At 40.9% G+C, this 288,358-nt stretch overlaps 2 protein-coding genes and 1 pseudogene across 3 annotated transcripts; 2 read left to right on the forward strand and 1 right to left on the reverse strand.

Annotated features, from left to right (window-relative positions):
- The first annotated feature begins 52,497 nt into the window (after positions 1-52,497).
- On the forward strand, positions 52,498-60,233 carry LOC122104575 (cytochrome c oxidase subunit 7A-related protein, mitochondrial). The gene is made up of 3 exons (XM_042675515.1): positions 52,498-52,621; positions 58,418-58,549; positions 60,033-60,233. Exons 1-3 carry the CDS (start codon positions 52,550-52,552, stop codon positions 60,171-60,173), a joined length of 345 nt encoding a protein of 114 aa, XP_042531449.1. The 5' UTR covers positions 52,498-52,549; the 3' UTR covers positions 60,174-60,233.
- Positions 60,234-66,764: 6,531 nt separating this feature from the next.
- On the forward strand, positions 66,765-67,303 carry LOC122104547 (annotated as a pseudogene).
- Positions 67,304-77,686: 10,383 nt separating this feature from the next.
- Positions 77,687-198,903, reverse strand: Eml4 (EMAP like 4). 2 transcript variants are annotated; one of them, XM_042675396.1, is made up of 24 exons: positions 198,611-198,903; positions 152,589-152,771; positions 146,013-146,142; positions 141,598-141,771; positions 139,409-139,537; positions 138,575-138,600; positions 138,354-138,386; positions 128,110-128,233; positions 125,923-126,072; positions 122,355-122,424; positions 121,188-121,298; positions 118,981-119,076; positions 113,156-113,290; positions 112,905-113,040; positions 107,353-107,504; positions 105,333-105,458; positions 105,117-105,248; positions 104,347-104,414; positions 95,168-95,256; positions 92,011-92,108; positions 86,716-86,803; positions 86,082-86,180; positions 81,497-81,627; positions 77,687-80,480 (listed from the first exon to the last, which is right to left on the reverse strand). In XM_042675396.1, the coding sequence occupies exons 1-24, from the start codon at positions 198,633-198,635 to the stop codon at positions 80,013-80,015; spliced, it is 2,973 nt and encodes a 990-aa protein (XP_042531330.1). In that variant the 5' UTR covers positions 198,636-198,903; the 3' UTR covers positions 77,687-80,012. The 2 variants fall into 2 exon arrangements, with proteins under 2 accessions (XP_042531330.1, XP_042531331.1); XM_042675397.1 differs by lacking the exon at positions 141,598-141,771.
- Positions 198,904-288,358: the final 89,455 nt, after the last annotated feature.

Below are 288,358 nucleotides of genomic sequence, written 5' to 3' on the forward strand. Positions count from 1 at the left end.
TTATCATGTAGAGTTTGTTTGTTTGGTTTGGTTTGTTGTTGTTGTTGTTATTGTTGACAGTGCCTCACTATATGTAACCTAGGCTGGCTCTGAACTTTCAGTCCTTCTGCTCCAGCCCCCCAAAGTACTGGAATTACAGGTGTGCACCACCATGTCGTTGAAATTGTGGCTTCTAAATGCTTCTGCTTGTGTATAGTATGATTTCAGTGTTAAACATGCTTGCCCTACTTTTTCAGTCACGTGACTCTCCCCACATCCCTTAGTCTTTACAGCACCCCTACTCACACATCATATTCCCACCCTGTCTTGGATGTTATTTCCTGGCCCCAATGTCATGGCTAGCAGCACTAGACACTAATTTCCCATGGCAGAGGTTCTACTTGCCTTCACTGTCTCAGCAGGTCCTGGTGATGGGCTTAATTTTTTTTAAAAAAATTTTTTTTTAAATCACCCCTTGGGAATAGATGCACAGACTCTTGGAGGGCAGAGAAGGGGTACCAGTCCTAGGCCTCTTTGAGGCAGCAGGGCCCAGCATTCCTTCTAGTGTCTGAGCTTTGAAACAGTCTGCCTGATTACCAAGCAGAAATTACTGTTAATTTATTACTGTTAGACTTGTTGCTTCAAGAGCTGGGTGTAAACAGTGGGGAATCAGAAGAAATTTGTGATAATTGCATTTAAAATGGGAGTCCATTCATCAGGTAACACTTACATGCTGTTAATTAGAGCAATGACTTCTAAGCCACGGGTTTTGCTTCTTGTCTGAGACTTTCTTTTACATTTTATTTTTGGAACTAATTAAGTTTGGTTTTATTTTAAGGAAAAATAATAGCAATGCCAGACTGAAGATTATGTGGTTGGATTATTTTTCACAAATTTTAAACAAGTTCAAGCTAGTATGCATGGTTGAAATTTTGGAGTTCCAGAGAAGATCATTAATGTTTTGGTAAACATGGGGAGGGGGATTTTCAAATGTTAATTCCATCTTTCATTCATGTTTCAGATTGACAAGGTGATAGATATACAACAGAAGTCCCATCATACCTAAATTACCTAGGCAAGGTCTGTCAAAGCTTTTGGGCTCAGCCTGTGAATACAGTGAGGTTCTGATGAATATTTGGCCCAAAATGGGTTTTGGCACACAGCTACAAAAGCAATGTAACCTTTTCAAGCCTTTTCAAGGCCAAGGAATATGTGTGTGGGTGTGGGTGTGGGTGTGGGTATGGGTGGTCCTTCTGTCTGCTGAAAATGTTGAAGTAAGCTGTTCTGCTTTGCCAAGCCTCTATGAATTTGCAGGGCTAGAAGAGGGAGTCTGGTGGACTGAGAGGTGTGGTAAGAGAGAAACTTGAGATGGACTTGACATGGGCAGCATTTTCTTCAATTGGCACTAACTACAATGACTAGATTCACCTTTTTTGTGTGTGTGTGTGTGTCAGTTGTAGGGCCTGAACTCAAGGCTTGAGCGTTGTCCCTGAGCTCTTTTGCTCAAGACTAGTACTTTACCACTTTGAGCCACAGCTCCACTTCCAGTTTTTCAGTGGTTCAATAAGAATTTTATGGGGGATTTCTCTTTCTGGGCTGGCTTTGAACTACAGTCCTCAGATCTTAGCCTCCTGAGTAGCTAGGATACAGGCATGAGCCACCAACACCTAGTTGATTCACCCTGTGTTTGTGTGTGTGTGTGTGTGTGTGTGTGTGTGTGTGTGTGTGTGTGTGTGTGTGCCAGTCCTAGACTTTGGACTCAGGGCCTACGTTATTATCCCTAAACTTTCTCTCTTTAGGCCGGCACTGTTCCATTTGAGCCACCGCTTCTTCTGGCATTTTGGTAGTTAATTGGAGATAAGAGTCTCATGGATTTTCCTGCCTGGGCTTGCTTCCAACTATGATCCTTGGATCTTAGCCTCCTGAATAGCTAGAATTATAGGCATGAGCACCTGATAATCACCTTGTTTTTGATTTTACTATTTATAAATTATCTTTAAGTAGTTTTATAAAAAATGTTTTAATGCAACAAGGCAATTTATGCATATAATGCGTCTTGATCAATGTGACCCCTTCCATCATTCTTCCCCCTTGACTCATCTTAAAAATGAATTTTCTCTCTCCCCCCCTCCCCGTGTGTGTGTGTGTGTGTGTGTGTGTGTGTGTGTGTGTGTGCGTGGTGTGTGTGTGTGCGTGGTGTGTGTGTGTGCGTGTGTGCGCGCGCCCCAATCCTGGGACTTGAACTAGGAGCCAGGATGCTGTTCCTGAGCTTTTTTGCTCAAGGTTAGTGCTCTACCACTTGAGCCATAACTCTACTTCTACCTTTTTGGTGATTAATTAGGGATAAGAATCTCATGGACTTTCCTGCCTGGGATTGCTTCAAACTGAAATCCTCAGATCTCAGTTTCCTGAGTAGCTAGGATTATAGACATGAGCCACCAGTGCCCTGCCAAGTTGATTTATAAATTGCATAAAAATAGCATAATCCATGTATTAGGAAACAGAAAATAGGAAGAAAGTAAGTACATACATTCATTTTTGTCCTCTCACCTCATTTATCTCTGTGCTAGGCCTTCCCCATTTGTGGAAGATGTACTTCCTGCCCATAAGTAGCTCTTGGTAAGGACAGAGATCACTGCTAGAATATTAAAGAGGTTAAGAGAAGGATAAAGGCTGTGAAGTGACTACAGGAGTTCCCAGTAGGTAGGTTATCATCTTAGCTCTGGAGGCAGGAAGGCTTCCTAGAGAATTCAATTTAGATTCAGTCAGGGAGATTCAAGTTCGTGCAACACAAGAGAAAGGACTTGATTGACACTTGCACTTGAATGAGTCAGTGACACCAGAGTGTGAGGGGTGCTGTGAAGGTTCATTTGGGGCTGTTAGAGGACCAGTGGAGGATGTAAGTCAGGCACAAGATGGGTCAGGGCCCATGCTTAAGATCACTGTCAGCTCTGTCACCGGTGCTGGTAGACTAGACAGTGGGGCTAATCAGGGAACTGATGCCATTGTACAGCTAGAGGAAGGATTGGCAGTGAGTCTAGCAGCCATGTCCTGGGAAGCATAAAAAGTGAGCAGCTTTTCATGAAAATAGATTCTACAGTAGCCTTGACCATTTGAGTGTTTGTAGCTATACCTACAGCCCCTGAGTGGTCAGGATTTTGGAATCCTTAGCTTTATATGAAAGTAGAAGGTAGTTTGGAAAAACCTCTCTGAGAGTGTTGAGAGAATAAAGGAAGTCTCTGGAAACTGGGACATATGGAAGAAAGAGTTGAGTATGGGTTTTAAATGTATCCCAAGGTCATAAGATTTAAAGCTAAGAAGTGTCTGTTCAATTTAGAGACAAGGAGCCTCTGGATAGTGGGGAAAATCTTTCTGTTAGTTTGGGGATAAGTCCGGCCCACAGGCTGCTTCACAAACCAGACTAGAGGTAGGGAGGGCATGAAGCATCCATATAATTTCTCACTTTACCTCTTTCTGTGGAACTCCACAACTATTATACTTAAATGCCTGCATCTGTGTGTATTGGAATTTACCTCTTCCTTTTGATAGGATTCCCAGAAATAACAAGAATCTTATGTTTTTGCCTTGGAAATTCACCAGCACATCAATTTTCATTACATGGGTTTGTGGCACCACCAGTCACGCCTGATACTGTCCATTTCACCAAACTTTACTCAACATTGAGGGTTACCTCACAGAAGTATTTCTCTAATTATGAACAATGGTTTTCCACTGTGTATTTCTTGGTTACCCATGTATATGTCTTGTAGTTCCTTTTAGTGTCTGAACAACCAGATAAAACACCATTTATTAGACTGAATGTTTTATAATCGAAATGGAAAACAAACTTGTCAAGCCTCATTGCTGGGGGGCTGGGGGCTCTTGTATGTGGTCCTGGATAAAATACTGCATTAATCTCTATGGTTCTGTTTCCTACTTTGGGAGATGGGGGGAGGAGTACTGCACTCAGTCTTCTGCTGGCTAGCAAGGTGCTCTGCCACTTTAGCCATGCCACCACCTCTAAGACTATGTCTAAGTATTTTTTTTCTTCCCTTCTTTATTTCTAATTTTCTTTTTTCTTTCCTTTTTCTTCCCTCCTCTCTTTTCTCCTTCCTTCCTCCTCTCTCCTCCCTTCCCCTTCTCTTTCCCTTCTCCTCCTCCCTTCCCCTTTCTTCCTCCTGTCTCCCTTCACTCCTCTCTACCTCCCTTCCTTCCCTCCTTCCTTCCCCCCCTTCTCTCCTCTCCTCTCCTGTCCCTCTCCTCTTGCTCCCTCTACTTTTTTTCCCCTCTGCTTTTCCTCTCCTCTCCCTTTCTCACCAGAACTGGCCTCTAACTTGTGATCACCAAGTGCTAGAACTTCAAGCATGCTTCACCATTCCTGGTTGCCTGAGTTTTCTAAGGATTTGTTGTGTTTTTTACCATAGATTTGGCTGATAAGCTTTCTTCTGTCTCCCAGCCCAGAGCTGACACCAGATAAACACTATGAAATTGACTGAAACCTTATCCCTTGGAGCAGAAAGATATTACCAACATAACAATTAGGATTTAAGAATTATATTAGTTACGAAAAAACTATTCTGGGTGATGGTACACACTTGCAATCTCAGCACTAGGGAGGGAGGCTAAGGCAGGAGGGAAATGGGTTCAAGGCCAGCCTAAGCTAAATAATGCCACCATCAGAAAATATAAAAATTCAAAAAAAAAAAAAAGAAGAAAGGAAGAGGAAGGGGGGAGGGAGGGAAGGAAAGGAAGAAGAAAGAAAGTACCAAAAAGAAGAAAGTATCATCTGACTTCCTCTATGCCATTGCTAATGCTGTTCTAATACTCCTACCTCATCAATCAGGTGACTCCTACTTCCCTCTCAGATCTTAGTTTAAATATTCCTTTCTCCAGAGACTTGTTGACTCCTACAATAGAGTAGATTCATGAGTGTTCTCTCTTCCCATTGGTCCTCCTTATTACCACTTCGGAGCTATAAATGCTTCTGTATAATTGTGATTAATTGCTGTATCTCTAGCACCTAGCCCAGAGGTCAGCACATGAATGTTCAGTAAACATTTCCTTCTGTGCCTTTTCAGTGTGTATGTCTCTGTATCAAGATGCTTTCTCTCTAAGAATCAGGTCATTACATTTTCATTACCTATGTTTCATTCCTGTTGAATCATTTTTGTGCAGTGGCCTGTCATTTTGTAATGATCCATTCTCACAAGACAGACCCTTTTGAGCAAGTGCTGGTCGAGGTTAGGGATAGAGAGAATTAGGTGAGTGTTTTGTGTGTATTTTCTTCTTCCTTCCTCCTCTCCCTCTTCCCTCCTCCTATCCCTCCTCCCCACTCCTCCTCCTCCTCCCTCCTCTGCTGGTGACTTGAACTCTAGGCCTTGCACATGTTAGACAAGCTCTCTATCACTTAGCTACAACCCTAGCCCAGTCAATTCATTTTTAAAGTGTCTAGATGGATGAGGGGTGGTGAGGTCAGCATGATCCATCAGCATCCCTGTGTGGAGTGATCAGGGGGCTGAGGAAGGGCACAGCGACAGACCTCACCCGCAGAGTGATCAGGGGCTGAGGAAGGGCACGGCGACAGACCTCACCCGCATACTCTCTCACTCATGTTGCTTCATGTCTGCTGTAATCTTGTAAGGTGGAGACGATTAACCTGGCTCACAGATTGAAAAGTCATTTTTAGGGTAGTGAAATAGTTCCCAAACACAATGGCCATGCATGGGCCATCTGAATTCAGACCCAGTTCTTCTAACACTAATGCTCTTTTTTTGTAAATTACCCCAATGATAGTGTAGGAATCCCTGGTTACAGGTAGACCAATAGTCTTGGTTTCTCTTACAGGTAGTACTAGGGTAAATCAGCTCTAGGGTGTAACCCTGAGCAGGCAACCAGTTGTCTCCTCAATAGGGCTATTTGATAGCCTTAGCTAGTTAGTTTATTCCAGTCAAGCTTGCATCCTTCAGACCCAGAACAATGAATGATCTTACTTTTGAATCAGAAGGCTCAGAAGTTCAAATTGGCTGGGTGCTGATGGCTCACCCCTGTAATCCTGTTCTTCTCAGGAGGCTGAAATCTGAGAATCACAGTTCAAAGCCAGCCCAGGAAGAAAAGTCCATGAGACTCTGATCTCCAATTAACTACCAGAAAACCAGAAGTAGAGCTGGGGCTCAAGGTGGTATAGCACTAGTCTTGAGCAAAAGAACTCAGAGACAGCACCCAGGCCCTAAATTCAAGCTCCATGATAGACACCTCCCACCCCCACCCTCACCCCCAAAAAAAGTTCAAATTGTATTGGGTAGCTAAGGGCTAAGGCCAGGCATTCTTGCCCTAAGGTTAACAAACCTTAGATTCAAAGTTTCCATTTCCTTGGATCTGGCCTTTAGTAGGATCTTGAGCAGTAACATTTGAACTTTATTCTGACCACCTGGGAAATAGTGGGGCAGGAGACCTTCCATGGAGTTCTCAGTAGCAACAGAACTCAGTTGGAACAACTAAAATCATAGTAACCTTTTTCAGTTAAAAACATAGAGCAGTCACAGAGTAGTATTATACTACAAATGACATTGGTGAAATCATATCTTTCCTTAATCTCATTTAGACTCAGAATGGACTACTGTGATTACGCTTCAGCTTTGTTCAAAAGTGACTGTTACTAGTAATAATCATTCATTATGAGCCATAAAATCTGATACAAAAGACAAGGGGAATTAAAGGAGGAAAGAAAGTATTCTGTACAAGAGTCGTGTTTAGTCACATACACAGCTTCCTGTGATGTAATTTTAATTTTCAAGAAACTGTTCTTCTTCATTTATGGAGGTTCTGTGGCTGGCTAAGCTTTCCCTAATAATTTTTAAATATATGCTTGTTTGTGTGCTTTTGAAAGTTAGGAGAGTGAAATTTATGATGTACATTTATAACCACATTTTTAAAAAAAACTTACACATTTGTGGTGATTTCACTATTTCTCCTGTGCATCTCACTTCTTATAAAAGGAAGCATTTGTTTTAAAGCTCTTTATTAGTTTTAAAATTGCATAAAATTGTTTCAACAATTTAAATAACATAAGAAACTGTAAAATGAAACCTTTCCTTCATTCTAAATTGAACCCAACAGACATTTAGACCATATATTTGGCTACTGCTAGTCTAGATTACAAAAGCAGAGACATTAGCTGAAATATGGAAACAACCTGAATGTCCATCAACAGATGACTGATATAGATATAAAGTGGAATATAATTTAGCCTTAGAATGAAATTCTATGCATGCTGCAGCATGGATAAAACTATGCTTAGATGAAATGAGCCAGGTTAAAAGAATGAATATTGCTTAAGTCTACTTATATTAAGGAGGATAAAGAATTATATAATGGGTATTGAGTTTCTACTTGGAATGATGGGAAAGTTCTGGAAATAAGTAACAAGATAGTCACATAGCACTGTGAAAATGTCACTCATTTATTCACTTAAAAAATGGCAGTGGAGCTGGGAAGATGGCTCAGTGGTAGAGCGCTTGCCTTACATGCCTGAGGCCCTGGGTTCGATTCCTCAGCACCACATAAGCAAAAAGAAAAAAGCCGGAAGTGGCGCTGTGGCTCAAGTGGTAGAGCGCTAGCCTTGAGCTGAAGAACTGAGGGACAGCGCCCAGGCCCAGAGTTCAGGCCCCATTACCAGACCCAAAAACAAAAACAAACACACACACAAAAATGGCAGTGGAGCCAGGGACCAGTGGTGTTCATGCCTGTAATCATAGCTACTCAGGAGGCTGAGATCTGAGGATCCAATTCAAAAACTGAAAGTGGTGCTGTGGCTGAATGAAAGATCTCAGGGACAGCGCCCAGGCCATGAATTCAAGCCTTATAACCAACAGAAATTAAAAATGGCAGTGTTTCGTGCCTGTAATCTTAACCGCTTAGGAGGCTGAGATCTGAGGATCTCTGGTTGAAGCCAGCCCAGGCAAAAAAGTCCATAAGACTCTTATCGCCAATTAAACACTAAAAAAGCAGGCAGCAGAGCTATGACTCAAGTGGTAGGCTTCAGCTAAGATGCTCAGGGACAACACCCACGCCCTGAGTTTAAGACCCAGGACTGGTGCACATGTGCATGAACACACACACACACACACACACACACAATTAAGATGGCATATTTTGTTACATATGCCACAACTTAAAAAAGGAAAGACCCAGGCACATGTAATTTTCTTTTAGCATACACTAGTTGTACAAGGAAGGTTTCATTGTAAAATTGATATATATGCATATAATGTACTAGAAGGAAATAGAAGAATTTCTTCAAAACTATGGAGTAAAGAGACATTTAAAACTTTGACTACAAGGTTATATATAAAAGGTTATGACCAGAAAGTCACCATAATGCTTAAAGTCAAAAGACAAATGAAAAAGGGAAAATTTGGTAACATAGTCCCAAAGGACTAGTCCTCCCTAATCTACATAAGAGCTCATATACCTCTTGAATGTAGTGGTGTATTCCTGTAATTTCTGCTTCTCAGAAAGCAGAGGTAGGAGGAATGAGGTCCAGCTAGACCAGGCATAAGTGAAAGATTTGGTCTGAAAAATAATGCAGAAAAGGCATGGCCCACACCATACAGTACAAGCTCGAGGCCTCAAGCTCAATTCCCAATACTACAATAAGAAGAAGAGGAATCAGTAACTAAATAGGGAAGCGATCAGCTGATATGAACAGATACTTCACAGAGATATTATTTTCCCTAAATACAAAGATATGTTCCACATCATTCAGAATAAGAAATACAAATTAAATGTAGACTGAGGCAGCATTTTGCACCTATCAAATTGTCAAAAATTCAAAAGTTTAATAATACATGGTGGGTAGAAATTGGTTCAGTCCGAATTTTTTTTTTTTTTTTTTACCAGTCCTGGGTTTGAACTCTGGGCCTTGGTACCGTCTCTGAGCTCCTTTTTGCTCAAGACTAGCATTCTACCAGTTAAGCCACAGTACCACTTCTGGTTTTTTCTGTGATTAATTGGAGATTAGAGTCTCATGGACTTTTCTGCCAGACCTGGCTTCAAACCGCTATCCTCAGATCTCAGCCTCCTGAGAGGCTAGGATTACAGGCATGAGCTGCTGGCACCCAGCTTGATTTTTCAATTAAAAAAATTCAAATGCTTCATATTTTGACCAAGAAACATCACTTGAAAGAATTAATCCTACAGATAAACCCATATGTGTGAATTAATTTATAAATAAGATTATTTATAGCTCATTGTATACAATAGAAAAGATTATGAATAGTCTTAATTCTACCAAAATATGATTAGGTAAATAGGATAAATCCAACAATGAAATACTGGATATTCAGAAAAAGAAAAAAAAAGATGAAAACTCTGGTTCCTATATATAAAACTTTCTGAAAAAAATGTTCCTAAAGGAGCCTCAGCACCACTTCCCATTAGAGGTACCCATTAATTTATATGGTATGTGGCAAAAGAATGGTCTAGATTTATATTTATTATATAGAAAAGCTCATCAAAAGTTCTACTGGGCCCCAAAGTGTACTAGTGTAAATTATATAACCATATTTGTGCCAATTTCATGAGATATCTACACCAAGTCTGTGCAAGTGCTCACTTAGAGGACTGGGAGGTCCAGAATCCAATTGCTGGTCCTGACAGAACCAAGGAACACAGCATTAATAGGTTTTATTGCATTGCAGAGAGACAGCAGATGGATAAATAAGAAGTTAAGTTTACAAGTTACCTTAGGATAAGCTGTACTGAGTAGCTGGAGACAGGATGGAAGCTCTTGTAGGGGTGAGGGTAGGGGAGGTATACTGTTGTTGCTTTGTTTGAGGCAAAGTTTTACCATGTAGTCAGTCTGGCTCCTGACTGCTGAGATTACAGGTATATACTGTCTTACTGTGTAGACTGTATTAACTATTTTAAAAAATAATTGAAAGCTAGATGTGATGGTATCTGCCTATAGTTGTAGCACTTGAGAAGCTAAGATTGTGAGTTCCAGGCCATCCTAGATTATAAGTAAGACTCTTGTTTCAAAAAAAAAAAAGCCAAAACAGTATAAGAGTCTCTCTCTCTCTCTCTCTGCCTCTCCTGTCTCCCTCCCCCTTCTCTGTCTCTGTCTCTGTCTGTCTGTCTGTCTCTCTCTCTCTCTCTTTCTCTCTCTCCGTCTCTTACCTGTCCTGGGGCTTAAACAATGTCCCTGAGCTATTTTGCTCAAGACTAGCACTCTATCACTTTGAGCCTCAGCACTAACTTCCAGTTTTCTGGTGGTTAATTGGAGATCAGAGTCTCATGGGCTTTCCTGCCTGGGCTGGCTTTGAACTATGATTCTTAGATCTCAGCCTTTTGAGTTGCTAGGATTTACAGGCTTGAGCCACCAGCACCCAGCTTTTTTTTTTTCTCTCTCTCTCTTTTGAGACAGTGTCTCATTATAAAGTTTAGGCTGCCTTGAAACCCACAATCCACCTTCCTCAGCATCCCAAGTGCTAAGATTGAGTACATCATCATTCCAGCCTTAGCAAGCAGACAAAAACAATGATTATCAATGATTTGAATGAAGAACCAATGCATTTGACTCGGTAGATGAATATAGAAGCATGCACCCAATAAAGAGAGAAGAACATGAATTCTTGCCAAGGATATATGAAATGCTTTTAAGAGTTGACCACAAATATTAAGTAAAATGTATAGTATTTCTTAGCACAATGCCATAAAATTAAAACAAAAGCCCAGAAAACACCATCTGTTAGAAACTAAAAAGACTTACTTATAAATAATAAATGGGTTCAGAAGAGAAACATCATGAAAGTGACCAAATATTTGGAACTAATGAGGACAAGACCCTATAAAACACTAACAAACCATGAAACATTTGTGGGATACAGATAAAACAGACCATATTAGGAAACAAAGATGGAACATATCACTCAATGTTCAACCTAAGGCTAGAGAATGAGCACAGGACTGAACCCAGTGACCACAGTGTGTTCATCTGATATAGCTGTGACAAAACACCTGAGAGAAACAACTTGAGGGAAGATTTATTTTGGATGACCATTTCAGGGGTCTCAGTCCACAGTGGGCTGGCTCCCTCGCCTTGGGCCTGAGACGAGGCAGAACATCAGAATGGTGGAAGCATATGACATTGGGGACTGCTCACTTCATCACTTCCTGATGGCCAGGAACTAAGGAAAGAGACAAGATAGAGACAAAATGAACAGAGAGGAAAGAACAGATGACCCAATAACCCCTTCAAGGTCATGCCTCCAATAACCTATAAATAGGCCTCACCTGCTAAAAGACAAAATAAACAAGAGTATCAATACAACCCAAAGCATGCCAGGTGTTGGTGGCCCAGGCCTACAATCCTAGCTACTCAGGAGGCTGAGATCTGAGGATCAGAGTTCAAACCCAGTCCAGGAAAGTTCATGAGACTCTTGTCTCTAATTAACCCCCAGAAAACCAGAAGTGGCGCCATGGCTCAAAGAGATAACGCACTAGCCTTGAGTGAAAAAGCTCAGGGACAGTGCCTAGGCCCTGAATTCAAGCCTCACAACCAAAACAATAAAACACCAAAGCAGGTTTTATATTGTTAAGACAAAAGAGGCAGACATCTGGAAAAAGTAATTGAGGAAAAGAGAGATGGCAGAGATAGACAGTATTAGGTTAACTGAATTCAGATGTCTGCACATACCGTAGAGATTTTAAAATAAAGAGATGGGTTAGACATTGTTGATTGACACCTGGCAGTCATTTCCACCTCTGAGTGTCTTTCTGACTACGGAGGCTAGAGAGCTGAACAATACCCTCCCCCCCAGCCCCGGTTGCTGGGGGAGGAAAAAGCTGGTATTAACTACACTCAAGTGAAATTTGGTTGACAAAAGGGAAGCGGTGGCCATGATCCTGTGGTACTAGGCAGACTGTTGCCAAGCAAGGCTGTAGAAACGCAGCATCAGGACCCAACTATGAGGATGTCTACTGGAGTCCTCAGGTTATGACAGTTGAAAGGATTTTAGCCATGGCTTCTTGATCCTGGATTGAAGTCATGGCCATGAATTCCTAAAACTCAGTTGTCCAGATGGCAGATCCTGATTGCTGACTTTCCTGATGATGCCATAATTGGCAACTCTCCTAGGATGTTAGTTCTAAAAGGTTCTGGGAGTCATTTGTGAAGCCCAGTCCTCCAGCCCTTTCAACACTTCTAGGCATACAGTTCCCTATGTTAAAACAAGGGCTCCTGGGGGTTTTTGTTTACACACGACTGATAAAAAGAGGTACTGTTGAAGGCTGGGGGTGGAGCTCAGAGGTAGGGTACTTCCTTGTATGTAGAGGGTTCCATTCCCAGCTCCGCACACACACACACACACACACACACAGACGCACACACACGGTATTTCAACAACTGCCAAAAAACTTGAAAACTTAGAGGATGTAGAAGATGTAACAAAAGAAAATCAAAGTCAAAGGTAAGGATGTGGCCTCAAGTGATAGAGCACATGGATCCTGTACCACATAAGTAAGCAGAAAAATCAGTCAATTTTTATTAAATTTAACATTTCAAAGATCATCATGACCATGCAAGGTTTATTTCAGGATAATTTAGAAAAATCTATTGATTTAATTAATTCACTACATTAACAGATTGAAGGAAAAACATTCTATGACTTAAAGAGATCCAGAAACAGTATTTAGCAAGATTCAGTACTCATTCGTAATCAAAATTTCTTGGCAAACTAGAAAGCAAAGGCCTTCATAAAGGATACTTCCCCAAAGCCTACAGCAAGGGCTACTCCCCATGGTAAGACTTGGGGTGCATCTCCACTAAAGTCAAGAATATAAAGAGGGTTTCTGATTTTATTACTACTGTGAAGCACTCATCCTTAACTCTCATTACACAGCACTGCAAGAAAACCCAAGCAACAAGAAGCAGAACTAATAATGATTGTAAGGTGGCTGGATTCAAATCCAACATAAAAAGAAATAAAAAGAGAGACAGTATTCACATTAGCAGGACACAATACTCACAAATAAAATGCAAACTTGTATTTAGAAACTATAAAAATAGGCTAGAGGGCTGGGAAGGTGGCTCAGTGGTAGAGCGCTTGCCTTGCAATGCATGAGGCCCTGGGTTCGATTCCTCAGCACCACATAAGCAAAAAGAAAAAAGCCGGAAGTGGCGCTGTGGCTCAAGTGGTAGAGTGCTAGCCTTGAGCTGAAGAGCTGAGGGACAGTGCCCAGGCCCAGAGTTCAGGCCCCACGACTGGACAAAAAAAAAAAAAAATAGGCTAGAGGCATAGCTCAGTGGCAGAGCACTTGACTATCATACACAAGGCCCTGGGTTCTATCTCTAGCATTCACAAAAAAGCATCTGGGTACTGCTGGCTTACACCTGTAATGCTAGCTACTTAGGATGCTGAGAGATGAGGATTGCAGTTTGAACAAGAGAGCAGATACTTATCCAGTGGTAGTAGGAAAATTTGTGTATACCACCCTATGGTGTATACAAAAATAAATTCCAGATGAATGATAAAGCTAAGCATGTAAAACAACTTGATGATGATTCAAAGTACTCATAGTAGCATTCTGAAATAGGACAAATAGGACATTGACATAAATAATACATAATATACATAATGTTCACAATAAACAATGCATTATTATTATGGGAATTGGCTTGTGTGATTGGCTCTGCTGCCTGGAGAACCAGGACGTTTAATTATTTAATTTTTTGATTATGTAAACCACAACTCCAAAGTGAAGCAATGTGGCACATAACTTCAACTTTTCCTTTCTCCCTACTCCTCCTTTCCCATATTTGTCTATGATTTATCTTTCCAGTTTATTTGTATTAGTATTTCTCCCTTCCCATATGGAAAGTAACATATACTATACCTTCCTTTCTTTTTTTAAAAAAATTGTATTGTAAAGATGATGTACAGAGGGATTACAGTTGCATAAGTCAGGTAATAAGTACATTTCTTTTTTTTTTCTTTTCTTTTTTTTTTTTTGCCAGTCCTGGGCCTTGAACTCCCTGAGCTTCTTTTGCGCAAGGCTAGCACTCTACCACTGGATCCACAGCACCACTTCCAGCTTTTCTGTTTATGTGGTACTAAAGAATCAAACTCAGAGCTTCATGCCTGTTAGGCAAGCACTCTACCACTAAGCCCAAGAATGCATTTCTTTTTGAACATGTACCTTGCTTTTTCCCCCCCCCGTACATCCTGAAAACTTTCAGTGATGGTTATTAGTCTTATCTACTGTACTGGCTGGTACCTGGGAGTTTATATGTCCATGTCCCTGGTTGATTTGAAACACTGCTGATTACTGCGTGCCTCTCTGATGTCATTAAGTCACATTCCCAAAAAAGATGTTTCTACAGACCATAGGGGAAGGGGGTGGGGGCTTCAACTTCTAATGCCTGCTGGTTCTTAAATCAGAGGCCCCTAATTCTCTCCAGGAGACAGCCTCTAGCCTTCTGTTGGTGTAGTGGAGAGATTGTCACCTGGGAGAGAGAGTCTGGAAGTCAAATAGCTTCTTGAACAGCCTCTCCATCCATCTGCTCCTGCTCTATAGTGAAGCCTGCATCCACCTTCACCATGGTTACCGCTGTACTGGTTGTTGACAGTTCTGAAGCTTTGGGAGTACACTCTTCATGTCCTCTGATCTGGTGCCTTGCTGTCCGGTATTCCTGGAAGTGCCTAAGTTACTGGTCCCTTCACCACCTGCTTTTCAGCCTTCAGGGTTGCTCCTGTTGTCCCCCTCCTACTGTCCTATCTTTGTGGGCAAGTGCTCCCTACAGAGCTCTTTCCTCTTTCAGCGGAAGGTGGGGAGGGGATGGGGCTCAATCCAACCATCCAGCCCGCCAGCTGGGGATGCAGCCATCCAGTCTTGATTTAGCAAAATGCTTTGATTGCAATGATGAGAATTTTGGTTGAGGAAGGTTTGCTCCAGCTGCAGCAAGGCCCTTGGGCATTCGAATATAGATAGATTAGGGCAAAGCCAAGGGGAAACAGAATTGCTCAGCACTATGCATGGGGTGGGGATATTTGGAATTTCCAGAGAGAAGTGAGGGGTCTGAGACAGGAGGGAAAGTGAAGCTGTAAGTAGGGTGCAGGTGTCACAGGGGCCTATGGAAGGTCAGAGCCAGAGTGATAGAGGTAAGTTAGGGTACTGGGAGAGAAAGGTAGCTCCCTGTGGGAGGGGCTGGTAAAGAAGCTGTAGAAAAGAGATACCTGGTATCCACCAGTCTGCTGAGTTGTATTTTTGTGGCAGACGGTTGTATCTCCCTGTGTCCACTTTTAGTACTTTTTAGCTTGGCACATTATCATTGTGGATTAACAGTGTATTTCCCTTGCAGCAAATCATAGTCATGTAACCTAGTTGTGGTCATTAAGATATCAGCAGGAGTGTGGCCAAATTCTGGGCAATAAGTGTAAGAAGCAAAATGTTATGTTAGAGCCGGGTGTCTGTGTGGTTCATGTCTTGTAATTCTAGGTCCTTAGAAAGCAGAGATCTAAGAGATCTCACTTTCAAGCCAGCCTGGGCAGAAAACCCCATGAGACTCCAGCTCCAAAGTAACCAGCAAAAAAGCATTGCTGGTGGCTCAAATTGTAGAGGTTCAGCCAATTAAATTTAAGAACCTGAGTTCAAAACACATCCCAATATTTTGGTGGGGTATTGGGGAAGAATTCCAGAAACTCCAGCTATAAGGAGTTTATTCAGATTATTTAGATAACCTCTTCCCATTCCATCTTCTTTCCTTCTTCCAGAATGCAATTTGAAGCTCTAGCAGTTATTGTGTGTTAAGAGGTATTCTTGAGGAAGAATCTGGGTTTGGTACAAGTATGAAATACCATTACCAGCTGGGAGCTACTGGTCTCTGGCCTCTTTTTTTTTGGGGTCCGGTCGTGGGGCCTGAACTTTGGGCCTGGGCGCTGTCCCTCAGCTCTTCAGCTCAAGGCTAGCACTCTACCACTTGAGCCACAGCACCACTTCCGGCTTTTTGCTTATGTGGTGCTGAGGAATCGAACCCAGGGCCTCATGCACACAAGGCAAGCACTCTACCACTGGGCCACCTTCCCAGCCCCTGGCCTCTTTTGTTTTTAATGTGACTTATAAATAAAATTATTTTTTCTGTTTTATTATAGTTATCACTTACCACATGTCATGTATGTTTTAAGTGTTTGGCTTAAATATTAACTCATTTAATCTTCATGCCAACAATACTATGAGGAAAGTTATTATACTTGTCCAAGATGTGCAAGAAGATCCTGGAGTTTTAAATGGTGACTAGCCATGATACAAGCCAAGATCCAGGGAGAGACAGAGACCCAGAGACTAGAGGAAAGCCCAGTGACTTGGACGGGTAAAGAACATGAGGGCTACAGCATGGATTAAGAGAGACCAGAGGTAAAGCCCCTTTTCTAGAAGATTAGAAAATAGCAAACCATCCTAGCTACTCAGGAGGCTGAGATCTGAGGATCGCGGTTCAAAGCCAGCCCGGGCAGGAGAGACCATGAGACTCCTATCTCCAATAAACCACCACAAAACCGGAAGTGGCGCTGTAGCTCAAGTGGTAGAGTGCTCGCCTTGAGCTGAAGAGCTGAGGGACAGCGCCCAGGCCCAGAGTTCAAGCCCCACGACCGACCAAAAAAAGAAAATAGCAAACCAGACACAGGTGGCTCATACCTGTAATCCTAGCTACTCAGATATGAGGATCACAGTTCAAAGCCAGCCTGGGCAGAGAGAGAGGTAGCTGATAGTGTTCAGGCCTTGAGTTTAAGCCTTGGAATCAGTATACACAGACATATATTCATGGATGCACAATGCATGCATGCATGCACACATACCATGGCACCTTTTGTGCATGTGCAGAAAGCATTTTCATCTTTTTCAGTCCATCATGTTTTGATACAGGGGTCTGCTAGCCTAGACGTCACTACATAGCCCAGGTTGACTCAGTCTTCCTGGCTCAGTCTCCCCCAGTGCTGAGATTACAAACAAGAGCCATCATGCCCAGTGGCTTCATTTCATCTGGCCTTCATTTGAGTTGAGCTGATTAAAAGGATCCTTTAGCCAACTTCAGATACTGTCATTGTGATGAGGAAAGAAATTCTGGTAGAATTTATGCTTTATCTCTGGTAGGGAAATGAGGAACCAAATGTTAAGATATAACAAGAGCACTGGGCACCATAAGCACATCATTATTGATTGGATTAATCAAAGATGAGAAACAAAATGTTAAAAAGAGAGACCACCTTTGTGTGTGTGTGTGTGTGAGAGAGAGAGAGAGAGAGAGAGGGAGGAGGGGGGAGCGGTGTGGGCCAGACACCCTGTCTCTTGATTAATGAGGAGGCTGGGAAGGAAAGCTTTGTCAGGGGGTGATAGAGAGGTATTTGGGCTGTTCCTGTTGTCACTTTGTCTCATACATTTCAATCCTTGGTTCCCTAAGCTGATTGTAAATAAGCCAATTTTAAGGCTTCCCAGCTAGCTAGAAGGTGCTGGAGGCAGAGTTTGAGGCCATGCTAATTAGCTGTGAGTTGTAGGTGCTCTTCAGGTGATTTGGTTTGCGCTGGATCCTAGGCAGTTCTCTGGGGCCTGTCTTCTGGTCCCACAAGTAGTGGCAGTGTGGGACTTTAGGAGGAGGCCATGGCTTGCCTGGGGGGAACCATCATCTTCCTGATATTCTCCTGCTTTGATTTCTCCCTCATTCTTAATAAAGACACAATGCATAATGAGGCAAATGGGCTCTGTATTTGGAATGCAAATCTGGCTGGCAGAGCCATATCCTGGCAGAGCTGCCGGGGAGGAAAACAGTCCTAGCAGAAATCAACGGAAAAGCCCTTCTAGAACATTCCCCAGGAGAACCTGTGATCACAGCTCCCTTGCCTGCACTCTCCCCCAGCACTCCCTCCCCACAGCACTTTCCCCCAGAACAGGGAGGTTGCGAACAGCTCTGGGGAAATCCTAAGCCAAAGCTGGACTGCCCAGAGAATCCCATAGGTGTCCCTGAGGAACCTTGCTAAAGAGTCCAAATTGGACTCTCAGAGCAAAACGAGAGAAAAATGAAAATATAAGGCAATCAATCACGATTGGAGACAGATTTGGAGTTTTGAGGAGAACTCAGCCTCCAAATGTTGGGCTGAGGATTGCTGTAATAGCTCACCAAGTATTTGTGAAGTTTTGAGTCACCTAAGAGAAATAGGCCTTCCTAAGGAAAGAACAAAGCCTTCCAACCTGACAGTTCTGAGAAAGGCAGGGAGCCGCTCTGACAGATCAAAACGGCCTTATTCAGAGGATGATGATAAACAACCCAGCAACCCTTTCGTCTTGGCTTTTATTTTCTTCCTTCTGATCGTCTGTGTATTTTATGATTTCTCATTCCTTCATTCACTTTTGCTCCCTGGGGATGGGGTCATGGAGCAATCAGGGACACATCCAGGAACAGAATATTAAAGGCGCCATCCTTGTTCCACATTAGAGAGAGAACATTGTAGAGCCACGGAAAATGAAGCAAATCATTCACCTCGGACGGCTCAGAATAGATCATTCCCCCAGCCATGCAGCCACCATTCACAACCCAGAGCTTTTCTAAAGAAGCTTAAAAGATTTTATTCCTAATCCATTTTTTTCCCCCGGAGCTTTTGGAAATATGGCTCTGTAATTTAATGATTACAGGAGATGAGCAGAAGAATGAACTCAATAAGATAACATCAGCTTGCATTGTAATGAAGGACTAAATTTTCCAAATATAGAGCAAAATCCAATTGTGATGTTGTTATTTATAAATGTTTCCTGCATGACATTCACATGAAAGACCCAGTTGGAACTAAAGTGTAATCTTCTTGCACATAAAGAGCTTTCTCCTTGACTCTACAAAACAGAAGGAGGCAAATCACAAGTTAGTTTTCCTAAATTGCTCTCCCTGCCATATCTGGTCAGACCCCTTGACTGGGTGCCAGTGACTTACATCTGTCATCCTTGCTACATAGGAGGCTGAGATCCAGATTTCTGTTCCAAGATAGCTGGGATAGAGAAGCTTGATAGACTTGATATGGTGGAGGACATGAAGATGGAACATGCTATTTGACTTGGATTGTGTAAAATGGATAATGAATGATTTTAAGATATAAATGTAAGTGTGCTGTGGATAAGACTTCCCTGGTAACTCACTACTTTAGCTAGTAACTGTAATTGTAACTCTGTAACTCTGCTTCTGCTGGTTTCTGAGCAATATAAGCCCTAACCCAGCGGACCATCACCACCCTTTGTTCTGTTCCCCTGCTTCCCACCAGCAAAACCTTGGAGGGAAATTTAAACTTAAGGTGCGCATTTCTTGTAACAATCATTGGCTAAAACCAACACCCAGCCTCCCGCTTTCCCCGCCCTAGCGCAACATGCTTAAAAGCTGATATGGGCTGGCACTCGGGGCTGTTTCCTGGGATCCTGACTCCAGGTGCGGTCCTGGTGCGTCAGCACTTTTTGATCAATAAAATCTTTTACATTTTCACTGCGGACTGAGTGGTCTCACTGCCCCTCCCCACGATAGACTCCCATTTCAAAGGAAGAAGCTAGGTAGGGTGGTAAGCACCTGCCACCCCAGTCTGTCAGGAAGCAAAAGATAGGAGGATCACAGTCCAGGGAGGCCCGTAGGCAGGAAATGAGACCCTATCTCAAAAATAACCAGTATGAAAAAAAAATAAGCTGCAGGTTTAGCTCAGTGGTACAGTGTTCTGTCTAGCAAGTGTGAGACCCTGAGTTCAAATCCCCCTATCACCAAAGTAAAAAAAAAAAAAAAAAAAATGTACTCTTTGCTGGCAGATCAAGACTGGAAGAAACAAAACCCCAGAACAATAAACAGTAGCCATTGTTCGTGAGCATGAGAAACAGCAAGCTCCACCCCCCCAAAAAAAAAAAAAACACACCAGGGACTTTCCAGTGGTTGATAACAAATAAGACTTTGTAAAAGTTAGGCCTACAATGCCGCGCCTTGAATTGGATCCCCAAACAGGAAAAGACACCTCATGGGAAAGTGCCAATAAAGTCTATAGTTTATAAGGTGTACTGATGCTAATTTTTTAGTTTTGACAAATGCATCATGGCCAGTTTTTAATCAATGTTGGGATACAGTGGGTGAAAGGTGTGTAAAAACTTTTCTAGCATTGCAGTTTTTCTGGAGATACAACTTGAAAGGAAAATGAAAATTTAATTTGCAAAAATTAGGCCACATTTCCATTGGCTGCTGAGGGGAGTGTAAATAACCATTTGGCTGGGTGCCTGTGACTTTCACCTGTAATCTTAACTATGAGGATAGGGTTTCATAGCTAGCCTACGCAAGAAATTCCAAGAGATCCTATCTCCTATTAACCAGAAAAAACTGCCAGACTGGAAGTGTGGCTCAAGAGTGCAAAGCCCTTACTTATTTTGAATCCTGGTACTGGGGGGAAGGGAGACAAAATAGAGCTTGAAATGTGGTTTAGTGTTAAGAGCGCCTTCCTAGCAGATGTGAATGCAAACCCCAGTATCACCACACACAGCCACAAAGATCTAGCCTTAGTGGCACATAGCTGAAGTTCCAGCTTCTCAGGAGGCAGAGGTAGGAAGATCAAGGGTTCAAGTTTCACCAGGCTAAAGCATGGAACTCTATTTGAAAATAAAAATTTAAAAAGCCAAAGGACCTAGGGTATGACTCAAGTGATAGAACCCTTGCCTAGCAAGTGTGAGGCCCTGAGTTGGGGGCTGGGGTGTGGGGGAGGGAATTTATGTACTTAGAATAATGGCAAGAAGTGAAGTTGTGGCTCAGGAAGCCAGGTGCCAGTGGTTCACGCCTGTAATCCTAGCTACTCAGGAGGCTGACATCTGGGGATCACAGTTCAAAGCCAGCCTAGGCAGGAAAAGTCCGTGAGACTCTTATCTCCAATAAACTACTCAGAAAACCAGAAATGGTGCTGTGACTCAAGTGGTAGAGCACTAGCCTTGAGCTGAAGAGCTGAGGGACAGCACCCAGGCCCAGAGTTCAAGCCCCACAACCGACAAAATAAGAAGAAGAATGATAAAGCTAGCCTTAAGCAAAAAGAAGGTCAGCAACTAAGCCCAGGTCCTGAGTTCAAGCCCGAGGACTGGCACCAAAAAATAATAATAATGGCAAAACCTCTAATATATAAAGATTTTCTTCCAGGTGGGTGAGATTGTTGGCTTCCACGGAGTGTCCTCAAATTCATTTGTTGAAGCCTTAATTCCCAGTGTGACTGTGTTTGAAGAAGAGATTCTTAGAGGGTAACTAAGGTTATATAAGATCATAAGGGTCCTGAATCAATAGGAGTGTGGCCTTATAAGGAAGGAAAAAGCCTATGAGCACACAGGGAGAGATGGCTGTCTTGACAGGCAGGAAGAGAGTTCTCACCGGAGCATAACCAGGCTGGCACTGCAATCTCAGATTTGAGCCTCTGGAACTCTGAGAACACAAACTGCTGCTGCTTGGGCCAACCAATCCGTAGGATTTTGTCCCACAGGCCGAGCTGACTAAGACAGTGAGTATTCTAACTGTTCTTATTTTTGCTTTCTCACTTTTCCGCAATGAATATGAATTACTTTAAAGAACAATACATGTGAATTTGTTTTATTCTTAGGGCTTATCTGTATGGAGAGAAACACTGTCCTCTGTGTCTTTTGAGAATAGACTATGACCAGGTGTGGTGAAATCACCCTGAGATTCCTGTTATGAAGTCCCATATACCCCAGGGGCTCAGGGATGCGGGGCGGGGGGGGGGGGGGGGGGGGCAGGGGGGGAAGGCTTTATCTCTGGCATCACTAGTAACTTATGTTCAGTTTGTACCATGATTTGTAATTTTAAATACACATATGAGCTGGGCATACTGTTTCACAGCTGTAGTTCCAGCTACTTGAGAAGCAAAGGCAGTAATAAAGCAGTTCAAGGCCAGTTGAAGTCTTGAAGTCCACTAATTAAATTAATGAGATTTTGTGTCTAAATAAAAGACACACACACACACACACACACACACACACACACACACAAGAGCTGGAGGTGTGGGATTAAATAGTAGAGTACTTGTCCAGTAGGAGTCAGACTCTCCGTTCAACTCTCAGTCCTGACAAAACAAAACAAGCAAAAAGAAGAAACTCACATCTGTGCACATTAACTCAGCTAAGCACCCCAAAAGCAGGGAAGGTCATATTACTACTCAAAGGGGTACTTGAGGAAATTTAAGTACTTGCCCATAGTCACAGAATTTGTGATGGTGGAGCTGGGACTCTGTCTAACTATGCTGTCCTGACTGCCTGACTCTTCTCTTCTCCGCTCTCCTTCTCCCCCTCCACCTCAATCAGTCTTGGCCCATCTGATGAGAAGGATTGAGGGATCTGACTCAATCCTCTGAGTCCCTCCCCAGGCAAATTCTGGCCCTCATAAAATTCATATTGGAAATAGAAACATGTTACATTCTCCTAGTTCCATGCCAACCGTGAGTTATTCCTGGGCTGCATGCTTTCTGGAACCCCAAAGGCTGTGCAGGCTTTGACAGAGTCTTAGGCAGAGCCAGCCTTGATTTATTCCCGAGCATCCACCTGGCTGTAGGCTGAGACCTGGACACTGGCTCCAGAATGCAGGCCACGGTTTTGAAAATGGCTCCACTAGAGCTGCGGAAGCCAGGATCTGTCAGTGCTGGGATCCAGCTCGACTTATCTATTTATGTATTTGTTCTGCATTGGCAAGACTGAGCTTGGATAAACATCTCTAAATCCGCTTTGGGAATCTTGCTGTTTTTGTATTCATGAATGAGAGCAGCTCCAGACATCAGCACTGTTAGCTAGATTTCTTAGTATTGGGGGAAAATTAAATAACAATTAAGGTGAACCAGAAAGAGCCAAGAGGAATTTGTATTGGCCTGGGAATTGTTCCTCCTCTGTTTGACTTGAAACTTAGAGAATAATCTAAGTAAGTACTGCATACTATATAATTAGAGTAAGGAAATGAAAAGGGTATTGTGCTTTCTGTGTATACGAGTGTTTGAAATGTGCAAAGCATCAAGTGCCAAACTTGAGGAGAGGGCGCTGAATACACAAATAATATCTGCTAACAAGACAAGGACAGTCCACTGGGGGAGACGGACCTGTGTGCTCACATTAGCATTAGCCAAGGCACTCAGGTGTTTGCAAGTATGCAGGGGATTATTTTAATTACTGTGATCACTGGAGGCTGTCTGTGGCATTTAACCAGAGGGGGACTTAGCCTGGTTTCACTCTGTGAGCCAATGTGACCAAAGTTTGGACCAACCCAGAGGTGTGAACTCTCAGTCATGTTTCCCCTGAATTCTCTTTCTAGAGAGAAGAGAGCCAGAGGCTGGACCAGTGCTTCCTGCTCCAACCCCATGCCTCACCCTTGCCAGGCAGAAGGTCCTCAAGCAAGAGAGGAGATGGGAGGCCGGTCTCAGTAAGAGGCAGCCAAAGCAATCTGAAGGATGCCTTCCCTGCCCCTGTACTGAATCTCGTACACACCCCTTGCTCTCCCTCTTTATCCTCCTCATCTCCTCCTCCTGCTTCTTCATTGACATAATCTCCCTATATAGCCCAGGCCGGCCTTGAATTTGTAATCTTATTATCTAAGACTCCTAGTGCTGGGATTACAGGTGTGTACAAACACACCTGGCTTAGGTACAGACTCTCTACACCAGGACCTTCTCCAAGTAAGCCAACTTGAGGACACAGCCCATCTCTCCATGTTCTTTTCCACTATTGCAGATGGCTTTACTGTATGCGAGACCAGGCTATGTCCCTGCCTTCCCAAAATAGGAAGGATTGCTGGGCTGAAGACAATGAAGAAGCAGATGCAGGCCAGCTCTCTGCCTCTTTCTCTATTTGCCTACAATGACAAAACAATCCTGCCACTTCTCCACCATGGAGAACAAACCTTTACTATTGGAGTTGGTGGTTTCCTTATCCTCCTGAAGATGGTATCAGAGACATCTCCATTAGTAGCCTTTGGTGGTGTGCCTGTAATCCCAGCACTGGAGGTTGAAGCAGGAGGATCACTTGAGCTCCAGGGTTCCAGACTAGCTGAGGATATATAGTAATACCTTGTCTCATAAAAGGAATAATACAATAATATAATATGTATAATATATACTTATATATTATATAACATTATATAATATATGTTATAATTGTATATAATATAATAATATACAAACACACATACATAAACACATAAAAATAAGCCCTGCCTTCCTAGGCTCACAGCTAAAGAACAAATAAGTCATATTAACTTACCTGTTTGCCTTTTATTTGACTTCCCTCAAGTTGCTACCTGGAGAGAAGGACCTTTTCCAAGCTGGATGTGATCATGGACACCTATAATCCCCACTCCTTGGGAAGAAGAGGTAGAAAGATCACCATTTCTGGCCCACCCAGGTAAAAGCATGAGCTGCTGCCAAGCTGAAAACAAAAGGACTCGGGTAGTGGATCAAGACCTTGAGTTCAAATTCCAGTATCATACAAAAAAGTCCTTTTTTTTTGGTCTAAAATATTACTGCTTTGATTGAAGACGCCATGTACATATACACCATAATTCTAAGCAGTCTCCTTGGGAACTACTTACTTACTGGTGTCTCCCATGTACAGATATGTGAACTATGTTTGTCAACAAACTTCTGGGGTTTTTTCTCTTGTTAATCTGTCTAGTCTTTTTTTTAAAATTGTTATTGTAAAGGTGATGTACAGAGGGGTTACAGTTGCATAAGTCATGTAAAGAGTATATTTCTTTTTGGACAGTGTCACCCCTTCCCTCATTCTCTCCCAGTTTTTCCCTCCCATCCCCCACCCACAAGTTGTATAATTAATTTTCAACACAGTGTCCAGTGAGTACCATTGCTCCATTTGTTTATTCTTTGTCCCTCCATTTCTGTACCTCCCCTTACACTCCCAAAGACACAGAAACAAAACAAGAAGACAAGGAAACAAAAACAGCAGAAAAAGAAAAAAAGAAAAGAAAAAAGAAAAAAATCCTCTTGTTTCCATGTCCTGGCATTCATTTCAATAAATAGTATTTTTTATGACCAGATGCCCATAGACATTGTGCCTTTCTGTTCCTCTCTAATCTGCCTTTTGTTACAGGAATTAGATCCCACCAAGTACCACGGAGTTACTTATTCTTCCCTGCCACTCTGACATTCTTCTGCACCTTGCTGGCATTGTGACTTTCTATAACACATTCCTGTGTCCCCTTTGCTTTCCTGTACATCTTTCTACTGCAGCTCAGATGCCTCAGCCTCCATCTTTTTGTGGTCCCTCTGCTGCTGTCCAGGGCTTGGCCTGACCTCGTGTCACAGCAGGCAGAGGATGGCTTCTCATTATTCCTTGAGAGTGAGGACTTAGTCTTCTGTCAGCTGTCCCAAGGCACAGTGACTTTCATTTTGGCATCCTCAGCCTTGAACATCCTTGATGATGATAAATATTTCTTTCCTGGGATGAAGTTTCCTCTCTACCACTGTGTGATGCTTAGTAGCTGGCCCACAAATCTTTGTGGAATTGATTTGAGGAAGGCAATGAGATAAGGCTAATGTCAAGGAGGCGTTTGTTCCTCAGTTATTTATGAGAAAAACGGGAGGCCTCAAGTGACAATTGGCTGACCCAGAGGATTGCCTCTGGGTCTCAGCTTCCTGAAAATGGCAGCGTCAACTTCTAGAACAATCACACTCCAGAATGTGGCCAGGTTGGATCCTTGCAGAGCTGGGGGATGCAAGCGGCCAGGCAAGGGGACACGAAGTGAGCATCTCAGCCTGAATACTGCCACACACTCATTGCCTTGCAATATTTCCTCCCCTAAGGTCACTAAAGGAATCGCTAATGATGGTTTTTAATGGAGACAGCATGTTTCACCTGAGCAGTGGTTGGATTTAATGACCAGTAAGCTGATGGCTTGGGAGGTTGCTCTAATAACTTAATTTTTGCAAATGAAAGGAAGTGATACCAAAAAACTAAGTGGTTTCTTTTTGTTGTTGTTTTGGGGGTTATGACAGCAGCACAGTCCATTAGGACTGGAGATCCAACCCCGACTCACACTTGCAATAAATTCACATGGCTGTTCCAGTCTGCAGGCCTCAAGACTATTGTCGTGTTTTGTGCTAAATTCTTGGGCCTTTGCCTTTCACCAAGGAGGTCTCCAGAGAGACCCTGAGAAGAAAGGGGCTAAGAAGACTGCAGGTAGTAATATTGACCTGCAGGCTGAACCCCTTTTTTTACCCCCAGTGTCAGGCCTGCAGACTCCTGTGATGCCTTTTCTTTTTTCCATTTTACTTTTTAAATTATATTTTTATTGTTGTTGAGTAGTTGTACAAAGGGGTTACCATTCAACAAATCAATTTATAAGTATTATGCATCTTGGTGAGTGTTGGGTGGCTTTTCTAGTGTGGAAGCATTGCTTCATTCACACCCATTTGTTCATTTCCTCCTCGAGCCACTGGCATCGTTTATCAACCAAGGAAAGCCAATTAAGGCTTAGTGGTTGCAAGCAGTGGTAGTGGGGAAGGATTAGGCCATCAGTAGCAATAAAATGGTTACTTACATCCCAGCTGGATGTGGTGGTGAACACCTGTAATCTAAGCTCTTCAGGAGGCATGAGAAGGAGGACAGAGATCCAATGCTTGCCCAGGCAAAAAGTGTGAAATTTCATCTGAAAATAATTAACAAAAGGGACATAGCTCAGGGTAGAACACCTGCCTAGCAAGCAGAAGGCCTTGAGTTTAAACCTAGGAAAAATAAAGAAGAAAAGAAGGAGAAGAGAAAAAGAAAGGCAGGCAGGTGTGAAGGAAGGAAGGAAGGAAGGAGGGAGGGAGGGAGGGAAAGGGAGAAAGAAAAGGAAAGAAAAGAAAAGGAAAAAATGAACATATCACCAAGAGCCAACCAAACTTGGAAAGGCTTTGAGGCTGGGGTAGGGGGAAGATTTATTTTTAAACCCCACTACTGAATTTCCAGGCTAACCTGGCTGTCCCAGCAAAAGCACACTTTGATCTGCAGCTGCTTATCTCAAAGATGTTGAAATAAAGGATTTGTTCTAAAAACAAAAAATCAGTGCACCCTACCACCTAGGGTATATACCATGGCACAAAGATGAAGCTAACATCTTTTACCTTCTGTTTCAGGCCATTAATTTAATGGTACTGGTTCTTGGAAAATCTGCTGATGACTTGCCCTGTTACATAAACATCTTTCTGAAGAAAAAGAAGTCTTACTGTTTTCTGAGTAATGGTTACTTAACGTAGTGTGTGCATGCGTGTGTGTATGTGTGTGTGTGTGTGTGTGTGTGTCTGTGTCTGTGTCTGTGTGCGTCTGTGTGTCTGTGGATGTGTTTCCCTTGTGATTACTGGGAATATTATGTAGGCCCTTTGGAACTATGATAATAGCCCCCCAAGAAGCTGCAAGAGCTGCTGAATTTTCTTTCTTCCCAATCAGATTGAGTTTTTTGAGCATTTTGCACAAGTTGAAGACTGGTACTGCGTCACTGCTAAGAAGATAATTAGGAGATAATGTCAGTGGCAGCAAAAGTTGTCAGAGCAGAGTGGTCTCCCACTGCCCTGGCAGTGCTAGAGTGAAGAGTGGGGAGAGGGGGTGGAGAGCGGAATCCTTGTTGGAGATGAATATGGAGGAAAAGCCAACTCCCTTGTGCTAAGGAGATCAGCAAGCATCTTGCAGAAGGATTCTGCCAACACCGTAGCCTAGCAAATGTGCATCTCAGCCTCTTTCCAAACCTTTTACCTGGAGACCTGGCAAAGGGCACTTTCAATTATTACAAGCCCAACAAAGAAGAGGAAGCAAACTGAACTTAATTTTCAGAGGTGGCAACCAATCTTGTGCCAATGCTGGTCAACATGCCATGAAAATGGAATGCCAATTTGTGCATGTGTGTATTTGTATACTTATGCCAGTACTATAGGGCCTCAACACTTGCTTTGTTTTTTTTGCTCAAGGCTGGAGCTCTACCACATGAGCCACATCTCCACTTCCAGCTTTTTTTTTTTTTTTTGGTTGTGGGGTTTGAACTCAGAGCCAGGGCACTGCCCCTAAGCTCTTTCACTCAAGGCTAGTGCTCTACCACTTTGAGCCATAGCTCCAATTCCAGTTTTCTGGTGGTTAATTGAAGATAAAAGTCTCACAACTGGCTGGCTTTAAACCATGATCCTCAGATCTCAACTTTCTAAGTAGGTAGAATTACAGGTATGAGCTACCAGTGCCCAGCTACTTCCAGTTTTCTAATGGTTAACTGGAGATAAGAGTTTGAGCTGGCTTTGAACTAGGATCTTCATACCTCAGCCTTTGAATAGTGAAGATCCGAAGTGTGAGCCACCAGCTCCCAGTCTTTGCCAATTATTTTTGCAAGACAGATTGTGCATTTGTAGGGGAAAATGGTGGGTAGACAGAGACTAGCTGTCAGAGACCTGGCTTACCTCCGCAGGTTGGCCTATCACCCCCTACCACTACCATGGCTGGGCTTAATGCACAACAATTTCAGTGTCTGCAAAGCAGGCCTTGTGATGTGTCTTTAGATCCAGATATAGATTTGCCAAAGTAAACAAAAAGAAAAATGCAGCCCTTCTCCTCCACTGTGTGACAGGCTACTGGAGCCTTCTGGGGTAGGAGTATGTGTGACACTTATTTATGGAAACACTGTGTTCCTTAAGGTTTTAGATAGAATGAGATACCATATATTTCTAAATTGTCAGTCACCGCTGGTCTGCCAGCCAGCAGTGGGCTGTAGTTCCCATGTTTCTCTTGGGTGGGGACCATTTGGCCCCTCTTCTCTTTTCCATCTGTTTCCTCCCTCTCCACCCCCTCACTCCCATTACTTGTACCATCCACAGCTGACCTGGTACCACCGCAGGCATCATGCACTTTATTCCTCTAGGAAAGATAATTCACATTTAATATTCCACAGGCTACTTACTCAGCACAGAGCCTTGCCCATAATAGACACCAACAAGAATTTATGAGATGAATCAGTGAGAAAAGTATTTCAGTAGTTTCTCGATTTCTCTTCAAGGAACTAGACAGAAACTAGGCTCTGGTGGTTAATCCTAGCTAAGCAGGAGGCTGAGATCTGAAGATCAAAGTTCAAAGCCAGCCTGGGTAGGATTAAAAAGTCCATGAGACTCTTTAACCAGCACAAAACTGGAAGTGAGGTGTGGCTCAAGTAGTAGAGTGTCAGTCTTGAGTGAAATTCACACACACACACACACACACACACACACACACACACACACACGCTTATGCACACAACCCTTGGTTGGAAGCCTTTGTGGTATGACCCATCAACCCTTATCCATCAAAACTGGAATGAGGGCTGGGAAGGGCGCTCAGTGGTAGAGTTCTTGCCTTGCGTGCATGTGACCCTGGGTTGGATTCCTCAGCACCACATAAGCAGAAAAAGCCAGAAGTGGCGCTGTGGCTCAAGTGGTAGAGTGCTAGCCTTGAGCTGAAGAGCGGAGGGACAAGTGCCCAGGCCCAGAGTTCAGGCCCTATGACTGGCAAAAATTTAAAAAAAAAAACAAAAAAACTGGAATGAAAGTAGTCACAGCAATGGCTAGCAGGGATTGGCTATCTTGTCATCTTGGACTCCCAATGGGCCTGGATGGTCACTTGATTTCTCCATTCTCAGAAGAGCCTTGTTGCTTATGCCAACTAGTTTGATGGCCCTTTCCGTCAGGTCTCAACTCAAAGCCTAAGGAATGAACACGGATATTCTCATAGGCACATTCTGGATTGGGGTATGTGCTGTCTGCCATCAGTCAGATGAAACAAAATGAATTACAACAAGAAAATAAAGTGGGAGGGAAAAGCGTTCGTGCTAACGGAATGAACTCGATGAATTTATAATGGCTGAGATTTATTTTCTTTTGACAAGAAACCATTAATTATGGAGAAGACCTCTGATGAACTGTGACTGAAAACTGGTAACTGGATCAAGATTGTGACAGCAAGGGGGATAGGGACTAGCATTTTAGTTCAGAAGAGTCAGCCATGCCAGTGGGAGGTTCTCTCTGTATATCTCCGACTAGGAGAAGCAGGGCAGTAGCTGCTGTGGAGGCTGAAAAAGTCTTTTACCAGCCTTCCCCCTCAAAGCACAGGACTTAAGGGGTGGGACATGAATATTTCTTTCCTACAATTATCTGTCTTTTTTTCTTACTAAATGGGAAAGTCTTTATTCTTTGTAAACTTCTAAATTATTGCAAAAGTGAATAAAGTCACCTAATGCCTGTAATCTTAGCTATTTAGAAGGCTCAGTGAGAATCACAGTTTAAAGCCAGCTCAAAGTGGCTCAGTGGTAGAGTGCTTGCCTTGCATGCATGAGGTCCTGGGTTCGATTCCTCAGCACCACATAAGCAGAAAAAGCCAGAAGTGGTACTGTGGCTCAAGTGGTAGAGTTCTAGCCTTGAGCTGAAGAGCTGAGGGACAGTGCCCAGGCCTAGAGTTCAGGCCCCAGGAAAGACAAAAAAAAGCCAGCCCAGGCAAGAAAGTTCATGAGGCTCTTACCTCCAATTAATGATCACAAAGCCAGAAGTAGAGCTGTGGCTCAAGCGGTAGAGCACTAAACCTGAGTGAAAAAGTTAAGGGACAGTGCCCAGACCCTGAGTTCAAACCTCAGTACCAGCACACACACAAAGTCAATGAAGTCAAAGTTCTATATGGCTGTAATCCCATCCAACAATAATCTCATGAGCAGGTAATGTTGGTTTGGCCATGCTCTCTTGCCCCCAGGACAACTCTAAACAGGTGGTTTACAGGCATAACCCTGTAATAATTATCAGTACCCCTAGGGCAGTAAACCCAGCAACCAGAGCCCCAAGGGTATACCGTGGTTGTCTTTCTTCTACCTTGTACCATTACTCCACATCTTCAGTGAGTTTCCCAGATAAAGCACTTAACGCAAATCCTCAGGACACTCTTAGTCACCTCCTAAATGGACCTGCAAGTACCTAGGACCCAGGGAGGGGTGACAGCTGCTCACTCCAGTCCTCTGCCTCACCAGCTCCTCTGAGCAAGGAGTGCCATTGGTGCTTGCTTCTCCAGTCCACCCTAGCTCTCTTCCACAGCCCCACCCAATGCACCCTTTCTTGTTTTTGTTTTGTTTTGTGGGGTTTTTTCCCCATGAAGTCCTTGTTAGAGAGGTGCCTTAATTTACAATGTAATGGTTATTCCACCACTATTTATTAAACACACAGGGCAGACTGAGATGAATCACTCTGATCTCTATGCTCAAAGCCAGGATGAGGAGGGGGAGTAGAGACAGAGACAGATGTTTGTAATGCTAGTCTACAGACTGTGGAAGAAAGCTGGAATTGGCTTCACAACTCAGAATGCTTTTCTGCAATCGAAACAATGGAATGTAGTATGATTACCAGGTGGGGGCAGAAGGCTGAATGATGGTTCCTCCAATTAGGGTGTCCACCACCCTAATCTCCAGAATCTAAGTATGTTACTTCAATTTAGCAGCTGTGATTAAGTTAAGGACCATGAGACAGGGACATTGTCCTGGATTATCTGAGTGAGCCCATATATTCGCAGGGTTCCCCTAAGAAGGAGACAGGGATGTCAGAGTTAAGAGAGAGAGGGGGGAGGAGAGAGAATGAGAGGGGGGGCCAGAGAGAAGAGGGGAGAGAGAGAGAGAGAGTTTTGAAGGTAGAAGAAGGGGCCACAAGCCAAGGAATGCAGCTGGTCTCTAGAATCTGGGAAGAACAAGAAAATGCATTCTCTAGAGATCTGCAGAAGGACCAGCCCTGCCTCCTCCTTGGCCAGCACCGAGAAACTGATGCTGGACTTCGGGTCTTCAGAACTGTAACAGAATAAATCTGTATTGTTTCAGACCTCTGAATTCGTGGTAATTTGTATGGTAGTAACAAGAAACTTAACTTAAAAAAAAAAACCTTTAAGCATCTGAGTTGCTAGAAAAAAAATAAGATATTCAATGAAATTGGAATTTGAGATGATAAAAATTTGTGTATTTATCTTTTAATTAGCACATATTAATTATACAAGTGGATTTCATTGTGATAGTTCCATAGTTGCATGTATTACGCCTCACCTTTGACACTAATTTCCCCTTTCTTACCTTCTTACTTCTTTTCATTTTTTAATGAGTTCATTATGCTATTTCCATGCACACATAGAAGGTACTTCAGTTATATTCTCCATTAGCCCCTTCCCTTTCTCAGTGACTTCTTCCTTAAATACTCCCTCTTTATATTCAGGTAACAAGTAATTTTAATAAAAATATTTATTGTAAGTATATCCCCCACAGTATTTGGGATATACTTATGCTAAAAAAGTATTTGCAATTGATCTAAACTTTAAGATTATGGTGGTGCATACCTGTAATCCCAGCACTTGGGAGTCTGAAGCAGGAAGACTGTGAATGGGATCCATAGTGTAATCCTTGTCTCAACAAAAATAAAACAAAGCAGCTAGAGGTATGGCTCAAGTGGCATAGTGCCTGCTTAGCATATACAAGGTTATGAGTTCGAATCCTGTACCACAAAACAAGCAAACATTAACGGTGCCCTGTATTACTTTTTGCTAAATCAGTGGCTCAAGTGGGAGTGGTCCTACCAAGAGCAGGCCTGAGTGCATAGATCTGAGACTGGGAAGCCAAGCCTCTCCAAGTCTCACTCTACCAAGTGTCCAAACCCTCTAAGCTAGGTCCTAGGCAGACCTAAGGATGAAACAGAGGTGGTCCATACAGTAAGCTCATGTAGGTACAGGGTTCTTTCCCAATCAGCCTGCAGGAGAATGCTCGGGCCTGGAATAGGAGCTTCTGCAGAGCACTGTGACGTCTTTGTTGGTCACATTAATAATGTATCTCATTTGGGAAAGCAGCAATGCTCTTAGAATTGTTGTAATCATCTAGTGATTCAAAAATGCAAATTAAAACAATGACACATAATTTTTGTTCATCAGATTCGCTGAAATTTAGATGATAATGATGGCAGCTGACTTTATAAAGTGCATGCTGTATCCCAGGCATCGTGATGACTTCTTTGAGATGGTTTCTCCTGTGTGCCACTTATAGCAGACTTGGGAGTGACCTCTGTGCAGCTCATTCCTGAGCAGGAAATGAGGTTTAGTGAGACTAAGCTAGTGGGATCACCACTGGGGCATGGAGCCTGGGCTTCTCACTGGCCCTGTGCCCCTTGATGACCCTGGGTAAACCTGAGGACATGCAGGCATTGGCTGACACAACAGAAGTTGAAAAGTTCATGAAACAATATGATAACATTTATTGTGGTGAAAGTACAGATCTATATCCATACTGACACAGGTACTAGACAGATGTTACAGATACTAGAGAGATGTATGGAGAACATGAACATGGACAGATATTATATTTAGCGTTGAATATAAAAATGAAAATGTGATTAGATTTAGGATTATATTATTCATTTATTTGTGTATATGGTGCTGAGAAGAGAACTCAAAACCTTACACTGGCTAGGCAGTCTTCCACAGACCTAAATGCCCAGCTTCTATTTATTTGATTTATTGTTCCAAGAGTTTAGCTTTAGAATAGTGAGAAAATAGTTTCTAGTTCTACTTTTTTTTTTCCTCTTTCTTGGCAATACTGAAGTATGAACTCAGGGACTCACACTTGCTCAACTTGCTTGGCTGGCTCTCTACCATTTGAGGCACACCTCCAGTCCTGTCTTTTGCTGGTTATTTTTGGAAATAGAGTGTATCAGACTTTTCTCTCTGGCTTTCCTAAGTAGCTAAGATTAGAAGCTTGAGCCCCCAGAGTCTGGTGGAACCAAAGGCAGAATTTTAGGCATTTTACCTTTTTTTCTTTATCTTCCAATATTTTACAGTGTTGCTTTTGCAAAAAAGAAAATTACTTGGAAAAATATATTAAGTGAAGTAAGCCAGGCCCAAAGAAACATAGGCTACATGGTTTCCCTCATTTGTAATAACTAGAATATGTCTGTAAATCTACAAGTTAATCCAATGGGTAGTAAAAGACAACTAATTACACTTGGATATGAATAATTAAATAGCATTCTAAGCATTCGCACCCTGAGAACAAGGGAGGATATTCTTAGGAGAGGATCATAATGGCTCAATAGCTATGTGCATATGACCATATGAAATGATGCTGAGTAAAATGAGCATAGAAACCAGAGGGTTTTTGTAATTGTACTGTTTGCAGTTATTTCTTTTTTCTTTTTTCCTCCTTTGTCACTGGTTTTGATTTCTGTATCCTTTGTCTTGTATATAAGTTTATCTGATTTGGGGAAGGGAAAGGGAATCCCAGAAACAGTGGGACAAAGGGTGAACCAATTCAACAGTGATACTCACTAGCCACTATGTTGGAAATGAACTTTACAACTTGTGGGGAGAGAGGTTATGAGGGAAAAATGTGGGAGAAAATGAGGGAGAGGGTGACATTGTTCAAAAAGCAATGTACTAAGGGATGGGTTAAGAGAGATGGGTGACAATGTTGTCAGACACTTTGTACTCATATACTGTTTTGTAGAATGGGAACTTCTTTGTATAACTACTTAAAGATAATTAAACTAAATAAAAGAAAAAAAGAAATGCACTCATTACCTTACTTATGTAACTGTAACCAGCTTTACAATAACATTTAAATCTTATTTTACAATAAAATTTAAATTAATAAAAAGAAAATACTTTAAAAAAAAAACCATCTTGGCACATTTGCAATTTCGTTGAACTTAATAAGTTAATAGGTTCAAGGAACACAGACCAGGCATGGGATGAGATCCACAAGCATTTGAACAATCACTACTGCTCCATCACCATATTGACAAAGACAAGGCAGAAAAGCTTTGAGTGTTGGATCCATGTCTCACTGTGTAGCAATAGCAGTACCCACCCTGGGATTACTAGGGAACCAAAACGAAGTCCCACAGATGTGTGAGACAGCCTGCTTTCCACTAGCTTTCCAGTCATGTTGAAGCTCGAAGGGAACACTGCATGTGGACTGAGAGTCTCAACAAAAGCACAACTCGGTGTGTGTGTGTGTGTGTGTGTGTGTGTGTGTGTGTGTGTGTGTGTGTGTGTGTGTGTTGGAGATAACATTGTCCAGAGCCTGGGGACCATTTAGAACTTCTCTTGAAAGAAGAAGAATGAGGTGGATACATGATGGTGAGTGACCTTGAAGGAAGAGGAGAAACAAATGGGGATGTGGGAGGTGGGGTCAGGTGCACCCAGGTTCTGGCCATCTATGATTAAAAGACCCTGAGGCAAAATGATTCAGAGCTGGGCTGGCACAGAAGGACACTGGCCTGGCAGGAAATGAGACACATTCAGAGAGATTTAAATAATTATGAGGCAGGAAATATAGTAAGTTTTTTTTTTGCCTTGACTTCAAAAGTGAGGCATATTTACTAGAAAGTGTGTGCAGAAAAGCACAAAATATAAAAATCACCATTTAGAGGTGATCACGGTCACAGTCTTGGTGTACATCACACTGGATATTGCTGCCTGGCTGTTTGCTGTGAGAGAGTCACACACATGGCCACTTTTCCCGAATGTACTTAAGCTCCATGATTTTGGTTTAAAAACATCCTCAGGATCCTACCATAAAGCAGACAGATTACCAACACTTTTGTATATATCAGCATTCCAGATCTGGATCAGATTTTTTTTATTTTTTTATTTAAGAAAGATAGAGTAAAAGAGGACTTGAAGAAAAAGTCCTAAGCTCAATTGAACAAAGAGACTGAAGTCCAGGCCACAGTAGCCCAGGGGGGAGCTCAGGGCTACAGTGAGTGTAAGGGAGCAAGGAGAGACATATCTATGAAAAAGTGAGTGGAACACAGACGGAGAATAGAGATGGAGAGAAGACGTGGTGTCCATCCTCAGGTCTGAGAGAAGATTTGAGGAGGAACCATCCCCTTCATGGAGAAATACATAGAAGCAGTTTGTCCAATTTATTCAGCAGATATTTACTGAGTTCCTATTTTGTGCCAAGCAAGAAAGACATCCATAAACAAACACTCATAAACTATCCATAAGCCAACATTCCAGAGTGGGAGAAGGAGACAAGCAGAAGGTAAACTAGTAAACAAGCAGGTTGGCATCAGATCATGGTACAATGAAAGCAAGGAGGCAAAGTGCTAAGGTAGATAGTGGGAAACATGAGGAAGAGCAGGGAGGCTGGGAGGCTTTGTAAAGGGGACCAGAGAGCTGCCATTTCCCATCCTCACCCGATTCCCAGAGGACCTGGGACAAGCCCAGCACCTCTGCTGTGAGTGTGTCATGGAATGTTTCAGCATCCTGGGCCAAGCCTGCCACATGGATGTGGGTGTAGCTGGTGAGCACCACATTTCCACCAGAAACACAAATATGAAGACCTTCTGAACTGGTCCATGGCTGTTGAGACTGTCTTATCATTTAAAGGGCTTATTCAGAATACTTCTTTCCTTGTTGAGATTTCTGGTTCTTGGACTTTCCCCAATTTGGAGTCAGCAGTTACCTTTGGGGAATTCTCATCTCAGACAAGCCTGAATAGGAAACTGGCTTTCACACTCTGGGGTCTCGTGCCCAGACCCAAGGAGGGTCTGCCATGCTCTCCCCTTCCCGTGTGCTGTCAACAAGCTTTGGGAGCATGGGAGAATGATGTACCTCATGGTCATCAGGGAAAGGTAAGTCAGAACCACAAGGAGACCCCCCACTTCCAGATCTTTATGATAGCCTGGCTACCATAAAACATGCAGAAAATGATCAGTGTTGGGAAGATCTTTGCACATTGCTTGTGGGAAGATAAAATGGTACAGAAACTATACCATCAGCAAGGGAAATCATAGGGTGATTCCTCAAAAAATAAGAACAATGAATTGTGATCCAGAAAATCTAGTTCTGATGTGGAAACAGAAGCTCAAAGTTCTTATACAACCCATGTTCATAGCAGCATTGCTCACAATAGCAAAATGTGTGAAAACAAGTCATATCTACCAACAGATGAGTGGAAAAATTAAATGTGCTATGTGCATACTACAGAATATTACCTATTCTCTGAAAGGAAGAACATTTGGGAGTTGGTGGAGTGGTTCAAGGGGTAGAGTGCTTGCTTAGCCAAGAGCAAAGCCTGAAGTTCAAATCCCCAGTAACACCAAAAATAAAACATTTGACACCTGCCACAATACTTATAAAGCTGGAAGGCATTTTATAAAGTAAAACAAGCCAGTCACAAAAGACAAATATTGTATAATTCCTCATATATGAAGTTCCTAGAATAGACAAATTTCATAGATTTAGAAAATAGAGCTGTGGTTGCCAGAAGCTATGAGGGAGGGAAAGGGGGAGTTGGTGTTTAATTGATAGGAAAGTTCACTTAGGGAAATTAAAAAGTTCTAGAGGTAAATGGTAGCAATGGTTATACATCCATGTAAATATGTCACCAACTGTATACTTCAAATGGCTAAATGGTAAATCATGTTAGGTGTATTTTAACACACACTTCTTGTAAAGAACTCAAGAGTAGTGTTCTGTTCTTTAAAGAAGCATAACTCATCTATTGATAAAAACAAAAAAACAACAACTATTTCTGAACCTCCAGTGTATGTGGCGTATCTATGTAAGCATTCTTTCACTGTCTCAAGAGCCCTGAGGTAGTCACAACTTCTACCTGCATTGTACAAAACAGGAAACTAAAGCACAAATCAGTGCACTGACTTGTGCACATCCCAGCTAATAAGGTGTAAGTGGGGCTGGAATCCAGGTGATTGACATCAGAATGTAAACTTGAACCCTGTGATCACATCCTCTTTCTAGACAAATCCATTGGCTCAGCAGGCAACACCTCTTGATGACGGACTGCTACAGTTTGGATCTGGAATATCCTGTGAGGGCCATCTGTTAACAGACTATTGAAACTATTGGGTGATGATGGAACCAGTTTGATGCAGGGCCTGGCGGAAGGAAGTTAGGTCATTGGCTTGGGTGGGGGGCGGGGGGAAGAGTTCCCTTTAGAGGATATTGGGACGCTGTTTCCTCTTGCGCTCTCTCTTTTGCTTTTGGCTGCCATGAAGTCAGCCATGGTGTACTGCGCCACCACAGGCCCAAAGCAACAGGATCTAGTAACCATGGACTGAAACCTTTCTTCTTTTCAAGTGGTTTTTCCTAGGTTTTTGTCAGAGTGATGGAAAGCTGTCTAAAGGGCTAAATGCAGCTTCTGAAAACATAAGCACCAGTCTTGCATTCATGGGAACTGGATAAGTCTCATACATTTTGCCCAGTTCTGGATGCTGGCCTCTTCTTACAAGGATATTTTGAGCAAGGACAACAGTGGCACCCAACACCTTCCACCGCTCGCTTTGACAGACAGTCACTTCTCCCCTCCGATCCCCTCCGATCCCCTCCCTTCTCCTAGAACCTATTGCCTTTTTGACATGAAAAATGTCCTATAATGAGTCTATGGGCTAATTAATTAAAATGGAAAAAAAATCCCAATCTTCAAAGTTGAAATGATTAATTACATAAGCATTAACGCCTCTGCACACTCAGAACGACACGTCTTCAATTTAAACTTTTTCAGCACCTTATTTTCTGCTGATGTGTGTGTATGTATCTTGCCCATATGAGGCCAATTTCTCATATACCCCAGTCCATTTCACAGCAAATGGCCCTAAATGGTGTTTACCCTGCTCATTAGGAGCCCATATCAATTAAGCAGGCCTGGCTGAGCAGCCTGTCCAGTTTGTACAGCCTTGTTTAGTGTGTCCTCTTGGCATCCTTGGGCTGGGGTACCCCAGTCCCCTTCTTCACTCCTTAGGGGTGGCTACTGCAGGGCAAATCCTTGGCAACATGTCAGGGTTCTTCCATCAGAGAGGGGAGGGGGAGAGAGAGAGAGAGAGAGAGAGAGAGAGAGGCCTATGGTGCTTACATTTCACAGATTTGTAAAGTTTATGGTTTGGCTCAGACACAGGCTGCCAGCTGCCAGCCTACAGCATCTTTCAGTTGTCTGTATTTAAGATGAAGAGTCAGGGTCCTTTTTTTTTCTCTCTCCTGCATCCCAGAAGTTGCTGCTGCCAACTCATTGTCCGGTGTGAGAACTCTCTGTTTCCTTCACTTGTGCCTCTTCTAAGAGGTGAGGCAAGCCTGAGATGCAGAGGATGCTGGGGACTGGGTCCTGGATGGGCAGCAGGAGAGGAATGCCCCTTTCTTAGTGACTGCTGTCTGTGGACAGAAGCTATTTTGTCCCCTGGGAAAATGACCTAAGCCTAGGGATAGGGTTCAGATTTGCTGACAGGAGCAGGTTGCTAAACAAGCAACAGTAGTACTTGCAGTGCTTCTCAGGAACAAGTGGCCATTTCACAAACAGATGGGTTGAAATGCAATGAACCACCTAATTACTGTAGGACAACTAACCCATTATGAGCAATAAAAGAATGAATTTATGCCTCTGGCTGTAAAACTCACACCATGATGTTAGAAGCCCACAAAGGAAGAGCTTACGGAATCCAAGATGGAAATATTAATGGTGGACACATGCTGATAACGGCACTAGGCATTCTCAGAAGCATAAAATATTTTTATGTGAAAAAGAGAAGATAGTTTGGTTCAACATTTAGACAAGAACTAAAACACTTTTCAATACAAATTGAAATTTTAGTTTTTACTTCTGTGGCTTGAATTACTTAGCAAAGAAGTTGGATTTCCCTCTTTAGGAACTTGGACAAAAAGGGAGGTTGTTCTTAGTAGAAAAATCTGCTTTCTTGGGGGGGGGGGAAAGGGGAGGAAGGAGAAGGATTGGGATTGGAAGGGAGGGGGGAGGCTGGGAAGGGATGTGAAGGGTAAACAAAGGAGGAGGCTGCAATGCTTGGTAAGAAATGTACGCATTATCCTGCCCATGTAATTGTAACCCCTCTGTACAGTATGTTCACAAATAAAATTAAATTAAATTTTAAAAAAATCTGCTTTCTCTTTCGTATCTGAATCCCCTTAAGCCTCTACAACCAATTCTGTAGCCACTACCCTACATGGCTAGCTAAATGAAAATGAGAAAGAACATTTTTGTTTTGTTTTGTTGGTTGTGGGGCCTGAACTCTGGGCCTGGGCGCTGTCCCTCAGCTCTTCAGCTGTAGACTAGTGCTCTACCACTTGGGCCTCAGCCCCACTTCCATCTTTTTCTGCTTATATGGTGCTGAGGAATTGAACCGAGGGCCTCATGCATGCAAGGCAAGCATTCTACCACTGATCCACCTTCTCAGCCCTGAGAAAGAACATTTTAAGAGTTCTTCAGTTACACCAGCCACCTTTCAAATTTTCAGTGGCCACAAAGGGACAATGACTACTATATTAGCTAATAAAACATAAAATATTGCTATTATTACCAACATTCTATTGGCCAACATGTCAATCTATTTTTATTATTGAAGTTAATTGCATTTTCAGGCATATTTATTGTATACACCATCTTCATTCTTTAACTACAGAGCTCCATGAAGTTGTTTTTTCCTTATGTGATCTTGTTTTTTCTATTTCTATGAGACAAGGTCTTTTTGTTTTGTTGCTGCTTTGTCTTCTGCTGGTACTGGGGCCTGAACTCACGGGCTTGCAGTTTCCCTTAGCTTTTTTCACTCAAGATTTGTCCCCTACCACGTGAGCCCCATCTCTACTTCTGGCTTTTTGTTGGTTAGTTGGGGGATAAGAGTCTCTGAGATTTGTCTGGCCTAGATAGCTTCAAACCCTGATCATTAGATTACAGCCTCTTGAGTAGCTAGGAGTACAGACATAAACTGCTGGCATCCAGTTAGACAAGTCTTGCTATGTAGCCCAGTCTGACCTCAAACTACTGATCCTCCTCCTCAGCCTCCAGAGTGCTAGGATTATAGATGTGTACTACCATCCTCAGCACTATGGCTCTTCTTAGAAATGAGAAGTTCCTCATGATTTCTTAAAGCAAGAATTCTACAAGCCCAAGAAAAGAGCAGACCAGAATCTTGTTCCTCTCTGCCAACAGCCTCTTTGATTCAGGGCCACTGATGCTCTCACCAAGGTTCCACCACCTCACATCCTTCTCAGCCTGATTCTATTCATTTTCTTCAGAGACCATCTCCCTATTGGAAATATATTATCAAAGTAGCTAGATCTTGGCCTGAGAAGGCTTCCGAGGCCCAACCCCATATAGGCCAAGTTGCAAAGATCTATTTGTGCCCATGAGGGGTTGCTGAATAATTGCAAGACTCCTGTGTCTGTCAACCCGGTTTACACGTGCTTCATCCAAGGAATTTACTTTGCTTTGAATCCTCATCAAGAATTGTCTTTGTTGTACCATTTAACTCAGAATCCTAGAAGGCTGCTCACACTGAAGTTTGTCAGATAAATGATATCTGCAGAAGCCACTGGCAATGAAGTGTAGTCGACAGTATTATTGCTGTCTTGGAAGAGTGTGGACATGGCTCTCAGGTCTCTGATCTGATCATCAACTCTTAGAATGCACATGGCTTATCACTGGCGACAGACATCACTGGACAGTCCCTGGGCTGAAAGGAAGGTTATCAGATGGCTTGGCTTACACTGGCAAAGTGAAGATGTTGTCCTGGACAGGCTTTCAGATCAAAGAGAACAGTACTTCTGTACAACCTTGGAAGACCTTTGTAGGAAGTCACACAAGGCAGGCCCTGTCTCGCTAGAGAGGTTTCACTGGTCCCACTGGTGTTGAGAGTAAATCTGAAAAGGCCTTCTATGGATGGAGGCCCTGTGTGAATGCAGCCTCATTAGCCTACTGTGAGGCACTAATACCATACTCCATTGTTCTGAAAGGAGCCTTGGCAATTACAGCAGGCAGAGGAGAAATTATCACAGAACTAAGTTATTAGATCTGTGCCATGGAACATTTTTTAAGCCAGGCTCATTTCCCTGAGAGAAAAGTTAATGCAATTTCTTCCTTTTTTTTTTTTTTTTTTAAAGCACCTGATGCCATCCAGTTCTCCCTCCAGCAGCAAGCAGGTGCCAAATACAGGGAGTCATGGCAGGAATATGTCAGAGACAACATGGCTGCGTGTGTGCCAGGCAGGACAATGCTGTGAAACCAATAACAGTAGGGAGAAAACAATGAAGTGAGACCCTCCCAGTCTGTAAACACTGCAAAACTGCACACACACACACACACACACACACACACACAGCCTTCTGGGGTAGAGGAGGGAGCAGCTGGACAGGTCTGGAAATGGATGGGAGTGGCTGGGGTCCAGGAAGCCTGGGGCACTAACTGGGGTCATTTCACCATATTAAGTAAGAGTCACCATTTGGTGGTGTCTGTGATGTGCCAAATTTGGAGAGTATAAGAGAAGAGAGTTGATAGGATTTGGCAAGAACCCTACTCCATCTCCATCCTATCTGCCCAGTCTTTGCAACTACTAATCATATCAGCAGTTGCTACAGTTCAACAAGGGCTTACTGTGTCCTAGACATGCACACAAATATACTCAGTCCCAGCCTGGCATTGGTGGCTCACGCCTGTAACCCTAGCTACTCAGGAGGCTGAGACCTGAGAATCGTGGTTCAGAGCCAGCCAGGCAAGAAACTCCATGAGACTCTTATCTCCAATAAACCACTAGAAAACCGGAAGTGGCGCTGTGGCTCAAGAGGAGGAGTGCTAGGCTTGAGCTGAAGAGCGCAGGGACAGTGCCCAAGCCCAGAGTTCAAGCCCTACGACCAACAAAAAAAAATAAAAAATATTATATATATACATATATATGTATGTATATATATGTAGATATGTAGATATACACACACAAACACACACACACACACACACACACACACACACACACACACACACTCAGTCCCCACAAAGTAGATTCTCATTCTGAAGATAAAGAAATCAAGACTCTGCTAGTAGCCAGTGGCTCACGCCTATAATCCTAGCTATTCAGGAGGCTGCAATCTGAGGACCGAGGTTTATAGCCAGCCTGGGAAGGAACATCTTTGAGACTTTTATTTCCAATTAACCAGCAAAACTCTGGAAGTGGAGGTGTGGCTCAAGTGTAGACTACTAGCCTTGCGCAAAAAAACTAAGGACAGCATGCTGGCCCTGAGTTCAAGCCCAAGTACTGACACAAAAAGAAAGAAAAAGAAAGGAAAGGAAAGAAGAAAGAAGGAAGGAAGGAAATTGAGGCTCAGGGAAGTGAAGGAATCTTGTAGTAAAGACAAGCCATCAATTAAACACTGCTAATAATTAGTATCACAAAAACTTCCAATGCATGTAATTAACAAGGTTCTTATTGCACAATGATGGAAAGCGAAGAGCAATTTTTATGATGGGGTCCCCGCAGTGGTTATGAGCTTTCTAAACAAAACACAGTGTTCAAATTCAACTGTTACCTGTATTATTCATATTACTAAATCATTTATTTTGACTGAATGAATGGAATTGCTTTAGAGAGGTGCTTAATGTAACCTTTCAGTTTTCAGGGATTTGTATAATGTTCTTAATGTTTCTTTTTAGAGGGTGTGGGAGAGCCGGGGACAGGAAGGAAGGTGGGGTGTTAACAGGCAAACATAGAAAGGATTCTTCATTTAAACACACACACACACATCTAGAAATGATTGCTCCATAAACAAAACATGAGTGCACACAGCAATTTCATGTTCTTCATCCACCCACTCGGTTGTTCTTAATGATTCAAGAACAGAACTGCCTGGGCAGATCTACAGCCTCCCTGTTCCTGACATCTGTGCTGAAACAAGGCTGTGTGTGTTCACCCGGCGCTCACTTCTGCTAAGGGGGAGAAATACAAACACCTTGAGTTGATTTTTTTTTTATCTTTATCCATGATCTAAATTAAAATAGATACAGTCATTCTCCAATATTCACGTGTGGGTTATGAAGATATAGTAGTGTTGCCAGGGAAGAAAATAGAGTAGCCTTGAGGTCCGGGCAGGGTGTGTGGATAGATGTGGATGGGGTGTGTGAGGAGGAGTATAGGAGGGAGGGGCTGGGGTTGAATGAGATGTGAGGATCACATAGTTAAATGCCAGCAATTATATCTTGCTGCTCTTTAGGTTATTAGAAAGCTGAGATTCAGCTTTTTTTTTTGGGGGGGGGAGAGGGCTGGAAACTTTAGGGCTATTTGGTATCATGCTTTATAACAAATTGTTTTCTTGGGTCAGAGTACCCATGGGTGGGTACAGTCAGGCTAAGGGCAGGGGTGTGGCTGGGTAGACAAGGGGTTTGCAGGCCCCCAAGGGGTTAGTATCCCTGACTGGAGCTTTCCAAGCATCTCAGTGTTTTGGGGGAATGCTATACTTCCTCTGGTCCATTAGACTCTGCTATTTTTCTATAGCCTTGACTTTCCAGACTATAAGCCTGCCTGTTTCTGAGAAAGAGACTCAGGCTCACTTCCCAGCCCTCTTCCCTGGGTCAGCCATTTCAGAATCATTTGGTGGGCTGCTCTAGGCACCTGTGAATCCAAGTGACCTTTATTATCTGATAATACAGAGATGATCTTATGATATATAAGTAGAGAAGTGACCTGTATTAGGTAACTGGGCTGGCCAGGAGGAATAACTATGACACAAACCCACTTGGCCACATCTAGCCTAGATAAATGCCACCCATGGCGATCCCAGGTGATTTTGGGTTTCTAGGTAGCAGAAACAAAAATCATGTCAGCTTGTGAGATAGTTCAGTGGTAGACGGTAGTTCAATGGTAGATGGTATGCTGGATTCAATCCCTAGCACCAAAAACCAAACCAAACCAATAAAAATATCAAATCTCTACTCCAAGCAGGAAGTGGAGGTATGTAAAAATAATAGATTTGGCATTTGAAACATCTGATTTTTAATTTAAATGTCAGTGCTAAAGGATTAGCTGCTATATTATCAGGACATCCAAATCCTCTCTTTGATCTTCAAGCTTTACACAAAGATTCCATGTCTTTGCTGGTTGGTTTTTTTGTTTGTTTGTTTTTGACTGGGACCCACCTGATAAATCTGGTCTGGCTGTCTTATGGACTTCACTAATACTACTCTTAGGGAAAAAGGAAAGAAGGAAAGAAAGAGAAAAAAAAGAAGGAAGGAAGGGAGGGAGGGAGGAAAGGAAGGAGGGAAGGAAGGGGGGTGGGCAAAAAGGAGCAAAAGGGACAAAGTGAATACTTTTGAGTTACATTATCATAACGGCTAACTTAACACAAATTCCAAATCCTGTGCTTTACATCATGCTACTTTTTATTTCAGTAATTATAGGATTAATATTTCTATTTTATGCAGTATTACTGTCCCTATAGGCTTCCAAGAATATATATATATATATATATATTCTCTTTAAGCTTTTTCAGTACATATCATCTTATTTAATTTTGCACTCACTCAGAAGTGGAGGTATACTGAAGTGGTAGAGAACCTGCCTTGTGTGAAAAACTGAACAATAGTTCCCAGGTCCTAAATTCAAGCCCCAGTACAGCACGCGCGCGCGCACACACACACACACACACACACACAAGGTAATAATACTTGTACTCATTCTGTTCAATTGAAACTTTGATTCTGTGGTTGAGAGAAAAATTAAGGCACTCAAATCTAGTGGATTTGGAATCCCCTGGAATCTGGGCCTTTAATGGTTCTAGAGCAGCCCATGTTTTCTTGTTGGATAGACTCAGGTAAATTTTTCTGAAGGCAAGTGATCTATTACTTCAGAAGAAAATTTTCCATCAGTCATTCAAATGAGGCTCAAGAATATGGTGATTATTTATTCATTTAGAGTTGCTGGGGATCAAACCCAGGGCATGTCAAATAAGCACTCTACCATTGAACCGTACCTCTTCCCATGGTTCTTCCTTTCCTTTCAACTTTATCATCAATGACTCTAGCTGATGAGACACTTGTGGAAATAACAAGAAAGGTTGTCCAGTCTCATGGATAGAATGTGCATGCATTCATTTGTACCTTCTTGTGTTTTTGTCCTTCAGTCATTCATTTCTCCCATAGTGATAGTCAACTCTAATGAGTAGAGGATTCCAAGTCCCTAAGAATTGGAGACTCATTCAATAATCCTTTATATCTACTCAGAGGTGATTAACAAATATTCTAAGGTGGGCACTGGTGGCTCATACCTATAAGCCAAACTATGCAGAAGACTGAGATCTGAGAATTGAGTTTCAAATCCAGGCCAAACAGAAAAGTCTATCAGACTCTTATCTCCAATTAACCAGCACCAAAGTTTGGGACAGAGTTGTAGTTCAATGGTAGAGCACCAACCTTAAGCAAAAAGCTCAGGGAAGCCAGGTGCTCATGGCTCATGCATGTAACCTTAGCTTTTCAGGATGCTGAGATCTGAGGATCAAAGTTCAAAGTCAGCCCGGGCAGGAAAGGCTAGGAGACTCTTAGCTCCAATTAAGCACCAAAAAAGCTGGAAGTAGAGCTATGGCTCAAAGTAGTAGAGTGCTATCCTTGAGTGAAAAAACTCAGAGACAGTGTCCAGGCGCTGAGTTCAAGCTCCAGTACACACACACACACACACACACACACACACACACACACACACACACACACTCATTCACAGAATATCTAAAGTTACTGGTAGTTTAAGATATATGTGCATGTACATTTTTAATTAAACTTTTTATGCCTTTTAGATATTTTGTGTTATTTGTATATGTCTGTGTGTATATATATATATATATATATATATATGCTTTCATAAGTAGTATATGCACATTGTCAAATGTTTCAACACTCAGGAATATGTGATGCAGAGAGAGAGACAGACAGAGAGAGAGAGACAGAGAGAAAGAGAGAGAGAGAGAGAGAGAGAGAGAGAGAGAGAGAGAGATTCCCTAGGGATTAGGAGCCACTTCTACCCCAAACTAGGGAAGCCCACTGCTTTCCTTTCATTGTGTCCAAAATAGCATGCTAAGCCCGGCACTGGTGGCTCATGCCTGTAGTCCTACCTACTAAGGCTAAGATCTGAGGATTGTGGTTTGAAGCCAGCTTGGGCAGGAAAGTCCATGAGACTGTTATCTCCAATTAAGCAACAAAGAAGAAAAAGAAAAGAGAGGAGAGGAGAGGAGAGGAAAGGAAGGAAGGAAGGAAGGAAGGAAGGAAGGGAGGGAGGGAGGGAGGCAGGGAGGGAGGGAGGGAGGGAGGGAGGAAGGGAGGGAGAGAGAGAGAGAGAGAGAAAGAAAGAAAGAAAATGAAAGAAAGAAAGAAAGAAAGAAAGAAAGAAAGAAAGAAAGAAAGAAAGAAAGAAAGAAAGAAAGAAAGAAAGAAAGAAAGAAAGAAAGAAAGAAAGAAAAGGGAGAAAGCAAGCTCAGGGACTCAGGGACAGCACCCAGGCCCTGAGTTCAAGCCTCAGGATTGGAACACACACACACACACACACACACACACACACACACACACACGAGACCCAGCACACACACACACACACACACACACACACACACACACACACACACACACACACACACACACACACGAGACCCAGCATGTTAAATGTGAGGCAGTGTCATAGATGATGTTAATATAAAGTTACATGAAGCCTATTTTGGATCTGGATCTCGTTTTTTTCTGTGCATAATTAAGTGTATTTAAAATGATTTAAAATAAATTGTGAGTCATACCTCAGCCTTTTTCTACCAGTGAAATGAAATGTGATGTGTCAAAATTGAGTTAAATCCATAATCTCTGTGGATGTGCTTTTGACTTGCACGTAACGAAAAGCAGGCAGGCAAGACTGAGGCGGTCTCACACACTGTATTGACATTCAACAAGGAGAAGGTCAGAGTAGGCAGTTGATGTCAATATGTTCATCCCGAACTGCAATAAAGCTGTCCCAGCAACTGCAGTCCCAGCTGCTGCTTCCCCTCCTTTGGGTGAGAAATGCACCCTTCAGACCCAAGCTCCTTTGCTTTAACACAGGCTTGGTTGTTTTTCAATATCAATATGATTCTAGATTTCAGGTTTCCAAGATAAAATTTCAACTCCAGATCAGGCTTTATTTGACAAAGAGAGTAAGAGATGACAGCTGAGATTTCTGCTATTGGAAAATTACCGAATAATCGCAGAGCATGTCCTCCTACTGAGCATCATAAAGTGAGTTTAGCGCTCCATTTGTTTTCCAGTGTTTTACTGCAGATGCTTTTCTTAGGAATGGGGGGAAAATGGGGGATATCACTAGCAGTTTTTTAAAGTGTTGGGAAAATGTACTCTGCCTATTTTTCTTTTTTCTTTCTTTTTTTGTGCAAGTATTGGGGCTTGGATTTAGAGCCTAGGCGCTGTTTCTAGGCTGCTCAAAGCTACCACTTGAGCCACAGCTCCAAACTTCTGGCTTTTTTTTTTAAGTGGTTAATTGGAGATAAGACTCTCATAGAATTCTCTGCTGGCTTTGAACCATGCTCCTCAGCTCTCAACCTCCTGCCTAGCCAAGATGACAGGTATGAGCTACTGGTGCCTGGCTACTTCTTCTTTTGTTTGTTCGGGTTTTTTTTCCTTTCCTTTTGTCTCTTCTTCTCTTTTTCTTTCTTTTCTTTTTCCAAAGAGAGTAAACACAGGCCACAATTTTAAAAAAAGGTAGTACTTTGCTGTAACACTAAACCATGTCTACTGTGTTTTCTCTTGGACAGGAGAACACCTCTGAACAGTCAGTGGGCAAACATGTCCTCCCTTGGTGAGGAATCTGTTTCAGTCTGCAGATTTGGCAACTTCCCCATGGCAAATACCCCTAAGATAATTCATATGCTGTTCCAAACAGGTAACATCAACGCCAAGTGATATACCGACAGGAAGGATAAAAGGAATAGAAAGAAGGATCTACAATCACCTCAACTGTGACAGGACCTACAGGTTTTAACTCTGTCAGAACCATCCAGTGACAATTTTTAAAAAAAACAGATAATGGGGGCTGGGAATGTGGCTTAGTGGTAGAGTGCTTGCCTAGCATGAATGAAGCCCTGGGTTCAATTCCTCAGTACCACATAAACAGAAAAAGCTGGAAGTGGCGCTGTGGCTTAATTGGTAGAGTGCTTGCCTTGAGCCAAAGAAGCTCAGGGACAGTACCAAGTCCTGGTTTCAAGCCCCAGGACTGGGATATATATACATATATATACATATCTATGATATTTTATTGATATTATTAATGTATTTTCCAGAAGAGTTACCATTTCATAAATCAGGTAATGAGTACATTTCTTTTTGGACAATGGTACCCTTTCCTTCAAGTTCCAGTTTTTGGGGTTTTTTTTAAGTCAATTCTAGGAAAACTTCAAGAATTTAAAAGTTGGGAATTATTTCATGAGACAGTTCCTAATTTATATTGATTGTAACTAAATTTAAAATTTGCATGTATTTCCCATCCATTCTGCCCCACCCCTGCCTCCCACCCCCAAGTACTTTCCTAGAGCAGCCTGCCAGAGACAATGAGCACATAGTCCTGAGAAATGGAGAAGGCATGTGATTCATCAGCCACCAATGGTAGGCATTTGCACTCACTCAAGTCTTTGGGTGGCTAGCAAGCTTCTCTGCACTTTTAGTTGTGGTCACTTCCCCCTAGAACAAGATTTGAGGAGCATGAAGAGATCATGCCTAAAAAAAAAATCTTTGATGTCAGGTGGAATGTACAGCTAGGAATGAGAAAAAGGGTGTCTTGGTACTGCCAGTGTGCTGCATTTTATTTAGGAAATGAGACAAAAATCTTCTCATGATCAGCCGCTCCATGTGACATCCCAGCCCACACTCTGCTACTGACATTTTATCTCCCACTGAACAGCCCGGCTGTTGTAACATTTTCAGGATTCTTAATTTATGTCTTGCAGGATCTAAAATCAGATGGCAGGGACTTCAAAGAAAATAACCAGTGTTGACAGGCACCTTTATACTTCAAGAAGCTGCTACACCTCAATGCTGCGGAAAGTTAGGAAACATTCTGTCCTTCTTCCAAAACATTCCCCAAAGATGGAGGTAGGGGTTGTCCTAAATAATTTAATTTTCCTTTTCCATGGAGGTACATATCTATAAGGTACATACCTGCACTTGGGAGGTTACAGCAGGATGGAAGGAACAAGGCCAGCCTGAGTGACAAAGTGAATTTCTGTCTCAAAGCAAAAATAAAAACAAAAATAAACCTTATGAAAGACCTTTCCTTCCACCCAGTATTTGCTAGATAGCCCATTCCTTTTTCTCCAGATAAGAGAGTCTAATGTTTAATTCATTACAATTAGATTAAGCAAGGAAACTTCATGGTAATTAATATTTTTTATGTATAGCCAAGAACTATGGAAAAATGAATGGATAAAAAGATAAGATGAACAATTTAACTTTCTGTATGTTTTTTAACTTTCTGAAATGTTGGTTCTAGACCACAAGTGAGGGAAGATATGATAACGATTACATTATAGAAGAGACAGCAGGGTTCAAAAATGGAAGTGAGGGCTGGGAAGGTGGCTCAGTGGTAGAGTGCTTGCCTTGCATGCATGAGGCCCTGGGCTCGATTCCTTTGTACCACATAAGCAGAAAAAGGCAGAAGTGGTGCTGTGGTTCAAGTGGTAGAGTGCTAGCCTTGAAGTGAAGAGCTGAGGGACAGCGCCCTGGCCCAGAGTTCAGGCCCCATGACCAACGACAACAAAAAAGGAAACGGAGTCAGGTGCCCATAACTCATGCTTGTAATCCTTGCTACTCAGGATACTAGGATCTAAGGATTAGTTCAAAGCTAGCCCTTGCAGGAAAGGCTGTGAGACTCTTATCTCCAATTTAGCATCAAAAAAGCTGTAACTCAAATGATAGAGCACTAGCTTAGAGCCAAAGAAGCCCAAGGATATCACCCAAGGCTCTGTGTTCAAACCTCCCACCTCTGGGGTGGAGGGAGGAGGGGAGGAAGGGAGGGAAATTAGTCTCAAATCATTTACCTGTGAAGAAACACAAATATTATGCTCTTTCCATTACATTATGGCTTCGTAAACACAACAACTTTGGATCGGTCTATCATGAGTCTGCTGAAAATCTTTGCTCTCCAGGTTTATGATGGTGCTGAATACTTGGAGATTTGGAGATTAGACCTACCATAGCTAGGATTGCAGTGTGTATCCTGGCTCTGGAGTGCTCAGTCTTGATCCTTGTCTTCTTAGGATGGACTCATATCTATTTATCTGAAGATCAATGCCTAAGAACACAGACTTTGAGCCTGATGACTAACCAACCAAGATGCTTCATTTCTTTGTGCCTCATTTTTCTGTACTGTAAAATAAAAATGATAATTACATCTACATCATAAGGTTGTTGTAAAGATTAAAATAGTTTACAGACAATAGTTCATAAAACAGCTTATAGACTGGGTGTGGTGGCTCACACTTTCAATACTAGCTACTTAGGAAGTAGGGATGGAGAGGATTGCGGTTCAAGGTCAGCCTGGGCAAAAGAGTTTGAGAGATTCCATCTAAACCAAAAGAATCTCAGCAAGGTGGTGGTGTGAGCCTGTTATCAAAGCTGCGTGGTGGGTCCAGGTCCACCAGGCATAAATGGGAAACTCTATTCAAAAAATAACTGAAGACAAAACTAAACAAAAACAAAAATCACTTGAAGCTGGAGATGTTGGTTCTTGTGGTAGAGTATCTGCCAAGCAAGCACATATGTACCTGAGTTCAAACTCCAAAAAAGTATAGAAAATTCTGGCATGATCCATCGATTGCCACGTATCTTTGTAAATTTACTCACTATTCATGCACTTGCAACGTGCCTGTGAAAACTTCTGGTTAGATTTAAAAAACAAACAAAAAGCTAAGACAAGTCTTTCTTGCTCCATCCTTGGAGAGTAAGAAACTTGTATTCTCCTTTTTTATACATTACCTGCACATAGTAAGAAATGGCGCAAAATGCACATCTCGATGCCTTAAGTTACCGTGTAGGTCTTTGCACAAAGCCCGGGCATCTGTTCTTGTATTACTAAAGCCAAACCCTCAACAGCCTTAAACAGTCTTAAACAGCTCCTTGGCAGAGGCTTCCAATTTTCTTCTGGGCCCCCACTCCAAGCGAGCCTTGGAAAGCCCTGCGGGCAGGTTTAGGCTCATTTTCCAAGGCCGCATAGGAAGAAAAGGGACTAGGAGGAAGTAAGATTTGGTTGAAAACAAAACACCAAACAAAAAAACCAACAAAAGACCAGCCAACCCGTGGATTAGGGGGCGCCGCAAGTAGCAAGACTCTCCCTCCCGAGCCCCGCCTCGGCCCCGCCCTGGCCCCGCCCCAACTCAGGCCCCGCCCACAACCCCCTACACCTGACCTCCAGCAGAGCCTCCACCGCGGACTCGGTCCGCACAGCACTTGCGCAGTTCTTAAGGCGTCTTAACACTGCCCGTTTCTCATTGAGGGAAGAAGGAGCGTTCTCTTTTCAAAAGCCCTCGGCATAGCAAATTTTCCATGATTGTAGAATAGGCTAGGCCACTCTCCTGTCTTGAGCACCCTGCGCTGTGTCCCTGAGTGGCTACACAGAGTAGGTTTTAAACGAGGCTCTCCCTGGGCAGCCCGCGTCCCGGCGCGGGGTCCTTCGCGGAGCCTCGGGGCGCCCTCGGAGGAGGCAGGGTCCTTCTCCGGGGTGGTTGCTGGGGTCCAGGCATCATGTACTACAAGTTTAGCGGCTTCACGCAGAAGCTGGCTGGAGCCTGGGCTTCGGACGCGTACAGCCCGCAGGTAGGGGTTGTGCTTTCCTGCTCGGACAGGCGGGATGGCAGCTCGGGCCTCCGGACCGGGCCGGGCAGGCGCGGCCGGCGCCGGGCGAGGCTCCTGCCCGCGGGCGGCTCCGGGTCCGAGCCGCGTCGGCTGCGGGGCTCGCGAGGCCCCGCGTCCCGTGTCTGCCGCTCGGCGGAGGGGCCCGGCGCAGAGGTTCGGCCTGGTGCCCTGCAGGGGTCAAGGTGACCCCCGGGGTCGCTGCTTGTGTGCGCTGGGAGGCGGGAGAAGCCGGCAGCGCCGGGAGTGTCACTTCGCTCTCTGAGTTCGAGGCTCGGCTCTTCCCCTCCTGTCGAGGAACGCTAGCTTTTGGCCTTCTCCACAACCCTCTTACCACCGCCGCCCCGCTCCGTCTCAGCAGCCTCACCCGAGCACGGGGTCCTCGAGGGCGGTCGGTGCCGGGCCAAGGAGCGGCCTGCGGAGGCTGCGCACGGGAAGCCACGGCTGCGCGCACTTCCACGTCTCAGCCGTGAAGGGCCCGTGGTTTGACCATTCAGATTCCACCCCAGCTCTTCCTGTCGGAGTTGCGATTTCCAGCCTGCACGTTGTAACGAGGCCGTGTTTTTAGAGTCTCATACACATTTGGGTGGTTCAGGCACTGACTTTGCGGCTTTTAATCTATTCTGAGCTCAGTTGCATCCAGCATTCTTGACAAGTGCCTGGTTCTGGATAAGCGATAGCTATTCTCCAGAATCAGAGGCTGCGAAAAGGCGACATTCATTCCTCATCCTCCTACAGTAGTGTGAGAAGGGTCGGTGAAACACACAGTTAGAAAGCTTTGCCTACAATAGTAACAGACCCGTAGGCTATAAAGGCTATTGTTGCCTCTACCCCCCCCCCCCCTCCATTTTTCCTACTGAGAGACAGTACAGCCTGCTCAATGAGAAGATGTTTAAAAATGTGATTTCAGCCAGGCGCCGGTGGCTCACGCCTGTAGTGCTAGCTACTCAGGAGGCTGAGATCTGAGGATCGCGGTTCAAAGCCAGCCCAGGCAGGAAAGGCCGTGAAGCTCTTATCTCCAATAAACCACCAGAAAACCGGAAGTGGCACTGTGGTCCAAGTGGTAGAGCGCTAGCCTTGAGCTGAAGAGCTGAGGCCCAGAGTTCAAGGCCCACGACCGATCAAAAAAAAATAAAAATGTGATTTCAGTCTAAGATTCGATATGCTACTGGTTAGGATAAGGAGGGAAAGTTTTCTGGGGTGAGAGGAGGCCATGGGAAGCGAATGTCTATGGTTTATCATTACTGTGCTTGTGATACGTCGTATCTGGTAAAAGTTGGATTTATGAATAATACACTTAATAGGGAGATCTCCGTGTGTTCGGTCCATAGATAGGGGGTAGTGGATTCTGGTGGAGAGATCATCTAGGAAGTATTTAGAGAACAAATGTCCATGTTTCAGTTGAAGAAAATTGATTCAAAGAACAGTCCAGTATTAGAAGAGTAATGAATTGCAAGGAAGGAATTGCCAGTAATGTTCCAGTGGTTTCTTTTTTTTTTTTTTTGTCGGTCGTGGGACTTGAACTCTGGGCCTGTGCGCTGTACCTGCACTCTTCAGCTCAAACCAGCGCTCTACCTCTTGAGCCACAGTGCCACTTCCTCCAGTGGTTTCTTTTGTAGAATATGTGGACAAGTGGCCCTTTCTAAGCTACTTCTAAAAGGTGTAGCTTTTAGTGCTTGGGTCTTAAGTGTTACTGTTTAAATTTTGACAGCTATATGATCTACACTGTGAACTCCTAGGAACTTCCCTCATACTCTCCCTCTACCAACTTTGCCTGTCCACTTGCCTAATTATGACTTTTGACTTTGTAGATAATATTGCCAATTTTTGAACCTCATGTAAATGGAACCACACAGTATGTGTGGTGTATTTTTAATGTATTTTTGAGGTTTTATGTTACATGACATGATATGGATATATCACAGGTTGTTTTTTTCGGTAGTGATGGGAGCAGTTCATTTAATAGAGCTTTAGCATAATCTGATCTTTGTTGCCTAAAAAGGAGAAAGTGACATTTCAAAAAAAACCAACAAAAAAAACTGATACAGAAATAAAACTAGCACCCAGAGCAGAGATGATCACAAATGCATTTGATATAGGTAGGGTTTTCAGATTCTGGCATCTCTTGAATTGTAGAATTTGAACCTCTTAAAAACTCCTCCTAAACCCTGACCCCTCACCCCTTGTATTACTCAGGATTGAATGCTGTCCCAAATTAAAGAGTTCTTGAGTGGTGGCCCAGGGATAGGGTGCCTGCCTAGCAAGCAGGAGACCCTGAGTACAAACCTTAGAGCCAGGAAAAAAGAACAGGAGAGGCAGCAGTGAGCGATAGGCTTGTCGATTTCAGAGTGATTTGGATAGCACGCATCAGGGGCTCTGATTTTGGTCATTAGGATTACTCTAACTTTTCCTTTCTTGGAGACACGAGCACACTGTAGTAGTTGGAAAGGGTGCTATTTTTCAGTGATTGATTGGAAAGCATTTTCCTTACCTGTGTCCAGTGCCACAAATAAATTGAGGCCAATAATTACATGAAAAGATGATTAATATTTTAACATCATTAGTCATTAGGGAAAAGCACATAAAAACCACAGTGAGATACCACTTCACATCTGCCAGAATGCTGATAATCAAATGGCAGACAAAACCAGACAGCACATTGATGGAGAGAATGAAAAATGGTTTGGCCACTTTGATATGTAATTTGGTGGCTTCCCCTCCCCCCTTTCTTCTTTTATTTCATTTCTTTCAGTTGTTTATGACATTCTGCGTATATCAGGCTGACCTCACACCCCTGATCCTCCCATCTTTGCTTCCATTGACTGAGATTACAAGTATATGCCACTGTACCTGGCCAGTTTGGTAGATTTTGCTATATGACATATCAGTTCTCCTAATTAAGATGGCAAAATGATAGTCTAGGTAAAGAGAATTGAGAGTAAAGTAGAGAAGGGAGCTGGGGGGAAATCACTGAGTAGATAAGCTTAGATACGGAGGTCTGAGGTAGATCATAAAGGGTTTAGGTTGGTTGGTCTCCATTTTGGGAGAAGTGAAACAGTTGCAATAGTTTGCCCTCTTACCCATTTGAAAGATGTTGAAGGTAAGGAAGGCGGACTCCAAGAAGATGGGAAAGGAGGGTGGTGATGCTTTGCACAGAGAAGGAGCTTCCAGATAGGCTTATGAGTGGATTCTGGACATGCCCAGTATGAAGTGTCAGAGAGATATAGAAGGGAGAATGTCCAGCTTGCAGTTAGGAATGAATGGAGTCATTGAAACTAGTTTGTAGTCCTAAATTAGAATGAAAGGGTGTAGCGGTTTCTAACATTTAAATTTTTGAGGTAATTTTCTTAGTTTTTTACCTTCCTACTCAAACCTAAATAGTAGAATATGAAGAAAATGTTGGGCCAGTCAGCTTTCGGGGAAATAATTTGCTTTTCTCCTTTAAAAATTATGAGCAGTTAGCGGGGCTGGGAAGGTGGCTCAGTGGTAGAGCGCTTGCCTTGCATGCAAGAGGCCCTGGGTTTGATTCCTCAGCACCACATAAGAAAAAAGCTGGAAGTGGTGCTGTGGCTCAAGTGGTAGAGCGCTAGCCTTGAGCTGAAGAGCTAAGGGACAGCGCTCAGGCCCAGAGTTCAGGCCCCATGACTGGACCCCCCCCCAAAAAAAAAATTATGAGCAGGTAGGAACTGGAGGTATAGCTCAATCAGTGGTAGAGCATTTGCCTATCATTGAGACCCTCTGTTCAATCCCCAGCTTCACAAAGGGTAAATAAACAAACAACCCACAGTAACTCCCACCCCCTTTGATTTCCCACTCAAGGTATTTGCTTGCTAGGTGGTTGCTCTATCACTTTAGTCAGGCCCCCAGCCCTTTTTGCTTTAGTAATTTTTCAGGTAGAGCCCTGAAGTTATGCCAAGGCCAGCCTGCCTTTGATCTTCCTATCTATGCTTCCCACTTAGCTGGGATAACAAGTGTGCAGCACCATGCTCAGTTATTGGTTGAGATTGGGTCTCTGGATGTTATTACCCATGCTGACCTTGACGCATGATTCTCCCAGACTCTCCCTTTGATGGAGAGAATGAAAAATGGTTTGGCCACTTTGATACGTAATTTGGTGGCTTCCCCTCCCCCCTTTCTTCTTTTATTTCATTTCTTTCAGTTGTTTATGACATTCTGCGTATATCAGGCTGACCTCACACCCCTGATCCTCCCATCTTTGCTTCCATCGACTGAGATTACAAGTATATGCCACTGTACCTGGCCAGTTTGGTAGATTTTGCCAGGGTTACAGGCATGAGCCATCTCACCTGACTTTTTTTTTTTTTTTAAGGCAATTTAAATGGACTGGGAAAAACTAGCCTAAATGGCCCTTCATTAGTTTTGGAGGTATGAATTTTCACCTCTTCGAAAAGAAATTTGTTGGGCTGGGTATAGTGGTACATAAGTAGAAAGATGAGGTCTGTCAGACAAAATGTGAGACCCTATCTGAAAAATAGGGCTGGGGGTATGGCTCAAAGAATAGCATGCCTGCCTAGCAGTCATGGGGCCTTGGATTCAAACACAATGCCACCAGAAACCAAAATAGTCAAACAAAAAAGAACCTGTCTCGTCTGCTCTCACCTCCTTAGTACTACCTCATCCCTAAACAGCTACTAATCAGTCTAGTTTCTGTTCCCTATTCTGGGCTTGCTTTGAATGGAATCATAAAAGATGTGGCCATAGCATGTTTTCAAGACTTGCTCATACAGTAACATATCAGTACTCCTTCCGCTTTTTGTGTGCTGGGCCTGAGACTTGAACTGAGGTGCTGTTCTTTAGCTTTTTGCTAAAGACTAGCGCTCTACCCCTTGAGCTACAGCTCCCCTTGCTGTTTTTTTGTTGTTGTTGTTTTTTTTGCTGGTTAGTTGGAGAGAAGAATTTCATGGAATTTCCTACCTGCCCTGGCTTTGGACCACAACCCTCAGATCTTAGCCTCCTGAGTAACTAGGACAGGTGTGAGCCACAGGCACCAGGGCCACTTTTATTGTATATGTATTTAACTTATGAGTTTATTAAGGCTTGAAAGGTCAGTTATTTTATAGTTTCCTTTTGGCTTTTAATTTTCTGGTCCTAAAAGACCAGGTTTTTTTCCCCCTATCATAGTCTCATAATATTTCTTTTTTTTTTTTTTGGGTCCAGTCATGGGGCCTGAACTCTAGGCCTGGGCGCTGTCCCTCAGCTCTTCAGCTCAAGGCTAGCACTCTACCACTTGAGCCACAGCGCCACTTCTGGCTTTTTTCTTTTTGCTTATGTGGTGCTGAGGAATCGAACCCAGGGCCTCAGGCATGCAAGGCAAGCACTCTACAACTGAGCCAACTTCCCAGCCCCTTTCATAATATTTCTTTACGATGTGTCTGGAAGTTTTGGAAGTCCACTGTGGGATGAGGCATTCCATATTAATTCATTAGCTTAAGCCAGAGGAGAAAAGAGACAGCTACAGGTTCAAAGAGGCTCCTAAGTGTTTTACTGGTATGATATGAAAGTAGACCCAGGTGGTGTTCTGAAGGCTCAGAACGGGCTTCTCATCTTGCATGGTTTGCTGTGGATTGAGATTAGGATGTTTTGTCAACAGCTTGAGGCCTGGCAGTGCAGGGTTTGAGAGAGTTCTTCTTTCCCTTGTGTAGTTGCATGACACTGCCACTGCTCTAGACAGCCTGCTCCTTGGAAGATTTGCTTGGATACCCAGACATGCTTTGAACTCTGCTTTCCTTTTCTCCTCAGGGATTAAAGCCTGTGGGCTCCACAGAAGCACCTCCTATCATATTTGCCACACCGACTAAGCTGAGCTCCAGTTCCACTGTTTATGATTATGCTGGGAAGAACAAAGTTCCAGAGCTGCAGAAGTTTTTCCAGGTGAGGGAAGACATTTGGGAGAGAAACCTGTGAAAGGAAAAGGTTTAAAAATCTCTTCTGAAGCTGAATTTTAGACTGGTCTACTACCCAACCTTCTTTTTCTTTATGTAGAATTCTCTTGATTTTAGTTTCAGCCATACATAAACTAATAGGAAATTTCCTAGGTAATGCTGATGACAGCCAGCAGGGCGGTTAGGGCCTTATCACAATGTTAAGTGTACACAGGCTTTTGTATTGCATATATATCAGTTCCTGTCACCTAGTTTATATTTGTGCTTGGGACATGCAGTGTCTTTTGGTAACAAGTTTTCTTCTAATTACTTCTTCTTGCTTGACATTAAAATTCACTGAGCTGTTGATAGGAGTTACCAGAGGTCCTCTTGGGTAGCTGTGCTAATCAACAGATAGAAGACAGAATTGAAATTTCAAATGTTATTAATCTACTTAGAGATAATTGAAACTCTGTGACCTAGCTGTGTCTCACGTGCTACGGGACTGGCAGAGCCCGCTGCCATTGCAACAGGATCACTGTCTCCTGAGAATGTCATTTCAGGTCCATTCTGGAGATAGTGTTCCTCTGGTCTGATTGCCTTGATCCCCTTTTATCTACTAAGTAAGATTTAAGAGGACTTTGAACTCTTGAGAGCTTTTGGAGACTAAGCAAAATATAATGGATTAAATATCTATGGAGTCTATTTACCAAATGGGGCTTTAACTATTTGATGGAAAGAAGGAAGCTGATTATTTTCTTGAGCTTAGTAATTGTTCTGGTGTGTTATGACATTGTCAGAAACCAAGCTAAATGCGGAAGTACTTGGAAAGCATTTCTTTTTCTCCTTTGTGTGTTTGCATATGTGTGTGTCCATGTGTTGGGTGTCCATGTGTGCATGCAGTGTGTGTGCATGCATGTGATTCTGGGATTTGAACTTAGGGCCAGCTGTTTGCTATGGAAGTGTTTCAGTATTTGAGCTGTATTCACAGCCCTTTTTGCTTTTGTTTTTAGATAGACTCTTTTCTTTTGCTCAGGACTGGTCCCAGTCCTCTATACTCCTACTTGGGGTTATAGCTGTGTACTACCACATTTAGCATCTTTATTGAGATGGAATCTAACTTATGCCTAGGCTAGCTTCAAACCAAGATTCTTTTGATCTCTGGATTATAGGTGTAAGTCACTATACCTGGCACCATTTTTGGTATCTGGTGGTATCTTTGCCTTTTTAAAAAAAAAAATTCTCCAGTGTGCCTTGGGATTTGGGAGTTGTTGCATGATGTTGCCTCAGATTGATTTGGAGAATGGCTTAGGATCTACCAGCTTTAGCTGCATTTTTAAGGAAATAGACCATTATTTTAGTCAGCACTCTGATGCATTAGAGCTTTTGCACTCTGTTTATGGATCAATTTCACAGTAGATACATTTATTCTTTATTGTGCTAAAGTTGTGAACTCTTATGACCCATACCCTTGTTAATTCTCATTCATTCAGAAATCTGATGGTGTGCCTATCCACCTGAAAAGAGGCCTGCCTGACCAGATGCTCTACCGGACCACTATGGCGCTGACTGTGGGCGGCACCATCTACTGCCTGATTGCCCTCTACATGGCTTCTCAGCCCAGAAACAAGTGAGCTCTGCTGCAGACAACAGTTTGGTTTTGGCATAGACCCTTTGAAACTTCAGTTTTCATTGTTTTTCTGAAAAATCATTTGTTTCATTGTTTCCTCTTGGATGGCCTCCTTAACATTTTTGCAAAACAAAGAGAAAGATATGAGCAGTATTTTGGTTTGTTTATGAAATGTATATGGCCTGTCAGATGTCAGAGCTCATTTGACAGTTAAACTATTGTGCTGTGAGTTTGGGCTCCTGATTTCCCTGGAGAGTCTGGATGAAGGTGGAACACACAGGATCATTAGTGTCAGTCTATGCTGATGTCCTCAGGGACCTAGAGAGTTTTTTTGTTTTTTTGGGGGGCGGAGGTCTAGTCATGGGGCCTGAACTCTGGTCCTGGGCCTCAACGCCACTTCTGGCTTTTTTCTTTTTGCTTATGTGGTGCTGAGGAATCGAACCCAGGGCCTCAGTCATGCAAGGCAAGCGCTCTACCACTGAGCCACCTTCCCAGCCCCTAGAGAGTGTTTTTTAAAGCATGGAATGCACAAGTCTTTCTGGATTTGGATGTGACTTGAGGAAGGAAGACAAGCCAAGGCCAGGCGCTTGAAATAAGGGCTCAGGTTAGTGGCACCTTGGGGGATTTTTCCATCTTGCAGCAAAATGTTAATAGAAATTATTTGCAGCTTGCCTGTGTTTGTTTCAAAGGGTTATTTGCCCCAGCCCAGATCATGTTATGTCTGTGTTCCCATGGGAACAGCACACCTGTTAGTGCTGCGCTGCACACTGGCTCCTTTTGTGAATGTGGCCGTGCCACAGATCTTCCTCTACCTTTTAAACATGTTATTGTTCTAAATTATGGCTTATTTGACTGTGGAATAAATACATGTGTAAAAATTCAAGTGTGAAGTTCTTTTCAGTTTGATCATCTTTCAAAATAATTGCTGAATACTAGAGTTTAGTAAACCTGAAGTACCTGTGAATTTTCTTTTTATTTAGCCACCACATAATCTTATGAAGTAGTTTTTCAGTCAAATAATAGATGTCTCCTGGCTGGTTAAATGGCTCTTTATAAGAAACTTTGCAGCCAGGCACTGGTGGCTCACGCCTGTAATCCTAGCTATTCAGGAGGCTAAGATCTGAGGATCGAGGTTCAAAGCCAGCCCTGGCAAGAAAGTCTCTGAGATTCTTATCTCCAATAAACCACTGGAAAACTGGAAGTGGTGCTGTAGCTCAAGTGGTAGAGAGCTCACCTTGAGCTGAAGAGCGCAGGGACAGCGCCCAAACCCAGAGTTCAAGCCCCACAACCGAAAAAAAAAGAAAAGAAACTTTGCTTTTTTGGGAACTGTATCTGCATGCACAGTTTACTTCACACACTAGTGTCCTATGTTTTCATGACTGCTGGGAAAGTAAGGTGATGGTCAGCAGTGACTCCTACTTGGATAAGAGCTGGGGTTTGAGCCCGATGTGGCACAGGCAGACACCCGTGCACTAGGGAGGATCAGCAGGAGGACCAGGAATCCAGACCAGCTTGGGCCTACACGGTGGGTTCTTGTCTCAAACCTGCACTCTCCAAAAGAAAAAAAAAGGGTGTTTGAAAATACACAATAGCATTTTCACAGGCTAGGAAACTTGTTTTTGTACAAATCTAAACTTTATATTCTTTTTGGGGTTTGCTTTCTGGGTTTTTTGTTTTGTTTTTGTGTTACCAGAGTTTGAACTTAGGGCTTTAGTGTTTACTACACAGGCTGTCTAACACTTGAACCAAGCCCTTTTATTAGGTTTTGAATAGGGTATTGGACTGGGCTTCTCCTATTACTGCTTCCCACATAGCTGGGATGATAGAGGTAGGCTGACTGTGGGAGGTGCCTGATTGCCTACTACACGACTTCCCAGAAACAAGTGAGCTCTGCTGTAGAGAATGGTTTGGTTTTGGCATAGACTCTTTGAAAGTTCCACTTTCATTGTTAATTTCTTTTTTCTTTTTCTTTTTCTTTTTTTTTTTTTTGTTGGTCGTGGGGCTTGAACTCTAGGATTAGTCGCTGTCCTTGTGCTCTTCAGCTCAAGGTGAGCACTCTACCGCTTGAGCCACAGCACTACTTTTGGTTTTCTAGTGGTTTATTGGAGATAAGAGTCTCACCAGGGGCTGGGAAGGTGGCTCAGTTGTAGAGTGCTTGCCTTGCATGCATAAGGCCCTGGGTTTGATTCCTCAGCACCACATAAGCAGAAAAAAAAAGCCAAAGTGGTGCTATGGGTCAAGTGCACTAGCCTTGAGCTGAAGAGCTTCGGGACAGTGCTCAGGCCCAGAGTTCAGGCCTCAGGACCGGACCCCTCCCCCCCCCTAAAAAAAAAAAAAGTTTCACAGACTTTCCTGCCAGGGCTGGCTTTGAACCGCAATCCTCAGATCTCAGCCTCCTGAGTAGCTAGGATTACAGGCGTGAGCCGATTGTTTCTTTTTCTTTTCTTTTTTTTTTTTCGGTTGGTTGTGGGGTTTGAATTCTGGGCTTGGGCGTTGTCCCTGTGCTCTTCAGCTCAAGGTGAGTGCTCTACCACTTAAGCCACAGTGCCAGTGGTTTTCTAGTAGTTTATTGGAGATAAGAGTCACGGCCTCTCCTGCTTGGGCTGGCTTTGAACCGCGATCTTCAGATCTCAGCCTCCTGAGTAGCTAGGATTACAGGCGTGAGCCAGCAGCGCCTGGCCTCTTATTTCTTTCTTTTTACTAATTTTGGGATTTTTTTGTCATGGTACTGGGGTTTGCACTCACAGCCTTACACTTGTAGTCAGACACTATCGCTGAGCAGTGCCACTAGCCCTACTTTGAGAAATTTCAAGAGTACAGAAAGATTGGAGAATAGAGAATGCACATCTGTGCATCACTCACTTAGGTTTTCAGTTATCAATACATTGCCACTGTTCATTTTTTGTGTGTGTGTACACAAACATTTGTTTTTTGCAGAATCACTCAAGGTTATGGAATTATAGCAAGTCAGTTGTTTATTTCAACTAAGAGTAAGGACATACTCCTTCATAACTGTACAACTGTCTGACTCAGAGTTAATGGTGATAAAAATTCTGCCATCTTAACACATGCTCTTTTCAAAATGTCCCCAAGTGTTTTAATCATGTCTTCTTTATGGTAGTGTTTTTAAAAAGTAATATTTCACATACCATACAATGCACTTAAAATGCAACCATCACCACTATCCGTTTTCACCATCCCCAAAAGAAAGCGTGTACCCCTCAACAGTCATCTTCTTCCCCCCACCTTCCAGCCCTAGTCATTGCTGCCTGTTCCGTTTTTGTGGAGTTATCTTCTCCAGATACTTCATGTATTTATCGTACAAGATGTGATCTGTGGCCACACCCACCCACTTTGGTAATTTTTTTTGAGGCTCATTCATGTATTATTTCATTCCCTATTGTGGCTGAATAATATTTGATTTAACCTGCTTATCTGTTAATGGACATGGGCTATTCCCACTTTGGGACTGTCATGAAGAATGCTCTACTGGAGGTGGTGAACAAGCCTTTGCGTGTGTGTGTGTGTGTGTATCATAAACTCAGGTGAACAAGCCTTTGCGTGTGTGTGTGTGTGTGTGTGTGTGTGTGTGTGTGTATCATAAACTCAGGTGAACAAGCCTTTGCGTGTGTGTGTGTGTGTGTGTGTGTGTGTGTGTGTGTGTGTGTGTGTGTATCATAAACTCAGGGCCTGGGTTGTCCCTGAGCTTTTCTGCTCAAGGCTCGTACTGTACTACCTAACTGCAGCTCCACTTCTGGTTTTGGTTTTGGTGGTTAGTTGGAGATAAGATTCTCACAGACTTTCCTGTCATGGTTGACTTCAACCTGTGATCCTCAGCTCAGGATTTACAGATATAAGCCATCAGCACCAGGATCACTAGTGATTTTTTTTTTTTTTTTTTGCCGGTCATGGGGCTTGAACTCAGGGCCTGGGCACTGTTCCCGAGCTTCTTTTGCTCAAGGCTAGCACTCTACTACTTGAGCCACAGCACTACTTCTGGCTTTTTCTGTTTACCTGGTACTGAGAATTGAACCCAGGGCTTCATGCACGCTAGGCAAGCTCTCTACCACTAAGCCACATCCCCAGTGATTCTTGACTAAGTATTAAATGGTTGTAAAAGGCATTTTTCTGTCCTATATTTCCTCAATCAGCATCTAATAACTATCCCTATCATCCTTGTTTTGATCTCAGGTGTGGCCCACATTTGGCCTATGTTCTGACAGGCCTCTGTCTTGTCTGAGGGCATTTTCTTATTTGGTGACAAGAAATAGTTTCCACGTGACCTTGTATTTTTCCCCTTTCCATTGCTTGTTTTTAGGTATGTCTGTTATTATGTTTAGACATTTTCCTTGTCTTGTTCTATTTTTGCCTATATGATACTATACCTTCCAAATTTAACTTATAGCTTAGATGTTGTTTTCCATTATATTCCATTTTGAGAACTTAGCTGGTTATTGTTTAATAGATATTATTTATTTTAGCAGTACTAAGGCTTAAACTCAAGGCCTAGCACTTGCCAGGCAGGTACTCTACCACTTAAACCATGCCTCCAGCCCTGTCACAATATTTGTTTTGCTTTTATAATCATGACTTTAATACTTCATAATCTTTACATGCAGTTTTACATATTGAACATGTTTGTAGGGTAATTTCTAGAAGTGAGACTTAAGAAAAAGAGAATATATGTCACTAATTCTGGTAGCTGTTTCTCCCTAGAGGTCGTACTGGCTTACCTTTCTGTCTCACAGGATTGAGAGTGCTAGACCTACCTCACCGTCGCCAACAGAATGTATGATTAGGCTTATTCTTTTGTCGGTTGTAGTGCTTGATCTCAGGACCTAGGACCTCTAATGCTCAAGGCTAGTGCTCTACCACTTGAGCCATATCTCCACTTTACAGTTTTTCTGGTGATTAGTTGGGAGATAAGTCTCATAGCCTTTCCTGCTTAGGCTGGCTTGAACTGCAATACTCTCAGATCTCAGCCTCCTGAAGTAGCTAAGATAAGCAGGTGTGAGTCACCAGCATCTGGCCACAAAGAAATTTCTGTCCCATGCTGGATAGACACATCAAAAAGTCCCATCTGCTGGGTTCTGGGGGCTTATACCTCTACAGAAAGCTTAGGGACAGCACCCAAGCCCTGAGTTCAAGCCCTAAAACCAGCACACAAAACAACACACACACACACATATGCACCCACACACATTTCTTTGTGGTTTAAATTGCCTTTCTATTCTTAGTGATATTGACTACCTTTTGATTTTTAAAAATTTATTTCAAAGGTAAGCTGTATTTGCATTTTTGTGAACTATTCATGTACCTTGCCACTGATCTCTGGGGACTTGTTGATAATGCTGTAAATGTCACTGTTCTGTCATGCTGACTTCCTTCAGAAGCCTCTGTGCTGCTGATTACAAGTCTCAGAAATACAATGAAACCTGCTGATTAGCTGGGCAAGGTGGCTCACACCTGTAATCCCAGCTGCTGGGAAGGCAGAGATCAAGAGGATTTTGCATTGAGGCCACCTGGACAAAAAGTCTGTGACACCCTTATCTCAACAAAAAAGTTTGATGTGGTGGTACATGTATGTAGTGCCAGCTGTGTTAAGAGCTGTGTTGAGGCTTGTGTTTCCAGACCAGCCTGGGCAAAACACAGACCTGAAAACAAAAGGGGATGCTGCGAGTGGTCGAGTACCTGCCCAGCAAGCGCAAGGCCCAGCTGCAAACCCCAGCACTGTGACACGCAGAAAAATCCCCCGATGCAGAAAACGGGAGTTCCCAAAACCTGAATGAAGCTGGGCCTTCCAAGGGCTACCTGTTAGGTGGGACAAGGTAAATGTCCGAAATGTCAGCATCTGGGTTGTGCTGATGATGGAGTCTTTGTCTCTGCAGCCTAGCTCTCTTTGTTTCTCATGGTACATGGGAGGCAGTAATCATCAGCCCTGAATTCCAGAAGGAGATGTGCACTGGCCCCTTTGGGTCAGTGTCCTCTGCTGCTGTACTCAGCGGCTGGTGGTGGCTGTGGCATTTGCAGGGGAGCTGGGCTGGCCTGTTCTCAGATCTTAACTGATAGCTCAGCCTTTCCCTCACTTGCAATTAAGAGTTTTTCTTTGAAGTGCCTTGCTTTTGAGTACCTTGTGGGTGAGATTGAGCTGGGTTTGTTTCCCTAGAGCCATCCCCTGGACAAGCTTGGCTCTTAGTGCTGCCCAGATGAGGTGTTAGTGGAGGACATTCCCTGGCCTCACCTGTCCCGGGTCACATGCTAGACCAGATGCCAAAGAAGTGAGGTGTGCTGGGGGGGGGGGGGGGTGGCACTCAGCGGGTGGGTGTGGGGAAGCAGTCCGAGGACTTGAGGACCTAGGTGCTGGCCCTGAGCTTTTTTTTTTTTTTTAATTTTTTGTTGTAAAGATACTGTACAGAGGGTTACAGTTACATGAGTGAGGTAATGAGCACACTTCCTCTTGAACATTGTTACCCCCTCCATTGTTTTCCCCCTACCATCCCTTCCCTCCCTACCTTCCCCGAGGTTCTTTTTTCTTTTTTTTTAATTGTGATTAAGTGATTACATAATTTCCCAAATTTCACAGTATTGTGGAATAATGATGCGCATCCCTTTTCCGGTTGTGGCGCCGCGCGGTGCGGACGCGCGTCTGCTTCGTAGCCAGGCCGTCCCAGGGCCCGCTGCAGTCCGTTCACCGCCGTGGCCCACTGCAAACGCGGGGACGGCCTCATCAAGGTGAACGGGCGACCCCTGGAGATGATCGAGCCGCGCACGCTGCAGTGCAAGTTACTGGAGCCTGCTCTGCTTCTGGGGAAAGCGGTTTGCTGGTGTGCACATCCGTGTCCGTGCGAAGGGCGGTGGTCATGTGGCTCAGATTTACGCTATCCGTCAGTCCATCTCCAAAGCCCTGGTGGCCTATTACCAGAAGTATGTGGATGAGGCTTCCAAAAAGGAGATCAAAGACATCCTCATCCAGTACGACCGCACCCTGTTGGTGGCTGATCCCCGACGTTGTGAATCCGAGAAGTTTGGAGGCCCTGGTGCCCGTGCCCGCTACCAGAAGTCCTACCGATAGGCCCATTACAGGGTCCAGATTGGGGCTCACCTTTGTAATAAAGATTGTGGGATTTTAAGGTTAAAAAAAAAAAAAGGGCTGGGAAGGTGGCTCAGTGTAAGAGCGCTTGCCTTGCATGCCTGAGGCCCTGGGTTCGATTCCCAGCACCACATAAGCAAAAAGAAAAAAAAGCCGGAAGTGGCGCTGTGGCTCAAGTGGTAGAGCGCTAGCCTTGAGCTGAAGAGCTGAGGGACAGCGCCCAGGCCCAGAGTTCAGGCCCTACGACCAGAACCAAAAAAAAAAAAAAAGTCACAAGCTCATTCTAACTTTCCTGGAGCATATCGTCTATCACGGTCTATAACATATAACGGTGTACACATATACACCATACATGTGATCAGCAGCATGGGGATATTTAGTAGTGGTTCGACCAGATGAGTGGATGTTCTTTGTTTCTTAAGTCCTGTTAATTTTGTCGTGTCACCTAACATTTTGGATTTAACATCCACTTATCAGGGAGACCATGTACCGTTTGTCTCTTTGCTCTTGGCTTACCTAGTTCAACATGATTCCTTCTAGCTCCATCCATTTCCCTGCAAATGCCATTATTTTGTCATTTCTAATGGCTGCATAATATTCCATTGTGTATAGATACCACTGTGGGGCATCTGGGTTGTTTCCATATCCTAGCTATTGTGAACAGTGCTTCAATAAACATGGAGGTGCACGTGTCCTTGTATATTGGTTCCTGTTGTTCAGGGTAGATGCCTAGAAGTGGTATGACTGGGTCGTAAGGGAGGTCAATCTTTAGCTTTCTAAGGACCCTCCAGACTGCTTTCCAAAGTGGTTGTATAAGTGTACATTCCCACCAGCAGTGTAATAGGGTTCCTCTTTCTCCACATCCCCTCCAGCATTTGTCGTTGGCTGATTTGTGGATGTGGGACATTCTGACTGGGGTAAGGTGGTATCTCAGGGTTGTCTTTATTTGCATTTCCTTTACCACCAGGGATTCTTTGCCACTTTTATTTCTTCATCTGAGAAGTCCCTCTTTAGTTCCCTTGCCCACTTAGTAATTGGTTTGTTAGGTTTGGGAGGGATTAGTTTCTTGAGTTCCCTGTATATACTGGATGTTAACTCCTTGTCTGATATATTGCTGGTAAATATTTTTTCCCAATTAGTTGGTTGTCTTTCTAGCTTGGTTACGATAGATTTAGCTGTGCAGAAGCTTTTTATTTTAAGGTAGTCCCATTTGTCGAGTCTCTCTCCGATTTGTTGTGACCCTGGGACTCTGTTCAGGAAGTTCCTTCCTGTGCCTATTAGTTCAAGTGTCTCTCCTACTCTGTCCTGCAGTAGTTTCAGAGATTCAGGTTTAATGTTAAGGTCTTTAATCCATTTTGAGTTGATGTTGGTGCATGGTGATAGGCTGGGGTCCACTTTTCGTTTTCTGCATGTTGGCCCTGAGCTTTTGCTCAAGGCTAGCACTTGATCACTTGTCTCCGTCTCCACTTTTCTTTCTTTTTCTTTTAGTTTATTATTATTTATAGTTTATATATATAGTTTATCGTTTACAGTTTATTATTTAGCTTATTTTTCTTTTAGTTTATTGGAGATAGGAGCCTCACAGACTTTCCTGTCCTGACTGGCTTCAATCCTCAGGTTTTAGCCTCCTGAGTAGCTGGGGTTATAAGCATGAAGCACTAGCATCTAGCGTAACAAGGGAAGTTTTAAGGAAACGAGTTTTTCAGTCTTCGCCTCGGTTAAATTTCCTCACATCCAGCAGCTTCAGAACACACCTAGCATGAGGGCTCCTTATGCTGCTCCTCCACATAAGGAAGGCAGGCCTGACAGATCGGTCTGATGCCCTACAGTGGGGCTAGTTCTGAATATGGCTAACACTGAGAAGGAGTCAGCCTTACATGAGTATGTAAGAAAGCCTTTTACATGTTTTAACAAAATTGAAAGTTTTAAGATTTAAGGAGGTGCCTACTGAGGTGTCAGTTAATAAAAAAATATTCTTGGTATGCTTGATAGTCTTGATCACTGTATAACAGCTCAGGAGTTCAAAGAATTCAATTATATTGCTATTATACTATTTCCTCCTTTCAGAACCAGGAGTGGAATATACTTTTGTTTGGTTTTGCAGGGCTGGGATCAAGCCTAGGCCCTTGTGCAGCCCTCTGCCTCTGACTTATAAGCTCTGGAGTGAGCTCCTGCTGGTGGCATGCAGCTACCGCAGTAGGGGATGGAGGAGAGTGGTTTGGATGAGGTGATGGCCCGCCGCAGTATTGTTTACTTCCCACTAGAAGCACTTAGCAGTACTTACAGTGCAGCAGGCAGCGATTTAAACTTACTGTGACTCTTTACATGTTAAACTTAGGAGTTCACATAGTTTTTTCAAAAAAAAATTTAGGGGTCAGGTCCTGGTGGTTCACACCTGTAATCCTAGCTGTCCCTCAGCTCTTCAGCTCAAGGCTAGCGCTCTACCACTTGAGCCACAGCACCACTTCCAACTTTTTCTGCTTATGTGGTGCTGAGGAATCAAACCCAGGACTTTATGCATGCAAGGCAAGCACTCTACCACTGAGCCACCTTCCCAGCCCTCTTATGAGACTCTTATCTCCAAGTAACCACTCAAAAACCAGAAGTGGCACTTTGGCTCAAAGTGGTAGAGTGGTAGCCTTGAGAAAAAAGAGCTCAGAGACAGTGCCTAGGGCCCTGAGTTAAAGCCCCATAGCCACCACCAACAACAACAAAATTAGGGTCCAAGAAAAACTGAAAATGGCTATTCCACTTTTTAAAAAAGAAGTGTCTAGTTAACCTCGTACCCCTCCCTCCTTTGTCTGTTTTCAGAATTGAGTCTCCGTCCTCCCCTTCCCTGCCCCTCATCCCCGGGATTGGGATGCAGCTTTCAGTGGCACGTTGATGGCCGAGGTGACTTACAGAACGCTGGCCAGTTTCCTTTTCCTCCACTGCTTCCCTGGCTTGCTGATGTGGAGGCCGTCTTCTGTTTTACCTGTTTTATGGTCAGCAGCTTTCTAGACCTCTCCCTTTTTGGCCCATTGATTTTCAGTGGCTAGAGGTCATGTCTCCTACAGTAATAGACGATTGCCGAGAACTCCTCATATTTCTGGTCCCCGCGACTGATGTGCCAGTTTGATGTTGGGTCACTGTTCAAGCACAACGTTTAGTCTGTTCTTGGTGTTCCTCTTGCCGGGCTCACTGATATATATCACTTCAAATATCAGCTAGATAGCTTTGCCTTTTCTTTGGGAAGCAAAAGAAACTCCTTTAAAAGTCACTGTTAGGGCCCTTTCCAGGGTGTCTCAGAGTCAGGTTCATAGGCCATGTGGCAGGATGCTGTGGTGTTCAGGAGCTCTGTTGCCTGTTGTCCTCTGGGAGTGAGCAGCCAGGGGGTTTGGTTGTGGAGGGAAGCTTGAAGAAGGAAGGAAGGTGGGTGTTTTTGAATTAGGATGGGGTCAGAATGGGTTGTTTGCATGCAGTCTGCACTGCTGCTAGCTGCTGTCACTTGCGCCCAGAATTGCTGGCCTTTCTCCAGCTACTAGGGGCCTGCAGTGTGTTGCATGGGCTGCAGGTTGGGTAGCAACCAGGAGTGGTAGCTGCTTGCTTTAGACCAGAGCCTGGTGAGCCAACTTCCAAGGCAGCTGCTGCACAATACTGATGGCTAGGAATAGCATTCTTCAGATAACATCTTCCTCTTGTTCTCAACAGCCAGTCAGTCCAGGACATCATGCCTTCTCTTGCCCTGACCTTTTCCATGGTCACTGGCATTTGTCATAATCACATGGCTGTACTTGAGGGCAGAAGCACAGGTCCTTCATACTGCCTGACATGTACTAGCCAGACTGGAGGCTCTGCTTACTGCAAATGTCACATTCGGATAGAATCCAGCTGGTGCTGCCTCTGGCTCTGGAAGTGGTGGCTTGCCTCTCAGGAGGGAAGCGCTGAGCTCAGTGCAGTAGGGCCTTGCCATGGCTGAAACAGTTCATGTTAAGGGCTGGGTCTGGGTAGTCCCCTACCTAGTGTTGGGAAGTAGGTGCAGAAATGGAGGAGGTTCCTGAGGCTTCTTCCCAGGCAGGGGGCTCATCACAAACTTGAGCTCTCCTAGGGACGGACAGAACAGCCAGGAAGAAGCAGCACTGGAGTGCTGGTTCAGATGGGACCCATTCATCGTCTGCTGTGTCCGTTTAGGCTGAGTTATGTGAGCCAGGACTCAGCTCTGGCCCTGGTCCTTAGGAAAAGCTAGCACAGGTTACGGAAAATGCCTTGCCACGGGAGTGATGATGTTCCAGAAGCCACTAATACCTGAGAGGCTCCAAGCTCGCCTCCTCCCTGCTCTCCCTCTGCTTGGGCCACCAAGCCTCTATGTTATATGGGAGATTAATTTGAAAATTGAGTGGCAGCTGAATGAGTTGATGTTGACTTCAAAGTTCACTGGTGTTTAATTAGAGCCATCTCCAGACTAAACCTGCTCCCAAGAAATTATTCTGACCGAATAATTAAAGAGAATAAAGGTTAGATTTGTGTTTCTGGCTAAGTCTGTCTTGCATTCAACATCTCCAAAACATGAATTCCATTAACCTTTTGTGAACCAACATTAAATTGCTTTCAATTAGTTGTCATTCTAATTAAAGTAGAATTGTACAGAGGAGCCTTTGTTTTTACATGGTGGCTGTTCTCTGTCTCCTGTGGAATGGAATCCTTTGGAGAGGGGCTATATGTGTGCTACTGCCCTGCTTCCTTTGTGGGCCTCAGCGAGAACTTTGCTATAGAAGGACAGCAGGTGGGGCTAATTAGGCCCTGCAGGTGACGGGATGTGTGTAACTTGGGGATAGGTATCCTGAGGTCGGGGTGAAAATGAAGGATCAGCTAGTCCCAGCTCGTGTGGCAGTTGGGGCCGCTCTGCACTGCTGGTCTGAGGAGTCACAGTCTTCTCACTGGCTTTGGCAAGGGAGTGTGCTGCACTTGGTGAGACTGATACCAAGACTGTGATTTTGGACCCTTAGGTGCCTTGGATACTGGCAGCCTTGCTCAGGTGGCCTGTTTGAAGTCTCAGTACCCTGGCATCCAACACTTAGAGGCTCCTGTCTAGTGGCCAGGGCAGAAGGGATGGCACAGGGATGTGGTACAGAGCATGTGTCCCTGCTGCAGGCTTTGCCTATTCCCGTAATCAAGTGTTGTTGCTGGGGTTGTTTTTGTTTTTGTTTTTCTTTTCCCTAATTGATGATGGATGTGATGAATTACAATCAGGACAAAGTCTCAGCCAATGCAGGATTCCTTAAGTTGGAATTTCAGACCCCAGAACCTCGGAGGCCAGAGGTGAGATCTGATTTCTTTGGCTGTTGGGTTTGGCCCATATACTTAGATATCTTGGGAAGGCAAGTGTGTGGAAGATGTTTGCTGGTCTATGTGGGAGCCTTAGTGTGTTCTGGAGTGTGGGGCAGTGGTAACAAAGAGGCAGTCTGACTGCACTTGCTATGACACGGTCTGCAGCTTCACACTCGCAGGTTGGCCTGCAATTCCTCAGGGCAACCAGCCTACCTGGCCACTCGCAAGCTGTGCTGTGAAGCCTGGCTGGGCTCTTTCCTGAGTCCCCGCCTGACTGGGCCATCTCTGGCTCCCACAAGTTTTCTGGGCTTTCCTTATAGGACCATTATCAGGCGCCCTGTTTCTTTCCTGTAGGGCTTTTCCCCCAAGCAGATCTAGGGTTACTTAAGGATGGGCCTTGACTTCTCAGATGAGATTCTAACCACCTTCATCTCAAGACCCTTTAGAGTACAAACCATTTGTTGTGATTACTACATACCAGATTTGGTGTGCGGCCCTGGGCAGAGAAAGACGACTCTGGGAATGAGAAACACCACTGGCCAGGACCCAGGAGTGGCACTGAGAGCATGGCAGACAGGTAGTCTCTTAGCTGTGTGTGGGATGGGTGGCTGGGTGGGGGTTCCTGAGGCTGGGCTAACGAGAGCTTGGGTATACGTTGGTGACAATCAGTGGATTTCTTTGAACCTGTGGGGCCAGTATGGAGGATAGCCTAGAAAGGGAGGAGACTCAAGGTGGAAGAGAAGAGCTAAGATGTGAGGGCCAGGGAGCCACGGCAGTGAGCCTGTGAAGACTGGATGACCACCGAACAACAACTGGGGGTCGGAGGTGGAGGAGTGGCGGGGACGGAAGGTGACAGCCTGGCTTCAGTGAGCTCTGTTGCAGAGACCAGGTGAACATGGCAAGGCGTGTTTTGCTGGGAAGAAGGGTCAGGCAGGTGGGTCTGGACGCAGGGGCCGCTTGGAAGTTAGCATACATAGTTAGGTGGAGAGCAGGTCCTGTGTAAGGGAGAAAGAACGGGGGTGCTAGTACTTCGGGGTGGCTGGGAGAAGAGCCTGTAGTGGCTCAGGGGAGTAGGAGACCAGGAGGAAGGTGGATGCAGGTGGATGCTGTGAGAGAGAATTGCGTTTCTGTGCAGGTGGAGCCAGGCTACAGCACCTCTGGGAGTGGAGGTCAGACCAGAGGTCACCCTGCGCTCTAGGACTCTGCGCAGGACCCTTCTCTGTCTTTCATGGATGTGTGTATTGGGTATACACAAATATTCTGAGATTTCTGAGCTTTGTCATAATTTGTTTTTTAATTCAGAGAAAAGAAAGCCAGGGAAGGGGGCCAGAAGGGAAGAAAGAAGCCAGAAGAGCCTGGGGCCTGGTATCTTGGAGGCTCTGCTGCTAGACTGCTCCCCATGTTCTCCCCCAGTGTGTGTCCCTAATGATACTGAGTGAAGGACTGGCACCAAACAGACCCGCCACTAAATGCACTAAGGAGACATGGCTACGATCCCAGCCCAGGTGACTGAACTCTGCTTCCCCAAACTGCCAGCAGTGAGAAGGTCTGTCTGTCTATATCTGGTTTACTCAGTGCCTGCTCAGGCAACTCTGTGTGTAAATATGACAATGCTTAATAAAAGATGTAATCGACTACTATGATTTAATTAAAGCAGCCCTTCCTTCTATTTTAACACGAGTTCCCCATAGAAACCACTTCAGTTTGGCTCCTGTGAATGGCAGGTTATTAATGTAGCCACCTGCAGGCTTTCTTGGCTTTGCTAACAATCTGTCTCCCAGCCCAGCCAGAGGCTTCCTTGTGATGGAGGCCCCAGCGTGAGATCAGGAGGCCTTCCACGCACCGATTGGAGGGGCTGATTTCCTCCTTTGTGCTCCACTGAGGCTAGGCCTTCACAGAGCTCCCAGTGGGCAGACAGTACCTAGCTTTGTCTCCATCCACCAGTCATTCCTGCAGTGAAATCTGTTCCCACTGTAGCCAATATAGCATGTTCATTCTAAGAAATGCTGTTATGTGATTTTATCTTTAAGGAGAACAGCAGAATTAATGCAAGCTAAAACAACTATGGTGTCCCTCGGTGAGGTCCCATGGTTGCATGGGCTGGGCATGAGTGGGACTTGGGGCTGGCTGCATTGGCCCCAGAACTGGGCTCTCTGGGAGATGGGGATGGCACTGGATCACACACAACAGCTCTCCTAACAAGGGGATTCCCAGCCCAGCCCAGAATGAATTCATCTTCTAAATGGAAATGTCAAAGGCTGGAAAACGTTGTTGCTAATGATTTTGGTGATGAGCTATTCAAGGCAGCAAATGGTCAGATCAGTCACATGAAAATGAATTTGGCAGTGCTGCTGGGGAGCTGTTAGCCTCAGGGAGAAGAGCAGGTGACTGCCCCAGCAGACACTATCTCCTCCTTCATTTTACTAATTGTGGGCATGGAAGGGGACTCTGTGCCCAAGACCAGGGGGCTTGGATGGCTGCAGCACCTGAGTTGTTGGCAGGAGAGGGTTCTGGAAGGGGCGGGAGGTCAGCCTCCCAGGTCAGAGAAGCAAAGCCAGCGGGAAGGAGCAGCTTCAGCAGTGTCAGCCAGCATCAGTGTTAACTCCTAAAGGCACTTGCCACAGGAGTTGCCATGTGCAGGTTAGTTAGCCTTAATCTGAAACATCACTTTTTTTGTGTGTGCCAATATGGGGCTTGAACTCAAGGCTTGGTTGTTATCCAATACCATTTCTTCTTTTTTAATTTGCTCAAGGCTAGCAACACTTTACCACTTGAGCCATAGCTCCACTACTGGCTTTTTTTTTTTCTTTTTTGGTGGTTAATTGGAGAAGAGTCTCAGAGTTCCCTGCCTGGGTTGGCTTTGAATACCACAGCAGTAACAGAACTCGGATGCATTTTTTTTTTAACCTTTCCCTTTTACATTGAGTGTGCTGCATGTCTGATTTTGCTGAGGACTGCAGAACATAATGCAAATGATAGATGTACTCATACACATGCATCATTTGAATTTTTGGAAACTTTAGCTGTGCTGTCAACTTTGGAAAAAGTATTCCAATCAGTATTATACAGAAATGAATAACCGTATTGGTTTACAAACAGTAATTTTTTTTCATTTGGGGTGGTAACATCATATTAAATATGTAAGATCTTATCCATGTGGGTTTGAGTATAGAAATAGTCTCTAAATAATGAAAAGATGAAAGACATGTGGACATCTGTTATGGTAACTGAAACAGCTCTGCTGTAGACAAGGGGAGAGGAAAGCCAGCTTCTCCCTGGGTTACCAGTCACCCCAACCCAGAGTTTGCCAAGGCCTTACTACTGTAGGGAGTGAATCTGTGCGTAAGGCAGAATCCTGAGACCTCCCTCATATAGGATGTCAACTGGCTTAGTGCCTGTGTGTTCCATCATATGGGATGACCAGATCTGCAGACTTGGGAGTTTTATAAAAGCTGTATTTCCACAGTCTGGAGGGTCCTTAGAAAGCTAAAGATTGACCTCCCTTACGACCCAGTCATACCACTTCTAGGCATCTACCCTGAACAACAGGAACCAATATACAAGGACACATGCACTTCCATGTTTATTGAAGTACTGTTCACAATAGCTAGGATATGGAAACAACCCAGATGCCCCGCCACAGATGAATGGATCCAAAAATTGTGGTATCTATACACAGAATATTATGCAGCCATTAGAAATGACAAAATAATGGCATTTGCAGGTAAATGGATGGAGCTAGAAGGAATCATGTTGAGCAAGATAAGCCAAGAGCAAAGAGACAAATGGTACATGGTCTCCCTGATAAGTGGATGCTAAATCCAAAATGTTAGGTGATACGACAAAATTAACAGGACTTAAGAAACAAAGAACTCCACTCATCTGGTCGAACCACTACTAAATATCCCCATGCTGCTGATCACATGTATGGTATGTATGTGTACACTGTTATATGTTATAGACTGTGACAGACAATTTGCTCCAGGAAAGTTAGAATGAACTTGTGACTTTAAATGAGCATCATTATTCCACAATACTGTGAAATTTGGGAAATTATGTAATCACTTAATCACAATTAAAAAAAAAAAAGAACCTTGGGGAAGGTAAGGAGGGAAGGGATGGTAGGGGGAAAACAATGGAGGGGGTAACAATGCTCAATAGGAAGTGTACTCATTACCTTGCTCATGTGACTGTAACCCTCTGTATAGTATCTTAACAACACAAAATTAAAAAAAAAAAAGCTGTCTTTCCTCTGAGGCCTTCTCTTACAGCACCCACTTTATTTTATATTCTGCGAGTAAAAGCAGAGTCAGTAGTTGAAGTTGACCTGTGGAGCCAAGTTTGCCTGATCCCACTGAGGTATTTAGTCATCAGCATATGCCATGTGATGGCTTCCTCGGAAAAATATTTCATGGTGGCAGGATCACACTGTGGAAAGGAAAAGGAGAAAGATCAAAGTCCACTGTTGAAGCATGGGGCCAGCTCAGCCCCAGAGCTGGTTATGGAGTGTGGGATGGGTAATGAGAACAGAGGAAAGAGTACTTGGCCAATGGCAGTGTGACATGCTCAAGTTGGTGAAAAGTAAACTGCCCAGAATCTCCACCAGAATTAGTGAAAAAGGTACTTCAACTCAGGGCAGCATCTCATGAGCAGTCTGTGTGGACGGGAATTATCAAGACATCCTCATTTCCCTGATTGTTAAACTGGAGAATATATGGAGGACTCTTATTTTTCAATGTGCCATTAGGTTATGATTGTGGTACACTAAGCACAGAGAAGGAAGCAGGGTGGTGGGGCCTGCTAAGAATTTCTTGAAGGCCAACACTGGGAGGAGGCCACGCCAGGCAGGTAACCAGGATCACCAGCATTATCCGTGGTTAAACATGAGAGATGTGAAAGATATGAAAAGCAAGGCATTCTTCTGCCAGGTGAGAAAATAAACTAGAAGTAATTTGCTCCAGTGTTATAAGGTAGTTTGTTACCACTAGAGTGATCTTATCCTCAGCAATAGGCAGCTGATAAAATTTCCTTCTGAATTGCCACATCTTCTGACAACTGGAGAGTCATGGAAACTAATAGTATGTAACAGGAGAGTTAGGACACATAAAGAGACACAGAAGTATTTTGATTACTTTATTTTTTTTTAATCTTCAAAATTTTCTGCCATGACACAGGAATGCATGATAGAAATGGCTCAACATCTTCACATGAAACACTTGGATTCATTTTCATTCACAAGTTTTTCTAAACATCTACGATTTCATAACCCCGCCTACTTCCAACCATTATCACAGATTTAACTGACCATTAAACAGTAGTTGCCAGCATTAGACAGCTGGAGCGCTCTGCATATTAGTAGTGTCTTTGGAAACTACCACTCAAGAGTATCATGATTATAAATCTCATTGTACATGGCAACCCTGAAGGTGACAGATGTCCCCAAATAAACTCCCTGCGTAGCATGGAGAGCTGTCTCCTCGGGTTCTAAAGGACATGCACTTCTAGGCTTGCTTGGTCACCTCCTGGCATTTTCCTTGCGGGGATCGAGCAGCACATGCTGACCTGACGGTTGAATCCCACCACTAACAGGTAGCCATAGATGCCCGATACTCAGGTGCTCTGAGGGCTGTGGGCAGAACATACTGAAAAGTCAGGTTTGTTTGGAATTTATGTCTCTTCTTTTGAAGAGAACAATTTTGAGGTTTTCTTTTTTTTGTTTTTCGTTTTTTTTTCCTAAAAGTTGTAAACAAAAGGAAAGAGACAGACAAAGACATGTATCTATACACAGAGATCTACACTGAGTATTTTTGATGTGGTGTGTATCTTCTTCCCTAGAGACACACACAAACCCAGAGTATCCCTACTCACCCCTTCACCCCCCTCCCCGCCCTCCCCATGCAGAGTGTGATTATAAATGCTGTACGTGTCCTTGGGAGTTCACTGGAGTTTTCATATTACCAAATGATGGTGAAATACCTGATATGTATTACTCCTGAGAAGATACTAGAAGGGAATGACAGTTCTGATGCACTTTGGAATGGCACAATCACGTAAACGCTTGCATACTTAAGACTTCTGAACTCATCCAAAGTTTCTACACACGATACAACCCCCCAAAAAAGTATCAAAACAATGCAGCAAGTTAAAAATAAAAAAATGTAATCAAAGTATAAACAAATATATAGGAAATGTGTATTTGTCAGTAATTATTTTAAAATAGGAAACATGTACTTAAGAAAAAAACATAGTTAACAAAACTAAAAGGAACAAAAAGCCCCCAAACACCCATCTTCCCAAATAAAAGCTAGCCACAAGGTGTATAGCAACTCCATCAGAAAAAATTACCAATCATATAGCAAATATGTAAAGTTTGCAATTTATAAAAAAATTACTATTCACACTTCTGTAAAAAAGAATTTGCTGAATATCATCCCTCCATATAATTAATTTGTATAAAAACGACAAGTGAACCAATGAATTTCAAGCACCAATTCAACTACTTAAACAAACCTACTGTCCTTCTATAGAGGGAGCAAATGATGAAAGCTAAGCTAAAATTAGCCAGGTAATTAGTATAGTTTAGTTTTAAAGGCATGCGGTTTGTTTCTTTCATTCACTTGAATGCCGAACATTACAGAATGTTTAGGCTAGTAAAGGACTTACAGGAATTTACCATTTCTGAGTATCAATGGTTCAGTATACATTAAAAGCTCTTCAACACACCAATGCTGTCTTAATTCTAGGATAAAATAGGTTTGCGCATAGAAATTAAGGACTGCTCCTTGATATAACTTAGAAGGGCAGCACCCACATAGTAGACTAACTAGCACATCTGCACATCTACTGCTAGTGTCAAGAAATGGCGTTATTATTCAAGAAGGCAACGCCATTTTACTTGGCAATACCGAGGTTTTCTTTAATTAAAAATCTCCATTACACATTTGGGGCGGGAGGATATCCCACTATGCACACATTACACATTTGGGGCGGGAGGATATCCCGCTATAAACGCATTACACATTTGGGGTGGGAGGACACCCCACTATGCACGCATTTCCCCCATTTTTGTTTTGGTTTCCCCCTGCATCAGGGAAAGTGGCCATCTGAGCCAGTAGATGTGTAACAGTATTTGCGATGCCTCTTGTTGTTCCTGAAGAAAACACATTCAGTTAATAAGGGGGTTTATTTTCAAAAATCAATATAACCGCTATTTTTGTTTCCAGTATTTATACCAGACCACTTACACACAGACAGTGATTTCTGAGACATAATGTTTCAGTTTGGTTAAACTGAACCTTTAGGTTGGCTCTATCTGAGACAGAAGGTAAAACTGTTGAAACAAACTGTGGAAAACAGTGGTGTGGAGTCAGTGGTGATGCTCTGCTATCTCGATCATATCACAAATCACAGGCAGCCGAAGGAGAGGAGTCAGCAGCAACCAGGATCTTACAACATAGGTGGAACATCTTGCTGGTCTTCAGAAAGCGCTTCCGCTTGCTGCTCACTGACCTCGCTGGCTGGCTCTTCATCAACGGGCTCACCGAGGTCCTCGCTGCCCTCCTCACTCTGCTCCTCACTGTGGTCTTCGCTCTGCTCCACAGTCTGATCCAAGCTGTTCTCCAGAAGGGTGGGAGAATTGCTTACCCTACTCTCTTCTTCAACTGTCTCATGTGGGGGCTGGGAAGGTGTTGGAGAGGCACTGGACTGGATGACACTTTCAGAGGAAGAAATGGGGACTCTAGTCAGAGAAGAATCTGCCACGATATCATTCTGGGGCAAAGGCAACTTTTCCACAAGTTTCCACTGAATGATGCTCATGTCTTTTCCACCAGTTGAAATCAGGTGACTGTCATTATGAGTAAAACTGACATTGGTAACATGGCTGCTGTGGGCACTATACTTGTGACTGGGAGCCTATAAAATAAATCAGACAGGAAGATTAGATTCATCCTTTACATAAGGCCTAAGGACAACAATTTGACTAGGTATAGGAGAGAACTTTGCTTATAAAACAGGTATTTTCAAACCAAAGCTTCAAGCCAGTAAATCCAAAAATTAACACCTTTTTTATATACAAGGAAGAATAAAACAACTGGACATCTGTACTTTCACATTTTATGTTTAAAAATAAAGAGTTCACCTCTCCTGGAAGTCAGGTAGCATACTTGTCAGAGCTTGGCAACTACTCTTGGAATGGCTAGGAGATAATTTACTAGACTGGCAGGATAACAGGTAATTTAAAAAGTGGTATTATTTGTGGGCTGGGAATGTGGCTTCGTGGTACAAGGAACTCCTTGCCTAGCCATGCATGAAGCCCTGGGTTTGATTCCTCAGTACCACATGAACAGAAAAAGCCAGAAATGGTGTTGTGGTTCACGTGGTAGAGGGCTAGCCTTGAGCAAAAGAAGCTCAGGGACAGTGCCCAGGCCCTGAGTTCAAGCCCCAGGACTGGGGGAAAAAAGGGAGGGGGTATTATTTTAAAGTGCCAAAAGTATCAGAGTAAAAAACCTAATTGTTGGGTCTGGGAAGGTGGCTCAGTAGTAGAGCGCTTGCCTTGCATGCTCGAGGCCCTGGGTTCGATTCCTCAGCACCACATAAGCAAAAAGAAAAAAGCTGGAAGTGGCGCTGTGGCTCAAGTGGTAGAGCGCTAGCCTTGAGCTGAAGAGCTGAGGGAAAGCGCCCAGGCCCAGAGTTCAGGCCCCACTACCGGACCCAAAAAAAAAAAAAAAACAAAAAAACCCCAATTGTTCATATAAACAAGGAGTAAAACTTCACTGGGTGCAACTGGAGAAGGAAACAGAATCTGCCTGGATTCTCCACTGTACACTTTAGTATTAATCTCAAGAATTATTTAATACCACAAAATACAACACAAAATAAGCCCCAAAGAAAAGGTCCTACAACACTGGTTTCTATGAAGCTGTGTTCACCTTCGCTTTGGAGCAGGGGTACTGGAACAGATGGACTTTACAAAAGTCATCAGCAACAGCTATCACCTTCCTGTTGTGGGATCGCACCAATGCATTGATGTCTGTCCCATCGGATCCTTCTGGCCAGACACCTAGGGAAACATATAGTGTGGAAAAAGTAGCCTAAAAATGTAATTATGTTGCATTATAGAATACCATAATAGCTTGATGGGAAATTTAGGCCAACAGTAGTCAGTAGTGACCAGCAGGGGGTGCTAACAAACTGTTTTTAAATGCTTGATACACTTCAACAAGCTTTTCCTTTTCAAAGTCCAGGTTAAAGAAACAGTTACCAGTTACTTTGTATAGCAAGATAGAAAAATCACATGCCTGGACCCTGAGTCCCAGCAGAGCCACAATACTAAGCCTTCAAAGTGAATTCTTAAGTTCCTTTATCAGGAAGACATTTTTTTTTTTGTCTAGCATGCTATCCCATACTTTTCTTGAAACATTTATGTCCAATAGAAAGATACATCTAATATAATTATTGTGAGGCATTGTAACAACTGATGAGCATGCTCAACATAAATGAACACATTAGGCTAGATTATAACTATCGAACCTGTTACTCACACCTGTAAGCTACTTAGGAGGCTAAGGTTGAGAATTAAGCTTTGAAACAGCCAAGGCTAAGAAAGTCCACGAGCAGCTTTTCCCCAATTAACTAGCAAAAAGGCAGAAGTAGAGCACCAGCTTTGTGTAAAAAAAGCTCAGGGACAGAGTCTAGGCTGAGTTCAAAAACAAAACAACATGGAATATTTGGGGGTGAAGATGTTGGTTTCTTGTACTGAGCATTACACTTCAAAGAATAACTTGCAAATTTGGCAAAAATAAGCCCAAACACTTCTTGATGGCTATTTCTTTTTTTGGGGGGGGGGTCGTGGGGCCTGAACTCTGGACATGGGCACTATCCCTCAGCTCTTCAGCTCAAGGCTAGCACTCTACCACTTGAGCCACAGTGCCACTTCCGGCTTTTTTTTTCTTTTTGCTTATGTGGTGCTGAGGAATCGAACCCAGGGCCTCAGGCATGCAAGGCAAGCGCTCTACCACTGAGCCACCTTCCCAACCCTTGATGGCTATTTCTTAATAGTAAATAATTACTGTCTCTCTAAAATAACTAAGAAACTGTAGGATAATGGTCTGAGACCAAGGCCTGGCAAAAACACAAGACCTTAGGGACTGAATATGGCTCAAGTAGTAGAGGTCCTACCTAGCAAGCACCCTCAATCTAAAACCCAGTACTGGAAAAAGCAACAAAAACAAAAAATCCTCAAAACAAAACACCCCAGAAAAATTACAAGCTACTATTTGATATTACCTGGAATAATTAAATTGTTAATGGACTGTTTTAAATTTCTTATTAGGTTTCCTCACCTTGACAGCACCTGTGTTTACAATAATGGATACAGTTTTCTAATGTCCACAATATAAAGAGATGATTATTGTGATGAGGTGGAGAACAGCCCAATTTCAGTCAGCAAAGAGGCATAGAGGGCACACAGAGTATTTTGGGTATTGATATTACACCTATATCCAGTATTTCTGTTATCAAGTATACCATCTTTTAAAAACTGTTTACAAGCCAGGCACTGGTGGCTCATGCCTGTAATCCTAGCTACTCAGGAGGCTGAGATCTGAGGATTGCAGTTCAAAGCCAGCCTGGGCAGGAAACTCTGTGAGACTCTTATCTCCAATAAACCTAGCAGAAAACAGGAAGTGGCGCTCTGGCTCAAGTGGTAGAGTGCTTGCCTTAAGCTAAAGAGCTGAGGGACAGCGCCCAGGCCCAGAGTTCAAGCCCCACGACTGACCGCCCCCCCCTCCCCAAAAAAAGTTTACAAAACAAGGTTTTATTGTTTTAACTTCTTTTTCTTCTTCGAGACAGGGTCTCTCTATGTAGCCAAGGCTCGCCTCACCTTGCCTCTTCATGCTTCAGCGTCTCCAGTGTTGACAATCAGGTGTGCTCCACCAGGCCTAAGCACTTCAACTTTGCTATATATCTTGAAACCCTTCAGAAAGGTATCTCAAGATGAGGAATGGCTTAAGGACACTGCCACAGAGGACAAATTACTTACTAGTAATGTCCAAAACACCAGATTAGAAATAATCCCCAAATTGCATGTTTAAATAATGTCTACTAAAAATACCTTTACAGCATGGAAAGTGGAATACACCTATAATTGCAGCACTTTGGAGGCTGAGACAGGAGGCCAACCTAAGTGAAGACCCTGTCTTTTTTTTTTTTTTTTGAGGATCACGGGTTCAAAGCCAGCCTGGGCAGGAAAGTATGTGAGACTCTTATCTCCAATTAGCCACCAGAAAACCGGAAGTGGCACTGTAGCTCAAGTGGTAGAGCATTCGCCTTGAGCTGAAGAGTTAAGGGACAGCACCTGGGCCCAGAGTTCAAGCCCTACCATATATAGAGCCTTTGTATTTTGACAAGCAATTTTGGGGCAACTGAACATCCACATGCAGGGACATGAAGACACCGGAGGCTTCACACACTGCTGGTGGGAATGTAAATGGTTTATTTTAGTGACTTTGAAAATAGTCTGGCAGTTCATGAAACATGCAGTTACACTTAATAATTATTGTTATAAACTCTAAAGAAATGGAAATATGTCTTTAAAAAATCCCTTTGTACATCATTGTTCACAGCAGCATTACTTATTGTAGCTAAGAAGTGTTTGTCAACTGATGACTAGAGTAACAATGTAAAACAATACCATTTGGCTACTGAAATATTTGAAGCATGTTACAACATGGATCGCTAAATGAAAGAAACCAGGTTGGTTTGTTTTTTGGGGGGGAGGGGCGCACATCAACAACAGGTATTTATATTCACAGTTAATGGATCAAGGTGCTAGTGGTTCAGTTCTTGGGAAAGTAGGCTTCTTCTCCTGTATCCTCATGGAGTCTTTCCTTCTGGCATGTACTTGAAGAAAGGGGAGGAGAAGGTGGAGAGGAGAAGAGAGGAGGATCTAGTATTTCATCTTCTTAAAAGAGCCCTAATTCCATCATAAGTCTATCCTGATGACCTCATCTAACTCTTACCAACTCAGAAAGATTAAATCTCCAGATATTGAGGTTAGGCTTTCAACAGATGAGTCTTGGAGGTAACAAAACATCCAGACCACAACACACTGAAGAGCTCAAACATATCATGATCAATCTCACCTCTGCTTTGATTCCCTGTGTTTGTTTCCTAGTATCCTGAGAGATAAGACATACTGCACAGATATTTGTAGAACTTACTCTGCATTTAATTTAGGGTCCTCTTTACGTTATATAATTGTATGGATTTAGATTTCAGGTATTTATAAATTTTCTAAATTGTGTCTCACTCTTCTGAAAAGTAGCTTCTTTGAAGATATTTACTTACATTATGGCTCTATAAAAGTGAATGTTTGGCTCTAGATAAATGTAGCTTTATTTATATAACAACTGCATAATGGAGGCTTATTATGTGCTCTTCCTGATTTTTTTTTTTTTTTTTGTCGGTCATGGGACTTGAACTCTGGGCCTGGGCGCTGTCCCTCAGCTCTTCAGCTCAAGGCGAGCGCTCTACCACTTGAGCTACAGCGCCACTTCCGGTTTTCTGGTGGTTTATTGGAGATAGGAGTCTCACAGTCTCTCCTGCCCGGGCTGGCTTTGAACCGCGATCCTCAGATCTCAGCCTCCTGAGTAGCTAGGATTACAGGCGTGAGCCACCAGCGCCCGGCCTCTTTCTGATTTTGACCTAGGAGTTTGTTCTATTTTCTGACCCCATACTTCTTACTTCTTACAAGGGCAGAATTGAAGTGGGACATAAAAGCACTTACTGTGAAATAGTCATTACGCATGCATGAAGAAACCAGTTTTAACGGATCAAATACTGTATGCTAATACTAATGCTATTCAGAACAGGAAAATAGACAGAGAAAGATTAGTGCCTGTTAGTTTAGAGTGGAGTGGGTAGAGGAAGAGATGAACAGTGACCGCTAATGGCTACTGGTTTCTTTGGGGAGTGATGAAAAGTCTAACCTTCCTTAACTTTAACCTTCCTTAACTCTAAATCCTCCTCTTCCAGTTTCTCTACTGCTGGGATTACAGATATGTACCACCCAAGCCAGGCTTTCAATTTTTCAGTTCCAAGGAAAAAAACAGGAAGGCAAACTACACTGCTATGTTGAAAGTACCTTCCTTTTAATTGTCTTTCATATTTACTGAGGACCAAAGACACAGAGTTCTGCCAATAAAAAAATACTGTATTGGCAATATGACAGTAACCAATAATCTCTACGGATGGGCACAAAGCTGGGTGTGGTGGCATGGACACCTATCCCAGCTATGTGGAAAGTGTAAATGGGAGGATCTTGGTCAATTCAGCTGAAGGTATGGCTCAACTGGTGGAGCACTTGCCCTTCAAGCACACAGCCTTGAGTTTAAACGTTCTCATCAAGAAAAGAATGCGCACAGATTATCTGTCATTTGTAAGTTTACACCAATAAGCACAATATACAGAAAAACCTCACAAACCACCTTTTTATACTGGGTATCATGTTCTTACCGAAGACTTGAAAGCCTAGCACACAGGTGTATGTTGTCCAATCAATGTCCTTACATTCTGATCGATTCCTGATTAGTTTGCAGCCATCTTTAATGTTCCCTTTAAATTTAGAAACAGGAGGTATAATCACAGTGCTTGTGTACAAATGTATTTGAAAGTGCATCTCGATTCAAACTAGCCACGTTTACTTGTATTTATAATCCATACACTGAAAAACATTAAGACACATTTAAAAAGGAAAAGTAAATGTTTACCTTAACAGGATTTTATGAAACTACAAATTGTTTTCTGTGGAAGTTTTCCCCCCCCTCTAAACAGCATAACTGCTCATCCATAATACGCTTCCCTGACTCCAGGAAAAGCTGCTAAATGAAAACCCATTCAGAGTGACATCCATCTCAATGAGTGAGTTCTTATTACTGTATGTGCCTTCAGTTCTCCATCATTAAATTAATTCATAACTGTCTTGGAGATGTGAACCACATGTGAGACATTTGTTACTTAGCTCTAAGTAACATGTACTTTGTCAAGTTAGAGGCCAGCAAGCATTCGCTGCACAATTCAAATTCCACACAGCCTGAGTATTAGCCCCTGATTGACACATCTGAGCCCCTATATAATTATTCATACTTACAGTACAAAATCTCATAGTCTCCAGAGTTAGACATTATATGCTTGTTGTCTGGGGACCAGTCAAGGTGTGTGATGTAGCTGGAATGTCCCTAGGGGAAAAACAGATTAGTGAGGAAGCAATTAGTCTTGAATGATAGAAGTTTAATAATTAGCTAATGTAGCAGTTTCTCAGCTTGAGAACAGGGAACAGTATTGTAGCCTATAAAACTGAACAGGTCCACAGCAGGCCCTCAGTTCCTTTTTACTGTCTTGCTAGAAGCCAACATTGCAGGTATGCAGTTGGCAGGACGGCCAATTACAGGGGTTGCACCACTATAGAACACCTGGAACCTGGGAGAATCCTGCAGGCTTCTTGGCCTAGATACAAAAACAAGTACCTACCACCTCTGTGAGAGATTTCCTAGAATGAATATCTTAGTTGATACTGCAACAGATCTCATTCTCTAGGCAATTTCATGCCACTGGCATCCTATTTATTAGAGAGACTGCATGTATGAAATAGCCTCAAACTTTACCCCATGGGCACACGGTTGGGAGCAAAATCTGATACACCTCTTGAAAAGAAATATAAAGCCATTCTAAGCTGCACATTTATGACTGCCATTGTGGCCAAATGGTGTAACCACAAAAACACTCACAAGTTAGGCAGCCAAAATTACAATTTGTCAACTCTACTTGAGGTCACCATCTTAAATATCAGGAGTTTACAGCTAATTTAAAATTACCTGAAGGGGCTGGGAAGTTGGCTCAGTGATAGAGAGCTTGCCTTGCATGCATGAGGCCCTGGGTTCAATTCCTCAGCACCACATAAGTAAAAAGAAAAAAGCCAGAAGTGGCGCTGTGGCTCAAGTGGTAGAGCACTAGCCTTGAGCTGAAGAGCTGAGGGACAGTGCCCAGGCCCAGAGTTCAGGCCCCACAACCGGACTCCCCCCCCCCCCAAAAAAAAAAAATTACCCGGAGAGTCAGAAAACAAAAAATACCAAGGCATGGATTTAGTGGTCCTTTTTTCCTGAGCAGATATCTAGGTGTTCCCTCACTATCCTCAGCTGGGCCATACTGTAGAACTTCTAGCAATGAGGAACACTGTTCTGAATCGGTGCTGCATGGGCATCTGTGGTTTCTAGATGACACGTGGCCAGTGCTCCCAGGAAACTGTACTGCATTGCATGTAAAAAACATTCTGTTCATAACATTTTTGTGGCCAGTCACTGCTCTTCAGGAGTGTTAGCAGGGAACTGTCTATTCTTTTTTTCTACAAATTTGAAATATCCTCACAAAGACACATGTCTTTTTCTGTGCTGTTGTTTCCATCTATCTGCCCATTCCCAATCTAATGTAGCATGTAAATTTCAGATAGGCTTTGGAACTTCATCAACCTCATGAACATCATGGTAAAAATGTAAGATTACATTAAATTTAGGGAATAGTTCAAAGAGAGATCTCCTTACTGTTTCATCTAGACATGTCACATTTCTATTCTTCTAGTTCTCTGTTTATGTCTTTCAGCAATGTTTCATGTGGTTTGCTGTGCTTCTGAGGCTAAGTTTAAAGTCCCTACAGTTTTTACTGCTATTGTGAATGAGATTTTGCTCTTGACATCTTAAAAATAATTTGCTCTTTTGAGGAAGATGGATATTAACCTATTGACTGTGAGTGAGACTGGCAGTTTCTATTACACCTGGTCACTTTTTGTTGGCTGTCCAGTTAAAATACTGTGTTTTCAATGGCATGTGCTGCTATGAGTGGCAGGAGCCATTCCGTGAACTTCCAGAAAACATTTAAGAGAATTCACTTAGTGGCAGAAGTGCCTTTTATTTCTTGTTCTTATTTTCTTCTTGAAACTGTGATGAGATGATTAGAGATGTGTCAGCATTGTTGTTTTTTGGTTGGTCATGGGGCTTGAACTCAGGGCCTGGGTGCTATCCCTGAGCTCTTTTGCTCATGGCTAGTGCTTTACCACTTTGAGCTACAGTGTCCCTTTTGGTTTTCTGGTGGTTAACTGGAGATTAAGAGTCTCATGGAGCTGGGTGCCAGTGGCTCATGTCTGTAATACTAGCTACTCAAGGGGCTGAGATCTGAAGATCGCGGTCCAAATCTAGCCTGGACAGGAAAAGTTCATGAGACTCTTACCTCCAATAAAGCACCAGAAAACTGGAATTGGCTCTGTGGCTCAAGTGATAGAGTGCTTACCTTGAGCTGAAGAGGCTAAGATACAGCAACCAGGCCCAGAGTTCAAGCCCCATGACCGGGGGTGGGGGAAGGTCTCATGGACTTTTCTGCCTGGGCTGGATCTGAATTGTGATTCTCAGACTTCAGTCTCCTGAGTAGCTAGGATTACAGGTGTGAGCCACCAGCACTTGGTTGATGTGGGAACATATTATAATACTAAGGAACAAAACAACATACTAAGATGAAGCAGAAAAGATTCTAAATATTCATAATTATTTTTTGTTATTGATTGCAGGGCTTAAACTCAGGGCCTGGGCACTGTCCCTGAGCTTTTTCATTCAAGGCTAAAGCTCTACCACTCTGAGCTACAGTGTACCACTGCTGGTTTTCTGATGGTTAATTGAAGAGTGTCATGGACTTTCCTGCCCAGGCTGGCTTTGAACTGGAATCCTCAGATCTCAGCCTCTTGAGTAGCTAGGAATATAGACCTGAGTGACTGGTGCCCAGCTAACTTAAAAAAAAATTCCTTTTTAAATTCTGGGGCTCATCCCAGTGTCGGAGGTATATATATATGTAGGTAAGTACTCTACCACTGAGCTACATTCTCAGCTCCGAAAATACCTCTTTTAAATGAGACCATGTCCTATCCTAAATTTAAGTCACTAGGATACTGTCTATAATTCTTGTTACATTAACACTGGATTCTACTGAAATCTGGTATTAGTTTAATGGTTTACTTTCTTGGAGATTTCTAGGTACAGAATTACTGTCTTTACACTTTTTTCACCCAAATAACCAAAATCCCCCCTGGCCAAAAATCTTACTTACATATTTCCTGTTTTCTAATAGTGCTTCTTAGTATATCACTACAAATTTACATACTTATCTATTGTGCTAAGATTTTTGGGGACCGCTAAAAAGCACATAAAAATGAATCAAACACAGAACCATTTTGTTAGCAGCCAGGTACAGATTAAAACAACTTTAATCTCACTGAAAATAGAATGGAAACTAAGTCAATCAGGATACAATATCATCATCTTTAATTTTAATATAATAAAAGTAATTCAGAGAAGTTAACTTGCCTAGAATCACAAACTAATGGTGGCAAAGCCAGTTCCCTAGTCTTTCATATCCTCTTTAATAGCAGACAAGAGATTAAGAAAACTGTATGACCAGTTGGTGAAAGAATACAGCAAAGAGAATGACAGCTGGAAGCAAAGTATCAAAGAGAAGATAATTAGAAAAGCTGGATTACGTAGCCAGGACCTTTCATTATAGCCTCCAACAGCACAACAAACACAAACAGTTCCTAAGGGTATCTCAACATAATGCTTTTAAACACTCATTAAAGATAAAAACTGTGTAATTAAGTAGGAGGACAAGTTTCATGCAATTGATCAATTTTCCATTTCCCAGGATTTCCAAGGTCATTCTGATGACCAAATGTCACACACTGCTCTGTTTCTTCCCTGGATCAATTGTAGTATAATAGCATAATACAGTAATACACATGTTGAAAATCTTATGGTCGTCATGCACTGCAAAGTTTGCTCTATTAAGAGGTGAAAAACTGCCTATGTCTGAGATCTGGCCCTGTGGTCACTTCTTAGTGACCAATGCTAGATCACTGGTGTTTTTTTTTTTTGAAACTCACTTTCTTCATCTGTAAAATGAGGGTTGAGCCAAGAACTCAACAATAGTGCTACCACATATAAAACTGAGATCCCACAGACTTAAATCACATTTGATATATAGGAGCCTTCCTTTTGTGTTTGCTACAGCATTGCAATTAAAAATAATTAAAAATTTGGAGTCAGGCAGGGTAAATTTCAATAATCCAAACAAAATCCAGTTGGGTGCTAGTGGCTCACGCCAGTAATCTTACTCAGGAGGCTGAGTTCTGAGGATTGTGGTTCAAAGCCAGCTCAGGCAGGAAACTTTGTGAGACTCTTATCTCCAATTAACCACCAGAAAACTGGAAGTGGTGCTGTGGTTCAAAGTGGTAGAGCGCTAGCCTCAAGCTGAAGAACTGAGGGGCCCAGAGTTCACCCAAGCTCAGAGTTCACAACCGGAAAAAAAAAACAACAACAAAAAAAACCCTTACAGTTGAATAACTTGATATTACACTAAACAGTCCATATTATAAACATTAAGGTAATGAACAGATTAAAAGATGAACTTAATATATTAATGATTGTTAATAATCAACTAATAACTGATTCATAATTTTTTTTGCTGGTGATAAGTGGGTCAAAATGCAGGTGCATAAAAATATTGCATGAAATTATCTTCAGGCTACATATAACGTATACAGGAAACATGTGACTTTCATGTGCTGACTCAAATATCATCCTTAACACATATTATGAACATGTAAATATTCACAAATCCAAGACTAAAATCTGAAACATACCTGGTCTCAATTATTGTGGATAATGAATACTTAATCTGTACTTAGTAAGCAAGATAAATTTCAGACTCAAATTGAAGCTTATTTTGCTTACTGTGAGACGTATGTTTCTGAGAAATAATTTGTGTGTGTGTGCGCATGTGTGCATGTGCACAGGTACTAGGACTTGAACTCAAAGCCTCAAACTCAGGATCTTTATGAATCTTAAGTGCTGGATTACATCACCATACCCAGCTAAGATAGTATTTTTAGAGGCAGAGAAGTGATAAAAGGTAATGTAGAGTGTCAAGGATGGACAGAGATAGACAACAGTGAGATTCTAAGTCAGAGGCCTTTTATTTCCCACTCCCTGTTGTTTTTTTTTTAAAAAAAACTATAGTGATCAAGATGGACTGTACTCACAAATGGACATGTTGCACTGTAACTCCTTTACATAGCTACTTGAAGATAATAAAAATATACTTGCAAAGTGCAAAACCACTTTAAAAAACTATCATAAAACTAGTCAAATATCAAGCTCTCAGCAAAAGGAGCTATATTTCCAGAACACAGTGGGAACTACAATGTTTTGAAGTCAGGTAGTCTCAGTTTTAAAATTAAAGTTTAAAACAGCTAACACTTCAAAACAATAGTTGTATCACTGTAAACACTTAATTCTGTCTTTAGCAGAAGTAAAATTTTCCACTTTACACCTTCTTTTACTTCACTACTTACAGTGCACTTTCCATATCTGCTATATTTTCTTCCATTTTCTGAAACCACATAGAGGTAAATAAAGTTGTCATGAGATCCTACAGCCAGAAAGGTACCATCTAGAATGAAACAGGAGAAAGTGTTTACTAGAGGAAGAAGTCTAGAAATTTACTTTTACTTTAGTAGACCTATATTAAGTGTTTGCAAACTTAACGATTGGTAATTTAACTGTTATTTGGCATTTTACAAACGAATATGATATCACTCAGGATACATGAAAACCAAACAGCCCAATGGAGCTTTCCTTGGAGATGCTCACAGGCCATTAACTCTTCTTTCATCATAGTTAGCTAAAAGCTGGTCTTAGATGGTTACACCCACCCTCCCCACCTCCCCTTGGCAAGCTGGATGCATAGCTGCTTAGCTCATTGAGCACAAATGATCTCAGTTATTGTGTAGGCTCTTTTGGGAAAGGACTAGGTTATCTTTTGCAGTTTCTTCCACTAACACTGTGCTAATATGTATGTGAAAAATGGCCAAGAAAATCCACTGATCTTTAGATTTAACTACTACTTCATAGTGGCTATTTGTTACTTCATAATTATAAAACAGATGAAGAAAAATACACCATAATATGCTGCTTTAGGATGACTAGGTTTACAGCTTGGAGCACTTTCTTTATTCAATTATTTAGTGCTTCTTCTGAAGCAACCAAGAAGCAATAGAAAAAAAAAGATCCTTTTGGTCTTAAGCCAACAACCATAAAAATGTAATTTCAAGGCTGAGGATGAGGTTCAATGGTAGAGCACTTTGCCTAGCATGTGCAAGGCCTTGGATTCAATCCCTAGAACCATAAAATCAAGACAATGCTTGGCACCAGTAGCTCATACTTGAAAGTCCTAACTACTTAGGAGGCTGAGACATAGAAAATTGGTGTTTGAAGCCAGTCTAGGCAGAAAAGTTAGTTGGAGACTCCACCTCCAAAATGCTGGGCTGGCAGTGGCTCAAGTGGCAAAACACCGTTGTTAGTAAGGCCTTGATTTTAAGCCCCATATAAGTAAAAACAAGACAAAAACTTCTTTTTTTTTTTTTTTTGGGGGGGGGGGGGGGGGTCTGGCCGTGGGCCTGAACTCTGGACCTGGGCACTGTCCCTCAGCATTTCGGCTCAAGGCTAGCGCTCTACCATTTGAGCCACAGTGCCACTTCCAGCTTTTTTTTCTGCTTATGTGGTGCGGAGGAATCGAACCCAGGGCCTCATGCAGGCAAGGCAAGTGCTCTACCACTGAGCCACCTTCTTAGCTGGACAAAAACTTCTTAAATGTAAGAAAATATCAGACTAACTCTAGGAAGGAATGGTATAAATAAAAACCATATCAATAAAAGGAAAAAGTATTTGGGAGATAACATTTTGAACAAATGATAAGGTTAAAGGTAAATGATGCTATTTTAATGAAAAATATAATTCTTATAAATGTACTGGTATTTTATCTAATTAGCAAATCAATGTGACCAAAAAACAATGTAACAGGAGTTAAAGGCCAAAATACTTGTATATTTTTAACATGATTATTTTTCTCCTTCTCCCTCCCTATTTCCCTGACTATACTAAGGGCTTTAACTCTGGGCCCGTTGTATATTTGCAGGGCAAGCGTTTGTCTTTAACTAAAAGCACAGATGGGTCTGTGCTTTTTGCTTGGGCTGGCCTTTGACTGCAATCCTACTATCTATGCTTCCTGTATAATTGAGATAATAAATACATACCATTATAACTAGCTTGTTTATATGGAAGTCTCACTAATTTTTTTGGGTTTTTTTTTTGGTCATGGGGCGCCTGGGTACTGTCCCCGAGCTCTTCAGCTCAATGTGAGAACTCTATCACTTGAGCCATAGCACCACTTCCAGTTTTTGGTGGTTAACTGGAGATAAAAGAGTCTCACGGTTTTTCCTGCCCAGGCTTTGAACCATGGTCCTCAGATCTCAGCCTTCTGAGTAGCTAGGATTACAAGTGTGAGCCACTGGTGCCCGGCTTCTCACACTAACTTTTTGCCCAGGATAGCTTCAAACCATGATCCTCCCGATTTCTGCCTCTCAACTAGCTGGGATTGCAAGTTTAAGCCATTGTAGTTGACTCTCCTTTTTCTCTCTCTTTTCCCAGTCCTAGTACTTAAACTTAGGGCATAGGCTCTGACCTTGAGCCCCTCTGTGCTCAAGGCTAGCACTACCACTTGAGCCACAGCACCACTTCTGGCTTTATGTAGTACTGAGGAATCAAACCCAGGGCTTCATGCATGCTAGGCACTCTACCACTAAGCCACTGGCTCTCTTTTTTATGGTGCAAGAGATTGGATCCAGGGCCTTAGATACAGTAGGCAAGCACTCTACCACTGAGCTACATACATCCCTACTCCTTACACATTCTCTCTTTTTGGTGGTACCACAGTTTTAACTTGAGGGCTCATGCTTGCTAAGCAGGTACTCTACTATGGAGCCAAACATCTAGTCCTTTTTTTTTTTTGGGTCCGGTCGTGGGGCCTGAACTCTGGGCCTAGCTGCTTTCCCTCAGCTCTTCAGCTCAAGGCTAGTGCTCTACCACTTGAGCCACAATGCCACTTCCAGCTTTTTTCTTTTTACTTACGTGGTGCTGAGGAATCGAACCCAGGGCCTCAAGCATGCAAGGCAAGTGTTCTACCACTGAGCCACCTTCCCAGCCCACATCTAGTCCTTTTTTGTGCTGGTTATTTTTTAGAAAGGATTTCATTATTTAGCCTGAACTACAAACCATCTTTTAGACTTCCAGTAATGGCTGGAATGATAAGGGAAAAGTAGCATGACCAGCTACTGGTTAAGATCCTAAATATGTATAATCCTATGGTGGGAGGGCGATACTGATTGAAATTTATTTTGTTTTCAACTGGCAAATGCTGTTGTAATAATTCATTCTAAAATAATGTCTGATGACTTTGGATGTTGTTTAACTTCAGCCTATCTTTTTGTTTCCAGCAATTAACCTGATGTCCAGAGAAATACATTTTCAATACTGTACAACTCTAGAGAGTGAAGAAAAAAGGAATCTACTTCATTAGTGAAGAAAAAAGGAATCTACTTCATTAGAAATGAAAATACACAATTACAGTAAAGTGCTGTGAGTACCAGGCTGGCGGGGAGTAAATTTGCCTACCTATTGAGTATCGCATCACGGAGAGCTGCTCATTTCCATCCGTGTGGATAGAAACTAGATCTCTGGTTTCTGCATCCAGAACAAACCACCTGTTAAGAAGTAAGAAAATCTTCAGATTCCAACATTAATAGAAAAAAAAAAAGGCTGCTGACCTTTTGTCCATTTTTAAGAAATTCCACTGGGAAAGTGAGGGAAAGGGTGACACTGTTCAGAAAGAAATGCACTCTTTACCTGACAATGTAACTGTAACCCCTCCGTACACCACCTTTATGATAACAATAAATACATGAAAAAAAATTTCAACAATAATCTTTTTTTCTTATTTTAAATTTTGTGCTTGTCCTGGAGCTTGAACTCAGGGCAGAGGCATTGACTGTATCTGAGCTTTTGTGCTCAAGGCTGGTGCTCTACTATTTGAGCCACAGCTCCACTACAAGCTTCTTTTTGGTAATTAACTGAAGATGAGTCTCCTGAATTTTCCTGCCAGGCTGGCTTTCAACTGCAATTCTCAGATCTCGGCCTCCTGAGTAGATAGGATTAAAGGCTTGAGCCACCACCCAGCTAACAATTGTATTTTAAGTACAATATGTTTCTTCCAAGGAAGGATGAATTAATTTTGTAAAATGCCACTAGTTACAGTATAAATGAACAGTGAGAATCTATTCCTGTTCTCATTTCAACTTGGTATTCACTAAATGCCAACTGTCTTTCTGTAAGGTATTGTTTAAATAGAAAAATAAGACCAAGAGTGATAGAGGAATGAGATTGTGGAAATGTAACAGTGAAACCCCCACCTGTATAATGTAATAATTTTTTTTTAAAAAAGGGCTTAAAGCTGGGAGTCAGTGGCACACTCCTGTAATCCTACTCAGGAGAATGAGATTTGAGAATTATGGTTCAAAACCATCCTATACGACATTCTAGAGACTCATCTCCAGCAAAAAACCAGACGTGGAGGTCTGGCTCAAGAGAATAAGTATAGTATTAGCCTTGAGCAAAAAAGCTGAGCAAGAGCTTAGTCTGGGACTTCAAGCTCTAGTGGGCCTTGTAGCAGATCCCCAGGGAGGAGAGGGGGAAGGCTTAAGAGAAAAAATAAGACAACAGGGACGGTATTCTTGAAGATTATACCAGAGGTTGGAAAAAGGAAATGAGCCAAGTTAAAAAAAAAAATGATTAGTCATCTCAGTGTCACTAAGTATTGTAGAGCATAGGAAAATCTTCAGAGAAGATGTAGGATATGGGTAGGAGTGACAGCTCTATAGTTTTCCGTAGAGCAGGGAGGTAGATGAAGGTGCCAGAGAATAGCAGTACTCCAACAACCATATACAAATACATGAAAGCTCCATAGTCTCTGGTAACTTTTCATTTATACTCATAGGAAAAGTAAAAAATGCAAACGTGTTCTAGAGGCAAAAATGATTTAAATCAAATTTATGTTATAAATAACTATCTTCAGAGCTTTTTCAAAGAGCACTTTAAAGAAAGGATAGATGCTTCAAAAGATCACGGCAGCCGGGCACTGGTGGCTCAAGCCTGTAACCCCAGCTACTCAGGTGGCTGAGATCTGAGGATCACAGTTCAAAGCCAGCCAGGGCAGGAAAAACCGTGAGACCCCCTTTCTCCAATAAACCACCAGAAAACCAGAAGTGGCACTGTAGCTCAAGTAGTAGAGTGCTCGCCTTGAGCTTAAGAGCTGAGGGACAACGCCTAGGCCCAGAGTTCAAGCCCATGACTGACAAAAAATAAAAATAAAGAAAAGATCACAGCAAAGATGAACACTAAAGATAGACAACTGATGGTTGCACACGTGAGCAAAAAGCAGGTTACAGACAGCATGCCTACCTAGTGGGAAAGAAATTAAAATTGAACATTACCTACATCATAGTAGGTATTATATGCGTAGAAAGGATAAACAAATTGGTATACTGGAGTTTGAGGTCAAAGACTTACACTTGCTAATTTATAATTAGCCTTGAACATGACAAAAGCCAAGTTTTGAAGCATTGTGACTAGTATTTCGAAAAAGGCAACTTCTCCCTTATTAAATTAATTAAACCTAGAGCCTTGAATATGCTAGGAAAGCACTCTACTACTGAGCTAATCCCCACTATTTAGAAGACTAGGAAGAACTTGAAAGAATTAAAAAAGCTTAGTGATGCTGGTGAGCATGCCTTAATGATTTCAAGATAGAAGATTTAAAAACTACATGATCCCTACTCTTTACCCATCAATAGAATCCTTTCTAAAATACATTCACAAGTACATTTCAGTAAGTTTTTGAGCTACAGACTCAAACTTTTAAGCAGTTAACGTAATCCGTACATCTTATCATCTACTCAGCTAAGAAAAATAGCCTCTATGCATGAGGCTATGCATTTGTTTAAAGGCCAATCAGTTGTAAACTTGTACTTTGAAACCATATGCTACATGTTTTCTGATCATTTCAACTTGTCAAAAGGGGCATAAGAAACATACTTCATTGCAACTGGACAACACCCACAGATTATCAGTTTCTTCTAAAAAGGTTAGTGCTTGAATCAAGTTTTATGGCTGGCCATGTAAAATTCCTCTGTGCCAAGAAATGCCAAGGCAGATATGAAGTGACTATCTTTTCAGAAAGGGAACCTAATAATATTCCAACTAAAATAACATACACACTAAATAATCATTAGAAAAAAAGGCACTCTATCAGGCTTCTAATTTTTGATGGGTATATGGACATTTTATCATATTCTCTTAAGCATTTAAAAGTTACTATTTTGGAAAAGTCCCAACTGATACTGCTTTAAGCCCATTTCCAGTCTTCCTAGGAGAAGTGCATCTATTTAATTGTTTTAGAAACTCCCTTTGAGAATAGTAAAACCTCAGAGTACCTGTTGGTATATGTGTAGAAACCTATTCATTGAATAGAGATAGCAGTTATGAAGAAAGGGGGAAAAAGGCAAGTATCTGACTAATCCTAGCTAACTAGGAGGCTGAGATCTGAGGACTGAGGTTTAAAGTCAGCCTGGTCAGACAATCTGCAAGACTCTAATTCCAATTAACCAGCAAAAAGCTAAAAGTGGAAATACTGCTCAAGTGGTATGATGAGTGGAAAATGCCAAGTGAGAGTATGAGGCCCAGAGTTCAAGTCCCAAAACTGGCACAAAAAGTAAATTCCAAAACAGGAATAAAAGCCTAACTCAAGCATCTTATTTTCCAATTAGAACACTGATATCCCGAAGAGTCCTCAACCAATAAATTAGTGGTCGAACTAAGGCAGAGCTTTTGGCCTTTGTGTTTTTCAGCATTTCATACTGGAGATGAGTAATATCGTGAAAAGGTCTCTTTATATTTTCATATTCACTAACATTTAGGGATCCTGAGAAGAAAGACAACCAGCAAGAGTCTGGAGTTCATTGGGAAAACAGAATGAACTCCCAATATGGTAAACAGTTAAAAGTACCATGGGTAGGATGAGGAAGGTGGTTCATGGGTAGACTGCTTGCCTTGCATGCATGAGGCCCTGGGTTCGATACCTTAGCACCACATAAGCAAAAAGAAAAAAGCCGGAAGTGGCGCTGTGGCTCAAGTGGTAGAGTGCTAGCCTTGAGCTGAAGAGCTGAGGGACAGCGCCCAGGCCCAGAGTTCAGGCCCCACGACCGGACCGCGCCCCCCCCCCCCCCCCCCCCCCCCCCGCAAGAAGCTGTGTGCTAGTGGCTCATGCCTACAATCCTGGTTACAGACTCAAGAATCACAGTTAAAAGCTAACTGGGGCAGGAAAAACTGTGATACTCTTCCCTCTCACTATCAAAAAGCCAGAAAGACAGAGTACTAGCCTTGAGCAAAAAAAGCTAAGGAACAGTATCAGGCCCTGAGTTCGAGTCCCCCCCCCCCCCCCCCCCCCGCCGCCCCAAGAACCTTATAAAAATGGCTGGAATGAATATATTTAGTGTATCTAGTTGTAGTGGTTAAGAGGAAGTTTTGGGGTGTTGGGGTTTTTTTAAAAAAATTTTTTGGGGTCCGGTCGTGAGGCCTGAACTCTGGGCCTGCGTGCTATCCCTCAGCTCTTCAGCTCAAGGCTAGCGCTCTACCACTTGAGCCACAGCGCCACTTCTGGCTTTTTTCTTTTTGCTTATGTGGTGCTGAGGAATCGAACCCAGGGCCTCAGGCATGCAAGGCAAGCGCTCTACCACTGAGCCACCTTCCCAGCCCCTTGTATTTTTTTTTTTTTAAGACTCACACTGTCCAAGAAACATCGTACTTATAACCTGACTTACAGAATTGTAACCACTCTGTACAACTACTAAAATAACAACAAACAAAATAAAAGAAAGGATCCCAACTATGTAGTCTAGGATGGCCTCAAAATTTCCATCTTCCTACCTCAGCCTTCTGAGTGCTAGAATTATAGTCATGTGCCACCACTTCCATTTAGAGAAAGAGATTTAAAGGCTAGGCTAAAGTTTGGATTCCACTGTTGAGGTACCAAGAAGCCTTCAGGGAATGTTCTAGTACTCAAATATGGTATGCTTAGAGTTTCCTACATTTTCTTCATCTATTCCCCCTGTTTGATATGTGGCCCCTTTTTTTCCTTGCCTTTTCAGGATCCAAGTTTTCCATCAAAGCCTGATCCCACCTCTGAGATGTTTTCTCTGATTACTCAGACTCACAAGTAATTTCTGCTGGTCTCTAAGAATTAGTGCCTATTTATTTTAAGTAACATTAATCTATTAACCTGAGATGTTTTGTGCTTTTCTGTAGGTTATAATCTAAATAGGTTATGATTTACTTTCTTTGTAATATTTGTTGTACCAGGTATAGTGCTTTGCAAATAGAAGAATAGAAGAGGAGTTCAAGTAAGTCAGAGCCTAGAGAGATTCATGTTAGTGACATTCAAAAATATTTTGCAGTTGGGTACCAGTGGCTCACATCTGTGATCCTTTCTACTCAGAAGACTAAGATCTGTGGATCTTGGTTCAAAGGCAGCCTGGGCAGGAAATGTCTGTGAGACTGTTATTGCCAATTAGTCACCAAATAGCTGGAAGTGGAGCTATGACTGAAGTGTTAGAGAGTTGGTAGAGTCCTAGTCTTGAGCACAAAAGCTCAGGGAAGGCAAACAGGCCCTGAGGTCAAGCCCCAGAACCAATCAACCCTCCCTAGCCCAAACACACACTCACTCACTCATGAACTTGAGTACCCATAGGCTATAGCCAACCAGGCCCTGAGTGTGAGCGAGCAAGTAAGCGAGCAAGCAAGCAAGCAATACACACACTCACTCATAAACGAGTATACACGGGCTACAGCGACCAGGCCGAGTTTAAGCCCCAGAACCACCCCCCCCCCCCCCACACACCACCAAATTACATAGGAAACATAAAGGAGAAAGTCTTAGCTGTTGTTAATATATCATGACATCTTCTTTTAAAAAAACTAAAAGGACATTTATTAGGCTTGGAACCTTTGATATCTGGGCTAGAATTTGGTACAGTATCAACTCATCATTATTTTGCCCACAGCTGTAGCTGCTTCCAAAACTAATGAGTTGAAAGGAATTACTAACAACTCTCCAGGTCTAGGATTCTGTGATTCCAAGTCAAAATTTAAGTTAAGTTTTTTATTTACCTACTCACTAGGCTTGTTTTTTCCCAGTTTGTTTCCCTGTCAAAGCTACCATTATCACTGCAGCACAGAAACTGTGGGGTCTTCCTTAAGGTTACATTTCTAGCCTTGTATGTATTCATTCCTATACATTATATGGAGTATGTTCTATATCCTGGACTAATTCTTTGAAACATTTTTCAGCCATAACTTTTGTTTCCCCCTAAATCCCTTTATATTTAAACCCACCGGAATTCTAAGTATCTCACCTCCACTTAACAGTCTGTGGCAAAAATTCTTGTATGGTGGTCTGCCAATAGGACTGGTGTGGTCAAGATCCAAATAAGTACTATGTAAACTACTTGAAGAATTTTGTCTGAGCAGATACAAATCTGACATTTGGATGAGATAGTAATGTACACCTTCTACTAAATTCAGGACTTTTCAGTTGCTAGTCAGGCTAGTTGAGCCATGCCCCTAGTCCTTTGTTTACTTTTGAGTAGGGCATGGCCAGTTATGATTAGGCTGTGATTCTTGTTTATGCTTCCCATGATAGGTGTTTACCACACATGTTTTTATTGGCTAAGATGGGCTCTTGTGTACTTTTTGCCCAAGCTGGTCTTGAACCATGATCCTCCCAATTTCAGTTTCCAAACTAGGATTCTACATGTGAACCACCTGGCATGAAAGTGGAATTTTGAGAAACTAGATTAAAAAAGCAAAAAGGAGCCAGGTGCCAATGGCTCACACCTGAATTCTAGCTACTCTAGAGGACGAGATCTGAGGACTGCAGTTCAAAGCCAGCCTGGGCAAGAAAAGTCTTTGAGATTCATCTCCACTAAACTACTAAAAAGCCAGAAGTGGAGCTGTGACTCAAATGTGAGTGCTGGCCTTGAGCACAAAAAGTTCAGGGACAGCAACCATACTCTAAGTTCAAGCCCTAGGACCAGCACACACATACAAAAAACAAAACAAAAGGCAGAAACAGGATAACTGAAGTCTTGGAAAGATCAAACTGAATGTTTTCGATCAGTACAGAAAATGATATAGTTTCAAATGCATTGTGAGCTTTATGAAGAAAATTTTGTAAAAAATAAAAAAAATGTTGCATATGAAAATCTAGGTGGGGCCTGGGAAGGAGGCTCAGTGGTAGAGCGCCTGCCTTGCATGCATGAGGCCCTGTGTTCGATTCCTCAGCACCACATAAGCAAAAAAAAGAAAAAAGCCAGAAGTGGCGCTGTGGCTCAAGTGGTAGAGTGCTAGCCTTGAGCTGAACAGCTGAGGGACAGCATCCAGGCCCAGAGTTCAGGCCCCCACGACCTGACACCCCTCCCCCCCACCGCAAAAAAGAAAAATCTAGAGTAGTACATCAAGTGAAATTAATTTAAAGGATTATAATGACTGATTCAAATAAATATGAGATTTTGATATCAATCATTGAATGATCAATCATTCCTAGTGTATCTTAATATTTATCAATTTGCATGGTTTTAAACCATTTTAACTTTGGAGATACCAGCCTTACTAAAGATCTTAGGGCCAGTATTATTCTAATATCAAAACAAGACAAACAATCATAAAAAAACTAAAGACCAATATTGTTCATGAATAGGTGCAACAAAATATGAACAAAGCTGAGTCCAATAACAAATAAGAGATTTTACACTATGACCATTTGTGTTTCATCCCAGGATTTTATTAGATTGATTTAATGTCTTTGTAACATGCAATGTAGTAAGGGTTAAGACCAATAAATCATCTCAATGAACCAGACAAGGCATTTGATAGAATCCAACATCATTTCATATTTAAACATGCTCACAGAGAGAAGAAAGCTTTTTTTAACACAACAAAGGGCATTTATGAAAGACTATCAATCAAGATGATACTCCATGGTAAAAGAATGGTTCTCCCTTATTTACAGATTTACCACATATGATTTTGACCAACCTTGGTAAAAAAAATATTTTTTAAAAGCAAAAGAAATATCAAAATAAAATATTCTGTTTACTCATTACTGAGCTCAGTTGATATGGACAAACTCAACTAGGCGCTGTCTGTCCCAGACCTCTTTTTTTGCTCAAGGCTAGCACTCTACCACTCTGAGCCACCAGAGTCCACTTCTGGTTTTCTAGTAGTTGGAGATGGAATCACAGACTTTCCTGACCAGGCTGGCTTTGAACCATCACCCTCAGATCTCAGCTTCCTACAAAACTAGGATTACAGGCATGAAATACCAGTTTGCTTTTTGGGAGACATTTTTACAAAACTGAGGGCAGTCAAACAGCAGATCACACAAAGGTTTAAATACAACAGTTTTGTAAAAATCCGCCTCCCCAAAATCAAACTGGTGTTCAAAAACCAAAGTAAAAATTAATATGCTTAATTCAAGTGCTAAAGGGTAAACTGTAGAGTTAACAAAAGGTGGGATGTCTTTAGCAGAAGCTGGGTGGCATTATTGAAAAAATGAATCAAGTATCCACAATATTCAGGATAAAGAACATGAAATAAGATCAAGTTTTTGGTAAGCAGTATTAATGTGTACAAAAGTATTTTTTGCTACAATTCACAGGTTGTTAAAGACTTGTTTTCCTATAATTCTGATTTGAGAATAAATTTGCATGTTTTCATATCCAAATATGTAAACTGGCATCCAAAAAGCCAATAAGAAAAGTTGCTATTTTTGAATTTTAAAAACAAAACAAAAAGCTAGTAAGACTTTTTTTTTTTTTTTTCTCCAATTCTGAGGATCAAATTTTTTTTTGGGTCCGGTCGTGGGGCCTGAACTCTGGGCCTGGGCACTGTCCCTCAGCTCTTCAGCTCAAGGCTAACGCTCTGCCACTGAGCCACCTTCCCAGCCCCTCAAATCAGGAGATCTTATATATGGTAGGCAAGCATTCTGTCACTGGGCTACATCCTTAGCCTGCTTAAAAAAAAAAACAAAAAACTCTAGAAAACCAAATTTGATTAGACAATAAACATATGTTACTTAATGACCTTGGAAAGGTACCAAATAGGTCTGCACGACAGGTTATTAATGACTTTAGGAAATATGCCTTTATTATGTATCTGTGTAGCATTCAAGAGGATGGGCTAGAAAAAACTACAATACAAATAATTCATAAAAGTTCAACTCGGTTCTATCAACTTCAATTCTTTTCCTGCACAAAAGATAATAAAGAGAAAAATCTTCTGATATTTCTAAAGAGAATCACAAAGAAGAATGAAGTCTGCCTACTCTGCTTATCATTTTTCAATTGTAATGTCTCCATCTCTACTTATTTGTCTTCCCTCTTCTATAGATCTTAAAATTTCATAACACAATTAATTACCTTAAAAAACTGCTTCCATTCTCAACACACATAAAAATGAAGGATCCACAGGGGCAAAAATTTTTTTGTTTTTGTATGTCACATGAATATTCACAATTGTATGTATTAAATGACAGGTGCTCAGTAAAGAATGAATTAAATACATATAACTGATAAAAGCAACAAACTCATTAAATGTGTCACGTAATAGTTATTCTCTAGATCAGATTAAGTAACAGTTTAAATATCCCACCATTTCAGATTACTCAGCTCATTCAAAGATCCTACCTGCCTGAGTGCGTTCCTATGGCCACCACTGTGCCACTAGGATGAAAATCTGCACAGTGTCCTGGTTCCTAAAACAGAGACAGAGAGCTGTTGGGCTGTACATGAGCAAGTCTCTCTAGATCTACAGGAACAGTGGAAACACAATTTTGATAATAACTGATTTCATATAAACATGGAATTCTGATCACATTTATTGCAATCAAAGAGAAATCACACATGGATTCAGAGGATAAATAATTTGAGAAACTGAAGGGGACATGCTGGCAGAATGGTGGTAGTAAAGGATAGCCAGCTTGTGGCCAGGCAGCAGAATAACAAGGATAGTCCACATTTGTATAGTTTTTTAAGAGTATGCAAAGAACCTGTATACACCTTTTAGGCTAGAAAGGTACATATGTGGGTAGGAGAGGGCAGGGAGAAAACAGTGAGAGATCAATCAAAAAGAAGAGAGTCTGTTAGTGAGCAGCACTTACTGAATCCAACTTCAATACCACGAGAGGTCCATAACAACCTAAGCCTGATAAATATTTTAAATCTTTATGCTTTTTATACTGAAACTCACAAAGCATTAAACTTTTGTTTTGCCAACTTGTTTCTTTAAAGTGAGCTCATGTTATACCTTGAACTCATTTCATACTAAGCCTAATTATCCTCACTGTTTCACCAAACCATAAAAAATTTGGTTTAAGACAATTCTTGGTTCTTTGCTGTTTCTGACTACAACAGGAATTTTGGTGGGGAAATTATTAAACATATCTTGCTTCACTCACATCTACAAGCCTGGTCCATTCCAACTTGTGTTCTGCTGAGTTCCACATGCACACCTGCCTGTCCTGAGCACATGTCAAGAGCAAATCTTTAAAGGGATGTGTGGCAAGACCCCAAAGTTCATCTGTATGACCCTAAAAATGAAATATATCATTGGTGTAAGAATCAAACAGTATTACCAAAATTATTCTGTTAATCATTGACATCAGATAGCTTACCTGTACTTCTATTTGGAAACCATCATTAAATGTTGCCCTCAAAATAAAGTTTCGTGATGTGCCTACTAAAAATTGATCTGCTTTTCCTTCTGCAACAGCTCTAATTGTGCCATACTGATCAGGAACCTGGAAAAAATAAATTTGTCAAGTTACTAATATGTATCAATGACTACCTGAACACTGGCTGCATTTCAGCAGTTATGGGGTAATAAATGGAAGAATTCTAAAATCTGAACATTATATGGTAGGTGTATATTACAACTACATTTCATTATACATAAGTTGTAATTATAACCAGCATTCTTTGAATAATCATTGTTTTTTTTTTACAGTACTAAGAATAGAATCTAAGGTTTCCCATATGCTAGGCAAGCACTCAGACACTGAGCTACATCCCTAGCTTCTTTTTCTTTCTTTGTCAGTACCAGAATTTGAACTCAGGGCATCACGCTTGCTTTGCTTGCTCAGCTGGTGCTCTACTACTTAAGCCACGTATCCAGCTAGGCTTCTTGCTGGTTATTTTGGAGATGAAGTATCATGAACTTTTAAGCTTCGAACCTTGATTTTCCAGATCTCAGCTTCCTGAATTAGGATTAAAGACATTAACCATCAGTGTCTAGCTCCCAGTTCACTGCTGTTAGTTTCAAATTTACATTTTAGATAATTTCAAGAGCTACAGGCTAAAAGTAAGGAAGAAGAGTAAGTTTTATTAGAGCACATAAAAAATGTGATTTGATTTTGTTACTGATGTTCTTTAAGTAACTCAGACTAGAAAAGTATTCTTTATCTGTAACATGGGTAATAAGGTATGGCCTATCTTGATTGCTATAAAGACCCAGATATAAAAATAACACTTGTAAAATTTCTTTGTAAACTGAAAACAACACACAGATGGCCTTCTTTATTTGTGGGGACTGTATTTATTTCAACACACAGTTGAGTGTATACCTATATTGTATACTGAAAATATAGGAGGAAAAAAAAATCCCTTGTCTATACTGTATATATAAGACTTGTTTCCTTGTCCTAAAAAATAAAGCATAAAAACTCTTTATCAAGCATTTACATTTCTATTGGATACTGTATATAATGCACAGATGATTTAAGTACATGAGGTTGTACAGTTTATAAGCAATTAGTAGACCACTTTAAGTAAGAAACTTGAGCATAGAAACTTTTATATCCATTATGGGGGAGAAAATATTATGGAACTAATTCCCTGCAGACATCTTAATGTAATATATTCTAACACCGATCATAAATTCAAATTTCAAATGAACAAAATTTAGGAGTAAACTGTGCAGTATGTTCTTCAAGAATTGTTGACAAAATACTACTCTCTCTCTTTTTGGTCATTTGTAGGAGTTGAATATAGGGCCTGGGTACCCATGAGCTTTTCTGCTCAAGGTTAGCATTCTACCACCTGAGCCATAGTTCTGGCTTTCTGGTAGTTAACTGGAGATAAAAGTCTCATGGACTTTCTGGCTTTGAACCACGATCCTCAGATCTCAGCCTGAGCAGTTAGGATTATAGGTATGAGCCACCAGCATTCAGCTTAATACTTAATCATTTTATTTTCTGAGACTTCCTATTACTTAGCAAATTTTCACTAAGCTTATTGTACCTGTTCAGATCATGAAGTCAATGCAATGCAGATAATCAGTTCTCATTAAGCCTACTGTTTAAAGATTACTTTCAAGATCTAAAATTAAATCCATCACTTAGTATACACTGGGACTTAGATACAATATTCAATGCCTTGTTTGCTGAATTTTAAAGTTAAGTGGTTATATTTTTAAGTCATTAGAAAAGGCTTTAGCATGTAAAACAAGCAAATTAATCAGTCTGCCTTACTGTTTTTCTTTTATTCTTTCAACTTATTTTACTTAAAAACCAACTATTTAGTACAATAACAAACTTTTCTACGGAGAGGAAATGAAACAAAAACATGTTTCAGCTTTTAGAAAAGTGTACGTTATTGTAACATGAGTGCAGAGGCTTTAATGGTTTTAAGCCTTACCTCTATTTCTCTTTCAGGATTCAGATCATGATCCCATAAAATTATTTTTCTGTCTTTTCCTCCTCCAGTTAATAACATCCCATTCCTCATCTGACAAAGTGTGAACACACTGCCATCATGAGCTTTGATTTGTTTGCTGATTTGGTAGACACCTAAGATGATGAGAAGATAAATGAAAACACTAATGTAACACTTTTCATCACACTTTAGTGTCTTTGTGGAAGAAAGCTGTGGCAGAACTTCAAAGTGAATACTTAAAAAATTAATGACTGAATAACAAAAACCTATTCTTGGCAAGCTTTCTGTAAAGATAGGTATAAAGAATATAAATATTTTGCATTTATGTCAATTTTATTTATTCTGTAAATATTTTACAAAATCTTACAAATAAGTAAGCTAAAGTAGTGATTAACTGCATAGACAACAGGGTAAAAATATGTCTTAACCCAAGAGCTTCATGCACTGCCATCGTTGTTTGATTACTGTTCTGATTGTAGAACAGCAGAGGTACAGTAATGGCATTCCACAGCAAGCTAGTACTGTGACCAAACTTCAAGGTTCCTATCAGTGTACCTGAAACTGCACAAACATTTGGCTTCCTACTGAGGAAACAGTCATAGCATTTAATACTCATTGCTGACCTGAAAAGTTACCTTTTTTTTCTGCTGAGATATAAAGGACTGGAAGAAATACTGGGGCAAAGATGGGCACTGAATGCTTGAGTAGTGGCTGGTAACACTAAGAAGTTCCATATTTTAAATACAACCTGGCTAGGTGCCAGTGGCTCGTGTCTGTAATCCTAGCTACTCAGGAGTCTGAGATCTAAGGATCACAGTTCAAAATCAACTGGGGAAGGAAAAGTATATGAAACTCTCATCTTCAATTAACCACCAAAAACCTAGAAGTGGAACTATGGCTCAAGTGGTAGATCACTAGCCTTGAGCAAAAAAGCTCAGGAATAGAACCCATACATTAGGTTAAGCTCTGTGATCTTTAGGTCTCAGCCTCCTGGATAGCTAGGATTATAGGCATGAGCCACTGGTGCCCAGCACAACCCAGGTTTTTTCCAACCCCATGACCCTCCTGCATCAGTTGGGTAACAAGTGTGTATCAGGCACTATGCCTAGCTTTCACATTCCCTTTCCTTAAGGTTGGGATGAAATTACACTATCCAGATCTTTTTCTTTGGTATTCATGTTTATCCAGAGAAGATTTTAGAGTTAAAAGGAAAGCCTCCTGGAAGATGCTACTATACAAAATTACCAGATTTGAAAAGGAAGGTAGAACCTTGCCTAAATACAGCCAAAGTCATTCAATAAATCTTTAGGTTCCTTAAAAAAAAAAGTTGCTGCGAGCTGGTGGCTCACACCTGTAATCCTAGTTACTCAGAAGACTGAGATCTGAGGATCACAGTTCAAAGCCAGCCCAGGCAATTAAGTCTCAGAGACTCTCCAATAAACCACCAGAAAACCAAAAGTGGTGCTGTGATTCAAGTGGTAGAGCACTAGCCTTGACCAACAACAACAAAAAAAGTTTAGAAACCATTCATTTTCTAAAAAAGAGAAAGAAGACGATGAAAAAAGAGGAAAAGGAAGGTGAGGGAGCAAAAAAAAGAAAACATAACTACAGCTGACTATAAACTAGAATGCTTAATAGATGGGTAGATTTTGCAGGGGAGTGAGAAGAAAGTTTGTCTGATGCAGCTAAGCTGGAAGACAACTTCCAAAAAAACCCCACTGTTAGGTCAATTGCCTCCATTTACATCAACATTCATCATCTAAAAATACTTTGAACAATACCAAGTGTTTGGTAGGATAGCCACACAATTAATTATCACTATCCTGACTTTATTTACGTACCCAAGAAGAAAGAGTAACTGAGAGAAACGACATTCTGAGAGTATTGCTGGCTTTATTTAGGTTTGTAACTAAAGGGAAATACAAAGCAAATTTTAGGCCTTATCCCTCTATACTGGTCAAAGTAATGAGTAGTCTGAAACAAAAAGCAGGTGTGGAGTTTCATAGTTCTCCAGGAAAATAAAGTAAAATAAAGTTTTTCTGTGGTTAATTTAACCTTCCACTCTTCTAAACACGTCAAAAAACCTTTATGGCCCTGTTAGAATGATGGACTGTTAGAAAATAAAACTGAAGAACAAATGCTCATCAGGAATAAGAATGTACTGTATGAACTCATATTCCCATCCTCCTCCTTTCATCCTTGCAGTTACTACCTGAGGAAACCCAAACATTAATTTAGCTTTAAAAAAAGATTCTTTATACAGTATTTACCTATAAAACAAGTTTATAGCCAAAGACTTTCTTCTCCCGCCCATCCCTGGGTCATGGGGCTTGAAATGGGTGCTGGCCCTGAGTTTTTATTGCTAGTGCTCTACTACTTTGAGCCACAGTGCCACTTCCAGTTTCGTGATGGTTAACTGGAAATAAGAACTTAATGGTCTTGCCTACCCCAGCTGGCTTTGAACTGTGACTCTCAGATCTCAGACTCTTGAGTAGCTAGGATTATTAGCGGAAGCCACTGGTACCCAGCTAAAGATTGTTTGCTTTTGGCCTACATTTCTGACATTCCAGTTTGAGCCAAATAATATTTGAGATACTTGCCATGAAAAAGAATTATCTCTAAGTTAAAAAATCCTACTATATTTCCAGGCTTAATCACATGGACAAATCTTTCCTTTCTTGTCTTTTTTTCCCCCCCTTAAAAAGCAAGTTTATCTTGCCAGATAAATGAAGATGCTTGGAGGGCTTTCTGTGCCTGCCTAAATATCTAATCAAATGTTAGGAAGATACTGCAATTTAGGTTGTACTCATCAACTGGCCCATTCTGATTATTTGATGAGCAGATAAAATGGATGTTTCTTAGTACCTTAGAGAAATCTGACAAAGATTTAAGAACAATGAACATTTTAACAGTGCTGTAGCTACCCCATTTATAAGATTATTTCAGGTACGGACAGATTTAAAACCATTTCATGTACATAGGAAATAAATACTTTTACCACTTCATAAATAGTATTAGGTGGAGATAGGGGGATTGTGATTCAAGGCCGGCGTAGGCTGGCCTTTGTGAGACTCCATTTCAACCAATAATGGGTACAGTGGTGCACACTTGTCATTTAGTCAGTAAGAAAGCATAATGGCTTTCTCTGCCACTTGCAGTGACAAGGGCCTCTCATCACAGCTATGCTGAGAAGCATAGATAGGAGTTCAGCCTGGGCCTACGAATGAAATGAGACTCTCTCCTAAAAAAACTAACAGCAAAAACAGTTGAAATGATTCATGACACAACATCTGCCTACCTAGACCTGAGTTCAAACCCTAATAGCACTAGTACAACACTTGCATTTTTTTGTCACTGCATTCATTAAATTCTAAGTCCTAGAGAAATGAAAACCCCTAAGCCATAGAAACACAAGTTCCTAATAACAATAGCTACAACATAAGAATTAATTTCAATGTGCTCTGAAATATAGAAGGCTGGGTTTCCTGTTTGGACATATGCAGACTTTTTCTGCATATAGAGTAAGCTACAAGTTTTTCAGTAAAAAACTAAAACAGATACCTCAGAACCTCTCCCTGATCCCCATTTCTCAGCACATTAATCAAGGGTATTAGCACAAATCAAGGGTATATTACACTCAAACTTTGCTCAGTGTTGGAGACTATGTCAAGAAATAAAGTTACTATTTTCATATATCATGCTGTTTCTGACATTTCTGATACCGAACAAATAAATGTGCTTAGAAAGAAAAAAGAGTAATTAAGTGAGAAAGGCAGTTTAACTGCTTTAACTTTCTAATGACCTTTTGTTCCCTTTGCCATCCTTTTGATTTATATGGATTTTAAACCCAAAAAAAGTCGATAATCATCAATACAATTTTTTTGGGGGGGAGGGGGGTCCTGGTCATGGGGCCTGAACTCTGGGCCTGGGCACTGCCCCTCAGCTCAAGGCTAGCGCTCTACCACTTGAGCCACAGCACAACTTCTGGCTTTTTTCTTTTTGCTTATGTGGTGCTGAGGAATTGAACCCAGGGCCTCAGGCATGCAAGGCAAGCGCTCTACCACTGAGCCACCTTCCCAGCCCCTCATCAATTCCTTTTTTTTTAAACATGCAGGACCTTGCATATAGCTTCCCAAGTGGTAGGATTATAGGGTCTACATCATGTGTCTGGCTAATATTACTTTTCAATTTATTCATTTCTTTTTTCTTTTTCCTTTTTTTTTTTTTTTGGTAGGTAGTAGGGCTTGAACTCTGGGCCTGAGTGCTGACCCTCGGCTCTTCAGCTCAAGGCGAGCGATGTACCACTTTGAGCTACAGCACCACTTCTGGTTTTCTGATGGTTTATTGGAGATAGGAGTTTCACGGACTTTCCTGCCTGGGCTGGCTTTGAACCGCGATCCTCAGACCTCATTGAGTAGCTAGGATTACCGGCGTGAGCCACCGGCGCCCAGCCTCAACTTATTCATTTCTAATCAACTTAACCATGAAGCTTAGAAGTTTAGGTGAATGGATATGGAAAATATTAAAACAACTTAGTATATAATGCCTAAACACCAGTTAAAAACCCACAGAATAAGAGTTATGATGCCAAATTTAAATGCCACATTTCAGTGAAAATAGTATTTTAATAACACTCAATATTTTACTCTAATATTGACACCCAAAGGTGAGATTAATGACAAATCTGGGCTAGTAGGGCTCGTGCCTATAATCCCTGCTACTCAAGAGTAGTCTGAGACTGGGAAGAACATAGTTCATGGCCAGCCTGGGCAAAGGTTTGAGAGATCTCCATCTCATTCAAAAGTCAGGAGAGTGGTGCATGTCTGTCATCCAAGCTATGACAGGAATAAAAAAATTAGGGGGAGCCAGGTGCTGGTGCCTCACACCTGTAATTGTTGCTACTCAGAAAGCTGAGATCTAAGGATCTCAGTTTGAAGCCAACCCAAGAAGAAAAGGCCTTGTGGGACTTATCTCCAATTAACTACTCAAAAACCAGAAGTGGTGCCAGTCTCAAGTGGCAGAGCACTAGCCTTGAACACAAAGAGGCTCAGGGACAGCGCCCAGGCCCTGGTTCAAGCCCTACAAATGGAAACAAAAAAACAAAAAACGGGGATCACTGTAGTAGCTGGCCTTCCAAAAAAAAAAAGGTGAGAATTTAACTAAAAAGTAGCCACCTTGTTCAAGTGGCAGAGCTCCTAGTTAGTAAATGCTGGGCCATGAAATCAAACTCAAGTAGCCCCCTCCAAAAAAAGTTTTCAAACTGCTACTACAAATGTCATATTTTCTATTCCAGGGACAGGTTATTGGGGGAGGAGACAGGGTCTTTTTTTCTGAGCAGGATAACAAGGATTCCTTTACTCAGACTGGGGCCGATTTCCATGTTTGGATACAGAGGCTCCAAAGAGAAAGAGGTAAGGACCTGAGTGTGCTTAGGGTATGATAGGTAAACAGGGGAAAACCCAAAATGCTGCTGTGCCAATCTTCAGAATTATGTGTAAATTATTAGAGAATGAATTTAAAGGAGAAGACCTTACCTTTAGGTCCCTTCCCAGGTGTTGGCTCGACAGCAGTTTTGCTCCATATAAGGATGACTCCACCCGAGTCTCCAGTAAGAACATCTCCATTTCCCAAGAATGCTAAGCACTGCACAAATTTTGGTTTTTCATATTTCTACAATGAATAAGAATTTTCAGTTTCCCATCTGGCATGCTGATTTGATGCTCACAGAATTTAAAAAGATTAGAGTTTTATATAGTTAAGGAAGTCACAACTTTCTGATATTTACCCCAAAAATTCCCTGTTTTCTTGTTAGTGAATTACCACTCCAGGTCCAGAAAAAAATATGAGATTTGCCACATGTTATTATGGTATTTGCATCTGTTGGGTGGAACTCCACAGTCAAAACAACTTCATTTGTTGTCTATGAAAATAGAAATAAAAGTTTAGATGATAGTATATTCTTCTTGATAACAAGTACCAATTATAGCTCCTGATAATCAGAGAAATGGAACAATTTCAAGGAAATATCTTTTATCCAGGATTTATTTTCCTGAAAAATTTTTAGATTTTTAAAATAAAGATTAAAATTTGATGTTTTATTAAATTGAAAAAATAATTTTTCTCCTTTACTACTTTTACATTTTATGCACAAGTATTTTTATCTGAGTATAAATAGAAAGTAACTGTTTTATGTAAAAGTACAATAACACAAAGAAAGACCTAATTGTTATGATGAGAGTTTAAGCATCTTTGCTTAGAGGAAAAATGTATGCAGAAATCATCCTCCTTGAGGCTACAATGCTTGATAAGAAATGTACTCATTATCTTGCCCATGTAATTGTAACCCCTCTGTACAGTATTTTCACAAAAAAAAAAAAAGAATATTACAGTCAATTACCAATCCATAATACACAGTTTTTGTTCTGTGCTATCTCCTTTCCATATTATGTTCTCCAAAATTATATGTAATTGGCAATTAAATATATAAACTTTTTATCATTCCAAAAAAAAAATCATCCTCCTTTTAAAAAGATTGAGCATTTTTTTTTTTTTTGCTGGAAACTATGTAATACTGAAGCATCCATATATTTATATGCTTTAGGTCTAAAGACATTAAGTATCAGATTTGTTTTGTAATTAAGAATTTTAAAACATTCTTGTGCTATTTCAAAAGTACTCTAAAATTCGATGCTCTTATACTATATTCCCTTTAATACTATTTATTTATAAAACCTTTGAGTTTGGAAGACGTCTATGATTTATAGTTTTTGTTTTTGTTTTGCAGACCTGGGGCTTAAGCTCACTGCCTAGATACTGTCCCCAAGCTTCTTTTGCTCAAAGCTAGCACTCTACCACTTGAGCCTCAACATTACTTCCAGTTTTTTTAATGTGGTACTGTGGAATCGAACCCAGGGCTTCCTGCAGGCTAAGCAAGCATTCTACCACAAGCTACATTCCCAGCCCTAGTTGATTATTTTAATTTCTTATATATTCAGGAAAAAACCACTAGGATTATTAAACACAAGAACAATGTATATTTTCAATGTATATTTTCATAAAGCTAGAAACAGAACACAACCAGAAACAAAATATTAGAAAACAAAACTGAAGGAGGAAGGTTGAAGGGGTAACAATGATCAAGAAGCATTGTACTCATAATCTGACTTGTATAATTGAAACTATTTTGTGTAAGTTCTTAAATTTAGTCTGAAAAAATAAGCAATGAAACCAGAAATACTAGGACCAGAAATACTCGGTCCCCTTTCCAGTTACTATCCTCTAACTAACCAAAACAGCGTGTTTTTGTCTGTTTAAATGGAATTATAAACAATGTTCTTCACTTTCAGCTTGTTTTCTCAAAACTGTATTTGTAAGATCCACTCATGTAAGTGGCATGTAGCTGTAATTTGTTTAACTGATGTATAGTACTCTTTTGTATAAAAAATGTATTATTTTGGGTCTGGGAAGGTGGCTCAGTGGTAGAGCGCTTGCCTTGCATGCTCGAGGCCCTGGGTTTGATTCCTCAGCACCACATAAGGAAAAAGAAAAAAGCCAGAAGTGGTGCTGTGGCTCAAGTGGTAGAGCGCTAGCCTTGAGCTGAAGAGCTGAGGGACAGTGCCCAGGCCCAGAGTTCAGGACCCACGACCGGAACCCCCCACTAAAAATGTATTATTTTATCATTATGCTGACTAGATTAGGGTAATTTCCACTGTTTTGACTATCATAAATAGCACTGCCACTTGTCTTCTTGCAAACTTGTATGTTTTTTTTTTTCTTTTCTTTTTTTGTCAGTCATGGGGCTTGAACTTGGCCTAGATGCTGTCCCTCAGCTTTTCAGCTCAAGCTGAGCACTCTACCACTTGAGACACAGTGCCAGTTTTCTGAGTTTATTGGAGATAAGAGTCTCACGAACTTTCCTGCTTTGAACCACAATCCTCAGATCTCAGACTCCTGAGTAGCTAGGATTACAGGCATGAGCTACCACTGCCCGGCCAAATTTGTATGTTTCTATTGGGCTTATATCCATCCATGAGAGGAAAATGCTGAGTCGGTAGGTAGCTTCCTAAATGGCTACACTTACATGCACAGCAACAGTGAGAGTTCTGCGTACTCTGCATCCTCACCAACCTTCATATCTTTTTTTTTTGGTCAGTTGAGGGGCTTAAAACTGGGGCTTAGGCACTGTCCCAGAGCTCTTTTTTTTGCTCAAGGCTAGTGCTCTACCACTTTGGGTTTTCTAGTAGCTAGAGTCACAGACTTTACTGCCCAAGCTGGCTTTGAACTGCAACGCTCAGATCTCAGCCTCCTAGGAAACTAGGATTATAGCCATGAGCCACCAGTGCCTGCTTCATATATTTGTCTTTATCTCATAAGCTACTTTGGAAAGTGCATAATGGTTTTTCATTGTGGATTTAATTTGAATTTTCTTGGTAATTAATTAGGCTGAGCATTTTGCATATGCTTATTACCTGGATATATTTTGTGAAAGGTCTGAAGTTTTTCTTTACTGAAGTACTTAAGTTCTTAAAATGAGTACTTTATTGGAAATGCATATTAAAATATTTTCTCACATTTTTCAATGACTTTTGATGAAAGGAATTGTTTTAAAAAAATAAAGTTCGCACTAGAAAGCTTAGCCTGGCTCGAACTTGTGGTCCTCCTGCCTGTACCTCACAAGTGCTAGGATTTATAGCCATGCATCAACATACTTTTCATTTCCCCATTTATAGCTTTTACAGTACTTTGTCATGCTTAAGAAATCTGCTTATAAAAGTGACCTACATTTTTCTTCTAAAAGCTTTGTTTTTTGTTGTTTTTTTGTTGGTCATGGGGCTTGAACTCTGGGCCTGGGCACTGTCCCTCAGCTCTTCAGCTCAAGGCTAGAGCTCTACAACTTGAGCCACAGCACCACTTCCGGTTTTCAAGAGTCTCACAGACTTTCTTGCCTGGGCTAGCTCTGAACCTCGATCCTCAGATCTCAACCTCCTGAGTAGCTAGGATTACAAGGCGTGAGCCACTGGTGCCCAGCTAAAGCTTTTGGTCTCTTTACTCTCAGATCTATAATCTAAAACAGATTTTTGTGATTGCTATCACAAAAATATCAGTCAAGATTAATTCTTCTCTATATAGATAACCAATTAATCTAACATTACTCACAGAATAATCTTTGCTCACTGCACTAGCGTTGCTGTAAATCAAGTAACTCCCACGTGTACTGTCTATATTCACTGTTCTTTCTGCTATCATTAAGACAGTGTCTCAATTACATAACAGATCTTGATAATCTTAAATCCTCCAAGATTGTTTCTCCTTTTAATTTTGTGTACTAGATATTTCCAAAAATGTGAAGTTCATCAACTAATAAAAAACTCATGCAGGGATTTTTGACTATAGATAAGTCAAATAGAACAATACTCAAGAGAACTGAAATCTTTACCATGCTGTATTCTATACTTAATTATGCAATATTAATAGTCTTTAACTTTTGGTGGTAAAGTTTTTAAACTGTCAACTCAATTTTAAACTTACATAAGTTAAAAGTTACCTATCAGTTTTACAAATCTTCATGACTTAAAGCTAAGATACAATAAGGATAAAATAAGGTCAACAAACAGGCAGACACAAGGAGAAGAGATAGTTGAATCATCTAGCCCCTGAACCAAGTCATTTCAGATAAAACACCTTGCTAGTCTTTACTAAAGGTCTTTCTTTTTTTGTGTTGGCTAGAATTCAGCTGTCCCCAAGCTTCTTGGCTCAAGGCTAGTGTTCTACTACTTGAGCTACAGTTCCACTTCTGACTTTTTGGTGGTTAATTGGAGATAAAACCTCAAACTTTTCTGCCTTGGCTGGCAGAACTGTAATCCTCAGATCTCAGCCTCCTGAGTAGTTAAGGTTACAGGCTTACTAAAGGCTTTCTTTTCTTCCCCAAACAGAAATAAATTGTTTGGATTAAATTAATTTTATTTGCTTTGAAGTTGCCTGTTATAATTCAGACATTTAAGACAGAGTTTAGATTACTCAGATTGAAAGTGATGGGGAAGAGTCATGAGTGACACTGATTTCTAGCTTGGCTGCTAGAAGGAACACAGTTTCAATTGCTGTGAGGCAAAACTGAGCTAAGAACGTAGCAAGCAGATTAAAAATGCCAATTCTGACTTATGGCAAAAGACATGTCTATCAGTCAACTAGAAATACTGGCTTAACTGAAAAATCTGGACTAGAGGTAACAATGTGGCAACTAAGCAGATAAGGACTAATGTTATCTCCAGAAGAGGTACAAAGGAACTGTGAGCATTACTAATGGTTTATTGTCTAGAAAAGAAAGAATTGTGAACAGGAGCAAACCCATAGATTTAATCTGCTAGACTTTATTACAAAAGATCAAAAGTCCTGCACAAGCTGGGCACCGGTGGCTCAAGCCTGTAATCCTACCTACTCAGGAGGCTGAGATCTGAGGATCGAGGTTCAAAGCCAGCCTGGGCAGGAAAGTCCGTGAGATTCTTATCTCCAATAAACCACTAGAAAACTGGAAGTGGCCCTATGGCTTAAGTGGTAGAGCGCTCACCTTGCGCTGAAGAGCACAAGGACAGTGCCCAAGCTGAGTTCAAGCACCACAACCGACCAAAAAATAAAAAGAACTGCAAAAGTTCTGCACATTTCAGTGTTAAATTATTCTGAATGATGAAGTTTAGAAACTTATGGCTTCATTTATGGATTCTTTTTGTTTTTGTGAGTCAGTACCAGGGCTTGAACTCTTGCTAGGCTTTTTCCACTTAAGAGCTGGTACTATACTGCTTGAGTTCTGGCTTGGCTGGCTTCAAACCATGATCCTCAGATTTCAGCCTACAATATAGCTAGGATTATAGAAGTGAGCCACTAGCATCCAGAACATTTGTTTTTTTTTTTTTTAATTTGAGGTTTTTTGAAGATTTATATTCCTTTCAAGTACAATCAAATCTATTCCACTTGTTTCAAAAAATTAACTTATTCTTGAAATGTCTTTTTGACCAGAAGGCTGAAATCCTGAAAGTAATATAAAATAACAGAGCTAAAAGAGAGGGCAGCTATTACTTAAGGACACAATGCTATTCTGTTATCCTATCGAACTCATCAAATTCAACTGCAATGCTAACTTATATTTTTCTCTTATAAGGTATAGATTTATTTCACAGTAAGGAATCAAATCAATTCTATTACAATTATAAATGCTATAGTATTTTCCATAATAGGTCTCTATTTTATATACGCCCTTCAGTTATGTCAGCCATATTCTTAGGCTGAAATTTTCCTCTAGATGGCTAAACCTTTAAAGATTGAATAAAATCGCAAATTTGATTAAAGTCAAGTAAACTGCTTAGTCTTAATTTTGAGATTCGACAGACATTCATCTACTTTGGCATTTCAGAACATATGTCTGAAATACAGACACTGCTTTAAGTTGCTTATTTTATCTTTATAATTGTAGCATATAAAGCACAGAGTACTTAAAAATCAGGAAATTTGATGAAATTGGCCAGTGGGCTTACTCTTACACTTTAAGGATATGAAAATAACTCTAATTACCTGCCAAATAAGCAATATACTCTAGAATACACAAAACTTTCTGTTTACCTTTATTTCTGCAGTTTTTGATTTTTTCTGCCAGTCCCATACAGTAAGCATATGCTCATTGGAATCATCAATAACACACAGATGAACACCTGAATCCTGAACAAAAGTCAAAGGCATTAAAAAATTCAGTAAGATTAATATCCTAAGGAAGACATACCATGCTCTTAAAACTGTTAACAATAAAAAATTCCTTAAATTTTGTTTTTTTGAAATATAATGAAGAGACTGATAGTTGAAATTGTGGTGGGGTCTGGTCTTCCAGCAATATAGAGAATGTTTAAAGGATTCTATTTTTAGTTCCCCTTTTCCTTGGCTGATTTTCACTTACCATCTAGCTACTTATATTACTGAACAATGGCAAATAATTCTTTTTGAAGATTTCCTAGTCTTTTCAGCATTTTATGCTTTCTTCTTGCTGCTGGAAAATATCCACACACTTTATTTCTTAATGATAGGTGAAAAGACATATACATTATTTCACAAACTTTCTACCAATGAAATTTTTGAAAACTTTTGATGAAACAAGCTTAAAGTTAGAAGGTTGCTGATTTCATTTTTTGTGTGCAATGTACCTGACTTACAATAATATGTAACAAAATAAATAAAAATAGAACTAAATCTCTTACTTTCTTTTGATTTTTGAGGTAGTGTCTTGCTGTATTTTCTCAGGTTGGCTTCAAACTCAAATTTCCCTACCTTAGCCTCCCTAGTACTAGGATTACTGGTATGTGCCATCATGCCTAGCCATTAAATCCTTTCCTATTTATTTTTCTGTAATCGCTCTCATTCACACAATTTGAATAAGTTTAAGAAAAACAACCATGAGACAGAGATAGGAGTAAGTTTGATCAGGGTATACTGTTAAGTATGCATAGAAATGTCACAATGAGGGGTGGGAAGGTGGCTCAGCGGTAGAGTGCTTGCCTTGCATGCATGAGGGCCTTGGGTTTGATTCCTCAGAACCACATAAGCAGAAAAAGCCGGAAGTGGCACTGTGGCTCAAGCGGTAGAGTGCTAGCCTTGAGCTGAAGAGCTGAGGGACAGTGCCCAGGCCCAGAGTTCAAGCCCCACAAGTGACCCCCCCCCCCAAAAAAAAGTCACAATGAACTCCTCCTTGGATAACTAATATATGCTGCTAATAAAAAAATCTTTATAAAATTTTTAAAAAGAAAAGATGATGTAGATATTGTAGTAGCACGTGTGGTCCCTGCCCCATAATGTCTCTGTACACACATCGAGGTGAAGAGAAGTAACAAAGAAGGCCAAAAGCTGTATCATTTTTTTGGACTTTATCAGAATAATTTTGAATTAGGAAAAAAGTTTGTATAGGGCAACTCAAGATAGTCTTAATATTGAAACAACAAGAACAGTAACATGGTAATATGCCTGCTATAGAGATTTTAGGGGTAAAAGTAGAGAAAATACTTCCTTTCTCCTAATTCCTGTTCAGCTCTCAATATTCCATGCCTTCAAGCTAGCAAACTCCTAAATTCACCCAAATTTATCTTTCTGTTCTGTATTTCACAATACAGCTTCAGACAATTAAGAACTGAAGAGATAGTATGAATACACAAATATACCTAGAAGTATAAAACCCAGGAGCACTTATATTTGAAATTTAAAAGTACAAAATTTTAAAATATAGTTGGTTTTCATACTTTATCATAATTACATATAATTCAAAAAACAAAATGTTTAGAAATATCTTACTTTCCTCTCAAAACAAATCTTCAAAGTCCAGATGAAACTGTCAGGCACAAAGTTTTAAACCCATGTTGTTATCAACTCAGAATCAAGATATGATTTTAGGAAAGAAAAGGGTTTATTTTTCTCTACAATATGGCAATGAGAAAAGCCATTATTATTTTTGCTGAAGTCTCTTAAAAATAAAAAAGAGGAAGAAAAAAAAGATCTGTTCTATGATTCAAGCTAATTAAAAAACACATACTATTGCTCATTTTAAATTGCAATATGCTATGTATATCTTCCTTCAACCATTTCATACCATTACACTGTATTATTAGTATCTTGATTCTATCAAAACCAAATTTCGTTTTCATGCTAAAATGCTAGTCATTTACCAACAGCTAATATTAAAAATAGCTAATACCTAATCTTTCAATAGACACACAGAGAAAACTCCAAGCTTTTATATTTTTCCTGATTCTTTGTTCATCTTGACTGCTTCTTTAAAAAGTGTTACTTACTGCTTTTGAAAAATCCAGGCATCCTACTCCACGCTCAAAAGTTCCAAGTCCAATAATTTGCAATGTGCATAGACTAACTGAATCCCACACCCTGACATGGGGCTGCAGAGGCTGCAAAACACAAGGCAATAGGACTAACTGATATTCAGGAAAATGTAAAGACATACTGCTACTACAGAGAACTGTCTACTGTCTTTAGGGATGGTAGGAATTGATAAATATCTAATCATACTTAAAGAACTTTGATTATTTTTTAAAGGAAATATGTGGTAAGAGTAGCATCAACTAATTTGTGCATTTACATTTCACATACTATTCTATGTATCTCATACGTTACCTAATCATTTCATTTTCATAACCTTAAGAACTACAGGTACTCTATCATCTTATATATAAATAAACTGAGATAAAGAAACTTGACCAAATTTTACTTGTTGTAAAAAGGTAGTCAGGAGCCTAGCCCAGGTAAATTTACTCTGAAACTATGCTTTTCTTTTTTTGGTTGGTATCGTTATTTTATTATTTTTTAAATAATTCCACTATATTGCCTGGACTTGTCTCAAATAAATGATACTCCTGTTTTATCTCTCATAGAGCTGGGACTACAGATGTCACCCACCACACACAGCTTCACTACTCTGCTTTTTACATTCCCTTCATTTTTGAATAATATGCCTTAAAACTGAACTCATAGAAAATGTCATGAATATAGTCACACTTAGGTTAATTAAGTCATCAGTATTCACTGCTGATCTTAGAAATAAGAAATGTTTTACAGGCCAATTTACTAACATTGAATAGTGACTGAAAAGCTAAGTGATATTAGCTCTCATATACATCAAATCAAGAGATCTCATTGACTAAGGAAAATTGAAGCAACTTCAGATAAGCATTGAGAAGTTATTCTATGTAAAGAAAAATCTAACCAGAATATTACTCCTCCTATTTTTATAGTTTAAAAAGACTTTTTAGAAAAAAAAATTAGTAACATTCTTTTTGTGTTTTGAAACTCCCTTACATTCTATATTGATGTTGTTTTCCTTGCTTACACTAGAAATCCTTTAGTAAATTTTAACAGAAAATTGTAAGTTGTGGTTAAAATTACAATAAATTCCATTCTAATATCAATATCACTAGATATAGAATGCATAAAACTGTGCTGCTCACCCTTCCATCTTTATCCACTCCAGCTATCTGTCCAGTTGCGATCCTAATTTTGTCAGGATGTATAGCAAGGCTAAAAGGCAGCATCAACAATAATTTTAAATACAGGAAACATGTAAAACAGCAGAAATGTACCTTTGTATCAACATTTTTCAAACAAATAAGATTCTAGCTATTAAAAACTCACTTTGGCCTATTTATTTTCTTTAGTAAATTAAACAAATTTAAATTATCTGAAGCTATATACTTTCCTTTCTTAATCAACAAATTACTGGAACATTTTATTTTAAGCAAATACTTATCCACAACTTTGTATAGCAACAAATTAAACTGTTTTCATTTGCTCAAGTTTCTTGGTGGTTCATTCAAGGTGTAATATTATATTGGTATTATTAATATTAAAAATATGCATCATTTCATCTTGCTACATAATCCTTATACATATTAGTAATTAATGATGCCTTAATATTTTAGGTCATTTCTTTTTTTCTAAAAATTAACTTAGCAGTACCTCAAATACTTTGTCATCAACCTTTTAATTAGTTAACACTTGGTGGGGGTGGAGGGTTGCAAATAGTGGGGAGCAGTACTAGGGTTTAAACTCTAACAATGACTAGATAGGTCATTGAAATGGTTCCCCTAATCTCTTGCTTTGTTTTTCAGATAGGGTCCTATACTTTTTGACTGGGACTAGCCTCAGACAGATCTTTCTACCCATGATCCCTAAATAGCTAGGATTACAGATAAAAATCCCTATGTGTTAACTTATTGCCTCCCAAGTAGCTGGGATTATGGGCATGTATCATCACATATGGCTTAATACATTTTTAATCCTAAACTCTTGAATCAAATTTATGGCATGAAATTTTTAAATAAAAATGCAAAATAGTGAAATGTACTCAAACTGACCATGGTAAACATACAACTGATTAGCAAAAACAAAACAAAATGAAAAAAAAACATAAATAATGTCTTCCTGTCCGTATTAGAATCTTTCTGTATCTTGCAAACAAATGGTAGAATAACTGAAAATATAACTTTTCCTTCTGAAGTATGTATTGCTCATTATTTTCTAGATTAGTGTTGAAGATAAAAATATTCCAGTTTCTCCATATATACATATATATCTTAGCCAAACAGAAATGAAGTCCTGAGTTCAAATTCCAGCACTGCAAAAAAAAAAAAATTCTCTTTAAAAATATTTTTCTACTAGCTGGGCACCGGTGGCTCACACCAGTAATCTTAGCTATTCAGGAGGCTGAAATCTGAGCATCACTGTTCAAAGCCAGCGGAGACAGGAAAGGTATTGTGAAACTCTTATTTTCAATAAACCACCAGAAAACTGGAAGTGGTGTTATGGCTCAAGTGGTAGAGTGCTAGCCTTGAGCTGAAGAGCTATGGGACAATGTTCAGGCCCAGAGTTCAAGTCCCATGACCGAACAAATGAAAATTTCTTTTTCTACTAATTTGATTGGTATAAATGGTATTTCTTTGATTATTAAGAAATCTATCAGTGTTTCCTTAGTTCTCTTTCCTCTTCAATAGTTTTTATGTCCTGCACCGAGGTCAACTACATTAAAAGTAACAAAAAAATTAATATATTAACACCTCATCACATTTAGCTCACATCTTTTCAAACAAATTTTTTAAATTACAATTTCTGAAGCAGGTAATATTTTTTTCATGGTTCAAATACCAACACTATCTTAAAAATATACTGAGAAAGCCTCTTTTCCTCCTGTCTTAACTGCTAATATTTCATTTATTCACCCTTCCCCACTACCTTAAGCCTCCAAAGGCAACTGTATAATTAGTTTTAAAATAATTCTAGGAACTTTTTTTTTTTAAAAAGTGAAAGCCAAGATAAGATTAATGTTTCTATTCCCATTTTGTTTTTTAGTGTTTTTTGAGTGGGGAATTGGTCCCTCTATGTAGCTAATGCTAGCTCAAATTTTCAATCTCGTTTTAGTGTCCTTAGTGCTGGAATTAGAAGCATGTACAACCATGGCTGTTACTTGGAATTTCCTTACAAACACAGTAGAAAAACAAACGTTTTCCTACTCTTTAATATGTTCTTGGAAATATATCTTAGGGATTTGTCTGTATTAACACATGATACCTCGTTCTTTTCTTTTTTTGTATTTGCTTGTTTTGAGACAGGGTCCTGCTTCATAGTTCAGACTTAGCCTTGAATTTTCAATCCTCTAGTATTAAACTCTTGGGTGTCAGGATTCTAGGCTTGAACCACTATGCCAGGTATCATCTTTCTTATTCTGTTTATATGGCTGCATGTTGACCTGTGGTTTTTAACTACAACTGAAAAATAGTAAGGCTGTAGCTAACCTTAACTATCAGAATGTTGCAATAATTTGTACATATATTAATCTGCAATATTAAATATTTTAATCATTTCTGAGTTCAACAATATTTGTACAATATCCTAATAATCATGAGTCTAAACATTAAAAAGGTACCTTATGAGATACTTATGATCCTATTCAGCCATGACCTTTCCCCCCCAGTAAAGCTTCCAGTTTAAAAGTCATGTGCATAGCATTCTTTACCATAGCTAAGACATGGAACCAACCCAGATGCCCCTCAGTAGATGAATGGATCAAGAAGATGTGGTATATATACACAATGGAATTCTATGCCTCCATCAGAAAGAATGACATTTCCCCATTTGTTAAGAAATGGAAAGGCTTGGAAAAAATTATATTAAGTGAAGTAAGCCAGGCCCAAAGAAACATAGGTCCCATGGTTTCCCTTATTTGCAATATCTAGTATAGGTATGAGTCAAGCGGAAAAAGTCAGATAATGTGATGTTAGGAAAACGAAACCTCAAATATGTATTTTAATGTTTTTGTTTCTTTCATGCATGTATTTCTAACGCATTTATAAGATTATTTCTTTGTTGCTTTGTATGTCCCTCCCCCACAGTGTAATCCCCGCTTTCACTATATTTGATGTCAGTATAACATGTGGAGGAGATGGGGACAAACAAGTCCTTTAAGGATTCAGGTGGACCTGTTGCAACAATGAGAAGTACAAAATGTCATGTCAAAACCAGCTTTACAATGTCGGTGGGGGGAGGGGTGGGGGGTATGATTGGGTGGGAGGGAGGGGGGAGGCTGGGAAGGGAGGTGAAGGGTAAACAAAGGAGGAGGCTGCAATGCTTGGCAAGAAATGTATGCATTATCCTGCCCATGTAATTGTAACCCCTCTGTACAGTATGTTCTCAAATAAAATAAAATAAAATTTAAAAAAAAAAAAAAGAAAAAAAAAAAAAAGTCATGTGCATAAGAACCTACTCAGAAACCCATAAAAAATGTCATATAGATTCCAGCTGTAATCTATAGCGGAATATATATTTTATTGCTGCCAATATTACACCTACCATATTAAAAGATTATAAGACCTTTTCTTTTTTTAACGTATATTTTACTGAACACTTATAATATCCTTATATTCTGAGTTTTCCACAAGGAAACATTTGTAGTACAATCCAAATTTTAAAAATAGAAAATGAAGATACAAGAGAGCAAAACTGAATGTGTTACATGATACCAACCATTTCACACAGTCTGTATGACCCAGGTAGTGTCGTTGAGTTCTCTCCTCATAATTAAATAGTACTACTACTGAAGCAATGAAATAAACTATTTCCCCCGTAGGAAGAAGGTAAACATTAGCTCGGCAGTCCTTTCCTCGGTAACCATATCTTAAAAGAAAAACGTTAAGGTTTTTAACAATTATTCAGGTTGTTAAGCTATTTTTAAAAGGATATCAGCAAGGTATAATGAAAATATTACTGGACTAGAACTAGAAAACTCATCCCACGATTATCACTGTCCAACTCTGAGTCTTTCATTATGTTTGTGTCAGTTTCTTCATTCATCAGACAAATATGTACTGAATTCATAATCTAATAGGTATCAGGTATAGTGCTGAACATAGTTCTTAGCAAAGCAAATGTGAGGTCTATGTTCTGGGAGAAGACAAAAATAATCTTCAAATAGGTTATTATGAACATGGAAAGAAAATTAATTGATTCAAATTATATAAACAACCGAGATGCCCTAAAATAGAGTAAGAAGATGTGTACATGAGTGCATGCAAGCACATGCATACACAAAGATTTTATTTATCCATTAAAACTGTCATTGGCAGGCAAAATGGATGGGACTGGAAAAATTCTATTAAGCAATGTTAAGTTAAGCTCCGAAAAACAATAGGTGTATGTTTCTCTCATTTGTAAATTAAAAACATGAAAATATATGCAAATATACTTTTCATTTATATACAATCAAATTGACTAACGTATGATATACAAGTGTGGATTCTCATGGTAAGACATGTTTTATGTCAGGTGGCGAGGGTTAATGCTTGAATGGAGTAGAGGTGAGAAATACAGTTAATACTGTACATAAATGAAAATGAAACTAGGTAAGGGAATGGGATAGAAGGGGGATGATGATGAAAGGGATGAAACTGATCAAGATGCACTGCATTATACACTGACATGTTCAACTGAAACCTCTTTACATAACTATTAAAAAATAAAAATAAACCTGGGTACTGGTGGCTCACACCTAAAATCCTAGCTATTCAGGAGGCTGAAATCTAAGGATCGAGTTTGAAGCTAGGCCCAGCAAGAAAGCTGGTGAGACTGTTATCTTCAACTAACCACTAGAAAACGGGAAGTGGTGCTGTGATTCAGTGGTAGAGTGAGAGCACTGTGTGAATAAACTCAGAGAAAGCAAGCCTAGGCCCCCAGATCAAGCCCATGACTGACCAAAAAAATTTTTTTTAAAAAAAGCTTTTGATAAAAGGAAATTTAATAAAAAAACTTAAAAAAATAAATTTAATGGGATGCTAAGAGGAAGCATAAACAGTGACTACTTTAGATGAAAAAAGGAGTAAAATTAAGTCCATCTGAGAAAAGTGACATTTTCGTTGATGCTGTAACAAATCATAGGATTGGTGAGTTTTTCCAAGTTGATTTCTGTCTACTGCAAAGAATTTTAAGGAGTCTGAAGAGGAGGTTGAAAGAAAAATGGCAGGTGAGAGCCGAAGTCACACTATTAGCTTTTGTTTCAGAGGTTTTTTTAAAGAGATTATTAAATGACAGTTTGTAGGTGAAACTAGAAAATCTCTGTATTAAATTGCTATTTAAAACAATGTCCAGCAGAGAATTAGGGAAATAGTTAGCTTCATTAATTTAAGCTCTTAATAAAATGATTTACATTATACATTATTTCACAGGTTATACAATGTTTAATGAAAAAAATTTGAAAGGGAGAAATGATAGGATTTGAACTCGGGGCCTTTTGTTTATGTACATTCTATCATTGAGCCATATATTTAGTTATTTTCTCACTAAAGTCTTATAACAGCTCTATAAGCCAGTTACTGACCTCTTATACAAGTGGAGAAAGTTAAGGTTTATAAAGAATAATAACCATTAGGACCCTAACTCAACCACTAGACTTTCAATTCTAGTCCAGTACCTTTTCTACCACACCATTACCAGCTGTGATGTTCATGTTCAAAGAATGCTGCTTAACCTTTATGAATTATTTTTGATGAATTTAAGTTGCTAGTAGCAAAATATATGTAGCATATAAAGAAGATTAGAGCTATCTTTTAAATTTATCAAGTAGCTATGTTTATTTTACTGTCAGATATAAAGGCTGGAAACCAATTTTTCTTCTAAAGACAAAGCAAATAGGTTTGTTGTCTTGGTAGAGAAGGATACGCCCACTCCAGTTTAAGCTTCTCAGGAGGAAGTTCTGTTCTGATGTCATCATAGTTGTCAACATCAGAAGGAATGAACATCGTAATTGGCCGACCTCGCATAAACATTTTAATATATTCTCCTTCTGTTGAAACATAAAAGTTAAGTCACATGTATTTTTGTATGATTGTACGAAAGTAGATTAATGTTAACTTATAATAAAAAATAAGACAAAAGTAGCTAAAGAAGTTTTTATTTTCATATGTAGTTGTTTTGTTATATAGTAGGCATACAGAAAAAGTGATATTATAAAGATGTATTCTAAAACACTGTAGCACAAAATAAGTTACTATTTCCTTGAGGATAGCTTTTTCCATAATTAATAATTTATCTGTTCAAGTTAACACATTTCTATAATGCCAGGATGGATGCAATAGAAAAATACTAAAGAAAATTATTTAGTAATAAACATTTCTCTAACTGTTGACTGCGAACTGCTGAAAAGAGAATTTGGTTGATTAGACAAAAACCATACCACAGCGCTACCTGATCAACCTAATTATTAATAATACATCAAAACAGGACCTCTAAACTAAAAAGTGCTGCACAGCAAAGGAAACCATCAGTAGAGTAAAAAGCCAGTATGGGGTTAATCTCTAAAATAAGAAATACCTACAAGTCAATAGTAAAAGCAACAAGACAAAATGAAAAACCAGCCAGGTGCTGATGGTTCACACACCTCTAATCCTAGTTACTAATAGCCTACAATCTGAGGATCCCAGTGAAGCCAGTTAGGCAAGAAAGTCCTTACTCTAATCTCTCACTAGCAAAAAGTTGAGAGTGAACAACCAAGCACCAATAGCTCATGCCAGTTATCCTAGACTCAGGAGGCTGAGATCTGAGGATCACATCAGAAGCCAGCCTGGAGAAGAAAAGTCTATGAGATTCTCATTTCAAACTACCTACCAGCATACCAAAAGTGGGAATTGGCACTGTGGCTCAAGTGGTAGAGGGTTTGCCTTGCACTGAAGAGCTCAAGGACAGCACCCAGGCCCAGAGTTCAAGCCCCAGGACCAACAAAAACAATAAGCAAGCAAACAAATAAACAAAAAGAAGTTATGGCTCAAGTGGTAGAGCACTAGCCTTGAGCAAAGAATCTCAGGGACAGATAGTATCCAGGCCATGAGTTCAAGCACCAGGACTAGCATAAAAATAAATGAATGAATGTCTAGAATCAAATCAATATTTGTCATATGTGTTTTACAATACTAAACATGAGATTGTCCTCTTTTTTTTTTTTTCTTGTTGCTTATGTGGTACTGAGGAATCGAACCCAGGGCCTCAGGCTTGCAAGGCAAACACTCTACCACTGAGCCACCTTCCCAGCCCATGAGATTGTCTCTTATTCATCCAAAATCTAAAACAACCCCTAATCCATTCCACCTATCCCTGTCTTTAGCATTCCAAGGATCTACATACAGAAAGGCTTGATATTTGTTAGTGATTATAAATGGTTACAAAAGAATGCAAAAGGGGAAGAGAATGAAATAAACTAAGTACAAAAGCACAGGAAATGTCTAAACAATTGGCATCTTGCTTGGCACTGTATGAAAATAGTAGTGAACCAATCTGAAAATGCAACTATCAACCAGAGGCTGATGCAATCTCAAGATTTCTAATAATGACTTGTGGTACCTAAGAAGAGAACAAAATCCAGTAATTCAATAGTTTATATAATACCAGCTATGAAAAGAAAGACAAATCACTTGCAAAATGTCTGCATTGTTTTTTAGTCACATTAAAAGTTGTGTTTTATGGGTGAGAAGTTCAAGTTATTTATATTGTTATTACTCACAATGGACTTGGCCTCAGGGTTTGATCTAAGGCTAAAACCTCCCACACTATGGTCTAAATACCACATGATGTATATCTCTATCACTTTTGAATATGAGTGGGCATTGTTTTCTGGTATATTTAGCATAGCTGGACTTTGATAGTAATTAAATGATCACCTACTACTAAATATCTTCCTTATACAACTATTCTTTTTTTTGGGGGGTGGGGTGGGGGTTGGTTGTGGAGCTTGAACTCTGGGCTGAGCATTGTCCCTGAGCCCTTCAGCTTAAGACTAGCACTCTACCACTTGAGCTACAATGCCACTTCCGGTTCTCTGGTGGTTAAGTGGAGATAAGAGTCTCACAGACTTTCCTACCCAGGCTAGCTTTGAACTGTGATCCTCAGATCTCAGTCTCCTGAGTAGCTAGGTTTACAGGCATGAGCCACCAACGCCTGGCGTAATTATTATTATCTATTGCTCCTTGCCCCTTTTTTGTAAATTTAATCTGTTATAGGTATTGCTTGCTAAACATAACTCTCTCTAGTTTTTTCTTTTAAGACTATAGTTTCTGAAGACAGAGACACTGTCCTTTGGAATTTCTCCCAGGATTTTTTATCAGAAATGCATACAAAAAATGCTATCTGAATAAAAATTAGAAGTTAATAAATGCCTCTATTGCTACTTAGAAAGGAATATATGGTTAGTAAGAGTTAGAAATACAATGAGATTAATAGAGACAGACAGCTAAGAATACCATACAGATTTTATTAACTATCATGTAGCAAAATCAACTAAATGGGGAATTAAAAGGAACTATTAGTGCTTGCTACAAAAATGGCAATACATGTTATGATAAAAATGTTTTCTCTGTCTTTAAAGTGTGAGTATATTTGTTGGAGACCAAGTATATAATTTAAGCATTTTAAATTAAATTCCTGGAACTGAGAGAGAGAAACAATACATTACAATAGAAAGAACAAGAGCTTTGGAAAGACTCCAGAATTTGAATTGTAATTGTACTGTTTATTAGCTGTGAGACTTGTCCTCATTTTCTGGTATATAATACTATCTATTGCTTGAGATTATGATTACAAGACACCATACTATGAAACAATATATAAAATGACAAATATTTGTTCCTCTGCCTTTGGGGATTCTTTTTTTAAGACAAGGTCTAGAGATTCAGACAAGTCTGGCCTCAAACTCCTAACTCCTGCCTCTGTCCCCAACACTGAATACACCAAACCAAGGAGGCAGTAGCTGTCAGGTATGTGGGCCCATTATTAACAGATATTTTCATTTTTTAGGAGAAAGAGTACGTCTCTATTGTAAAATCTGGCAATTTGAAAATGTTTGCCCCTTTGTTAAAAAAAGAGGGAGATATAGCACAATGTGAAAACATACCTATTTGGACTGCATATAGCATAGGTCACCAGTTTGGCACTTCTTGAAGTAGACAGTCTTTACCTTGGGAATCGGATAAAAGATGAAGGCACTCTTCTCCCTTAGTTGTTGTCGTTCTCGCGCAAATGTTTTCTTGAGACTATCAGGCTTCTTCACCTTATGATCAAAAACTTTATGGCTGGTATGTTTATATTACCCAGCACTACTTTCTAGCTGTCCTCACTGTAAACTACCAGGAAAGTCAATGGAAACAAATGGGTCACCAGACTGGTCAAAGTAAAGCCTGAGATCAGTAAAACCAGTATGAAGTATGTTTTGCTTGTTTGGTTTTGAATTTTTTTTTTTTTTTGTCGGTTGTGGGGCTTGAACTCTGGGCCTGGGCGCTATCCCTCAGCTCTTCAGCTCAAGGTTAGCACTCTACTGCTTGAGCCACAGTGCTACTTCTGGTTTTCTGGTGGTTTATTGGAGATAAGAGTCTCATGGACTTTCTTTCCTGCCTAGACTGACTTTGAACTGTGATCCTCAGATCTCAGCCTCCTAAGTAGCTAGGATTACAGGCGTGAGCCACCGGTAGCCCAGCTGGTTTTGAATTTTTTGAGGTAGAGTTCTACTATGTAGCCTAGGCTGGCCTTGAACTTGTGATCCTTCCGCCTTTGCTTCCCCAATGCTGGAATTACAGGCACATACCTCATGTGCAACAGTTTTATAATTGAGGGAAAGAAATTTGAGTTACCTACTAGTAGACAGAATTGGATTATTAAATGTAATTAATCTCTACACTTAACTCTTGGAACAGTGAAATTTGGAATAAAGAGAATACAAGGAATACAAGCTTTAATGCAGAACTTGATTTGACTCAGCTTCAACACTAAAGCTCAAATCATTTTTTTCAGGGAGGGGGGAATTTCCCAAACTCGAATATAGGGCCTAGGTGTCCTTGAGCTTTTCTCTCAAGGTTAACATTCTACCACTTGAGGCACAGGTCCACTTCTTGCTTTCTGGTGGTTAACTGGAGATAAAATTCTCATGAACTTTCCTGCCGAGGCTGGCTACAAACCACAATCCTCAGATTTCAGCCTCCTAAGTAGCTAGAATCACAGGTATGAGCCATCAATGCTCAGCAAGATGTTTTTAATTGAATCTGGTCAGTAATGGTTTAATTATAAAATAAGTTCTATAGGATATTGTTGATTAAAAAAAAGCAACTACAGTAATAAATTCATTTATAGTTAGTATTTGCTTAGTCTAAGATATATAGTTGACCCACCAAAAGTGAGTCAACAAGATATAAACTTCTTAAATAAAGCTTTGTGTGTGTGTGTGTGTGTGTGTGTGTCAGTTGTGGGGCTTGAACTCTGGGCCTGAGCGCTGTCCCTCAGCTCTTCAGCTCAAGGTGAGCGCTCTACCACTTGAGCTACAGCGCCACTTCCAGTTTTCTGGTAGTTTATTGGAGATAAGAGTTTCACAGACTTTCTTGCCCGGGCTGGCTTTGAACTATGATCCTCAGATCTCAGCCTCCTAAGTAGCTAGGATTACAGGCATGAGTCACCAGTGCCTGGCCCTTAAATAAAGCTTTAACAGGCAATGAGACTGAAGCACTAATAGTCTCCTAAGAAAAGCTCAGGGACAGATGGATTCACAGCCAAATTTGACTAGGCCTTTAAAGAAGAGCTAACAGTATTCTTCAAACTCTTCCATGAAATAGAAAAAGAAGGAATGCTATGAAATTCACTCTATGAAGCAACTATTATACTCATCTCAAAATCAGAGATACAACAGAGACAGAATTGTAGACTTATCTTGATGAACACTGATACAGTAAGTCTCAGTAAAATCTTTGCAAACAGAATTCAACAGTATATATATTTTAAAAAATCATGCATCACAATTAAGAGATGTGAAAGGAAGGTTCAACATACACAAATAAATCACATAATAGGACACAGAGTAAAAACTATATAATTGAATCAGTATCTGTAGAAAACCTTTGATAAAATTCAACGTTTTTTATTGTAAGAGCTCTGAAGAAGTTGGGAATAGAAGAGACATATTTTAAAGTACAAATAACAAAGCTATAGCTAGCATCATATTTAGTGGGGGAAAACTGAAATAATTTCTCCGAAAGTCAGGAACAAGACAAAGGATGCTGTCCACTTTCCCTGCTCTTATTCAATGTTGTGTTAAAATTCCTAGCCAGAGCAATAAGGTGAGAAAAAGAAATAAAAGTGATTCAAATAGTGAAAGAAGAAATCAAATTATTCCTATTTGCAGACAATATGAACCTGTGCTTATCAGACCTTACAGACTCTAACCATGTATACTGAAGCACTATTCACAATAGCCATATGATTGGATCAAGTGAGGTGCCCAACAACACATGAATGGATAAAGATGTGATGTATATATACACTATGAAATATTACACAGCCATGAAGAAAAATGGAATGTTATTTCTAGGAAAATAAATGCAACTGGAGGACACTCATATATTGAGTGAGACAAGACAAGTTCAAAAAATAAGATACAGAAGCTGGGCACTGGTGGCTCATGCCTGTAATCCTAGCTACTCAGTCAGGAGGCTGAGATCTGAGGATTGCGGTTCAAAGCTAGCCCAGGCAGGAAAGGCCGTGAAACTCTTATCTCCAATAAACCACCAGAAAACCGGAAGTGGCACTGTGGCTCAAGTGGTAGAGTGCTAGCCTTGAGCTGAAGAGCTGAGGGACAGTGCCCAGGCCCAGAGTTCAAGCCCCATGACTGACAAAAAAAAAGACACAGTGCACGTTTCCACTCATAAGTAGAATCTAGATTTTTAAAATATACATATTCATGACATGTACATACATAAAGACCCATACACATAATTATTTTTATGGATAAACAGATCATAAATGAAACTAAGGGAGTATTTAGGAGGGGACCTTAAAGGAAAAAGAAAGAGGGTAAAGAGTTTTGTAATATACTGAAAGTACATATGTAACAGCAATAAAGAACCTCAATGATTGGGGCTGGGAAGGTGGCTCAGTGGAAGAGCGCTTGCCTTGCATGCATGAGGCCCTGGGTTTGATTCCTCAGCATCACATAAGCAAAAAGAAAAAAGCCAGAAGTGGCGCTGTGGCTCAAGGAGTAGAGCACTAGCCTTGAGCTGAAGAGCTGAGGGACAGCGCCCAGACCCAGCGTTCAGGCCCCACGACCAGACCCAAAAAAAGAACCTCAATGAGAGCTATTGACCAATAGAGGGATGAGGGTGTACTAGTGGGAGGCTAACAAGGAAGATAAAGGAGGCTCAATACTATTTGCAATTATGAAAATAGAAAAGTGAAGGCTGAGATGAGAGACTATTTTCATTGCATCTGTTTGCATTGTTGGAATGTTTTTCCATGTGTCTGCTTTATTAGATTCATTAACCAAGAAACTGTTGAGCCAGGTGCTGGTGGCTCATACCTATAATCATAGCTACTTAGGAGGCTGAGATTTGAGGATTGCAGTTTGAAGATAGCTCAGGCAGGAAAGTCCCCGTGAGACTTATTTCTAATAAACTACTCAAAAAGCTGAAAGTAGAACTGTGGCTAAAGTGGTAGAGTGCTAGCCTTGAGCACAAAGAGGCTCAGGGACAGTGCCCAGACTTTGAGTTCAAGTCCCAGGACAAGCCAAAAAAAGAAAAAAGAAAAGAAACTGTCCTTAAAAGCAGCTATTGATATGGAAAGGAAATGAGAATAAAGAATATGTACTAATTAAGTCTGTCAAGTCACATGCTTCTCTTAGACCCTGCACTGGATACCATGAGGAAATGCTCAACAATTAGACCTCTATTGCATAGAAACAACTGGCCCTGAATTATTTCCTTTTGGTTTATTCTCTGTTGACACTGTTTTTTATTTCTGTACCCTTTGTTTTGTATATAAGTTTACCTGTTTTGGGGAAGGAGAGGGGAAATCACATAGAAACAGTAAAACAAAGGGTGAACCAATGCAACAATGATACTCATTAGAGCAGCAACTTGGTGGAGAGAGGAGTTCAAAAAGAAATGTACTCATTATCTCACTTTTGTAACTGTAGCCCCTCTGTACATCACCTTTACAATAAAAATTTTTAAAAATTTAGGGGCTGGGAAGGTGGCTCAGTGGTAGAGCGTTTGCCTTGCATGCCTGAGGCCCTGGGTTCGATTCCTCAGCACCACATAGGCAAAAAGAAAAAAGCTGGAAGTGGCGCTGTGGCTCAAGAGGTAGAGCGCTAGCCTTGAGCTGAAGAGCTGAGGGACAGCGCCCAGGCCCAGAGTTCAGGCCCCACAACTGGACCCAAAAAAAATTTTTTTTTAAATTTAAAGGGTGAAGATGGAGAGACCACAGCTTAGGGTGCTCCTCATACCCTCAGAGTATCAAAAGGAAGGAAGGAAGGAAGGAAGGAAGGAAGGAAGGAAGGAAGGAAGGAAGGAAGGAAGGAAGAAGGAAGGAAGGAAGGAAGGAAGGAAGGAAGGAAGGAAGGAAGGAAGGAAGGAAGGAAGGAAGGAAGGAAGGAAGGAAGGAAGGAAGGAAGGAGAGAAAAAAGAAAAAGGAGAAAAAAGAAAAAAAAGAAAGAAAAGCAAAACCTGTTTCAATTGTTTTGGGAAGAGGAAAGAGGGAGAGTGATAGAGAAGTGAGATAGAGTAGAATACATTATAAAGGTGTGTGGAAATGTAACAATAAAATATCTCCTATAAAACTGGCATAAACTACTTATAAAAAGAAATATGATATCCTTGGAAAAAAAGGAGTTTACAAGCCAGTTAGTGAAGATATAGCAAAGGAATGATAACCATTTTTCTGTTTACTACACGAAAAAGCTTTCAAGTTATTGAAAAGATCTTACCAACATTTAAGCTAAGCCTAATTATATGTAAGAACACTGAAACTAAAAGTTTCAGAATCAGGAAATGTATTATCAAATGAACAATGTTTAATAACTTTCTCCCTCTTAATTTCATTCATCAAGTGGTATTTTTAGCTTTTCTCAACCTACACTCCCAACTTGTCATTGTAGGTCTGTGATTCTTCCATTTTTTATGATTTGTCATTTCACTCCACTATAGTCACTTTTCCTCCTTCTGGGGTGCATAATGAAGCTTCTATTGCTTATGAATATGTATTTTATAAATTCAATAGCTAACAAATGCAAATATATATCCTACGATCAATAACCTACTTGTTATTCCTTAATACAGCAAGAAAGTGCCTGCTTTGGGCTCAGTACTTAGAGCTTTCCCCATTTATGAAATTCTCTCTGTAGATATTCATGCATTTCGCTTACTTTTTTAAGGGAGCTCAAAAAATCACAGCACAGAAGTGACTACTCTGTGTAAGATAGCATTTTCTACTCTCCTTAATCTTCCCCAATATATATAACTTCCTACAATATTAAGTATTAATTACCTGCTTTGTCTACATATCATCTGTTTCACCTATGTAGTAAGTTCCACTGGGTTCACACATTATAACTGCTATAAGCACCAGGACAGAGCCTGATAAAATAAGCAATAAATATTTGCTAAATAAGTAACTGCCTAAGATACGTAATATGAGACCTGTGACAACTGTTAGAACAAGACTATTCATGACTTTCTTTCCCCAATTCTTTGTTTATATTATTTATTTTAAAAGTTGCCTAAAGCAAATTACCATGGGATTTTAGATAGCACCTATTATATAATAACTTTATAAATATTTTTGATGGGTACTTAGTAAAAAACTTGTTTCTCAATTCCTAAGTATAATAACTGTTCTTCCATCCTATACAGTTAGTATTTCACTGCACTGATCTGGTAGTTAAGCAAAAATGAAGATTATTTTAGAGCAGTGCGACAGTACTGTAAGAAATATGGAATCTATTGACCAGTAAGTTCTTTTGTTTGACTAAGCAAGTTTCTCTTCAGTAGGGACTTTGGTCACTCAGGTTCTCAATATGACCAAACATTAATTGTGTAGTAATTCTATGTCATATGACTTAAGTTTTACAGATACTAATCAGATTAGAAATCTACTCAGAGAACTGTCATTTGGCTTGTCATAAAGCTACTTAACAGAAGAGCCCATACCAAACACAACCACAGTGACTCTCCATTCATTATTTCTACCACAGCACTGCCTGTTTTAAAAGATGATTTCATATATTATGCAATAAAAGCTTTTTTCTTGTAAATAAAATTTCTTTTTTTTTTTTTTAACCTTAAAAGTATGTCAACCACATACTGTATTATAAGGGAAGAAAAAGTTACTACCTAACTGAAGGATAGGAATGCCATCAGATTTCAACCTCACTTACAATTTCTATGTGAAAATGAATAACTCAAAGAAGACAACAGTATTTGCTTATTAGAACCAAAGTAAAAATCCACAGAATCATTTTTAACTGGTTAATAGCCCAGAGAAAACAAAGGTAACTATAACATATAGAAATGAGTTGCAAAAAGCATGCACAGAAAAGACATGATTTCATTTAGAAAAGCATGCTTCAATTAAATTTGCAGGCAATCTAAGGAAAATGCAAAACTGACATATAAAACTTACCTACTTTAAATTTAAAATACATTTATAGAAAGTCTCTGGTCAGAACAAGCCAACAACAGGAAGTAGCCAGAAATTACAATTAATATAAAAGAAAAATTTAAGAGGAAATGTTTTGCTAGACTCCTATTTTCAGTCTTAGCATCAAGAAATGAGTGATTATTTGCAATGAAGTTGGCAAGACAAGAAATTGCATTAAATTTTATCAATCTTTTAAGTGGCTTTTCTCTTTTTTTCCTAAAAAATGGGAAAAATGTATTTTATACTTCTTTGTATTATTCTTTTTATTGTTATATTACAATTTATTTTTACTGTCTCACAAAAATAAGATGGAGGTATTTTTAAGTAGTTGGACTTACTAGTTCAAATTACCCTGATAACTTCCTTTGGTAAGAGGAAAATCATATAGTACCAATAATGAAAAGCCAAATAAGAGATCCAAGAAGAAATTAACTCAGAAGGCGACCAACTGCGTAGCTTATTCTTACCTTGGCTGTTTTTTTCACGGGTTGACATTTTTGCTGGTTGAGACAAAAATGAAATATCTTACCAAAAAAACCAAACAAACCAACTGAGCATTTTCTTAAATGACTACAGTAATGCATGTCTCTTTCATTACTATGAGCTAATAATAAATGGAAGTTGATATTTTTATCAACTACCAAAAACTTAAACTGAGCAAAGTAATTTTAAAAAAGATTTAATTTACCTTGATTGATGATGATATCTTTATGCCTAAAAAAGGGAATTCAAAGAACACATTTATAATTTCATATGGCTAAGCATTAAAAAATCACTTGGTGGTTTTACAAAAATCTGAGGCCTAAGGCATATTCAAGTAAAATTCAGCCAACCATGTTTTTCAGTTTCTCATTGGTTTCAACTACTATATACTGTCTTATGAAACAATGAGCCAGGCACTAGTGACTCAAGTCTATAATCCTAGCTACTCAGGAGGCTGAGATCTAAAGACCATGATTCAAAGCCAGCCCAGGTAAGGAAGTCCATTAAGACTGCTGTCTCCAATTAATCAGCAAAAAAATAGAAGTAGAGTTGTAGCTCAAGTAGTAGAGTGCTAGCCTTGAGCAAAAAAGCTCAGGGACAGTGGCCAGGCCCTTAGTTCAAGCCCCAGACCTACATCAATTAAGTGGCTCATGCCTGTAATCCTAGCTACTTAGGAGGCTGAGATCTAAGGATCACGGTTCAAAGCCAGCCCAGGGAGGAAAGCCCGTTTGACTCTTATGTCTAATACACCACTCAGAAAACCAGAAATGGCAGTGTGGCTGAAGGGGTAGAGTGCTCACCTTGAACTGAAGAGCTGAAGGACAGCACCCAGGCCCAGAGTTCAAGCCCCATGACTGACCAACTCAAACAAACAACAACAACAAAAAAAACGAACAAAAATCCACACACACGATATTGAGAAGAAAAAAAGAGGGTATATAATAGAACATGAATTTAAAAAAACTTCAAACCGGGCACATAATTACATATATAAACATGATAGTTACAGATTAATATGTAACTGAGAAAGTATACTTACTTGTCTGCATTTTTTATAACTTTTGATATTAATTTTGATGTTGTAGCTGCTCTCAATAATTTATTACGAGTATCATCTGAATTTTCCCATGAATTATGTGACTTTTCAGTTGTCAGTGGTCGTTTTATGCTAAAAGAAACACATTAATCTCTTAAGAGAAAAATCCTGAGTAGCAATACATATAATTGATAGTTCAAGCAGAACATAAAAACAGTGATTAACACTTCCTTAAAGCTAATCCAGGAAAGAGAAAGGAGGATTAGTTGAGAGAATATGCCTGGATGAGTGAAGGAGTTAACAAGGCAATTACCAGTCTGGTTTTTTTGTTTGTTTTTTGGTCAGTCGTGGGGCTTGAACTTGGGCTTGGGAGCTGTCCCTGCGCTCTTCAGCTCAAGGCGAGCGCTCTACTGCTTGAGCCACAGCACCACTTCCGGTTTTCTAGTGGTTTTATTGGAGATAAGAGTCTCACAGACTTTCCTGCTTGGGCTGGCTTTGAATTGTGATCCTCAGATCTCAGCCTCCTGAGGAGTTAGGATTACAGGCGTGACGGCGCCTGGCTTACCAGTCTATTTTATAATTTCTGTATTATTCAGAAGACTCACCAAAACAAATATTATCTGATTTTTTTAATCTACTTTTTTCCTGTTAGTAGAAAAAATTGCTTAAATGTCTAAGTTTGTAGTTTAAAAATCTGTACTTTTAAATTAGTCATTGATTACAACGTTGCATCTTACATTTTTAGTGTAATTGTCTCATCTGAATAATTTATATATAGTACAAACAATTTCTAAATAAATTGTGAGACTTAAAAGTGAAACTCTTCTTCATAGCTTTAGAGATAATTTTCCCCAGGATCAAAAATAAAGATTCAATACACACAAAACATGTGAGATCATCAATGCCAATTCCCTATAAGGTTTATTGAAATTTTCTGTTTTATTAGTAACTTTTTGGCAGCATTGCTAACTATCCTAAAACTCATCCAGTCTTCAATACTTCTTGCAATATAGTACATCCAAAAAGCAATTTTATAGAAGGGAAGCACACTTCCAGGAGACCTCAAGAAGCTGAAAAAAAAAACAAACAATGGGACAAAGATACCAAGTCAAAGCAGAACCTTAAACTGATTAGAAAAGCCACCTTTAACCACACACAATTTGAAATTGTGTAACATTAATAAAGAATATCCAAAAACAACTCCACAGGAATCAGACAGAAGAATTACAAACCATTTAGAAAGCACCAGAGTCTGCATGAGAAACAGAGACAAAGCATTTTGTAAATGGTAAACATGCATAATCAAGTAGAAGGTATTCTGGTTTTCCAAACTTCTACTGTAGACTTTGAGGCAAAATATTAAACTGGACAAATAAAATGTTATGGTTGTCATATGAACATTGTTAAAAATCCTAAGCAGTCCTGGGAATAGTTTGTCTCCTAAGATCTCCAAGCAGGTGTATGATGATAAAATACATACCCTATTATAAGTCTTGAATAAGCATTTCTAAAAATAGGAAATTCAATTATTTGATTTTGATACCTGATTACTAATAAAAGTGAACACCCAGCATGCAGTTTTAGACACCCAATTTAGTTTTACACATATTGTTAAGAATGATTTTCCTTTCTCCTCTCTCAAAATTTTAAAATATTATTATGGATGCAGCGAAAAGCCCTCAAGCAAGTCTTTAGCATAGAAAAGACCAAGTGAACCAAATTCATTTCTCTACTCAAGCAAGAACTTATCCTCCCAAGACCCCAAACTGAAACTGAGATGCAGCCACAATGAAGAACCATTTGTTAAGAAGGGTCCTTGCAAGCTGAAGGTTGTAATGATGCCAAAATGGGGTGAGGACAATTATATATCGCCATTTTCTATCCATGGGTATAATTTAGACACAGCTCTGAAAAAATTAAAAATTATTATAGTTTTAAATAATAGCATTTGAGTTTTTCGACTATTTCTCTTTTATCAAATTTTATAACAGAGTTTCTTTTCTAGTTTTACTGAAAAATTTTGACCTTAAATCTTTATTCCCCAATGTGCTAAAAATACATATCATGGCAATGGAGAAAAAAAGCACTATGCTTTTCTCTTAGAATCCATGGATAGCCCCTTATTTCCCCATCACAGAATTTAGGTATCTTTACAACCATTCCCTAGCTCTGTACTTGGGGACAGTTAAAACCTTTTGGTGGGAGTAGAATTCTTGCTTTCTGGAGTTTGTCTGTGTATTTGGAGAGGCTGTGAAGAGGGCTGGGGAGAAGGTGATGCTCGAATTTGTGGACTTTGATCATTAGAATGAGATTCCTCTTTTTTTTCTCTCTGTCCTTGAGGTTTTTCTTTCTTTTTTTCTGTACCACTGTAAAATAAAGTATAACATGGAACAATACACATTTAAACAAATTTTGAAAATCAAAATAATAGGACTATTATGTAATTCAAACCCTAAGCGCCATATAGGTAACATAATTCACACTGCTTTATTTAATATAAAAAATAACTTTGAAAACTCTGAAAGCTATTAAGATCTTCAGTGAAAAATTTATAAAAATACTAAAGTGGGCTGGGGGTGTGGTTCAAGTTCTAGAGCAACTGCTGGGCAAACAAGAAGCTCCGTGTTTCAATACCCCAGTACTACCCCTCTGAATGCCTTCTCCCTTCCCCCAAAAAGCGAAGGTAATACATCCTATGAAAATTGCTCTTTTGCACTAGCCTTGAGCTGAAGAGCTGAGGGACAGCGCCCAGGCCCAGAGTTCAGGCCCCACGACCGGACCCAAAAAAAAAAAAAGAAAATTGCTCTTTTGGACAGAAATTACCTTTAACGAATTGTGGATGGGAGGAAGTTGTTTAACAGCAAGAAAACTCTGACTCCAACTTACCCAATTTAAAGGGTTAGAGACACAATACCCATAAAAACAAACTGATGTTAGACACACTAAATGCTTATGTTTAACAGTTTATTTTGTAATTCCTCTGTATACATCTGCTCATGTTGAGGCGTTTTCCCCGCTTTGTTGCAGTGTTAGAGATCTATACCCAGGGCCTTACATATGCTAGGCAAGCATTCCATTACTGTGCTATATTCCTAACTCCCAACAATGGAGTTTTTATTCCTTTGATTTTTTTTCAAAGAGGATTTTGCTTGTATTTAAGTCTGCTTGGAACTTTCTGTGCAGAGTAGGCTGGCCTCAAACTTGTGATCCTCTTGCCCCAGCCTCCTGAGTGCTGGGGAAACAGGTATGCACTACAATACTCAGCTTAACAGAGATTATTATTTTTTTTTTTGCTGCTTTTTTTTGGGGGTGGGGGTGGGGGTGGGGAAGGGTCTGGTCATGGGGCCTGAAATCTGGGTCTGGGCACTGTCCCTCAGCTCTTCAGCTCTACCACTAATGCTCTACCACTTGAGCCACAGCGCCACTTCCGGCTTTTTTCTTTTTTTGCTTATGTGGTGCTGAGGAATTGAACCCAGGCCTCATGCATGCGAGGCAAGCACTCTACCACTGAGCCACCTTCCCAGCCCCTAGGTTTTTTTTTTTTAAAGTGGTACTAGGGCTTGAATCCAAAGGTTTGAGCTTGCTAGGCAGCTGTTTTTGAGCCACACCTCCAGCCCTAGAGTTTAAATCTTAACAAGAATTTATGTCTTCCCCAAAAGGAAGGAAACAACAAAGGAAACTGATGAAATATACATAGGAAAAAAACCCTGCAAGTTCTACAAAATGAATCTACAAAAACTAAATTAACTAAATTGTTAAATTGGGACGAGACAATGTTTTCAAATCACAGGAAAACTTTGCTTTACCCAAGTTTTAAATTTCTCACTGTTTTCTTTCATAATAACACTGACAATACTACATTTAAATACAGATTCAAAGGTGAAATAAAATAGTTAAAATATTTATGTGTAATTTAATGATTCTATACTTGGACACTTTTTGTTTTTCTATTTGTCCTGGAGCTTCAACTCTGGGCCTGGGTGCTGTCCCTGAGCTTTTTTCTCAAGGCTAGCACTCTACCACTTGAGCCACAGTGCCACTTTTGGCTTTTTCTGTGATTAATTGGAGATAAGAGTCTCACAGACTTTCCTGCCAGGGCTGAATTCCAAGCTGTGATCCTCAGATCTCAGCCTCCTGGGTACCTAGGATTACAGGTGTGAGCCACCAGTGTCTGGCTGTACTTTGACTTTCAATCAATATACCACATTCCACTCCTAATCATACTTACTAAGTCAACAAGATCACAATGATTACAAAGCAGAAGATAAAAAGATTAACATTCCAATGTTGAAAAGGCAAAAAACTATCAACACTCTATAGTTCTTAATCAATGGACGTTTTGTAATTTTACTGTAAGGTGCATTTGTCTATATGGAAGTACATTCCAACAACATTTTTAACAAATATATTAGAGCACATGCAATTTAACTATTACAACAATTATTGAAATGTAACACCATTTTGACAGTAACATTTTTTATGTTTACATTAGTTGTAGACATGGGGATTTTATTGTTACATTTCTACACATTCACACTTTATCTGATTCAATTCTGATATCTTCTGATTTCACACTAGCCACTGACTGACTTCATGTTCAGTTTTTTTCAATCCTAAAAAATAAAAATTTACCTCAAAAATATCAAATTAACCTTGAATTTAAAACCTGAGTTAGAACTGAGTTCTTTCCTATTGGTTTTCAAACTATCCTGAATGCTGTTTTAGGTGAGAGCAGTACAACCAAAGTAAGATTTTCTTTCTGGGCTTTTTAAAAGCAAAATACAGCATCCTTGTATCATAAAGAAACAAATTCATCTGGTCTTAAATAACTGAATCATTATTATGCATAATATTGATCGCTTTATGAAAAATAACACAACAGCTAATCAAGAAAACTGAATGAATCCAAAGTGCTATTAGAAATATAAATTTAACAAAAACTGTATTAAAAACTTTTACTATGAATTATATCAGAAAATTTCTCCTAAAAGTGGAACATAGGTAATAAATTTTAACACTGTCTGAAAAGGAAACTGTAGATTCTTTGATATTGACTTTAAAGATTAAATTCTAGAACATTATTTTTTTTAATTGTTATTTTTTTCATTATTCCATAAAGCCACCTGTTTGGGTGAGCATATATACTTCCACACTAAAAATTTCAAGCACTGGCATTAATTCATTGAGGTAAGTGCTTTCCATCAGTATACTGTGACCTTAGAATTTTTCTCATGTACTCTGAAGAAAACAGTTTTAAAATAATGTAATTTATCTGCTATAGTTTCTCCAACTCTGAATGGAATAATCTACTAGGAATCTGAAAAAAGAGAAAAATTCTATAAGCAATTTTATAGAATTTTATCTATAGCCCAACAAATCTCTAGCCCAACAAAACTTACCTCCTCCTTTTTCTTGTTCTCCTTTTCCCTACTGGAGAATCACCTTAAAGCCTAGCACTTGCCACTTGAGTGATATTCTCAGGCCTTTGGCTTTTAGTTTTTCAGATAGGGCCATGCTAACTTTGTCCAAGCTGGCCTCAGACAATATCCTACCAGCATAGCCAGGATTACATGCCTGGCATTGGTGAAACTTTTGTTTTACACCAATTCTACCATCCTTCTGCTCACTACCTACTAATAAGGAGACATTCATTAAAAAAAAAAATACTAGAATATTTATAAAGAATAGTGTGTAACTTCCCACGAATGCAGATATATATCAAAGATCCTGTTTTCCCTTTTAAAATGTTGTATCAAATACATCACTTGCTAAGAAAAATTCAGAAAATAATTTCACTAAATATAGTGATTTTATCAATAAATTCTTGCTAAAAAGAAATCAAGATTGAAACTGTTCTCTTGTTTTGGGGGGTAAGGGGGGTGGGACTAGAAGAGAGCTGAAATAGGGTCTGGTTATATAGCCCAGGCTGGCCTTAAACTCATGGTCTTCCTTTCTCAGCTTCCTGCGTTCTCTCTTTAGTAAGAAACAAAAGCTTCCTTACTAACACTCAACAGGTATGATGAATATAAAATGAATGAGCATTGGCTAGATGTTTCTTTCACAAAGAATTCAAAGGATAAGCTCACTAGAATCCCATAAAGCTCTATTTAATGTTCTTTTCCAAAGTAGACTGATTCATCAGGTGCCAGTGGCTCGTGCCTGTAATCCTAGCTACTGAGGAGGCTGAGATTTAAAGACTGTAGCTTGAAGCCAGCCCAGGCAGAAATGTCTATGTGACTCTGATCTCCAACTAGCCATTACCAAAAAAAAGTGGAAGTGGAGCTCTGACTCAAGTGGTAGAGTGCAAGCCTTGAGAAAAAGGGGGGAAAAAAAAGCTCAGGAACAGTGCCTAGGCACTGATCTCAAGCCTCAGGACTGAGACTGAGTCAGACAGACAGACAGACACAGACACACACACAGACACACACAGACACACACACACACACACACACACACACACACACACACACACACACACACACACACACACACACACACACACACACACACACACACACACACACACACACACACACCCCCTAGACTAATTTCTTACACTCATATAATTTTGCAATGTCAGTTTTCCCCGCTTTTACCGAACAGGTACCTTTTAGCAGCAGATGAAAGAGTTTCTTTTCTTGCAATTGAAACAGAGCTTGTATGACTTGGTTTTCTGCTTACACTACTTCCATTTGTTATACAGGACATGGAAATAGCTTCTCGAAGACTTGGCTGACCTAAAGCAGTTAAGAAAAAAAATTGCATCAAATTTCAAAGTATTTCTGAAAGACTGAAATTTTACTCATAACCTGACTTATGGAAACATAACCCCTTTGTACAACTAGTTAATAACAACAATAATAACTTTAAAAAGGTAGGAATTTGAACAATTAAGTTCCTAAATGTTTAGAACGAGTGACCAAAGCATCCTCTTGCTTTGTAAACAAATATTACTTGGTCAACAATTAATCCCCATCCAGGCCCTGAGTTCAAACCCCAGGACTTCCCCTACACATCCCTCACAAATCAGACCTAAAAACAAAATCCTTCAAAATAGTAGCTATAAAATACATTTTGAAGTTTGTACCTTAAGTAAGCCAAAATTCCTCTTAAGAAATAGATCAGGTTTTGCTGAAAACATGTATTTTAAATTCTAAAAATTAAATGGTACTCCAAATAAATAAAGCATTTAGTACATAAAGTAAATTCTTAATGTAAGCAGTAGGAGGAATAGAATAAATATATGGTAAGTAGGCTGCTATGGACAAGAAGAGTTAAAAGTCACAAGACAAAAAGTAACATCCTGAGTCCAGTTGAATTTCAAGACTCAATTTTTCACATGAATTCAAGCAAAATTTAACTTTATATGATTTAACCAAACTCATCTTTGCTTTGGCACATCCAGTGTTCCACATTACCAGTGTAACATTGCTTTAAGCCATTGGGGTCCACTTCTGTCATAATCACCAAAGGTACATTCTAAACACAGTCTTAGATTTAACTTCAGAGTGAATGATTCAAAAGAGTTATGGGGAAAGATCTACTGTATTTATATTTGACCTATCTCAGGAAGATGTTTATATATGATATAATAATATCCAAATTATGCTAATACCCGGTCAATGTATATTGTTCTAGTGTGCCAAACAGGTAACTAGTTGTATCAATAGCTTTTAAAAAATTATTATAGCAAAATACTTATGAAAGTACTTTAAAAGTTGGATGTCACTGATTCACAATCATTATCATAGCTACTTATGAAGTGACATCCAGAGGACTATGTATAGTTTGAGACTAGCCCAAGCAGAAAAACCTGCTAGACTCTATCTTCAAAATAATCAACACAGAAAGCAAGGTCTGGAGGCATGGTTAAAATGGCAGAGTGCCAGCACAACAAACAACGGGGTGGGGAGTGGGGGGTGGGAAGAAAAGAAAAAAAAAAAGCTTGTTACCAATGACTCCTGTCTATAATCGTAGCTACTCAAGTGACTGAGATCTGAGGAATGAGGTTTGAAGCTAGCCAGGCAGACTGGTAGTGTGGCTAGCATGGTAAAGCACCAGCTATGAATAAAAATGCTGATTGAGAATAAGGCCCTGTGCTCTGTTGAAAAGTTCAAGATCTCTATATCTCAACAAATAAGAAGCTGAGTGAGGTGACATGTGCCTATCATTCAAACCACACAGTAAGTCTAAACAGGATTTCAGTACAGGCCTGCTAAGGCAACAAGTGAAACCTTACTTTAAAATTACAATAAAAAGCCAGGGGCTGGTGACTCACGCTTGTATTGTAGCTACTCAGAAGGCTGAAATCTAACAATCCATTCAAAGCCAGCCTAGGCAAGAAAGTCTGTGAGTCTTATCTCCAATTAACTACATATAATGCTGGAAGTGGAGCTGTGGCTCAAGTGGTAGACTTGAGCAAAAAAAGCTCAGGGACAGTACCCAAACCTTGAATCCAAGGCCCTAGGACTAATACTTGTGGGTACTCCCCCCACCCCAAACAAAACAAAACAAAACAAAAAGCAATAAAAGCACTAGGCTCCAGTGGCTCATGCCACTATAATCCCAGCTACGTAGGAGGCTGAGATCTGAGATTTATGGTTCAAAACTAGCCCAGAGAGAAAAGCCATGAGACTCATCTCCACTTAACCACCAAAAAGCTGGAAGTAGAGCTGTGCCTCAAGTGGTAGAAGCCTAGCCTTGAGCAGAAAAGCTCAGGGACAGCACCCAGGCAAGCCCTAGTTTAAGAAAAAATCCAGAAAGGGTAAGAATGGTCTAAGGAAGAACTCAGCATCTTTTATTTCAGATTCCCTCGTGCTTAACTGTATACCTTTCACTTTCCTCATTTTTCAAGTTCCTTACCATCTTTCTCTTTTTCTTTTCTCTTTTTTGTTGGTCAGTTTAGGGCTTGAACTCAGGGCCTGGACACTGTCCCTGAGCCTCTTTGTGCTCAAGGCTTCTACTTCCAGTTTTTGAGTGGTTAATTGTAGGTAAGAGTCTCACAGAGACTTTTCTGCCCAGGCTGGCTTCAAACACAGATCCTCAGATCTCAGCCTCCTGAGTAGTTAGGATTATAGGCACGAGCCACAGTGCCTGGCCTTACCATCTTTCTTAATCTATTTTTGACTTCATTCTTTGAAAAGTTGTACATAAAATCATTAGAATTCAAAAGATGCTAGAATGTTTGTAAATGTTTCATTACTAATACTAGATTGCTAATTTATAGGTATTTTGATAGACTGTGTGTGTGTGTGTGTGTGTGTGTGTATGTGGTATAATATATATATATATATATATATATATATATATACACACATATATATATACTTGCAAAGATGACACAGTTTTACAAGTAGGAAGCGAGTTAACTATAATTGAGTGTAATAAGGGAAAAGCATAATGAATAGTTGTCACTTTTCATTTCCAGTCATGGTGCTGAAACTCTGGGCCTAGGTACTTACCCTGAGCTTTTGTGCTCAAGGCTAATGTTCTGCTACTTGAACCACAACTCCTATTCTGCTTTTTAGTAATTAATTGGAGATAAGAGTCTCATGGACTTTTCCTGCCCAGGCTGATTTAGATAGAACTTGATTCTTAGATCTCAGCCTCCTGAGTAACAAGGATTACAGGTGTGAGCTACTGGTGCCCAGCTGTTACTGTATTTTTGTTTTTGGGTTTTTTTTTTGGGTCCGGTCGTGGGGCCTGAACTCTGGGCCTGGGCGCTGTCCCTCAGCTCTTCAGCTCAAGGCTAGAGCTCTACAACTTGAGCCACAGCGCCACTTCCGGTTTTCAAGAGTCTCACAGACTTTCTTGCCTGGGCTAGCTCTGAACCTCTATCTTTTTGTTCCAAAGCACAGGTAAACCTTTTGGCAAGGAATCAATCACAACTGGTATACATATTATGTCAAAAGGAAAGAATTCTCTAGGTAGAGAAGGTATATGCCTTCCTTAAAAGCTAAGGGCAGCCAGGTGCAGATGGCTCATGTCTATAATCCTATCTACTCGGGAAAATGAGATCTGAAAACCGCAGCTCAAAGCCAGCCCAGGCAAGAAAGTCTTATCTACAATAAACTACTCAGAAGTAACTGAAAGTAGTGCTGTGGCTCAAGTGGTAGGTCACTGTCCTTGAGCAAAAGAAGCTCTCAAGGACAGCTCCCAGGCCCTGAGTTCAAGCCCCAAGATCAGTAACCCCACCCCACCCCTCAAAAAAGACTATGAAGAAAAACTTTCTACTTCAGTAAGCTACCTGACACCATACAAGAAAAATATGAGGCTTAGCTTTAAATACTTCTGGCACATAGGAATAGATTAATTAAGAGAGAGCTAGATAACTAAAAAGGCTAGTATAAGATATGTTTCTGATTTTGGCTTTTACTCAATGGCAATGCTACTTTCAAGTGGCAGCATGATTCCCAGAAACCATTAAGCACACACATTAGTAACATTTCCTTTGAGTCATATCTGAAGCCAACCCAATGTTCCTCTTTATCACCACTACTATCCAAATTATGTTAATAGTGATCTTCAGCAATGGCAAAGTTGATTTATCCTAACAACAGCGTCACAAAATAGGTTTGACCCTATTTGTCTATAGAGTTGTCTTGAAACTACAAATACTTTGAGACAATGTAGAGATCACTGATTCTTGTCAGTGATTTACAGCAACAGAGACTGGTTCCCGAAGCTGCTCTCATCTAAATCATGTCAGCTATCAAAATGTTTTGCTAGAGTAAAAAAGCTGACCAACAAAGACATATAAACACAACTGAAAATTATTCAGCTACTTTTAAAAAAAATAAAAAGGAAACACTTTCAATACAACATGTATGGAAATGGAGGATACATTAAGTAGAGTTAGCCAGGCACAGAAAGACAAATACCACATGTTCTCACATATATATTTAGAAGCTGAAAAGCTGAATCTCTAAGAAAGCAGAGAACAGAATAATGGTTACCAGAGCCTAGAACACATGTAGTGGTGAGAGGGACGGAAAAAACAAGGTCTATATGACAAGACTGACTCCAAACAGAAAGTCAAAAAAAGCTGAGGGCCAGTGGCTCATACCTATTACCCTATTCAAGAGGCTGAGATCCAGAAGACCATAGTTAGAGGTCAGCCTAGCAGAAAATCTCCGACTTTCATGTCAAAAAGCAGAGCTAGAGACATGGCTCAAGTGGTAGAATATCAGTAGATTAAGCAAGCTAAGCAGTCTGAAGCCATGAGTTCAAGTCCCAATACTCTTAAAAGGGTATCACTGTCTCTTCAGAAATAGATGAAACTTTTGGCCCTGCAATTGGGAATATACATGGACTTCCACTGAGTTACACCTCTTTCCACATGATCTCATATGTATGACCTTTCAGAGTTTTCCTTCTGTTTATGATGAGTAGCTTTTTACATGCTCTAAGATGCTCTGAAACTTTCAGAAATTTGCCTTATTAATCTCCCCATCCCAACAAAAAAAAAAACCCGTATCATTTTCTTCTCTGCTGCTTCTCTGTCCTTAACTTATCTTTAATAAAAATTACAGGGGTTAGGGATATAGTTCAGTGGTAGAGCACTTGCTCATTTGTATGAGGTCCTGAGTTCAATCCCTAGCAGTAAAATAAACTATCTTTGATTTCAGCAATGTTACAAAATAAATAAACCATCTTTGATTTCAGCAATGTTACAATTAATACCACCATACATTGTTGAGCAGTATATTTTAAAAGAGTGGCTATATTTGCTGCTCTCACTTTCACAATTTTCCTCATCTGAAACTTTCCAAGATACTAGAATTTTATTTTCAATCCTATTACTCCACTGAAATTTCTTTTATACAGTTTTCTAATATTTTTGTAGTGCCAAGCTCAATGGTCACTACTCAATCTTTGCTTTATCTGACTTCTCTGTAATAGCTGATAATATAAATTACTTAGCTATGCCGAAACACTGGGAGTTCCCAAATGGAACTATCCTTAGCCTTATTTTACATCCTTTTTCTATTCAAGTCTCATTCATAAGCTTAACATTCCTAAATTCTTTTTGCTAGCCAAAACTAGCACAAGCACTAGATCTATACTCCAGCTATCTACATGTATCTGTTCATATATCATATCATATGTACCTCAAACTCAAAGATTAAAAAAATGAATTTGCACCAGTGTGTCACACATGTAATCCTAGCTAATTAAGAGGCTCAGATCTGAGGATCATGGTTCAAAGCCAGGCAAGGCAGAAAAGTCCCCATGATACTCTTATCTCCAATTAACCATTCAAAAACTGAAAGTGGATTTGTGGCTCAAAGTGCTACCCTTGAATACAAGAGCTCAGGGACAGTACATACAATGGACCAAAAAAAAAAAAAAAGAATCATGGACTTGGGAGTGGTTCCAGTGGTAAAATGGTTGGCTAGCCAGAAGTGAGACCATGAGTTCAATCCCTAATGCTGAAAGAAAAAAACAAAACAGAAAACCACCACACAAACAAACTCTTTTAAATTTGTTTTCCATATTCTAGCTAATTGTTCTTTTATCTATCTACAATCTAAGTGTTAAAAGATTCCTTCTTAACTTCATAATTTACGGTGACTCACTCTAATAGGGAGTTTAACCAATATAATCCTCCTTTTTTCCACTGTCAAAATTAGCGTAAGCATGCCAGTTCCTATCTACTTTACTGATTTCTTTCAGTAAAAGAAATAAGTATATGTTCAAATGCTTGAGTGATTTCAAAGAATTAAAAAATTCTTTCTTGGTAGCTAAAGGCCACATCTGCTCCAAACTAAAACCAACTAGGTCCTAATAACCTTTTTACCATCTTGAAAACTACCAATATCTAAAAGTAAAAATTCCCACTGTCTGAAAACTACATGTATATCATAAATATATGTCTATATATAGTCTTATATTTATCTACATAAATATACCATGACTAAGGTAGAATAAGAACTAGTAAATAATCATTTAGTTTCTGCCTTTGGTGAATTATTTCGTTGGAAAATATCCACTTTATAAAAAGTGTAAGTGTGCAAGTACAATTGGTAGTACTACACCAGTCTCCAATTTAAAAGAATAAATTTTCAAAATTCTTAGGAATAAGCTACAATCGCAAGTTGATCAAAAGAGAAATTATATTCCCAATTTCAATTCTGAAAGAAAACACTGCAAAAAGCAAAACTCTTCCTATTTTACAACTCACCTTTATTTGTGAGTAATTTTTTCACTGAGACCACGTTATCTTCAGTGATTGCAAGACGCCTCAAAACATTAGCCAAAGCTGCCTTTAGCACAGTGATTTCATCTTCTTGCTGCTGAACTCGTAACTCAAGAGCTGAGAGGCGATCTTGGACATCAGAAGTACTTGCAGCAGAAATACTATCATCTGAAAAAAAAAAAAACCAAACCATCAAAAATGTTAAAACTCTTGAAAAGCACTGCCTTCTGGTAATAGAAACTACCAGGTATTTTTTTTTTCTTTTAATATTGTTCTACTCTTCAAGTAGTTGTACAAAGGAGTTGTCATTCAACAAAGCAGTTTATGAATACAATACCGCTTAATCAATGTCACCCCTTTCCTCATTCAGGCAATGCATTCTGATAACTCCATTATTTGTCATCACAAATGTTTACAGTAAAAGTCTTCTTATCTTGGCCAGCTATCTAACTGATTTCTGTCACTTAGGTAACTGCTACTATTAATTTCCCTACCAGGTCTTTTAAGAGACAAACAGTTAAAATTATAACAGTAATTGCATAACTGTTTATAAGACTAATTACTATAATGACTTTCACAGCTTTTTCAAACTAATTTAAAATGATATAAGATTTCTTTTCTTTTTTTCTTTAATGGTACTACTGGTGATTGAACCTAGGGCTTTGTGCATGCTAGGCAAATGTTTCTCTTTGAGTCATGCCCCCCAGGCATAAAATAGTAACTTTTAAGTGTAAGGTCCATTCCTGGACGGCGAACAGACCTCACCCAGTACCTGCGTTACCTAGGCAACTGGGATACCTGGAAGAGGTCACATCCGCATCCGCTGAGGTCACATCTTAACCTGATGTGGCCACACCTTTCTCCCACCTGATCCCACTTCCCTTTACCTGGACACACCCTTCCCCACCCCCTACCCTATATAAGGCCTAAACCGCGGCCAGACCGCCCTCTTTTCCTTTTGCCAGGAGCGTGGAGTGCCAACCTTGCCTGGTCCCAGCAGGTCCACTGAATAAACCTACCCCTTACCTGAATACCACGTGCGTGGTGCAGTTCTTACTCGGCCACCTCTTTTTAAAAACCTAACATTAAGTATGTCAGATAATGAAAATGATGCAAATTTCCCCACAAGCAAATTTTCCCTGTTTTTATATACTTCAATTGTTTTTTTCACCAAACGTTAGACAGCATACGATTCACATTATCCTATTTACAACATTTTGTTTGTATTTTTCTATGAAAACAAAAAAGACCATCTCTTCTATTTTGCTTTATATGTCATAAGAGGAAATCGATACATTCAACCATAGCACTGACCAGATAGATCTGCTTCAGGTGGTATGGCTCAAGTGGGAGCCTACCAGCTTTGAACAAACAGCCAGTCAAGAACGTAAGGTGGCCCGGCACTGGTAGCTCATGCTGTAATCCTATTCTACTTAGGAGGCTGAGTTGAGACTTGCAGTTGAAAGTGAATCTGGGCAATAAAGTCAGTGAGATTCTTATCTCCAATTTACCACCAGAAAACTGGAAGTGGCATTGTAGTTCACTAGCCTTGAGCTAAAGAGCTCAGGGACTGCACCCAGGCCCAGAGTTCAAGTCCCATTGACTGACAAAAAACAAACAAATAAACAAAAAAGCAACAGGGTAAGACCCTGGGTTCAACCCCCAGTACCAGCACACATGCACCCTGCCCCTAAAATCTCTTATCTAGGTAAGGTAACAGTAATGGAAATGCGAAGGAACACAGTAGCAAATTTGCACAGTAGTGGATTTCCAGTTTCTTATTGCTCTAAAATTTATAATTCCTTCTGAAATCTAGAATCTGAACTCTTAAATTTTTCAGGAACATGAATCCCTTTGGAAATTAGCTTTAAAAAAACATGCGACAAGGGCTGGGAAGGTAGCTCAGTGGTAGAGCGCTTGCCTTGCATGCCTGAGGCCCTGGGTTCGACTCCTCAGCACCACATAAGCAAAAAGAAAAAAGCCAGAAGTGGCGCTGTGGCTCAAGTGGTGGAGCACTAGCCTTGAGCTGAAGAGCTGAGGGACAGCGCCCAGGCCCAGAGTTCAGGCCCCACGACCGGACCCAAAAAAAAAAAAAAAACAAAAACAAAAATACAGTAACAGCTGGGCACCAGTAGCTCACACCTGTAATCCTTGTTACTCAGGAGGCTGAGATCTAAGAATCAAGTTCTATCTAAATCAGCCTGGGCAGGAAAAGTCCATGAGACTCTTATCTCCAATTAATTACTAAAAAGCAGAATAGGAGTTGTGGTTCAAGTAGCAGAACATTAGCCTTGAGCACAAAAGCTCAGGGTAAGTACCTAGGCCCAGAGTTTCAGCACCATGACTGGAAATGAAAAGTGACAACTATTCATTATGCTTTTCCCTTATTGCACTCAATTATAGTTAACTCGCTTCCTACTTGTAAAACTGTGTCATCTTTGCAAGTATATATATATATATATATACCACACACACACACACACACGCACAGTCTATCAAAATACCTATAAATTAGCAATCTAGTATTAGTAATGAAACATTTACAAACATTCTAGCATCTTTTAAATTCTAATGATTTTATGTAACTGTTTTTAAAAATGGAACACCAGGGCTGGGAAGGTGGCACAGCGGTAGAGTGTTTGCCTTGCATGCATGAGGCCCTGGGTTCGATTCCTCAGCACCACATACGCAGAAAAAGCCCGAAGTGGCGCTGTGGCTCTAGTAGTAGAGTGCTAGCTTTGAGCTGAAGAGCTGAAGGACAGTACCCAGGCTCCAAGTTTAAGCCCCACAACCAACCAACCAAAAAAAAAAATAAATAAAAACAGAACACCATACATACTTTTTACATGTTCTTAACCTGTAGACATATAATTACAATATTAATTACTGCAAGAATTGTGATAAAATGATGTTCCAGAAACTATTATATCTGAGTATTCAATTTCATACATTATGGAATATTGGATAATCAAGCTTCTGCATTATATTAAGAGAAAATGGCCTCTGAAATGAAGTCTTCCTGTACTAAAAATTATACATATTTGTGTGTATATATATAGTGTATATGTGTGTAACATATATACATTCACACACATATGCAGATGCATACAAACATAATTATATACATATACACATGCATATACATACAGGTATGCATATATGAAATATGTAATGAAGAAAGTAATGTATGTGCATGTGTGTGCATGTGTGTGCATGTGTGTGTATGTGTGTGTGTGTGTGTGTGTGTTGGTCCTAAGATTTGAACTCAGAGCTTAGGTCCTGTCTGTGAGCTTTTTTGTTCAATCTACTACTTGACCTACAGCTCCACTTCTGGCTTTTTCTGTGATTAATTGGAGATAGAGTCTCATGGACTTTCCTACCCTAGCTAGTTTTGAACTGTAATCCTCAAATCTCAGCTAGGATTACAAGTGTGAGCCACTGGCACCCAGCTGGAATTAGTTTTTAAACTAGAAAAATAACGAAACCAACCAACATTCAGTTAATATAAGTTGACATCCACAAGTAATGTAATTTATGTGTAATTAAAAGAAATATTGATTAATTATATTTCTGGGGAGTAAGGGAGGTTCAGTAATGTTTCTCTTCTGCAAAAGTGAACGGAGGAATAGGATGATTAGACTATGTAACTGATTTACCCGAATTTACTGACATGAGTGAAATGATTTTCACAAATTAAATTCCAAAACAGATTATTTTTAAAAAAACCTGGGGGGTTGTGGCACAGAAACAACTGATGGTCTACAAAATAGCTTTAGAGACTAACGTGAACCTAAGTTGTTACCTGTAAATGTATGGAGAAAAAGTTGGCCTTCATCTCAAAAAGACACACGATATTATAAAATACCATCATAAGAAAAAATATGACAAAAAAGGAAATGGTCTCTAGTCTCTCCTTAAGTACTAAGTGGAGACAGTGAGTAGTTGCTCTTACTCTCCCACCACCACCACTGCTTCCCTTTTTGGAGCTCATTTCACGGCTTTAACTCAGGGCTTCATTCTCTTGCTCAGTTTTTTCACTATTGGCTGGCATTTTACCACTTGATCCACACCTCTAGTCTGTTTTTTTTTTCAGTCGGTCATGGGGCTCGAACTCTGGGCTTGGGCGCTGTCCCCCTGCTCTTCAGCTCAAAGCGAGTGCACCCTACCGCTTGAGCCACAGTGCCACTTCCGTTTTTCTAGTGGTTTATTGGAGTTAAGAGTATCACAGACTTTCCTGCCCAGGCTGGCTTTGAATCACAATCCTCAGATCTCAGCCTCCTGAGTAGCTAGGATTACAGGCATGAGCTACGGGTGCCTGGCTCTAGTCTGTTTTTTTTTTTTTTTTGCTGATTAACTCCAGGAATTTTCTGCCAGAGCTGGCATAGCTCAGCCTCCTGAGCAGCTAGGATTACAGGTGTTAGCCAACAGTGTCCATCCAAGACAGGATAGTTATTACTGGATAGAATGACAAAGGCAGATTACATTGGAACATAGAGAAATTTACATGACTGTAGAGCCACAAGAAACCAGTGACAATGTGTTATTTATGATTTTTAAAAATGATACTAGCCTAAAGGACAATCTACAGGCAACTGATCAAATAAATGACTATACTATAGTATGCTACCTAACTATAGTATGCTACTTAAGTCTTTAAAAGAATGGTGTATATTTATAAACATGTAAATTTAATAGAAATGACAGCCAGCTACAGAAAAAATTTGCAAGGTAATTTTCATACTACAATTCTTTCTGTACAGAACTGTTTAATATTTTATTTTTTGCCAGTCCTGGGGCTTGAACTCAGGGACTGGGCACTGACCCTGAGAGCACTCAACCACATGAGCCATAGAGCCACTTGTTTATTTACTGCTACCAGTTTTAGAGATTTAGCTCAAGAGATAAGATATTTTTGCACTACTGGGTCTCAATCCAGGACTTAAGACTTATTTCATATTTTTCTTCTCCTTTTTTCTTTTTGTGTGTCAGTTGTGGGGCTTGAACTCAGGGCCTGGGAACTGTCCCTGAGTTCTTTCGCTCAAGTCTAATGCCACAACACCACTTCCAGTTCTCCGGTGGTTAATTGAAGATAAATCTCATGGACTTTCCTTCCTGGGCTGGCTTCGAACCATGATCCTCAAGAGATCAGCCTCCTGAGTAGCTATGATTATAGGCATAAGCCACTGGTACTCGGCTCTCCTTGTTTTTGTATATATGTGAACTAAAAATGCTTTTATTTAAGGGAGGGCTACCTTTAACTTTGATTTCTCTGACAAACACATTGCTCTTGACATGATTTTTTACCTAAAAGTTACACATTTATTCACCCTGTCCCCATTAGGAAAAGTACCCTTTGTAGAAAATATAATACCTGTCTTGCTTTAAGAAAACTACTGGGGCTGGGAAGGTGGCTCAGTAGTAGAGTGCTTGCCTCGCATGCATGAGGCCCTGGGTTGGATTCCTCAGCACCACATAAGCAGAAAAAACAGAAGTGTTGCTGTGGCTCTAGTGGTAGGGTGCTCGCCTTGAGCTGAAGAGCTGAGGGACAGCACCCAGGCCCAGAGTTCAGGCCCTGTGACTGACAAAAACAAAAAAAAACTATAGTACAAATTTTTTCCTTAGGCTGGGGACATGGCTAAAGTGGTAGAGTGCCTGTCTGCCTGCCTAACAAACAGAAGGTCTTGGATTCAAATACTAACCTCTCTCTCTCTCTCTCTATCACACACACACACACACACACAAAATATTCTTGAAATACTAAGTTCATGTGTAAGCTACTACTTTAAAACTTACTAAGTATGTATACAAGTAGTTAACAGCACAGTATCAATTTAAACTGTCTAGCTTTAAAACTGGCTTCACCATTTACTAACTTAAAATGAGGTTAAGAGTACCTAATGTACAAAGCTGTACAAAATTAAATGAGATTAGTCAATAAAGAGTGTGTGCCAGTGGCTTACACCTGTAAATCCTAGCTACTCAGGAGGCTGAAATCTGAAGATCATGGTTTAAAGCCAGCCCTAGCTGAAGGAGAGTCCAAGAGATTCCTATCTCCAATTAACTAACAAAACTGTAAACTGTGGCTTAAGTAGTAGAATGCTAGCCTGGAGCAAAAAAAGCTCAGGGATAGTGCCCAGGCCCTGAGTTCAAGCCTTAGGATGGACGGACACACACCCACACCCACACACAGCCACACCCACACCCAACACACAGCTAAAAAAAAAATTAAATGTAAAAACAAAGCAAAATGTGAAAAACTTATCAACCTTAATAGGCAGACCTTTTCAAAGATACTTATTTATCAAAGGGGGAGGGTTCTTCCTAATTGGATGTTGTTTCTCTTCTAATTAATCAAATGAAACTGATTCTTGATTTTAGAACTCAACTGTTCCTAAGTTCACTGCTGTGTTCCTCATGGCCAAGAGTTGTTGGTATATAAATGGTATCTCTAATGTCCAGGCAAACATGCTTTGACTAAGTTATACAGAAAATGTGTAATACTCAAATATGTAAGTTACATTTGTATTGAAAGTTATTACGAGAATAGGTAAGAATGGCAAAGAAACACACGAGAAAATGCTCATCATTCCTAGCCATAAAGGAAATGCAAATAAAAATAATTCTTGAGATTCTATCTCACCCTAGTTAGATTGGCCAACATGGTGATTTTATTTTTATTTTTTTGTGGGTTGTGGGGCCTGAACTCTCAATCTGGACGCTCTCCCTCAGCTCTTCAGCTCAAGGCTAGTACTCTACCTCTTGAGCCACAGCGCCATTTCAGCTTTTTCTACTTATGTGGTGCTGAGGAATGGACCCCAGGGTCTCATGCATGTGAGGCAAGCACTCTACCACTGACCACCTTCCCAGCCCAACATGGTGATTCTGAACAAGTGTTGGCAGGGATGTGAGGAAAAAGGAACTCTATTGCACTGTTGGTGGGAATGTAAACTAGTACAACCACTCTGGACAGCAACCTGGAGGTTCTTCAAAAAACTAAACATAGATCTTCCCTATGACCAAGCCATACCATTCCTGGGCATCTACCCAGAACATCATAATCCTGTATACTAAAAAGATACTTGCACATCCATGTTCACTGCTGCACTATTCACAATAGCCAACTTGTGGAATCAGCCTAGGTGTCCTACAATAGATGAGTGGATCCAAAACTGTTGTGCCTGTACACAGCTGAATTTTACAGTCATTAGAAGAATATTATGTCATTTGTGGGAAAATGGATGTACCTAGAACAAACAGTGTTAAGTAAGGTAACCCAAACTCAGAGAGACAAACATCCCATCTTTTCTCTCATATGCGAAAGCTAGACCTTAAATACCAGCACATAATAACTTATACAGCTCTCTAGGCATTCACACAATGAAACCAAAGGAGGATACTATTAGGAGAGAAAGAGAAACAGAAAGGTACAATGCCTATGTGCATCTGATCACACAAAAAAATATTTGTCAAAACTCCAGGAAATGAAAACGAGGTTTTTTTTCTTTCTTGCTGCTGTTTTCTTTTCTTTTTGTTTATATGTCTTTGGGAGTGTAAGGGAAGGCACAGATATGGAAGGACAAAAGGTAAACAAATGTAACAATGGTACTCACTGGACACTGGGTTGAAAATGAACTATACAACTTGCGGGTAGGGACAGGAAGACAAAGCTGAAAGAAAGTGAGAGAAGGGGTGACACTGTCCAAAAAGAACTGCACTCTTTACCTGACTTATGTCATAATAACATAACAACAATAAAAAAAACTTTGAAAAAAAGTTATCACTGACTTTGGAAAAAAGAAGTCACTAGCAAAACTCCTGGTTGAAACCCCAAATTTAAATCTTCAAAATAAAACATCAATTTTCTTTTTTTAAATTTTTTTATTATCTTTAAGTAGTTATACAAAGAAGTGCCCATTCTACATAACAGTATATAAATACAAGGTGTCTGACAACATTGTCACCCATTGCTCCTAACCTATCCTTTCTCTCACTTTTTTTTTTTAATTGAGATTAGGTGATTACATAAATTCCACATATTTCACAGTACTGTGGAATAGTGATACTTATTGAAGTCACAAACACATTTGAACCTTCACAAGGCAAACTATCATTATCATGGTCTATACAGTTTGTGAATTCTATGAGCTTTGACAATACAAATTATATTTTCCACAGCAGGTGATGTTTACATTTCTTTCCTTTTGCTTAGCGTAGGCTGTTCCCTCTTTCCCTCTTATTCCTCCCTCCCCATTGCTGTCTTTGAGTTGCTTAGTTCTTTTTCTTTTATGTCTAGTGCAGCTGATGGGTCCCTTTGTTGTACTAAAACATCAATTTTCAAAGAAACTAACCCTATCTTTTACTTTGTACAAAAATCAACTCAAAATAAACCCCTAAGAACTCAGACTAAGACTGGAAATTTTAAACCTACTAAGGGAAAAGCCTTAGAAGCAACAAGCACAGGTAATTATTTTCTTTTGTAGCTTTTTTTCCCCCCAGGGCTGAGGACCGAACCCAGGGCCTTGCATGCCCAGGGCCTTGCGTGCGCTGGGCAGGCGCCCTCCTGCTGGGCTAAACCCCCAGCCCCATTATCTTAATAGAACCACAGTTACCCAGAGGATGGCAGCAAGAACATGTGTGTATAATATACATATTCATAATTATTTAAATGGTTAAAACACAGAACATGAATCAAGCTAAGAGTACTCAGGAGGATGGGGCTGGAAATGCAGCATGTGTCATGGAACCCTGGGTTCAATTCCTCAGTACCACCTAAATACAAAAAGCCAGAAGTGGTGTTGTGGATCAAGTGGTAGACTGCTAGCCTTGAGCAAAAGAAGTTCCAGGACAGTACCCAGGCCCTCAGTTCAAGCCCCAGGACAAAAAAAAAAAAAAAGAGTACTCAGGAGGAGACGGGAGAATGAAAAGCTGTGCGAAAGCTTTCAAGTACATATGAGAGCAGCATAAAGAAACTCAACAAAAACTGGAGACAATGGGAGAATAGAAGGGAAGAGAAAATTATTGGGTAGACTAGTAAGAACAGTCTGTGCCAGGAAGGAGGATAAAGAAGATTGAAAATACTTAAATAGATATTTAATAGCTATAAAAACAGAGCAAGCAAACCTGTTAGGGATGCCTTTTCTCAGCAGGAAGTGTTCAGAGTGTGATGGGGGCTTGAAATGGATTATGTACAAACATGTGGAGATTTAACAATGAACTCCTACTCCTGTGTAACTGATATAAGCCACTAAAAACCTAAAAAAAATATGTAAAAAACATAAAAGGGAGCACACATATATATTATATAGCTAGAAATAAAGTACATGTGGTTAAAGTTGATATAAAATTGGGCAAATGTAATTTTCTTTTTCTTCTCTGTTGTCTTTACTGCAGACAGGCTAAAAAAAAATCTATATACATAAGGGATCCAAATTATAATCCTCAAGCATCGAATATCTGGGATATTCTTTTTTTTGTGTGTGTGAGAATACCGTACAGAGGAGTTACAATTACATAGGCAAGATAAGGAGTACATCTGGGATATTCTTAAGCCTGCTATGTAGTGGACTGCACAATCATCAATGACGACCCAGATCTAACTCCAATCCACGAATTAATCCCAGGATTAAACATTCTACAGATTTTCTAAAAGTGAAATGATTAGAACCTAAGTTAAGGTCACCAAAATAAATTTACATATTCAAAGTCACATCAAATCCAGATCATTTTCTCTATTGAGAAAGTTAGCAATAAATATTTTGTTGATGAATCTGATACTTGGCCATACATTCTGAAGACAGTCTCAGCATTCAAGCACTATAATTCAAATTACCTAATTGCTTCATTAAATAAAAATTACATACACTCAAAAATGACTAAACAGGGCTGGGAAGGTGGCTCAGTGGTAGAGTGCTTGCCTTGCATTCATGAGGCCCTGGATTCGATTCCTCAGCACTACATAAGAAAAAAAAGCCAGACGTGGCGCTGTGGCTCAAGTGGTAGAGCGGCCTTGAGCTGAAGAGCTGAGGGACAGTGCCCAGGCCCAGAGTTCAAGCCCCACGACTGGACCAAACAAAAAAAGTGAAAGAAAGAAAGAAAAGAAAAGAAAAAAAAATGACTAAACATAGCCCAGAAACATATTTTAAGAATTCCCAGAGAGCATCTTTTTCATGGGATGAAAAGTCTATTTAGGTATATTATTATGTAAACATCTTAATTCAAACACTGCAAAGTCTTAAAGGCAAATGTGGATGGTTTCAAATATCTAAAATTACTAAGTGAAAAATAGTAACCCTCTGTTTCTACAGAGGGTAGAACAAGAAGAAATGCACTGAATCTATAACTTGGAGAATGTAGTTTCTGTTTTTTTGTTTCTTTGTGGTACTTGGGATTGAACTCTAAGTGAAATGCGTGACTAGATCCACACCCAATCTGAAAATTAATGTGAAGAAGAAGCTTCGAGAATTAAGAACTACTTTCTCTGCGGGGTACCAGTGGCTCACACCTGGAATCCTAGCTACTCAGGAGGCTGAGATCTGAGGACCATGGTTCAAAGCCAGCCTGGGCAGGAAAATCCATGAGATGCTTATCTGCAATAAACCACCAGAAAACCTGGAAGTGGCGCTCTGGCTCAAGTGGTAAAGCACTAGTCTTGAGCTAAAGAGCTCAGGGACAGAGCCCAGGCCCAAAGTTCAAGCCCCATGACTGACAGGGCAAAAAAAGAATTACTTTCTTAGAACCAGGCACTGGTAGCTCACAACTGTATTCCTAGTCACTTAAGAGACTGAAATCTGAGGACTGCAGTTCAAAGACAGCTTGGGCAGGAAAGTCTGAGACTCTAATCTCTAACTACCAAAGTGGAGCTGTGGTAGTGCTAGATCAGCACAAAAACTCAGACACAGTGTCCAGTCCCCCAGTTCAAGACCCAGGATCAGCACAAAAACAAAGCAAAACGTAACACACACACACACACACACACACACACACACACACACACACACACACACACCCTTAAGTCTGGCCTAGGCATGTGGTAAATCATGCAGGTTGACACACACACACACACACGTGGTAAATCATGCAGGTTGACACACACACACACACACACACACACACACACACACACACACACACACACACACACACACACACACACACACACACACACACACACACACACACACACACACACACACACACACACACACACACACCCTTAAGTCTGGCCTAGGCATGTGGTAAATCATGCAGGTTGAAAATTTCCAAATTTTCTGACTGAGATTTGGACTAGAAAGAAATAGTCATTTGAATTGGTATACTAGGAATTTAATTTTAGATAGAAAATAATGCAGACTGATGATAAATACATGGAAACCAAAATATAGAAAAATGTTAGAATCAAATCTAAATGGTAGATATTTACGTTTACTCTAAATTTTCTCATCCTTTCCATTATTTTTTGTAACAAAAATTTGTATATGTGGCAGACACGCTTTAAGGGAAAATACAAGTAAATCTGAAGAGTAGACTTATGGTAGTTTGCTGAGAGATATAAAAGCATCAAAGTGGTTGAATTTTATAAAAATCAGCCTGTCTTAATAACTGGGCCATTCAAACACAGCAGTGATTATTGTAATTCATAATTTAGTGTAATGATTTAAATTTTATTATCTACCACATTTATATAACAAAATGATGATATAACATTACTTATACAGGATTCCTAACAAAAATGCATATCTTTATAAATCTTACCAAATTAAAGTATTAGGGCAAACCCAAATTCATTATATGAAATTAAAGGTTGGTAGATTTTGAAATAGTTGAAGTCACAAAATGGGGGAAAGAAAGAAAGAAAAAAAGAAAGAAAGAAAGAAAGAAAGAAAGAAAGGAAAGAAAGAAAGAAGAAAGAAAGAAACAGAGAAAGGAAAGAAAGGAAGGAAGGAAGGAAGGAAGGAAGAGAGAGAGAGAAAGAAAGAGAGAAAGCAAGCAAGCAAGCTAGCTCCCTCAGGAAAAAAGTTCCAGGGCTGGGAAGGTAGCTCAGTGGTAGAGCACTTGCCTTGCTTGCCTGAGGCCCTGGGTTTGATTCCTTAGCACCACATAAGCAAAAAGAAAAAAGCTGGAAGTGGCGCTGTGGCTCAAGTGGTAGAGCGCTAGCCTTGAGCTGAAGAGCTGAGGGACAATGCCCAGGCCCAGAGTTCAGGCCCCACGACTGGACCCAAAAAAATTAAAAAAGAAAAAAGGTCCAGATAGTTCCACATTAAAAAAGTTGGAAGAAGAGGCTCACACTAGTAATCCTAGATACTCAGGAGGCTGAGATCTGAGGATCGCAGTTCAAAGCCAGGGCAGGAAAGTCCATGAGACTCCTATCTACAATAAACCACTAGAAAACCTGAAGTGGCATTGTGGCTCAAGTGGTAGAGCGCTTGCCTTGAGCTGAAGGCCTGAGGGAAGGCGCCCAGGCCCAGAGTTCAAGACCCCTGACCGACCCCCCCGACCCCCAAAAAAGGGAAGAAGGCTAAAAAATGTAACTAAATGCAATGCTCAATCCTGGACTGGGTAATAGGAGTGGGGATGGGAGAAGATGCAGGAAATACACTATATGGAATAAACTGGCAAAACTTAAATAAGGTTTACAGATTTCCCTGATCTTGATCATGGTACTATATATACTCTTCCACTTAGGGATAAAGGACAATTATATTTGCAGCTTACTCAAATGGCCCAGTAGGGAGCAAAAAGTATGTAGACTGGTGCAGCAAATATGGCAAGAATTCTGAATTTGAGTACAGAATATCCAAGAGTTCTTTTTACTATTTTAATGTTTTCATATATTTTATTTTTCAATTTTAAAAACTATATAAATAAATTTATCTTTAATTGCAATACTAGTGTTTGAACTCAGGGCTGTGCACTTTTATAAGCTTATCATATCAAATGCTTATCAATACCTAGTACATACACTAAGTCTGATACAAAGAAGTATAAAATGTGCTCTCCCATCTAGCAGGGATGACGAAGTAAACATATAATAGTTTTATGAAAAATGTCACTAAAGCAGTAAAATAGTAACTGTCAAATGAATGAAACAGGTAATGATTGCTGGGAATTTAGAGGGCAAAAACGATCATGAAAGACAAGATTGAGCCTCCTTGAAGAAAAGATTGAGGCTTCAAGTCTAAGCAGAAACTAGCTAGGCCAAAGGGAAAGAAAATTCCAAAGTAGGATATTTGTAGATAAATGAATGAATGAATGAATATACAGTCTGTTAACAGAGGTAAGTGAAACTCACAGGTAGAAAGGAAGGCTGAGGCCTAATATAGAGGACTATGAATCCTAGCCCCCAAAGTTGGATTTCATACTAGAGGCAATAGCCAAATGATAAATGATACTGACATAGTGTAAGAACTAACTTCTCCACTTCTATAAACAATCTGACAAATGTACTCACCTTTCTTACTGTGCTAAGCGATCTTTTGATTACTCTATGAGTGCATGACTGATTCAGGCCACATTGCCTATCATTTAAAAATCACTGAGCAGGTTAGGCAAGCCAGGAAGCTGACTTAGTGCCAAACATATATATTTGGTATAAACAACCATCAATACTTGGAATTACAATTGGTAAAATTGACATTAGTTGACTGTTTTTAGTGCAAATTAACTGTTAATGGATTGTATATTTACATACATGCATACACATAATGATCAGTTACCTCCTCCATTAATCTCCCTTGAAATTAAGTTTATTTTCGTTTCCTTACCAAATATAAAAGTATCAACTTTACTGAAAAACTTCACTATGTATAAGTAGCCAGTCTTTTATTTTATTAATGTCGATGTGTCAACACAAAAGTTTTCAGTAAGTATTTTAATTCAGAATCATATATCAGTGATCATATGGAAGTGTTTTTTTGGTTACTCATAAACCAAACTTATGCTAAATTCATTCTGCAAGGTCAAATTTATCAACATTAAATTGTAATTGAAGAAATAAAAATAAAATCTACATAAATCATCATTTTGAGAATCTTTCATTTTAGTTCCAGCATTATTTTCCCTTAATAGAAGAATCAAATTATCTCAGCACCTATATATATAGATATAGATAGATAGAGACAGAGAGAGAGAGAGTTTTTTGTTGTTTTTTAAAGGCCAGGCTGGGAATGTGGATTAGTGGTAGAGTGCTTGTTTAGCATGCATGAAGCCCTGAGTTCAATTCCTCAGTATCACATAAACAGAAAAGGCCGGAATTGGTGCTGTGGCTCAAGTGGTAGAGTGCTAGCCTTGAGCAAAAGAAGTTCAGGGACAGTGCTCAGGCCCTGAGTTCAAACTGGGGACTGGAAAAAAGAAAAGAAAGAAAAGAAAGGCCTTGATTCAAAGTCACCACTGGGTGCGATGTGTCTGCTATCCCACTACTGATACTCAGATGAAGCTGAAGATCTAAGGTTTGAAGCTAGCCATGGCTATTTAAGTCTCAAAAGAATTTTTTGGAGGGCTGGGAAGGTGGCACAGTGGTAGAGCGCTTGCCTTGCATGCCTGAGGCCCTGGGTTCGATTCCCCAGCACCACATAAGCAAAAAGAAAAAGCCGGAAGTGGCGCTGTGGCTCAAGTGGTAGAGCGCTAGCCTTGAGCTGAAGAGCTGAGAGACAGTGCCCAGGCCCAGAGTTCAGGCCCCACAACCGGACCCCCCCCAAAAAAAATTTTTTTTGATCATTATAGAACAAATTGATTATTGCAAATCACTAGCAGATGAATGTTTATGATCTTTAAAAACACATGTTATAGTAGTGAGAACATTTTATTGGAGTCACACAATCTTAGCATTCCATGTATATCTGCTAAAAATAACATTTACCTAGCTTTATTTCCAATTTGAAATTGTACCTAATACTATTTTATTCTAAAAAGCTATCCCAAGAAGTATCCATTTCTGTTACTCAAATAGGAAAAAAATGAACTAGAGGTTGATTTCAGAAAGGGTCAGCAAACTATTGCCCATAAGCCAAATCTGATCCCACCTAGCTGTTTTATATGGTCAGTGAACTAAAAATGTATTTTCTTACATTTTTCGTTAAACAACAACAAAAAGTCTAAGAAGAATAGCATTTAGGATTTGTGAAAATCACACAAAATTCAGTGTCCATAAACAGTTTGTATTTTTTTTCCCCAGTCATGGGGCTTGAACTCTGGGCCTGGGCGCTGTCCCTCAGCTCTTCAGCTCAAGCCTAGCGCTCTACCACTTGAGCCACAGTACCATTTCCGGTTTTCTGAGTCGTTTATTGGAGATAAGTCTTTTGTGCCCGGGCTGGCTTTGAACCGCGATCCTCATATCTCAGCCTCCTGAGTATCTAAGATTACAGGCCTGAGCCACCAGTGCCCGGCCATACACAGTTTTGTCAGAACATATTCTTTTAAACATTTTTCTACAGCTTTTTGCAAAAGCAGCAGAGTGCAATAGTTCTACCAAAGACTATTTTGTAGGCCACAAGATATTTACTAACTAATCCTTTAGAGACAAAAATTGGCCAATTCCTTGTTACACAGCATAGCAGACAAGGCAGCAAAATTAAACCAATGTGAGTTTGAAACCTGTCTATGTCACTAATTCGTTTTATAATATGTCCAAATTCATCACTGGTTGTAAAAGTTAGATTTCTAAATACTTTGAAATGAGGTCTAACTTTTGGCCCTGGTTGGCCTTGACCATGATCCTTCCTTTCTTCAACTCCTGGGTTGTTGGGATTACAGTTGTAGCCACACTACCCAGACCTTAAATTTTACTTTTAACTGGTAATTTTATGTATTTATGGGGTAGTTATGTTTTGGGGGTTTTTTTTTGGTCGGTTGTGGGGCTTGAACTCTGGGCCTGGGAGCAATCCCTGAGCACTTCCGCTCAGTTATGTTTTGATTACACACATACATTATGGCATGATCAAATCAAACCAAATAAAATTTCCATTTCCTCATATACTTACCATTTGTTTCTGGTAGAATATTTAAAATATACTCTTTAGTGCTGGGAATGGGGATCACACCTGTTATCTCATCTAGTCAGGAGGTAAAGATTGGGAGGACTGTGGTTAAGGCGCAGGACAGGCAAAAACCTGAAGACACCATCTCAGCACACAAAAATTACCTTAGTTGAAAAAACTGCTTCAGTATTTGAGCTGTTGGTAGGCATTCGAATATAAATATCCTCCACTTAAAATGATTTTAGCTGGGTGTTGTGGTGCATGCCTATGGTTCCAGATATTTGGGAGGCTGAAGCAGGAGAACTGCTTAAGTAGCTGAGAGTCTCATCTCAAAAAGAAAATGCTATACAACTAAAGATAATAATAAAGAAAAGAAACAGGTCATATCTAAGAGAATACACCAGGCAACTAACCCATGGAGAATAGGAGAATTGGTAAAGACCTGAAATAAACTATGCTGTGAGCAGGCTCTAAAACCCCACGACATTACCCTACCCCTTTCCCTTCCCTGTAAGGCACTATACCTCATATACTATTTTCTCCTATCAAAGATTCAATGAAATACATGAAGTCTATCACAAGTAACAACTAAGACCAAAATTTCACCAGAAAAGATTTAAAACATTCCTTCAGATATGAATTTACAATTATGTATACAGACAAATGGCTGAAGTTGAGGATAACTATCTCTACAATGAAAAGTTTGACTCTGAATTAATGCCAGAATTTCTAAAACTATTTCTTGAACTGTGGGAAGTTCAAGCAAAAAGATTGCTTTTGATCTCACTGATTATCAGCCTTATTTATCTAGCCATGCTCATCTCATTAAGGAACAATATTGTGTTCAAGCTATCTTTTAAGACTAACACTGATGATTAGACACATAATATTTAGCATCACCTCAAAACAAATGGTCCCTCCCGCTTTCATGTTCCCAGAGTTAAGACAAAAATCACTTGTTTCCCTGACACACCCACCATCTGGCTGGTAAATGACAGGCATCAGATTTCTGTGAAGTGTGGTCTCTACTCTTTTCTATCAATCCTTTCTCCCAACAGGTTGCATAATTTTCCAATCTTCTTCCCTTTGAATGCTGGGGCAAAGTAAATTTGTCTAGATCTTTAGAGAACCTCATTCTACCCTTTTGCCCTAACTCAATTAGCTTTCTCCCAAGACATCATTTCTACTTCAGCTAGATTAAAATGACAACTAGTCTCTCTGTGTGTGTGTCTTCTTGTTCCACTCACACAGAATTATTTCCCTTCCTACTGTAGCACATCTGTGATTACTCCAGAAATCTGTTAAATCCTTCCTCCTTTACTTGTAACTAGGTTCTAACCTAATTACTCATCTTTATCCAAATATGAATTACATATATGTAATTACAGATAGGATTTAACGCTGGACTTAACTACCCATCCTTTCCAGCCACTATCAGCCTGGATAATTTGCAGATCAATGTGAACATCCTAATTGCTCTTCTCCTTAAGGGGAAATTTCCAATGACAGTGGTATTTAGATTAGTCAACTAACCCCCTTTATTTATTTTTTGTTGATCATGGGGCTTGGACTCAAGGCTTAGATGCTGTTCCTGAACTTTCTGCTCAAGGCTAACACTCTACCACTTTAAGCCACAGATCCACTTCCAGTTTTCTGGTGGTTAATTAGAGATAAGAACCTCCCAGGCTTTCCTGCACAGACTAGCTTCAACTGTGAGCCTCAGATCTCAGCTTCCCAAGTAGCTACCATTACAGGCTCGAACCACCAGTGTTGGCTGATTAATCTACTACTTACTTTTTTTTTTAATTGTAAAGGTACAGAGGGGTTACAATTACTAAGTCATTAGTGCATTTCTTGTCACTGTTACCCTTCCTTGATTTTCTCCCACTCCCCTACCCCAAAGTTGTAAAGTTCACTTACAACAGTGTCTTGTGAGTATCGCTGTTGTACTGGTTCACTTTTTGTCAGTTGTCTCACTATTGTGTTATTCCTCTTTCCTTCCCCAAATCAGATACATGTATATAAAAGACACAGGAACATGGGGCTGGGAAGGTGGCTCAGTGGTAGAGCATTTGCCTTGCATGCCCGAGGCCCTGGGTTCGATTCCTCAGCACCACATAAGCAAAAAAGAAAAAAGCCAGAAGTGGTGCTGTGGCACAAGTGGTAGAGCGCTAGCCTTGAGCTGAAGAGCTGAGGGACAGTGCCCAGGCCCAGAGTTCAGGCCCCATGACCGGACCCAAAAAAAAAAAAAAAAAAAAGACACAGGGACACCCTGTGATAACTACTCATCTGTAGATTTAAAATTGATTATGTTCTAGCTACTCAGGAGACTGATATTTAAAGATCGAAGTTCAAAGCCTGCCTTGGCAGGAAACTCCATGAGACTCATCTCCAATTAACTAGCAAAAAAAACCCGAAGTAGAGCTGTGGTTCAAAGTGGTAGAGCTCTAGCCTTGAATAGAAAAGCTCAAGAACAGCCCTGACAAACAAACAAAAACAAGCCCTCATTATTGTGGAGTGCCACAAGCTCTCATCTTTCACATCTTCCTCTCTTTTCCCATTACAATTCCCATACCACTATCCTTTCTCCCTGCTCCCTCCACACCAGATAAATTAACTACTTTTCCGGTCTATTTTGTAGCTGCTGAGTACTGCAGAGATTATCTTTGAATATATACACATAACAGTAGCCATTAGTTACTAAATTCATCTTAATTCCTACATTCATCAGGTAACTGCCAATCACTGCAGAAACTACTTCAAATCTGCAGAAACTATTTCAAATCTTCACAATTCTGTTGCAGTTTTTCAACTTCACTTTGACTGCATATACTTCCATAATGTATTCTCATTTTCTCTTCTGGAGAAAAAAATAGAAATATTCTCTCCCCAAATTAGTATCCTTATTCTTCACCTCCTTTTTAATTAGCTCATTCTAATGTGTCTTCTTCAGTTAAACACTAATACTTTCTCCAGTGCTGTGCAGTGTGTATCACCTTCTATCTATAGAGGACATCCTACATGTTCTCACTCCCACATCTGACCTATCTATTGGTCCATCTGCCCTCAAGATATAAATATATTCATATTTTAGCTAACTGAAAAAAGCTCATGTAAAATTTTTTCATGGCTCCCTTTTGTCACCCACAAGAAGTTCTATGTAGGAGTAAACTACAGTTGTTTTGACTTTTATTTTCCACTCGCCCCCTACCTAGCTGTAGGAAATTGGTGCCTAAAATTCCACTGAAGTCACTAGTAGCTCAACAACCTCACTTAATCCTGACAACAAATATATAAACTAGATACCTGTAGTATTATCTACAAATAATACTACAGGTATCTAGTTTAAAAAATAAGGCACAGAAAGTTTAAAAATAAGGCACAGAAAGATTAAATAATTTTCCCAAGAATAAAAACTAGTAGTTGCAGAAGCCAGGATGTACATCCAAGCATGATGATTCAAGAGCCCCCATTAACTACTATCCTAGTAAACGAGTGCAGATGCTTAATACAGTTAAATGGTTCAACTGACATTTACTATTCACTGTTTTCTTCTGAACTGCTAAATGTAAAGTCTGCCCTAGAAGTGCAGGCCGCACACAGACGGCCTCCCCGCTTTCTTGGTTAACTCTACACCCAGCACCTGCATTACCTAGGTAACTGGAGGTAGTTCCTCCAGCTTCTCTGAGGTCGCGGCTCCGGTCACGCCTCCCACCTGACCAAGGCTCTGAAGTCACATCTGCATCTGGTATGGCCACACCTGGCTGCCCCTTCTCCCCACCCCTTTCCTAGTTAAATCCAGGCAGAACATCTGCTGGTCCCTATGCATGCCGGGCAGCAGTTCAGCAGTTCGGAAATAAAAGTTCTCTCTCCTACATGAATATCATGTGGTGTTCTCATTCATCGGCTTAGTTAAACCTAACACCAACACATTTTCATTTTTTAAAAATAAAAACTTACCACTAAAAGGTTTTCTGGATATTTTAAATGATTCATTTACTTAAGAGATTTACAATTCATCTTGGGTTTATACTTACCTTCCTTTTTTTCTGAAGACTTATTTTTGATTACTAATAGGGGTTTTCATTTGTAAAAAAAAATCTATTATTCAGTAGTAGATGTTTTAAATGCATCTTTGCAAACACAACTCAGTTGCTGGCAAATGAGACTTCTCCAGTCTCCATTCCAAAACACGTTTCCTCTTAGATAGGGGTAGAGGTGTTACTAATGTGATAGCTTAAAGTCCAAAGTTTTCCTTGGGCTCTTAAGAAGGAATAAAATAACCACATTGTAATCAAGACCACTTCTCCCTTTCTCACACTATGATCTAGCATTTTGTTAGGCTGATAAACTAGATGCACAAGACAGGCCTATAATCTTTCCACTGATTTGCAGATTGAGTGTATTTAGAGGAGGCCGAGCAGAGTGAACATCCCCAAAGACCAGTCACAGAGTCTAGATTTGCTGATGAATGTGGCAGACTCTTCGGGCTTCTCTTTAGATTTGTATTCTCTTGTCAAATTCTGCTGATATCAGAGTTTAAACAGTGTATGTTAGATATTAGGACATGCTTTCATTTCCTTAATCCTGCTCTTGAAAAGTCTCTTTACCCAAATACATTGATGGGTGAATTCCTACATTCATGAGACATTTGCCTGCTATAAGAAAGGAATAACTGATGTTGTAACACGTGGTTACTGAAGCAGAAGGTTCTAGAGAGAAATCAGTTACTAAAAAATAACCTTAATATTGATTAGTACAATAAAGATTAAATGGGAAAAACAAAACTAAGAATCTCTATTTCTGTCTAGGATTCATATAGTAAGTATGTTCTATTGTAATCAAGTTCCTTGAAAAAGGAGTCATCTTTAATCAAACATAATCAAGAAGGTTACAACCAAAAAACTGACACAAATCTAAATGAAGTAATTTATTAAAATTCAGCCTCTTATGAAATAACATGTATTTAAATGCTGGTTACTTAATGTATGCCAGCGACTAGGTTTGTGTAATGTTTGTGTAATGTGTTTATTCTCTGACAAGGCATATACAAATTAAATTTTTCTCATATTTTATAGTTAATCACTATAACCCACAAAAAAACAGACTTTATGGTGTTGCGTTTCACACTCTAGACAAAATAATTGGAAGTTATTTCCTAATGTCTGCTTGAACTAATGTACTTCTATTTATCATGGTATAAAAGGAGAGAATATTAGAGCAGGCACTGTATTACTATGGATACTATATCCTTAAAATTTAATAATGCACAGTCTTTCATACAACATTGTATCAGTGATTATCATGCTGGGCATACACACATTCTAATGTTTTGTTTTGTTTTCCTGGATTTCAGAGTAATTGATACTAAAGATTTAGAAGGAAGGAATGGATTCCATGGCCACAAAACCAGGCCAAGTTAACTGGGGCTTAAACAACTGTAATCCCATAATTCTGACATCAAAAGCAAAGTTTCTATAACCAATAAGCTAGTCTAACCATCTTACTTGAAAAGAACTAGGGTTGTGGGTATAATCAGTGGTAAAGCACATGTCTGCTATGTACAAGGTCCTGGATTTTTTTTTTCCTTTTCTGGTCCTAAGGCTTGAACTTAGGGCCTGGGCACTGTTCCTGAAGGTCTTTGTGCGCAAAGCTAGTGCTCTACCAATTGAGCCACAGCACCATTTCCAGCTTTTTCTGAGTAGTTTACTGGAGGTAAGTCTCATGGACTTTCTTGCCTGGGCTGGCTTTGAACATGATCCTCAGGTCTTAGCCTCATAAGCCGGGCGTTGGTGGCTCACACCTGTAATTCTAGCTACTAATGAGGCTGAGATCTTAGGATCATGGTTCAAAGCCAGCCCAGGCAGGAAAGTACATGAGACTCTTATCTCTAATAAACCACCAGAAAACCTGAAGTGGTGCTATGGCTCAAGTGGTAGAGTGCCAGCCTTCAGCTGAAGAAATCAGGGACAGCGCCCAGGCCCAGAATTCAAGCCCCATGACCAACCAAAAAAAAAAAAAAGGGACATCATAGACCAAACAATGAGAACTAAAGAGAAGGTCTATGATCTTAGGTTAAGCAAAATTTCCTTAAAGAGGACATGTTAAAGAGAACATGTTATATAATACGAAAGAAAAAAATAAATAGATAATTTGGATTTTTGAAAACAAAAAACTTTGCTTTTTCGAGACAAAGTTTCACTATGTAGCCAGGCTGGTCTGAACCCACAATCCTTCTGGCTCAGCACTCTTGAGTGCTATAATTACAGGCATGCATTACCACACCTGGTAAGCTTTTACTCTGATAAAAAATATTTAATTGAAAGGCAAGAAAATATGTATTTCTAATAAAGGATTTCTATTCAAACCATACTGAAGAAATTTTCAAATTTTCATTTTTAAAGTACCGTTAAAAAAGAAAAAGAGAACATTATGTAGTATAATAAAAGCTTAATAGTTATAGCAGATGGGGGAAATGTGTACTCTTAATTTTCATAGCAGCTTTATTAACAATAGTTAAAACCTGGCAAAAATGAAATTATCAGCTGGTCAATAGACAAACTAACTGTGGTATATTCATTCAACAAAATACTACTCAGCAATATGAAAAAGAAAAGCTACTAGAATGTGTAATTATGTATGCATCTCCAAACAATGATGCTCAGTAAAAAACAAAACAACCCATAGGAAAAAAACAGTGAGGGGAGGAGGGGAGGAGTGTGGCTTAGTAGTACAATGTTTGTCCTGCATGCAGAAGCCCTGGGTTCAATTCCTCAGTACCACATAAACAGAAAAAGTAAAAAATGATACTGTGATTCAAGTGATAGAGCACTTGGCTTGAGCTAAAAAGCTCAAGGACAGTGCCCAGACCCTGAGTTCAAGCCCCAGGACTGGCCAAAAAAAAAAAAAAAACAGTGACAGGAAGCAGATAGTTGGTTGCCAGGACTGGGGGTTGACTGACTACACAGAGGCAAGAGGAAACTTTTTAGGATAATGAAAATGCTCTGTATCTTGAGTACAGTTAAAAATACATAACTGTATTTTGAAGACACAGTGTATTACTAAAATCTGAATATTTTGTTGTAAAGCATAAGCTAATAATAATGATTTCAGAAACTTGAAAGTCACAGGGGCATCGGTGGCTTACGCCTATAATCCTAGCTACTCAAGAGGCTGAGATCTGAGGATTGAAGTTCAAAGCAAGCCTGGGCAGAAAATCCGAGAGACTCATCTCCAATAAAACTACAAGAAAACCGGAAGTGGCTCTGCGGCTCAAGTGGTAGAGCCTTGAGCTGAAGAGCTAAGGGACAGAGCCCAGGTCCAGAGTTCAAGCCCCATGATAGACAAGGGGGAAAAAAAAGGGGGAAAAAAAAAACTTGAAAGTCAAAACTGCAGTGCTAGTTTTCAATAAAGTTGATATGATCACTAGATGCCCTACAATGTTATAAGACAAATGACTAAGAGAATTTTCTAACAAGAATGTCCTTTATTTAATAATAAGAATGCCAGATGAATTCCCAAGGGACATAAACATACCTGATTTTTAGTAAGTCCATCAAAGTCTGAGCTGATTACCATATCTGTGCTTACACAAAATGTCAGGCACAGCTTAGTAAGGCCTCAAAACCTTGCTCTAAAAACACTTTCTCATTCAAGTGTTAGGGATGTATATTTTATTTGTGTTTTAAAATACTCTGTTTTTCCCTCAAAAAGCAAGTCTACTAACTGGCATTAATTTTTTTCCCTTTCCCTTGTAGGAGTGTTTTTGTTTTCCCCTCAAAAGTAAATGGAGGGCTTTCAAAAAGACAGAAGTCAAATTCATTCTGGAACAAACCTACGTTTCCAACAGAGAATAAAAGCACATAATAATATGGACATCCTTAAAGTTATTTTGGTTATGTATTATTTTTCTGTGTCAATTATTTGGAAAATTGGAAAGGAGATCACCAGGTAGTTCATAAGGACAGTAAAATATGACAGTAAAGTTTAGCAAAAAGCAGACCACTGGTACAAACGCAAGTTATTCAACTTAAAACTTACCCCAGCCTTTTTCATCTGTAAAACAACTTATCTACAAGTGAGTCTGGTCTGAGTTTACATCTTTCTGTATCTCCTAGCCCACTACTGACAGAAAGTAGGACAGAAGGAAAGGGGCAGGTCCTTTCATGTATCTCCTAGACTACTACAAGAACTACAAACTAACCCCTCTGTACAACAACTTAATAAACAATAAAATTAATTTTTTAAAAAAAGAACTACTAACTAATGCTCCTTTCAGTTAAGTAAGACTCAAAGGAGGCCACTGTGATAGAGTAGGCTCCTACACCGGACCCCACCTGCATAAACTAAAATCACTCGTACTAAATTTCCATAACTTCATACTAAAATACTGTGTGATCTTAAAAAGAAAAAAATCTGGATTAGAGAAGTAGCAGCTAAATTTTAATATAATTTAAATTGGCATGATAATGACGTTCCTTCTGGCTTACCAAGGGAAGAAAAAAAAAGACAGTCTAAAGTAATCTTATTGTTAACTGTTCAGTTTCTTTCCTTTTTTGTCATCCTGTTCCCCAACTTAAAAAAAAGTCTTGCCGGATGCCGTTGGCTCACACCTGTAATCCTAGCTACTCAGGAGCCTGAGATCTGAGGATCACAGTTTAAAACCAGACGGGCAGGGAAGTCGGTGAGATTCTATCTCCAATAAACCACCAGAAAACCGGAAGTGGCACTGTGGCTCAAGTGGTAGACTCCTAGCCTTGAGCTGAAGTGCTGAGGGACAGCAGTTCAAGACCCATGACCGAACCAAAAAAAAAAAAGTCTTTGGAAGAACCAGTCTACTATTTCTAAAACACTTCTTTTCTTTTTTGCCAGTCATGGGGCCTGAGCTCTGGGCCTGGGCATTGTCCCTCAGCTCTTCAGTTCAAGGCTAGCACTCTAGCACTTGAGCAACAGCACCACTTCTGTTTTTTTCTGCTTATATGGTGCTGAGGAATCGAACCCAGGACCTCATGCATGCAAGGCAAGCACTCTACCACTGAGCCACCTTCCCATCCTTCTAAAACACTTTATTCAGCTCTTCTCTGCCAATAAAATCAATCTCTTTGCAGCCCACTGGAACACAGTCTAGCCAACAGAATGAAGTGTTGTTCTGATGCAGAATAGATAATGAGACAGGGAAATTAAAAGTAATAAACATCAAAAGGGTCAAATTCAGACACGAGAACCAGAAGTAAAGACTGAAAAATCAAGAGTACCTAGCTTTCCTTACACCATTTTTTAGATGTTAGGTTACAAGACTAGGAAGACATAAACGAGGTGCAGGTGATCATTCTTGTAATCTTAGCTACTCAGGAGGCTGAGCCCTGGTGGAATGTAGTTCAAAGCCAACTTGGGCAACTAAGACCATCTCCAATTAGTGAGCAAAAAGTCAAATGGGAGGCATGGCTCAAGCAGGAAAACACAAGCAAGTCATGAGCAAGAAAGCCAAGTTCAAGTCCCACTACCAGCACATACAATAAACAGACAGACAGACAGGATAGCTCATTTGTCTTACAATGAGATATTAAGCTGCAAACTCTTTGCAAATGGGTAAAGACACAAAACTAGAAGGCCTATCTAGCAAAGTGAAGTCCTAAAACTTACTTGTGGCCCTTGTGTTTGGGGAAGGACAAGATCCCACCTCTACATTTTAGAATAGTAATAATAATTACTTGTCTTAGTTATCCTAAACTATTTCCTAATGATCTGTTAAGGATTGCCTAATGGCATAGCCGTGTATATTGTCCCAACATAAAAAGTGAAAATACCAAAGACAGGAGACACCATTTTAGTTTTTACTGCAGAGGAAGCAGGAGGAGACATGGGCAGGAAATGTTTCACTATCCCCCCCACCTCCATTTCTTCCTACCTTATCCAGTTATAGTTGGAAAAATCCTGGCTAAAACTCTCACCTTGCAAAACTCTCCTTATAGTGAGACACCTTGAAATTTGTTTCATGTGTGGATCTCAAATACCTGCTATTTTGATTAGAAACTGGTAAGCTGAAGGGAACACCCTATCCCTTACCCAATGACAAACTGATTCTAGAACTGAAGTTAAAGTCAACTAAGGCTGTTCAACTAATTCTAATTGTGTCCTATTCCTGTTTCAAACCAATATCCATAATATAACTTGACTAAACTCTTTAAAACACAAACCTAATTATGTTGTTCCTATTTTTCCTACTGCTAGTGGGAATGTAAACTAGGTCAACCACTATGGAAATCAGTATGGAGGCTCCTCAAAAAACCGAAAATAGATCTTCTTTATGACTCTTCCTTCAATATACAAGAAAGATACTTGCACAGTTTTGTTTACAATAGCCAGAGAAATCAACCAAGCTGTCCAATCAGAGGTGTGGATAAAGAAACTGTATTATATACAGATGTACCATATCTATTACAGTCATAAGAGAAATAATGTCATATTCAGGAAAATGTATGGAACTGGAGGACATCACACAGAAATAAGCCAAGCTTAAAAAGCCACCTATTGGAGAAACAAGGTAGCACAAAATGAGGCAAGAAAAACACTGAAAGAATCCATATAATATTTCAAAAAGGACAAGTAGTAAAGACCAAGGCTAGCAAAGCAAGTTGCAGCCAGAACAGTTTATTTCATAAAAAGCTTCAAACTAGTAAAAAGATCTTAAACTGAGCAGGGCGCCAGTGGCTCACGCCTATAATCCTAGCTACTCAGGAGGCTGAGATCTGAGGATCCCAGTTCAAAGCCAGCCTAGGCAGGAAAGTCCGTGAAACTCTTATCTCCAATAAACCACCAGAAAAAAGCCAGAAGTGGCGCTGTGGCTCAAGTGGTAGAGTACTAGCCTTGAGCTGGAGAACTGAGGGACAGCACCCAGGCCGAGTTTAAGCCCCGTGACCAACCAAAAACAAAACAAAAAAAAAGAGAAAGAGAAAGAAAGAAAGAAAAAAAGGTCTTAAACTGGCAAGTAACAATAGTTATGATACATTAAACAGAACAATATGGCAGCCCTATACAGGTTAAATGAATATAGACTGATGAGAGACTAGACATTAAACATTGTATATAGTGGGTCAGAACAATGAAAACCTACTGAAACAAATCCATAGTTGCTGCAAAGTAGTCCCAACTCTCATTTAAAAATATATATACATACATATATATGTACATATATACATACATACATATATATAGGTATCTGGAAAGAAGAGGGCCAGAAGACGGAAGAGGTAACATCATCCTGGTCACACAAACCACTCTGTACCTTTACGACCACACCAACCCACAAACAGCTGCAAAAAATAGCCCCACAGAATCACAGAAATTCTTCTTAGTAATTGAATCGTGATTGACCTACAATAATTAACCTGACAGCAAGATTTGATTGCAATACGGTTAAATTCTTCTACAAGAAAAAAAAATCAAACTAAAAGGAAATATGTGTTCAAAATAACATAGCAGAAAGACCTTTAAATATGAATAATTTTATAAATGTACAACTAAAGATAAAAAATAAAATGCTGCTTCTTCTTAAACAAAGCAAAAAAAAAAGTTAAGCCAGGTGTTAGTAGTTCATGTCTATAATCCTAACTACTCAGGATGCTTGAAATCTGAGGATCATGTGAGTTGAAGCTAGTCAGGGTAGATAAACCCCAGAGATTCTATCTCCAATTAGCCAGCAAAGAGTTAAATTATTACGATTGTGGTTCAAGTGGTAGAGAGAATAGGCCCAACTAGAGTGTCAAGGGCCTTAGAGGTCAAGTTCTAGTACAGGCATGACCACCACCAACAAAAATGAACGGTGGCTCACGCCTGAGGCTGAGATGTAAGGATCACAGTTTGAAGCCAGCTTGGGCAAGAAAGTCCATGAGACTCTTATGTCCAATTAATCACAGAAAAAGCCAGAAGTAGCACTGTGACTCAAGTGGTAGACATCTCACCTTGAGCAAAAAGGAGCTCAGGGGCAGTGCCCAGGGCCTAGAGTTCCAGCCCCAGGACCTGTAAAAAACAAAAACAAAAACAAAAATAAAAAACCCTGTAAGGGGTTGGGAAGGTGGCTCAATGGTAGAGTGCTTGCCTTGCATGCATGAGAACCTGGGTTCGATTCCTCAGCACCACATAAGCAGAAAAAAAAGCCAGAAGTTGCACTGTGGCTCAAGTGGTAGGGCACTAGCCTTGAGCTGAAGAGCTGAGGGACAGCGCCCAGGCCCAGAGTTCAGGCCCCAGGAGTGACCAAAAAAAAAAAAAAAAAAATCTATGAGAATGGAAAACTAATGAAGTATGTAAATACTCCAAAAATATATCACAGATATTAAGACACACAACAAGGTTGTCCTAGCACAGCTGTCATTGCTTTTAGTATTTTTGGGTTTTGTGGGTTTTTTTTTCCTTGGGGTAGGAGCGGGCTGACTATATTGAACAGGTTGGCTACCACCTTCAGTGTGCAAGCAATCTTGAGTAACTGAGACTACAAGAATGTGTCCTCTGGGCCCAGCAACTGTCATGTTTTAACTACCTATTCTGAATTCCCAAAAATAATATTCTTTTTTTTTGTTTGTTTGTTTGTTTTTGGGTCCGGTTGTGGGGCCTGAACTCTGGGCCTGGGCGCTGTCCCTCAGCTCTTCAGCTCAAGGCTAGCGCTCTACCACTTGAGCCACAGCGCCACTTCCGGCTTTTTTTCTTTTTTTTGCTTATGTGGTGCTGAGGAATCGAACCCAGGGCCTCATGCATACAAGGCAAGCGCTGTACCACTGAGCCACCTTCCCAGCCCCTCAAAAATAATATTCTTTAATATTATCAGACACCATCAAACCTCACACAGGCTACACTATCAACATCTACTCCAAGAAAAGAAAGAATCTATTTCTAATTTACAATGCAGACACCAATATTTATGTCACTGGCCTCCCAAAAGCAAATTATTAAGTGAAAATTATTTATTGTCTATTTCCCTTTAATATAATCTCCATGAGAGTTGGGATTTTTGTTTCATTCACTAATACATTCCCAGTATGAAGATGATGGCTGTCATGTAGAATTTGCTTGATAAATATCTGTTAAATTACTAAATTTTCATTCTGAAATCTGTAGTTAATAACAGCTACCCAAAAGCTACTTGGGACCATGTTACTGGAAAGTTTTTCAGATTTTTGAAATATATGCATTCTGACTTGAGTATCACTAATCAAAAATCCAAAACATTCAAAACCAGAAAATATTACAGCATTGTGGAGCTCAGAGTTCTGGATTTTAGGACATTTTCTATTTCTGGATTAGAGATGTTTGACCCCTATATACTATCATCCACAACGATTGTAATAAAAAGTTCATTTTTACTCAATCTATTTTACTGTTAACCTGAAGGCTACTTTGAAAAACTGATATTTAAGCTGACTTTGGTTCTTTCAAAAGTTGGCGAGGTGAGGGAGGGGGGGCGGTCCAGTGGCTCATCAGGAGGCTGAGATCTGAGAATCACAGCTCTAAGCCAGCCTGGGTAGAAAAGTTCATGAGACTTATCTCCAATAAACTACTCAGTAAAACCTAGAAGTGGTGATGTGGTTCAAGTGGTAGAGTGCTAGCCTTGAGTACAAAGAGGCTCAGGGACGGTGCCCAGGCCCTGAGTTCAAGCCCCAGGACTAACACACACACAAAAAAAGTTATTACAAAAAAATAAAAATAGCCGGCACTGGTGGCTCACACCTTTATAATCCTAGCTATTCATGTTGCTGACATCTGAGGATCATGGTTTAAAGCCAGCACAGGCAGGAAAATCCTATCTCCTATCTCTAATTAATGAGCAAAAAGCTAGACATGGAGCTGTGACTCAAAGTGGTAGAATGCCCGCCTTGAGCTAAAAAAGCTCAGATACAACTCCCAGGTCCTGAATTCAAGCTCTAGGACACACAGACACACACACCAAAAAAAAAAAAGAAAAGAAAAGGAAAAAAAAAGTTAATTTATGTAAGATGTCTGACAGTTCTTGAATTCATACCTTAGTAAATAAGTGCCCTTATCTTGCTTCATCTTTTCAATGTTATACATGTGAGTCAAATGTATTAGTATAGACTATACACTATAGCATCAATGAATATCTCTTTTATTCTTTTTTAAGACATGATTTCACTGTATATCCCAAACTGGCCTTGAAATCACAATCTTCCTGCCTCAACATCCTGAGTGTTGGGATAACTGTGCTCAGTCAAATCACTGACTCTTAAAGCAAGCAACACAGATAGCAAGATTCCTAGAGCAATTACCACAGAAAACTACCACTTATAGTTGACAAAGAGGCTAGAAGTCATTGAATCCATTACATTAAATGAGAATGGCATGAGGAGGACACAGTTGTCAATGGGCTCCCTTAAGGTTGAAAACTGCAACTAAAGTGAGCTCCATGGCTAACTTGTCATTTTCTAGAAGGGACATTGTGACTTGATCTTTATTTTTCTGCTTAAAGAAAGACAAAGATTTTTTTTTTTTGGGGGGGGGTGGGCGGTCCAGTCATGGGGCCTGAACTCTGGGCCTGGGCGCCATCCCTCAGCTCTTCAGCTCAAGGCTAGCATTCTACCACTTGAGCCATAGCGCCACTTCTGGCTTTTTTCTTTTTGCTTATGTGGTGCTGAGGAATCGAACCCAGGGCCTCAGGCATTCAAGGCAAGCACTCTACCACTAAGCCACCTTCCCAGCCCCAAGACAAAGATTTAAACAAAGGCTAGATGATGAAGATTTAAGGTAACCTTCCATCCCAGAGCTTTAGATACTTCAACACAATTCTTATTATTCTGTATTTTGCCAATGGAGTACTGGTGTTCATGCCTGTAATCCCAGCTACTCAGTAGTCTGAGATCTAAGGATTGTGGTTCAAAGCCAGCCCAGACAGGAAAGCCCATGAGATTCTCATTCCAATTAATCACTAAAAAGCCAGAGTTGTGGCTCAAGTGGCAGAGCTCTAGCCTTGAGCACAATATCTCTGGAAAAACACCCAAGCCCTGAGTTCAAGCCCCATTATAAACCCATAAAGGCTCTGTCCATAGCTAGAAAATTGCTAAGCACATAGCACACATTTAATAAATATTTCCTGAATAAGTATTGCCTGAATACCCTGCAGAATTATAAGGCTCACGAGAAAAGGGAACTCAAATGTCTCACATCAATTTTCCAGTGTAGTTGGTACAGGATATAATTCACTCAAGCTTATAAGTCTATTTAATCAAAGTATGTAGGACCAGGAAGCCCCAAAAGGTAAATAGCCTATGTAAGACTTAAATCTGTAACCTTAGCCCAATTATGTCACACATCAAGATAACGGGTTTCAAAATTTTGGTGTACATGTATAATTAAAATCATTCTCCTATTCTCTGATTGTCATTCTTTTTTATTTTAAATGTTGTTCTTTATCATCTTATTTAAAATAACCCACAATACCATGCCCTAAAAATTGAGAAATCATTGTTTGCACCACAAATATTTATAACAAGTATGATTAGAGAGGATTTTCTTTAAAGGTCATCAACAGCTTGACCCAACTAACTCAAAATCGGGATAACCTTCACTTGTTAACAGAAGCAAATTATGAACACTTTTCTGGAAAATGGCTTAAAGAAAAACACACATAAAAGATGTCAACTGGCTAGGCGCCGGTGGCTCATGCCTATAATCCTAGCTACTCAGGATGCTGAGATATGAGGATTGCAATTCAAAGCCAGTGCAGGCAGGAAAGTCCATGAAACTCTTATTTCCAATTAACCACCAGAAAACCAGAAGTGGTGCTGTGGCTCAAAGTGGTTAGACCAACAGCCTTGAGCTGAAGAGCTCAGGAACAGCGCCTAGTTCAAATCCCACAACTGACAAAAAAAAAAAAAAAGTCAATTATTCTGAAATACTGCTTAAAGATTAACACCAGTCACTGCAAAATCAAAATGGAAAAATTAAAAACTGATTTAAGACACAATATCTAAATAGAACCGAGAGTTCTATTTTAAAATAGAAAATTGTTTTAATTTGAAGACAAACATGATAAATAACACCAAAGGAGATATATACATATTATATATATATATATACACATATATATATGTGTATATATATATAATATCAGTGCTTATACTGTTCACAATAGCCAAGATATGGAAACAACCCAGATGCCCCACTACTGAAGAGTGGATCCAAAAATTGTGGTACCTATATACAATGGAATATTATGCAGTCATTAGAAAGGACAAAATAATGGCATTTGCAGGGAAATGGATGGAACTAGAGCAAATCATTTTGAAATAGGTAAGCTATGAACAAAGAGACAAACATAGTCTCCCTGATATGTGGATGCTAAAGCCAAAACGCAAGGAGACATGACAAAGTAAACAGGACTCGAGAAACAAAGGACAGCCACTCATTTTGTCATATCATTGATAAAAGATCCATGTTCTTGACCATATATATGGTGTATCTATATATGTGTATATATATAGATATATATATATATATGCATGCAACAGAGGGAAGCTAGGAGGAAGATGCAGAATAAGTGGGTAACAGAACAACACATAACAAAGGGACCCATCAGCTGCATTGGACATAGATGAAAATGAACTAAGCAACCCAAAGACAGTGATGGGAAGGGAGGAATGAGAGGGAAAGAGGGAATAGCCTACACTAAGCAAAAGGAAAGAAATGTAAACATCACCTGATGTGGAAGAAAAAATTGTATTGCCAAAGCTCATTGAGTTCATGAACTTATAGACCATAATGACAATTTACCTTGTGAAGGTTCAAATGTGTTTGTGACTTTAACTAAGTATCACTATTCCACAGTACTGTGAAACATGTGAAATTTATGTAATCACCTAATCTCAATTTTTTTAAAAAGTGAGAGAAAGGATAGGTTAGGAGCAATGGGTGACAATGTGTCAGACACCTTGTATTCATATACTGTTTTGTAGAATAGGAACTTCTTTTTGTACAATTACTTAAAGATAATTAAAAGATCAGTGCTTATAACAATAAAACAAAAGATAGTTTTTAATAAACTACACAGGGAACATGACTATATAACTAAGAGGCACAGGAACTAAATGTAATATATAGATCTTTATTAAATCCTGTTTTAAATAAGCCACTATACAATGATATTTAAGATAGGCATTGGTGGCTCACATCTATAATCCTAGCTACTCAGGAGGTTAAGATCTGAGGATCATGGTTCAAAGCCAGTCCAGGAAGGAAAATCTGTGAGAATCTTATCTCCAATAAACCACTCAGAAAACGGGAAGTGGTGCTGTGGCTCAAGTGGTAGAGTGCTCACCTTGAGCTCAAGAGCTGAGGGACAGAGTTTAGGCCCAGAGTTCAAGCCCCATGACCAACAACAACAAAAAAAAGTCATAGAGCATTTGATTTTTTTAAAAACATATCCTCCTCAACATACACCAACTCAGTATTCCTTACTCCAAGATTGGGGGGGATGGGGGGGTGAAGATACAGGGGCTTGAAAATGGGATCTAGTGTTCTACTAGACTTTTTGGCTCCTGGCAGGTGCTCTAGCACCCGAGACATCCATGCAGTTTCAACTTTTTGCTGGTTAACTGGAAATAAGATTCTCAAATTTATCTGCCAGGGTAGCTTTGAACTGAGATCTTCAGATAGACAGACAGACAGACAGACAGACAGACAGACAGACAGACAGACACACACACACACACACACACACACACACACACACACACACCCGTTTTGAGGTGAATATGTTCCCTTCCTCTCACAAAAAATGAGAAGCCCTAAACCACTTTATCTCAGAATGTGACCCTATTTAGAGACAAGATCTTTAAAGAGGTAATTAGTTAAAATAAGGGCACAAGCCAAGGTAACTGGTGTCTGTGTAAGAGAAGGCATTTTGACTCACATAGATATTAGGGATGTGCATACACTGAGAAAAGCAGCAGGTGGGAGAAAGGCTTCAGGACAAAGTAAAACTGCAAATCATCATGACCTTGGAGGTCCAGATTCTATAACTGTGAGAAAATGAATTTATATTGCTCAAGCCACCTACTCTGTGGTAATTTTATTATGGTAGCCATGGCAAAGTAATATATGAGTAAAGCAGATCTGAGAAATATAAAGTGAAACTGTGTATCTGATAGAAATATAAGCTTCCAAAATTTTATTTGGTTTTTTTTTTTTTGGGTCCGGTTGTGGGGCCTGAACTCTGGGCCTGGGCGCTGTCCCTCAGCTCTTCAGCTCAAGGCTAGCACTCTACCACTTGAGCCACAGCGCCACTTCCGGCTTTTTTCTTTTTGCTTATGTGGTGCTGAGGAAGCGAACCCAGGGCCTCAGGCATGCAAGGCAAGCGCTCTACCACTGAGCCACCTTCCCAGCCCCCAAAATTTTATTAATGCTGTTTTCTCTCTTTCTTCAGCAGGACTGAAGTCTGAATTCAGGGACTTATGCATGCTAGGCAAACACTACCTTTCTTTGGGGGGGGGGGGGGGGGGAGGTTAATAAATTTTAGCTATTTATTATTATTAGCCACTTAGTTATTTTTTCAGATAGAATCTTGTGGGGGTTTTGCCCAGGCCAGCCTCAAACTACAAGCTTTTGCTTTTGGTTTCCCTCATGGCTAGAATAGGTATGTAACACCACAACCATCTTTTTGTTGTTGTTGTTGTTTGTATCTGTTTTTGGAGGGGGAGGAAATGTCTTTTCTTTTTTTGGTACTGGGGATTGAATCCAGGAAATTGCAACTGCTAGGCAAACACCTTGCCACTGAGCTATACACCCTAGTCCCACACACTGAGGTTTTTTTAGATGGAGTCTAGAGAAGTGTTTTGCCCTGGCCAGCCTGTAACCACAATCCTCCTAATCTTTATTTCCTAAGTAGCTGAGATTAATGCATAACTAAGCCCTGGCCTTCCATCTATTGGGGTTTTTGTTGTTGTTTTTGTTTTGGGGGGGCTTTTTTGTTTTTTGTCAGTCATGAGGCCTGAATTCTGGGCCTGGGGACTGCCACTCAGCTCTTCAGGTCAAGGCTAATGTTCTTATCACTTGAGCCATACCTCTACTTCCAGCTTTTTCTGCTTATGTGGTGCTGAAGAATCAAACCCAGCATCTCATGCATTCAAGGCAAGCCCTCTACCACTGAGCCACCTTACCAGCCCCATCTATTGTTGTTAAACTAAAGAAAAATATAAGCCAGGCACAGTGACTTGGGAGGCAGAGCTTGGGAATAGCATTTTGAGGCCAGGCCAGACAGAAATAAAAAAGTTAAGATTCCATCTTGATCAAAAACTCAGGGGAAACTACATGGCTAGATACAGTGGTGCGTGCCTGTCTGCCTACACTGCAGGGAAGCACAAGAGGGTGCTTCACAGTCCAGGCTGGCCTCCAGTAAAGACTCTCATAAATAACCAATGCAAAAAAGGGCTGGGAGAGTTGCTTAAGTGATGGAGTACTTGCCTAGCAAGCAGGAGGACCTAGATTCAGACCCCAGTACTATCAAAAAATAAAACATTAACCCGTTGAATAAAAAAATAAGCAACCAGAGTCCATACAGATATACATAAACCAACATATTAAAGTGGTCTGATAAAGAAGAGTATTTACATAGTTTCAAAACACTGCCTAAGAAATACTTATTAACTATAAAATTAAAAAAAGTAAATTTATAGTAGAGAGACCTTAATCAAATAATCCAAACAGACATCACAGTAACAGAAATAAAGATTATGTGACACAAATACAACTTCAATTCTGTGGCAGTTCTGCCCAAGAAGAGTTAACTTGAACCTAGTCAAGAGGAAACATTAAATTCTACAAAACAACTGGCCCATAATGCTCCAAAGTGTCTAGATCATGAAACCCATAATTCAAAATAATTTTCCAGACTGAAGGAGATTAAAGAAACATGCAAATAAATACTATATGTGACTCTAAATTGAAACAGAATGGTTCTAAGGAATAGACAGACAATACAATGTATCAAAAATTCTTGATTTGGTCCATGGCCATATTTACAGGAAACAAAATACTGAAATGTAACAGATAGGGCATAAATTCAGCAACTTAATTCTTAAACTGTTAGAACAAAACCAGTCCTCCTTACCACCTATTGAACTAAGAAAAGATTTGCAAATATATGTCTACACAAACCTCATCAGGCAATAAAGTAAATGAAACAATCTGAATTTAAGGTAGCGACTGAGGCTACACCACTTAAATGATTATGTCTGAGAGTAGCAGATAATTTCATTTTTCAATAGAAACCAATGACCTAGACTTCATGTGAAATTTCCCAAGTTTTAAAATACTTTAAAGGGCCAAACAAAATACGTCTAGAGCAATGTTTGAGCTACAGCTACCTCTTGCTCAAACTGAGGCCTGAGGATAAAAGGAAATCACCATAGATACTTATTCTTGGAGCCACAGTTTTTGTGTTTTTAGGTTGTTGTCTCCCCCTAACACACATCATTCCTGGGGCTTACCTACTAAAGGTCTAGTTGCGATTCCTGAGCTTTAGTACACAAGGCTAGCCCTCTACCACTTAAGACACAGCTGTGTTTCTCACCAACTTTCCTGCCTGGTCTGGCTGTCAAACCATAATCATCAGATCTCAGCTTCCTGACTAGCTAGGATAGCAGGCGTGAGCTACCAATGACTGGCCAGAGCCACAAATTTGCTCCAAGTCTGCCTTGCTTTTCTGAAAGAGAAAATGCTTCCATATTTTTTTAAATTCTCTATTATAGAGTATAATGCAAAATTTATATTTATTTTGTATTTGAAAATGTCAAGCTTACAGAAAAACTTCAAGAACAAGATTAGTACAAAAAATACATAAAGCTTTTACTAAGTTCACCTACTTTTAATATTGTCCACTTTATTTACATATATGCATTCAACTCTCATTATTTTTTATGTATATGGTAATTTGTACAAGTTAATTATAAACACTATTTTCTGAATCATTTGAGTTACATGCATCACAGAGCTTACTTACTAACAACTTCATTATGTACTTCCCAAGAATAAAAACTCTTTGTAGATAATTTTAGTAAAGTTATCAACTTCAGAAAATTAAACATTAATGTACTACTTATATCTACCTAGCACATATACTCTAATTTTGCTAAGTCAATCAATCACATTCTTTTTTGGTTTTCCTCAGTATTCAGGATTAAACACAGGGATTCACACCTGCCAGGCAAGTAGTTATATCCCTGTATTTTGCTTTTAGTTTGTTTTTGAGATTGAGCCAGCCTGAGACCTTAATTCTACTTAACTACTGCTTCTAGAATAGCTAGGATTATATGAGTACACCACCAAATATTCTTTATTATATTTTTCCTCTAAATACATGGCCTAGTTTAGAATCAGCAATTTAGTTAGATGTCTCTAGGCTCTTTAAAACTGAAAGTTTCCACAATCTTTGTTTATATATTAAATTATATATATGTACATATATATGTATATATACACACACGTGTACATATAAAATAGAATGTTCCCCCATTTGGAGATCAAAATTTCTCCATTATTAGATTCAGGCTATGTATCATGGCTGAAAAACAAACTTAAGTGATGTATCCTGCTCAAGACATCATACCTGGAGGAACACACTGATAATATTTTGATCATACATTCAATAAGTTATGTAATCTCATTACTGTATAGAACTACTATTTTTTCTCCTCTGAAACTAACAAGGAAAGAATGGGGAGAAAATTAAGATCATACAAACATTCTGTTCCGAATCAAATGCTCGGGGCTGGGAAGGTGGCTCAGTGGTAGAGTGCTTGCCTAGCATGCATGAGGCCACATAAGCAAAAAAAGAAAAAAGCTGGAAGTGGCGCTCTGGCTCAAGTGGTAGAGCGCTAGCCTTGAGCTGAGGAGCTGAGGGACAGCGCCCAGGCCCCACGACCGGACCGCCCCCCCCACAAAAAAAAAACAACCTAATCAAATACTCTCCTAAATTTACCATCTATTGATTCCTGTCTGAACCAAATCTAACTATGGATACCAAAGAATCACAGAAATACAGGCTACAATTTTTGGCTACCCTCCCAGATCCCTTAGGCATACTGTTCTTCACTTTAGGAGCACTATACTTCAAAGGTTTGAAATACATACGAGACTAGAATAATCAGTGCAGCTTCCAGAGACTGTTTTTTTTGTTTTTTTTTTTTTTTGGGGGGGGGGGGGGGGTGTCCAGTCGTGGTGCCTGAACTCTGGGCCTGGGCGCTATCCCTCAGCTCTTCAGCTCAAGGCTAGTGCTCTACCACTTGAGCCACAGCGCCACTCCGGCTTTTTTCTTTTTTCTTATGTGGTGCTGAGGAATCGAACCCAGGGCCTCAGGCATGCAAGACAAGCGCTCTACCACTGAGCCATCTTCCCAGCCCTCCAGAGACTATTTGTATGAAGACTTAAAGACTTGAGTCCAAATAGCTAAAAAGTGGGGAAACAGTCAAGACAAACACTACTTCATTAAGAAATTAAATGATCATTCAGCAAAGTAAATATTATAACCTATCCTAATTTAAAAAAAAAAACTATACACACTGACTTTGTGTATAATCTAGAAGGACAGATATGTTTTGTTGATACTGACACTAACCATATTCTAATCATTATATTCAGATCCTCAGATCCTTCTCAAAGACCTAAACGAGTCCTGTATGTTTTTCCTGTACGTTTGCTCATCCATACTTACATACGTGTGTATGCACATGCACATATGTGCACCTGTATGTTGTTAGCCTTCCTGCCTTGTCTCTCAAAGATAGGAATTAGGCACTAAAACATTTCTTTTATTCAGGAGGCTGAGATGTGAGAATCACAATTCAACGCAAGCCCAGGCAAAAAAGTCAGTGAGACTCATCTCAAATTAAGCATCCTCCAAAAAAGCTGGAAATGGAGCTGCAGCTCAAGTGGTAGAGCACTAGCCTTGAACAAAAAAGTTTAGGGACTCCACCCAGGCCCTGAGTTCAAACCCCAAAACTGGCACCAAAAAAATTCTAAGACAAACATACATAACTGAAATTAAAAGTTTAATGAAGCATTGTCATGTGAAATGTTTATTTTCCTTCTCCCTTTTCTCCTTTATTAAAGTTGATCTTGACCATTAATACACAGATTTAAAAACCCATTAACGGTGCCAGGCACCGGTGGCTCATGCCTGTAATTCTAGTTACTCAGGAGGCTGAGATCTGAGAATCACCAGTTCAAAGCCAGCCCAGGCAGGAAAGTCCATGACTCTTATTGCCAATAAATCACTCAGAAAACTGGAAGTGGCACTGTGGCTCAAGTGGTAGAGCACTCACCTTGAGCTGACGAGCTCAGGGACAGTGCCCAGGCCCACAGTTCAAGACCCATGACTGACCAACCAACCAACAAACAAAATGTTAACAGGTTATGCACATGACTTACATTTGAAAACATTACTTTAGAATGTGACACAGAGTTCTTTATCAGATTCTCAACAAGGCTGGAAACACTGTCACTCATTTCAAGTAATATTAGAAATAATAACATAGTAAAAAGATTTAATTGAGATGATGTAAGAAATGTTTGGCTGTCAAATGTTACTTTCTTTCTTTTTTTTCTTTCTTTTCCTTTTTATTTTGGTCGGCCATGGGGCTTGAACTCTGGGCCTGGGCGCTGTCCCTCAGCTCTTCAGCTCAAGACTAGCGCTCTATCACTTGAGCCACAGCGCCACTTCTGGTTTTCTGGTCGTTTATTGGAGATAAAGAGTTTCACGGACTTTCCTGCCCAGGCTGGCTTTGAACCGCGATCCTCAGATCTCAGCCTCCTGAGTAGCTAGGATTACAGGTATGAGCCACTGATGGTGCCCAGCTCAACTGTTATTTTCTTAATAAAATGATATGTTAAAGTGAAGGTTGTTTTAAGTTGTAAATTTATTCACCAGTGCTTTAAATTTTCTTTTCTTTTTTAGCTAGTATCACATTTGCACTCTCTCTGCTTGCTTGATAATGGCTGACACCTTACCACTTAAATCATGTCTCCAGCCCAGCTTTTTGCTTATTAATTGGAGATGAAGTCTCTTGGATTCTTCAAGCAGTGATCCTTCACGTCTCAGCTTGTTGAATAGCTAGGATTTCAAGGTGTAAGATAGGGGCTTTCAGCAGGCCCCTAAATTTTCATAGTAGATGAGGAAATAAGCTACTATGTGATCCCAAGCCCCTCACTCCCAGCTTTGAACTCAGGAGCTGGACTAGGCACTGTCCCTGAGCCTCTTTGTGTTCAAGGCCAGTGCTCTACCACAACATCATCACTTCTCACTTTTCCTGAGTAGTTATTGGAGGTAAGAGTCTCACCAACTTTCTTGCCTGGGCTGGCTTTGAACTGTGATCCTCAGATCTCAGCCTCCTAAGAGCTAGGATTACAGGTGTGAGCCACCAGTGCCAGGCTACTGTGTAATTTTAGAGACATCTGAGTTTCAGCTTTAAATTGATTTATAAATTGGGAAGTTATTAGAAAAAGTTATGATTACTTTATAATTTGTAACAATGTGGTTTTAAAAAATTCTGTGGTAGCCGGGTGCCGGTGGCTCACGCCTGTAATCCTAGCTACTCAGGAGGCTGAGATCTCAGGATCACAGTTCAAAGCCAGCCTGGGCAGGAAAGTCCGTGAGACTCTTATCTCCAATAAACCACTAGAAAACTGGAAGTGGTGCTGTGGCTCAAGTGGTAGGGCGCTCGCCTGGAGCTGAAGAGCACAGGGACAGCGCCCAAGCCCAGAGTTCAAGCCCCACCACCGACCAAAAAAAAAAAAAAATTCTGTGGTAGTAAGTGCCCTCAGTGTTCAAGGTTAAATATACTGAGGTGGGAATAAGGGGAATCACACAAAGAAGCCGTCTTAAAAAGGAAATATATTTGAGTTGGCCATTGATAGGTACTAAGAATAGTCACAGGATGAAAAGACACACCAACCAAATTTGAAAAACAGAGACTACGTCATTTGGCCAAAATATATTAAGATAGTAGGAAGTGTCAAGTATTAATAGAGGATGTGAGAACGAGGCTAGAGTATTTTCATTTATGTAGTCATTAGGCAAAGCAAAAAAGCATGAATGAACAAGCTAAACACAACTGTAAGAACAGTAATGAGGGCCCTAAACAAAATAATGGGTTTTAGAACTTATTTAGAGTGTCCTATTTATTTTGTTTAGGGGCCTCATTACTCTTCCTAAAGTGGTTCAAACTTGTAATCCTAGCTACTTAGGAGGCTGAAATCTGAGGATCCTAATTCAAAGTCATTCTAGGAAGAAAAGTCCTAAGGATTCTCATCTCTAACCAGCAAAAAGCTAGAAGTGGAGCTGTGGCTCAACTGGTAGAGTGCCAAATATAGAGTTGTGACTCAAGTGGCAGCCTTAAGCAAAACAAACTCAAGGATAGCCCAGGCCTTGAGTTCAAGCCCAAGGATTGGAAAAAAAATAAAAAAAAGAAAGAAAGAAAGAAAGAAATTTTAACTCAGTCTCTACAGATATAAATCTAGCAAATCCAAATGTCCCCTCTCAGAAATCCTATGATGCATAAGCATATTCTAAATGGTGCTTTCTCCCTTTGGTACTTATTTTTAGTAATAAACACCTCTAGGTACCTATATTTAAGTCAAGCAGTACACTCCAAAGAATAAAAGCAAAGTCTTTTATTTTTCCTCTCCTTAAGGAGCCAAGCATAGCTGTAGTAAACATACCATCTATGACAATTGTCATACATGTTGAGAAATATCCTAACTCATATTACAGATGAACTAACATGTTACAGATGTACTAACCTTTAAGAGTCACTACTCTTGCCTAGTATGTGCACGGCCCTGGAAAACTAGAAGTGAGTAGCACTGTGGCTCAAAGTGGAAGAGCACTAGCCTTGAGCAAAAGAATTCAAGGACTGAGCCAGGTCCTGAGTTCAAGCCCCATAACCAGAAGAAAGAAAAAAGAAAAGGAAATAACGTTATATTGAGCCCTTTGAGGCAAGCAATAAGAAATTGTAAGTTATTTAAGAAATACTTCATCTAAATATTTAAAGAATACTGTAGACCGACTAATATTTAACAATCAGTTGTGCTTAGTGGCACACGCCAGTAGTTCCAGCTACTGTTAGAGACTAAAGCAAAAGGAAGGCTAGAATCCAAGAGTTCAATAACATCCAGGACAAGACCTGGTCTCAAAAAATATTTTAAGCCTGGCACCAGTGGCTCACATCTGTAATCCTAGATACTAAGGAAGCTGAGATCTAAGGATCACAGTTCAAAGCCAGCCCAAGCTGGAAAGTCTGTGAGACTCTTATCTCCAATAAACCACCAGAAAACCGGAAGTGGCACTGTGGCTCAAGTAGTAGAGCCTCACCTTGAGCTGAAGAGCTGAGGGTCAGTGGCTGAGGCCCAGAGTTCAAGCCCCACAACTGACAAAAAATAAAGTAAAATAAAAATAAATATGCTGCACCATTCTTTTAAACAAAACAAGATCACAATGTATTGTTTATATACTGATTTGTTGAAACTCCCTTGTACTTTAAAATACAAACACTGGGCTGGGATGGTGGCTCAGCTTGCCTTGCATGCATAAGGCTCTGGGTTCCATTCCTAAGCAACACATAAGGAGAAAAAAAGCCAGAAGTGGTGCTGTGGCTCAAGTGGTAGAACGCTAGCCTTGAGCTGAAGAGCTGAGGGACAATGCCCAGGCCCAGAGCTCAAGCCCCATGACCAAAAAAATAAATAAAATACAAACACTAACATCTAGGCTAATTCTAAGAAAAAAGTCTTAAAATTTGAAACTTTATTATGTAAAAGAAATGCTAAAAAGACTAAGAAGGAAATATATCCAACCCTTGCCTCCTGAAAATCAATTAGAAAAGTTGTGTTGATAGTTTCCCACTTTTGCATATACCTGGAATTTTAAAATTTGTACCATGTAGATATGTTATGTATGTGCCTTTTGTGATTTGGAGCCAGCTCATAAAAATAATTTGGGTAAGTTTAAAAAGCAATTTTCCAAAGTGCTGTCTTTTTTTAAATTACCCTAATTTATGTACTAAAAGGTATTATACTTAAAGGGGAATTCCAGAGTACAAGCACCTACCAGCCAAGTTGCTTGAAATACATTAGTTGCAGATTGAAAAACAAAACAAACATTCAGTTGCTTTTATGTAAAACAAAGGTATGCAAGTAACTAAGTTTAATGTGAAATCTGCAAAATGATCAATCACCTAAAATATGCCTACATACAGTCTTAATTGCCATGAGATGCCTCACAAAATGAACTTAATATGGTCAGTGTCTTCCTTATCTAAACACTCTGACCAAGATAAATTTGAATTTTAAGTTTTTCTGCTTTACAAGATGATTCACCATAGGATTTCCTCAATCGGCTTTTTTTTACAATCATTGCCCATAAAGCACTTGACTTTTCTGCTTATGAAAATGTAATTTTTTCACAATTTTTCAAAAACCAATGTAGTATGTAAAAGGAGACACACATACACTTCTCTAAGAATAAATGTTTTTAATAGTTCTTTCCCCAGAAGAACTTCACATGTTTTGAATTCCTGTTCAGTTAAAAAAAAATTTTAAACATCTACTAGAGTACAAGCGCCTTTATATTAATGAATTTCTTGATGATAAAATAAAGATAAATGTAACTCTTAGATGCAGGCTAATAAACTGCACGGAACAGAAACAAAAAATCTGGCAAGAGCTAAGTAAAGCACGCCTCTTAAAAGGCTACCAGTAAAATATACCACCACTACCCCTCCCCCACTCCCAACCCTTTAAGGATTCAATTAAGATGGAGCCTCCTTTTACTCTTACTAGGGGACATAAAGGAAAAGCAGAGCTTCTGCTCTGAAATATCTTCATCAAGAATAGCGCCACAATACTGTCCGGAACCATTTCCTTCCCTTTCTACTGACATAGGTTCCTCTCTTTATCCACAGTTATTATCTCCCTGCTCCTGATCAAAGGGAAAAAAAGTCTCACCATATACCACCCAAAAGATGGTATCAACTAATTACAACACACATCACAAAAGATGGCATCAAATCAGTTTTCTTTTTTAATTCAACATTAGGGATGGCAATCATGTTCCATAAAATGGGGTTCGGTTTCCCAATTGCAATTTGTTGTCATCCCTCAGTCTCTTCTGGATTAAGAAGAAGCAGCTATTTAACAAGGCACACATACTTTTACACTTTTTCAAAATATTTTTTTAAATATTCCAACTGGTGAGACTTTCAAAACACTGAATGAAGGTGAAGCTTCCACCAAGCCCTCCAGAATTCTTCATAACCAATAGAAAAGCGGTACAAATGAGTAGATTATCATTCCTGCAGATCATTAGCCAACACAACATAAAGAGATGATCACATCAAGACATCCCCAAAAGACAGCCAATTATATATACCATCTCTTTTGTGGACATACAAGACAAGTCATTCACCCCAATATAAATTACTGAGTAAAGAGCCATAAGTCTAAAGAACAACACTGAAAAGTTGATGCATCTCAACTTGAGCCAGGAATGAGACTTCAGTATGTAAGGAATTAGAGACACCAAAGTTTAGGTAAGAGACAACAGGTGCCTTCGGGGTGGAAAGAGTAACACTTAATTTGCCTCCTATTTCCAGTTTTCCATTCTTTAGTAACAATGATTTTTAATTCACAAGGAAAGTCAGAACCAAAATTATGGGTCTTAGTATTTAATAACTACAATGAGCCCGTTGATCTATTGATTTACTTGTAGATTTTAAAAACCATCTAACCCCAATTTTGTGTAGACAATTAAAATATGGCTTATAGCCAGATCGTTCACTGATCCACAAACATTAACCAACTAAGTAAGGATTTATCATCAAGGGCAAAAAGGAAAGGCCACTAAGTACAAGCTACCTCCACATATAATACTCAAAACACAAATCCAGCAGCAGGTATCACATAACTGCAATATCAGCCAAAGCAGAAACTGTCTCTCTCACTATCCAACAGTTGAGTACAATCTTTACAGTAAGCAGATTCCAATGGCCTCAAAGAATAGTAATTCCAGACCCAGGTTACTGAGCATTGGGTATCAGCCTGGAGTTCTGATTCCCCTAGCCGGTTACAAAATTTACTACCTTTATTTGGGTGGAAGTTAACACTGAAAACACACTTCAGCTGACTTAATAACTTCTTTCCTTGCTACACTCCACAAAGCCAACATACTCCAAAAATGGAGAATCCTTTCTTTCCCGACAGAGGCCCCCTTTCCTATGGATTCCTTGGGCAGGATTCCTTCCCCATAGCATGCACGGAGAGCCAGAAAACACTTCTGCATTCACTCTGAAAGCGTCCCCCAACATAGATGCACCTCTTCCTTTCCAGTATTAAGCAAACGATGCTTCAATATTCTGATCTTCCTGCCACTGCAAAATGTTCAGAGAAGTGAGGGAAAGTGAAGGAAAATTTGTCATTTAATGGGGAAGGGGCTACTTTGAAAAGTCTCCAAATTTCAAGTGAAGGCTGGGGGGTGAGAGAGGGGAGGACTGCCCACTTCCAGAACAGAAATTGGGGGTGCCAGCCCTAAAAAGGATCTTCTGTGTGGAGAAGGACTGTCTCGATCCTTGCAAGAGGGCTCGCTGTGTGGAAAAGAGAAAATGCTGTACCCACGAAAGGAGTCGGGTGCGTGAAGGGGTGCCCTAAACCCCGAAGGGAGATCGGCGGGGAAAGCCGTGCGCCCACGGGACGTTGGGGGCTCGGAGGAGAAGGGGTCGCCACTTTGGCCGCAGGGCCCCGCACGGCACGGGGGGTCTGGGAAGAATGGAGGGTCTGGCGCCGCGGGCCGGCGTGGGGGAGGGGCCCGCCGTCCCCCCCCCCCCCCGCCCCGGGCCGGAGGAGGGGCGGCGGCCTCGCGGGGCACATGTGCGGTGTGGGAGCCGCGGCCACCCCGAGGAGCAGAGCGGCGGCCCGAGCTCGGGCCGCGTGCGGAGGGAACAAAGCTCCCTGCGTGCGCGCGGGAAGCAGGACTCTCGCCGCCGTACTCACCGAGGCTGCCGGCGAAACCGTCCATCTTGACGGGAAAGCGCCGGGCTCCGCGCTCAGCGGGGCGGGCACTTCATTCAGCAGACCGACAGAGGGGCCGCTGCTGAACACGACTCGCTCGACGTCGGCCCTGACGACTGTCGTTTGTTCTTCGGTGGGTGGGTGGGTGCGTTCGTCCGTCCGTCCTTCCGTCCGCTCTGGGTCGGTCCGTCAGCTGCGGGCGTCCCAGCCGCTTCCCAGTCAGGTTGGTGAGCCGCGCAGCGCCTCCGCGGGCCCGGCCTCCCTCCCCGCCTGCCGCCGCGAGGGCCGCGCCCCGCCCCCCGCGCCCGCGCGCACCCATCGCCCCGCCCCCCGCGCACGCCGTCACGCTTCCGACTCCGCCTCCCACGTGACATGCCTTGGGGGCGGGGTCTTTCCGGCTCCTCCCTCCCCTTGCTGGGCCTAGGCGTCCGCCCGCCTCGCGTTGGATAGCTGCGCCTGCGTGGTGGGCCTGCCTTGGGCCTAGAAGCTCCGTCTGGCATCAGTAGCCAAACGGATGAGGGTCATGGGTAGCCCACAACTTGGGATACTCAAGTGCGCGAAGAATTCTGTCCCAGGTGAGAAATAAAGGGCGAGGCTTGACCAGCTTGAGGCCACCATTGCCACAGTGGCCCGTAACAGAACACATGCAAAGAATTTTAGTGCCAGACTGTACCCAAGAGTTCTTTTATACGTTTTGTGCCGGTCCTAGGGCTTGAACTCAGGGCCTGGGCGCTGTCCCCGGGCTCTTTTGCTTAAGACTGGTGTTCTATCACTTGTGCCACAAATCCGCTTCGAGCTTTTTGGTGGTTAATTGGAAATGAAGAGTATCACAGACTGTACTGCCCAGGCTGGCTTTGAACCATGCTCCTCAGATCTCAGCCTCCCCAGCAGCTAAGATTACAGGCGGAAGCCTCTCGGTTCCCAGCTCCAACCTCTTCTTACAAGGAAGGGTGTTGAGTCTTAGAAAGAACATAGTGGGCTGGGGAGTTGGCTCAGTGTTCAGAGTGCTTGCCTCGCATGCATGAGGCCCTGGGTTCTATTCCTCAGCACCACATAAGCAGAAAAAAGCCGGAAGTGGCGCTGTGGCTCAAGTGGTAGGGCGCTAGCCTTGAGCTGAAGAGCTGAGGGACAGCGCCCAGGTTCAGAGTTCAGCCCCTACTGACAACAAACAAACAACAAAAATGACCTGCCCAAAGTCATGGAGCCAGACTGACTTACTCCCTTTTATTTTCTTTCCATCAGGGGTCCAAAAGAACCTGTGGATGGAAAACCCTAGGATTGTCCACCAGGAACCCATAACAAGGGTTATTGCAAACGATGGAGCCCAACTCCATAAAATTACCTAATTTATTTAGACTTCACTTTATGCCGTTTGCAAATTTGAGGACTAGATTATAGCAGAAGCATGTAAGTTCTTCATCTTTCTCTTTTTACCCCAACTGTTTCTTCTTTCCAAGGCTTTCTGGGAGTTGGCTGTGCAGTGATAGTTGGAGAGAAGTGTTGCCAGGTGCTCAGAGACTAAGTTAATTATACAACAAAGAGCTGAAGTAGGGGAGAATCAGTGTCAGTCTAGAAAGTATTATAGGATATGTATGCCAGTGGCTCACACCTGTAATCTGAGATCTGAAGATCAAGGTTCAATTCCAGCCAGGGTAGGAATCTGTGAGACTCTTTCTTCTCTCTTGTGGGAATTGAGCTCAGGATGTAGGCACTGTCCCTGAGCTTTTGTGCTCAAAGCTAATGTGCTACCACTTTGAGTCACAGTTCTAGTTCTGTTTTTTGGTTTTTAGGTTTGTTTTGGTTTTTGTTTTGTTTTGTTTTTGGCGGTTAATTGGGGATAAGAGTCTCAAGGCTTTTCCTGCCTGGGCAGGTTTTGAACCTCCATCCTCAGATCTCAGCCTCCTGAGTGGCTAGGATTTAGGGACATGAGCTATGGGCACCTGGTAACTCTTATGTCGTAATCATCAAAAAGCTGGAAGTGGAGCTGTTGCTCCAATGATAGAGTGCTAGCCTTAAGCAGAAAAGCTCAGGGGCAGCACTGAGGCCTTAAGTTCAATCCCAGTATACACACACAAACACACACACACACACACACAAATACACACACACAGTGTTATGGGCAAGAAGGATAGACTGAAATAGGGACATGAGAAACAATGCAGAAACTTGATGAAAGGAACTGAGAGGAATTTTGTTAACATTATTGCAGTATGCTTCTCCCCTTTGGTGCCTCTTTTAAAAAGGCTTCCTTAAACATTTTTTAAGTCTTTCCTGACAATCTGAATGACTTTGTATTTCTGTTTTGGATATCAGATCTGTGGGGATTTTCGATTGTCATACAAATGCAGAATGGCTATAAGATAGCCAAGGTAAACTCAGGTTAGAGACTAAGTACTCTCTAAAGTTTCTCCTTTACTCAAAATAAAGTGATTTACTCAAATTTTCCCTGCAATGGGCATTTTCCTATTTGTATGTCTCTATAAAGCCTAGTTGCTTAATCTTTGAGAAGGTCTCAATTCTGGCAGCTGTGCATAACGTGTGCCTTATGCCTTGAGTCTATTGAGAGAATAAGAACTTGCCTTAGTATATTGCTATACATAAACTATAAATATAAAAATGTATTGTTTAATTCTGAAAAAAATCCATATTTTGTAGGGCCTGAAGCTTTTATTATTTGTGGAGGCCTTTCAGAGAAAAGGAATGAATACAAAAATTACAAACACAAAATTGTGTTGAGTATTTAATTCAACTTAGAAAAGAAATCACAACAGATTACACATTCTAAGAAGCCTCTAAGTACTACTAATATTGCAAAATCAAGAAATATAGGCTAGAGGTGTAGCTTTGTGGTCAAATACTTGCCTAGCATGTTGTGAGTTCAATTCTGAGAATAAATACATAGTAGTTTTTATGTCGAAACTACACAACACATTTCACTACTTTTTTTCCTATGTAGGTTTTGTGTCTCCTTAAGACATGTTTCATTTTTTCTTAAACTGATTACATTTATTGGAAACCTGCTGTATGACAAGTTTTGTACTTAAGTGTTTCATGTATTCTACCTCATCATCACAGCATAAAAATTTTAGGGGCTGGGAAGATGGCTCAGTGGTAGAGGGTTTGTCTTGCATTCATGATGCCCTGGGTTCGATTCCTCAGCACAACATAAACAGAAAAATCCGGAAGTGGGAGCTGTGGCTCAAGTGGTAGAGCATTAGCCTTGAGCTGAAGAGCTCAGAGACAGTGCCCAGACCCAGAGTTCAAGCCCCATGACCGAAAAAAAAAATTGCTATATCAAGGGTTACATTTTTAACAAAAATTTAATTAAAATGATAGAAAGATAATGCTTGGTGCTTGTAATCCTAGCTACTCCTGAATAGATCCTGAGATCTGAGGGTCCTGGTTCAAAGCCAGCCCTGGCAGGAAAATCTGTGAGACTGTTATCTCTAATTAACCACCAGAAAACCAGAAGTGGAGCTGTGGCTCACAGTGGTAGAACACTAACTAGCCTTGAGTGAAAGAGCTCAGCATCCAGGCCTTGAGTCAAACCCTACTACCAAAAAAATAATAAAAGATAGGAAGATAATTTTTTCTAGCCTGGTAGATCAATTTTTATTAGTATTAGTTGGAATAAAATTAGTAATAGTTCACATATAATATAGACTTTACATAATATTGTAGGCATCCTGATTAATTCTACTGCATGATTCCCATTTAAAAAGAAAAAAAAATTGGTAGAATTAAAACACATTCAATTACTAAGTATACTTCTGACAGGAGACAATGTCTTGTTTTGGCCTGACATCAATGAAAACAGACTCCTTCACTTACAATGTACATATCTAATGATTGGAAGAATTTTCCCCTAAACTAGCTTCTGGCTCCATATGTTGCAATCTTCGTTTCTCCCACATTACTCATATACTTCAGTGCCAGCCATATGTCCACATTACAACCTCTATCCTTGCAATTCATGACAGCATGCCAGGTGAGTCACTATAGTAGGCTGTAGGAACATTCCTAAAATCTGTTGCTACACAAAGATAGCGTAATTGCTTAATTAAATGGAAATGACCATTGTGCGTAAAAATATATCTCACTGAGTTTGAAATTAAATGTATCCTCAACTTGGCTTTCCTTAGTCAAATACCCAAGAGATTCAGAGCCATTTCAGTGCCTCCTGATACAAACAAAAACGTGACCAAGAGAAGATTGCAGTGGGGAGACATACCTTCTTAGGCAGACTTGGATAGAACTCAAGCACATGAGATCTGGAGCTTCGGCTTTATTCATGATAAATCTATCAAACTTATCCACAGTCATTCTAACTAATGAAACCAACCAAAAGTGTGTGTGTGTGTGTGTGTGTGTGTGTGTGTAACTTAAGCAGGAAAAATACAGTAAATAGTCATTCAGAAAGAGGACAAATAGATCAAAGAAGGATAAATAGAAATAAACATTCACTTTCCCACAACAGTTCTGGAATTCTGTTAAGATACATTTATTCTTTTTTTAAGTGGGAATTAGGTGAAATAGAATTAATCAGAATTTCTCTGTTATAACTATGTGAAAAATAGGAAAAGTTCTGTGCTTAAATCTTACTCTTCAAGGAACTTCTTTGCTCATTATATTCCATTGCTCTGGTTCCTTTTTGTCTTTTCGTCATATTTTGTCTACATTTCATGGGTCATAACCTATTCATGTGACCATTTTTTAGCTGCAGGGGAGGCTAGGAAATGTTGACTTGCTGTGAATTTAGAAGAAAAAGAAACAACCAGATGCTGTACTCCCCTTCATGGCACTCTACAGTTAGGATTTCTTTTGGGGGGGGATGCGGGGCGGTCAGTCATGGGCTAGACCTCTGGGCCTGGGCGCTGTCCCTCAGCTCTTCAGCTCAAGGCTAGTGCTGTACTACTTGAGTCACAGCCCCACTTCCGGTTTTCTGTGGTTTATTGGAGATAAGAGTTTCATGCTCTTTCCTGTCTGGGCTGGCTTTGAACAGTGATCCTCATCTCAGCTTCCTGGGTAGCTAGGATTACAGACGTGAGCCACCGGTGCCTGGCAACAGTTATGATTTTTTAATTCATTCATTTAATTCATTTTACCCCAGTGACTATTCAGTAAGCATCTCCTCATTAAGCTGTATACTACAAGAGTTTCTAAAACATAGGAGGGGTAGTAAAATCCAGTGGTTAAGATTACAAATTAAAAAAAAAAGATCACAAATTTCAGTATCATATTGACCACATTCACATTTCAACTATGCAATAAATTATACAAATTCCTTAATCTCTGTGCTTCAAGTTTTTCATCTGTAAAATGGATATAATAATGTTTCTACCTTCTAGAGTTGTTGAGAAGATACAGTGTGATAGTATAGGCAAAACACTCAGAATAGGGCCAGTGTGCCACAGAGTATTAACTAGTAGCTGCTGATACTGTAGGCAGATTTACACTCCTGGATTTTGCTCACCATTATATAATATACTCATTTTATATAGAATAGCGGGCTGGGAACATGGCTCAGTGGTAGAGTGCTTTTCAAGCGTGCATGAGGCCCTGGGTTTGATTTCTCAGTACTACATAAGTAGAAAAGGCCAGTAGTGGCACTGTAGCTCAAGTGGTAGCGTGCTAGCCTTGAGCCGAAGAGCTGAGGGACAGCACCCAAGTCCAGAGTACAAGCCCATGACCGGCAAAAAAAAAAAAAAAAGAAATATAGTTATACCAAATAATAAATATTTATAAGCTTGATTCTATGATTATTTACTTGCTGTTGTGCCAAAGTGAGAATATTATTGGAGAAGCTTAGATACTTGTGAAGAAATACAGATCTATTGTCAAAGCCTTGACCTAACATTTTAGGAAAAATAAGATTCCTACACTGATCTTTGTTTTGCTCTGACTAGGTAGATAAACTTGAAAAGCAACCATAAACTCTTTGTATTTGCTTGTTTTTCTCCCAGAAATGTTTTAAAGTGCCAGGAAAATTACATTTTTTGAAAAGTATGGGTTTTTCTTTCATTTTATTGTTTGAATATTGTTTTAAAAAGAAACTGTTGTGATGGAATTATGTAGGGTATAAAACCCTATCATCCATTTACTAGTTTTCCAATTAATTGTGATGCTTTCTGCGCGCGCGCGTGTGTGCGTGTGTGCGCGTGTGTGCGTGCGTGTGCGTGCGTGCGTGCGCGCGCGCGCGCATGCGCCAATCCTGGGGCTTGAACTCAGGGCCTGGGCACTGTCTCTGAGCTTCTTTTTTTCCTCAAGGCTAGCACTCTACCACTTGAGCCACTGTGCCACTTCTGACTTTTTTCTGTTTATGTGGAATTGAGGAATTGAATCCAGGCTTCATGCATGTTAGGCAAGCACTTTACCACTAAGCCACATTCCCAGCCCCGCTTTCTACTTCTGACGCACAGAATACCTTTGGTCACATACAACTTGTATAAATACATTAAGACCAAAAAAAAAAAAAGCATAATAATGATAAAAATGTTTTTCTTTGGCCTTTACAATCAGAAATTAATAATATCTGATTTGTGGAAGGAAAGGATATTTTGTTTTTGCAATATGTTTAATGTAAGCTTTATGTAGGAGCCTCAAAATGGTGAGTAACTGAAATATATTGAAACTACATATGAAGTCATCATAAGGAGGCTAAAGAGGGGGTTGAGGATACTAGAAAGGAAAAAGCAGAGAGGGTTGCTATATACACATTTGAAACACTGTGGTGGGGGCCTTTTAGACAATTAATATACACTTCAAAAAAAAAAAGGAAAAATGGCCAGGTGCTAGTGGCTCACACCTTTAATCCTAGTTACTCAGAAGGCTGAGATCTGAGGATCACAGTTCAAAGCCAGCCCAGACAGGAAAGTCAGTGAAATTCTTTTTTTTTTGGCGGAGGGGGGGGGGGCGGGGGGGGGGGGGGGGGGGAGGGGGAAGGAGGTCCTGTCGTGGGCCTGAACTCTGGGCCTGGGCGCTGTCCCTCAGCTCTTCAGCTCAAGGCTAGTGCTCTACCACTTGAGCCACAGCGCCACTTCCAGCTTTTTTTTTCTGCTTATGTGGTGCTGAGGAATGGAACCCAGGGCCTCATGCATGCAAGGCAAGTGCTCTACCACTGAGCCACCTTCCCAGCCTTCAGTGAAATTCAAAAAAAAACAGAAGTGGAGCTGGGGCTCAAAGTGATAAGCTCAGGGACAGTATCCAGGCCCTGAGTTCAAGCCCATGACTGACAAAAAAGAAAAAGAGCCAGGTGCTGATGGCTCACGCCTATAATCCTAGCTACTCAGGAGGCTGAGATCTGAGGATCAGGGTTCAGAGTCAGCCCATGCAGAAAAGTCTGTGAGACTTATCTCCAATAAAACCACCAGAAAACCGGAAGTGGTGCTGTGGCTCAATTGGTAGACTGCTAGCCTTGAGCTGAAGAGCTGAAGGACAGCGCCCAGGTCCAGAGTTCAAGCCCCACGACCAACCAAAAAAAAAAAGGAAAAATGAATGACAGGAAAGAGAGACAGTTTCCATTGAAGGTGGGTCCCTCCGAAAAGGAAAGGACTAATGAGATGGGTGAGAGAGAATGAATATAGTCCAAATAATTGGTTGGTATGTATGAAAATAGAACAGTGAAACCTGTTAAAAATGTTTTGTGGAGGACAGAGTAAAACAGGGAAAAGCAATAGAGGGAATATGGTTGATAGATTGTATGTTCTTGTGGAAATGTTAAAATAGAACCTTTCCTTATGCAACTAATGTATGTTAATAGTAAAAAATAGTTCCAAAATATCTTAGAGGCTAAATGGCAAAGTTATTCTAGCTTCTAGCTCTCAAGAATTCCTGAGGATGACTTTAAAATTATGGCAAAAGAGAAACAAAAAGGTTAGAGGAGCTTGGTGCCAGTGGCTCATGCCTATATCCTAGCTATTCAGTATGCTGAGAGCTGAGGATCGTGGTTCAAAGCCAGCCCAGGCAGAAAAGTCAACAAAACTTTTATCTCAAGTTAGCCACCAGAAAACTGGAAGTGACACTGTGGCTCACAGTGGTAGAGTGCTAACCTTGAGTAAAAAAGCTCAAATTGTTAAAAGGTAGCATCTCTGGAAAAAAAAAAAAACAACACAAAGAAATTAAGAGAGAAGGAGAAGTGAAAGAGAGATATAGGATATTTCACTATTGTATTATTTTAATCATATAAATGTGCTGTTTCTTACACCATTAAAAAAGAAGTTGCAAACTGCCTTTACAAAGACTGGTTTAAAATATCATACTAATTAAATAATTGTTTTACCAATCTTGGCATGACTGTTATCTTTCATGTAAGAATTTCCAGACTTATTGGCGTGAAAAAAGAAGCAATTAGCAGTGCTATAAATTCTTGGTGAGAGCTGAAATCTATCCTGGGGATCACCATCCATGCCTAACTTAGGGAATTTATACAGGGATAAGTGAATGAGTGAGGTTAATTGTGGTAGCTCTGATAGCACCATCTATGAGTAGAAGAGAGAAAAGAACCAGCCTGGCCTATGGAGTTAAGTTCTCCTACTGCTGGCTTGAAATTTATGCCACGAAATAAGGTTCTAACTTGTAGAACCAAACAGCTTCCTGGTTGTAACTTAAAAGTTTGCTTTGGGCTGGGAAGGTGGCTCAGTGGTAGAGTGCTTGCCTTGCATGCCTGAGGCCCTGGGTTCCATTCCTCAGCACCACATAAGCTAAAAAAAAGAAAAAGCCAGGAGTGGCCCTGTGGCTCAAGTTGGTAGAGCTCTAGCCTTGAGCTGAAGAGCTGAGGGACAGTGCCCAGGCCCTGAGTTCAGGCCCCACGACTGGACACCCCCCCCAAAAAAGTTTGTTTTTATATGTTTAAGCTTCACATTAATTAAGTGTTGGGCAAGCCTTAGAGATAATCAGTAATAATTTTCATGTGTCCATCAGAAATTATACTTTTCTCCATAAGGAGTCATAGCAGCCTCTTACAAAATTAAACTTCTGCAGGGAAATCATTTTAAATAGCAATGTTACAGTGGAAAGCGGCCAATCGGGGAAATTCAATTCTCAAAATTAATAACCCAGGAAGTTCTCCCCTTGCAAATACAATCTTTCCAAAAGGTCATTTGTAAGTCAGATGTTTGAAATTAGGAACAATGCTATAAATGATGATAGTTAGATTGCTATTTTGCCCCTGGAACATGTAGCATGCTGATCCTAACCTGCCTGTGTTAAAAACCACAGTGATGACAGGTTTTGAAGTAGACAGGTCTGAAATTGAATATTATTCATTTCAAGAACAATATGTGGGATGATGTTGCAAACTAAATACAACTTATAACACCATTTTAGCTTTCAAAGCACTGACTTATAAATGCTGTAATAGGCAGATTTTATTAGTCCCACTCTTCAGATCCAGAAAATGAGCTCAAAGACTATACAAATAGAAGATGGGGAAATCAGGATTTGAACTTCTGTCAGTCTGCATCTGAAGGTCAAGCTCTTTTTAGAACACCAGTCAGTTTACCTTTTAGCCTCATTGGAGTTCTGTTGTAGAGATCTTGAGGACCAGACTGAGACATCTATCCTTGGTGCAGTTGCAGCAGAAAAGCAACACAACACTATTATTCAGTGTCTTGATAGAGGGAAATTAACTTGTGAGTGAGTGACTAAATCAGAGAATCCACTAGAAGTGAGGAATACAATGGGAAGGTAGTTTCAGAAAATTCCAAGAAGAAAATAGTGTGAGTCAGGCACTACTGGCCCATGCCTGTAATCCTGGTTACTCAGGAGGCAGATAACTGAGGACCATAGTTCAAAACCAGTCTGGGCAAGAAAGTCCATGAGACTTTTATCTCCAATTGGCCATGAGAAAACTGGAAGTAGAGCTGTGTCTCAAAGTGGTAGAGCACTAGTCCTGAGTGAAAAATGCTCGGGGACAGTGCCCAGGTCCTGAGTTCATGCCCCACAACCAATAAAAAAAAGTAAGAAAGCAGAAAAGAAAATGAAAATAGAGTAAAGAAAAACAATGAGTGAATAGAAAAGAAAATGTTTGCATACTTGACTAGTTGATGCCAGGCTGAGAATGTGGCTTACTGGTAGAGTGCTTGCCCAGCATGTATGAAGCCCTGGGTTTGATTCCTCAGTACTACGTAAACAGAAAAAGCTGGAAGTGGCGCTGTGACTCAAGTGGTAGAGTGCTAGCCTTGAGCAAAAGAAGTCCAGGGACAGTGCCCAGGCCCTGAGTTCAAGCTCCAGGACTGGAAAAAAAAAAGTGATTATCTAGGTAAAGCTCCTAATGATGGAGAGAATCAGGCTAGCAAGGAATGAAAATGAGAAGTTAAAGAAATGGTGGATAGACAGACAGGCAGGCAGATAGATAGGCAGACAGATAGCCTTTTGTGGGAAACTGAAATGAATCAGAAATAATCTTTGGTAGTTGGGCCTCAGAGACATGATTTAGGCTAATTATATAATCTAACCCAGGTCTTTTAATCTGAAGGGAAGTCCACAAAAATTAGCAATCACTGTGTCATGCATAAAGAGGGCTGAGAAACGGAAGAAGGGATGATGAGAAGAGGCAGCAGCTCCAGGCAGGGTCCTCACCAGCCTTTGCCTGTGTGTGAACTCGGCCATGCTCTCTCTGCCCTCCTCTGCCTGGGGTTTTGCCAGTTTTCCAAGTCTGGTTCTCTGGTCTTCATGCTGACTGAGTGGGCTACTTGATATCCTCCCAGTGAGTTCATTTTCTGCTTGAGTTAGCCAGAGTAGGTTTCTGTTGTTTGTAGTAAAGAACCCTGAGTAGTACAAATGTTGCCTTCAGTTTTAAAGAGATTATGCTTGGCGTCATAACCAGATGCCAGATGGAAACCTCCAGGACATAGCTGGAAATGTGGGATTTGAGAAGGTTAGGTCTAGGACTAGCGATTTAAGAGACTTATAGAAAGCTAATTTAAGTTTTGAGAAATCACTGAGGAAAAACAAATGACAGGAAAAAAAGCAGAAATGTACAAGCAGAAGGAAAGAAGCAAAATGTAAAGCTTGAGAGACCACCAACTTGTAGGATGTAAAAGAATGAGTCAGCTACAAGATCCAGGGAAAATGAGGGCTGCGATAGCAGTACTAGCCTTAGTGATAAGGAGATGACTGCTTTCTAGAGAGCTACCTAATCATGATAGTGGGCGAAGGAATCAAGTTGCAGGGGTGAAGACTGAGGCGGAAATGTGAACATGGAAAGAGAAAATATAGGCTAGAGTTAAAAGAAATACCTTGAAAGGGTTTTGTCTATTTTGTTTAAGGCTGCCTTCCCAACACCTAGAAAAGCACATGATTACAGGCTTAATAAATATTTGCTAAGGGCTGGGAAGGTGGCCCAGTGGTAGAGCGCTTGCCTTGCATGCATGAGGCCCTGGGTTCGATTCCTTAGCACCACATAAGCAAAAAGAAAAAAAAGCCGGAAGTGGTGCTGTGGCTCAAGTGGTAGAGTGCTAGCCTTGAGCTGAAGAGCTAAGGGACAGCGTCCAGAGTTCAGGCCCCATGACTGGACCCCCCCCCCCAAAATAAATAAATAAATAAATAAATATTTGCTGGTATGAAGGAAGAACAGAAGCAGAACATTAACTTGAGCTAAAGTATAGTAAAAGCACATTTTTAGAATTGAAAGTACCCTAATATACTTGCACATAAGGGCTACCAAGTTCTCCCTTCCATCTTCTTAGGTGAGAGAACTTAATTTCCTATTGTTTACTAGTTAGCTGTATGTAGCTGGCTCCTTCTCTGTCTATCCTCATTACTGCACAATTCAGCTTGTGCTATAAACTAATGTAATTACCATCCCCTAGATAATAGGTCCTTGTCGCTATAAACTAATGTAATTACCATCCCCTAGATAATAGGTCCTCGTCCATATATATATAAAATTTTTCCCAAGATATCCTATAGAGATAAGTACAATATTTCTCATGGGTTTTTTTTGTCCTATATCGTAATTGAACCTTGATGTAGAGAAGTTGATAAAATGAAGTCTGATTAACTAAAAGTATCATTTCAGGTATTCCATTAGCTGATATATCAATTGATGTTTGGGAAACTTCACTAGTTTATAATTTTTGCAACATCAGAGTTTGAATCTAAACTGGATGAGGTGGCTTACCTATTTGGGCGGCTGAGATAGGGAGAATTGAAGGTTGAGGCCAGTCTGAGCAAAAGTTGGAAGACAACTTCTCAACTAATAGAAAGGCTGCATGCAGTAGCACTGCCTGTTATTCTAGCTACATGGCAAGCAGAAGCAGAAGAGTTGTGGCCCGGGTGAGCCTGAGAAAAAAGAAATACCTTATCCAAAAAATTAAAGCAAAATGAGCTGGGGGCATACATAGCTCAAGTGGTAGAACCCCTGCTTTACAGGTACCTAGAAAACATCCTGATTTCAAACTTGACTATGCAAACAAAAGCAGAAAAACCTTAATATAATAATAATAATAATATAATGAACCAAATGTTGAAATATAGTACCAGAACATTGTAAAGAAATCTTTTAAAGACTTAAGTGGTAGTGCACTTCTGTAATCCCAGCTATTCAGAAAATAGAGATAAGAGATCGTAGTCCCAGGCTAGCTGGGCCAAGAAGTAGGAGACACTTTCTGTAAAACAAACTAAAGCCTGGAGGTATGTCTCAAGTGTTAGGATACTTCCCTGGCAAGTGCAAGGTCCCAGTTCAAATCTCACTACTTCGCCCCACAAAATCTAAATCAGAAAAGACAAGGGATGTGCCTCAAATGGTAGTATCCTTGCCCCTAAAAAAGGCCCTGAATACAATCCCTAGTGTTGCTAAAAGTAAGCAAAAAAGACATCAGTTTACCTCTGATTTAAATTATAAAACCATGATACATTATGACCTGTTTTAAAGCTTTCTCCAAGTGTCAAAAGTCTATGAGTAAAGAACAGGCATTTAAAAATAAATTTTAACTAGAAATGTGAGAAGTCATAAGTGGTTTTCAAGAGCAATGAAACACTTGGATTATGAAACTTAAAGACTAAGGAACGGGAGGTTCCCACCCTTGGTTTATGTGCTTTCATGGAGGTAATTAAAGCACATCAATTCATTCCAAAGAATTGAAGAAGCAGTTTCCCTTCTGCCTGTAGACTTTAGGGAGGCAATTTTCTAGTGCCTATCATAGATTCCATCAGAGCAATCAGTTGTAACTTCAGGGTTCTTGTGGATGTAACTACTAATTTGCTTTTAAGCAGCCTGAATTTTTTTTATAGAAAATAAAACTGGAGGAAGCATAAAATGAATAATTTGCTTTTGATCAGATCATTCCTTTTAAAAATAATTGTACATACATGTCCATGCAAACAGAATACATGTGGGGTGTGTGTGTGTGTGTGTGCGCATGGAGATGTATAGTCAAAAAGTTTCTTGTATCAAGCCTAAAACATTGCTTGGCTCACACTGAGTACTTGATTAAGATGTGAAAGTGAGCTGGGTGCTGGTGGCTTATGCCTGTGATCCTAGTTACCTAGAAAGCTGAGATCTGAGGATCACAATTCCAAGCCAGCCTGGGCAAGAAAGTTCGTGAGATTTTTTTTTTTTTTTAACTGGTCGTGAGGCTTGAACTCTGGGCCTGGGCGCTGTCCCTGAGCTCTTCAGCTCAAGGTCAGCGCTTTACCACTTGAGCCACAGCACCATTCTAGTTTTCTGGTGGTTAATTGGAGATAAGAGTCTCACACTTTACTGCCCAGGCTGGCTTTGAACCATGATCTTCAGATCTCAGCCTCCTGAATAGCTAGGATTACAGGGATGAGCCACCAGTGCCAGGCCCATGATCTTTTTTTTGGGGGGGAGGGGCCTGGTCGTGGGACCATAAATCATAGGTGGAGCTATTTCTCAAGTGGAAACGCACTAGCCTTGAACAAAGAAACTCAGGGACAGCACCCACTGTGAGTTCAATCCCCAGAACTGGAACAACAACAACAAAAAGATTTGAATAGTCTATAATAGCAAAATGGTTCCAGTTACATACACCCAAGATGATCATCAACATCTTCCCAGTTAGAAGAGGGATTCTTTTTCTTAATTTCTTTTTCTGGTCCTGGGGCTTGAACTCAGGGTCTGGACACTGTCCCTGAGCCTCTTTGTGCTCACAGCTATTGTTCTACTACTTGAGCCACAGCACCACCTTTGGCCTTTTCTGAGTAGTTCGTTGGAGATAAGAGTCTCATTGACTTTTCTGCCCCGGCTGGCTTCAAATCATGAAACTCAGTCCTTAATCTCCAGAGTAGCTAGGATTATAGGTGTAAGCCTACAATGTCTGGCTATTTTTCTTAATTTTTATGTTCCTGGGAAGTTATATCTAACAGAATGATCATTGTCATATCAGTTCTTCAATTTAAGCTGTAATGGTTGGAGCATTGGGAAGATCTATGAATTGAATGTTATTCCATAAACTAAAAATATGTAGCTTGCTTTTGAACTGGAAACTTCATCCAAAATGGCAGACATTTTAAAACAGCTTATGAGATGAGATGTGACACAGGTATAGACAGCCTGTGGTAAAGATGGGCTGTCCTTAACCTAGAGAGAGAGTCTATTTCTATAGAAGAGCCTAGCATCCTCCCAAAGCCAAAGGTGAGGGGAAAACATCTTCCTCTTACTGTAGAACAATTGCAGGTTCCATTCATCCAGAATTCTGAAAAGAACAAACAGATCTTCAAGTTAGCTACACTACAGGTAAGGAATTTAGGCATGAAAAGGACTTGAGCAGACATTTTCTAAAAGCAGACATGTAACTCACCAATAATTGTGTGTAAGAATAAGAGTAGTTGAAAAGCAGATCATCATATAAAAAGTTATATATGGATGTTTATAGCAGTTTTGTTGATATTCTCCCAAACTTAGAAGAAACTTAGATGTCTTTCAGCTGATGAATACATAAATAACCTCTTGTTACATACAGAAATGAAATAGCCATTGCTAAAAAAAAAAAAAAAAGAAATTAGTTATCAAACCATAAAAAGATATGGAGGAGACTTAAGTACATATTATATGAAAAGGTCAATCATTTTTTGTGTTACTGTTCCAGCCCTAGGGCATGAACTGAGTGCTGTCCCTGAGGGGTTTTTTTGTTTTGTTTTATTTTGTTTTGCTCTAGGCTAGTGCTCTACTATTTGAGCCTCTGCTCCACTTCCAACTTCTTGGTACTTAATTGGAGATAAGAATCTTACAGATTGTCCTACCTGGGCTGGCTTTGAGCTGTGATCCTCAAATCTCAGCCTCCTGAGTTGCTAGGATTACAGGCTTGAGCCATGGGTGCCGAGTTAAAAAAATCAATCTTAATAGACTTGCATACTGTGTTATTCCAATAATACAACTCTCTGGAATAGGCAAAAGTGTGGAGACAATAAAAAGGCCAGTGACTGTCAGAAGTCAATGATGAGAGAAAAATGATTAGGCAGAGCATGAAGACTTTCAGAGCAGTGGAACCACTCCGTATGGAACTGCAATGGTGGATACATCTTAGTCTATACTTATCCAAACCCAGAGGATGTACAATACCAAGACTGAACCCTAATGTAAACTCTGGACTTTAGTTGATAATGGCTTGTTGTTTGTTGTAACAAATTTACTACTCTTGGGTGGAATGACGATGGGGGAAATGAGATGTGGAAGAAGGGACTGCAGATGAGTGTGAGCAGAGCCCCGAACCCTTCACATTCTAGTGTATATCATTAGATAAGTCAGTATGACAACAGTAAATGTTCTCCCTGTCCCGCTCACAGTTTCCCATTGACATTCCTTGTGGTGACTAAAACATTAGTGTCTACATTCTTTTGTGTACATTGGTTTTTATAGGATTCAAGTTGTCAGTTCCTCTGGTAGCAGCTCTGTGATTAACAGTTTGAAGACTTTTTGGCACTAGTTAAGAGCCCTAACTTCTCTTGAACTCCCCTGTGTTTTTCCATGTGAATACATATACTTCTCTTTTGTTGTTCCTTAATCAACCTGAGTCAGTGTCCATAACATTATTTGCAACCTATGAGCCTTAACAAATCTACCTACTTTTATTACTTCTAGTTTAAACTTTCTTGATTCCTTAGACTCCTTTATTTTATCTCCAATATTGCCTGCCTGTTGGATGATATTTTAGTTGGACTTTATTTTGATGGCAGGTATCAGTCATCCATTCCTCTTAGCTGAAGTATAAGAATCTAAAGGGCCAAGTGCCGGTGGCTCACGCTTGTAATCTTAGCTACTCAGGAGGCTGAGAGCTGAGGATCATGGTTCAAAGCCAGCCCCGGCAGGAAAGTCCGTGATACTCTTATCTCCAATAAACCACCAGAAAACCAGAAGTGGCACTGTGGCTCAAGTGGTAGAGTGCTAGCCTTGAGCTGAAGAGCTGAGGGACAGCGCTCAGGTCCAGAGTTCAAGCCCAAGACCCCCCCCCCCCCCCACACACACACAAAGAACCTAAAGAAACATACATGAGTCAAGACACCAGTGGCTCACGTCTAGCTACTCAAGAAGCTGTGATCTGAAGATCACAATTTGAAGCCAACCTGGGCTGGAAAATCCCTGAGACTCTTATCTCCAGACACACACACACACACACACACACACACACACACACACCACACACACACACACACACACACACACACACCACAAGCTGGAAGTATAGCTGTGGTTCAAGTGGTAGAGCACTAGCCTTGAGCAAAACTCAAAACAAAAAAAAAAACCTTAGGGACAGTGCCCAGGCCCTGGGTTCAAGCCCTGGGACTGGTACACACACACACACACACACACACACACACACACAAATCCATGATAAGATAATGGAAGCTTTTAGAGGACTGGGGGTATCCTTCAGTACTTGCCTAGCATGTGCAGAGCCCTGATTTGACCCCTCATACTGCAAACCAACTAGATAATAGGAGTTTCAGAAACTCAGACAGGAATCATAATGAGGTAGCTTTAGAAAAACAAATACTAAAAGCGAATTTGCGCGGGGCGCCGGGTGGCTCACACCTGTAATCCTAGCTACTCAGGAGGCTGAGATCTGAGGATCAAGGTTCAAAGCCATCCTGGGTAGGGAAGTCCATGAGACTTCCTCTTATCTCCAATAAACCATCAGAAAACCAGAAGTGGCACTGTGGCTCAAGTGGTAGAGCACTAGCCTTGAGCAAAAGAAACTCAGGAACAGTGCCTAGGCCCAGAGTTCAAGCCCTATGACTGACAAAAAAAAAAATCTCAACTCAAGAGTTTGTACAGACCTCACTAGTAAGAAATTCATATGTCTCCACTGTATTTCTTCACAATAAATATAGGTTAGCCATGTTCCTTCCTGCTTTTCTACTCGCTGGTAACCTCTGCTTTCATGCCCCCTGTTTAGAAAGTAATTCTGATTTCCCTGGTTTATCTCTTTAGACCAGCAACAGGTCATAAGAACTGAGGCATTCTACATTGGAATTCAATATTTGGCGTTGTATGGACCTACTCCTAGACCTCTTAATTCCCTCACACATTCATCTAAAGAAATTCTGAGCTAATTAGCAGTCACTCCTCATGCTCCACTCTCTCCATACCTCAGATACCAGTAATCTGCCTTCAGTCTCTGTAGATATAACTAGATTTTTCTGAAAGCAGGACTGAGCTAGAATCAGGTGCCCACTGCTGGTCTAATCAGCTCTGGGACACATGGTTCAAAATATGGATGCTAAGTATAGAAGGGGCCAAAAGAAGCCATGTGCTTGTGGTTCACGCCTGTAATCCTAGTTACTTGGGAAGCTGAGACCTGAAGATCACAGTCTGAAGCCAGTCCAGGCAGGAATATCCATGAGATGCTTATGTCCAGTTAACCAGCAAAAAGCCAGTTGTGGAAGTGTAGCTCAAGCAGTAGAATGGAAGCTTTGAGTGAAAAGCTAAGCAAGATCATAAGGACTTGAGTTCAGTCCCCAGTACACACCCCCCACAGGATCCAGAAGTTAATGCTATTTTTACTATCTGATATTCCTCATAGTGCATGGGTGATTGATTTTTTTCTTTTTAATTATTGTTATTTAGATGAAAATGGTTCACTTCTTTTTTTACAAAGGGAAGTTCCCAGGTTTGAGCTAGGGCCTTCAGCAGATGTTCACCCCTAAACCCATACCTTTAGTTATGGTGCTTTAGTTATCTTTACGATAAATTCTCATGCTTTTTTTTTTTTTTTTTTGTCGGTCCTGGGGCTTGAACTCTGGACCTGAACACTGTCCCTCAGCTCTTCAGCTCAAGGCTAGCGCTCTACCACTTGAGCCACAGCGCCACTTCTGGTTTTCTGGTGGTTTATTGGAGATAAGAGTTACACGGACTTTCCTGCCCGGGCTGGCTTTGAACCGTGATTCTCAGATCTCAGCCTCCTGAGTAGCTAGGATTACAGGCATGAGCCACCAGTGCCCAGCAAAGTCTCATACTTTTTTTTTTGGGGGTCCGGTTGTGGAGCCTGAACTCTGGGCCTGGGCGCTGTCCCTCCGCTCTTCAGCTCAAGGCTAGCGCTCTACCACTTGAGCCACAGCGCCACTTCCGGTTTTTTTTCTTTTTGCTTATGTGGTGCTGAGGAATCGAACCCAGGGCCTCAGGCATGCAAGAGAAGCACTCTACCACTGAGCCACCTTCCCAGCCCCAGTCTCATACTTTTTGACCAGTGTTGGCCCTGAACCAGGATCCTCTTACCTCTGCCTTCCATATAACAGGGATTATAGATGTGAACCACCATACCCTGCTCATTTTTATTGTTGTTGTTGTTGTTTTTGAGTTGAGGTCTCCTTAACTTTCTGACCAGGCTGGGCTTCCAACTAATCTTTCTGATCTCTACCTCCCACCTAACTGGGATTTGAATCACTTCTTTTGCAATCAGCTTTTGTATTTGCTCTGAGCAATTCTTCTAGGATATAGTTTCCTGTATTCAATCTCAAGCTCTATGGGCTGTGATCAAAGGTTAGACAAGCCCTTTGGCCTATCCCAACCCAGTCCACTTATTGCTCAACTACCTCCCTGTGGGAAGAATTGGGTTAAACATATGTTGTAAAAGCAATTTGTTTTCACAGATAGTGTGAGCAGCTAAAAGGTTCCTGAGAAAGTCCTTTTGGGACCTCCTCTATTCCCATCTCCCACCTCATATCCTAAAATCTAAAGGACCCACAGATATAGCAAAGTCCTAATTTCCAGGTTTACCTTGAATATATCATAGCTGGAACAGGACAAGAAGCTCCTTGAGCCAAAAGTCGAGCTTCAGAATGGATGGGAGGTTGATGTTAAGTGCTTCCTTTCTGTTAAAATGTAACTTAGATATAGAAGTTTATTTATAAAGGGAAAAATTCAGGTTTTGATATACAGTGTTAGAGACTGAACTTTGGGCCTAGTTGCTTAACTTTTCACTCTTAACTTTTCACTCAAGGCTGGTGCTCTACCACTTGAGACATACTTCTACATTTGGCCTTTTGGTGGTTAATTGAAGAAATGAGTATCATGGACTTTTCTGCCTGGTTGGCTTTAACTGTGATCCTCAGATCTCAGCCTCATAAGTAGCTAGGAGATGTGAGCTACTAGCACCCAGAGAGGAAAAGCTTTCAAAATGAAAATATAAATGCTTTATCATTAGTGTAAATCATTAATATATAATTAGTATTAGTATAGATAAATGCTTCATAAGTATATCCTTGATACTAAAGTAAGTGAATTACATATACATTCCATTAACAGAGAAAAAAATAAGTCTCACAAAAGTCTTCCATTTGGAACAGTATCCTGATTTCTAATGGGGATAAGCCCTAGTTTGTCCTACTTTTAATTTTTGTTTCTCTGATTAAAAAAAAAAAATCTTCTCTGTGGCTAATGTCAGGTCTATATTTGCCAGATTGTCTGGACACATTCCAAAAGAAATATTTCATATCTCTAAAGGAAAAGGCATTTAGAACATATGTTTAAAGCCTAAAGTAGCTAGAGGATAAGGATACAGAGTTTTGTATTTTACTAACAAACTTTAGACCAGGTTTTCTGAACCTTAGCATTTTAGGAATTTGAGTTGGCCAAGTTAGTTGTGAAAGATTCATACACAGCAGGAATCAGCAGGAAAGATTACTTGCATACATGTTGTACTACCTAATTGGACATGCATTGTTCCATACCCAAGCACAACACAAACATGTTTATTTATTTTAAGGCTGGCTGCTGCCCTGGACTGTGAGTTTGCTCAGTAGGCCAACGTGGCACTGAGCTGCAGAGTTGAGAGCCAGACCCAGACCTCTGAAGGCACATGGTGAGAACATCACAGAAATGCTTTCTCAATGCTGGTGGCTACTTCAGGAACAGTCCTCAGGCAGGCTCACTCCTGGTAGTTTAGGAGTCACTTTAGCACAGATGTCCTTCATAATATTGTATATTCCCAAGAAGCCGAATTCTCATTCACAATGTGGAATAAAATGTGACAGGAGCTGGGCACTGGTGGCTCATGCTTGTAATCCTAGCTACTCAGGGGCTGAGATCTAAGGATCGAGGTTTAAAGCCAGTCCAGGCAGGAAACTCCGTGAGACTCTTATCTCCAATAAACCACTAGAAAACTGGAAGTGGTGCTGTGGCTCAAGTGGTAGAGCTCTCGCCTGGAGCTGAAGAGCTGAGGGACAGCGCCCAAGCCCAGGGTTCAAGCCCCACGATCGACAAACAACAACAACAACAAAATGTGACAGGAGCTGGGCACCAGTGGCTCATGTCTGTAATCCTAGCTACTCAGGAGACTGAGATCTGAGGATCATGGTTCAAAGCCAGCTAGGGCAGAAAAGTCCCCAGGATACTCTTATCTCCAATAAACTACTCAGAAAAGCCAGAAGTGGTGGTGAGGCTCAAGTGGTAGACACTAGCCTTGAGCACATACAGGCTCAGGAATAGTGCCCAGGTCCTGAGTTCAAGCCCCAGGACCAGCAAAAAAGAAAAAAAAGTGACAGGATGAAACATGTGGTTCCCACGCAGCAAAAGCCACAGATTTTAGGACAAAGAAGAGAGAGGTGTGGGCATGCTTCTTAGGAGGGTGGCTTCAAGAGCAGACTGCCTAGGTGGATTCCCAGCCCTCTTCTTCCTCCTCATCTCAGTTCACTGCTCTGTGCCTCAGTGTCCCTATTTGTAAAGAGAGGGATTCAAGAAAGTAAAGGTATGGATCAACTTATATATCGCCTGCAAAAAAAAAAAAAAAAAAAAAGAAGCCAACTAAGAGCCTGAGGCCCTCAGTTCCAGCTCCAGTATGGGCAAAAAATGAAATAAAATAAATAAAAATAGAAGAAAAGATATGGTTTTAATAGACCTAACTTCATAGTATTACTATAATGTTAAATGGTTAGGTTTATAAGGTCATTAGGACACAATCCCCAAAATATATTAACAGAAAGAACAAGTCCCAATATAGCTTATGTAGAAATAATTATTACAACTATCATTTACTGAGGATTTAAAAAAATATAGCAGACGGTTTTTAAAGCTTTTGCATATTATCTCACCTAATCTCCATAGTTAGGAAGTTCTCATTTTTTGCTTATAGAAATTAATAAGTGGGCTGGGAATGTGGCTTAGTGGTAGAGTGCTTGCTTAGCATGCATGAGTCCCTAGGTTCAATTCCTCAGCACCACATAAACAGAAAAAGCCAAAAGTAGAGCCATGGCTCAAATGGTAGAGTGCTAGCCTTGAGCAAAGAAGCTCAGGGAAAATGCCAGGTCTTGAGTTCAAGCCCCAGGACTGGCAAAAAACTCCACCAACCACCAACAACAAAAAACAAAAACCAAACAAAATTAACAAATGCTGGGAGTCCTTTGCTTACACCTGTAATCCTAGCTACTCAGGAGGCAGAGATCTGAGGATCTGGTTTGTTCAAAGGCAGCCTGGGAAGAAAAGTCAGTGAGACTTTTATTTCCATTTAACCAACAAAAATCTGGAAATGGAGCTGTGGCTCAAAGTGGTAGAACTCTAACCTTGAGTAAAATAGCTCAGGGAGAGTGCCCAGACCCTGAGTTTGAGCTCCATAACTGTGGGCCCCCTACCCCCTCCAAAAAAAAAAAGAAAAGAAAAGAAATTAACGAGAAAAATAAGTCTCAGTGAGGTTAGGTGACTTGTTTGAGGTCACCCAGCTGGTGGGTATTGCTAAGACTTGAATTCATGATTGTTTTATCTCAGTGTCATAGTGATTTACTCATCACTCAGTTACTAAGTGACCCTAGTGGTGGTAAACTCTGAGTTGTGAACAAATAAAATGATGTATTTATAAGGACAATGCATCTAAAACAAGGTCTGACAAATAGAGACCAGCCATTAATATCTGAAGAGGAGAATGAGATTAATTAAGGTCAGCCTGTACAAGTAAACATGTGCTAGCTGAGCCCTGAACCACATGTCATCATACATTTTCAAATACCAGACCAGGCTACCAGGAACAGCCTCTAGACTGGTGGTGAGGAGGATTGGCTCTGACATTAAAAAAACATGAATTTAATCTCTACTAGTTATTAGTTGTGTCATTTTGAGTAGTTATTTAATAGATTTGATTGGAGGATCCTCAGCTGTTAAAAAAATTGAGGTAATAATAGTCACTGTTGCATATGGATATTATGAGACTAAGGAAATATTAGTACAAAAAGTGCTTAGCACAAAACTTGGCACATAGCAAGAGATAATCAAAGTTAGTTATAAATTAATTATAATTTAATTAAGATAATCAATTTATATAATCAATTTATGATTCAGTCATCCATTCCCTAACTTATCCTTCCATCTTCATTTGAAACAAGAAGACACATATTGACCAGTGACTTACACCTGTAATCCTAGCTACTCAGGAGGCTGAGATCTGAGGATCACGGTTCAAAGCCAGCCCAGACAGGAAAGTCTATGAGACTCTTCTCTCCAATTAACCACCAGATAACCGGAAGTGACACTGTGGTTCAAAATGGTGCTGTGGTTCAAGTGGTAAAGCGCTAGCCATGAGCTAAAGAGCTGAGGGACAGCACCCAACCTGAGTTCAAGCCCCACAACTGACAAAAAAAAAAAAAAAAAAGGACATATATATTTGTCCAAGCAACTCTTTTGTAAAGAATTCACCCTTTGAAGTCAGGAGTGGCGGCATATGTCTGTAATCTTAACACTTGCGAGTCTGAGGCAAAAAGATTACATGTTCTGGGCCATCCTGGGCTAAATATAGGGAGACAAAACAAAACAAAAACACAAACACAACACAACAAAACAAAAACCCAACAAACTTACCCTTCACTATCCTTGCAAAAAACAGACCAAAGTATTTTGTTGTTTGGTCAAACAATGAACTGGAAGCCACCTAAATATCCACCATTAGGAAAATAAATAAATTTTGATACATGCAAATAAGAAATGGTACTTGGGGACCCAGAAAATATTTAACAAACAGCAGCCTTCTTCCCCGCTCAGATTCTCAACAAATTGATAAAAGAGTAGCAGATGAAAGTGTAGTTATCTCTAATAAAGGTTTAATTAGAGCCAAGTATGGAAGTTCAGTCTGTAATCTCAGCTTCTCAAGAGGCAGAGATCATGGGCTGGGAAGGTGGCTCAGTGGTAGAGTGCTTGCCTTGCATGCATGAGGCCCTGTGTTCGATTCCTCAATACCACATAAGCAAAAAGAAAAAAGCTGGAAATGGCACTGTGGCTCAAGTGGTAGAGCGCTAGCCTTGAGCTAAAGAGCTAAGGGACAGTACCCAGGCTCAGAGTTCAGGCCCTACGACTGGACCCTCCCCCCCCCCCAAAAAAAGAGGCAGAGATCAGGAGGATCAAGTTTCAAGGCCAGCGGGGATGAGGTAGGATAGTAAGTCCACTTATTTCAATCAATAGCAAAAAACTGGGTGGGCATGGTAGTGTATACTGTTAGTAGCTATGCCTGTTATCCCAGCTATTGTGAAAGAGTAGGGGGATTGCCATCCAGGCTGGCCTGGGTCTAAACAAGGATCCTCTCTAAAAACAAAACAAAACAAAAACTAAGGCTTTTACTTTAGAGTAAGGGCTGTTGCTTAAGTGGTGGTACACCTGCCTTGTAAGCATGAGTTCAAAACCTAATACCATCAAAAGGAAAGGAAAGGAAGAAAGGAAGAGAAAAACAAAATACTGGGGCTGGGAAGGTGGCTCAGTGGTATAGTGCTTGCCTTGCATGTATGAGGCCCTGGGTTCAATTCCTCAGCACCACATAAGCAGAAAAAGCCGGAAGTGGCACTGTGGCTCAAGTGATATAGCGCTAGCTTTGAGCTGAAGAGCTGAGGGGCAGAGTTCAGACCCCACAACAACAAAAGAAAGAAACGCAAAATACTAAGTTGGATGCTATTATTGAATGTTATATTAAGCAGGAAACAAAGAGCCTTCTTATTACTGAAACCCAGAAACTGGGTAGATACTCACTGGTTCTGTCTGCTTCTGAGAGAACTAAAGGCCCAGTCTTCATAGGTAACTCATTCTTGAGAAAGGAGCACATATAGCACATACAGCTTGGGGTTTTTTTGTGTTGTTTTGTTTTTTGCTTTTTTGTCGGTTGTGGGACTTGAACTCTGAGCCTGGGTGCTGTCCCTCAGCTCTTCAGCTCAAGGCTAGCGCTTTACCACTTGAACCACAGCACCATTTCTAGTTTTTTGAGTGGTTTATTAGAGATTAGAGTCCCACAGACTTTCCTTCCTGTGCTGGCTTTGAATTGTGATCCTCAGATCTCAGCCTCCTCAGTAGCTGGGATTACAGGCGTGAGCCACCTGTGCCCAGCAAGCTTGTTCTTCAGAATTTGCTAATCTTATCTGTACTAAGGTGTGAAGGAAGTAAAAGTACTAAAAGGAGCTGGGTGAGACATTGAGTACCCTTCACCTTCCTAACAAAGCCAGTACAGACATTAAGTGTAAGGACACTATCCATAGTATACCTCTGGATGATAGTATACCTCTGGATGATCCTTGAGGAAGGCATTTTAGGGAGAAAAAAGTAAAATGCAGAGTAAAATATTGTAAGATCTCTTTCATGTAAAATTGTATGAAGAGGATGTACACAAATATGTGGTAATAAGGATACAAAAATAGTAATAGTGGTTATGTTTGTGGAAGGGATTCAGGGACAGAAGAGGGTACTTTTTTATATATGGCTTTAAAAAAAACTATTATAATTGTTTTATATTATTTATTATTGTGTCAGTCCTGGGGCTTGAACTCAGGCCCTGGGGGCTGTCCCTGAGCTTTATTGCTGAAGGCTGGCATTTTACCTCTTGACAGCTCTACTTGCATCCTTTTTGGTGGTTAATTGGAGATGAGACTCACAGACTCTCTTGACCAGGCTAGTTTTGAATCATGGTCCTCAGATCTCAGCCTCCTGAATAGCAGGAATCACTGGCATAAGCTACCAGTACCTGGCTCACTTTTATGTTTAAATATACTGCTAAGGGTTAATGACCACTATTGAGTTCTTCTTTATCCTTCTCTGCAAAAATAAAGTACAACACATGCTATTCAAAGAAATTTTAAAAAAGGCATTCTCTAGCCTTGGAAGACCTAATGAGCTGTAATCATAGAGACGCCAGACTAGTCAAAATTGGAAGAAAGAGCTATAATCACAGGAAAAGAACTCTCTCCACAACTTGAAGTATCCCAGCAATCATGACAGCAGGGTTGACTTTAGGAAAAGCAGACAGGAGCAGCCATGGCAGAGAGAGCCTGCAGTGGGTGTGGTGAACAATACCATGAAATGACATCGGGAAACACAAGCTGCCACTCAGGACCCATGTCTCCCAAGGGAAGGATGATGGAAGGGTCTGATGTGTGGAAGCCACAGGAGGCAGTAAATGCTGAAGTGATTATGACTCATGACATGACCTGATGGTCCTCAAAGCTTAAGTGGCCTTGGAGAAACCCGGTCATAGTTAAGTAACTAAGGCACTGTGCCAGAGAAGCAGGATGGACAATCGATTGAGCTTCTTCCTGCAACCTCAGGTAATCAAAATGAGGTCTGTGTGAGGGAGGCGAGGAGCTGCCTTAAGCAAGCATCTCTCCTGCTTTGCCAAAGTTCTGGCAGTGAATGTCATTACAGCAAAGCACACGTGTGGCCTAATTACTTGTTCTACTTTGTCTCTAGTCCAGACCCTATAAGAAAATTCTCATGAATTGATTTTCATGGGAACATGCCCCAATTCACATTGCAACCATGCTCAAATCATAGCACAGACAGATAATTTTTTTTAAAGACCCACATTCCTTAAAACAACAACAACAACAAAACAGCTTTGTTTTTACTACAGACCTCAAGTTCTAAGCAGGGTTTGAAGTAAGCCCAGCTGCCCCCTTGAAGCCATTTCTCACTGTTCTATGGCAGTTAAATGCTCACAAGAACAAAGAGATTTCTTTAATTTCCTTGGGTTCTTGCAAAACGAAAGCAGGCATTGATAACAATAAAGCCTGGAATTCTGTGGGTTAAGAAGCCCCTTGCTGGCTTCATGGCTCCAGTGATAGCTCACCAGTCTGCAAGCCCCTCTGCTCAGACATTCTCTGTGTAAAAATGGTCAGACACAGTGAAAGTTCATGGGGAGAAAACATCTCCAACAGGAGAATGGGTGTGAGAATTAGTCAGCTTCTAGACTCGCTCAGACGGCCATGAGGTTGTAACTTAATCCTGACAACATAGTCTTTCCTGGAAGAGACTTGAGCAGCAATTTATCATTTTATAATTTGTGGTTTAAATCGGAGCCATAAACCCAGCAGCTGTATTGGTTTGAGGCGTTTGGGAATTTTTTTTTTTAACCCCAGGAGGCAAGAAGATAGCTTCAGATAGCTGGACTCTTGGGGTTTCTTTCACTGAAAGAGCACAGAAGGACAAGATGTCTGCACTCTTCTGCTTTCTTTTCTTAGGCAATGTATGGAATGCACGCTTTTGTTTGTTTTAGACTTGGGGGAAAGCAGACTTTGATAGCTGGAGCCTTGTGCTGGCCCCCTCCAATCTTGTGACAGCGGGTTTTCATCTGTTCCAGGGTCCCCCAAGGGAATGAGAAGCTGGAAGCCAAGAGGGGGGAAATGGGTGGAGAAAGGGGAAGCCAGGGGAAGGGAGGAGTGCCAGAGATAACTCTGCTGACTTCACAGTTTTCCACCGGGGCCTGCCCTGCCTACCTCTGTTGACATCAAAGCTTTCTGAGTGCCTCTGAGTGCTCTGTTCACCCTGCCTGCCACCACTAGGAGAAGAGCTGGCAATCAGTCCTGCAACAAAACGGAGAACAAAACTTCGGCCATGAACTTTCACTAGACAAAAACATTTCCTCAGCTTTGTAAGCCAGCTCTGGGTACCCGCATGCTGGAGTTGCAGCATCCAGAAAAGCAGCTTTTACAAGGATGTCTCCAGAAAGTTGGGTGGCTTCCCAAGGTGTCTCACGGGTTCTGAGCAGCACTGGCTGTCTGTGGGCTGATGGGTGTGGCTTTCGCAATCATGTCAGGGCGCCTGGATTTAGGAAGACTTGGCTTCTCTCTGCAGAGCAATGCAGGGCATCAGGTTTTTTTGCTGGCAGCTGAGCTCAATCCTCTGCTTCCATTCCATCTCCCTTCCCTGCTTCCCCTGCTGGGATTTACTTGTTTTTTCATTCCCATCTCTCTTTCCTTTAGCCAGCCTCTTCCCCAGGGAGGAAGCAGAAGAAACAAGATGACCATCCTTGTCTGCTCTCCCTATGACTCTTAGATCTGCTTGTCATTTAAAGCTCAGAGCAAAAGACACAGCACACCCCCTATTTCCCCTTCCCTCTCCCCCATGAAGGAAAACTAGTTATCATAGATTCTGCATGCTAAAACTAAGCTGAACAGAACAGACTTAAAAAAATGTATGTATGTATGTGGTACTTCATTGACAGTATAAGAAGTGTTCCTTATAACCATCTCCTATTAATCAGTGTGCATTTGGAGATTACTCTGGGCTAGAAATAGGTTACTTGGAAACCCAGCACCACCTGCAAACCTAAGCATTAAAAGCTGTTTAAAGGGTCTATAACTTGGGCTGGGGTGTAGCTCAGGTAGATAGTGTAAAAGCCTAGCATGCATGAGGTCTTGGATTTGATCTTGAGCACCATCAGTAGAAATTAATAATAGCTGGGCACCAATGGCTCACATCTGTAATCCTAGATATTCAGGAGGTTGAGATTTGAGGATCATAGTTCACAGTAGCCCGGGCAGAAAAGTCCATGAGACTCTTAATCCCAATGAACTACCCAGAAAAAGCTGACTGTGGCTCAGGTGGTAGAACACTAGCCTTGAGCACAATGAGTCTCAAGGACAGTGTGAAGTCCTTGAGTTCAAGCCCCAGGAACAGCAAAAATAGAGAGAGAAATTAATTTTAAAAAATTAATTCTATGGGCTGAGAAAGTGGCTCAGTGGTAGAGTGCTTGCCTTGCATGCATGAGACCCTGGGTTCGATTCCTCAGCACCATATAAGCAGAAAAAGCCAGAAATGGCACTGTGGCTCAAGTGGTAGAGAACTAGCCTTGAGCTGAAGAGCTGAGGGATAGCATGCAGGCCCAGAGTTCAGGCCCCATGACCGACAAAAACAACAACAAAAACCCACAATTGATTATAACACAGGACTGATTGGATGTCTAACTGTGCAATGTGTGCATATGAATTAAAATTTTAAAAATTTATTCTGTAAAGTTTTTGACAATATGATTGTATGTCAAAGGAGGCCAGCATTAGCTACCTTTGAATTTGATCATTGCTAGCCTTCCAACCTGACTCAATAAAATTCCTAGGAAAATGTAGCCTGGACTCTAGAACATGGCCATACTGAAAGCCTATCTGGCCAGCTATAGCTACATGAAGAATATTTTGAAGAACCTATGACTCTTGTCTGTATGGGAAATAATAGAAATGTCACATGTTAGACAAGAAGTTGGAGAGTTAGCTACTTCAAACCCTATATGAAATATCAGGAATTTTTAAACCGAGAAATAAAGTTAGTTAAGAGACATGTCTACAGTGAGTTTTCACTAGTTAATTACACAAACAAAAATGAGAACCGGAGTCAGTGTGTAACAGATGTATCCTGAGGACTTGAAGCTAAGAGTATTACTCAAAACTAAGCTTACTACCAGATATGTATTGACACAGTTATGGTCAGTGGTCAACATTCCCGAAACTGCTCTTGATTTTCTATCCTCAGATAGTTTTCCCACTCCCATACTGTCAACTCCTTTGAAACAGATCCAAAATGCTTTTTTGGAGAGGTGTCTCAATTCAGCTTGCAGGCACTCTTGGGGCAGCCTTCCAAGAAGAAATGGACAGGCATGCTGTCTGGGCTGGACCCAAGTCAGGCTCTGCCTGCCTAGGAGTGTATCATCTATGCTTTTGACTGTCTGATGGATAAAGCTCCAGGCTCTTACTCCTCAATCAGCACCAACAAATCTATGCAGTATTGGCTCAACTCACAGGCTTTAATCTTTAGCTCTCACATAGTTAGGGCATTTTTTTTTATTAACAAAAGACATTTGGCTATATTAAGCTTCTCTTCCCTAAATTCTCTTTCCAAAACTTCCATCAGCATCCTTTTGCTATCTTTACTGCTTCTTTGTATACCTAGGTACTGAGGAAAACAAGAGAATCTTGGTTCATATCTTCATGGATTTTTTTTTTTGTGCCAGTCCTGGGGCTTGAACTCAGGACCTATGTACTGTTCCTGAGCTTCTTTTGCACAAGGCTAGTGCTCTACCACCAGAGCCACAGCTCCACTTCTGGCTTTTTTAGTTGTTTATTAAAGATAAGAGTCTCACAGGCTTTCTTGTCTAGGCCGCCTCCAAATTTCAGTCCTCAGATCTCAGCCTCTTGAGTAGCTAGGAGTATGACATGAACCACTGGCACCCAGTTTTACATGGATTTTTATATGTCATTATACCATATTTCATGGTTTAACAAAGTTCAGATGGAGAAAACAAAAGGTGATATTTCACAACCTTTATTCCATTAATTGTGTATTTTCCCAACTTAACTAACATTCAAGTTCCTGAGTGTTTACTTGGCTTGCTTCCCAGCTGTGTTCAAGTTTTCTGTATGTTCATTCCTTTTTTTTTTTTTTTCCTGTTTGCTTGTGGAATTTCCAGGAGGGAATAGGCATGAAGAATTCAGGCAGAGAAAGGAAGAAAGAAAAAGAAAAAGAAAAGCAAAACATCTGCAAACAATTGACCAAAGCCAGTTGCAGTTAGATTAGAGTCAGGGCTTTTGGTTGCAAGTAACAGAAACTAACCTGACTGATTTGAGGAAATTATTGAAATGCTATTGGGCAACTCAGAATCAGAAGTTTTAGAAAAACAGCCTAAAAAACATGGGAATGAAGAATCACAGTTCTATCACAATATAGAACTGGTAAGATCACCACAGCTACTGCTGCACAATGCTGGATCATAAATAGTGTTATCATCATCTTCAGACATGAACACTGAATGCCACTATGCCCCCCTACTGCTTTAGAAGCCTATGTATATTTTTATTATTAATTTTTAAATTGTTATTACAAAAGTTATATATAGAGGGGTTACTGTATCATAAGACAGGTAATGAGCACATTTCTTTTCATCTTTTTTGTTGTTGTTGATCATGAGGCTTGAACTCAGGACCCGAGCACTGCTCCTGAACTTCTTTTATACAAGGTTACTACTTTGAGCCACAGCACCACTTCTGGTTTTCTGGTGGCTAATTGGATATGAGAGTTTCACAGGGGGCTGGGAAGGTGGCTCAGTGGTAGAGCGCTTGCCTTGCATGCCTGAGGCCCTGGATTCGATTCCTCAGCACCATTTGAGCAAAAAGAAAAAAGAGTTTCACAGACTTTCTTCCTGGGCTGGCTTTGATCTGAGATCCTCAGATCTCAGCCTCCTGAGTGGCTAGGATAATAGGTATGAGCCATCAGTGCCTGGACTATTTTGGGACAATGTCACCCTTTCTTTTACTCTCTCACAGCTTTTCCCCATCCTTGCCTATAGTTCATATAGTTCATTTTCAACACATTGTCTACTGAGTACCACTGCTGCATTTGTTCACTCCTCTTTTCCTCTCTCAAAGACAGATAAATGAACAAACAAGATAAAAAGAAAGAAAAAAATCTCATTTCCATTTCTTGGAATTCATTTAGATAAATATTATTTGATATAATCAGTGCCTTTATACAGAAGCATTGCACTTTGATGTTCCTCCCCTAAGAGTGTCTTCCTTTGGTCTCACTGTGTATGAATGCCTAGAGACCTGTATAATTTATCATGCCCTGGTGTGTTTTAGATCTAGCTTCTGCATATGAGAGAAAACATGCACTGTTGGTCTTTCTGAGCTTGGCTTACCTCACTTAACATGATTTGTTCTAAGACCATCATTTCCATGCACATGACATACTATTATTCTTTTAATGAACCTTTATATTTTTGTTGCTATGCAATCTGTCCCCAAGAGAGGATCTTCCATGATACCTACTGGTTGGTGCCAGTACCTTCTGATTCCATCTGGAATAGGTATACCTGCTTGGCCAGGTTTAAATTATGTGCTCATAGTCTACCTTCAGAGGAGAATAGAAAGAAGCATGTCTGGCCTTTGGGTTTTCTATCTACCCCTATAGTACTAAAGATAGAATCTAGTGTCTTGCACAGGGTAGGAAAGTGCACTATTGTTGAGCTAAATACCTGGGGTTCTTTTTTTAGGGCACCAAGATTCATGAAGTCATAAATATTCTAAATCAAGGAAGAGAGCTGAGATACTGATTAGCCAGCATGACCCTTCTAAACCATCTTCCTGTAATCCTATGTGAGAGGAGGGCTAGGGTCCACATTGCTGGGCTACCAGAGAATTAGAAATGAGCCCAATATATATTTCAGCAAGAACCCACAGGCCACTGACCCCACTAAGCAAGCATAGGTAATACAGATAGAGAAATGGATGAGCTTTTTCTGCCACCTCCTTCTGTTCAACAAGAGCCCCTCACAGCCCCAATGAAAAGAGAGATAGTGTAAGGAGACTCAAGACAGCTTTCCCGCCTGTAGCTGGATCAGCCCTGCCTGCTCCATCATCCTTTCCACACCAGCAAAAGGAAACAGAAGCTGATGCCATTTAGAAACAAAAGACCAAAGCCTGGGTCAGAGCTTTGTGTCTTTGGCCTTGACCTCTCATCCCAGAACTATTGCTTAGATTTTTGATCATATATGGATTGGATCCTGACATGCTTATCAGCATTTTGCCACCACCAGTTACCAAGTGCTTGGGCAGCTGCCCAAGATGCAGGGAGGGTAGAAATGAAGAAGGGATGTACGTGTTCATTAGCCACCCATAGCTCCTGAGCCTCAAAGCTCCAGGCTGCCGTTTCCTCTCACTGATAATGTCTGGAGAGGATTAAAAAATAAAATTGTGGTTTATGTTTTTGTTTTTTCTAGTGTCCTACCCATTAAGGGAGTTGGTTGAAAGAAAAAGAAGGGGAAAAAAGCCTCACATAAAACCAAAAACGGAAAGTCTTTTTTGAGTCATCTAATTATTTGTTCCTTGACTTTGGAAGAGAAGCCAACTAGCCCTAAGTGTAACACTCATTGAAGGATGATCATAGGGTCAGGCGAAGATCTCTCAAGCCATTCTCAGGACTCTACCCGAGGGTGGACTGTTGGTGACACACTGTTTTCCTTTATCCCTTTCCTGAGGATGTGGCCTCAGGAAGTGGCCTCAGGGCAGGGCAGATAATTTTGCTTGTCTGAGCTTGAGGAGAGGAAAATAGGGTGGCAAGTGGAGTTCTCCTATCATATTCTTTCCCATACCCCTCACCACAAACAAAGTTCTCATACCATTCCAGCTTTTCTTTATCCCAGGGGAGCCACATACCAAGTCTTCATAAAATCTCTCAACTGTCAAAAGAAGATAGCTTAAAAAAAAGAGAGAGAAGATAGCTAAAAACTAATATGTTTATAATATAGTAGCATAGTTCATGACAAAAAAGTCTTTCCCTGCCAGACACTAGTGGTTCACTCCTGTGATTCTAGCTACTTAGGAGGCTGAGATTTGAAGATTACAGTTCAAAGCTAGCCTGGTCAGAAAATCCCTGAGACTCTTAATTCCAATTAACCACCAGAAAACCAGAAGTAGAGCTGGGGCTTAAAGTGGTAGAGCAAAAAATGCTAAGGGACAGCTTCCAGGCTCTGAGTTCAAGCCCCACAACCAACAACAACAAAAAGGCCTTCCCTGAGCCAGCATCCAAAACTACAGCTCTGATTTTCTCAGTGGGCAAACATAAAAAAAAAAAAAAAAAAACCACCAGGAAAAACAACTCACATTCTTATTTCTTTTGAAAAACTCAAATGAAGACATTATTCTATTTCTCTTGGATCTTAGGATTTGATAAATTTTACTTAGAATTGAACAAAGGAAAAGGATTCCATCAGCAAACATTGCCTTTTTTTCCCCCAGATAGTAAGAAAGACATAAACACGAGTGTTTTCCCTTTTTATTTCAAGAAGCCCAGACTTCAATTTAGGATCTATTTACAGAATTATCTTTGGTCGCTGGTCTTTACCTTCCTCTATGTGGGTTCTCAGCTCACCTTTCACTTTTAACAGACTCCCATTTCAGCTATACTATAGCTTGTTTATTTATTTACTTATTCATTTATTTTTGTGATAGTACCAGGGCTTGAACTCAGAGCCTCACATTCTTGCTCAGCAGGCATTTTACCACTTGAGCTACATCTCCAGCCTTGCATTAGAGTTTTTAAGAAGAGCAGGCAATGTAAAACCAACCAACAAATCAGAAAGTTGTCCAGTGTCACCCAGATAGATATTGATCACACTTTCCTCATATACCTGAGCTTGTTGGAGAGATGAACTTTCAGGCTTACATGTTCAAGTTTTGAATTAGAAGAAAAAGAAGGCTTTAGAGATTGATGAGCTAGATCAATGAAGTCTGGAGCAGGCTAGAAAAGCTTCCAGATAGAGGTGTGACTTAGAGCAAGCTTTGAAGGCTTGGATTTAGCTTTGGTGATTAGAATGTTTATTTATTTATTTATTTTTTGGTCGGTCATGGGGCTTGAACTCTGGGCCTGGGCGCTGTCACTCAGCTCTTCAGCTCAAGGCGAGCACTCTACCACTTGAGCTACAGCGCCACTTCCAGTTTTCTGGTGGTTTATTGGAGATAGGAGTCTCACGGTCTCTCCTGCCTGGGCTGGCTTTGAACCGCAATCCTCAGATCTCAGCCTCCTGAGTAGCTAGGATTACAGGCATGAGCCACCAGCGCCCGGCTAGAATGTTTATATGGTTTGATTTGGACTACAGTATGCTTTAGGCAAGAACTGAGGCCTTTGGTTAGCTCTTTTATTGTGGGCAGGTCTTGAACCGCTCCAAGTAGTCAGTTCCTAGCCTTCTCAGGCAACTACAGAAGAATGATACTTAACCATTAAACATGAAGTAGGTGGAACTGGTCTAGGTGCTATTGACATTTGGCAGTGGGCAGTACTGGGGTTTGAACTTATGGCCTTGCACTTACTGTGAAAGTACTCTTAAGGTCATGTTTTTTTCTTTGCTGTTTTTTTTTCCTAATAGAGTCTCATATTTATGTCCAGGCTAGTTTAGACCATGAATCTCCTTTTTACGATTTCCACATAGCTGCGTTGACAGGTGCATGCTACGGCAGCACCCAGCTGTTTTATTGGTTGAGATAGGATCTTGCAAACTTGTTGCCTGGGCTGGCCTGGAACAGAGATTTTTCCAATTTCAACCTTGAGTAGCTAGGATTATAGGTATGAGTTGCACACTTATCATCATTGATATTTTAAACAGACGTTTATTGGAACTATCCTACCTATTACAGCATACTTAGCATCTTGGTCTTCATCCACCAAATGGCAGTAGCAGTCCTTGATATAACCTCAAAAGGCTACATGCTTTTCCTACAACCCCCAAAGTGAATGTGTATGTGTGAGTGTAATACACACATGAGATCTACTACCTGAGAGTCTCTTCTCTGGCTGCCCCCAAACTAGGTCTACCAGAATGTTATTGCTTTAGTATGTTCTCGAATGTTCCCGTGGAACTTAGTGCTCAATGCAACAGAATGGAGAGGTGGGACCTTTAATATGATTAAGGTCATGTGAATTCCTTTGTTGTGGAAGTGGCTTAGTCATCTTGAGAGTAGGTTCCTGATGAAAGGAAGAATGAGCTCTGTCTTTCTCTCCCTCTTTCCCTCCCCCCTTCTTATTTCTCCCTCCCTCCTTCCTTCTCCTCCTGCTTCCTCTCTTTCACTCTTTGTCCTTCTCTCCCTTCTCCTTCTCCTCCTGCTTCTCTCTCTCCTCTCTCTGTCTCTCTGTCTGTCTCTGTCTCTCTCTCTGTCTCTGTCTCTGTCTCTCTCTGTCTCTCTCTCTCATTCCATAAGCTACCTTTTACCATTTGTCATGTTATGACATACCAAGAAAGAGACCCTCATTAGTTTTGGACCTTCTCACTAAGACTTTCCAACCTCCAGAACTACAAGACAAACTTTTCCCTACAAATTACGCAGTCTGCTTTATTCTGTTACAGCAGCACAAAACACACGAAGTCATTATGCAGCCATTCACAACCAGAGCATTCAGGAAGTCTAACTATGTCCACAAATATTGTATTGTTTGTTGTTTCTGTGAAATGAAAAATCCAGCCAGGGGTTCTTATTTTATCAGCACAACAGCATTTTTACCACTCCAGACAAAACTGCCTCCCAGAAATTCCCATTGGGCTGGTCATTGTTTTGTGTGCCGAACCATTCCTTCCTGCTTCTGTGTCAAGACTTAGCTATTCTGTATTTCAATCCTTTACTTTCATTCTTTGTGTTAAGTCTCAGTGGGATGATAAATGCTTCAATTTTTCCTTACTATGTAGGCTAGTTATCCCATCCAATAGTATCTTACCTTAACCAGGTTATAGTATATATCCATCCCCTGAAGATCTCACATTGAATGGTGGTAGGAGGACAAAGTGACCCCAAGGACCATTCTTCAAGCCTACAATTGATACCAGAGAGCCCTAGATCTCAGTGATTTCTAACACTGGCTGCACAATGGAAGCTTTAAACACTATCGACATTTGGCCCTACCCTCCAGTCTGAATTGTTGTAGCATTCGACCTGACACATGGATTTTTTTTAAAGCCACATCCCTTCTCAGGCTCATTCCAACATACAGCCAGGGTTACAATCCCTGTTCTCCTTCCTTACAGGAGAAAGAGAGGAAGGACAAAATGAGACAGGACATTTTAAAAAAAGGAAGGAGAAAGCATAGTCCCCAATTACAGGTGCTCTACTTGGCACTAAAAATTGAGAGGATTTGAAAGAATTAAGATGCAAACACATTCCAACTATGCAGGGAGAGGACAGTTCCAGAAAGTAATATACTCCAAATGACTTCCAATTTGAGCAAAACAGATGTGAAATGGTATTTCTGAAGAACTGAAAGAGAGTGTCATTTTATTCCAGATACTGTCCTTAGAGACGCCTCAGCTTCCCTCCCTGCACCCCCAAAAAAGGAAAATCTCCTAAAGAGAGCGGCATGATTCTTTATTGCCTAGTGATTCTAACTGATGCCTACAGGTTCTGAGCCCAGGTTGCTCACACGCATAGCCTTGCTGGTGTTGGCTAAGGAGCAGGCCTCTGATGTCATCATGGGCACCTCAGTGAAAGAGGCTCTCCTCTGGGCTCCAGGCAGGCTGGGAGCCCAGGATGTCAGTCCCAGGGCCACCAGCACACGCCTGCCTTGCCTCTGACAAGTAGGTCAGCATAGAAACCAGCTCCAGCATCCACTGAAAGCTGCTTGTTGCTGGCAGGAAGTTGCTTCTGCAGAATTAAAAACCATCAAGAGTTGATCAAAGGAAGTGAAGGGCAGGCTGGCAGGCAGGCCAGATCCTAATCTTTACTTGCTGGCCTCACACATCACTGCACATGAGTCACCCCGCTGAGCTCAGCCGACATGCTGTTTGGATTAGATTTTCACAGGCCAGCTTTGCCAAACTTTGTTGTCTCTACGAACAGACCAGTGCACAGACAAGTGATTTGATTCAGTGGAATTACCCAGGTGCAGGGGAGGAGGTAGATGGTTCCCCAGGTTATAGGGAATGACCACCAGTTCTTAGTGTCTCCAGTTCATCTGCTCAGCTCAGCTCCACGGACCATCCAGAGTAATTGAGCCACAGCAGGCCCACACATCGGTCCTCGCCAGCTTTCCAATTAAGATGTACTATTACAGGCATGTATTTTGCCTTCACTCAACCATTTGCCTCTCAACCAGCAGGAATTCCTTTTCTCAAAAAAGCAGGCAACACTTCACCACTCAGGCATCTTGCCTCAAAAGCAGTAGAGTCCAGCAAAAGAGGGAGGGAAGTCAGAAAATAAAAATTCCTAAATTAAGAGCCAACCCATAAAAGCAGGGCTTCCCTTAGAGCCTGGCTGGTGTGACATCACCATGAATTACTCAATGAAAATAGTGTCAAGAGCATCAGCTCGATGAAATGTAGAAAATTTTCTTCAGACCCAAGAACTCTACAGGAAAGGGGGAGGGTGTAGAAAAATCCTGCTCTGTACTTAGGTCACTGAGGGGGCCTCTTTCAGCGAGGGGTTGATTGCCCGGGACAGAGAACAGGGTAAGAGTCTTTTCCAGAGTCTCGGTACACAGAAGTAGTAGTAGGTATAACCCAGTGGTTTGTTTTGCATCCTTCTCTGGAAGCAATGGTAGGAACAGGATCAAAATCTTTTGTTTCACATTCTGCCAAGTTTTGCTTCTGTGCATGGTAACTTGGGAAGAAGCAGCCCCTGTTATTTTGTAAGCCAAGGATTCTTGGCTAATAGTCTCTGCTGGGATTCTCTTTAGAGTATTTTAGACTCTCATTTATTAAAGGCCTCTAAATGGAGGTGGCAGTCCTTGACATTTTCAAGGACTATTGCCACTATCTTCCACACTGCTCTTGACTTTAGTAAACCACAAACCTCCAAATTTACCATTGCTCAATCAATTAACTATATATCTTTATAGATTGTTTTTGGTTGTTGGCTTTTCAGGTTTCTTTTCATCTGTCTATAATTCTCATAGTAGTCAGGGTTGCTCATGAGTCTCTCTCTCTCTCTTTCTCTCTCCTCTTTTTCTCTAGCATTTTCCCTTTAAAATAGAAAGAGACAGAAGGTGCATCCTTTATTGCTTACCAGTCTCTGAAGCATACCACAGCCATGTGGATCAGTGGCTTGGGTGTGACTGTCAAGCAAACCCTTATTTGAGCTCTGGCTTTACCACCTATTAATGGTGTTATCGTAAAATAATTTTCTTAATCCCTCATGGCCACAATCTCCTCATCTGTGAAATGTAGATAATTATAGTCCCAAACTCATTGAGAAGGATTAAATGAGCTAAGGAAAGGAAAACACTTAGTAAAGTTCCTGGCACCTAGTAAACACATAAAAATATATCGTTATTTGGATTACAGTAATTACTCTGTAACCAGCATTACAGAGCAAATGGTGGTAAGCTTAATTGGAATCTACAGCCAACAATTCTTTCTTCTGAAATTCCCCAGTGCCTAGAGTTATAGTTTATTTTAATCAAAGTAATTTGCTTGAGGTGCCTGTGCTTGAACGGAATTGTCTTTCTAAGTTAGGGAAGAAAAAAAAAAAACATAAGAAGGAAGGAAAGAGCTACTTGTAAGTGATTAAGAAAGCTAATGCTGTAGCTCAGTGGTACAGTGTAGGCTTAGCATACTAGAGACTATGAGTTTAATCGTTAGCATCCCCTTAAAGTACTTATACTTGAGGCTTATTTCCTATAACTAGAAGGGAGACCTCATAATTCTTGAAGGCCAAAGTAGGAATCTGATGTGGCTCAGTGCATCAAAAACGCACATCCACCCAGTTTCCATCAGTTCTCTGGGTGATAGTAGGGGTGATCATGAATGTTTGTTTGTTTGTTTGTTTTGCCATTTATAGACACAGAGAGGTGTAGCATTTCTAGTACATAGGTTGGCCTGGACATAGTCTACAGGTGAGAAAAGTTGACTGGATCTGTATTGCATAGCAAAAGTAAATAAAGGCATATATTTGGGTAGAATATATTTGCTGCCTTTAGCAAGATCTCCTCACTAATATGGATTTAGATTGAGACTGGCTGTGTTGTATTATGGTAATGTGTGTGAGTGTGAGAGAGATCTAAGAGCTACAGGGGTACAGACGATCATAGGAATATCAAGGAAGGGTCTCTCTTGACCTCACACTGGCAGAGGGACCCTACAAGAAACAGGACCTGGAGACATGAACCTCTGGGAATTGTGTAACTATAGGTCATGCATGATTCTTGACTAATTCAGACTGTGAGGAATAGATTACTCTGGATCATTTGAATAAAATAGATCAGGCTATGTGGGGAAAAGGGCAAGGGCTAGGTAAAACCTATTCAGTGAGGACATGAAAGGTATATTCCTTTAGAATGAAAACAATGGTTTAGGATTTTGTCTTTTGTATTCACTACTTTATTTCTAGCATCTAGAACAGTGTGGCTTTCCTGTATCACCCCTTGTAGTGACTTAAAACACAGCACATATGTTATCGTCCTGGTTCTGTGGTCCTAAGGAACTGAAAATCAAGGTGCTAGCTGGGTCACACCCCAGTACATTCTAGGGGAGAATGCTTCCTGGCCTTTTCACTTTGCAGAGATGGCCTGCATTCCTTGGCCCTTCCTTGTATCATTCCCAAGTCTGCAGACATCCTCACACTTCTCTGACTGGCTCTTCCCACCTTGCCTTCCTCTTCTCCTTATAAGGATCTTTGTGCTTACTCTGAGCATTCTGGGATAATCCCTGATAATCTCCACATCTCAAAGTCCTTAACTTAATTACATCTACAAAGTCCAGGTAAAGTAACACACTCACAAGTTCCAGGATGTGGACATTCTTGGGGGATCATTATCTTGCCTACTACAGCCCTGAGGCCACCATCAGTGTCACATCAAGAGAAATGGCAGCCCTGAGTCACAGACCAAAGTCCACTGCACTGGGAGCTGAGGCCTTGGCCAGGTGTGTAGTTTAGGAGCAGGTGAAAGCAGAACAGGCTGCAGCATGGCCAGACTCTAGAGATAAGAAGACAACTCCCTTTCTGCAAATATACAGTTGATGTTTGGTGATAGAGGCAGGAGGACAGATCATGCTGGTATGAATATGGGGGCTGTCTGGACAGCAGTCACGTCTTCTCCAGTGTGGAGAGTTAAACATTCGAGCCAATTAGTTAAGTGCTATACCCAGTTGATAGCAGAAGTGCAATTCAATAAGAGGTATCTATTATTAATATAGGGGTCAGGGACAGAAAGGAAGGATCCAGAGCCCCAACTCTACCCTGGGAAGGCAGGCCCTATAGCTCTGACCTTGGGGAAACAGGAAGAAGATCTGTCAGAAAGGAATAAGGTATGAGGCAGGTAAGCTGAGGTAGAATTTCAAATGTTCTTTATGTCAGCTTCTTCCCACACTGGCGAGGAGGAAGCATCTGGCCTGTTCTTTAATGAAACTTGGAACGTATTGCTTTAGTCAAGAAGGAAATATTTCTGTGGTTTTTCTGTGGGGGAAGAAAGTAATAAATCTTTCTGTTGTTGAAGGAACACCGTTCAGTGGGGTAGCTCAGAGAGGGATATATTATTCTTAAAGCAAACGCCAAGCAAACACGCTTGAAAGTTTGTTAACTTTGGGCCCTTGGGAAAGGTCACGTAGCTCCCCAGGGGCAGAAACAAAGTCCAGGAACAAAGGCTTGCTGCCACCACTGCTGAGGAGCTGGTAGTCACACGTTCCGTTCCGCATTATTCCCAGAGCATATTGGTTTGAGAAAGACACTGCCATTAGGTTTGGAGGTGAGTGCTGGCTGTAAAGACTCACTGGTCTCTCCCCGTAGATTTCCCGTGGAACCCCTTCTCCCCAAAGGAGCATTCTGTGATCACAGCCTACAGGCGATAGAAAAAAAGCTCACCATCTTGTTCCCAAGATCTTTCATTCTGCAACTGTGTTGAGTTGTTGTTGTAAATCTGGCACTGTGCTGGGTGCAGTGGGGATGGGTGAGGATACAGCAGTAACCAAACTGAAAATAGATAATCCACATGTACCAGGCTGGGCTAAAGGGTATGGACAGACACAAACAAGGCAGAACAAAAAACTTGGGGATGATTATGGGTTGCTTCTCTGAGATACAGTGGCCAGGGGCTGACCACCTGCTCATGAGGCCTGTGTGCCAAGATCTGGAAGGAGCAAACTGAGTCATGAAATGAGTCATAAAGACATCTCGAGGGTGCTTCAGATGGAGGAATGCTTTATGAACTCATGTTTTAGCGAGCTGGGTGCAAATTACCTGTTTCTCTTGTGATGCAGAATCCCACTCACAACTGTATCTCCTGCAGCTCCTTTGTACGTACACATTTACACGAAATGATGAGAACCAAGAGGAAGGCCATGACAGGTTTTTGAAGGGAAAATCAACAGTTCATTGTGACTGCCTAGGAGGCTGACATAGGCCTGGACTGTAGAAACTCTGATGGGATTTTGTCCACTTGGAATGGGTTTATCAGCTTGTCCTTGAGGTGAAGTCTTAAGGTCACTACTCTGACCAGCTCTCCAAAGCAAAGATCTATACAGGCTAGATGCAAAAATTACAAAGGAAGAGCACATAGAAAACAAACCTATTTATCCTGTGATTGCTTTGCTTTGTATGAAGGAATAGTTTCTTGGTGCTCCATAAGCATGTAATCAGATTAGTAGACAGGTAAACTGGATTTTCCAAAACACATCTGTTGAATGGTGTATATTTTTACAGGCACTACTTGCATATGATCTGGGTGCTTCTAGCATGACAACAGAACTTTAAGATGTGAAGTAGGTCTTTTGTTGCTGTTAGGTGATTTTCAGATGAGGAATCAATGTCCTTTTTAGCATCCTGAGTACCTGGGGGTGGGGTGAGTGGAGAAAAATCAGGCTCTGACACATCTCTGCTTTTGCTTCCTCTCCACGCTCTCAGCCAGGCACAGCTTATCTGGAGCTGGTGGAGAACTTTTCCTCGTCAGTAAAATGCAAATAGCAATCTTAGGGCTATGGCATTTCTTTCTTTCTTTTTTTTTTTTTTTTGTCTGTCGTGGGGCTTGAACTCTGGGCTTGGGCGCTGGCCCTGTGCTCTTCAGTTCAAGGCGAGTGCTCTACCACTTGAGCCACAGTGCCACTTCCGGTTTTCTAGTGGTTTATTGGAGATAAGAGTCTCATAGACTTTCCTGCCCGGGCTGGCTTTGAACTGTGATCCTCAGATCTCAACCTCCTGAGGAATTTCCAAAATGGTTTCTCTGTTGGCTGAGATTTGATGAAATAAAAGATGTAGCATTTCCATGGTTTATTGTACTAATATTATATGCTAAATACTATATACTAGATACCACGTAAGCATTCCTGCTGAGATTATGTTCAAAAAGAAAATCCTTATCAGTTAGAAAATCATGCTGAAGTATTTCTGAGTGAAGGAAATGAGGCTATATCTGGGATATACTTTACTGTGCATGATTGTGCAATCAGGGAAAGCCCCCTCCCATGGAGAGGTTCTGCATCCCTTACCATGGCCTTGAGCAGGCCCCTGGACATCACAGCAGTTGTACATGTCAGGGACTCTGGGGCCCATTTTCTCTAGATGCTTTGCAGGTGAATAGTGGACTGATTGAACCCTAGAGATGTGTGTTGGCACAAATACCCAGTTGAAGGGGCTAAATGATATATGGAGAGCTAGTACAGACTATGTGGAGCCTCTGATTGGATGGGTGGAGTGGCTGTGGCTCACAGGCTGTACAATGATCTTCAGAGTCATGTAGCTTTCTCCTAGAGACACCTTATTAATTCCTGCATATAATGCACCACAGGCCATCCTTGTCCTGTTTAGCAAAAGCTCAACTTTTTCTTCCCTGAATCTTTGCCATTTTACTTCTTCTTCTGTGCCCATGGACTCATTCATTGAGACCATAGAGATAAAAGACCTGATCTAGATGTTGGAGGGGTTTTTCTTTTTTGTTTTTTGGGTTTTGTTTTTGGTATCAGTTGTGGATGTGGGGGCACTAGGTGCACTGAGATTGGCACAGGTGGAGGCTGTGTAAGATGGAGTAAGTATATGCGGATTTCTCACTCCATTTTCATTTCGTATGTGTTTGAAATTATTATTATTTTTTTTGGGGGGTCCGGTCGAGGGGCTTGCACTCTGGGCCTGGCACTGTCCCTCAGCTCCTCAGCTCAAGGCTAGCGCTCTACCACTTGAGCCACAGCGCCACTTCTGGCACAGAGCCACCTTCCCAGCCCTGAAATTATTTTTTTAAGTTAAAAGAGAGGAAGAAAAAGAGAATTCAGCATCGAATCCTTCTTTCCCTCTTGACTCTTGTTCCATAATGATGTAGAGATCCTAATTTAAGAAATTTGATGCTAGAGGGGCTGGGAAGGTGGCTCAGTGGTAGAGCGCTTGCCTTGCATGCATGAGGCCCTGGGTTCGATTCCTCAGCACCACATAAGCAAAAAGAAAAAAGCCGGAAGTGGTGCTGTGGCTCAAGTGGTAGAGCGCTAGCCTTGCGCTGAAGAGCTGAGGGACAGCGCCCAGGCCCAGAGTTCAGGCCCCATGACCGGACTCCCAAAAAAAAGAAATTTGATGATAGAAGTTTTTATGAGATGACTTCAACCAAGAGAAAAGTGTGATAGATTATTTCTGGAGAGTGGAGCAGTGAGGGTTTCCAAGAAAACAGATGTTGAGATGAATAATGAAGATCCCCTGCTCAGGAATTCAACCTAAGGGGCTGTCCTAGCAAACAGCAGAAGGGGACAGCGTTGGTTATGCCATATAGCACTTTTATATGCCCTGCAGCATCACTCAGTCCCTCAAGGGTGGTGGTGAGGACTGAATGGCACCTCATATCCAGGACTGTAACTAGACTGGCTGGAAATCACAGGGGAGTCTTGCATCTCGGCTCTCTGGGCCTGGTTCTCTCAGAAGCCTGAGTGTCTTCTGGAGGGTGACAGTGTTGAGGGAGTGGTGTGCAATCCTATCAGGAATCTTGCAGCCTTGTCACTAAGCCCAGCAAGGAAGGCTGGAATGCAGCATGGGAAGTTCTCTCCTAGCCTCACTCACTAGGCCTGTTGGGTGGGGTGGAAATTGGCTTATGGGTGACCACACCCAGCTCCCTATCCACTCTGTCCAGAGCCTACATCCTCAACAGCTGCTGTCTGTGTTTGGCTTTCAACTCCGCTGCCTCTACTCAGCTCCCAAAGGCTGGTTTAGGAGACAACTGTGATGCTGGCGTTCCAATCATATCTGACCTGAACCCCCTGTCCATAGCCCTGTCTACCACACACATTGTGTCCTTCAATTCAATGATAAGATGATATTTATCTCAGGATGTGGATCTTTGGTTTGCTCTGTGGTTTTGTTTTGGACTTTATGAAGATTTATCTCACAAGCTTGTTATTTAAAATGTGGGAGGAATTGGCTTGTTTATTTTTTAGTGGCTTTCTGTGGAATAAAAAATAAAATGAAGCCAGACACCACTGGCTCATTCATAATCCTAGCTATACAGGAGGCTGAGATCTGAGGATTCAGGTTGAAAGCCAACCAGGCAGAAAAGTTTGTTAAACCCCAATTAACCAGCAAAAAGCCAGAAGTGCAGGTATGGCTCAAGTGCTTAGAGCACCAGCCTTGAACAAAAAAAGCCAAAGCAAAACAGTGAGGTCCTGAGTTCAAGTCCCAGTGCTGGCACAAAATCAAACAAAAAGTAAAAAGATGAAGTAAATGTATTGATCTTGCATAACCTGGCATGCTAAGAGAACACAGAATGAGTAATGTATTAGAAACTGTCTTCAACCTTTTGTACCATAATTCATTTTATAAATTAAGATACAACATGGTTCTGGTGTGGTGGAACATGCCTTTAATTTCAGCGTTGGGGAAGTGAAGACAGGAAGATCTTGAGTTTGAGGCTAGCGTAGGCTACATAGTGAACTGCTGTCTTAAAAAGTAAAAAACAGAAGACCAAACAAAACCTGTATTGCCTTTTTTAGAGGGTTCATCATCTCTTCAAGTCATTCAAACTATTTGACATGGTAATAGCACTCCTGAAAATGTCTATACTGGAAATAATCCCAAAGAAGTGGGAAATATTTGTTCATTATATATATATACATATATATATATATTTAATTTTTTTGTTGTTAGTTATAGGCTTGAACTCAGGGCCTGAGCACTGTCCCTGAGCCTCCCTGTGCTCAAGGCTATCATTCACTGCTTAAGTCCCAGTGCCACTTCTGGTTTTTGAGTGGCTAATTGGAAATAAGAGTCTCATGGACTTCCCTGCTAGGGCTGGCTTTGAACTGCGATCCTCAGATTTTAGCCTCCTGAGTAGCTAGGATTACAAGAGTGAGCCTCATATCTGGCTTCATATTAGATATTGATAGCAGAATGGAATCCCTTACCATAGTACAGGGCTGGGAAGGTGGCTCAGTGGTAGAGCGCTTGCCTTGCATGCCTGAGGCCCTGGGTTTGATTCCTCAGCACCACATAAGCAAAAAAAAAAAAAAGCCGGAAGTGGTGCTGTGGCTCAAGTGGTAGAGCGCTAGCCTTGAGCTGAAGAGCTGAGGGACAGCGCCCAGGCCCAGAGTGCAGGCCCCACACCGGACCCCAAAAAAAAAAAAAAAGAACCTTACCGTAGTACAAACAGTGAAAATGCACAGTGGCTAGGGCCATGCTTAAATGAACTCACGAAAACACCTGGAAAACTGCAGCCACAAAGATAATGAAGATAAAGGTGATGCAGGGGCAAGGAAAGGTGTTCAGTAAGCAAGGTTAGCTAAAGTAGTGAAACGCAAAAATTATGAATGCTATGATTATAGTCACATACGATATTCATATTTTGTACTAAAAATGGAGTCAGTTTGGGGGAAGAAAAAGTGATTGCATTTGTGATAGAAATATAGGTGATGTTTTTGTTTTCCTTTTGTTGGTAGTCCTGGAGTTTGAACTCAAAGACCTTGTACTTGCTAGGTAAGCACTCTACCACTTGAGTTACAACTCCACTGTTGTTTTTCTTTTAAAATAGTTTTAAGATCGTCTTTCTGTTTAAATAGTAATACCTTTGAAAAAGAAACAGAAAAAGAATACTGAAATCTTAATTTGTGCTGTACATTTACATTATTCAGATGAGTTAAAAAATATTGATGCTTGGGTCATGCCTCCAGAGAGTCTGAATTAATTATGGTTTCACTGTAACTTTGGGCAATAACTAGGAAAATATGAAAAGTATAAAGGATTAGTTAAGCAATTTAGTTAGAGGAATGATTTAAGTCATTCCTAGTTAAAAAAAATTAACCCTTGGCCAAGTTAATTAATCATAGAGTGTCAATACTTGGAGTCACACAAATAAAACAACTTTTTACACATAAGAGATGCATTCACCTCAAGTTTCATAACCCTTGACTCTAACTTGTGGGATAGCTCAGGGCAAAAATCTGGTTCCTGACAACCAATATTTTACATTAATGGTGTGAAGCAGGCTGTTATGTAGCCTGGGGAGGATATTGGAGAAGAGCCTGTGTGTCAGGGTTTATCAGAGCCTAGTTGAAACCTAGATTATGGGTAGATCATGAAAAGTGTGGATTGATGACTACTATGTTGTCATTTGAACTCAGATATTTAGATCTTTCAAGAAGGAAATGAAGGATCTTAGAATCCTCTCCAGGATACAAAAACTGTGGTAGGTCCAGCGAAAATTACAAGGTTTAGATCAGATGTGGCTCCTTCCCACAACCCAAAACACTATATTGGGATAGGATAGAAACACAGATAGACTTCAAGTCAGTAGACACATTTCCAAGAAAAAAAATATAAATAACTGCAATAAACTGAGTTAGAAAACCTAAAGTTTAATTTCAGAGAGACTTTAATTAGATGTGTAATCTCAGACAATTTGTTAACATTTAATTTCATTTTCTGTAAAATAAGAGTGAATAATGCCTCCTCAAAGACAGGTGTGAAGATTAAATAAAATAATGTGTTTAAAGCCAGGCACCAGTGGCTCACACCTGTAATCCTAGCTACTCAAGAGGCTGATATCTGAGGATCACAATTCAAAGCCTATCTCTAAATAACCAGCACAAAGCTGGAAGTAGAACTGTGGCTCAAGTGGTAGAGTATTATCCTTGAACAAAAAAAGCTCAGGATGAGAGCTCTGGCCCTGAGTTCAAGCTCCAGGACCAGCACCCAAAAAAAGGTAATGTGTTTAAAATAATCAAGTACATTTGGCCTCTAATAGATTTCACTGTTCATTTCATGAATCTGTTGAATCCATATGTGGGCTATAAAACAGTAGTTCACAAACCTGGCTGTACATTTAAATTGTTTAGGTGGATTACAAAAAGGAAATACTGATAACAGGGTCATGCTTCCCAAGAACCTGAAGTAATTGGTGGAGTGAAGAGTCTTGCCAAGGGGATGTTAAGAAGCATAGAAGAGAAGTGGGTGAATTGGATCAAATCTGTAGTCCTCAATACTTAGGACTCAGAGATTGGGAGAATTAAGGTTCAAGGCTAGCATAGGCCAAAAACTTAGTGAGACACCCTTTCAAAGAAATTACAACAGATATTACTGAAGAAAAGATAATCTGAATAGTTCTATGTTGATTAAAGAAACTGAAGTAGTAAACATATTCCCATAAAGAAAACTTTGCTCCAGATTATGAGATTATGAGTTCTTTGAAAAGATTAAAGACCCAGACAGAATGTCCCACATCCACAAATCAGCCAACGACAAATGCTGGAGGGGATGTGGAGAAAGAGGAACCCTATTACACTGCTGGTGGGAATGTACACTTATACAACCACTTTGGAAAGCAGTCTGGAGGGTCCTTAGAAAGCTAAAGATTGACCTCCCTTACGACCCAGTCATACCACTTCTAGGCATCTACCCTGAACAACAGGAACCAATATACAAGGACACGTGCACCTCCATGTTTATTGCAGCACTGTTCGCAATAGCTAGGATATGGAAACAACCTAGGTGCCCCACCACAGATGAGTGGATCCAAAAATTGTGGTATCTATACACAATGGAATATTATGCAGCCATTAGAAATGACAAAATAATGGCATTTGCAGGGAAATGGATGGAGCTAGAAGGAATCATGTTGAGCGAGGTAAGCCAAGAACGAAGAGACAAACGGTACATGGTCTCCCTCATAAGTGGATGCTAAATCCAAAAGGTTAGTGATACGACAAAACTAACAGGACTTAAGAAACAAAGAACTCCCGCTCATCTGGTTGAACCACTACTAAATATCCTCATGCTGCTGATCACAAATATGGTATATAACATGTGAACACTGTTATATATTACAGACTGTGGTAGACAATTTGCTCCAGGGAAGTTAGAATGAACTTGTGACTTTGAAATTATGTAATCATTTAATCACAATCAAAAAAAAAAAAAAAAAAAAAAAAAAGAACCTCGGGGAAGGGAGGGAGGGAGGGGATGGTAGGGGGAAAACAATGGAGGGGGTAACAATGTTCAAGAGGAAGTGTACTCATAACCTCACTCATGTAACTGTGACCCTCTGTATAGTAGCTTTACAATAAAAAAAAAAAAAAAAAGAAAAGATTAAAGAATAAACAATCCAAATTCTATGTACAAATATTTCAAATAAATTGAAGGGGAAGAAAGATATTCTAAGTCAGACAGTTAAATTATCACTACTCTGATACCAGGCCCAGACAAACATATAGCAAAAAAGAAAACTACAGACTAGCATCCCTCATGAGTATAAATGCAAAACCACTTAGTAAATTTGAACAAATGGAATTTAATATTATGTAAAAAGGGTACAGGGGGGTTACAGTAACATGAGTAAAGTAATGAGTACATTTCCTATCTAGCATTGTTGCACCTCCTTTGTTTATCTCCTACCATCCCTTCCCTACTCCCCCTCCCCAACTCCTCCCTTCCCCCTCAAGTTGTAAAGTTCGTTTTCAACATAGTGTCTTGTATATCTCATTGTTGCAGTGGGTCAGCTTGTATCCTTATTTCAGCATTTTGTTATTTCCCTTCCCCTCCCCAATTAGAAAAATGTATATATAAGATGCAGGGCACCAAATACAGTGAAAGCAGGGGTTATACCATGGGGGAAGAACATACAAAAGAAACAAAAAAAATCACATAGAACGTTGTAAATATGGTAAAAAACAATAGCAAGAAATAAAAAAACAGTTGTGTCTCTATCTTGGGGTTCATTTCACTTAACATCATCTTATATGGTCATATGTACATAGCTTTTGACCTTTTCTGCTTGTCCTTGACTTATATTGCAAAACTAATTTTTTCAAGTCTTTCCATTTCCTAACAAATGGGGCAATGTCATTCTTTCTGATGGAGGCGTAAAATTCCATTATATATATATATATATATATATATATATATATATATATATATATATATCACATTTTCTTGATCCATTAAACTACTGAGGGGCATCTGGGTTGGTTCCATATCTTAGCTGCAATAAACATAGTTGTGCTGGTAGCTTGAGTATGGTCTTGTTTGTGATCATTTGGGTAAATGCCCCAAAGTGGGATGGTGGGTCACAGGGGAGCTCTATGCAGAATCTTTTGAGGAACCTCCATACTACTTTCCAAAGTCATTGAACAAGTTTACACTCCCACCAACAATGCAGTAGAGTTCCCTTTTGGCCACATCCTCTCCAGCATCTGTTGTTATTAGATTTCTTGATTATAGTCATTCTAACTGGGGTGAGATAGAATCTCAATGTTTTGATTTGCATTTCTTTTATGGCTAGAGAAGTTGAGCATTTCTTCATATCTCTATTGGCTATTCTTATTTCCTCTTCAAAGAAGTTTCTCTTTAAGTCTTTAGCCCACTTGTTGATGGGGTGGTTTTTTCTTTGAGGATTTGTTGTTGGGGGATTTAGTTTCTTGAGTTCTAAGTATATTTTAGGTATGAGACCCTTGTCCATTATATGGTTAGTGAAGATCTTCTCCCAATCTGTGGCCTTTCTATTGATCTTGCTAGCTATGTTCTTTGCCATGCAGAAACTCTGCAGTTTCATGCAATCCCATTTGTCCAACCTTTCTTTGTAAAATCCATTATATTTACTATATTAACAGACTAAAAAGAAAATCCATATGGCCATATCAATAACTACAAAAAAGGATCTGAAGAAAAATTCTTTTCTGGTTTAATTTAATGTTTATTTTTATTTCTGACTTTAAAATAAAGCAATTATCAGCAAAGTAGAAAATTTCAGCTTGAGAGAGACCAGAGCTAAAAAAAAACTAAGGCTAATATCATACTTAATGGGAAAGTTTGTGAATTTTTCTTCTGTGACCACGAATGACACAAGATTGTCCAGTCACTGTTTTTATTCACATTTTACCATAGAATAATGCAAGACAAAAATGTAAGTCTAGAATGGATAAGAGGAAAAATTGTTTTTATTCTCTGACAACATAATTATCTATATAGAAAAGTTTATAGAATCTACAAAAAAAATAAAACAACAAAAAACTACAGACAAGCTTGGTGCATAAAAGCTTGACAGGGCCCAAGCCCTGAGTTCAAGCCCCACAACCAACAAAAAACAAAAAACTACAGAATAAATGAGTTAAGAAATGTTACAGGATAAAAACAACATAAAAACACACTTGTAAATAGTTTCAACAAACAGAAATTTGAAATTGCATAAATAAATGCATTTATGACCATATGAAAATAGTAAAAGAGCCCAGTGTTGGAGGCTCACACTAGTAATCCTGCTGCTTAGGAGGCTGAGATCTGAGAATCGAGGTTCAAAGCCAGACTGAGCAGAAAAGGCTGTAAGACTATTGTCTCCAATTAACTACCAGAAGACTGGAAGTGGAACTGTGGTTCAAAATGGTGGAGTGCTAGCCTTGAGTAAAAGAGCTCAGGTACAGTGCCTAGTCCCTGAGTTCAAGCCCCACAACTGATGTTAAGATAAAAATTTTAAAAAAGGAAAGAAAATAGTAAGCATTTACAGATGAACCTCCTAAAACAAATGTAAAACTTAAATGCTGAAGGCACAATTAATAAATAAATAAGATTAATAAATTGGACCTCACCAAATGAAGAACTTCTACTTTTTGAAACACATTGTTAGAGAATAAAAATTGGGGGAAAGCATTTGCCAGTCATCTATCTAGTAACAGACTTGTTAGCAGAATATATAAAGAACTCTGAAGACTCAACAATTAGGAACACAAAACACTTAAAAAAATGAATATTAGGCTGGGTGCTAGTGGTTCATGCCTGTATTCCTAGCTACTCAGGAGGCTGAGATCTCAGGATTGTGGTTTGAAGCCAGGCCAGACAGAAATGTCCAAGAGATTCTTATCTCCAATAAACTACTCAGAAAGAGCTGGAAGTCTCACTGTGGCTCAAGTGATAGAGCACCAGCCTTGAGCACAAAGAGGCCCAGGGACAGCGCCCAGGTCCTGAGTTCAAGCCCCAGAGCTGGCAAAAACAGAAACAAAAAAACTTTATTCAATTACATATATGTAGCTTATTTTGTGTCAATTGTATCTCAAGAATTATTTATTTATTTATTTATTTTTGTCTGTAGTGGGGATTGAACTCTGGGCCTGGGTGCTGTCCTGCACTCTTCTTCAGCTTAAGGTGAGTGTCTACTACTTGAGCCTCAGTGCCACTTCTGGTTTTCTGGTAGTTAATTGGAGATAAGAGTCTCATGGATTTTCCCACCCAGGCTGGCTCTGAACCATGATCCTCAGATCTCAGCCTCTTGAGTAGCTAGGATTATAGGCATGACCCACCAGCACCCAGCATCAAATAAACTTTTTTTTAAAGTGCTATGCAGGTGTTCTAATGTACAGCTAGATTAGAGGATCACTGGAACACACATATATAACTCTCCTGAATCCTTCAGCTTTTGCCTTACAATTGAGCTACCATTAATCCACGGAATTGTCTACTGTCCAGATTCCAGTCCCATTACAAGTATAAAACTTACAGGATAACTATAGAATGAGCATATAAATCATCTAATAATTTCATTCTAGTAATTCCAAGGCATTCATTTTAAGCCACAAGGAGGCATGAGATTTTTTTTTTAAATTATTAATCGGACATAAAATACAGCAAGAGTCTCAAGCCTTTAAGCTTCCAGAACAATAAATCACCCATGGTGCAGAGACAATTTTGGATCTGGTAATTTGGTGAAATTCCTCCTTCTATCCCTCATGGATTCAGCTTCTGTACTACTCTTAATTTATTTGAGTTTGTCATATGAGTCCACTTAATTTCCTGCTTCTCTTTTCCTTCGACCTGGTCTGCAGAGCTGCCAAGAAAAGGTACTTGAATATATTGAAGAAGTTGCTAACTTTATTATGTAAGTTATGTAAGACTTCCTTAAGTAAGTATATTTCCCTTTTCCTCTCAATGACTCAAACAGGGCACTCTATAAAGGGCTTGACATTGGCAGAACCAGGATGGTTTCTTCGTGTGTTCAGTTTTGTTCAAAGGCAAGGAAATGACTTACAGTATCATATTTTAACCTTCCATGTACATATGATTCACCTGAGATTCTGTCAAAATTGGATTATGAGTCAGTGAGAGTAAGGGAGACCAAGATTCTGCATTTCTAACCAGCTTCTCCCCAGTGATGCCAAGTTTCAGGACAGATGACCTTTCAAAGTCCTTTCATCCCAGGGACATTGCCAAGGAACAATGACCTTAATAAAGAGGTCAATCAAGTAAAAAAGAGGAACACTGTATTAGCACCACCCTTGATTACACATTCCAAGTTATGAGTCCCTGCCTTATATAAATGTTTATACATCTGGTAAGAAGAAGGATTCACTGGCTAGGCATATCTGAGAATGTTTTAAGAAATGTTGGCTGGATTTTTCTTACATTTTTCTGGACAGATTTTGGAATAGATAGAATAGCTTTAGGAGGTTACGTTCGATTAACCCAACTCAAACCAGTTAATTACTGTTGCTACAACCCACGATTGTGTATACTCTATTTTCCAAAGATACTGAGGCAGACACTCTAATGTGTAGTATGCCACTTAACTGATGTTTTCAGTTTTAATGAAAATAGGTTGATCTCTCTCCCAGATAGCAAGAAGATTAGATTGCCTGTCCTGAATTTCCTTGTTTTGAAGCAAAGATAGCACTGTGAACAGCAGCCCTTGTATGAAATGATTTAGAGTTATAGTAAAATCTGCTGGAATGAATTCCAAGACAGCATGAGGGCATGGTCATGAATCTTCCTAGGAAAGCTGGCTTCCGTCACTGAGTGCATCTTTCCTGCTCATTATTTATTTTCCAATTTGGCCTAGTAAATCAAACTATGTTTGTTTGTTTGTTTCCCCAAATCAAGTATGTGAATTTTGGAAGGGAAGCGTAGCTTAGTTCTACCTAAAACCAACACAGTTAAACAAACCAATCTCGTGTGTATATGAGAATTGGTAGTTTTAACAAAGTTCTCTTGATGTGCTTAATGCAAAATTCTTCCTCAAAATTCTTATTATAGGTTATTTTCCATCTCAGTTGACCTTGCTATGTAAATGAGCTCCTTCATGCTTCTCAGTGAAAATACAGAGAAGGCAACCACAAAGGCTAAGAGTAAATCCATATTCACAGCTCTGTGTTCCTTGTCCAGGATTTGTTATTAAGTGGTTACAAGAACAATTTTCTGTCTTTCAGACTGCCCCCCCATTCTCTCCCCTCCTCCCCCCCACCCGCCTTTGGCAGAAGAATTTGAATCACCACTGGAATGAATGTGGTAACTAGAGTACTTCTATCAACAGTGTTTGACAGGAGGGAGGGGATGTTAAAGCTGGGCTGTCTGGATGATGGTTTTGGATGGATTTTGAGATTTTTTTTAAATTTTATTTTTCTAGTTATTGCCAGAAAACTCAAAGTTCAAAGAGAGTAGAAAAGCATATTGATTAGCGTTGGGACTGGTCAAAGACTAGATTTAAATCTTCTTTTAACTAATGTGTTACACATGGTCTCCTTTGTATTTAAAGGTTTTGTAGGGGCTGGGGGTTTAGCCCAGCGGAAGGGCGCCCACCCGGCTTGCGTAAGGCCCTGGGGAAAAAAAAAAGTTTTGTAGCCCCTTGTTATTTAAAGATAGTGACCAGCTGAAACCAGTTCTTCTCCCTGTCTTCTCCAAATCATGGTATTCAATAGGTAGATATTAAATCTCTAGGAACAGAAGGAAGTGTGATTGGCACAAATGACCCATGATCTCTAAAGTTCCATTAGAGCCACAGATTTTCATGGCTTATTTTCTTTCCCAAACATCCTACTCCTGAGACGGTGTGTGAGAGGACAACTGGAGATCCAAGCTGACCAGCCACTTGCCCAGATGCTGCTGCCACTGTTGCTGCCGCCACCTCCTCCTTCCCCTCCCCCTCCTTCTCCCCCCCCCCCTCCTCTCCCTCCATTTCTTCTTTCTTTTTTTCCTGTCATGGGACTTGAACTCAAGGCCTGGGCTCTGTCCCTGAGCTTTTGTGATCAAGACTAGTGCTCTACCACTTTGAGTCACAGGGTCACTTCTGGTCTTCTGGTGGTTAATTGGAGATAGCAGTCTCACAGGGGACTTTCCTGCCCTGCCTAGCTTCAAACCACAATCCTCAGATCTCAACTCCTAAGTAGCTAGGATTACAGGTGTGAGCCACCGGTGGGTGGGATATTTGGACCTGCTAATAGACAGCCCTATCAGTTAATGTACATGAAAAAAAAACACCTCATGTTACCAGCTTACTAGGTGCATTGTGTGTTTGGTGCATATTATCATGATATCCATAGTGCAGAGTAGGTGAGGAACCTAAGGTCAGACAGATGATGTAATGCGCTCCAGTCCTCAAGGCCACAATCCAAATTATAGTCATGCACAAAACAACTACATTGCAGACAATGACAGACCACATACGGTGCTAGTAGCCCCATAAGATGATAATGGAACTGAAAATTTCCTATAACCTAGTGATTCATAACCTTCATAATATCATAGCACAATGCATTTTTAACATGTTTGTGGTAATGGTGGTATAAGCAAACCTATGGTGCTGCCAATTGTAGAAAATCCCAGCACATACCTATGTACACTATATAATGCTTACAATGATAATAAACAACTATGTTCCTGGTTTTATGCTTACCATTGTGTGTGTGTGTGTGTGTGTTGGTACTGGGGCTTCAACTCAGGGCCTGGGTGCTGTTCTTTAGCTTTTTTCACTCAAGGCTGGTTCTCTATCATTTGAGCCCCAGCTCCACTTTCAGATTTAATTTTTGTTGGTTAATTGGAGAGCAGAGTCTCATGGAATTTTCTGTCTTTGTTGGCTTTGAACCTTGATCATCAGATCTCAGACTCCTGAATCAATATTGTCCTACTTAATAAAATAAAGGTAGCTGTAAAATAGTATGATGTGTTTTTCTGGCAGTGGCCTTGTACATGTGGTGATTACTCCATTTCCTGATTGTATCAGGAATCCTTGACCTACATTTTTTAGCTTTGTGTGAGTTCACTTCATGCCATGTTGAAACAATCTCATGAGGGGTTTCTCAGGAAGTATCCCACCATTGAGGGATATGTGACCATATAAGCAATTAAATCTCAGAGCATATAATCTTTCACCAGTAGTCTGCTCTCACTCAACTCTTCATACTTTCAATTTAAAGTCATAGCATCACACTTTACAGCAGACACCCTTTCTGATAAGTGCCTCCACCTCCACAAATTCCCAGGGCAAGTTCCCATAGCCATGTTTGTGTTTTAAAACCTACCATCTTGGTTGGAGCTGATTGGGTTCCAAGTTTCAGCAACATGACTGTTTCTATTGGAAATCTGAAATTGGGAAGAAGATATTGAATTAATTTCTGATATGGATAAACAATAATTTATAAATTTAGCGTGTTACAGAAAAGCTGAAAGTGGAAGAGAGTAAGGAGTGGAAAGGATAGGAGAAGATAGAGGAGAGGCTAAAGATAGAATATGAAGCCAGTTGCTGGTGGCTCAAGCGTTTAATTCTACTTAGGAAGCAGAGAGCTCAAGATCTCAGATAAGTCTGTGAGACTCTTATCTCCAGTTAACCAACAAAAAGCCAGAAGCAGAGCTGTGGTTTGAGTGGTAGAGCATTAGTCTTGAGCAAAAAAGCTAAGAGACAGTGTCCAGGCCCTGGAGTTCAGGCCCAGTAACAGCACGCATGTGCGCGCGCGCGCGCGCGCGCGCGCGCGCGCACACACACACACACACACACACACACACACACACACACACACGATGAAATAGGAAGTTGAAGAAAGTAGAAACAGAGAAGTTGGTACAACACAGGGATTTTTCTTGGGGGGGGGTGGTCTTTTTGGTCTTTTTTTTTCTATCTGTGAGTAGCATGTGTTATCTGATTTGATTTACCACTTTCCCTTATCATTTTCTGATTACCTTTGTAATCAGGAAGAAAATGCTATCCCAAATACAGTTCTATTTTTCTGCCCTCCAACTCCTACATTCCCACAGAATGCTTCAAGCCTGGCTCAAATCCCAGAGAATCCTCACTGTTTGACTTTGTGTCTTACCCTCTTGTTAGCTATAGTCAGCTGTCTTTCTCTGATTAGGCTTTTAGGCTGAAATGGGAATGTCCCCAGAATTCACCGATAAACTGGGTACTATCCAATGCAGACATTAGCAATGAGATCAGAATAGCCACTGCCTCCTTCATTTCCCAGACTTGTTCTAATTCCACTCATTCTCTTCCCATGTCACTCCCTTCTCCCCTGAGGAAGAAATGCTGGTGGGTGTAGGAGACTTAGGACCAAATAATATCTCCACATGACTATGTAGTTTACCTGACTGCTGCCTAAGAGGAATCCAGGCCAACTGTTCTGCTGCTGTGCTGATGAGATTTATTAATTATTATTAGGGAAAGCTGAGACTTGAAAGGAGCCAGAGACAGACAAGTAATCTTTATATTGTAGATAGGAACGGCATCAAGAACCAGTGTGTGTGTGTGTGTGTGTGTGTGTGTGTGTGTTAGAGGTATAGAAGGCAGGGATGGTTGAATCATGAGCTAATATTTGGGAGAGTGAAGAGACTAACAACCACAGATGGAGCCACTGGAACACCTCTGGTGCCAGGTGGAGACCCATGGTCCCAGTCTAGGGTCCTCTATTATAGCTTGAGGCTTGAGGCTGGTTGCTACACTCTTGGGCCATGACTTTATTTCAGCAGCAAGAAGATTATAGCAGCCTAGTTCTTGGTCCTCCTTCAGTGCTGTGCTAATCTTGGAGGCAGTGGGCCCAGGGTATTGCAGCATTGGTAACCACAGAACTGCCTACCCTATTCCTGAGTGTAGAAGCTCCTTACATAACATTGGCATCTTTGGAGAAAGGACATGTTGGCAGCTAGCTTTGAGACTGAAGTCCTTATGGGAAAGGAAGGCATGGCCTCTGGAAGACCTCTAGTACATAGCCATGGTGGGCTGGGCAACAGAATTATTAATCTTTCTGCATCCAGTGGATTACAGGTCACTGATAAAACAGGCTCACAGATTTCTCCAAGTGTTTGTACTGCAGCATCCTCTACCCAGAATATGTTTAGAAAATACAGAAGAGAGGAGCTTCTTTTTCAAAGACATCACTTCCAAGGTACTTTCAACTTTGTTCTCCATTGTCTCTCCAACAATTTTTGCAATTAAATGAACTCATATAGGGTTGGAGAACAGTGAAAAGCAATTGTTCATGATGGAGTTGCGGAAGTCCGTGTCTTTGGCCCAGGGCCTTTATGAACCGTATATGTGGTAGATAAAAATATCTATCTATCTATCTATCTATCTATCTATCTATCTATCTATCTATCTATCTATCATCTATCCATCCAATAATTTTTCTTGTCAGTCATGAGGCTTGAACTCTGGGCATGGGCGCTGTCCCTCAGCTCTTCAGCTGAAGGTTATTGCTCTACCACTTGAGCCACAGCACCATGTCAGGTTTTCTAGTTGTTAATTAGAGATAAGAGTCTCACTGATATTCTTTTCCGGGGCTGGCTTTGAACCTCAATCTTCAGATCTCAACCTCCTGAGTAGCTAGGATTATAGGCGTGAGCTATCGGCATTTCCCCCCCCCCCCCAATCCAATAATTTTAAGTCCACAGTTCAGTTGTTCATTTCAATATAACCTATGTTCATGAATTATGCTAATGGTCATCTCCATTCTTTCAAGTTTCATTCTTCCCTTTGCTGTTGGTCTAGCCACTTCTGATAGCTGAGGAAATAACTCTGTTTATCTGGATTTTTTTTCACTTATTCAAAAACATTTTTATAGTCTTCAAATAATCTGTTCTGGTCATTAAGAATATATTTGTAAATAATATAGACTGATATTTCTGTAGTGAAGGGGAAGACAATCAACAATAAACAAGACAAATATGTAAATTACACAATATGAAAGACGTAAGAAATAGTACAGAGACAAAAAATAAACAAGATTGTACAGGTTAAGGGTGACCAGGTGTTTCAAGGTATAGGAGAAGGGGCAGCTGGCCAGGTGGGCCTCATTGAGGAGGTGAGATTTGAACATTGAAGGAATGAGGATATCATTAAAGTGGGTCTGAGACAAGAATTAGGAGGTAGAGGGTATTGAGATAGATCAAAGACCTCCCATATAAGAGCATACATAGTGTGTTTGAGGAAGAACAAGGAAGCTGGAATGAGTGAGGAAGAATGTCCATAGAAGAAGATAGCAAAGTGGTGGGCAGAGTGGACAGATAATGTGAGATCTTATTGACAATTGAAAAGGCTTTAGTATTTACTCTGAGAGAAATGAGAAATTATTAAGGAGTTATCCTAAGAGAATTAAGGCTAGAGATCTTAAAGGGTTCTGACTGACAAGGGGGCATGTTCTCAGATGTATTTCAGAGGAATCACTGGGCCTATGTGTAGAAGAAAATAGTAGAAGCAAAGAGCCTTGATAGAAAGCTACAGTACTGATTCAGGTGAGTGATGACAGTGACTGTGACTAGGTAGCAGCAATAAAACTGGTTAGGAAGTGGTTGGATTCTGGATGTATTTTGAAGATAATATTAATTCCTGCCACTGATGTGCATGAAAGGACAATACCAGTCAAAGAAGATTCTAGTTTGTTTATTTGTTTGTTTGTTTGTTTTGTGCCTGAGAAACTGGAAGAACAAGGTTGACATCAATTGTGAGTAAAAGGCTGTGGGTAGATCAAGTTTGGGGTGAGTATATCAAGAATTCAGTGGTAAACACCTTTAGTTTGTGATATGGATCATACAGTTGCACATATGAGTTGAGAGTTCAAAGAAGAAGTCATGAATGTATTGATGTATTTAAAATCATGTATTACTATGAGATCATTGAAAGAGGTGAATGATGGAAAAGGCAGAGTGGAGAACTGAAGTTTGAGCACAATGAACTTTAACCATTAGGGGATAGAGAAAAAATTAGGAACCAAGAATACAAAGACTAAGAAGGCAGAAGGAAAATCAAGAGAGAAAATGCTCCATGGTAAATATCAGTGAAGGAAAAGTATCAAGGAGAAACAGTCAATTAAATAAAATACGTAAGAGGAAAACAGAATTGACTAATGCATGTAGCAATGTAGCCATCAGGGTAACTTGGACAAGAACAATTGCTATGTAATAATGAGGATCTAAGCCTGATTTAGGGTTGGATTAAGAAAGAAGTGGAGGCCGGGCGCTGGTGGCTCACGCCTGTAATCCTAGCTACTCAGGAGGCTGAGATCTGAGGATCGGGGTTCAAAGCCAGCCCAGGCAGGAAAGACCTTGAGACTCCTATCTCCAATAAACCACCAGAAAACCAGAAGTGGCGCTGTAGCTCAAGTGGTAGAGCGCTCGCCTTGAGCTGAAGAGCTGAGGGACAGCACCCAGGCCCAGAGTTCAAGCCCCACGACCGACAAAAAAAAAAAAAAATAAGAAAGAAGTGGAGGATCAGAATTGGAAATAGCAAGTATTAATGATACTTTTGAGGAGTTTGCTCTAAAGAGAAGCAAAGAAATGGCTGCCAAGGGAAGTGCAAGTCATTAAAAAGCTTTGTTGTTTTTAAGATATGAGAAATAATAGAATGCTTGTGTGGATGGGAATGATCTAGTAGACAGTAACAATTTATTTTAGAAGAGAAAAGGAAGAATTGCTGAAGTAATGACATGAAGTAGGTGAGAAGAATGGGATTGGTGAAACTTTTGCTTTGCTGGGTGGGTAATAGGTGGAAATGGGCAAAGTGTGAAGAAGCAACTTCTGAATGGAGGATAAATGTGCTGGGAAGCAATAGAGTTCAGTCTTAAAAACACTGGTTTCTTCTATTTTCAGAGTGAAAAGAGAGCCTAATTATCAGCCAAGAGTGGGAAGGAAATGTTAAGGACTTGAGAAATCAAGGTAAGACATTATCATTGTAGAGCAACGGTGAGTGAATGGACCAAGGAAAAATGCCAGCTGAGCAGCATCAAGGGTCTGCTTAAGTTTTATCATCATGCATGTGATGTGAGATCATGTAGTATGGCTCTGTGGGTTTCTCTAGCCATGTTCGGCTGTAGGTGTGGAGGTAGAGAATAAGCAGAGAGTAGATGTGGTAGAGTCTGATGTCATGGTAGGTGGGTATGACAAAATAAAAAGAGAGATGAGTTGAGGGGTTGCAGAAGGACAAGGTTTGCATACTGACTGACAACATTGATACTGGTATTGAAGCATCAGTAGGAATATCAGCAGGAGTATCAAAGCCGGTGGGCAAGAATGAAAGGGTGGGGAGAACAACAGATGGGAGGTCAAAGGATGATTGGGATTGGGCAAGCAGTTTCCAGGGTTGGTATTCACAACTCTGAGTTGAATGGAGGGAAGGGAAAGTCATTGGCTGAGAGGACTGAGGATTGAATTCAAAGGATGGAGAGGTTTGGTTAAGGGGTTGGAAATGTCTCTGAGGGAGAAGGAGAAGGTGAAGGAGGGATAAGAGGAGGGGGAAGGAAAGGAGTAGGGGGCCAGAGAGAGAGGGAATATATCTAGAATCTAATCTAAATCCAGTACAGTGGAAAAATGGCCTCTGGGTGTCAGAATAAGACAATAATGTTTTGTGTAATCTGATGACAAGAAATGCCACATGGAGTGCAAGGGTTTGCAGAGGAGAGAAGAAGTATTTCTGCAAGTAACACAGAGGAACTAAAAGCACACTCATCTCACCTCTAGGTCTAATGACAGGCTGTGAGAGAAAATGGCCCTGCTTTTGAGAAGGCTCTGGGGAAAGCAGTGAAGTTAGCAAAGGCCCAGTGTTCTTGGGGAAAGATGATAAGGGGAAGCTCAGTTGAGGCTCCAGATTTGCTAACTATGGATTGTGGACTCCATGGGGCATGGAGGAAGAGTTTCAAGATGGGGTAAGGGGAAGAAAAGGATAGAATAAGGAAGAATCAGAGCTATAGGGATATTAACAAGGTGGACATGAGGTGACCTGAGAGCTGGGTAATTTTTTTTATGTGTGTCAGTACTAGGGATTGAATTTATGGCCTCATTAGTCTTGCTTGCCTTTTTCTCTCAAGACTGGCATTTACGCTACACCTCCACTTCTGGCATTTTGCTGGTTAATTGAAAATAAGAATGTCATGGAGCTGGGTGCTGGTGGCTCATGCCTATAATCCTAGCTACTCAGAAGGCTGAGATCTGAGGATCACGGTTCAAAGTCAGTCTGGGCAGGAAAGTCCACGAGACTCTTTTCTCCAATAAACCACTAGAAAACTGGAAGTGGTGCTGTGGCTCAAGTGGTAGAGTGCTAGCCTGGAGCTGAAGAGCTGAGGGACAACGCCCAGGCCCAGAGTTCAAGCCCCACAACCAAAAAAAAAAAGAGTGTCATGGACTTTTCTGCCCAGGCTGGCTTTAAATTATGATCCTCAGATCTCAGCCTCTTGAGTAGCTAGGATGATATGCATGTGCCACGAGCACCCAGCTGGGGCGATTTTAAGACTGGCATAAACAAGGACAAAGGCACAAGGAGATGAGCCCTTCACATGCAAGGCAGATGGAATTGAAACAGCAAGGACTGGAAATCAGAGGAGTTTCAGGGATTCCTTCCTATTTAGAGGGGGAAGGCCTCTGAAGAGTTGGCCTCTCTCCCTCCTGCCCTGCTCTCTACTTTATTTTACTTTCCCTATAATTGTGTCATTTTAAGTCTGTCATATTATGCACTGGCTTTAAGAAGCTTGGCAGATTTTCTTCTCTGTATAGTGAATTTCCTGTTTCTGTCAAAGCCTTAAAAGTACTTTATCACATCTACCCCTTACCCTGCCCCAGAGTACACATCCGGGGCTCTGTTGACACACTTGTCACATGGGTCATTGCCAAAACAGGTCTGTGTTCAAAGATTCACAGAGCTGAGACATTCAGAGAAGATTAAAGTAGCTTCAAGACCTAGTAGAAAGGTCCTTCCAAGGGCTTCTTGTCTATCCCAACATCTCCACCCAAAACCTTTCCTCACTCTGCCCCTCTCTGTCTGTATAATAAACTGCTTTGGCAGAAAAAGCCTTCAAATTTAGTGAAGATGGCGTTTGTTTTCGTGGTCCATGTTTCAGAGAATACAGCTGTTCATCTTGGTAAATTCGACTATGCTTCAATTCCTGGCTGACCAGGCTCTGGTTAGTCACTTGGGCCTCATCTTCATTCAGATCCTCTCCTGGGCATAGCTTGGTTCTGGTTAAAGTCCAGACCCATTCCACTGGGTTCACTCATAGCTTGAGTTGGCAGCCCATCTGATAGTCTGCAGGCTTTTCTTCTGTCCTTACCCAAGGTGTTTCCAGAGGAGGGGTGGGGAAAAGCACCCAGGTTGCTCAGAAAAGCTTGTGTTTGCTTGGTTGGATGAGAGGCTGAGGTCTTGGGAGGCTGGCGATTCTCTGTCGTGGGCTCTAGTCTCCTGTCAGCCCTCTGAACGCCAAATTTCCATCGTTCTGTTTTTCTAGAGCCCTACAACTCTCTGCTTACTCCCAGCATGGCCTGATGACTTGTCTGCAGGAGCCATGATTTCTCTCCTTAATGTACTGCAATCATTTTCCCTCATTCAGCTCTCAGGAAGCTTTTTATGATTGGTGAGACTCAATATTGATCTTAGTGGGAAATGTCTGCATTCTAGCCAGAGAGATGGCTGTCCTTTCCCCAGCAGGGAGGGAGAAAATGTAGACTGGGATGGCCGGATTGTGGTGGTCACATTACTATGACTAAATCTTCAGATTTGAAGGAAGAAACTTAAAAATCCAGATATTTCTGTGCAACTACCCGATTACAGAATTTTGATAATTGTTTTAACTTTTTAAAAACATAGGAAAGAGCTTAAAGGCATGCCTACTTAGCAAACCCAAGACCCTGAGTCCAAACCCCAGTACTACTAAAACACAAAAGAACACAAAATTGAAATTAACATAAAAGTAAGGAACAAAAAATAGTAACAAATACGAGGGAGAGAGCGAGACAGAGAGAAGGGTCTTTTTGACCCATGGATTAAAGTAGGATATCAATTCCATGCTAAGCACAATAGTTCCTTTATGGTTGATTTTTGTTGCTGCTGTTGTTATTATAAAAATTATCTTTTGGCTTGCACACACAAAGGGTTTGTCTGGTCCTCACTCAGGCCTTAGTGACTTGACAGAGTCCATTTGGAATCGTGTTCCCATGGACAATTTTACTTACTAGGACCATGGAGTAGGTTGCTGGGGTCCCTCAGGAAAACTAAGTTCAATGAGGATATATTCACTTTGGTAGAAGCAGGCAAGTATAATAGGAAAGACTTTCTCATTGTGAAAGATGGCTGAAGACTTCAGAGGAATCTTCTCCATCTCAGAGATAAGTATTATCCCACACTACAGGTTCAACATCTCAGGAAGTGGTTTCTGGGTTCAAGTCTCTTCTCTGTAACTGGGTATTTCATGGCAAGTTAATTAGCCCCTTTGATCTCAGTATTTGAATTTGTAATATGAGGTGTTAATAGCATTTTTAAAGAAAGATTCTATGAGGTAGAGCTTGGAACATGCTTCCTTAGAGGTATCTGAAGAGTAAGCTCCTATATTGGGAGAGGCTGTGACAGTATTTTTAGAAGACTTACCCAGTATGCTTTTAATAGGCTTTAAACTCCCTGTATGTTTTAAAAGTAAATAGGCATTTGCTTATCTTCAGCTTATTTTTGCAGCCACATTTGAACACTGGTGGACGGTTCAGATTTGTTTCATTTGTCTTCAATCATTTGCCATAGCACCCGCCTTGCACCTTCTACCTTTTCTCCAAGTCATCAGGTCTCTGAATGCTCTACAGAAAAGTCTATATCTGAGTGCCTTTAGCCCCAGGTAGGTTCTGGTTCACTTTTTTTTTTTTCTCAGTAGAATATCTGGCTGCCCTGAGGGTTCTGCTTCAATAAACTGCACTTCACCAAGCCCCAGATTCAGCAGACCGAGCTCAGAAGGTCCCACTCCACTGGGATTAGCACTGAGAGAGAGCAGCAGGCAGGGCTACTACCTCCCCTCTTGCATATGCTTTCAGCTTTTTCCTTCCCCTCTAATAAGTCTACTGCACTTCCAGCCTGGTTTGGGGGTTTTCTTTTTTTGTCAGTAATGAAGCTTGAATTCAGAGCCTGGGTGCTGTCCCTGAGCTCTTTTGCTTAAGGTTAGCACTTTACCACTTTGAGCCATAGTGTCACTTCTGGTTTTCTTGTGGTTAACTGCAGTTAAAAGTCTCATGGACTTTCCTGCCAAGCTGGCTTCAAACTGCGATCCTCAGATTTCAGCCTCATGAGTAGCTAGGATTACAGGCATCAGCCACCATTGCCTGGCTTAGGACTTTTCTTCTCCCCTTCCCCTACTTTAATCAAAACATGCTGGCAAAAGATTAGAATTCCATTTTAAATTTAGGTGTTGCCTTCCAAATAAAGGTAGAATTCCTCACCCATTGGAAAGAGTGGTCTAATTGTTTCCCCTCTTTTTGTGATAGTCTTGGGGCTTGAACTCAAAGCCTGGGCACTGTCTCTTAGATTCCCACCCCCCCCCCCCCCCCAGCTCAATGCTATCACTTGAGCCATGTTTCTACTTCCAGATTTTTGGTGGTTAATTAGAAGTAAGAGTTTCATGGAGTTTCCTGCCTGGGTTGACTTGGAACCTGGATTTTCAGATCTCAGACTCCTGCGTAGCTAAGAGTACAGGTGTGAGCCACGAATGCAGACCTGATTGGTCTGCATTTAAAGAATACTGGCCTGGGCTGGGAAGGTGGCTAAGTGGTAGAGTGTTTGCCTTGCATGCATGAGGCCCTGGGTTCCATTTCTCAGCACCACGTAAGCAGAAGTGGCACTGTGGCTCAAGTGGTAGAGTGCTTGCCTTGAGCTGAAGAGCTGAGGGACAGCGTCCAGGCCCAGAGTTCAAGCCCCATGACGGGCAAAAAAAAAAAAACCCAAAAGAATACTGGCCAATGTGTGGGATCTCTTGGAGATCTTCTAAAAACACTAAAGGGAGAGAAGGAGGGGTGAAGGGAGTCAATTAATAGGAGTTAGGGCCCTGAGTCCAGTGCAGAGGACAAACACTTTGGAAAGTCAGGCCTCTGACACTGATGAAATCTCTTCTTCCTACCATAGAGAGAGACAGGCCTGTTTCACTGAGAAGGCCGGAAATGCTGGGCTCAGGGAAAGGGGGTGGGGGTGGGGGTGGGTTGCTGCCTGTGAGCTCAGCTTCCCCACTAGTCTGAGATATTTATAGCACTATCTTTCTGGACCTGTCTCTACCTGGATTTATGTAGCCTGAGGCTGCTAGACTGTGTCAGACTGAAATAGGAGCATTTCATTGCAAGGGGCTGCTTCTTTGGCTTAGGGATGCTGGTTGGAATGAAGGCTAGAAAAAAAAAAATCAAAACAAAGGTCAGTAGAAGGAAGCCCAGAGGCTGAACAGCTTTTTGGTGCAGCATCTGGGAAGCGGTGGGTGGTTGGGCCTAGTGAAACTAGGGGCTTTCCAACTCTGTTATTGTCACATGGTGGAGGTGGGGGTGGGGTGGTGAGGCAGGTGTGGGTTGCAGGGGAAGTGGTGGCATGCTCCAGGTCCGGGGAGGCGGGTGAGAGCTCTGGCTCTTATAGGTGCTTTACTTCTCCTAGCAAGAGTTAAAGGCTGAAAAACAAGGCTCCTTCTGGGGTGAGAGGGAACCTATACTTGGAAAGAGAAATCCGGAGAGTAAGAGTGGCAGATCATCCTCTTTGCAGACACAAAACTATAGAGTCCATGTTTGCGGATACTGCTGTGGGCACCTTTAGTTTCCCCTAATCATTACCTGTCTGGCTCTTCTCAGACAACAATGACATCATAGGGAGAGAGAGAGAGAGAGAGAGAGAGAGAGAGAGAGAGAGAGAGAGAGAGAGAGAAGGAAGGAAGGAAGGAAGGAAGGAAGGAAGGAAGGAAGGAAGGACTGTCTTTTGGTCCTTCCTTTCAACAACCTGATGTTTGAGAGCAAAGCTGAATAGCATTCCATCGTGAGATCTTGAGACATTTTCCCTTGTGGTGGGGTGCAATCATGGGTGGGCCCAGCGAGGGTGGTTGTGGTTGTACAGCCTCCTTGTAAAGTCCACTCTCACCCAGGCCAGCCACAAACCAGGCTGAAGAAGAGACCTTGATCTGCAATGGGGAAGTCAAGGGCAGGAACAAGATCTAGAGAAACGAAAAATAGCCACTGACCTTTCCCAGGCCTTTCCTTTTCTCAGGATAACGCACAGGAGGCCAAGCACTGTCCCCAGGGCCACACCATTTCACAGACACAGAAACTGAGGCTTGGAAGTTAGGTGAAGGAACCTGACCCTAGGTGACAAAGCCAGGATCTTCAGCGGCAAAACCAGCCACCAAGGACTAGCTGGGGAAGGGGGAGGCCCGTGGAATCTGTGGCTTAGCTCCCCTTACGTCTGCCCTGGGCAGGGGTCTGGAAAGGCCGATGTGGGACTAGCGGACAGTGGGCTGAGAATCCTTGAGACCCAGGCAGCTGCCAGCCCTGGTTGGTGACGCCCCCGTCCTTCCCCCACCCCCGGCCGGCTGCGGTCGCTGGGACAGCGAGCAGGCCACATACCGCGCGGTGCAGAGGAAATGGCTGGAATTCCTCCCTTGTTGCTGAGCTCAGTTCCCTCCCTCGGGGAGGGGGCGGGGTTTAGGGGGACAGCCAAGGGGCCACGCACCCCTGATGGCCCCTGGTGCCACTCTCCCCTGCCGCCTCGGGCTGCTTCTAGCCTGGGAACGATTTCTCCCCCCCTCCCCTCGCCTGCAAGAGGTGTGTGTGGGGGGGGGGGGGGTGTCTCCAGAACTCCATAGCTAGACAGGCAGCCTGGCCTCTTGTCCCCTTACCTATCTGTGGCTCAGGCCTGCGGGTTGACAGGACTTTTGTCCTCTGCCATCTGCATAGCATACCCCCAGCCTCAGCTGATGCTATGTCAGCCTCCCACCCCCACCACAGATAGCACCCAATAGCTGTGACCCCCATGTGGAGAATCTGAACTCTGCTTGTGGCAGAAGGAAAGCCCTGGCTACAGATGTCCCCAAATTGTCTAGACCCAGCCTTTGGGGATCTCTATGCAGGCCTTTCTCTAGACTGGGTCCCTGAGGACATTTGCCTCCTGGTGGTGCTAAGGGCCAGATGGGGTACAGAGAGTAGAGACACAGGGAGAAGAGGACCTGAGGTGGGTAGTGGGTGACCTAGGCCTAAGTAAGGAGACTCCTCAAGGGTGCAGTATTGCAGCGCAGAGGAGCAGATGGAAATTCTTCTTGGAGTCAGCTGAGCTTAGAAAGCCCCTGTATTTCTTTTTCTTTTTCTTTCTTTCTTTTTTTTTTTTTGGTGAAAATACTGTACAGAGGGGTTACAATTACATGGGCAAGATAATGAGTACATTTCTTATCAAGCATTGTAGCCTCCTCCTTTGTTTCCTCTTCCCATCCCATCCTCCCCCCCCAACCCTCCTCCCCCACCTACCAAAGTTGTAAAGTTCGTTTTTGACATAATGACTTGTACATCTCATTGTTGCAATGGGTCCACCTGTATCCCTATTTAAACGATTTGCTTTTTCCCATCCCCTCCACAAATTATAACAACATCAAATACAGTGAAAACTGTTATACTGTGGGGGAGGGACATACAAAGCAACAAAGAAATAATCTTATAAATGTGTTAGAAACAATCGCATGAAAGAAAAAAAACATTTGAATACATATCTTAGGGTAAATTTTCCTAACATCAACTTAACTGACCTTTTCTGCTTGATTCAGACATATACTAGTTATTGCAAATAAGGGAAACCATGGGACCTATGTTTCTTTGGGCCTGGCTTACTTCACTTAATATAATTTTTCCAAATCTTTCCATTTCCTAACAAATGGGGCAATGTCATTCTTTCTGATGGAGGCATAGAATTCCATTGTGTATATATACCACATTTTCTTGATCCATTCATCTACTGAGGGGCATCTGGGTTGGTTCCATATCTTAGCTATGGTAAATAAGGCTGCAATAAACATAGTCGTGCTGGTAGCTTTAGTGTGGTCTTGTTTTAAACATTTGGGCAAATGCCCAAAAGTGGGATTGCTGGGTCATAGGGGAGCTCTATGTGGAGTCTTTTGAGGAACCTCCATACTACTTTCCAAAGTGGTTGAACAAGTTTACACTCCCACCAACAATGCAGTAAGATTCCCTTCTGTCCATCTGTTGTTATTAGAGTTCTTGATATAGCCATTCTAACTGGGGTGAGGTGGTATCTCAATGTTGTTTTGATTTGCATTTCTTTTATGGCTAGAGAGGTTGAGCATTTCTTCATGTGTCTATTGGCCATCCTTCTTTCCTCTTCAGAGAAGTTTCTCTTTAAGTCTTTAGCCCATTATTTATTGGGCAGTTGTTTCTTTGAAGATTTGTTGTTGGGGGATTTAATTTTTTGAGTTCCAGGCATATTGTAGATATGAGACCCTTGTCTGTTGCATGGCTAATGAAGATCTTCTCCCAATCCATGGGCTTTCTATTGATCTTGCTAGCTATGTCCTTTGCCATGCAGAAGCTCTGCAATTTCATGCAATCTCATTTGTCCAACCTTTCTTTGATTTGTTGTGTTTCCGGGTCTCTATTAAGAAAATTTCGGCCTGTGCCAAGGAGACCTAGGGTTTCTCCTATTCCATCCTGTAATGTTTTCAGAGTGTCTGCTTTGACTTCAAGAGGTCTTTGATCCATTTGGAGTTGATTCTGGTACAGGGTAATATATAAGGCTCTAGCTTTAGTTTTCTACAAGTAGTTAACCAATTTTGCCAGCACCATTTACTGAAGAGGCTGTCTTTCTTCCATTCTATTTTTTTAGCTCCTTTATCGAAGATTAGATGGCTTTAGGTCTGTAGGTTCATTTCTGGGTTTTCAATTCTATTCCATTGGTCCTGAGGTCTGTTCTTGTGCCAGTACCAAGCTGTTTTGAATACTATGGCTTTATAGTAGAGTTTGAAATTTAAGCCCCTGTATTTCCACTGACACAATGGGAAGGGTGATGGGGGACTGTAGATGGGGCCCACTGGTGTTTTGATCCCTCCGTGAGATCTAAGATCCTTCCTCTGTCTCTGTTGGTGCCTGATCCAATAAAAAATGACCTTCTGAAAGGTGTTGTCTTTACCTAACAACCCTAAACTCTCACATCTGGAAACAGCTGCAACCCACCATCTCCCTCCTTCTTTTGCTTTTGCTCAGTCTGGAAGGTCCTGCTTTCCTTTCTCTGGCTTCCAGCTCAGATATTTTCTTCTATTGTCAATGAGTTTTTCTTTGACCTCTTCCAGCTGCTGAATTCTACTTTCCATCAGCTTTCACCATTTCACAAGTACTTTCACGTTGGATTTACACCTTTCACACTCCATTGTGAATATGTGCTTATATATTTACCTCCCAAGGTGGACAATAACTACAAAGGCAGGGATTGGCTGACTCTTATACACTATCTAGCAGTGGTGCTTGGCTTACAGGAAGGACACTGCTTAAGCACTTTTGAGTAAATGAGTGTAAGAAAGAGGAAGGAGCCCAGTGCAAACAGCAACAGGAAAAACAAGTCTGATGTGAACTTTTCTAGAAAGCACAAATCTTTTTTTTTGTTGGTCGTGGGGCTTGAACTCTGGGCCTGGGCGCTGTCCCTTAGCTCTTCAACTCAAGGCGTGCGCTCTACAGCTTGAGCCACAGCACCACTTCCGAAAGCACAAATCTTTATACCCTGCATACATAGACAACCTGCTGCCAGACCCTGTCTGACCTCCCTTCTCCAGGATGGGCTGGGTCCAGACGACTCTAAAAGACCACCAGAACATCCATCTTTGATCCTAATCTTAATGTTTTCACTCTTTCTTACCCTAGCTCCAACTCTAAACTTGCCTTAATTGATGCACACCTATTTACCTATGCTGCCCTCCTCCACCTCTACTCCCCATACTCCCCACACTGGTTCACCTCATTTCTCAGCCCAAGGCTCAAAAGGTTCTAATTCCATATAAAATGTACTATCCAGCCACTCCAAATGGCATTGGGGCTCAGAAGGAAAGGTCTTTGTGCAGGCTTGGCCCAGAAATGACCTTGGCTGTACCTGCTCTTCTCCAGAATGGAATGGCTTCTAGCTCAAAACAGGATAGGGGTGGAGTTTGCCAAACTAACCCACATCACCTGGGTGATGTGGACTCCAACTGACCAGCTTTTCACTTTCTCCAGACTCTTCTTATTTGCCAGGTGAGGGCCTAGAAGTAAATTCTCTTCTGAGCCTGCTCTGTATAAAGCCTGGAGACCTGAGCCAGGCGTGTTCTAATGCATTCTCCCCCATGAGGCCTTGGCAGACCCTTCATACAGCCATATAGTCACAGCCAGGCCACAGGGGCAGTGTGGTTCTGGGAATTTTGGATGTCAAAGTCACTACATTTTTCATAAGAAAACGGAACAGATTTTGGCATCTTTGCTCCAGAAACAGGAACTGACCAAGACAGTGACTTCTGATAGTCACTTCCTTATCTAATGCTCATGGAGGGGGGTGGAGGAGGTGTCAGGGGCTGAGAGTTTCCTCAGCCCTGCTCTTTTGTCTCCATGTATCTGTGGGCTGGAGCCCCAAGGTTTTGTTTGCTTTTTTGGTAGTAAGGGATTTGAACTCAGGGCCTAGCACTCACTCAGCTTATTCACCTGTACCTTACCAGTTAAGCCACATGTTGAACTCAGTTTTTCATTGGTCACTTGAATGGAGCCTGGAGGACTTTTTGCCTGAGCTGGCTTTGAACTTCAATCATTCAGGTCTCATTGAGTAGCTAGGGTTACAGATGTGAGCCACTAGCATTTGGCTAAGCCCTAGGGAAATAGCAGGGGAGAATAGGGAAGTGTGAGAGAGAGAAAGCCAGGGTTGTGAATCAGGGAGGAAGAAGAGAGACTTGTGATTGGTCAATCCTTGAGGACTGACTGAGGTCAGGAGTCTAAGATGAAGGGAGTTGGGGTCAGCAGGCAGCTGGCACTGGATATTTAGTACAGCTGTATATTTTGTCTTCTCCTAGAAAGAGCATCCATATTGTGACCCACTGGGTTTGCAGTTCCTTAGACATTGATGGAAAGCTGTGTGCAATCATAGCAAATAGTTGTATTCCCCTCTTCATGTTTTTTGAGGATCTGCTAGATCATGTGTGTTGCTAGATATGGAGTGAATACAAAACAACTTTCCCTTGTAGAGTTTAGAGCTGAATGGAAGGAACTGATGTTTAAATAATAAAGCATTATGGAAAGAAAGCTAAGAATAAGGGAGGAAGGCAAGGCTGCATCAGACTGGGGTGAAACTCAAGGCCTTAGGAGGAAAGTGGAATTTGAAGTGGGTAGTCAGTCATCTGCCATGTGGACAGGGGAAACACTCCAGGGGAAAGAGCAGGAGAGGAGAATGAATACATCCAGGGAGCTAGGAGTGGGGTACAAGTGGGTACAAAAGGTGGGAGAAACACAGGAGCACACTCTGTCCTGTCCCACCAGGATCCCTAGTGCCTCACCAAACTGTGTAGATTCCTTAGACAGCCACACCAGATTAGACCAGAGTGGCAAGTCCAGCTCAAATGGAGGAGTGAGACCTTGGGAGAACTGGGGGAGAAGGCAAAACAGCTACCCAGGTGGGAATACTTACCCAGTCCATAAACATGTTTTAATTCCTAGTTCCTCAACATGGCCCCCTCCTATGACTCCCTTCCACCAAGTCTTGGTCTAAGGGTTTTTACTGAGCTTGTGTATTGGTGGGAGTGAACTGAGTTCCTTCCGTTCAGCTCTAAACTCTACAATGGCCTGAGCCATTAGAGGCCTGTGTCCTCCAGGCCAGGCTAACAAGGGCACCCACCTATCACAGGTCTGGGCTCTGGGAAGGTGAGGTGTTGGGGGTGGGGAAGGAATGGGAGGAGGAGTTGCCTAGCAGGATGTATGGCAGAAGGAAAGTCTCCTAAACCAACCTGTAAGTTGGGCTGGGAAAGAGCATCAGAAGTCAGAGTCTCTAAATAGACCCAAGTGGGGACCCCCTACCCCAGCTCCTGGCTCGCTCTGGAGGCTCCTTCCTTTAACAAGTCCTTCTCTGGAGTGGGTAGTACCATTCTCAGCCATGAGTAGAGAGAATTGTAGGGGCTATAATGTTTAATAAGCTTCATTTCTCTTTCCAGGTTGTAATACCCAGTGGGCAGAGATGGGCATTTCCCACAATCCTGGTCCTAGTCATCACTAGGCACTAAATAAGAGTCAGCTGGAGGAAAAGATTAGGCTCAGAGGCACCATTATGTGCAGGGTAGCCTTAGGGGTGACAGACTGAATTTACTATTTTATCACCTCTCCCTCCTGACTGTGTGACTGTGAAATCCATTTCCTGTGGGGTCTTTGCTAATCGCCAGCTGTTGCTGCTTCTTCTTCTTCTTCTTCTTCTTCTTCTTCTTCCTCTTCTTCCTCCTCCTCCTCCTCCTCCTCCTCCTCCTCCTCCTCCTCCTCCTCCTTCCCTCCCCCCTCTCCCTCTCTCCCTCCCATTTCCCCCACTGGGTACATTAGCATTTTATTGTTTTATTTAGTACATATTTGGAAATACAATGATAAATAATGCTTATGATTGAACCAGATATGCATCCCCAGCCCCTAAAAGGGACTGGTGGTCTCTAAAGCCTGATGAGGGTCTGAGATAATTGGCTGGAAAGGTGGGGGGGGGGGGGGGCGAGGGGGAGAGACTTTTTCCTTGCTAGTTATGATTCTGTGGTGCCACCTGCTGGTCACATGCAGATACACGCACATGGGGTTTTGTGTGAATGTACACAGAGGCAAATGATTAAAAGAGACACACACAGCCAGGAAAACACAATGAAATCTATACATGTTCACAAACAGGTATGCATGAACCAGACATGGCAATCACGTGTAGAAATTCAGCATCCAGCATAGTACTTCAGTCTTACAGGAGTCCAAGAAAGACTTTGTAGTCTACAAAATAAAACTTAATTCTTTAGGTCAACTTTTCACCAGGCTCATTTTACACCCTTTCTAGCCAATTCTCCAAGAATGATTCTCTGGATTTCTTTGGAACCAGGCCCAAATGCCACTTTCTGCAGAAGCCACTCCATATTTCTCCATCTCAGCTATAGTTCAATGACCCTTTGACTTGCCATTTTATTAACATTGCATTGTAGCTATTTGGGGAATGTGTTTTCTTTTTTTTTTTTTTTTTTTGTCGGTCATGGGGCTTGAACTCTGGGCCTGGGCGCTGTCCCTCAGCTCTTCAGCTCAAGGCGAGTGCTCTACCACTTGAGCTACAGCGCCACTTCCGGTTTTCTGGTGGTTTATTGGAGATAGGAGTCTCACGGTCTCTCCTGCCCGGGCTGGCTTTGAACCGCGATTCTCAGATCTCAGCCTCCTGAGTAGCTAGGATTACAGGCGTGAGACACCAGCGCCCGGCGGAATGTGTTTTCTTTTCTGGCCCAAACTCCTTGAGGGGAGGAAGTGAGCTTGCCTCATGTCTGTGCTTCTCAGTAGTACTTGATACATTGCTTTTGCCCAATAAGTCTTTGATGAATAAAGGACCCAACACAGAGTCACTGCATAGAGGAGAACCAAGACAGTACACAGATATACCTGTTGATTTTTGTACATCTCTCTATCCTTACAAAAAAGATACATGTTTGCATAAAAGCACAGAAACCCATCTCTATGCCTATAACATTGAGTAGACATGATCCTTAAGTTCTTTATTATTTCTCTTTTTTTGCTCTCTTTTGGTGGTTACTCAAGGTGGGTGCTCTTTTTTGGTGGGTTTGAACTCAAGGCCTCGTGCTTGTTAATTAGATGCTCTATCACTTGATCCAACCCTTTTTGCTTTAGTTTGTTTTTCAGATAGGTTCTCCCTACGACCCACGGCTGGCCTCAGGGTATAATCTACCTCTACCGGTGCCGCTCTAAAGTATTTCATTCTTTCTTTTGCCTTTATTTCAATTTGAATTTTCTTCCCATTTATCATAGCAGGAGTTGATTCCCATTTCTAATTCTTCCTTTTCTACTTTTCCATTGACCCCAGGCTGTACTTATCTAAAACACACTATTTCCCAAGTTCAAAAATTCTAGTAGTTCTTGTTGCATGATGAAGTTTGGAAAAAATTAAATCCTTTTCCACTCTCTCTTAAGATGAAGGAGTCATAGCTAGTAAAAATAAGTTGAAGTACACTTCTGCAGATGTTTCTCATTGCTTGTTAAAAGATGCAATTGCAGCTAGTGCCACCAATTTTCCTAAAATTACTGTCTTGAATATGATTACAAAGGAACTGCAGCAGCCATGTTGCAGCTATGAAGCAACGTCTGTGACATTGGCCTGACCTCTGAACAAATGATACTACTTCTAGATTTATTGTTTATGTGAGAAAAAGAAAGCTCTGTGTTTAAGCCACTGCAAGTTATGTTTTCTGTTTATGCATCTGGATGCAATCCTAACTTATGAATTTAAATATCTCTCTTGGGGCTGGGAAGGTGGCTCAGTGGTAGAGTGCTTGCCTTGTATGCTTTAGGCCCTGAGTTTGATTCCTCAGCACCCATAAGCAAAAAAAAAAAAAAAAAAAAGCCAGAAGTGGTGCTGTGGCCCAAGTGGTAGAGCGCTAGCCTTGAGCTGAAGAGCTGAGGGGCAGTGTCCAGGCTCAGAGTTCAGGCCCACGACTGGACCCATAATAAAAAAAATAAATATCTCTCTCCACCCCATTACTCCCAGATAAAGTCTGATGTACTCAACCGGTATTAAAGAGTCCTCTCATTAACCTGGCCTCCTTCTACTGATTCAGTCTGGCTTTCCAAGTGTTCTTCACATAGCCCCACCTTAGTCCTAGCTTTCATTGTCTCTGGCCTCTACAATCTCAGGAACTTCCCAATTCTCTTTGCTCCTACATGTTGGCCTCCTCTAATCCAGTCTTCTCACAGCAGTCAGAGAGCTCCTTTTAAAAACAGATCACAAGTCAGGTGCAGGAATTTTTATGCCTGTAACCCCAGCTACTCAGGAGGTGGAGATCTGAGGATCACAGTTTGAAGCCAGCCTAGGAAGAAGAGCCCATGTGAAACTTTTATCTCCAATTAACCACTCAAAAACTGGAAGTGGCCCGGTGGCTCAAAGTGGTAGAGTGCTAGCCTTGAGCACGAAGAGGCTCAGGGGCAGCACCCAGGCCCCTGAGTTCAAGCCTCACAACTGACAAAAGAAAAACAACAAAAAACAAATCACAAAGTTCAACAAAATAAACTCCGGGAAGTAGCTATTTGAAAGGGGAGAGGTGGGGTCAAGGGAAAAGGGGACAAATGAAGAGGAGAAGAGAGAGAGAAGAGTAAGGGAAGGGGCAGGTTGTGGAGGGACGGGTGAGGATGTTGAAAGGGGTGACATTGACCAACATGCGTTGTGTTCACAAACTGCTTTGTTAGATGGCAACTCCTTTGTACAAGTACGTAAAGAAAACAAAATACACAGATGAAAGCAAATAAAATGCCTTTAGTATATTTTTTATTACTTCTTAACTGAAATACAAATGCTTCTATAAAACCTAAACTCCTTGAATTTTCATGGGTCAGTAGTTGATCTCTCTCTCTGTCTCTCTCTCCCCCTCTCTCTGTCTCTCTTTCATGCATATGCAGAGGCTCAAACAACTGAGCTGATTCCCAGCCCTTAGATTTATTATTATTATTATTATTTTTGTTGGTCATGGAGCTTGAACTCTGGGCTTGGGTGCTGTCCCATTAGCTCTTCAGCTCAAGGCTAGTGCTCTACCTCTTGAGCTACAGCGCCACTTCCGGTTTTCTGGTGGTTTATTGGAGACAAGAGTCTCATGATCTTTCCTGCCGGGCTGGCTTTGAACCATGATCCTCAGATCTCAGCCTCCTGAGCAGGTAGGATTATAGGCGTGAGCCACCAGCACCTGGCCCAGCACTTAGATTAAAAAAAATTTTTTTTTGGTCGGTTGTGGGGCTTGAACTCTAGCCTGGGCACTGTCCCCAAGCTCTTCAGCTCAAGGCTAGCTCTCTACCACTTGAGCCACAGAGCCACTTCTGGTCTTCTGGTGATTAATTGGAGATGAGAGTCTCATGGACTTTCCTGCCTGGACTGGTTTTGAACTGTGATCCTCAGATCTCAGCCGCCAGAGTAGCTAGGATTACAGGCATGAGTCACTGGCGTCTGGCCAACCCTTAGATTTTTGAGAGAGTCTTACTATGTAGCCCAGGGTAGACTTGAACTTGAGCTTTTCCTGACCCTGCCTTCCCAGTGCTGCCATTACAGGTATAAGTTACTGTGACCCTTGAGCATCACTCTTAAACATTCTGATTTAATTGGTCAGGGATGTTTTAAACAAGGCCTTTGGGGTAGATTCTGAAAGAGCAGCCAGAGGCAAGAATCTGGTTACTTTGTTTATTATTTTGTTCTGACCAGTTACCACCTAAGTTCTTCAAATGTGCCAAGCTCGATGTTGTCTCAGGACCTTTGAAGATACTATTCCTTCGGCCTGGAAGGCAAGTTCCCCTAGCCTGTCATATGTCTGTCAGAGCTTCCTGCCTCAACCTCCGGCGTGCTAGTGTTGAAAGCCTATGCCACCATTCCTGGCCTCAATCCTTATTTCTTTCTGGATACTGCTACCATTTTAAAATGACATGTTTAAACTTCAAAATAACAGTCATTTCTAGGGAGTTATAATACCTTTGGATGTATTAGAATTAATTTATTTTTTTTGTGGCTAGATATTCATATTGTTTCTCTATTATTTTTTTTTGGGGGGGTCCAGTCGTGGGGCCTGAACTCTGGGCCTGGGTGCTGTCCCTTAGCTCTTCAGCTCAAGGCTAGCACTCTACCACTTGAGCCACAGGGCCACTTCCGGCTTTTTTCTTATGTGGTGCTGAGGAATCGAACCCAGGGCCTCGAGCATGCAAAGCAAGTGCTCTACCACTGAGCCACCTTCCCAGCCCCTGTTTCTCTATTTTTTTTTGCTGTTATAAAGATGTAATGTGGCTGGGAAGGTGGTTTAGTGGTAGAGTGCTTGCCTAGCATGCACAAAGCCCTGGGTTCGATTCCTCAGTACCTCATACACAGAAAAAGCTGAAAGTCGCGCTGTTACTCAAGTGGTAGAGCGCTAAACTCGAGCAAAAGAAGCTCAGGGACAGCGCCTTGGCCTTGAGTTCAAGCCCCAGGACTGGCAAAAAAAAATAAATTAATTAAAGTTAAAAAAGATGTAATGTATATGCTTTTCTTTGAAAAATAAATCTTTGGCCGGGTTCTGGTGGCTCATGCCTGTAATCTAGCTACTCAGGAGGCTGAGATCTGAGGATCGTGGTTCAAAGCCAGCCTGGGCAGGAAAGCCCATGAATGTCTTATCTCCAATTAATCACCAGAAAACTAGAAGTGTGGCTGTGGCTCAAGTGGCAGAGTGCTCGCCTTTAGCTGACAGCACCCAGGTCCAGAGTTCAAGCCCCGAGATCAACAATAAAAAAACAACAACAAAAAAAAAACCAAAAAAACCCCTACTTTGTGCTGGGTGCTAGTGGCATATGCCTTTAATCCTAGATAGGAGACTGAGATCTGAGGATTGGGGTTCAAAGCCCTTTAGACTCTAAGCTCTAATTAAACACATACACACATACACACTGGAAGTGGAGCAGCTCAAGTGATAGAGCATTTGCCTTGAGCACAAAAGCTTGGGGACAGTGCCCAGGCCTTGAGTTCAAGCCCCAGGACCTTCTGTCTGTCTGTCTGTCTGTCTGTCTGTCTGTCTGTCTCTCTCATACACACAGTCTTTTTCTTGGGTTAGAGGCTGACTCATATGGTAGAACACCTGCCTTGCAAGTACAACTTTAAGTTCTAACCTCAATACTACCAAGCTCATGCCTGTAATTCTAGCTACTCAGGAGGCTAAGATCTGAGGATTGCAGTTCAGTACCAGCCAAGGTAAGCAAAACCATGAGACTCTTATTTCCAATTAACTACTAGGAAATTGGAAGTGGTTCTGTGGCTCGAAGTGGTAGAGCCCTTGAGCAAAAGAGCTCGAGGACAGTGTCCAGGCCCTGAGTTCCAGCCCCACGACCAAAAAACAAAAACAAAACCAAAAGCTCAAATTCTTGTCTCTCACTCTAGACTGTAGACATCAGAGAGAAGTTCATATATCTATACAGCTATAACCATATTGTATATAGATCTAGATTTATATATGGATACACACATTTATGCATCCATATGTGTATGGGAGGAGGGCTCACATCTTACAACCAGAACCAGATTATGCAGAGAATTGGGAAGGAGTCTGAACATTTACTTGCAAGTTAGTTGCTTAGCTTGCCACAGTGTTACAGTTTCTGGCAGAAGCCCCAAGACTCGGGTCAGAGAAGACTATTGTTCACAGCAATGCTGGCTGCCCTAGGAGCATTTGGTTCTTGAACTCCAGTCCCCCTGGGTGGTAGAGGCCCAGGTGCTAGCGTGTGTGCAACAGAAGAGCCGCCCTGAACTTGGAGAATAAGAATTGTTCTTAATTGGCAGTTAGCCCATTTGAACTTTGTTCCGGAGGGAATATTATCCTTCCCACACTGAATGGTACACAAACCTGCCCTTGGCTCCAGAGGAAGACACTATCTTGATTATCTTTCAAGTTGTTCACTAGGTAAACATCTTTGGGAAGATAACCAGGAACAAAAGTTTCTTAGCACTTTGGCCGGTCAGACTTGCAGATGTGGGGCAGAGATGTGGGGCAGATGCGAGGAGATCCCTTTGCTCACCTGGGCTTTCTGCCTGAAGATGCTTTACAGGTCAAGCTCAGGGACTGCAACAGACCTTAGTGAAGTGCTTCAGACTGGAAGCACCTGGAATCTGAGGACATAGTTCTGGAGAGGAGGGGCTGTGCAGAGTAGGAGCAGCAGCTATTTGCCTGGGGTTTCTTTAATTTTGGGCCAAGTGGTAAGCTGTGAGGGTGTCGGAGGAAGTCAGAAAACAATGGTTGGACAAATAACCAGAAAGCTGGGAGCCTCCACAACAGTTTCCAGAGCTCACAGCAGTTCAGGAAAAGTGAGAAGTTCCAACCAGCCAGAGCAGAGAGTAGAAAGACATTGTTCACTACGTGGAACGTTCAGTGGAAATCTTAGCAGTTGGACGTCTTCAGGATGCTATAATAGTCTCCCAGGCCTGGAAACTTCTAAACAATAGAAATTAGTTTCTTATGGTTCCAGAGAATGGAAGCCTGAGATCAGAGTAGCAGAATGGTTGGGCTCTTCTGGGATGCAGACTACCTTCTCCTGGTAGTAGTTTCACCTGGCTGAGAGCTAGACAACTCTCTATTATTTGTTTGTTTTTGTGCTGGTACTAGGGCTTGAACTCAGGGTCTGGGCATGGTCCCTGAGCTTTTTTCTATGGTTTTTTTGCCAGTCCTGGGGCTTGAACTCAGTGCCTAGGCACTGTCATTGAACTTAAGGCTAGCACTCCACCACTTGAGTCACAGCTCCACTTCTGGCTTTTTCTGTGTATGTGGTACTGAGGAATGAACCCAGGGATTTGTACATGCTAGGCAAGCACTCTACCATTAAAGCCACATTCCCACCTTCGACCTGAACTTTTTTACTCAAGGCTAGCTCTCTACCATTACCACTGAGCCACACCTCCCTTTCCAGCTTTCTGTTGGTTAATTGGAGACTGGTTAGTTGGAGATAAGAGACTCACAAACTTCTCTGCCTGGGCTGACTTTGGAGGGTGATCCTTAGATCTCAGCCTCCTGAATAGCTAGGATTGTAGGTGTGAGTCACCCAGGAAGAACTCTGTCATTTAATCATTTGTGAGGGCTCTAAACTCATGACCTATTTACATTTTGGTAGTACCATGTTGGGAGTTAACATTTCAACATTGGAATTTTTTTTTCTCCCTTTGGTGGTATTTCTGGGAATTGAACCTAGGACCTTGTGCATGCTAGGCAAATGCTCAGCCCCAGTCCTTTATCATAGGAATTCAGAAGGATGCAAGCATTCGGTCCATTGCACAAGATAAAACTAGTTTTAGGGTAGATGTACCCTAGACCAGGCTTTCTTACCTTTGGTACTGTTGATCTGTGTAGAGGGTAATTGTTTGTATGTGGTCTTCCCTGGGCACCGTAGAGCATTTAACAGCATCCCCAGCCTCTGCCACTTAATGCCAATTTCACCCTCCTAAATTGTGACAACCGAATTGTCTCCAAACATTGCTGGAGAAAGGAGGACAAAAATCAGTCCTGATTTAAAACCACATTGCTCCACACCTACCTTAAGAAAGCAGGTAAGCTGGGTACTGGTGGCTCAGGCCTGTAATCCTAGTGGCTCAGAAGGCTGAGATCTGAAGATGGTGATTCAAAGCTAGCTCCAGCATGGGACTCTTCTTTTCTTCAATAAGCTGCCAGAAAACTAGAAAACTGGAAGTGGAGCTATGATTCAAAGTGCTCAAAGCCTTGAGCAGAAAAGCTCAGGAACAGTGCCCAGGCCCTGAGTTCAAGCCCCATGACTGACAAAAAGAGCAGCAAAAGGGCTGGGAAGGTGGTTCAGTGGTAGAGCACTTGCCTTGCATGCATGAAGCTCTGGGTTCGATTCCTCAGCACCACAAAAGCAAAAAGAAAAACGCCGGAGGTGGCACTGTGGCTCAAGTGGTAGAGCGCTAGCCTTGAGCTGAAGAGCTGAGGGACAGCGCCCAGGCCCAGAGTTCAGGCCCCACGACTGGACCCAAAAAAAACAAACAAAAAAAAAGAGCAGCAAAACAAGTCTTAATAGCATTTTACTTTTCTGTAAAGAATCCAACTACCTGACATGTCTCCCTCCAAAATTCAGACACTCAACAATGTAACATTCACAATGCCAGCTGTGTCCAATCAAAAATTACAGAGCATGCTAAGAAGCAGGAAATTATAACCTGTACCAGGAGAATATCACTTACAAGATCCAGAGCTATAAATGTTTAATCTTGAGTTAGCATATAGAGACTTCAAAAGAGCTATTATAAAGATGTTCATGATTTAAGAAAAAACATGAACATAATGGGAAGAGAAACATAGAATCCAAACTAAAGAATTGTTGTAAAAAAATTTCTTTTCCTCTTTTCCTTCTGAGATAGATCTGGCTATATAACTCAGTTTAACCTCAGTATCTTTACCCTCCTGCTTCAGCCTCCCAAGCACTGAGATCACAGACATGTACCACCATGCTGTGCTCAAAGCCCTGCATTTCTTTAGAACCAAAGAATTCCATATCCAAACTGAAATAGTCACTAAACGGGTTCAAAACTGTGCTGATAAGACATTGCATTTCTGAGCCTGCAGACACAGGAAAAATCAAACAACACTATATTTAAGCCAAAGCCCCCAAACTCAGTGTTAGCAATCTAACAAGCATGCACGTAGTGTTCTAGAAACAAAGAAATCAGTGAAAGTAGCAGAAACATATTGGACAAATAAGGTTTAGAAAATTCAGATTTGATGGTGGCTATAAACTTAAAATTTCTAAGAAATCCTATACTAGATAGACACAAAAACCCTTATTACTTACAGGCTGATAGCACAAGATTAGAATGAACACTAATTTCTCACCAAGAATCATGAAAGCCTGCTCCCTGTCTGCCATGAGGTGAGCAGCTTTACTTCACCCCATGTTTCTACTATGTTCACCTTCACTTCCAGTGCAAACTACATCAGCCAACCATGGCTGACACTTCTAGAGCCATTGAGAAACCGGGAGAATCTACTTAGCATGTTTCTTAAAGAAGCAGGCTGGTTTTCTTTCCATGCTGAAGGGTGGAGGAAGAAGTCAAACCTGGAGGAAATTTTCTGTGAATGTAAGTCATAATGTGACGGGCCAAATTCCTTTAGGAAGTGTCTGAATGAGAGGTGCCCATGACGCCCCACTTGGTGAATGGAGAAGCAGCCCAGCAGGTTATTCTTGTTCAAGTCAATTCAGGTGAGACTTTCATCCTAAGACTGGAGGATGGACCACTTCAGTGCATTCAAGGTCCTGGTGAAGTTCCCGTGATGTCACCTGGTGGATCCATTTCTCCCATCCATGTGCCTCCAAGTTCTAGCTCACAGGTGACTGAAGGACAGTACTGGAATCATCTTGGTGGAGGTAACACTCTAGTCTCCTGAGTATTATCCTGAAACCTACGTGTTGGCCATATCTCCAACACACTTCCTGTCAGGCCACTACAACTTTATTCATAACTTTCTCATGACTGACTACCCACCTGTTATTGTGCCTTGATATATTTCTCCACAGATTTTTTTTCCCCTTCCCTGACAAATCACCTTCTCCTACAATATAGGGTGAGCAAGGAATTATACCACTCCATAGTACCCGAGAAGACCAGTATAAAATAAAACTAAAAATAAAACTAAAAGACAAGGGTTAGCCAGAGCTGACACAATAGCCCTCTTCCTTCCATGTATAAAAGCAACCACATAAATGTAAGAGAATCACTAGGAGGTAGGGGTCACAATGCTGGAGGCAGCAGAGGCAGGCCAGGAATCAAGAAAGCAGAGCAATGAGCAAGAATCGATCCAAAGCTCAATGATTGAGACTTACAGGTAATAACCAAGTATTTATTATAAAGTGTGAATTACTGAGACAGAAACATCCTGTGGGAACCATATTTCAAATATGAATATTTTATAGTGGCTGGTGTATTTCCTAGGAACAATTAGAGCTCTCTGATTTTTTGAAAGTATATCGTTCATTTATTTGTTTATTTATTTATGGTGGTACTGAGCCTTGAACTTCTCCCCTCTTGCTGGGCTTTTTCCCTCCTGACTGGAACCACTTAAGTCACATGTCCACTTCCAGCTGTTCATTGTTTCATTGGACATAAAAGTCCATGTATTTGTCTATTCAGGCTGGCTCCCAACTGGGATCTTCAGGTCTCATTCTCCCGAGTTGCTAAGATTGCAGGTGTGAGTGATTGGCACCCATATTCATTTAGTTTTTATTAACACTTTATGACAGAAATGTTCATTTTTGTCACACATGCCTTGATACTTTCTACTTATTTTCAGCCATATGTACCAGAAACTGTTTCTATATTAGCCCATTTCTGTTGTTTTGCTCTAAATAGACAGATATGGAAGAAATACAAAGTAGGAACATTTTTCTAACACATATGAAGGACATATTTGTGAGTGTGTGTGTGTGTGTGTGTGTGTGTGTGTGTGTGTGTGTGTGTGTGTGTGTGTGTGTGTGTATGTGTGTGTGCTGGTCCTGGGGCGTGAACTCAGTGCCTGAGCACTGTCCTGAGCTTTTTTGCTCAAGGATAGCACTATACCATTTGAACTACATTTTTACTTCTGGGTTTTTTTTTGGGTGGTTAATTGGAGATAAGAATCAAACTTTCCTGCCTGGGTTAGCTTTGAATTGTGATCCTCAGATCTCAGCCTGTTGAGTAGCTAGGATTATAGGCATGAACCACTGGTAAGGGCTAATTTAAATCTCAGTTATACCTGATAACCAGGTATAATTATTTGTATACTCTAGTAAAATCTCTATTATTGTACAAGAAGAATATATTTCTAGGGGTTGGGAAGGTGGCTCAGTAGTAGTGTTTGCCTCATATGTATGAGGCCCTGGGTTCCATTCCTCAGCACCACATAAGCACAAAAAGCCACAAGTGGCACTGTGGCTCAAGTGGTAGAGCGCTAGCCTTGAGCTGAAGAGCTGAGGGACAGCACCCAGGCCTAGAGTTCAGGCCCCACGACAGACAAAAAATAAATAAAAATATCTTTCTATGTAATTTCAGGCATCAGGTATTGTTTAATACCACCTTTTGCTTTCTGGGTGAGGCATTCAAGGACCAAGAATGAGACAGGAAAGTTAGGCAAGCTTACTACGTACAGATAGAGAGACATCAGCCTAGAAAGACATGTACTTTTTATGTGGATTAATATATATCAGTGGATTTGAGGACAAAGGTATGTGTGTTTTTAAAGATTTTTTTTTTTAAGATTTAGAAGTAATCTATTTTGAGCTGGGTGCCGGTAGCTCATACCTGTAATCCTAGCTATTCAGGAAGCTGAGATCTGAGGATCATGGTTCAAAGCCAGCCCGGGTAGGAAAATCGGAGAGACTCTTATCTCCAATAAACCACCAGAAAACTGGAAGTGGAACTATGGCTCAAGTGGTAGAGTGCTCGCCTTGAGCTGAAGAGCTCAGGGACAGCACCCAGGCCCAGAGTTCAAGCCCCACTACAAAAAAAAAAAAAAAAAAAGGAATATATTTTGAAGCTGGAGAAGAGAAAAAATAGGCTTTTTACAAGTGTGTTATGTATAGAAAACTGACTTCAGTGAAGCCAATGAAGGTAACATTTTGATGACCTGTGTGAGTTTACTAATATCAGTGACTGGGAAGCAAAGATAGGAAAGACCATCAAAGGCAAGAACTGATGGTGAGGGCTGGCGGCAAGGCTTTAAGTGGTAGAGTGCCTGTATAGTAAGTACCAGGTCCTGTGTGCAATCTCCAGTATCACCAAGAAAACAAACCAAAGAATTGATCATGAGACTCATTTAAATCACAGATTCTTTAGTGTTCCTCATCCAAGCAGGAAAAGGGAAGGATTGCCTATGAGAATGAGCTTCTGTTTGGAAAAGATGGAAGCTATGCATATTTGCTTGTCTAAAGAACATGGGCCTCTGATAGGAAGAAGGAAGTTGGGTAAAATTAGATACTGTCATCAACATTTCCTCCTGTGTTATTTACAATAAGTGAATTGTAGCATGAGAAAGGAATAGTAGGAGGCAATGATATGAAATGTGAATGTGTTATGTCTCTGTTACTTTTACTCTATGGTGTTTTCTATATCTTCATAGTTTATGCAGGTACACTATTCCTCCAATTACTGAACAAAACACAAATAAGTCATATACAGAATGCTCACGCTTCAAGAGGGTCCTGTCCCTCAGTCCTAGGCTTGAACTCAGGGTCTGGGAACTGTCCCTAAGCTTTTTTGCTCAAGACTAGCACTTTACGACTTGAATTACAGCTCCACTTCAGGCTTTTTGCTGGTTAACTGCAGATAAAAGTCTCATGGACTTGCCTTCCTGGGCTGGCTTCTAGCCACGATCCTCAGATCCTTGCCTCCTGAGTAGCTAGGATTACAGGAGTGAGTCACTGGCATTTGGCTCTTAAAGTCTTGAACAGCTTTTAAGGGCAGGTATTGTGTCATAAAATAACTGGAGGGGGTGGTGGGAAGAGGGCATCTTGGATCTTGTTACATTGTCCAGGCTGGTCTTGACATCCCGCCTCACTTCAACAGTCTGCCCACCTCAGCTATCTTATCTTTAGACCTTTCAGTCTTTGAGTTTCAATTTGACTTATTTCCATAGACCATTCTTTAAAAACATTTTTTTTTACTTCAAAAGGTGATGAGCTAGGGGGGGCGGTGTTACAGTTACATAGGTAAGACAATAAGTACATTTGTTTTTAATCATTACCCCATCCATCTTTATCTCCCACTTACCCCTCCCTATTCCCGCCTTCCAAGTTGTAGTGTTCCTATCCCACAGTGTCAAGTGAGTATCAATGTAGCGATGGTTCATCCGTTGTTCTGCTGTTTCTGTGGTTCCCTTTCCCTTTCACATATTGCATTGTCTACTATGCAAAACATGAGGTGCAAAAAGCTATTAGAAATGAAGAAAGAAAAACAACAACAATAGAGAAAAAAGAAGGAACTATATACAGGGTCTCCATAGACCATTCTTTAAGTTCATTGATTCTTTCCTTGGACATGACAAGTCTACCAATGAGCCCATTGAACACATTCTTCTCCTCAGTGGTTTTATCTCTAGCATTTGATTATCTCTTAGTGTTCCCATATTTCAGGTGGAATCTTTCATCTTTCTACTAGGACATTTAATATAGTAAAAATAACTTTTTTAACTTTAATAATTCCAATATCTGGATTCTCTGTTAGTCTGTTGATTGCTTCATCTTCTTACAGTGGGTCATTTATTTCTGATTTTGTTCTTGGGTGTGTTTCATATTTTTAAATTGATAGGCATCTGCAGAGTAATGGGGACTGAGGTAAAGCATTTCAGTGGGCACATCTCCCCTATTGTGCTTATTTCCATAAGCTTTGCTTGATGTTTATGGTGAGTACTGGGTATTTATCTCAAAGATCTACTCTCAGTTTTCAGCATTCTCTATTGGCTTGTACCTAGAAGAGGGTGAGTCTCTCTCCCTCTCTCTCTCTGCTTATTCTCCACTGGTGTTGGACTTCCATCCCTTTTCTATTGCTCTGGTCTAGCATCAGTCTGAGGCAGGCCTGAGTCCTTGTGTCTCAGAGGCAAAGTCTGCTCCCCTCTCAGCTATGGAAGACCCCCTAATGGTCTGGTTGGTTTTCTGTCGCTGTGCAGGGTAGATAAGGCTATCCAGGGTAGCTGCAATGGGTCTTTACCTGTCTTAGATGGATCAGAGTTTACTGTCCTTCCCTAGTGGCCTTAGTCTTTATTTTAGATATAAAGGCTGGGTGGGCTTTGTGTTTTTCTATAGCATCACTGCTCCCTTCTCCAAGCTTGCACCATTAAGGATGAGTTGCCCCAGTCTCCTCCCCTAGCTGGAATGTTCTTCTGAATGCCTGGGAGAAGCTGTGGGAAAGGGCTGTGAATGGGTGCAAACTCTTCTAGTTCTATACTTCCTGAAGTTCTATGCTTTCCTGTTCTCATTCAGTCTCTAGCAATTCCTTACAGAGTTCAACCACATTTTTACTTGTAGGATTTATTCCCCTGCTCTGCTCTTCCACGGGTGAGCCCATGATCACAGAACCTCCTCTTCCTCCCCATCTGAAGTGTCTTGCTTAAGATGTCAGGAAATTGAATTCTAGGAATAAGTTCAAGAGAAGTAAGGAATTTTAGAACTTCCCTCCCATTATTCAGGCTGGAACAAGAATCTTTCCAGCACTCTACATCCCAGGCTGGGTGGCCAATCCCTACTAGACATTCACATTCTCCTTTCAAACCTCCCCACTGGCTTGCCTTTTCTGCCTCATTCCTCTACTGCTCATTGGGGTTCCTTCCTTTTTGGGGGTCCGGGGCCTGCTGTTCATGTTATTGTGGTTGACAGTGGAGGACACCAGATAAGGAGCTCTAAGATAGAAGCTGTGTAAAGGTCCCTGGTAAAGGATAATCTATTTGGTTGCTTATTCTCCTTGGCAAGGAGTCTTGCTAAGTTTTAATTTTTGTGGGTAGAGGAGTGGCTGGCACACAGTAGGGGCACAATAAGCATGCACCGAATTAGCAAAGCTGGGCGACTGACTTTAGGAAGCAGTTACTCCTTTTTTTTTTTTTGGGTCCAGTTGTGGAGCCTGAACTCTGGGCCTGGGCACTGTCCCTCAGCTCTTCAGCTCAAGGCTAGCGCTCTACCACTTGAGCCACAGCGCCACTTCCGGCTTTTTTCTTTTTGCTTATGTGGTGCTGAGGAATCGAACCCAGGGCCTCATGCATGCAAGGCAAGCGCTCTATCACTGAGCCACCTTCCCAGCCCAGCAGTTACTCCTTTTATGCTGCAGGCCTAACTTCATTTTCTGTTTGATCAATGAGAATGTAGAACTCCTCTAAAGACTTGGGATCAGGTCTGGTGGTACACATTTGTAATTCCAGCTACAGGTTGATTTGAACAAAAGTGTGAGAGTCTCTAAAAAAAAATAAGCTAAAAGCAAAAGGACTAGGGTGTCACTCCAATGAAAGAGTTAGAGTCATTGCCTGGTAAGTACAACACCTTGATTTAAATCCCCAATGATGAGAATCCAAGGATATTTTGTCTCAAGGGAAGGATGAAGGAGAGGAACAGAAAGCAGAGGGTATCTGCCAAGAGGAATGTGTAGCTAGCAATGAAATACAGTGCCTGATGTCTAGTGGACCAATCTAGTTCCACAAAGATATAGACTAGACTAAGGCAGGCAGGGTGAATGGCCATGATGAGTTTGATGGAGGGATACATGAAGGGCAGACCAGTGCAATCTGTGTGATATACTGCCCTGAGGCAGTGGGGAAAGCCAGGGCTGGGTTGATCTCTGTGTGGCTGGGGGCTGCATTTCAGGCTGAGGGGTGATCAATGGCCTTGAGTCTTTAGTGAAGGCTACCAAAACAGAAATGCAGTGTTCAGTGCACTTCTCCCATTTGACCATCAGATGGAGACACTTCCCTTCAAACAGAATCAAAGCCGTCAAATTGGATAACAAAATTGATACTCTGAGGACAGGAAGTTACCCTTCAGAATTTGGGGAAGAGGCTTGGCTTTTCTGACTGTCATGGAGTTAAGCTGGTGACCGACCTTGTCTCCACCTGGTTGTCCTGTCAAGTTATTGAGAGTTCACTATGCCTAGCCTAGGGCTGTGTGTTGGGGAGGGGAGCAGGACAGGGCAGAGCAATGAACAATATCCAGCAAAGCTACTGCCTTGAGAAAACAGTTACAAAACAATGGGCCCATTTCAACTGTGGTCCTACAAATGATCCATAGAAGAAGGTATTATGAGACTGTATTAATGGGAAGAATTTGTCTTATCTGGGCGGATAGGAAAGGCTGCTTTGTCAATAAGACATCATGCATTCTAATAACCCACCCCTTCACATACCCTGTTAAATCCACCATCACACATCCCATTAGATTTCTATACTATAGACCTCTTCCCCGCCCCCCCCCCCAGTAACATCCCATCATACTCCACAACATAAAATTCCATCACAGACTTAGTTATAGACCCTATTCTTTTTTTTTTTTTTTGTCAGTTGTGGGGCTTGAACTCTGAGCCTGTGAGCTTCCTTGAGCTCTTCAGCTCAAGGCGAGTGCTCTACCGCTTGAGCCACAGCGCCACTTCTTATTTTCTAGTGGTTTATTGGAGATAAGAGTCTCACAGAGTTTCCTGCCCGGGCTGACTTTGAACCCCGATCCTCAGATCTCAGCCTCCTGAATAGCTAGGATTACAGGCATGAGCTACCGGCGCCCGGCAATTAATAGACCCTATTCTATTATCCATGCCCTCTACCATCACCATGAAGAAATCCCTTTAAAGTTCTTTTTCTCGTCTCCACAATCTTTTTTAAAACCAATTATTTTAGTATTAAATAGTTGTACAAAGAGGTTTCAATTCCATAAGTCAGGTTAGGAGTAAATGCATCTTGATCAATTTTACCTCTTCTGTTTTTCTCCCCCATTTCTCCCCTCTCCCCTCTAATCTCGTTA

Source organism: Dipodomys spectabilis, unplaced genomic scaffold (assembly GCF_019054845.1).
Source record: "Dipodomys spectabilis isolate Male_0828 unplaced genomic scaffold, ASM1905484v1 ptg000026l, whole genome shotgun sequence".
In the NCBI taxonomy this organism is placed as follows: domain Eukaryota; kingdom Metazoa; phylum Chordata; class Mammalia; order Rodentia; family Heteromyidae; genus Dipodomys; species Dipodomys spectabilis.

Excerpts from the sequence above, each read along its gene's own strand:
- LOC122104575 (XM_042675515.1), top strand. The coding sequence starts at position 52,550 with ATGTACTACAAGTTTAGCGGCTTCACGCAGAAGCTGGCTGGAGCCTGG. Across the intron at positions 52,622-58,417 it reads CGGACGCGTACAGCCCGCAG|GGATTAAAGCCTGTGGGCTC; the intron begins GTAGGGGTTGTG and ends TTTTCTCCTCAG. Across the intron at positions 58,550-60,032 it reads AGCTGCAGAAGTTTTTCCAG|AAATCTGATGGTGTGCCTAT; the intron begins GTGAGGGAAGAC and ends TCATTCATTCAG.
- Eml4 (XM_042675396.1), bottom strand. The coding sequence starts at position 198,635 with ATGGACGGTTTCGCCGGCAGCCTCG. Across the intron at positions 139,538-141,597 it reads AATTCTACTCCCACCAAAAG|CATAAAACGACCACTGACAA; the intron begins GTTTTAACTGTC and ends TGTTTCTTTTAG. Across the intron at positions 104,415-105,116 it reads AATGGACCAGGCTTGTAGAT|GAACCAGGACACTGTGCAGA; the intron begins GTGAGTGAAGCA and ends TCTCTGTTTTAG.